Source organism: Triturus cristatus, chromosome 12 (genome assembly GCF_964204655.1).
Source record: "Triturus cristatus chromosome 12, aTriCri1.1, whole genome shotgun sequence".
Taxonomy (NCBI): Eukaryota; Metazoa; Chordata; class Amphibia; order Caudata; family Salamandridae; genus Triturus; species Triturus cristatus.
Window position 1 is genome coordinate 254140801 of NC_140595.1, and position 288358 is coordinate 254429158.

Here is a 288358-nt window from a genome sequence, read left to right on the forward strand (position 1 = left end):
GAGCCTGGAAACGTGCTCACTGACTGCTGGCAGACCGAAAAACCGCATGAGACTCCCAAGCTCTCCTTAACGTCTAAAAAGGTTCCCAGGCTCAAAAGTAAAATCAAGCTTGTTGAGGGTTGGTTTTTGCACCCGAGGTCTGCAAACAGCATTGAAGCCTCAAAAACCACATGAGACTCCCAAGCTCACTGTTCTGTATTGGCAGCTCTAGGGCCTGGAAACGTGCTTACTGACTGTTGGGAGCCTGAAAAACCACATGAGACTCCTAAGCTCACTGTGATATCTACAAGGCTCCCAAAAAGTCGAACAAAACAAACAAAAAAAAAACAAGCTTATGAGAGGTCATGGTCTATTTTTGCCCATTAGGCCTGCAAACTGCTGGGAGCAAAAAAAGCCACGTGAGAGTCCTAATCTCACAGTTAAGACCCCTGGACGTCGAAAAGGTGAAATAAAGCTTATTAACGTAGGCCAGAGTAACAGTTCGTGGCAGGATTTCAAATACACTGGCAAAAACTGTATTGGCAGCCCTAGAGCCTGGAAACTTGCTCACTGACTGCTGGCAGACTGAAGAACCGCATGAGACTCCCAAGCTCACGTTACCGTCTAAAAAGGTTCCCAGGCTCAAAAGTAAAATCAAGCTTGTTGAGGGTTGGTTTTTGCACCCGAGGTCTGCAAACAGCATGGAGCCTCGAAAACCACATGAGACTCAAAGCTCACTGTGGTGTCTACAAGGCTCCCAGGCTCAAAAGTCGAACAAAACAAAAAAAAAAAAAAAAAAAAAAAAAGCTTGTGAGAGGTCATGGTCTATTTTTGCCCATGAGGCCTGCAAACTGCTGGGAGCAAAAAAAGCCACGTGAGAGTCCTAATCTCACAGTTAAGACTCCTGGACGTCGAAAAGGTGAAATGAAGCTTATTAACGTAGGCCAGAGTAACAGTTCGTGGCAGGATTTCAAAAACACTGGCAAAAACTGTATTGGCAGCCCTAGAGCCTGGAAACTTGCTCACTGACTGCTGGCAGACTGAAGAACCGCATGAGACTCCCAAGCTCACGTTACCGTCTAAAAAGGTTCCCAGGGTCAAAAGTAAAATCAAGCTTGTTGAGGGTTGGTTTTTGCACCCGAGGTCTGCAAACAGCATGGAGCCTCGAAAACCACATGAGACTCAAAGCTCACTGTGGTGTCTACAAGGCTCCCAGGCTCAAAAGTCGAACAAAACAAAAAAAAAAAAAAAAAAAAAAAGCTTGTGAGAGGTCATGGTCTATTTTTGCCCATGAGGCCTGCAAACTGCTGGGAGCAAAAAAAGCCACGTGAGAGTCCTAATCTCACAGTTAAGACTCCTGGACGTCGAAAAGGTGAAATGAAGCTTATTAACGTAGGCCAGAGTCACAGTTCGTGGCAGGATTTCAAAAACACTGGCAAAAGCTGTATTGGCAGCCCTAGAGCCTGGAAACGTGCTCACTGACTGCTGGGAGACCGAAAAACCGCATGACACTCCCAAGCTCACCTTAACGTCTAAAAAGGTTCCCAGGCTCAAAAGTAAAATCAAGCTTGTTGAGGGTTGGTTTTTGCACCCGAGGTCTGCAAACAGCATGGAGCCTCAAAACCACATGAGACTCCCACGCTCACTGTTCTTTATTGGCAGCTCTAGGGCCTGGAAACGTGCTTACTGACTGTTGGGAGCCTGAACAACCACATGAGACTCCTAAGCTCACTGTGATGTCTACAAGGCTCCCAGGCTCAAAAGTCGAACAAAACAAACAACAAAAAAAAAAAGCTTGCGAGAGGTCATGGTCTATTTTTGCCCATGAGGCCTGCAAACTGCTGGGAGCAAAAAAAGCCACGTGAGAGTCCTAATCTCACAGTTAAGACTCCTGGACGTCGAAAAGGTGAAATGAAGCTTATTAACGTAGGCCAGAGTCACAGTTCGTGGCAGGATTTCAAAAACACTGGCAAAAGCTGTATTGGCAGCCAGAGCCTGGAAACGTGCTCACTGACTGCTGGGAGACCGAAAAACCGCATGAGACTCCCAAGCTCACCTTAACGTCTAAAAAGGTTCCCAGGCTCAAAAGTAAAATCAAGCTTGTTGAGGGTTGGTTTTTGCACCCGTGGTCTGCAAACAGCATGGAGCCTCGAAAACCACATGAGACTCAAAGCTCACCGTTCTGTATTGGCAGCTCTAGGGCCTGGAAACGTGCTTACTGACTGTTGGGAGCCTGAACAACCACATGAGACTCCTAAGCTCACTGTGATATCTACAAGGCTCCCAAAAAGTCGAACAAAACAAACAAAAAAAAAAAACAAGCTTATGAGAAGTCATGGTCTATTTTTGCCCATTAGGCCTGCAAACACGTGAGAGTCCTAATCTCACAGTTAAGACTCCTGGACGAGGAAAGGTGAAATGAAGCTTATTAACGTAGGCCAGAGTAAGAGTTCGTGGCAGGATTTCAAAAACACTGGCAAAAGCTGTATTGGCAGCCCTAGAGCCTGGAAACGTGCTCACTGACTGCTGGCAGACCGAAAAACCGCATGAGACTCCCAAGTTCTCCTTAACGTCTAAAAAGGTTCCCAGGCTCAAAAGTAAAATCAAGCTTGTTGAGGGTTGGTTTTTGCACCCGAGGTCTGCAAACAGCATGAAGCCTCAAAAACCACATGAGACTCCCAAGCTCACTGTTCTGTATTGGCAGCTCTAGGGCCTGGAAACGTGCTTACTGACTGTTGGGAGCCTGAAAAACCACATGAGACTCCTAAGCTCACTGTGATATCTACAAGGCTCCCAAAAGTCGAACAAAACAAACAAAAAAAAAAAACAAGCTTATGAGAGGTCATGGTCTATTTTTGCCCATTAGGCCTGCAAACTGCTGGGAGCAAAAAAAGCCACGTGAGAGTCCTAATCTCACAGTTAAGACTCCTGGACGTCGAAAAGGTGAAATGAAGCTTATTAACGTAGGCCAGAGTAACAGTTCGTGGCAGGATTTCAAAAACACTGGCAAAAACTGTATTGGCAGCCCTAGAGCTTGGAAACTTGCTCACTGACTGCTGGCAGACTGAAGAACCGCATGAGACTCCCAAGCTCACGTTACCGTCTAAAAAGGTTCCCAGGCTCAAAAGTAAAATCAAGCTTGTTGAGGGTTGGTTTTTGCACCCGAGGTCTGCAAACAGCATGGAGCCTCGAAAACCACATGAGACTCAAAGCTCACTGTGGTGTCTACAAGGCTCCCAGTCTCAAAAGTCGAACAAAACAAAAAAAAAAAAAAAAAAAAAGCTTGTGAGAGGTCATGGTCTATTTTTGCCCATGAGGCCTGCAAACTGCTGGGAGCAAAAAAAGCCACGTGAGAGTCCTAATCTCACAGTTAAGACTCCTGGACGTCGAAAAGGTGAAATGAAGCTTATTAACGTAGGCCAGAGTCACAGTTCGTGGCAGGATTTCAAAAACACTGGCAAAAGCTGTATTGGCAGCCAGAGCCTGGAAACGTGCTCACTGACTGCTGGGAGACCGAAAAACCGCATGACACTCCCAAGCTCACCTTAACGTCTAAAAAGGTTCCCAGGCTCAAAAGTAAAATCAAGCTTGTTGAGGGTTGGTTTTTGCACTGAAGTACTGGGTATTTTAGTCCCAGCGGTGCAGGGGCACACACCCTATGACTTCTGGGTTTCACCCTGTTCCGGACCTACAGAAACACAGAGTCTTCTGGGTGAAGTCAAAGAATCGTTTATTGGCTGCAGACCAATGACAGGTATCCTAGAAGTACAACAGCGTGTATGTTCTCAGGAGACTGCTGAAAATCATAGGAACGGACTTCTCCTTAAGTACAAAATATCATGCTCCAGGCACACATTCCTTGGTTTACGATATGGTCATATAAAGGCATACATTACAAACGAAAAAGCAGAGTCATGATGACCATCCCACATTCCAGTTCGGCCAGCCCATAATGATTTACACAGGAAGGTTCAGATCCCATGTTTGAAGTAAATAGACCCCCCAATAAACATGAGCATCTCCTGTTTTGGGAAACAAGTCATAAAGCAAGAACAAGCAGGTGTGGAAGAGATTAGCCGGGGGATTGTGTAGAATGAAAGGGTTTTATGACGGGTCAAGCCCTGATGCTAATCACAGGTGGACGAAGGAAGGGGAGCTCGTGAGACCGGTTTGACCCGGGGCAGCAGAGCCAGCTGCCCAGGTCACAGGGAAGTCAGAGGGAAAGCCCATGTACTGTGAGGCCCGTATTAACTCCATCATAGCCTATGTGAGGGCAATGACAAGATGGCCACTGCTTCCAAAATGGAACCCGCGTAGTTGAGCAGAATAACGTGTACACAGTGCATTCATAGCTAGAACGGCACATAAAACACTCGTACGTGCCGCATTTACCATTTGCGGTTCGCTAATACCAAGATAGACAGGGGTAGGGCCCCGTCCCCTACGCGGTCCCGAATATTAAAGTACGACAGACCCTCCTTTTGCCCTTACATAGGCAATTACTATACTCGTCTTAATCCGAGTCTAGGTCAATGTCCACGAAGTCATGGAGATGTTGCTGTAGCATCATCCTATTACTTAGCTCGTCCCTCGATACAGGTTTCCTTACACATAAGGTAGCACAGAGGCCACATATCGCAGGAGCACACTGTATGCACAGACAGAACAGGAAAAGAATGGCTAAGATCATTCCAATGACCATCAGAACTTTCCAACCCCAGGCAGATATCAATTCCCAGAACCATCCCATCAGTGACCAATCTCCCTTATCCATGTGTATGGCTTCAGATATTTTATGGAGTTTGGAGATGGCTTGATACACTGTTGGAGCATTATCTGGTATGAAAATGCAGCAACTGGATTGGATGACCTTGCATACCCCACCGCGGTCTGCAAGAATAACGTCTAGAACCATGCGGTTCTGCAAAGTCATAAGGCGATCCGCTTGGAGCTCAGCTGTCAAATTACTAAGGGCACCAGCCGTTACATTGACGGTGGATTCAACCACACGAGTCAGCTGTCTCAGGTTCCTACTATTGACCATAGGTCCCCAAAACGGCAGGAAACCCAAGAAGAAGTCTCCTGCTTCCTGACCGGCAGTGTCCTCCTTACTAATCACACCTCTCACAACTCTGGTCTTGTGATAGTCAGAGGCAGCAGTAAATGTCGGCGGTAGCAAGTTCGCAATATAACATGTGCCCGAGAAATCAGGGGGCAGCCATGTATATGCTCGGTCATGACAGATGAAATATGTGCCCTTAGCAGCCAAAAACGCAGGGGAGAACTGTGACGGGAAAGTGTACGTTTCAGTACAGTCACTTCTTCCCAGTTGAGCCCTAGGATTCTGACCATTACCCTGTAAGCAGAACCGACCCATGTGGGGTACGACCCAGATTGGAGATGAGATTTTTCGCTGTCTTTCACCCAGACTAATACTATACCCCGTCGCGTTCCATCCTACATAAGGTCTCAGCTCTTCTTTAGGAATGGATGAGTATGCATCAATATCTCTACTCATATCGGCAACTCCTTTCATCAAAGCCTTATTATTGGTGATGGGTCTGATAGAACGCGGTGGGCGAGGGGAGTATGTATCTAGAGCATAGAGAAACATGGTTTGGAATGCCCATGACGATCCATTGTAACTGTACGGTAGCACCAGGTAGGGAATACCCTTGTTAATGGTATGTGGCATTAACCCACAGACCCAGCAATTGGTCGTATTCATTACCAGTTGGTGCTGGTGCAAGAGTTGGATAAACGAGTTATTTACGAACTCTGATCGTCTGGTCTGTTCGTGCTCAGGCAAAGGGTGAAAAGAGTGAGAGGAGGCAGTAGAAAGAGATATAGGCTGTTGAGTGGGTGCAATGGGCTTTTGAGCGGAGAAGAACACAAATCCTACAATAAACATTATGATACTACACAGTGTAAAAAGGCACAAAAAGACAAAACATTTACTTTTCACAATTCTACACCTTCTTGCGTTAGAGTTCATTTCCTCAATCGGTCTCTCCATCTTACAAAACTCCATCCTCTACTCGGGCCGCTCGCGGCGGATGAGTTTCTTCTGCTAAGGAGTACGCCTGTCAGTCCAGGGAAACGCCCTAGACCAACCAGAACCGTTGTTCTAGCGTCTTCGGCCTGTACCCCAAAGTCTTGGCACCGCGACCCTGCGGCAGAACCCGGATGGTGGTTCGAAAAACAAAAATCAAGAAAGTCCTTCAGATGGGAGAGCAAAAAATGTCAAAAGGGAAATAGTGAGGAAAATCTTTATTTGTCCATGGGCCTAGGTCTCAAATTATAGCGAAGGCGGCCAGGTGCTGTTTGGTCTTGAAACAAAAGTTCAAGCTCAGTGGTGTCCAGTCGATTTGATGGCGGCACAGCTTCCTGCAGAATATTGTCACTCTCTTGGTCTGAAACTGTGTCTTTTAAGCGTGCGTCACTGAATGGTACAAAGCGAGGTACAATGTCTGTCTCTGAGTCGGCGATACCCTCCTTGACCCACTGGTCATATGGCAGAGGCAAGGGAACTACCTTGCAGTGAGTACCATGAATCCAGTGTTTCTTCCCTTTCACTCGCACTGCTGATCTTGTCGAAAGAAGAACAAGATGAGGGCCGATCCAGCGAGGTTCGTCGTTGCCTTTACGCTGGAAATTCCGGACCAGGACCCACGAGCCAGGGTTGATGGGGTGTCCAGGAGGTTCAGAGGCTTGGGGAAGAGTATCATGTACCTGTTGGTGCAAAACACGCAGTTTAACAGTCAAATCATACAGGTAATCGAGCAGTACTGGATGCTCTATTTCACTGAACTTCTTAGGCCTTGGTACACCCCATACGTTGGCCGGGCGGCCAAAGACTACTTCATAAGGACTAAGTCCCACTCGTGAGTGTATCGTCATTCTAGTGGACAAGAGTGCTAAAGGCAGAGCGTCAGGCCATTTAAGACCAGTGCTCACCTGAATTTTGGCCAGCTTGAGCTTTAAGGCTCCATTGTAGCGTTCAACTAGTCCAGCTGATTGGGGGTGATTTGCAGCGTGGAACTTCTGCTTTATGCCTAAACCTTCACATACATTCTTCATCACTTTACCCACGAACTCACTTCCATTATCACACCATACCATTCTCGGCATTCCAAACCTGGGGAAAAACTCCTTCACAAGGGCTTTGGCTGTGGATAGGGCAGTGTTATCTTTCAGAGGATAAGCCTCGATCCATTTTGAGAAAGCACAAACAACCACCAGTACATATTTCAGGTTGTTGCATCTTTCCATGTGAATAAAGTCCAGCTGCAAAACTTCAAATGGACATGATGGGGGTGCAAAGTGACCAGCCGGAGTTGGGGTTCCCCTACCAGGGTTGTACTTTAAGCATACTATGCAATTCTTGACCACATTCTCTGCACACTTGGGAATCCCAGCATTCTGCCATACTGGAGCCAACAACTTGCATATACCTTTTGTACTGATATGTGCCATTCCATGTGCCATAGTAACCACTGGAAGCACATATGCATCAGGCAACAACCATCGCCTATGTTCTGTCAGATCAGTCCAACAACCATTCTCATCCAACTTACCCATACTCTCTCTCCACTTGCTTAACTCTTCTTCTGTAGCTTCAGCCTGAAGCGACTTCACACTCTCTATTGTGTTCTCACACATTCCCACATCATTAACCCATCTTGCGGGGCCTGCAACATACATTCTAGTCTTCACATTCTGTGCTGTTTCTCTCGCGGTCTCATCAGCAAACGCATTCCCACGTCCAACATCATCTGTGACTTTCCTATGCGCACTACATTTCATGATCGCAACTTGCAAAGGTAGGGTCAGTGACTCAAGGAGATCATTCACCAACTTGCCATTCTGAATTTTAGCTCCATGCGACGTCAGGAACCCACGCTCTTTCCACAAACGCCCAAAATTATGAGCCACGCCAAAGGCGTACTGACTATCTGTGTATATATTCACTCTCATTCCTTCAGACAACACACATGCTCTCGTGAGGGCGATTAATTCTGCTGCTTGGGCCGAATTATGTGGCACTCGTGCAGTTTCCACAACCGTGTGTAGAGTCGTGATAGCATATGCAGCAGTCGTATCACCATTAGGGAGCTTGAAGCATGAACCATCTACCCATAAAGTGCCATCACACTCAGTCAGGGGAGTATCTTTGAGATCTACTCTCCCTTTCGTCTCTTCTTCTGTTCTGAACAGACAATCATGTTGCTCAATCTCATCTGAGTCTGCTGGAATTGGCAACAATGTAGCTGGATTCAGCGTATTGCATCTTTTTATGTGTATGTGATTCGCTAACAGTGTGAGTTCATACCCTGATAATCGCGCACTAGTCAAGTGTTGTGTCTTGGTTCTATTTAATAATGTGTCTACAGCGTGTGGAACCATGACAATCAATGTGTTGTCCATTACCAGACCAGCAGATTGTCGGATAGACATCGCTGCAGCAGCTGCCGCTCTCAGACAGCTTGGCAATGCCCTCGCTACAGGGTCCAAGGTTGATGAAAAATATGCGCATGGGCGCGGTCTGTCGCCAAAAGGCTGTGTTAACACTGACAACGCACATCCATCTTTCTCGTGAACATACAATGTAAAAGGCTTGCTATAGTCAGGAGTGCCCAACACAGGAGCTGAACACAACGCATTGCGTAATTCCACAAAACTTTTCTGGCACTCTTCAGACCATGGGATAGGATTCGGTGTGTCTTTGCATGTTAAGGCTACTAAAGGTTTTGCCAACAAAGAAAAACTAGGGATCCAATGCCTACAGTATGAAGTAATGCCCAAGAAAGCACGCACTTCTCTCTGTGTTCTTGGCACACTCAACTGTGCAATGGCTTGAATTCTTTCTGGGGTCAGTCTCCTTCCCTCCTTCGATAAGAGATGACCTAAGTAGGTCACTTCTTGTCGACAATATTGCAGCTTAGAGAGAGACACTTTGTGATGGTAAGCGGATAAATGGCGCAACAGTGACAATGTGGCTTCTTTACAGATCTTCTCAGTATCCGCGGCGATCAGTAAATCGTCCACGTACTGGATCAGGATAGCGCCACTAGGCAAAACAAGTGCATCAAGCTGCGCTTTCAAAGCTTGACTGTATATGGATGGACTCTCGCAGTAGCCCTGGGGAGCGCGTTTGAAGCGGAAGCTTCGGCCTCCCAGACTAAAACCAAAAATGTCTCTGCTCTCTTCTGCAATTGGGATACTAAAGAAAGCATTCTTTAAATCGATCACTGAAAACCATGCAGCAGAGGCTGGAATCATCGTTAACAAGGCAGTTATATCGGGGACAACCGGAAACTGTGGCACAACAATCTTATTAACCTCTCTAAGATCAATCACAAATCTGTAAACAGGTGGCTGTGAAGGGTCCGTTCGTTTTAAGACAGGTAAAATCGGACTATTGCAAACGTTGCCTCTTGTCTCCTCAATCACACCCTTATTAATCAAGTCGCTGACAATGTCTAACAATGCTTTCTGCCCTTCATTAGAGATCTTGTACTGGGGAATACGTGGCAGTCTGACATTAGCTTTTAGAGTCACCACATATGGTGGTATCTCCAAGAGGCCCACATCATTGGGACCAGTAGCCCAAAGGGCATCCGGAAGGGATGACAATTCAGGTGGCATCGTGTTTTTAGACAAATACATTGGAGAAACCACTTTCTTGCCTAATGTAAGTTGTACTCCTGAAGGAGAACAATACAGTGTAGCGTGCAATCTTTTCAACAAATCTAATCCCAGCAAATTCTCACCACAACCAGTTGTCAGGATCAGGGGCGCTTTCAGCTCGCAAGGTCCAACAGAAAGTGACATGGGACTGGAAATTGGGTTCCTAACTGGGGCGCCAGAAAAACCTACTGAAACATTTATATCGCCAGACAAAGGTGCGCCAGGGAGTTTTGAATGCATGATTGAACTCTTTGCAGCACCAGTGTCTAGCAGAAAAGGCTCCGTTACATTTGCTGTAGTCACCTCAACATACGGTCCACTCTGATCCACTGGCACTGAAACAACTCCCTCTCTCTGTCTATGGCTGTCCTAGTAACCATTATTTTCTGCATCACCGTCCTCCACATAATAATCATTATTGTAATACTGTGCCGTATTACCAGTCGCATTAGCTTGCTGATCAAAACTATTAATGGCGTTTTGGGGCGGAAGAGGACGCGCGTTTTGGGGAACACTTCCACGCCCTCTGCCTCTAGGAGCTTGCTGACCACCTCTACCTCTGGCGCCATACGTATTACCGTTCCGTTGCATTAATTTAGGGCAACTATATTTATAATGACCTTCCTCTTTGCAGTATGAACATTGGTTGGGACCTACAGGGACACGTGGTTGATAATACCCATTCATTTGCTGATTGTTCTGAAACTGTTGGGGTTGGTGATAGACACCTTGGGGTTGCCTATAATTATTACCACCTCCACGTGGCGGATAGGCCTGTTGTAAAAAGACCTTTGTCTTTAGTTCCTTCGTTTTCTTCTCCGTTCTATCTTTCTCGTCTTTATCTCTGTTTTCATAATACTGTGCAGTAGCCAGTATTTGCGCTGAGGAAGAAACGGCCCAAGAACTCTCTGAATCTTTCAACTTTTTACACAGGTCAGGGAGTAAATTCTGCACAAACTTATCCACAAACAACCGTTGGCCACCCTCAGTACTCATATCTTGCCCACTGTGGTCAATAAACGTTTCCTCAAACCTAGTAAAGAAGTCTGACACTGTCTCATCTTTCTTCTGCTTACATGCGGATAACTTGTCCCAATTTACACGCATCGCAGGCATTAGTGTCTTCATATACGTGATGATTCTACCAGGCAATTCAGCTACTAAAGGTTCTGGTTTCGCACCACCCGTTTGTCTAGCATCAGCAGCAACAATGTTAGCCCATGTATCCCCTAGTTCTGCATTGTGATCTACATTACGAATTGATCCCCATAGAGGCTGTGGAACAACATTACCAAACAACATGTCTATGTCGGCCAGATTCATAATGCATGACCCTGCCGTCTGTGACAACTCTTTATAATAACCTGCTGGGTTTTTACGGGGATCAGGCAATGTCTGCTTAAGTGCTAACACCTCAGAGCGCTTCCATGGAACATGCACCCAAACACGTTGGAAATGCGCTGGCACAGCGGGGTTATTGCCGACAGCTGCAACTGCTTCCTTCCATACCGGGGGAACTTCTCTCATAGGGTATTGTCGCGCTTTTGCCTTTTTCCCCACAAGGACCTCTTGTTCAAACAATGACTGTTGGCAATCGTCATTCCTAAAGGACAATACAACCGCAACTGCTTTATCTACTTCGCGGTCCACAATTATACCAGTTCCAAAATCGAACCTCACTCTACACAACTCCTGCGGGTTCGGATTTCTACCACTATCCTCCAATTCTTCACAGAGAATTTCGCACATTTTCTCGAACACATATCTCTTTTAGGGGCATCCCATTGATGGAAAGTGTTGACAACTGATTCCACATCGTACAGTGAAGGAAAAACGATCCATCTACGCGCCATGTGGTCTATTACCTTTTTCTCATCGGGGTTAGGCAATTGGCTGCGCAACTGCTTACGCTGTACACCAGGAGTGGCACCAGATGACCCAAAGAGAGGAGACATTAATGTAGTAACCACATTAGCTAAGCGCTGTGTCGTACTTTAATATTCGGGACCACGTAGGGAACAGGGCCCTACCCCTGTCTATCTTGGTATTAGCGAACCGCAAATGGTAAATGCGGCATGTACGAGTGCTTTACTTATCGTTCTAGCTATGAATGCACTGTGTACACGTTATTCTGCTGCACTACGCGGGTTCCATTTTGGAAGCAGTGGCCATCTTGTCATTGCCCTCACATAGGCTATAATGGAGCAAATACGGGCTTCACAGTACATGGGCTTCTTCTCTGACTTCTCTGTGACCTGGGCAGCTGGCTCTGCTGCCCCGGGTCAAACTGGTCTCACGAGCTCCCCTTCCTCTCTCCACCTGTGATTAGCATCAGGGCTTGACCCGTCATAAAACCCTTTCATTCTACACAAGCCCCTGGCTAATCTCTTTCGCACCTGGCTGTTCCTGCTTTATGACTTGGTTCCCAAAACAGGAGATGCTCATGTTTATTGGGGGGATCTGTTTACATGTAACGTGGGATCTGAACCTTGTTGTGTAAATCATTGTGGGCTGGCCGAACTGGAATGTGGGATGGTCATCATGACTCTGCCTTTTCTTTGTAATGTACACTTGCATATTGCCGTATCATAAAACCTAGGAATGTATGCTTGAGGCAGGAAAAAGGGTATTTAAGATGAAGTCCATTCCTATGATTTTCAGCAGTCTCCTGAGAACATACACGCTGTTGTACTTCTAGGATACCTGTCATTGGTCTGCAGCCAATAAACGATTCTTTGACTTCACCCAGAAGACTCTGTGTTTCTGTAGGTCCGGAACAGGGTGAACCCAGAAGTCATAGGGTGTGTGTCCCTGCACCGCTGGGTCTAAATTACCCAGTACTTCAGTTTGGCGCCCAACTCGGGATGATTTCAGCGGTACCAGTCCAAGCCAGAGGTTCGTGAGGAGCTTCGTGTGGAAATTCTGGAGGAAGGCCGCCACTTCATCGACCCCTGCATGTCGACGTGGTCCGAAAGTCTTTTCTGCGAGGTTCTCCGCGTCCCGACGGCTACGAAGGACTGCTGCCCTGATTAATCGACCTGTTTTGGACCCTTGACGAGTTTGAGAGAGCGAAACAATCGAGAGAGTCTTCTGGTGACGCCATCGATTAGCAATATTCAGTTAAGTATACGTGGAGCGTCTCCCATTTGTTTTGGTATCCTTCGGGATCGTTTGGTTTGATTTGGTAATAGGTGATTTGGTGTTTGCAAACCCCAAAGCCAGAGGACTCGTGTATTCACGAGAATATCGTAATCGATAATCCTTTGACGTTTGGATCTAGACTAGTGAGCGAAGATGCCTGGTTCTAGAATATTTGGTAGAATATTTTGTTTGGGTTGTGGAAGAGATTTCCAGCTGGAGGAATCATGCCCGGTTCCTCCGGTTGGAACTCCAACTTATGAGCTCTATGTAAAACATGGCGTAGGCCCCATTGCATATAACGAAGTATGGATCCACTACACCAGAAAAGACGGTGTTTTAAAATGGCCCCAAAATGGTAGTTTTGATACCGATATTTTAGATAATTTGGAAATTAAATTGTTTAAGAAGAAAGCCCGGCCGGCGATGTTTGACTCTTTCCGCTTATGGCGAAAGGAAGCCAAACAAAAGGAAATTAAGCTAGCGAAAAAGAATAAGAGAGAAAAAGGTATGACAGTAATGCAAGCAGCTGTACAATTTAAAGACAATGAGGAGGAGCAGATGAGCGAGCAATTACACAGGCAGCGCAAGTTAGGGATTGACAAATGTTACCCAGCTTTACCACATTCTAAGCAGAATGAGTTAGAAGAAAAGGAGAAAGATCCCTTGATGTCGCATTTGTTGAGTTCGCCACCCCCGTATGCGCAAAATACCACGGCGCCTCCCCAGCTTGTGAATATGCCTCCTCCAGTCAATATGCCGCAAGCTTTGCCGCAACCGCCAGCTGCTTTGCAGCCGGCTCTTATCCCTGTAGCGCAACCCTCTCAAGGGTTGCCAGTTGTGTTTCCAACTGCCCCCGCACTTCCTGCGACTTTGCCTAATTCAGCAGCTGCCTCCCCTAACACTCTTCCTTGCACCACTCCAGTACCCGTTTCTACATCCTCTTTTCTTCCCTCTGTTTTTCCCCCTGTTTCCGCTTCAACTTCTCCTTCAGCGCGACAGCGTTTAGCTAATGTGGTTACTACATTAATGTCGCCTCTCTTTGAGTCGTCTGGTGCGACTCCTGGTTTACGGCGTAAGCAATTGCGTAGTCAATTGCCTAACCCTGATGAGAAAAAGGTAATAGACAGCATGGCGCGTAGATGGATTGTTTTCCCTTCATTGTATGATGTGGAATCAGTTGTCAGCGTTTTCCATCAATGGGATGCCCCAAAACAGAGATATGTGTTTGAGAAAATGTGCGAATTTCTCTGTGAAGAATTGGAGGATAGTGGTAAAAATCCGAGCCCGCAGGAATTGTGTAGAGTGAGGTTTGATTTTGGAACTGGTATAATCGTGGACCGCGATATAGATAAAGCAGTTGCAGTTGTATTGTCCTTCAGGAATGATGATTGTCAACAGTCATTGTTTGAACAAGATGTCCTTGTGGGGAAAAAGGTAAAAGCGCGACAATACCCCATGAGAGAAGTTCCCCCGGTATGGAAGGAAGCAGTCGCAGCTGCCGGTGGTAACCCCGCTGTGCCAGCGCATTTCCAACGTGTTTGGGTGCATGTTCCATGGAAGCGCTCTGAGGTGTTAGCGCTTAAGCAGACATTACCCGATCCCCGTAAGAACCCAGCAGGTTATTATAAAGAGTTGTCACAAACAGCAGGATCATGCGTTATGAATTTGGCAGACATAGACATGTTGTTTGGTAATGTTGTTCCACAGCCTCTATGGGGGTCAATACGTAATGCAGATCACGATGCAGAACTAGGGGATACATGGGCTAACATTATTGCTGCTGATACTAGACAAACTGGTGGCGCGAAACCTGAGCCTTTAGTAGCTGAACTGCCTGGTAGAATCATCACATATATGAAGACATTAATGCCTGCAATGCGCGTAAATTGGGACAAGTTATCTGCGTGTAAACAGAAGAAGGATGAGACAGTGTCAGACTTCTTTACTAGGTTTGAAGAAACGTTTATTGACCACAGTGGGCAGGATATGAGTACTGAGGGTGGCCAACGGTTATTTGTGGATAAGTTTGTGCAGAATTTACTTCCTGACCTGTGTAAAAAGTTGAAAGATTCAGAGAGTTCTTGGGCTGTTTCTTCTTCAGCGCAAATACTGGCTACTGCACAGTATTATGAAAATAGAGATAAAGACGAGAAAGATAGGACAGAGAAGAAAACAAAGGAATTAAAGACAAAGGTCCTTTTACAGCAGGCCTATCCACCACGTGGAGGTCAGAATAATTATAGGCAACCCCAAGGTGTTTATCACCAACCCCAACAATTTCAGAACAATCAGCAAATGAATGGGTATTATCAACCGCGTGTCCCTGTGGGTCCCAACCAATGTTCATACTGCAAAGAGGAAGGTCATTATAAATATAGTTGCCCTAAATTAATGCAACGGAACGGTAATGTGTATGGCGCTAGAGGTAGGGGTGGTCAGCAAGCTCCTAGAGGCAGAGGGCGTGGAAGTGTTCCCCAGAACGCGCGTCCTCTTCCGCCCCAAAGCGCCATTAATAGCTTTGATCAGCAAGCTAACGCGACTAGTAATACGGCCCAGTATTACAATAATGATTATTATGTGGAGGACGGTGATGCAGAAAGTAGTGATTACTAGGACAGCCATAGACAGAGAGAGGGAGTTGTTTCAGTGCCAGTGGATCAGAGTGGACCGTATGTTGATGTGACTACAGCAAATGTAACGGAGCCTTTTCTGCTAGACACTGGTGCTGCAAAGAGTTCAATCATGCATTCAAAACTCCCTGGCGCACCTTTGTCTGGCGATATAAATGTTTCAGTAGGTTTTTCTGGCGCCCCGGTTAGGAACCCGATTTCTAGTCCCATGTCACTTTCTGTTGGGCCTTGCGAGCTGAAAGCACCCCTGATTCTGACAACAGGTTGTGGTGAGAATTTGCTGGGATTAGATTTGTTGAAAAGATTGCATGCTACACTGTACTGTTCTCCTTCAGGAGTACAACTTACATTAGGCAAGAAAGTGATTTCCCCAATGTACTTGTCTAAAAACACAATGCCACCTGAATTGTCATCCCTTCCGGATGCCCTTTGGGCTACTGGTCCCAATGACGTGGGCCTCTTGGAGATACCGCCATACGTGGTGACTTTAAAGACTAATGTCAGACTGCCACGTATTCCCCAGTACAAAATCTCTAATGAAGGCCAGAAAGCATTGTTAGACATTGTCGGCGACTTGATTAATAAGGGTGTGATTGAAGAGACAAGAGGCAACGTTTGCAATAGTCCGATTTTACCTGTCTTAAAACGAACGGACCCTTCACAGCCACCTGTTTACAGATTTGTGATTGATCTTAGAGAGGTTAATAAGATTGTTGTGCCACAGTTTCCGGTTGTCCCTGATATAACTGCCTTGTTAACGATGATTCCAGCCTCTGCGGCATGGTTTTCAGTGATTGATTTAAAAAATGCTTTCTTTAGTATCCCAATTGCAGAAGAGAGCAGAGACATTTTTGGTTTTAGTCTGGGAGGCCGAAGCTTCCGCTTCAAACGCGCTCCCCAGGGCTACTGCGAGAGTCCATCCATATACAGTCAAGCTTTGAAAGCGCAGCTTGATGCACTTGTCTTACCTAGTGGCGCTATCCTGATTCAGTACGTGGACGATCTACTAATCGCCGCGGATACTGAGAAGATCTGTAAAGAAGCCACATTGTCATTGTTGCGCCATTTATCCGCTTTTCATCACAAAGTGTCTCTCTCTAAGCTGCAATATTGTCGACAAGAAGTGACCTACTTAGGTCATCTCTTATCGAAGGAGGGAAGGAAACTGACCCCAGAAAGAATTCAAGCCATTGCACAGTTGAGTGTGCCAAAAACACAGAGAGAAGTGCGTGCTTTCTTGGGCATCACTTCATATTGTAGGCATTGGATTCCTAGTTTTTCTTTGTTGGCAAAACCTTTATTAGCATTAACATGCAAAGACACACCGAATCCTATCCCATGGTCTGAAGAGTGCCAGAAAAGTTTTGTGGAATTGCGCAATGCATTGTGTTCAGCACCTGTGTTGGGCACTCCTGACTATAGCAAGCCTTTTACATTGTATGTTCACGAGAAAGATGGATGTGCGTTGTCAGTGTTAACACAGCCTTTTGGCGACAGACCGCGCCCATGCGCGTATTTTTCATCCACCTTGGACCCTGTAGCGAGGGCATTGCCAAGCTGTCTGAGAGCGACAGCTGCTGCAGCAATGTCTATCCGACAATCTGCTGGTCTGGTAATGGACAACACATTGATCGTTATGGTCCCACACGCTGTAGACACATTATTAAATAGGACCAAGACACAACACTTGACTAGTGCGCGATTATCAGGGTATGAACTCACACTGTTAGCGAATCATATACACATAAAAAGATGTAATACGCTGAATCCAGCTACGTTATTGCCAATTCCAGCAGATTCAGATGAGATTGAGCAACATGATTGTCTGTTCAGAACAGAAGAAGAGACGAAAGGGAGAGTAGATTTAAAAGATACTCCCCTGACTGAGTGTGATGGTACTTTATGGGTGGACGGTTCATGCTTCAAACTCCCTAATGGTGACACGACTGCTGCATATGCTATCACGACTTTACACACGGTCGTGGAAACTGCACGAGTGCCACATAATTCGGCCCAAGCAGCAGAATTAATTGCCCTCACGAGAGCATGCGTGTTGTCTGAAGGAATGAGAGTTAATATATACACAGATAGCCAGTACGCCTTTGGCGTGGCTCATAATTTTGGACGACTGTGGAAAGAGCGTGGGTTCCTGACGTCACATGGAGCTAAAATTCAGAATGGCAAGTTGGTGAATGATCTCCTTGAGTCACTGACCCTACCGTTGCAAGTTGCAATCATGAAATGCAGTGCGCACAGGAAAGTTACAGATGATGTTGGACGTGGGAATGCGTTTGCTGATGAGACCGCGAAAGAAACAGCACAGAATGTGAAGACTAGAATGTATGTTGCAGGCCCCGCAAGATGGGTTAATGATGTTGGAATGTGTGAGAACACAATAGAGAGTGTGAAGTCGCTTCAGGCTGAAGCCACAGAGGAAGAGTTAAGCAAGTGGAGAGAGAGTATGGGTAAGTTGGATGAGAATGGTTGTTGGATTGATCTGACAGAACATAAGCGATGGTTGTTGCCTGATGCATATGTGCTTCCAGTGGTTACTATGGCACATGGAATGGCACATATCAGTACGAAAGGTATCTGTAAGTTGTTGGCTCCAGTATGGCAGAATGCTGGGATTCCCAAGTGTGCAGAGAATGTGGTCAAGAATTGCATGGTATGCTTGAAATACAACCCTGGTAGGGGAACCCCAACTCCAGCCGGTCACTTTGCACCCCCATCATGTCCATTCGAAGTTTTGCAGCTGGACTTTATTCACATGGAAAGATGCAACAACCTGAAATATGTACTGGTGGTTGTTTGTGCTTTCTCAAAATGGATAGAGGCTTATCCTCTGAAAGATAACACTGCCCTATCCACAGCCAAAGCCCTTGTGAAAGAGTTTTTCCCTAGGTTTGGAATGCCAAGAATGGTGTGGTGTGATAATGGAAGTGAGTTTGTGGGTAAAGTGATGAAGAACGTATGTGAAGGTTTAGGCATAAGGCAGAAATTCCACGCTGCAAATCACCCCCAATCAGCTGGACTAGTAGAGCGCTACAATGGAGCCTTAAAGCTCAAGCTGGCCAAAATCCAGGCGAGCACCGGTCTTAAATGGCCTGACGCCCTGCCTTTAGCACTCCTGTCCACCAGAATGACCATACACTCACGAGTGGGACTTAGTCCCTATGAAGTAGTCTTTGGCCGCCCGGCCAACGTATGGGGTGTGCCAAGGCCTACGAAGTTCAGTGAGATTGAGCATCCAGTACTGCTCGATTACCTGTATGATTTGACTGTTAAACTGCGTGTTTTGCACCAACAGGTACATGATACTCTTCCCCAAGCTTCTGAACCTCCTGGACACCCTATCAACCCTGGTTCGTGGGTCCTTTTCCGGAATTTCCAGCGTAAGGGCAACGACGAGCTTCGCTGGATCGGCCCTCATCTTGTGCTTCTGTCGACGAGATCAGCGGTGCGAGTAAAAGGAAGGAAGCATTGGATACATGGTACCCACTGCAAAATAGTCCCCTTGCCTCTGCCATATGACCAGTGGGTCAAGGAGGGTATTGCCGACACTGAGACAGACACTGTACCTCGTTTTGTACCATTCAGTGACGCACGCCTAAAAGACACAGCTTCAGTCCAAGAGAGTGACAATATTCTGCAGGAAGCTGTGCCACCATCAAATCGACTGGACACCACTGAGCCTGAACTTTTGTTCCAAGACCAAACGGCACCTGGCCATCTCCGCTATAATTTGAGACCCAGGCCCATGGACAAATAAAGATTTCCTTACCATTTCCTTTTTGGACACTTTTTGCTCTCCCATCTGAAGGACTTTCTTGATTTTTGTTTTTCGAACCACCATCCGGGTTCTGCCGCAGGGTCGCGGTGCCAAGACTTTGGGGTACAGGCCGAAGACACTAGGTCGACGGTTCTGGTTGGTCTAGGGCGTTTCCCTGGACTGACAGGCGTACTCCTTAGCAGAAGAAACTCATCCGCCGCGAGCGGCCCGAGTAGAGGATGGAGTTTTTTAAGATGGAGAGACCGATTGAGGAAATGAACTTTAAAACCAGAATGTGTAGAATTGTAAAAAGTAAATGTTTTGTCTTTTTGTGCCTTTTTACACTGTGTAGTATTATGATGTTTATTGTAGGATTTGTGTTTTTCTCCACTCAAAAGCCCATTGCACCCACTGAACAGCCTATACCTCTTTCTACTGCCTCCTCTCACTCTTTTCACCCTTTGCCTGAACACGAACAGACCAGACGATCGGAGTTTGTAAATAACTCGTTTATCCAGCTCTTGCACCAGCACCAACTAGTAGTGAATACGACCAATTGCTGGGTGTGTGGGTTAATGCCACATACCATTAACAAGGGTATTCCTTATTTGGTGCTGCCATATAGTTATAATGGATCGTCATGGGCATTCCAGACCATGTTTCTCTACGCCCTAGAGACATACTCCCCTCGCCAACCGCGTTCCATCAGACCTGGTACAAATAATAAAGCCTTAGTGAAAGGAATTGCCGATATGAGTAGGGATATTGATGCATACTCATCCATTCCCAAAGAAGAGTTGAGACCTTATGTAGGATGGAACGCGACGGGGTATAGTATTAGTCTGGGTGAAAGACAGCGAAAAATCTCATCTCCAATCTGGGTCGTACCCCACATGGGTCGGTTCTGCTTACAGGGTAATGGTCAGAACCCTAGAGCTCAACTGGGAAGAAGTGACTGCACTGAAACGTACACGTTCCCGTCACAGTTTTCCCCTGCGTTTTTAACTGCCAAGGGTACATATTTCATCTGTAATGACCGAGCATATACATGGTTGCCCCCTGATTTCTCGGGCACATGTTATATTGCGAACTTGCTACCGCCGACATTTACTGCCGCCTCCGACTATCACAAGACCAGAGTTGTGAGAGGTGTGATTAGTAAGGAGGACACTGCCGGTCAGGAAGCGGGAGACTTCTTCTTGGGTTTCCTGCCGTTTTGGGGACCTATGGTCAATAGTAGGAACCTGAGACAGCTGACTCGTGTGGTTGAATCCACCGTTAATGTAACGGCTGGTGCCCTTGGTAATTTGACAGCTGAGCTCCAAGCGGATCGCCTTATGACTTTGCAGAACCGCATGGTTCTAGACGTTATTCTTGCAGACCGCGGTGGGGTATGCAGGGTTATCCAATCCAGTTGCTGCATTTTCATACCAGATAATGCTCCAACAGTGTATCAAGCCATCTCCAAACTCCATAAAATATCTGAATCCATACACGTGGATAAGGGAGATTGGTCACTGGTGGGGTGGTTCTGGGGACTGATATCTGCCTGGGGTTGGAAAGTTCTGATGGTCATTGGAATGATCTTAGCCATTCTTTTCCTGTTCTGTCTGTGTATACAGTGTGCTCCTGCGATATGTGGCCTCTGTGCTACCTTATGTGTAAGGAAACCTGTATCGAGGGACAAGCTAAGTAATAGGATGATGCTACAGCAACATCTCCATGACTTCGTGAACATTGACCTAGACTCGGATTAAGATGAGTATAATGATTGCCTATGTAAGGGCAAAAGGAGGGTCTGTCGTACTTTAATATTCGGGACCACGTAGGGAACAGGGCCCTACCCCTGTCTATCTTGGTATTAGCGAACCGCAAATGGTAAATGCGGCATGTACGAGTGCTTTACTTATCGTTCTAGCTATGAATGAATTCTGCTGCACTACGCGGGTTCCATTTTGGAAGCAGTGGCCATCTTGTCATTGCCCTCACATAGGCTATAATGGAGCAAATACGGGCTTCACAGTACATGGGCTTCTTCTCTGACTTCTCTGTGACCTGGGCAGCTGGCTCTGCTGCCCCGGGTCAAACTGGTCTCACGAGCTCCCCTTCCTCTCTCCACCTGTGATTAGCATCAGGGCTTGACCCGTCATAAAACCCTTTCATTCTACACAAGCCCCTGGCTAATCTCTTTCGCACCTGGCTGTTCCTGCTTTATGACTTGGTTCCCAAAACAGGAGATGCTCATGTTTATTGGGGGGATCTGTTTACATGTAACGTGGGATCTGAACCTTGTTGTGTAAATCATTGTGGGCTGGCCGAACTGGAATGTGGGATGGTCATCATGACTCTGCCTTTTCTTTGTAATGTACACTTGCATATTGCCGTATCATAAAACCTAGGAATGGATGCTTGAGGCAGGAAAAAGGGTATTTAAGATGAAGTCCATTCCTATGATTTTCAGCAGTCTCCTGAGAACATACACGCTGTTGTACTTCTAGGATACCTGTCATTGGTCTGCAGCCAATAAACGATTCTTTGACTTCACCCAGAAGACTCTGTGTTTCTGTAGGTCCGGAACAGGGTGAACCCAGAAGTCATAGGGTGAGTGTCCCTGCACCGCTGGGTCTAAATTACCCAGTACTTCAGCTGTCGCGCTGAAGGAGAAGCTGAGGCGAGAACAGGGGGAAAAACAGAGGGAAGAAAAGAGGATGTAGAGACAGGTACTGGAGTGGTGGAAGGAAGAGTGTTAGGGGAGGCAGTTACTGGATTAGGCAAAGTCGCAGGAAGTGCAGGGGCAGTTGGAAGCACAACTGGCGGCGCTTGAGAGGGCTGCGCTACAGGAATAGGAACTGGCTGCAAAGCAGCTGGCGGTTGCGGCAAGGCTTGCAGTATATGCACTGGAGGCGGCATATTTACAAGCTGGGGAGGCGCTGTGGCAGTTTGAGCATACGGGGGTGGCGAACTCAACAAATGTGACATCAAGGGATCTTTCTCCTTTTCTTCTGACTCATCCTGCTTAGAATGTGGCAAAGCTGGGTAACATTTGTCAATCCCTAACTTACGCTGCCTGTGCAATTGCTCATTCATTTGCTCCTCTTCATTGTCTTTAAATTGTACAGCTGCTTGCATTACTGACATACCTCTCTCTCTTTTATTCTTTTTCGCTAACTTAATTTCCTTCTGTTTGGCTTCCTTTCGCCATAAGCGGAAAGAGTCAAACATCGCCGGCCGGGCTTTCTTCTTAAACAATTTAATTTCCAGATTATCTAAAATATCGGTATCAAAACTACCATTTTGGGGCCATTTTAAAACACCGTCTTTCCTGGTGTAGTGGATCCACACTTCGTTATATGCAATGGGGCCTACGCCATGTTTCACATAGAGCTCATAAGTTGGAGTTCCAACCGGAGGAACCGGACATGATTCCTCTAGCTGGAAATCTTTTCCACAACCCAAACAGAATAATCTACCAAATAGTCCAGAACCAGGCATCTTCGCTCACTAGTCTACATCCAAACGTCAGAGGATTATCGATTACGATATTCTCGTGAATACACGAGTCCTCTGGCTTTGGGGTTTGCAAACACCAAATCACCAATTACCAAATCAAATCAAACGATCCCGAGGGATACCAAAACAAATGGGAGACGCTCCACTTATACTTAACTGAATATTGCTGATCGATGACGTCACCAGAAGACTCTCTCGATTGTTTCGCTCTCTCAAACTCGTCAAGGGTCCAAAACAGGTCGATTAATCAGGGCAGCAGTCCTTCGTAGCCGTCGGGACGCGGAGAACCTCGCAGAAAAGACTTTCGGACCACGTCGACATGCAGGGGTCGATGAAGTGGCGGCCTTCCTCCGGAATTTCCACACGAAGCTCCCCACGAACCTCTGGCTTGGACTGGTACCGCTGAAATCGGCCCCACGTTGGGCGCCAAACTGAAGTACTGGGTATTTTAGTCCCAGCGGTGCAGGGGCACACACCCTATGACTTCTGGGTTTCACCCTGTTCCGGACCTACAGAAACACAGAGTCTTCTGGGTGAAGTCAAAGAATCGTTTATTGGCTGCAGACCAATGACAGGTATCCTAGAAGTACAACAGCGTGTATGTTCTCAGGAGACTGCTGAAAATCATAGGAACGGACTTCTCCTTAAGTACAAAATATCATGCTCCAGGCACACATTCCTTGGTTTACGATATGGTCATATAAAGGCATACATTACAAACGAAAAAGCAGAGTCATGATGACCATCCCACATTCCAGTTCGGCCAGCCCATAATGATTTACACAGGAAGGTTCAGATCCCATGTTTGAAGTAAATAGACCCCCCAATAAACATGAGCATCTCCTGTTTTGGGAAACAAGTCATAAAGCAAGAACAAGCAGGTGTGGAAGAGATTAGCCGGGGGATTGTGTAGAATGAAAGGGTTTTATGACGGGTCAAGCCCTGATGCTAATCACAGGTGGACGAAGGAAGGGGAGCTCGTGAGACCGGTTTGACCCGGGGCAGCAGAGCCAGCTGCCCAGGTCACAGGGAAGTCAGAGGGAAAGCCCATGTACTGTGAGGCCCGTATTAACTCCATCATAGCCTATGTGAGGGCAATGACAAGATGGCCACTGCTTCCAAAATGGAACCCGCGTAGTTGAGCAGAATAACGTGTACACAGTGCATTCATAGCTAGAACGGCACATAAAACACTCGTACGTGCCGCATTTACCATTTGCGGTTCGCTAATACCAAGATAGACAGGGGTAGGGCCCCGTCCCCTACGCGGTCCCGAATATTAAAGTACGACAGCACCCGAGGTCTGCAAACAGCATGGAGCCTCAAAAACCACATGTGACTCCCAAGCTCACTGTTCTGTATTGGCAGCTAGAGCCTGGAAACGTGCTTACTGACTGTTGGGAGCCTGAACAACCACATGAGACTCCTAAGCTCACTGTGATGTCTACAAGGCTCCCAGGCTCAAAAGTCGAACAAAACAAAAAAAAAAAAGAAAAAAAAGATTGCGAGAGGTCATGGTCTATTTTTGCCCATGAGGCCTGCAAACTGCTGGGAGCAAAAAAAGCCACGTGAGAGTCCTAATCTCACAGTTAAGACTCCTGGACGTCGAAAAGGTGAAATGAAGCTTATTAACGTAGGCCAGAGTCACAGTTCGTGGCAGTATTTCAAAAAACACTGGCAAAAGCTGTATTGGCAGCCCTAGAGTCTGGAAACGTGCTCACTGACTGCTGGCAGACCGAAAAACCGCATGAGACTCCCAAGCTCTCCTTAACGTCTAAAAAGGTTCCCAGGCTCAAAAGTAAAATCAAGCTTGTTGAGGGTTGGTTTTTGCACCCGAGGTCTGCAAACAGCATGGAGCCTCAAAACCACATGAGACTCCCAAGCTCACTGTTCTTTATTGGCAGCTCTAGGGCCTGGAAACGTGCTTACTGACTGTTGGGAGCCTGAACAACCACATGAGACTCCTAAGCTCACTGTGATGTCTACAAGGCTCCCAGGCTCAAAAGTCGAACAAAACAAACAACAAAAAAAAAAAGCTTGCGAGAGGTCATGGTCTATTTTTGCCCATGAGGCCTGCAAACTGCTGGGAGCAAAAAAAGCCACTTGAGAGTCCTATTCTCACAGTTAAGACTCCTGGACGTCGAAAAGGTGAAATGAAGCTTATTAACGTAGGCCAGAGTCACAGTTCGTGGCAGGATTTCAAAAACACTGGCAAAGGCTGTATTGGCAGCCTTAGAGCCTGGACACGTGCTCACTGACTGCTGGCAGACCGAAAAAACCGCATGAGACTCCCAAGCTCACCTTAACGTCTAAAAAGGTTCCCAGGCTCAAAAGTAAAATCAAGCTTGTTGAGGGTTGGTTTTTGCACCCGTGGTCTGAAAACAGCATGGAGCCTCGAAAACCACATGAGACTCAAAGCTCACCGTTCTGTATTGGCAGCTCTAGGGCCTGGAAACGAGCTTACTGACTGTTGGGAGCCTGAACAACCACATGAGACTCCTAAGCTCACTGTGATATCTACAAGGCTCCCAAAAAGTCGAACAAAACAAACAAAAAAAAAAAACAAGCTTATGAGAGGTCATGGTCTATTTTTGCCCATTAGGCCTGCAAACTGCTGGTAGCAAAAAAAGCCACGTGAGAGTCCTAATCTCACAAATAGGACTCCTGGACGTCGAAAAGGTGAAATGAAGCTTATTATCGTAGGCCAGAGTCACAGTTCGTGGCAGGATTTCAAAAAAACTGGCAAAAGCTGTATTGGCAGCCCTAGAGCCTGGAAACGTGCTCACTGACTGCTAGGAGACCGAAAAACCGCCTGAGACTCCCTAGCTCACCTTAATGTCTAAAAATGTTCCCAGGCTCAAAAGGTAAATCAAGCTTGTTGAGGGTTGGTTTTTGCACCCGAGGTCTGCAAACAGCATGGAGCCTCAAAACCACATGAGACTCCCAAGCTCACTGTTCTGTATTGGCAGCTCTAGGGCCTGGAAACGTGCTCACTGACTGCTAGGAGACCGAAAAACCGCATGAGACTCCCAAGCTCACCTTAACGTCTAAAAAGGTTCCCAGGCTCAAAAGTAAAATCAAGCTTGTTGAGGGTTGGTTTTTGCACCCGAGGTCTGCAAACAGCATGGAGCCTCAAAACCACATGAGACTCCCAAGCTCACTGTTCTGTATTGGCAGCTCTAGGGCCTGGAAACGTGCTTACTGACTGTTGGGAGCCTGAACAACCACATGAGACTCCTAAGCTCACTGTGATGTCTACAAGGCTCCCAGGCTCAAAAGTCGAACAAAACAAAAAAAAAAAAGAAAAAAAAGATTGCGAGAGGTCATGGTCTATTTTTGCCCATGAGGCCTGCAAACTGCTGGGAGCAAAAAAAGCCACGTGAGAGTCCTAATCTCACAGTTAAGACTCCTGGACGTCGAAAAGGTGAAATGAAGCTTATTAACGTAGGCCAGAGTCACAGTTCGTGGCAGGATTTCAAAAACACTGGCAAAAGCTGTATTGGCAGCCCTAGAGCCTGGAAACGTGCTCACTGACTGCTGGCAGACCGAAAAACCGCATGAGACTCCCAAGCTCACTGTTCTGTATTGGCAGCCCTAGAGCCTGGAAACGTGCTTACTGACTGTTGGCTGCCTGAACAACCACATGAGACTCCTAAGCTCCCTGTGATGTCTAACAAGGCTCCCAGGCTCCAAAGTCGAACAAAACAAATAAAAAAAAAAGCTTGTGAGAGGTCATGGTGTATTTTTGCACATGAGGCCTGCAAACTGCTGGGAGCAAAAAAAGCCACGTGAGAGTCCTAATCTCACAGTTAAGACTCCTGGACGTCGAAAAGGTTAAATGAAGCTTATTAACGTAGGCCAGAGTCACAGTTCGTGGCAGGATTTCAAAAACACTGGCAAAGGCTGTATTGGCAGCCCTAGAGCCTGGACACGTGCTCACTGACTGCTGGCAGACCGAAAAACCGTATGAGACTCCCAAGCTCACCTTAACGTCTAAAAAGGTTCCCAGGCTCAAAAGTAAAATCAAGCTTGTTGAGGGTTGGTTTTTGCACCCGAGGTCTGCAAACAGCATGGAGCCTCAAAACCACATGAGACTCCCAAGCTCACTGTTCTGTATTGGCAGCTCTCGGGCCTGGAAACGTGCTTACTGACTGTTGGGAGCCTGAAAAACCACATGAGACTCCTAAGCTCACTGTGATATCTACAAGGCTCCCAAAAAGTCGAACAAAACAAACAAAAAAAAAAAACAAGCTTATGAGAGGTCATGGTCTATTTTTGCCCATTAGGCCTGCAAACTGCTGGGAGCAAAAAAAAGCCACGTGAGAGTCCTAATCTCACAGTTAAGACTCCTGGACGTCGAAAAGGTGAAATGAAGCTTATTAACGTAGGCCAGAGTAAGAGTTCGTGGCAGGATTTCAAAAACACTGGCACAAGCTGTATTGGCAGCCCTAGAGCCTGGAAACGTGCTCACTGACTGCTGGCAGACCGAAAAACCGCATGAGACTCCCAAGCTCTCCTTAATGTCTAAAAAGGTTCCCAGGCTCAAAAGTAAAATCAAGCTTGTTGAGGGTTGGTTTTTGCACCCGAGGTCTGCAAACAGCATGAAGCCTCAAAAACCACATGAGACTCCCAAGCTCACTGTTCTGTATTGGCAGCTCTAGGGCCTGGAAACGTGCTTACTGACTGTTGGGAGCCTGAAAAACCACATGAGACTCCTAAGCTCACTGTGATATCTACGATTGTATGACATAATTTCGAAAGACAAAAATTCGACCTACAAAAATATCGCAACAAAAATATCGTGGGCAAGAATATCGACATCCTATCTACAACATGGTAAGTACAAAAATATCGATAATTTAATATCGATGTCAAAAATATCGTAATTCAAAAATATCGGTTTTTTTTTAGTTTAAAAATATATGTAAAATAAACCAAATAATACTTATAAATCAAAGAAACATAATTAAATATATTGTATAATATGTAAAATTTATAATAAATATATATAATTAAATGAAACTTTAATTAAACATATATATAATATATAATATATACACTTACTTAATAATTACTTTTAATAATAATTTCTATAACATATAAATTATTAAATATTTATTTAAATTACCAATACATCTATACACATAAAACAATAACATTAATAAATATTAAATAATTACATATAGCAAATAATAATCAATAATTTTAATTTGAATAATTTTTATTATTAATTATATATTACAATAGCTAAAATATTACAAAACATATTTAATATCAGACACAATAAAACTACTAGTCCAACTTCAACAAAAACAACAGTAAGGAAAATGTTGGATAGCGTAGGGGTAAAAATATCTATTCCAACTCCCGAGAGTGCAACAGTAGGGAAAACATTGGATAGCGTAGGAGTAAAAATTACTATTCCAACTCCAAAGAGTGCAACAGTAGGGAAAGTGTTGGATAGCGTAGGGGTAAAAATTACTATTCCAACTCCAGAGAGTGCAATAGTAGGGAAAATGTTGGATAGCGTAATGGTAAAAATTACTATTCCCACTCCAGAGAGTGCAATAGTAGGGAAAGTGTTGGATAGCGTAAGGGTAAAAATTACTATTCCCACTCCAGACAGTGCAACAGTAGGGAAAACATTGGATAGCGTAGGGGTACAAATAACTATTCCAACTCCAAAGAGTGCAACAGTAGGGAAAACGTTGGATAGCATAGGGGTAAAAATTACTATTCCAACTCCAGAGAGTGCAATAGTAGGGAAAGTGTTGGATAGCGTAAGCGTAAAATTTACTATTCCCACTCCAGAGAGTGCAATAGTAGGGAAAGTGTTGGATAGCGTAAGGGTAACATTTACTATTCCCACTCCAGAGAGTGCAACAGTATAGAAAACGTTGGATAGCGTAGGGGTAAAAATAACTATTCCAACTCCAAAGAGTGCAACAGTAGGGAAAACATTGGATAGCGTAGGGGTAAAAATTACTATTCCAACTCCAGAGAGTGCAATAGTAGGGAAAGTGTTGGATAGCGTAAGGGTCAAATTTACTATTCCCACTCCAGAGAATGCAATAGTAGGGAAAGTGTTGGATAGCGTAAGGGTAAAAATTACTATTCCAACTCCAGAGAGTGCAACAGTAGGGAAAACGTTGGATAGCGTAGGGGTAAAAATTACTATTCCCACTCCAGAGAGTGCAATAGTAGGGAAAGTGTTGGATAGCGTAAGGGTAAAAATTACTATTCCCACTCCAGACAGTGCAACAGTAGAGAAAAGGTTGGATAGCGTAGGGGTAAGAATTACTATTCCAACTCCAAAGAGTGCAACAGTAGGGAAAGCGCTGGATAGCGTAGGGGTAAAAATTACTATTCCAACTCCAGAGAGTGCAACAGTAGGGAAAGCGCTGGATAGCGTAGGGGTAAAAATTACTATTCCCACTCCAGATAGTAAAACAGTTGGGAAAGCACTAGATAGCATAGTGATTCTATTAACATTATAACCAATTTAATAATTTCTTATAAAAAAATTGCATGTTAACAATGTTTTAAAAAAAAAAATATTATTAAATACCAATTATGTAAAATAAATATTTCAATAAATAAATTTTAATTACATCCCACACTATTCCCCCTTTAACACACAACACACTACACATAAAAATTCACATAATTAATTTAATTATGAATTAATCACTTAATAAAATTAAATCACCAATTAATTACTAATTAACAATTAATTAATTAACTATAACAATAAAGAAATATTATTAATAAACTAATTATAATTTATATAATTAACAAAATAATAAAGTAATTTTACAATTAATAATTAATTAAAAATTAATTAATCTATTAATCACATTAATTACCAATTATTAATTGATTACAAATTAATTAATCATAAATACCAATGAAACAATACATATTAATTCATTAATTATAATTACATTACTTCCCACCCTATTCCCCTATAAACCCACAACCCACTACACATTAAAATTCACATAATTAATTTAATTATCAATTAATCACTTAATAAAATTAAATCACCAATTAATTACTAATTAACAATTAATTAATTAACAATAAATAAATATTAATAATAAACTAATTATAATGTATATAATTAACCAATTAATAAAATAATTGTACAATTAATAATTAATTAACAATTAATTAATCAATTAATTACCAATTATTAATTAATTACCAATTAATTAATCATAAATACCAATTAAACAATACATATTAATTCATTAATTATAATTAAATTACTTCCCACCCTATTCCCCTATAAACCCACAACCCGCTCTGATACTAAAACGCTAAATTAAATGTAAAATAATTATAAATCTCTAAACATTTATTTTTAAATGTATTAAAATACATTACAATAATCTTTAACATACAAATAAAATACATATTAAATGACATTACACTAAATAAATATCGATATTATTGACATCGAAATTTTTACTTACGATATTACTTACATCGATATTAATTACTTCGATATTATTTACTTCGATATTACTTACCTTGGGATCGATATTCTGTCCATCGATATTCTTGACTTCGATATTCTGTACCTACGATATTAAAAACACGATATTATTGTAGGTCGAAATTTAAAACTCGATATTTTGGCTAACCACCGATATCTACAAGGCTCCCAAAAAGTCGAACAAAACAAACAAAAAAAAAAAACAAGCTTATGAGAGGTCATGGTCTATTTTTGCCCATTAGGCCTGCAAACTGCTGGGAGCAAAAAAAGCCACGTGAGAGTCCTAATCTCACAGTTAAGACTCCTGGACGTCGAAAAGGTGAAATGAAGCTTATTAACGTAGGCCAGAGTAACAGTTCGTGGCAGGATTTCAAAAACACTGGCAAAAACTGTATTGGCAGCCCTAGAGCCTGGAAACTTGCTCACTGACTGCTGGCAGACTGAAGAATCGCATGAGACTCCCAAGCTCACGTTACCGTCTAAAAAGGTTCCCAGGCTCAAAAGTAAAATCAAGCTTGTTGAGGGTTGGTTTTTGCACCCGAGGTCTGCAAACAGCATGGAGCCTCGAAAACCACATGAGACTCAAAGCTCACTGTGGTGTCTACAAGGCTCCCAGGCTCAAAAGTCGAACAAAACAAAAAAAAAACAAAAAAAAAAAGCTTGTGAGAGGTCATGGTCTATTTTTGCCCATAAGGCCTGCAAACTGCTGGGAGCAAAAAAAGCCACGTGAGAGTCCTAATCTCACAGTTAAGACTCCTGGACGTCGAAAAGGTGAAATGAAGTTTATTAACGTAGGCCAGAGTCACAGTTCGTGGCAGGATTTCAAAAACACTGGCAAAAGCTGTATTGGCAGCCCTAGAGCCTGGAAACGTGCTCACTGACTGCTGGGAGACCGAAAAACCGCATGACACTCCCAAGCTCACCTTAACGTCTAAAAAGGTTCCCAGGCTCAAAAGTAAAATCAAGCTTGTTGAGGGTTGGTTTTTGCACCCGAGGTCTGCAAACAGCATGGAGCCTCAAAAACCACATGAGACTCCCAAGCTCACTGTTCTGTATTGGCAGCTAGAGCCTGGAAACGTGCTTACTGACTGTTGGGAGCCTGAACAACCACATGAGACTCCTAAGCTCACTGTGATGTCTACAAGACTCCCAGGCTCAAAAGTCGAACAAAACAAAAAAAAAAAAGAAAAAAAAGATTGCGCGAGGTCATGGTCTATTTTTGCCCATGAGGCCTGCAAACTGCTGGGAGCAAAAAAAGCCACGTGAGAGTCCTAATCTCACAGTTAAGACTCCTGGACGTCGAAAAGGTGAAATGAAGCTTATTAACGTAGGCCAGAGTCACAGTTCGTGGCAGGATTTCAAAAACACTGGCAAAAGCTGTATTGGCAGCCCTAGAGCCTGGAAACGTGCTCACTGACTGCTGGGAGACCGAAAAACCGCATGACACTCCCAAGCTCACCTTAACGTCTAAAAAGGTTCCCAGGCTCAAAAGTAAAATCAAGCTTGTTGAGGGTTGGTTTTTGCACCCGAGGTCTGCAAACAGCATGGAGCCTCAAAAACCACATGAGACTCCCAAGCTCACTGTTCTGTATTGGCAGCTAGAGCCTGGAAACGTGCTTACTGACTGTTGGGAGCCTGAACAACCACATGAGACTCCTAAGCTCACTGTGATGTCTACAAGGCTCCCAGGCTCAAAAGTCGAACAAAACAAAAAAAAAAAAGAAAAAAAAGATTGCGAGAGGTCATGGTCTATTTTTGCCCATGAGGCCTGCAAACTGCTGGGAGCAAAAAAAGCCACGTGAGAGTCCTAATCTCACAGTTAAGACTCCTGGACGTCGAAAAGGTGAAATGAAGCTTATTAACGTAGGCCAGAGTAACAGTTCGTGGCAGGATTTCAAAAACACTGGCAAAAACTGTATTGGCAGCCCTAGAGCCTGGAAACTTGCTCACTGACTGCTGGCAGACTGAAGAATCGCATGAGACTCCCAAGCTCACGTTACCGTCTAAAAAGGTTCCCAGGCTCAAAAGTAAAATCAAGCTTGTTGAGGGTTGGTTTTTGCACCCGAGGTCTGCAAACAGCATGGAGCCTCGAAAACCACATGAGACTCAAAGCTCACTGTGGTGTCTACAAGGCTCCCAGGCTCAAAAGTCGAACAAAACAAAAAAAAAACAAAAAAAAAAAGCTTGTGAGAGGTCATGGTCTATTTTTGCCCATGAGGCCTGCAAACTGCTGGGAGCAAAAAAAGCCACGTGAGAGTCCTAATCTCACAGTTAAGACTCCTGGACGTCGAAAAGGTGAAATGAAGCTTATTAACGTAGGCCAGAGTCACAGTTCGTGGCAGGATTTCAAAAACACTGGCAAAAGCTGTATTGGCAGCCCTAGAGCCTGGAAACGTGCTCACTGACTGCTGGGAGACCGAAAAACCGCATGACACTCCCAAGCTCACCTTAACGTCTAAAAAGGTTCCCAGGCTCAAAAGTAAAATCAAGCTTGTTGAGGGTTGGTTTTTGCACCCGAGGTCTGCAAACAGCATGGAGCCTCAAAAACCACATGAGACTCCCAAGCTCACTGTTCTGTATTGGCAGCTAGAGCCTGGAAACGTGCTTACTGACTGTTGGGAGCCTGAACAACCACATGAGACTCCTAAGCTCACTGTGATGTCTACAAGGCTCCCAGGCTCAAAAGTCGAACAAAACAAAAAAAAAAAAGAAAAAAAAGATTGCGAGAGGTCATGGTCTATTTTTGCCCATGAGGCCTGCAAACTGCTGGGAGCAAAAAAAGCCACGTGAGAGTCCTAATCTCACAGTTAAGACTCCTGGACGTCGAAAAGGTGAAATGAAGCTTATTAACGTAGGCCAGAGTCACAGTTCGTGGCAGTATTTCAAAAAACACTGGCAAAAGCTGTATTGGCAGCCCTAGAGCCTGGAAACGTGCTCACTAACTGCTGGCAGACCGAAAAACCGCATGAGACTCCCAAGCTCACCTTAACGTCTAAAAAGGTTCCCAGGCTCAAAAGTAAAATCAAGCTTGTTGAGGGTTGGTTTTTGCACCCGTGGTCTGCAAACAGCATGGAGCCTCGAAAACCACATGAGACTCAAAGCTCACCGTTCTGTATTGGCAGCTCTAGGGCCTGGAAACGTGCTTACTGACTGTTGGGAGCCTGAACAACCACATGAGACTCCTAAGCTCACTGTGATATCTACAAGGCTCCCAAAAAGTCGAACAAAACAAACAAAAAAAAAAAACAAGCTTATGAGAGGTCATGGTCTATTTTTGCCCATTAGGCCTGCAAACTGCTGGGAGCAAAAAAAAAGCCACGTGAGAGTCCTAATCTCACAGTTAAGACTCCTGGACGTCGAAAAGGTGAAATGAAGCTTATTAACGTAGGCCAGAGTAAGAGTTTGTGGCAGGATTTCAAAAACACTGGCAAAAGCTGTATTGGCAGCCCTAGAGCCTGGAAACGTGCTCACTGACTGCTGGCAGACCGAAAAACCGCATGAGACTCCCAAGCTCTCCTTAACGTCTAAAAAGGTTCCCAGGCTCAAAAGTAAAATCAAGCTTGTTGAGGGTTGGTTTTTGCACCCGAGGTCTGCAAACAGCATGAAGCCTCAAAAACCACATGAGACTCCCAAGCTCACTGTTCTGTATTGGCAGCTCTAGGGCCTGGAAACGTGCTTACTGACTGTTGGGAGCCTGAAAAACCACATGAGACTCCTAAGCTCACTGTGATATCTACAAGGCTCCCAAAAAGTCGAACAAAACAAACAAAAAAAAAAAACAAGCTTATGAGAGGTCATGGTCTATTTTTGCCCATTAGGCCTGCAAACTGCTGGGAGCAAAAAAAGCCACGTGAGAGTCCTAATCTCACAGTTAAGACTCCTGGACGTCGAAAAGGTGAAATGAAGCTTATTAACGTAGGCCAGAGTAACAGTTCGTGGCAGGATTTCAAAAACACTGGCAAAAACTGTATTGGCAGCCCTAGAGCCTGGAAACTTGCTCACTGACTGCTGGCAGACTGAAGAACCGCATGAGACTCCCAAGCTCACGTTACCGTCTAAAAAGGTTCCCAGGCTCAAAAGTAAAATCAAGCTTGTTGAGGGTTGGTTTTTGCACCCGAGGTCTGCAAACAGCATGGAGCCTCGAAAACCACATGAGACTCAAAGCTCACTGTGGTGTCTACAAGGCTCCCAGGCTCAAAAGTCGAACAAAACAAAAAAAAAAAAAAAAAAGCTTGTGAGAGGTCATGGTCTATTTTTGCCCATGAGGCCTGCAAACTGCTGGGAGCAAAAAAAGCCACGTGAGAGTCCTAATCTCACAGTTAAGACTCCTGGACGTCGAAAAGGTGAAATGAAGCTTATTAACGTAGGCCAGAGTCACAGTTCGTGGCAGGATTTCAAAAACACTGGCAAAAGCTGTATTGGCAGCCAGAGCCTGGAAACGTGCTCACTGACTGCTGGGAGACCGAAAAACCGCATGACACTCCCAAGCTCACCTTAACGTCTAAAAAGGTTCCCAGGCTCAAAAGTAAAATCAAGCTTGTTGAGGGTTGGTTTTTGCACCCGAGGTCTGCAAACAGCATGGAGCCTCAAAAACCACATGAGACTCCCAAGCTCACTGTTCTGTATTGGCAGCTAGAGCCTGGAAACGTGCTTACTGACTGTTGGGAGCGTGAACAACCACATGAGACTCCTAAGCTCACTGTGATGTCTACAAGGCTCCCAGGCTCAAGTCGAACAAAACAAAAAAAAAAAGAAAAAAAAGATTGCGAGAGGTCATGGTCTATTTTTGCCCATGAGGCCTGCAAACTGCTGGGAGCAAAAAAAGCCACGTGAGAGTCCTAATCTCACAGTTAAGACTCCTGGACGTCGAAAAGGTGAAATGAAGCTTATTAACGTAGGCCAGAGTCACAGTTCGTGGCAGTATTTCAAAAAACACTGGCAAAAGCTGTATTGGCAGCCCTAGAGTCTGGAAACGTGCTCACTGACTGCTGGCAGACCGAAAAACCGCATGAGACTCCCAAGCTCACCTTAACGTCTAAAAAGGTTCCCAGGCTCAAAAGTAAAATCAAGCTTGTTGAGGGTTGGTTTTTGCACCCGAGGTCTGCAAACAGCATGGAGCCTCAAAACCACATGAGACTCCCAAGCTCACTGTTCTGTATTGGCAGCTCTAGGGCCTGGAAACGTGCTTACTGACTGTTGGGAGCCTAAAAAACCACATGAGACTCCTAAGCTCACTGTGATATCTACAAGGCTCCCAAAAAGTCGAACAAAACAAACAAAAAAAAAAAACAAGCTTATGAGAGGTCATGGTCTATTTTTGCCCATTAGGCCTGCAAACTGCTGGGAGCAAAAAAAAAGCCACGTGAGAGTCCTAATCTCACAGTTAAGACTCCTGGACGTCGAAAAGGTGAAATGAAGCTTATTAACGTAGGCCAGAGTAAGAGTTCGTGGCAGGATTTCAAAAACACTGGCAAAAGCTGTATTGGCAGCCCTAGAGCCTGGAAACGTGCTCACTGACTGCTGGCAGATCGAAAAACCGCATGAGACTCCCAAGCTCTCCTTAACGTCTAAAAAGGTTCCCAGGCTCAAAAGTAAAATCAAGCTTGTTGAGGGTTGGTTTTTGCACCCGAGGTCTGCAAACAGCATGAAGCCTCAAAAACCACATGAGACTCCCAAGCTCACTGTTCTGTATTGGCAGCTCTAGGGCCTGGAAACGTGCTTACTGACTGTTGGGAGCCTGAAAAACCACATGAGACTCCTAAGCTCACTGTGATATCTACAAGGCTCCCAAAAAGTCGAACAAAACAAACAAAAAAAAAAAACAAGCTTATGAGAGGTCATGGTCTATTTTTGCCCATTAGGCCTGCAAACTGCTGGGAGCAAAAAAAGCCACGTGAGAGTCCTAATCTCACAGTTAAGACTCCTGGACGTCGAAAAGGTGAAATAAAGCTTATTAACGTAGGCCAGAGTAACAGTTCGTGGCAGGATTTCAAAAACACTGGCAAAAACTGTATTGGCAGCCCTAGAGCCTGGAAACTTGCTCACTGACTGCTGGCAGACTGAAGAACCGCATGAGACTCCCAAGCTCACGTTACCGTCTAAAAAGGTTCCCAGGCTCAAAAGTAAAATCAAGCTTGTTGAGGGTTGGTTTTTGCACCCGAGGTCTGCAAACAGCATGGAGCCTCGAAAACCACATGAGACTCAAAGCTCACTGTGGTGTCTACAAGGCTCCCAGGCTCAAAAGTCGAACAAAACAAAAAAAAAAAAAAAAAGCTTGTGAGAGGTCATGGTCTATTTTTGCCCATGAGGCCTGCAAACTGCTGGGAGCAAAAAAAGCCACGTGAGGGTCCTAATCTCACAGTTAAGACTCCTGGACGTCGAAAAGGTGAAATGAAGCTTATTAACGTAGGCCAGAGTAACAGTTCGTGGCAGGATTTCAAAAACACTGGCAAAAACTGTATTGGCAGCCCTAGAGCCTGGAAACTTGCTCACTGACTGCTGGCAGACTGAAGAACCGCATGAGACTCCCAAGCTCACGTTACCGTCTAAAAAGGTTCCCAGGCTCAAAAGTAAAATCAAGCTTGTTGAGGGTTGGTTTTTGCACCCGAGGTCTGCAAACAGCATGGAGCCTCGAAAACCACATGAGACTCAAAGCTCACTGTGGTGTCTACAAGGCTCCCAGGCTCAAAAGTCGAACAAAACAAAAAAAAAAAAAAAAAAAAAGCTTGTGAGAGGTCATGGTCTATTTTTGCCCATGAGGCCTGCAAACTGCTGGGAGCAAAAAAAGCCACGTGAGAGTCCTAATCTCACAGTTAAGACTCCTGGACGTCGAAAAGGTGAAATGAAGCTTATTAACGTAGGCCAGAGTCACAGTTCGTGGCAGGATTTCAAAAACACTGGCAAAAGCTGTATTGGCAGCCCTAGAGCCTGGAAACGTGCTCACTGACTGCTGGGAGACCGAAAAACCGCATGACACTCCCAAGCTCACCTTAACGTCTAAAAAGGTTCCCAGGCTCAAAAGTAAAATCAAGCTTGTTGAGGGTTGGTTTTTGCACTGAAGTACTGGGTATTTTAGTCCCAGCGGTGCAGGGGCACACACCCTATGACTTCTGGGTTTCACCCTGTTCCGGACCTACAGAAACACAGAGTCTTCTGGGTGAAGTCAAAGAATCGTTTATTGGCTGCAGACCAATGAGGTATCCTAGAAGTACGTTCTCAGGAGACTGCTGAAAATAATATTAACGGACTTCTCCTTAAGTACAAAATATCATGCTCCAGGCACACATTCCTTGGTTTACGATATGGTCATATAAAGGCATACATTACAAACGAAAAAGCAGAGTCATGATGACCATCCCACATTCCAGTTCGGCCAGCCCATAATGATTTACACAGGAAGGTTCAGATCCCATGTTTGAAGTAAATAGACCCCCCAATAAACATGAGCATCTCCTGTTTTGGGAAACAAGTCATAAAGCAAGAACAAGCAGGTGTGGAAGAGATTAGCCGGGGGATTGTGTAGAATGAAAGGGTTTTATGACGGGTCAAGCCCTGATGCTAATCACAGGTGGACGAAGGAAGGGGAGCTCGTGAGACCGGTTTGACCCGGGGCAGCAGAGCCAGCTGCCCAGGTCACAGGGAAGTCAGAGGGAAAGCCCATGTACTGTGAGGCCCGTATTAACTCCATCATAGCCTATGTGAGGGCAATGACAAGATGGCCACTGCTTCCAAAATGGAACCCGCGTAGTTGAGCAGAATAACGTGTACACAGTGCATTCATAGCTAGAACGGCACATAAAACACTCGTACGTGCCGCATTTACCATTTGCGGTTCGCTAATACCAAGATAGACAGGGGTAGGGCCCCGTCCCCTACGCGGTCCCGAATATTAAAGTACGACAGACCCTCCTTTTGCCCTTACATAGGCAATTACTATACTCGTCTTAATCCGAGTCTAGGTCAATGTCCACGAAGTCATGGAGATGTTGCTGTAGCATCATCCTATTACTTAGCTCGTCCCTCGATACAGGTTTCCTTACACATAAGGTAGCACAGAGGCCACATATCGCAGGAGCACACTGTATGCACAGACAGAACAGGAAAAGAATGGCTAAGATCATTCCAATGACCATCAGAACTTTCCAACCCCAGGCAGATATCAATTCCCAGAACCATCCCATCAGTGACCAATCTCCCTTATCCATGTGTATGGCTTCAGATATTTTATGGAGTTTGGAGATGGCTTGATACACTGTTGGAGCATTATCTGGTATGAAAATGCAGCAACTGGATTGGATGACCTTGCATACCCCACCGCGGTCTGCAAGAATAACGTCTAGAACCATGCGGTTCTGCAAAGTCATAAGGCGATCCGCTTGGAGCTCAGCTGTCAAATTACTACGGGCACCAGCCGTTACATTGACGGTGGATTCAACCACACGAGTCAGCTGTCTCAGGTTCCTACTTTTGACCATAGGTCCCCAAAACGGCAGGAAACCCAAGAAGAAGTCTCCTGCTTCCTGACCGGCAGTGTCCTCCTTACTAATCACACCTCTCACAACTCTGGTCTTGTGATAGTCAGAGGCAGCAGTAAATGTCGGCGGTAGCAAGTTCGCAATATAACATGTGCCCGAGAAATCAGGGGGCAGCCATGTATATGCTCGGTCATGACAGATGAAATATGTGCCCTTAGCAGCCAAAAACGCAGGGGAGAACTGTGACGGGAAAGTGTACGTTTCAGTACAGTCACTTCTTCCCAGTTGAGCCCTAGGATTCTGACCATTACCCTGTAAGCAGAACCGACCCATGTGGGGTACGACCCAGATTGGAGATGAGATTTTTCGCTGTCTTTCACCCAGACTAATACTATACCCCGTCGCGTTCCATCCTACATAAGGTCTCAGCTCTTCTTTAGGAATGGATGAGTATGCATCAATATCTCTACTCATATCGGCAACTCCTTTCATCAAAGCCTTATTATTGGTGATGGGTCTGATAGAACGCGGTGGGCGAGGGGAGTATGTATCTAGAGCATAGAGAAACATGGTTTGGAATGCCCATGACGATCCATTGTAACTGTACGGTAGCACCAGGTAGGGAATACCCTTGTTAATGGTATGTGGCATTAACCCACAGACCCAGCAATTGGTCGTATTCATTACCAGTTGGTGCTGGTGCAAGAGTTGGATAAACGAGTTATTTACGAACTCTGATCGTCTGGTCTGTTCGTGCTCAGGCAAAGGGTGAAAAGAGTGAGAGGAGGCAGTAGAAAGAGATATAGGCTGTTGAGTGGGTGCAATGGGCTTTTGAGCGGAGAAGAACACAAATCCTACAATAAACATTATGATACTACACAGTGTAAAAAGGCACAAAAAGACAAAACATTTACTTTTCACAATTCTACACATTCTTGCGTTAGAGTTCATTTCCTCAATCGGTCTCTCCATCTTACAAAACTCCATCCTCTACTCGGGCCGCTCGCGGCGGATGAGTTTCTTCTGCTAAGGAGTACGCCTGTCAGTCCAGGGAAACGCCCTAGACCAACCAGAACCGTTGACCTAGCGTCTTCGGCCTGTACCCCAAAGTCTTGGCACCGCGACCCTGCGGCAGAACCCGGATGGTGGTTCGAAAAACAAAAATCAAGAAAGTCCTTCAGATGGGAGAGCAAAAAATGTCAAAAGGGAAATAGTGAGGAAAATCTTTATTTGTCCATGGGCCTAGGTCTCAAATTATAGCGAAGGCGGCCAGGTGCTGTTTGGTCTTGAAACAAAAGTTCAAGCTCAGTGGTGTCCAGTCGATTTGATGGCGGCACAGCTTCCTGCAGAATATTGTCACTCTCTTGGTCTGAAACTGTGTCTTTTAAGCGTGCGTCACTGAATGGTACAAAGCGAGGTACAATGTCTGTCTCTGAGTCGGCGATACCCTCCTTGACCCACTGGTCATATGGCAGAGGCAAGGGAACTACCTTGCAGTGAGTACCATGAATCCAGTGTTTCTTCCCTTTCACTCGCACTGCTGATCTTGTCGAAAGAAGAACAAGATGAGGGCCGATCCAGCGAGGTTCGTCGTTGCCTTTACGCTGGAAATTCCGGACCAGGACCCACGAGCCAGGGTTGATGGGGTGTCCAGGAGGTTCAGAGGCTTGGGGAAGAGTATCATGTACCTGTTGGTGCAAAACACGCAGTTTAACAGTCAAATCATACAGGTAATCGAGCAGTACTGGATGCTCTATTTCACTGAACTTCTTAGGCCTTGGTACACCCCATACGTTGGCCGGGCGGCCAAAGACTACTTCATAAGGACTAAGTCCCACTCGTGAGTGTATCGTCATTCTAGTGGACAAGAGTGCTAAAGGCAGAGCGTCAGGCCATTTAAGACCAGTGCTCGCCTGAATTTTGGCCAGCTTGAGCTTTAAGGCTCCATTGTAGCGTTCAACTAGTCCAGCTGATTGGGGGTGATTTGCAGCGTGGAACTTCTGCTTTATGCCTAAACCTTCACATACATTCTTCATCACTTTACCCACGAACTCACTTCCATTATCACACCATACCATTCTCGGCATTCCAAACCTGGGGAAAAACTCCTTCACAAGGGCTTTGGCTGTGGATAGGGCAGTGTTATCTTTCAGAGGATAAGCCTCGATCCATTTTGAGAAAGCACAAACAACCACCAGTACATATTTCAGGTTGTTGCATCTTTCCATGTGAATAAAGTCCAGCTGCAAAACTTCAAATGGACATGATGGGGGTGCAAAGTGACCAGCCGGAGTTGGGGTTCCCCTACCAGGGTTGTACTTTAAGCATACTATGCAATTCTTGACCACATTCTCTGCACACTTGGGAATCCCAGCATTCTGCCATACTGGAGCCAACAACTTGCATATACCTTTTGTACTGATATGTGCCATTCCATGTGCCATAGTAACCACTGGAAGCACATATGCATCAGGCAACAACCATCGCCTATGTTCTGTCAGATCAGTCCAACAACCATTCTCATCCAACTTACCCATACTCTCTCTCCACTTGCTTAACTCTTCTTCTGTAGCTTCAGCCTGAAGCGACTTCACACTCTCTATTGTGTTCTCACACATTCCCACATCATTAACCCATCTTGCGGGGCCTGCAACATACATTCTAGTCTTCACATTCTGTGCTGTTTCTCTCGCGGTCTCATCAGCAAACGCATTCCCACGTCCAACATCATCTGTGACTTTCCTATGCGCACTACATTTCATGATCGCAACTTGCAAAGGTAGGGTCAGTGACTCAAGGAGATCATTCACCAACTTGCCATTCTGAATTTTAGCTCCATGCGACGTCAGGAACCCACGCTCTTTCCACAAACGCCCAAAATTATGAGCCACGCCAAAGGCGTACTGACTATCTGTGTATATATTCACTCTCATTCCTTCAGACAACACACATGCTCTCGTGAGGGCGATTAATTCTGCTGCTTGGGCCGAATTATGTGGCACTCGTGCAGTTTCCACAACCGTGTGTAGAGTCGTGATAGCATATGCAGCAGTCGTATCACCATTAGGGAGCTTGAAGCATGAACCATCTACCCATAAAGTGCCATCACACTCAGTCAGGGGAGTATCTTTGAGATCTACTCTCCCTTTCGTCTCTTCTTCTGTTCTGAACAGACAATCATGTTGCTCAATCTCATCTGAGTCTGCTGGAATTGGCAACAATGTAGCTGGATTCAGCGTATTGCATCTTTTTATGTGTATGTGATTCGCTAACAGTGTGAGTTCATACCCTGATAATCGCGCACTAGTCAAGTGTTGTGTCTTGGTTCTATTTAATAATGTGTCTACAGCGTGTGGAACCATGACAATCAATGTGTTGTCCATTACCAGACCAGCAGATTGTCGGATAGACATCGCTGCAGCAGCTGCCGCTCTCAGACAGCTTGGCAATGCCCTCGCTACAGGGTCCAAGGTTGATGAAAAATATGCGCATGGGCGCGGTCTGTCGCCAAAAGGCTGTGTTAACACTGACAACGCACATCCATCTTTCTCGTGAACATACAATGTAAAGGCTTGCTATAGTCAGGAGTGCCCAACACAGGAGCTGAACACAACGCATTGCGTAATTCCACAAAACTTTTCTGGCACTCTTCAGACCATGGGATAGGATTCGGTGTGTCTTTGCATGTTAAGGCTACTAAAGGTTTTGCCAACAAAGAAAAACTAGGGATCCAATGCCTACAGTATGAAGTAATGCCCAAGAAAGCACGCACTTCTCTCTGTGTTCTTGGCACACTCAACTGTGCAATGGCTTGAATTCTTTCTGGGGTCAGTCTCCTTCCCTCCTTCGATAAGAGATGACCTAAGTAGGTCACTTCTTGTCGACAATATTGCAGCTTAGAGAGAGACACTTTGTGATGGTAAGCGGATAAATGGCGCAACAGTGACAATGTGGCTTCTTTACAGATCTTCTCAGTATCCGCGGCGATCAGTAAATCGTCCACGTACTGGATCAGGATAGCGCCACTAGGCAAAACAAGTGCATCAAGCTGCGCTTTCAAAGCTTGACTGTATATGGATGGACTCTCGCAGTAGCCCTGGGGAGCGCGTTTGAAGCGGAAGCTTCGGCCTCCCAGACTAAAACCAAAAATGTCTCTGCTCTCTTCTGCAATTGGGATACTAAAGAAAGCATTCTTTAAATCGATCACTGAAAACCATGCAGCAGAGGCTGGAATCATCGTTAACAAGGCAGTTATATCGGGGACAACCGGAAACTGTGGCACAACAATCTTATTAACCTCTCTAAGATCAATCACAAATCTGTAAACAGGTGGCTGTGAAGGGTCCGTTCGTTTTAAGACAGGTAAAATCGGACTATTGCAAACGTTGCCTCTTGTCTCCTCAATCACACCCTTATTAATCAAGTCGCTGACAATGTCTAACAATGCTTTCTGCCCTTCATTAGAGATCTTGTACTGGGGAATACGTGGCAGTCTGACATTAGCTTTTAGAGTCACCACATATGGTGGTATCTCCAAGAGGCCCACATCATTGGGACCAGTAGCCCAAAGGGCATCCGGAAGGGATGACAATTCAGGTGGCATCGTGTTTTTAGACAAATACATTGGAGAAACCACTTTCTTGCCTAATGTAAGTTGTACTCCTGAAGGAGAACAATACAGTGTAGCGTGCAATCTTTTCAACAAATCTAATCCCAGCAAATTCTCACCACAACCAGTTGTCAGGATCAGGGGCGCTTTCAGCTCGCAAGGTCCAACAGAAAGTGACATGGGACTGGAAATTGGGTTCCTAACTGGGGCGCCAGAAAAACCTACTGAAACATTTATATCGCCAGACAAAGGTGCGCCAGGGAGTTTTGAATGCATGATTGAACTCTTTGCAGCACCAGTGTCTAGCAGAAAAGGCTCCGTTACATTTGCTGTAGTCACCTCAACATACGGTCCACTCTGATCCACTGGCACTGAAACAACTCCCTCTCTCTGTCTATGGCTGTCCTAGTAACCATTATTTTCTGCATCACCGTCCTCCACATAATAATCATTATTGTAATACTGTGCCGTATTACCAGTCGCATTAGCTTGCTGATCAAAACTATTAATGGCGTTTTGGGGCGGAAGAGGACGCGCGTTTTGGGGAACACTTCCACGCCCTCTGCCTCTAGGAGCTTGCTGACCACCTCTACCTCTGGCGCCATACGTATTACCGTTCCGTTGCATTAATTTAGGGCAACTATATTTATAATGACCTTCCTCTTTGCAGTATGAACATTGGTTGGGACCTACAGGGACACGTGGTTGATAATACCCATTCATTTGCTGATTGTTCTGAAACTGTTGGGGTTGGTGATAGACACCTTGGGGTTGCCTATAATTATTACCACCTCCACGTGGCGGATAGGCCTGTTGTAAAAGGACCTTTGTCTTTAGTTCCTTCGTTTTCTTCTCCGTTCTATCTTTCTCGTCTTTATCTCTGTTTTCATAATACTGTGCAGTAGCCAGTATTTGCGCTGAGGAAGAAACGGCCCAAGAACTCTCTGAATCTTTCAACTTTTTACACAGGTCAGGGAGTAAATTCTGCACAAACTTATCCACAAACAACCGTTGGCCACCCTCAGTACTCATATCTTGCCCACTGTGGTCAATAAACGTTTCCTCAAACCTAGTAAAGAAGTCTGACACTGTCTCATCTTTCTTCTGCTTACATGCGGATAACTTGTCCCAATTTACACGCATCGCAGGCATTAGTGTCTTCATATACGTGATGATTCTACCAGGCAATTCAGCTACTAAAGGTTCTGGTTTCGCACCACCCGTTTTTCTAGCATCAGCAGCAACAATGTTAGCCCATGTATCCCCTAGTTCTGCATTGTGATCTACATTACGAATTGATCCCCATAGAGGCTGTGGAATCGGCCAGATTCATAATGCATGACCCTGCCGTCTGTGACAACTCTTTATAATAACCTGCTGGGTTTTTACGGGGATCAGGCAATGTCTGCTTAAGTGCTAACACCTCAGAGCGCTTCCATGGAACATGCACCCAAACACGTTGGAAATGCGCTGGCACAGCGGGGTTATTGCCGACAGCTGCAACTGCTTCCTTCCATACCGGGGGAACTTCTCTCATAGGGTATTGTCGCGCTTTTACCTTTTTCCCCACAAGGACCTCTTGTTCAAACAATGACTGTTGGCAATCGTCATTCCTAAAGGACAATACAACCGCAACTGCTTTATCTACTTCGCGGTCCACAATTATACCAGTTCCAAAATCGAACCTCACTCTACACAACTCCTGCGGGTTCGGATTTCTACCACTATCCTCCAATTCTTCACAGAGAATTTCGCACATTTTCTCGAACACATATCTCTGTTTAGGGGCATCCCATTGATGGAAAGTGTTGACAACTGATTCCACATCGTACAGTGAAGGAAAAACGATCCATCTACGCGCCATGTGGTCTATTACCTTTTTCTCATCGGGGTTAGGCAATTGGCTGCGCAACTGCTTACGCTGTACACCAGGAGTGGCACCAGATGACCCAAAGAGAGGAGACATTAATGTAGTAACCACATTAGCTAAGCGCTGTCGCGCTGAAGGAGAAGCTGAGGCGAGAACAGGGGGAAAAACAGAGGGAAGAAAAGAGGATGTAGAGACAGGTACTGGAGTGGTGGAAGGAAGAGTGTTAGGGGAGGCAGTTACTGGATTAGGCAAAGTCGCAGGAAGTGCGGGGGCAGTTGGAAGCACAACTGGCGGCGCTTGAGAGGGCTGCGCTACAGGAATAGGAACTGGCTGCAAAGCAGCTGGCGGTTGCGGCAAGGCTTGCAGTATATGCACTGGAGGCGGCATATTTACAAGCTGGGGAGGCGCTGTGGCAGTTTGAGCATACGGGGGTGGCGAACTCAACAAATGTGACATCAAGGGATCTTTCTCCTTTTCTTCTGACTCATCCTGCTTAGAATGTGGCAAAGCTGGGTAACATTTGTCAATCCCTAACTTACGCTGCCTGTGCAATTGCTCATTCATTTGCTCCTCTTCATTGTCTTTAAATTGTACAGCTGCTTGCATTACTGACATACCTCTCTCTCTTTTATTCTTTTTCGCTAACTTAATTTCCTTCTGTTTGGCTTCCTTTCGCCATAAGCGGAAAGAGTCAAACATCGCCGGCCGGGCTTTCTTCTTAAACAATTTAATTTCCAGATTATCTAAAATATCGGTATCAAAACTACCATTTTGGGGCCATTTTAAAACACCGTCTTTCCTGGTGTAGTGGATCCACACTTCGTTATATGCAATGGGGCCTACGCCATGTTTCACATAGAGCTCATAAGTTGGAGTTCCAACCGGAGGAACCGGACATGATTCCTCTAGCTGGAAATCTTTTCCACAACCCAAACAGAATAATCTACCAAATAGTCCAGAACCAGGCATCTTCGCTCACTAGTCTAGATCCAAACGTCAGAGGATTATCGATTACGATATTCTCGTGAATACACGAGTCCTCTGGCTTTGGGGTTTGCAAACACCAAATCACCAATTACCAAATCAAATCAAACGATCCCGAGGGATACCAAAACAAATGGGAGACGCTCCACTTATACTTAACTGAATATTGCTGATCGATGACGTCACCAGAAGACTCTCTCGATTGTTTCGCTCTCTCAAACTCGTCAAGGGTCCAAAACAGGTCGATTAATCAGGGCAGCAGTCCTTCGTAGCCGTCGGGACGCGGAGAACCTCGCAGAAAAGACTTTCGGACCACGTCGACATGCAGGGGTCGATGAAGTGGCGGCCTTCCTCCGGAATTTCCACACGAAGCTCCCCACGAACCTCTGGCTTGGACTGGTACCGCTGAAATCGGCCCCACGTTGGGCGCCAAACTGAAGTACTGGGTATTTTAGTCCCAGCGGTGCAGGGGCACACACCCTATGACTTCTGGGTTTCACCCTGTTCCGGACCTACAGAAACACAGAGTCTTCTGGGTGAAGTCAAAGAATCGTTTATTGGCTGCAGACCAATGACAGGTATCCTAGAAGTACAACAGCGTGTATGTTCTCAGGAGACTGCTGAAAATCATAGGAACGGACTTCTCCTTAAGTACAAAATATCATGCTCCAGGCACACATTCCTTGGTTTACGATATGGTCATATAAAGGCATACATTACAAACGAAAAAGCAGAGTCATGATGACCATCCCACATTCCAGTTCGGCCAGCCCATAATGATTTACACAGGAAGGTTCAGATCCCATGTTTGAAGTAAATAGACCCCCCAATAAACATGAGCATCTCCTGTTTTGGGAAACAAGTCATAAAGCAAGAACAAGCAGGTGTGGAAGAGATTAGCCGGGGGATTGTGTAGAATGAAAGGGTTTTATGACGGGTCAAGCCCTGATGCTAATCACAGGTGGACGAAGGAAGGGGAGCTCGTGAGACCGGTTTGACCCGGGGCAGCAGAGCCAGCTGCCCAGGTCACAGGGAAGTCAGAGGGAAAGCCCATGTACTGTGAGGCCCGTATTAACTCCATCATAGCCTATGTGAGGGCAATGACAAGATGGCCACTGCTTCCAAAATGGAACCCGCGTAGTTGAGCAGAATAACGTGTACACAGTGCATTCATAGCTAGAACGGCACATAAAACACTCGTACGTGCCGCATTTACCATTTGCGGTTCGCTAATACCAAGATAGACAGGGGTAGGGCCCCGTCCCCTACGCGGTCCCGAATATTAAAGTACGACAGCACCCGAGGTCTGCAAACAGCATGGAGCCTCAAAAACCACATGAGACTCCCAAGCTCACTGTTCTGTATTGGCAGCTAGAGCCTGGAAACGTGCTTACTGACTGTTGGGAGCCTGAACAACCACATGAGACTCCTAAGCTCACTGTGATGTCTACAAGGCTCCCAGGCTCAAAAGTCGAACAAAACAAAAAAAAAAAAGAAAAAAAAGATTGCGAGAGGTCATGGTCTATTTTTGCCCATTAGGCCTGCAAACTGCTGGTAGCAAAAAAAGCCACGTGAGAGTCCTAATCTCACAAATAGGACTCCTGGACGTCGAAAAGGTGAAATGAAGCTTATTATCGTAGGCCAGAGTCACAGTTCGTGGCAGGATTTCAAAAAAACTGGCAAAAGCTGTATTGGCAGCCCTAGAGCCTGGAAACGTGCTCACTGACTGCTAGGAGACCGAAAAACCGCCTGAGACTCCCTAGCTCACCTTAATGTCTAAAAATGTTCCCAGGCTCAAAAGGTAAATCAAGCTTGTTGAGGGTTGGTTTTTGCACCCGAGGTCTGCAAACAGCATGGAGCCTCAAAACCACATGAGACTCCCAAGCTCACTGTTCTGTATTGGCAGCTCTAGGGCCTGGAAACGTGCTTACTGACTGTTGGGAGCCTGAAAAACCACATGAGACTCCTAAGCTCACTGTGATATCTACAAGGCTCCCAAAAAGTCGAACAAAACAAACACAAAAAAAAAAAAAGCTTATGAGAGGTCATGGTCTATTTTTGCCCATTAGGCCTGCAAACTGCTGGGAGCAAAAAAAAAGCCACGTGAGAGTCCTAATCTCACAGTTAAGACTCCTGGACGTCGAAAAGGTGAAATGAAGCTTATTAACGTAGGCCAGAGTAAGAGTTCGTGGCAGGATTTCAAAAACACTGGCAAAAGCTGTATTGGCAGCCCTAGAGCCTGGAAACGTGCTCACTGACTGCTGGCAGACCGAAAAACCGCATGAGACTCCCAAGCTCTCCTTAACGTCTAAAAAGGTTCCCAGGCTCAAAAGTAAAATCAAGCTTGTTGAGGGTTGGTTTTTGCACCCGAGGTCTGCAAACAGCATGAAGCCTCAAAAACCACATGAGACTCCCAAGCTCACTGTTCTGTATTGGCAGCTCTAGGGCCTGGAAACGTGCTTACTGACTGTTGGGAGCCTGAAAAACCACATGAGACTCCTAAGCTCACTGTGATATCTACAAGGCTCCCAAAAAGTCGAACAAAACAAAAAAAAAAAAAAACAAGCTCATGAGAGGTCATGGTCTATTTTTGCCCATTAGGCCTGCAAACTGCTGGGAGCAAAAAAAGCCACGTGAGAGTCCTAATCTCACAGTTAAGACTCCTGGACGTCGAAAAGGTGAAATGAAGCTTATTAACGTAGGCCAGAGTCACAGTTCGTGGCAGGATTTCAAAAACACTGGCAAAAGCTGTATTGGCAGCCAGAGCCTGGAAACGTGCTCACTGACTGCTGGGAGACCGAAAAACCGCATGACACTCCCAAGCTCACCTTAACGTCTAAAAAGGTTCCCAGGCTCAAAAGTAAAATCAAGCTTGTTGAGGGTTGGTTTTTGCACCCGAGGTCTGCAAACAGCATGGAGCCTCAAAAACCACATGAGACTCCCAAGCTCACTGTTCTGTATTGGCAGCTAGAGCCTGGAAACGTGCTTACTGACTGTTGGGAGCGTGAACAACCACATGAGACTCCTAAGCTCACTGTGATGTCTACAAGGCTCCCAGGCTCAAGTCGAACAAAACAAAAAAAAAAAGAAAAAAAAGATTGCGAGAGGTTATGGTCTATTTTTGCCCATGAGGCCTGCAAACTGCTGGGAGCAAAAAAAGCCACGTGAGAGTCCTAATCTCACAGTTAAGGCTCCTGGACGTCGAAAAGGTGAAATGAAGCTTATTAACGTAGGCCAGAGTCACAGTTCGTGGCAGGATTTCAAAAACACTGGCAAAAGCTGTATTGGCAGCCAGAGCCTGGAAACGTGCTCACTGACTGCTGGGAGACCGAAAAACCGCATGACACTCCCAAGCTCACCTTAACGTCTAAAAAGGTTCCCAGGCTCAAAAGTAAAATCAAGCTTGTTGAGGGTTGGTTTTTGCACCCGAGGTCTGCAAACAGCATGGAGCCTCAAAAACCACATGAGACTCCCAAGCTCACTGTTCTGTATTGGCAGCTAGAGCCTGGAAACGTGCTTACTGACTGTTGGGAGCGTGAACAACCACATGAGACTCCTAAGCTCACTGTGATGTCTACAAGGCTCCCAGGCTCAAGTCGAACAAAACAAAAAAAAAAAGAAAAAAAAGATTGCGAGAGGTCATGGTCTATTTTTGCCCATGAGGCCTGCAAACTGCTGGGAGCAAAAAAAGCCACGTGAGAGTCCTAATCTCACAGTTAAGACTCCTGGACGTCGAAAAGGTGAAATGAAGCTTATTAACGTAGGCCAGAGTCACAGTTCGTGGCAGTATTTCAAAAAACACTGGCAAAAGCTGTATTGGCAGCCCTAGAGCCTGGAAACGTGCTCACTGACTGCTAGGAGACCGAAAAACCGCCTGAGACTCCCTAGCTCACCTTAATGTCTAAAAATGTTCCCAGGCTCAAAAGGTAAATCAAGCTTGTTGAGGGATGGTTTTTGCACCCGAGGTCTGCCAAACAGCATGGAGCCTCAAAAACCACACGAGACTCCCAAGCTCACTGTTCTGTATTGGCAGCTAGAGCCTGGAAACGTGCTTACTGACTGTTGAGAGCCTGAACAACCACATGAGACTCCTAAGCTCACTGTGATGTCTACAAGGCTCCCAGGCTCAAAAGTCGAACAAAACAAAAAAACAAAAAAAAAAAGCTTGTGAGAGGTCATGGTCTATTTTTGCCCATGAGGCCTGCAAACTGCTGGGAGCCAAAAAAGCCACGTGAGAGTCCTAATCTCACAGTTAAGACTCCTGGACGTCGAAAAGGTGAAATGAAGCTTATTAACGTAGACCAGAGTCACAGTTCGTGGCAGGATTTCAAAAACCCTGGCAAAAACTGTATTGGCAGCCCTAGAGCCTGGAAACGTGCTCACTGACTGCTGGCAGACCGAAAAACCGCATGAGACTCCCAAGCTCACCTTAACGTCTAAAAAGGTTCCCAGGCTCAAAAGTAAAATCAAGCTTGTTGAGGGTTGGTTTTTGCACCCGAGGTCTGCAAACAGCATGGAGCCTCAAAACCACATGAGACTCCCAAGCTCACTGTTCTGTATTGGCAGCTCTAGGGCCTGGAAACGTGCTTACTGACTGTTGGGAGCCTGAACAACCACATGAGACTCCTAAGCTCACTGTGATGTCTACAAGGCTCCCAGGCTCAAAAGTCGAACAAAACAAAAAAAAAAAAGAAAAAAAAGATTGCGAGAGGTCATGGTCTATTTTTGCCCATGAGGCCTGCAAACTGCTGGGAGCAAAAAAAGCCACGTGAGAGTCCTAATCTCACAGTTAAGACTCCTGGACGTCGAAAAGGTGAAATGAAGCTTATTAACGTAGGCCAGAGTCACAGTTCGTGGCAGGATTTCAAAAACACTGGCAAAAGCTGTATTGGCAGCCCTAGAGCCTGGAAACATGCTCACTGACTGCTGGCAGACCGAAAAACCGCATGAGACTCCCAAGCTCACCTTACGTCTAAAAAGGTTCCCAGGCTCAAAACTAAAATCAAGCTTGTTGAGGGTTGGTTTTTGCACCCGAGGTCTGCAAACAGCATGGAGCCTCGAAAACCACATGAGACTCAAAGCTCACCGTTCTGTATTTGGCAGCCCTAGAGCCTGGAAACGTGCTTACTGACTGTTGGGAGCCTGAACAACCACATGAGACTCCCAAGCTCACTGTTCTGTATTGGCAGCTAGAGCCTGGAAAAGTGCTTACTGACTGTTGGCAGCCTGAACAACCACATGAGACTCCTAAGCTCCCTGTGATGTCTAACAAGGCTCCCAGGCTCAAAAGTTGAACAAAACAAACAAAAAAAAAAGCTTGTGAGAGGTCATGGTCTATTTTTGCCCATGAGGCCTGCAAACTGCTGGGAGCAAAAAAAGCCACGTGAGATTCCTAATCTCACAGTTAAGACTCCTGGACGTCGAAAAGGTGAAATGAAGCTTATTAACGTAGGCCAGAGTCACAGTTCGTGGCAGGATTTCAAAAACACTGGCAAAGGCTGTATTGGCAGCCCTAGAGCCTGGACACGTGCTCACTGACTGCTGGCAGACCGAAAAACCGCATGAGACTCCCAAGCTCACCTTAACGTCTAAAAAGGTTCCCAGGCTCAAAAGTAAAATCAAGCTTGTTGAGGGTTGGTTTTTGCACCCGAGGTCTGCAAACAGCATGGAGCCTCAAAACCACATGAGACTCCCAAGCTCACTGTTCTGTATTGGCAGCTCTAGGGCCTGGAAACGTGCTTACTGACTGTTGGGAGCCTGAAAAACCACATGAGACTCCTAAGCTCACTGTGATATCTACAAGGCTCTCAAAAAGTCGAACAAAACAAACAAACAAAAAAAAACAAGCTTATGAGAGGTCATGGTCTATTTTTGCCCATTAGGCCTGCAAACTGCTGGGAGCAAAAAAAAGCCACGTGAGAGTCCTAATCTCACAGTTAAGACTCCTGGACGTTGAAAAGGTGAAATGAAGCTTATTAACGTAGGCCAGAGTAAGAGTTCGTGGCAGGATTTCAAAAACACTGGCAAAAGCTGTATTGGCAGCCCTAGAGCCTGGAAACGTGCTCACTGACTGCTGGCAGACCGAAAAACCGCATGAGACTCCCAAGCTCTCCTTAACGTCTAAAAAGGTTCCCAGGCTCAAAAGTAAAATCAAGCTTGTTGAGGGTTGGTTTTTGCACCCGAGGTCTGCAAACAGCATGAAGCCTCAAAAACCACATGAGACTCAAAGCTCACTGTTCTGTATTGGCAGCTCTAGGGCCTGGAAACGTGCTTACTGACTGTTGGGAGCCTGAAAAACCACATGAGACTCCTAAGCTCACTGTGATATCTACAAGGCTCCCAAAAAGTCGAACAAAACAAACAAAAAAAAAAAAACAAGCTTATGAGAGGTCATGGTCTATTTTTGCCCATTAGGCCTGCAAACTGCTGGGAGCAAAAAAAGCCACGTGAGAGTCCTAATCTCACAGTTAAGACTCCTGGACGTCGAAAAGGTGAAATGAAGCTTATTAACGTAGGCCAGAGTAACAGTTCGTGGCAGGATTTCAAAAACACTGGCAAAAACTGTATTGGCAGCCCTAGAGCCTGGAAACTTGCTCACTGACTGCTGGCAGACTGAAGAACCGCATGAGACTCCCAAGCTCACGTTACCGTCTAAAAAGGTTCCCAGGCTCAAAAGTAAAATCAAGCTTGTTGAGGGTTGGTTTTTGCACCCGAGGTCTGCAAACAGCATGGAGCCTCGAAAACCACATGAGACTCAAAGCTCACTGTGGTGTCTACAAGGCTCCCAGGCTCAAAAGTCGAACAAAACAAAAAAAAAAAAAAAAAAAAAAAGCTTGTGAGAGGTCATGGTCTATTTTTGCCCATAAGGCCTGCAAACTGCTGGGAGCAAAAAAAGCCACGTGAGAGTCCTAATCTCACAGTTAAGACTCCTGGACGTCGAAAAGGTGAAATGAAGCTTATTAACGTAGACCAGAGTCACAGTTCGTGGCAGGATTTCAAAAACCCTGGCAAAAACTGTATTGGCAGCCCTAGAGCCTGGAAACGTGCTCACTGACTGCTGGCAGACCGAAAAACCGCATGAGACTCCCAAGCTCACCTTAACGTCTAAAAAGGTTCCCAGGCTCAAAAGTAAAATCAAGCTTGTTGAGGGTTGGTTTTTGCACCCGAGGTCTGCAAACAGCATGGAGCCTCAAAACCACATGAGACTCCCAAGCTCACTGTTCTGTATTGGCAGCTCTAGGGCCTGGAAACGTGCTTACTGACTGTTGGGAGCCTGAACAACCACATGAGACTCCTAAGCTCACTGTGATGTCTACAAGGCTCCCAGGCTCAAAAGTCGAACAAAACAAAAAAAAAAAAGAAAAAAAAGATTGCGAGAGGTCATGGTCTATTTTTGCCCATGAGGCCTGCAAACTGCTGGGAGCAAAAAAAGCCACGTGAGAGTCCTAATCTCACAGTTAAGACTCCTGGACGTCGAAAAGGTGAAATGAAGCTTATTAACGTAGGCCAGAGTCACAGTTCGTGGCAGGATTTCAAAAACACTGGCAAAAGCTGTATTGGCAGCCCTAGAGCCTGGAAACATGCTCACTGACTGCTGGCAGACCGAAAAACCGCATGAGACTCCCAAGCTCACCTTACGTCTAAAAAGGTTCCCAGGCTCAAAACTAAAATCAAGCTTGTTGAGGGTTGGTTTTTGCACCCGAGGTCTGCAAACAGCATGGAGCCTCGAAAACCACATGAGACTCAAAGCTCACCGTTCTGTATTTGGCAGCCCTAGAGCCTGGAAACGTGCTTACTGACTGTTGGGAGCCTGAACAACCACATGAGACTCCCAAGCTCACTGTTCTGTATTGGCAGCTAGAGCCTGGAAACCTGCTTACTGACTGTTGGCAGCCTGAACAACCACATGAGACTCCTAAGCTCCCTGTGATGTCTAACAAGGCTCCCAGGCTCAAAAGTTGAACAAAACAAACAAAAAAAAAAGCTTGTGAGAGGTCATGGTCTATTTTTGCCCATGAGGCCTGCAAACTGCTGGGAGCAAAAAAAGCCACGTGAGATTCCTAATCTCACAGTTAAGACTCCTGGACGTCGAAAAGGTGAAATGAAGCTTATTAACGTAGGCCAGAGTCACAGTTCGTGGCAGGATTTCAAAAACACTGGCAAAGGCTGTATTGGCAGCCCTAGAGCCTGGACACGTGCTCACTGACTGCTGGCAGACCGAAAAACCGCATGAGACTCCCAAGCTCACCTTAACGTCTAAAAAGGTTCCCAGGCTCAAAAGTAAAATCAAGCTTGTTGAGGGTTGGTTTTTGCACCCGAGGTCTGCAAACAGCATGGAGCCTCAAAACCACATGAGACTCCCAAGCTCACTGTTCTGTATTGGCAGCTCTAGGGCCTGGAAACTTGCTTACTGACTTTGGGAGCCTGAAAAACCACATGAGACTCCTAAGCTCACTGTGATATCTACAAGGCTCTCAAAAAGTCGAACAAAACAAACAAAAAAAAAAAACAAGCTTATGAGAGGTCATGGTCTATTTTTGCCCATTAGGCCTGCAAACTGCTGGGAGCAAAAAAAAGCCACGTGAGAGTCCTAATCTCACAGTTAAGACTCCTGGACGTCGAAAAGGTGAAATGAAGCTTATTAACGTAGGCCAGAGTAAGAGTTCGTGGCAGGATTTCAAAAACACTGGCAAAAGCTGTATTGGCAGCCCTAGAGCCTGGAAACGTGCTCACTGACTGCTGGCAGACCGAAAAACCGCATGAGACTCCCAAGCTCTCCTTAACATCTAAAAAGGTTCCCAGGCTCAAACGTAAAATCAAGCTTGTTGAGGGTTGGTTTTTGCACCCGAGGTCTGCAAACAGCATGAAGCCTCAAAAACCACATGAGACTCCCAAGCTCACTGTTCTGTATTGGCAGCTCTAGGGCCTGGAAACGTGCTTACTGACTGTTGGGAGCCTGAAAAACCACATGAGACTCCTAAGCTCACTGTGATATCTACAAGGCTCCCAAAAAGTCGAACAAAACAAACAAAAAAAAAAAACAAGCTTATGAGAGGTCATGGTCTATTTTTGCCCATTAGGCCTGCAAACTGCTGGGAGCAAAAAAAGCCACGTGAGAGTCCTAATCTCACAGTTAAGACTCCTGGACGTCGAAAAGGTGAAATGAAGCTTATTAACGTAGGCCAGAGTAACAGTTCGTGGCAGGATTTCAAAAACACTGGCAAAAACTGTATTGGCAGCCCTAGAGCCTGGAAACTTGCTCACTGACTGCTGGCAGACTGAAGAACCGCATGAGACTCCCAAGCTCACGTTACCGTCTAAAAAGGTTCCCAGGCTCAAAAGTAAAATCAAGCTTGTTGAGGGTTGGTTTTTGCACCCGAGGTCTGCAAACAGCATGGAGCCTCGAAAACCACATGAGACTCAAAGCTCACTGTGGTGTCTACAAGGCTCCCAGGCTCAAAAGTCGAACAAAAAAAAAAAAAAAAAAAAAAAAAAATGCTTGTGAGAGGTCATGGTCTATTTTTGCCCATGAGGCCTGCAAACTGCTGGGAGCAAAAAAAGCCACGTGAGAGTCCTAACCTCACAGTTAAGACTCCTGGACGTCGAAAAGGTGAAATGAAGCTTATTAACGTAGGCCAGAGTCACAGTTCGTGGCAGGATTTCAAAAACACTGGCAAAAGCTGTATTGGCAGCCCTAGAGCCTGGAAACGTGCTCACTGACTGCTGGGAGACCGAAAAACCGCATGACACTCCCAAGCTCACCTTAATGTCTAAAAATGTTCCCAGGCTCAAAAGGTAAATCAAGCTTGTTGAGGGATGGTTTTTGCCCGAGGTCTGCAAACAGCATGGAGCCTCAAAAACCACATGATACTCCCAAGCTCACTGTTCTGTATTGGCAGCTCTAGAGCCTGGAAACGTGCTTACTGACTGTTGGGAACCTGAACAACCACATGAGACTCCTAAGCTCACTGTGATGTCTACAAGGCTCCCAGGCTCAAAAGTCGAACAAAACAAAAAAAAAAGAAAAAAAAGCTTGCGAGAGGTCATGGTCTATTTTTGCCCATGAGGCCTGCAAACTGCTGGGAGCCAAAAAAGCCACGTGAGAGTCCTAATCTCACAGTTAAGACTCCTGGACGTCGAAAAGGTGAAATGAAGCTTATTAACGTAGGCCAGAGTCACAGTTCGTGGCAGGATTTCAAAAACACTGGCAAAGGCTGTATTGGCAGGCCTAGAGCCTGGACACGTGCTCACTGACTGCTGGCAGACCGAAAAATCGCATGAGACTCCCAAGCTCACCTTAACGTCTAAAAAGGTTCCCAGGCTCAAAAGTAAAATCAAGCTTGTTGAGGGTTGGTTTTTGCACCCGAGGTCTGCAAACAGCATGGAGCCTCAAAAACCACATGAGACTCCCAAGCTCACTGTTCTGTATTGGCAGCTCTAGGGCCTGGAAACGTGCTTACTGACTGTTGGGAGCCTGAAAAACCACATGAGACTCCTAAGCTCACTGTGATATCTACAAGGCTCCCAGGCTCAAAAGTCGAACAAAACAAAAAAAAAAAAAAAAAAAAAAGCTTGTGAGAGGTCATGGTCTATTTTTGCCCATGAGGCCTGCAAACTGCTGGGAGCAAAAAAAGCCACGTGCGAGTCCTAATCTCACAGTTAAGACTCCTGGACGTCGAAAAGGTGAAATGAAGCTTATTAACGTAGGCCAGAGTCACAGTTCGTGGCAGGATTTCAAAAACACTGGCAAAAGCTGTATTGGCAGCCAGAGCCTGGAAACGTGCTCACTGACTGCTGGGAGACCGAAAAACCGCATGACACTCCCAAGCTCTCCTTAACGTCTAAAAAGGTTCCCAGGCTCAAAAGTAAAATCAAGCTTGTTGAGGGTTGGTTTTTGCACCCGAGGTCTGCACACAGCATGGAGCCTCAAAAACCACATGAGACTCCCAAGCTCACTGTTCTGTATTGGCAGCTAAGCCTGGAAACGTGCTTACTGACTGTTGGGAGCGTGAACAACCACATGAGACTCCTAAGCTCACTGTGATGTCTACAAGGCTCCCAGGCTCAAGTCGAACAAAACAAAAAAAAAAAGAAAAAAAAGATTGCGAGAGGTCATGGTCTATTTTTGCCCATGAGGCCTGCAAACTGCTGGGAGCAAAAAAAGCCACTTGAGAGTCCTATTCTCACAGTTAAGACTCCTGGACGTCGAAAACGTAAAATGAAGCTTATTATCGTAGGCCAGAGTCACAGTTCGTGGCAGTTTTTCAAAAAACACTGGCAAAAGCTGTATTGGCAGCCCTAGAGCCTGGAAACGTGCTCACTAACTGCTGGCAGACCGAAAAACCGCATGAGACTCCCAAGCTCACCTTAACGTCTAAAAAGGTTCCCAGGCTCAAAAGTAAAATCAAGCTTGTTGAGGGTTGGTTTTTGCACCCGTGGTCTGCAAACAGCATGGAGCCTCGAAAACCACATGAGACTCAAAGCTCACCGTTCTGTATTGGCAGCTCTAGGGCCTGGAAACGTGCTTACTGACTGTTGGGAGCCTGAACAACCACATGAGACTCCTAAGCTCACTGTGATATCTACAAGGCTCCCAAAAAGTCGAACAAAACAAACAAAAAAAAAAACAAGCTTATGAGAGGTCATGGTCTATTTTTGCCCATTAGGCCTGCAAACTGCTGGTAGCAAAAAAAGCCACGTGAGAGTCCTAATCTCACAAATAGGACTCCTGGACGTCGAAAAGGTGAAATGAAGCTTATTATCGTAGGCCAGAGTCACAGTTCGTGGCAGGATTTCAAAAAAACTGGCAAAAGCTGTATTGGCAGCCCTAGAGCCTGGAAACGTGCTCACTGACTGCTAGGAGACCGAAAAACCGCCTGAGACTCCCTAGCTCACCTTAATGTCTAAAAATGTTCCCAGGCTCAAAAGGTAAATCAAGCTTGTTGAGGGATGGTTTTTGCACCCGAGGTCTGCCAAACAGCATGGAGCCTCAAAAACCACACGAGACTCCCAAGCTCACTGTTCTGTATTGGCAGCTCTAGAGCCTGGAAACGTGCTTACTGACTGTTGAGAGCCTGAACAACCACATGAGACTCCTAAGCTCACTGTGATGTCTACAAGGCTCCCAGGCTCAAAAGTCGAACAAAACAAAAAAACAAAAAAAAAAAGCTTGTGAGAGGTCATGGTCTATTTTTGCCCATGAGGCCTGCAAACTGCTGGGAGCCAAAAAAGCCACGTGAGAGTCCTAATCTCACAGTTAAGACTCCTGGACGTCGAAAAGGTGAAATGAAGCTTATTAACGTAGACCAGAGTCACAGTTCGTGGCAGGATTTCAAAAACCCTGGCAAAAACTGTATTGGCAGCCCTAGAGCCTGGAAACGTGCTCACTGACTGCTGGCAGACCGAAAAACCGCATGAGACTCCCAAGCTCACCTTAATGTCTAAAAATGTTCCCAGGCTCAAAAGGTAAATCAAGCTTGTTGAGGGATGGTTTTTGCCCGAGGTCTGCAAACAGCATGGAGCCTCAAAAACCACACGATACTCCCAAGCTCACTGTTCTGTATTGGCAGCTCTAGAGCCTGGAAACGTGCTTACTGACTGTTGAGAGCCTGAACAACCACATGAGACTCCTAAGCTCACTGTGATGTCTACAAGGCTCCCAGGCTCAAAAGTCGAACAAAACAAAAAAACAAAAAAAAAAAGCTTGTGAGAGGTCATGGTCTATTTTTGCCCATGAGGCCTGCAAACTGCTGGGAGCCAAAAAAGCCACGTGAGAGTCCTAATCTCACAGTTAAGACTCCTGGACGTCGAAAAGGTGAAATGAAGCTTATTAACGTAGGCCAGAGTAAGAGTTCGTGGCAGGATTTCAAAAACACTGGCAAAAGCTGTATTGGCAGCCCTAGAGCCTGGAAACGTGCTCACAGACTGCTGGCAGACCGAAAAACCGCATGAGACTCCCAAGCTCTCCTTAACGTCTAAAAAGGTTCCCAGGCTCAAAAGTAAAATCAAGCTTGTTGAGGGTTGGTTTTTGCACCCGAGGTCTGCAAACAGCATGAAGCCTCAAAAACCACATGAGACTCCCAAGCTCACTGTTCTGTATTGGCAGCTCTAGGGCCTGGAAACGTGCTTACTGACTGTTGGGAGCCTGAAAAACCACATGAGACTCCTAAGCTCACTGTGATATCTACAAGGCTCCCAAAAAGTCGAACAAAACAAACAAAAAAAAAAAACAAGCTTATGAGAGGTCATGGTCTATTTTTGCCCATTAGGCCTGCAAACTGCTGGGAGCAAAAAAAGCCACGTGAGAGTCCTAATCTCACAGTTAAGACTCCTGGACGTCAAAAAGGTGAAATGAAGCTTATTAACGTAGGCCAGAGTACTAGTTCGTGGCAGGATTTCAAAAACACTGGCAAAAACTGTATTGGCAGCCCTAGAGCCTGGAAACTTGCTCACTGACTGCTGGCAGACTGAAGAACCGCATGAGACTCCCAAGCTCACGTTACCGTCTAAAAAGGTTCCCAGGCTCAAAAGTAAAATCAAGCTTGTTGAGGGTTGGTTTTTGCACCCGAGGTCTGCAAACAGCATGGAGCCTCGAAAACCACATAAGACTCAAAGCTCACTGTGGTGTCTACAAGGCTCCCAGGCTCAAAAGTCGAACAAAACAAAAAAAAAAAAAAAAAAAAAAAGCTTGTGAGAGGTCATGGTCTATTTTTGCCCATGAGGCCTGCAAACTGCTGGGAGCAAAAAAAGCCACGTGAGAGTCCTAATCTCACAGTTAAGACTCCTGGACGTCGAAAAGGTGAAATGAAGCTTATTAACGTAGGCCAGAGTCACAGTTCGTGGCAGGATTTCAAAAACACTGGCAAAAGCTGTATTGGCAGCCCTAGAGCCTGGAAACGTGCTCACTGACTGCTGGGAGACCGAAAAACCGCATGACACTCCCAAGCTCACCTTAATGTCTAAAAATGTTCCCAGGCTCAAAAGGTAAATCAAGCTTGTTGAGGGATGGTTTTTGCCCGAGGTCTGCAAACAGCATGGAGCCTCAAAAACCACATGATACTCCCAAGCTCACTGTTTTGTATTGGCCACTCTAGAGCCTGGAAACGTGCTTACTGACTGTTGGGAACCTGAACAACCACATGAGACTCCTAAGCTCACTGTGATGTCTACAAGGCTCCCAGGCTCAAAAGTCGAACAAAACAAAAAAAAAAGAAAAAAAAGCTTGCGAGAGGTCATGGTCTATTTTTGCCCATGAGGCCTGCAAACTGCTGGGAGCCAAAAAAGCCACGTGAGAGTCCTAATCTCACAGTTAAGACTCCTGGACGTCGAAAAGGTGAAATGAAGCTTATTAACGTAGGCCAGAGTCACAGTTCGTGGCAGGATTTCAAAAACACTGGCAAAGGCTGTATTGGCAGGCCTAGAGCCTGGACACGTGCTCACTGACTGCTGGCAGACCGAAAAATCGCATGAGACTCCCAAGCTCACCTTAACGTCTAAAAAGGTTCCCAGGCTCAAAAGTAAAATCAAGCTTGCTGAGGGTTGGTTTTTGCACCCGAGGTCTGCAAACAGCATGGAGCCTCAAAAACCACATGAGACTCCCAAGCTCACTGTTCTTTATTGGCAGCTCTAGGGCCTGGAAACGTGCTTACTGACTGTTGGGAGCCTGAACAACCACATGAGACTCCTAAGCTCACTGTGATATCTACAAGGCTCCCAAAAAGTCGAACAAAACAAACAAAAAAAAAAAACAAGCTCATGAGAGGTCATGGTCTATTTTTGCCCATTAGGCCTGCAAACTGCTGGGAGCAAAAAAAGCCACGTGAGAGTCCTAATCTCACAGTTAAGACTCCTGGACGTCGAAAAGGTGAAATGAAGCTTATTAACGTAGGCCAGAGTAACAGTTCGTGGCAGGATTTCAAAAACACTGGCAAAAACTGTATTGGCAGCCCTAGAGCCTGGAAACTTGCTCACTGACTGCTGGCAGACTGAAGAACCGCATGAGACTCCCAAGCTCACGTTACCGTCTAAAAAGGTTCCCAGGCTCAAAAGTAAAATCAAGCTTGTTGAGGGTTGGTTTTTGCACCCGAGGTCTGCAAACAGCATGGAGCCTCGAAAACCACATGAGACTCAAAGCTCACTGTGGTGTCTACAAGGCTCCCAGGCTCAAAAGTCGAACAAAACAAAAAAAAAAAAAAAAAAAAAAGCTTGTGAGAGGTCATGGTCTATTTTTGCCCATGAGGCCTGCAAACTGCTGGGAGCAAAAAAAGCCACGTGAGAGTCCTAATCTCACAGTTAAGACTCCTGGACGTCGAAAAGGTGAAATGAAGCTTATTAACGTAGGCCAGAGTCACAGTTCGTGGCAGGATTTCAAAAACACTGGCAAAAGCTGTATTGGCAGCCAGAGCCTGGAAACGTGCTCACTGACTGCTGGGAGACCGAAAAACCGCATGACACTCCCAAGCTCACCTTAACGTCTAAAAAGGTTCCCAGGCTCAAAAGTAAAATCAAGCTTGTTGAGGGTTGGTTTTTGCACCCGAGGTCTGCAAACAGCATGGAGCCTCAAAACCACATGAGACTCCCAAGCTCACTGTTCTGTATTGGCAGCTCTAGGGCCTGGAAACTTGCTTACTGACTGTTGGGAGCCTGAAAAACCACATGAGACTCCTAAGCTCACTGTGATATCTACAAGGCTCTCAAAAAGTCGAACAAAACAAACAAAAAAAAAAAACAAGCTTATGAGAGGTCATGGTCTATTTTTGCCCATTAGGCCTGCAAACTGCTGGGAGCAAAAAAAAGCCACGTGAGAGTCCTAATCTCACAGTTAAGACTCCTGGACGTCGAAAAGGTGAAATGAAGCTTATTAACGTAGGCCAGAGTAAGAGTTCGTGGCAGGATTTCAAAAACACTGGCAAAAGCTGTATTGGCAGCCCTAGAGCCTGGAAACGTGCTCACTGACTGCTGGCAGACCGAAAAACCGCATGAGACTCCCAAGCTCTCCTTAACGTCTAAAAAGGTTCCCAGGCTCAAACGTAAAATCAAGCTTGTTGAGGGTTGGTTTTTGCACCCGAGGTCTGCAAACAGCATGAAGCCTCAAAAACCACATGAGACTCCCAAGCTCACTGTTCTGTATTGGCAGCTCTAGGGCCTGGAAACGTGCTTACTGACTGTTGGGAGCCTGAAAAACCACATGAGACTCCTAAGCTCACTGTGATATCTACAAGGCTCCCAAAAAGTCGAACAAAACAAACAAACAAAAAAAACAAGCTTATGAGAGGTCATGGTCTATTTTTGCCCATTAGGCCTGCAAACTGCTGGGAGCAAAAAAAGCCACGTGAGAGTCCTAATCTCACAGTTAAGACTCCTGGACGTCGAAAAGGTGAAATGAAGCTTATTAACGTAGGCCAGAGTAACAGTTCGTGGCAGGATTTCAAAAACACTGGCAAAAACTGTATTGGCAGCCCTAGAGCCTGGAAACTTGCTCACTGACTGCTGGCAGACTGAAGAACCGCATGAGACTCCCAAGCTCACGTTACCGTCTAAAAAGGTTCCCAGGCTCAAAAGTAAAATCAAGCTTGTTGAGGGTTGGTTTTTGCACCCGAGGTCTGCAAACAGCATGGAGCCTCGAAAACCACATGAGACTCAAAGCTCACTGTGGTGTCTACAAGGCTCCCAGGCTCAAAAGTCGAACAAAAAAAAAAAAAAAAAAAAAAAAAATGCTTGTGAGAGGTCATGGTCTATTTTTGCCCATGAGGCCTGCAAACTGCTGGGAGCAAAAAAAGCCACGTGAGAGTCCTAATCTCACAGTTAAGACTCCTGGACGTCGAAAAGGTGAAATGAAGCTTATTAACGTAGGCCAGAGTCACAGTTCGTGGCAGGATTTCAAAAACACTGGCAAAAGCTGTATTGGCAGCCCTAGAGCCTGGAAACGTGCTCACTGACTGCTGGGAGACCGAAAAACCGCATGACACTCCCAAGCTCACCTTAATGTCTAAAAAGGTTCCCAGGCTCAAAAGTAAAATCAAGCTTGTTGAGGGTTGGTTTTTGCACCCGAGGTCTGCAAACAGCATGGAGCCTCAAAAACCACATGAGACTCCCAAGCTCACTGTTCTGTATTGGCAGCTAGAGCCTGGAAACGTGCTTACTGACTGTTGGGAGCCTGAACAACCACATGAGACTCCTAAGCTCACTGTGATGTCTACAAGGCTCCCAGGCTCAAAAGTCGAACAAAACAAAAAAAAAAAAGAAAAAAAAGATTGCGAGAGGTCATGGTCTATTTTTGCCCATGAGGCCTGCAAACTGCTGGGAGCCAAAAAAGCCACGTGAGAGTCCTAATCTCACAGTTAAGACTCCTGGACGTCGAAAAGGTGAAATGAAGCTTATTAACGTAGGCCAGAGTCACAGTTCGTGGCAGGATTTCAAAAACACTGGCAAAAGCTGTATTGGCAGCCATAGAGCCTGGAAACGTGCTCACTGACTGCTGGCAGACCGAAAAACCGCATGAGACTCCCAAGCTCACTGTTCTGTATTGGCAGCCCTAGAGCCTGGAAACGTGCTTACTGACTGTTGGCTGCCTGAACAACCACATGAGACTCCTAAGCTCCCTGTGATGTCTAACAAGGCTCCCAGGCTCCAAAGTCGAACAAAACAAATAAAAAAAAAAGCTTGTGAGAGGTCATGGTGTATTTTTGCACATGAGGCCTGCAAACTGCTGGGAGCAAAAAAAGCCACGTGAGAGTCCTAATCTCACAGTTAAGACTCCTGGACGTCGAAAAGGTGAAATTAAGCTTATTAACGTAGGCCAGAGTAACAGTTCGTGGCAGGATTTCAAAAACACTGGCAAAAACTGTATTGGCAGCCCTAGAGCCTGGAAACTTGCTCACTGACTGCTGGCAGACTGAAGAACCGCATGAGACTCCCAAGCTCACGTTACCGTCTAAAAAGGTTCCCAGGCTCAAAAGTAAAATCAAGCTTGTTGAGGGTTGGTTTTTGCACCCGAGGTCTGCAAACAGCATGGAGCCTCGAAAACCACATGAGACTCAAAGCTCACTGTGGTGTCTACAAGGCTCCCAGGCTCAAAAGTCGAACAAAACAAAAAAAAAAAAAAAAAAAAAAAGCTTGTGAGAGGTCATGGTCTGTTTTTACCCATGAGGCCTGCAAACTGCTGGGAGCAAAAAAAGCCACGTGAGAGTCCTAATCTCACAGTTAAGACTCCTGGACGTCGAAAAGGTGAAATGAAGCTTATTAACGTAGGCCAGAGTCACAGTTCGTGGCAGGATTTCAAAAACACTGGCAAAGGCTGTATTGGCAGGCCTAGAGCCTGGACACGTGCTCACTGACTGCTGGCAGACCGAAAAACCGCATGAGACTCCCAAGCTCACCTTACGTCTAAAAAGGTTCCCAGGCTCAAAACTAAAATCAAGCTTGTTGAGGGTTGGTTTTTGCACCCGAGGTCTGCAAACAGCATGGAGCCTCGAAAACCACATGAGACTCAAAGCTCACCGTTCTGTATTGGCAGCCCTAGAGCCTGGAAACGTGCTTACTGACTGTTGGGAGCCTGAACAACCACATGAGACTCCCAAGCTCACTGTTCTGTATTGGCAGCTAGAGCCTGGAAACGTGCTTACTGACTGTTGGCAGCCTGAACAACCACATGAGACTCCTAAGCTCCCTGTGATGTCTAACAAGGCTCCCAGGCTCAAAAGTTGAACAAAACAAACAAAAAAAATAGCCTGTGAGAGGTCATGGTCTATTTTTGCCCATGAGGCCTGCAAACTGCTGGGAGCAAAAAAAGCCACGTGAGATTCCTAATCTCACAGTTAAGACTCCTGGACGTCGAAAAGGTGAAATGAAGCTTATTAACGTAGGCCAGAGTCACAGTTCGTGGCAGGATTTCAAAAACACTGGCAAAGGCTGTATTGGCAGCCCTAGAGCCTGGACACGTGCTCACTGACTGCTGGCAGACCGAAAAACCGCATGAGACTCCCAAGCTCACTTAACGTCTAAAAAGGTTCCCAGGCTCAAAAGTAAAATCAAGCTTGTTGAGGGTTGGTTTTTGCACCCGAGGTCTGCAAACAGCATGGAGCCTCAAAACCACATGAGACTCCCAAGCTCACTGTTCTGTATTGGCAGCTCTAGGGCCTGGAAACGTGCTTACTGACTGTTGGGAGCCTGACAAACCACATGAGACTCCTAAGCTCACTGTGATATCTACAAGGCTCTCAAAAAGTCGAACAAAACAAACAAAAAAAAAAAACAAGCTTATGAGAGGTCATGGTCTATTTTTGCCCATTAGGCCTGCAAACTGCTGGGAGCAAAAAAAAGCCACGTGAGAGTCCTAATCTCACAGTTAAGACTCCTGGACGTCGAAAAGGTGAAATGAAGCTTATTAACGTAGGCCAGAGTAACAGTTCGTGGCAGGATTTCAAAAACACTGGCAAAAGCTGTATTGGCAGCCCTAGAGCCTGGAAACGTGCTCACTGACTGCTGGCAGACCGAAAAACCGCATGAGACTCCCAAGCTCTCCTTAACGTCTAAAAAGGTTCCCAGGCTCAAAAGTAAAATCAAGCTTGTTGAAGGTTGGTTTTTGCACCCGAGGTCTGCAAACAGCATGAAGCCTCAAAAACCACATGAGACTCAAAGCTCACTGTTCTGTATTGGCAGCTCTAGGGCCTGGAAACGTGCTTACTGACTGTTGGGAGCCTGAAAAACCACATGAGACTCCTAAGCTCACTGTGATATCTACAAGGCTCCCAAAAAGTCGAACAAAACAAACAAAAAAAAAAAACAAGCTTATGAGAGGTCATGGTCTATTTTTGCCCATTAGGCCTGCAAACTGCTGGGAGCAAAAAAAGCCACGTGAGAGTCCTAATCTCACAGTTAAGACTCCTGGACGTCGAAAAGGTGAAATGAAGCTTATTAACGTAGGCCAGAGTAACAGTTCGTGGCAGGATTTCAAAAACACTGGCAAAAACTGTATTGGCAGCCCTAGAGCCTGGAAACTTGCTCACTGACTGCTGGCAGACTGAAGAACCGCATGAGACTCCCAAGCTCACGTTACCGTCTAAAAAGGTTCCCAGGCTCAAAAGTAAAATCAAGCTTGTTGAGGGTTGGTTTTTGCACCCGAGGTCTGCAAACAGCATGGAGCCTCGAAAACCACATGAGACTCAAAGCTCACTGTGGTGTCTACAAGGCTCCCAGGCTCAAAAGTCGAACAAAACAAAAAAAAAAAAAAAAAAAAAAAAGCTTGTGAGAGGTCATGGTCTATTTTTGCCCATGAGGCCTGCAAACTGCTGGGAGCAAAAAACGCCACGTGAGAGTCCTTATCTCACAGTTAAGACTCCTGGACGTCGAAAAGGTGAAATGAAGCTTATTAACGTAGGCCAGAGTCACAGTTCGTGGCAGGATTTCAAAAACACTGGCAAAAGCTGTATTGGCAGCCCTAGAGCCTGGAAACGTGGGAGACCGAAAAACCGCATGACACTCCCAAGCTCACCTTAATGTCTAAAAATGTTCCCAGGCTCAAAAGGTAAATCAAGCTTGTTGAGGGATGGTTTTTGCCCGAGGTCTGCAAACAGCATGGAGCCTCAAAAACCACATGATACTCCCAAGCTCACTGTTCTGTATTGGCAGCTCTAGAGCCTGGAAACGTGCTTACTGACTGTTGGGAACCTGAACAACCACATGAGACTCCTAAGCTCACTGTGATGTCTACAAGGCTCCCAGGCTCAAAAGTCGAACAAAACAAAAAAAAAAGAAAAAAAAGCTTGCGAGAGGTCATGGTCTATTTTTGCCCATGAGGCCTGCAAACTGCTGGGAGCCAAAAAAGCCACGTGAGAGTCCTAATCTCACAGTTAAGACTCCTGGACGTCGAAAAGGTGAAATGAAGCTTATTAACGTAGGCCAGAGTCACAGTTCGTGGCAGGATTTCAAAAACACTGGCAAAGGCTGTATTGGCAGGCCTAGAGCCTGGACACGTGCTCACTGACTGCTGGCAGACCGAAAAATCGCATGAGACTCCCAAGCTCACCTTAACGTCTAAAAAGGTTCCCAGGCTCAAAAGTAAAATCAAGCTTGTTGAGGGTTGGTTTTTGCACCCGAGGTCTGCAAACAGCATGGAGCCTCAAAAACCACATGAGACTCCCAAGCTCACTGTTCTGTATTGGCAGCTCTAGGGCCTGGAAACGTGCTTACTGACTGTTGGGAGCCTGAAAAACCACATGAGACTCCTAAGCTCACTGTGATATCTACAAGGCTCCCAGGCTCAAAAGTCGAACAAAACAAAAAAAAAAAAAAAAAAAAAAGCTTGTGAGAGGTCATGGTCTATTTTTGCCCATGAGGCCTGCAAACTGCTGGGAGCAAAAAAAGCCACGTGAGAGTCCTAATCTCACAGTTAAGACTCCTGGACGTCGAAAAGGTGAAATGAAGCTTATTAACGTAGGCCAGAGTCACAGTTCGTGGCAGGATTTCAAAAACACTGGCAAAAGCTGTATTGGCAGCCAGAGCCTGGAAACGTGCTCACTGACTGCTGGGAGACCGAAAAACCGCATGACACTCCCAAGCTCTCCTTAACGTCTAAAAAGGTTCCCAGGCTCAAAAGTAAAATCAAGCTTGTTGAGGGTTGGTTTTTGCACCCGAGGTCTGCAAACAGCATGGAGCCTCAAAAACCACATGAGACTCCCAAGCTCACTGTTCTGTATTGGCAGCTAGAGCCTGGAAACGTGCTTACTGACTGTTGGGAGCGTGAACAACCACATGAGACTCCTAAGCTCACTGTGATGTCTACAAGGCTCCCAGGCTCAAGTCGAACAAAACAAAAAAAAAAAGAAAAAAAAGATTGCGAGAGGTCATGGTCTATTTTTGCCCATGAGGCCTGCAAACTGCTGGGAGCAAAAAAAGCCACTTGAGAGTCCTATTCTCACAGTTAAGACTCCTGGACGTCGAAAAGGTAAAATGAAGCTTATTATCGTAGGCCAGAGTCACAGTTCGTGGCAGTTTTTCAAAAAACACTGGCAAAAGCTGTATTGGCAGCCCTAGAGCCTGGAAACGTGCTCACTAACTGCTGGCAGACCGAAAAACCGCATGAGACTCCCAAGCTCACCTTAACGTCTAAAAAGGTTCCCAGGCTCAAAAGTAAAATCAAGCTTGTTGAGGGTTGGTTTTTGCACCCGTGGTCTGCAAACAGCATGGAGCCTCGAAAACCACATGAGACTCAAAGCTCACCGTTCTGTATTGGCAGCTCTAGGGCCTGGAAACGTGCTTACTGACTGTTGGGAGCCTGAACAACCACATGAGACTCCTAAGCTCACTGTGATATCTACAAGGCTCCCAAAAAGTCGAACAAAACAAACAAAAAAAAAAACAAGCTTATGAGAGGTCATGGTCTATTTTTGCCCATTAGGCCTGCAAACTGCTGGTAGCAAAAAAAGCCACGTGAGAGTCCTAATCTCACAAATAGGACTCCTGGACGTCGAAAAGGTGAAATGAAGCTTATTATCGTAGGCCAGAGTCACAGTTCGTGGCAGGATTTCAAAAAAACTGGCAAAAGCTGTATTGGCAGCCCTAGAGCCTGGAAACGTGCTCACTGACTGCTAGGAGACTGAAAAACCGCCTGAGACTCCCTAGCTCACCTTAATGTCTAAAAATGTTCCCAGGCTCAAAAGGTAAATCAAGCTTGTTGAGGGATGGTTTTTGCACCCGAGGTCTGCCAAACAGCATGGAGCCTCAAAAACCACACGAGACTCCCAAGCTCACTGTTCTGTATTGGCAGCTCTAGAGCCTGGAAACGTGCTTACTGACTGTTGAGAGCCTGAACAACCACATGAGACTCCTAAGCTCACTGTGATGTCTACAAGGCTCCCAGGCTCAAAAGTCGAACAAAACAAAAAAACAAAAAAAAAAAGCTTGTGAGAGGTCATGGTCTATTTTTGCCCATGAGGCCTGCAAACTGCTGGGAGCCAAAAAAGCCACGTGAGAGTCCTAATCTCACAGTTAAGACTCCTGGACGTCGAAAAGGTGAAATGAAGCTTATTAACGTAGACCAGAGTCACAGTTCGTGGCAGGATTTCAAAAACCCTGGCAAAAACTGTATTGGCAGCCCTAGAGCCTGGAAACGTGCTCACTGACTGCTGGCAGACCGAAAAACCGCATGAGACTCCCAAGCTCACCTTAATGTCTAAAAATGTTCAGGCTCAAAAGGTAAATCAAGCTTGTTGAGGGATGGTTTTTGCCCGAGGTCTGCAAACAGCATGGAGCCTCAAAAACCACACGATACTCCCAAGCTCACTGTTCTGTATTGGCAGCTCTAGAGCCTGGAAACGTGCTTACTGACTGTTGAGAGCCTGAACAACCACATGAGACTCCTAAGCTCACTGTGATGTCTACAAGGCTCCCAGGCTCAAAAGTCGAACAAAACAAAAAAACAAAAAAAAAAAGCTTGTGAGAGGTCATGGTCTATTTTTGCCCATGAGGCCTGCAAACTGCTGGGAGCCAAAAAAGCCACGTGAGAGTCCTAATCTCACACTTAAGACTCCTGGACGTCGAAAAGGTGAAATGAAGCTTATTAACGTAGGCCAGAGTAAGAGTTCGTGGCAGGATTTCAAAAACACTGGCAAAAGCTGTATTGGCAGCCCTAGAGCCTGGAAACGTGCTCACTGACTGCTGGCAGACCGAAAAACCGCATGAGACTCCCAAGCTCTCCTTAACGTCTAAAAAGGTTCCCAGGCTCAAAAGTAAAATCAAGCTTGTTGAGGGTTGGTTTTTGCACCCGAGGTCTGCAAACAGCATGAAGCCTCAAAAACCACATGAGACTCCCAAGCTCACTGTTCTGTATTGGCAGCTCTAGGGCCTGGAAACGTGCTTACTGACTGTTGGGAGCCTGAAAAACCACATGAGACTCCTAAGCTCACTGTGATATCTACAAGGCTCCCAAAAAGTCGAACAAAACAAACAAAAAAAAAAAACATGCTTATGAGAGGTCATGGTCTATTTTTGCCCATTAGGCCTGCAAACTGCTGGGAGCAAAAAAAGCCACGTGAGAGTCCTAATCTCACAGTTAAGACTCCTGGACGTCAAAAAGGTGAAATGAAGCTTATTAACGTAGGCCAGAGTACTAGTTCGTGGCAGGATTTCAAAAACACTGGCAAAAACTGTATTGGCAGCCCTAGAGCCTGGAAACTTGCTCACTGACTGCTGGCAGACTGAAGAACCGCATGAGACTCCCAAGCTCACGTTACCGTCTAAAAAGGTTCCCAGGCTCAAAAGTAAAATCAAGCTTGTTGAGGGTTGGTTTTTGCACCCGAGGTCTGCAAACAGCATGGAGCCTCGAAAACCACATAAGACTCAAAGCTCACTGTGGTGTCTACAAGGCTCCCAGGCTCAAAAGTCGAACAAAACAAAAAAAAAAAAAAAAAAAAAAGCTTGTGAGAGGTCATGGTCTATTTTTGCCCATGAGGCCTGCAAACTGCTGGGAGCAAAAAAAGCCACGTGAGAGTCCTAATCTCACAGTTAAGACTCCTGGACGTCGAAAAGGTGAAATGAAGCTTATTAACGTAGGCCAGAGTCACAGTTCGTGGCAGGATTTCAAAAACACTGGCAAAAGCTGTATTGGCAGCCCTAGAGCCTGGAAACGTGCTCACTGACTGCTGGGAGACCGAAAAACCGCATGACACTCCCAAGCTCACCTTAATGTCTAAAAATGTTCCCAGGCTCAAAAGGTAAATCAAGCTTGTTGAGGGATGGTTTTTGCCCGAGGTCTGCAAACAGCATGGAGCCTCAAAAACCACATGATACTCCCAAGCTCACTGTTTTGTATTGGCCACTCTAGAGCCTGGAAACGTGCTTACTGACTGTTGGGAGCCTGAACAACCACATGAGACTCCTAAGCTCACTGTGATGTCTACAAGGCTCCCAGGCTCAAAAGTCGAACAAAACAAAAAAAAAAAGAAAAAAAAGCTTGCGAGAGGTCATGGTCTATTTTTGCCCATGAGGCCTGCAAACTGCTGGGAGCAAAAAAAGCCACGTGAGAGTCCTAATCTCACAGTTAAGACTCCTGGACGTCGAAAAGGTGAAATGAAGCTTATTAACGTAGGCCAGAGTCACAGTTCGTGGCAGGTTTCAAAAAACACTGGCAAAAGCTGTATTGGCAGCCCTAGAGTCTGGAAACGTGCTCACTGACTGCTGGCAGACCGAAAAATCGCATGAGACTCCCAAGCTCTCCTTAACGTCTAAAAAGGTTCCCAGGCTCAAAAGTAAAATCAAGCTTGTTGAGGGTTGGTTTTTGCACCCGAGGTCTGCAAACAGCGTGGAGCCTCAAAAACCACATGAGACTCCCAAGCTCACTGTTCTGTATTGGCAGCTAGAGCCTGGAAACGTGCTTACTGACTGTTGGCTGCCTGAACAACCACATGAGACTCCTAAGCTCCCTGTGATGTCTAACAAGGCTCCCAGGCTCCAAAGTCGAACAAAACAAATAAAAAAAAAGCTTGTGAGAGGTCATGGTGTATTTTTGCACATGAGGCCTGCAAACTGCTGGGAGCAAAAAAAGCCACGTGAGAGTCCTAATCTCACAGTTAAGACTCCTGGACGTCGAAAAGGTGAAATGCAGCCTATTAACGTAGGCCAGAGTCACAGTTCGTGGCAGGATTTCAAAAACACTGGCAAAAGCTGTATTGGCAGCCCTAGAGCCTGGAAACGTGCTCACTGACTGCTAGGAGACCGAAAAACCGCATGAGACTCCCAAGCTCACCTTAACGTCTAAAAAGGTTCCCAGGCTCAAAAGTAAAATCAAGCTTGTTGAGGGTTGGTTTTTGCACCCGAGGTCTGCAAACAGCGTGGAGCCTCAAAAACCACATGAGACTCCCAAGCTCACTGTTCTGTATTGGCAGCTAGAGCCTGGAAACGTGCTTACTGACTGTTGGCTGCCTGAACAACCACATGAGACTCCTAAGCTCCCTGTGATGTCTAACAAGGCTCCCAGGCTCCAAAGTCGAACAAAACAAATAAAAAAAAAAAGCTTGTGAGAGGTCATGGTGTATTTTTGCACATGAGGCCTGCAAACTGCTGGGAGCAAAAAAAGCCACGTGAGAGTCCTAATCTCACAGTTAAGACTCCTGGACGTCGAAAAGGTGAAATGAAGCTTATTAACGTAGGCCAGAGTCACAGTTCGTGGCAGGTTTCAAAAAACACTGGCAAAAGCTGTATTGGCAGCCCTAGAGTCTGGAAAGGTGCTCACTGACTGCTGGCAGACCGAAAAATCGCATGAGACTCCCAAGCTCTCCTTAACGTCTAAAAAGGTTCCCAGGCTCAAAAGTAAAATCAAGCTTGTCGAGGGTTGGTTTTTGCACCCGAGGTCTGCAAACAGCATGGAGCCTCAAAACCACATGAGACTCCCAAGCTCACTGTTCTTTATTGGCAGCTCTAGGGCCTGGAAACGTGCTTACTGACTGTTGGGAGCGTGAACAACCACATGAGACTCCTAAGCTCACTGTGATGTCTACAAGGCTCCCAGGCTCAAGTCGAACAAAACAAAAAAAAAAAGAAAAAAAAGATTGCGAGAGGTCATGGTCTATTTTTGCCCATGAGGCCTGCAAACTGCTGGGAGCAAAAAAAGCCACTTGAGAGTCCTATTCTCACAGTTAAGACTCCTGGACGTCGAAAAGGTAAAATGAAGCTTATTATCGTAGGCCAGAGTCACAGTTCGTGGCAGTTTTTCAAAAAACACTGGCAAAAGCTGTATTGGCAGCCCTAGAGCCTGGAAACGTGCTCACTAACTGCTGGCAGACCGAAAAACCGCATGAGACTCCCAAGCTCACCTTAACGTCTAAAAAGGTTCCCAGGCTCAAAAGTAAAATCAAGCTTGTTGAGGGTTGGTTTTTGCACCCGTGGTCTGCAAACAGCATGGAGCCTCGAAAACCACATGAGACTCAAAGCTCACCGTTCTGTATTGGCAGCTCTAGGGCCTGGAAACGTGCTTACTGACTGTTGGGAGCCTGAACAACCACATGAGACTCCTAAGCTCACTGTGATATCTACAAGGCTCCCAAAAAGTCGAACAAAACAAACAAAAAAAAAAACAAGCTTATGAGAGGTCATGGTCTATTTTTGCCCATTAGGCCTGCAAACTGCTGGTAGCAAAAAAAGCCACGTGAGAGTCCTAATCTCACAAATAGGACTCCTGGACGTCGAAAAGGTGAAATGAAGCTTATTATCGTAGGCCAGAGTCACAGTTCGTGGCAGGATTTCAAAAAAACTGGCAAAAGCTGTATTGGCAGCCCTAGAGCCTGGAAACGTGCTCACTGACTGCTAGGAGACCGAAAAACCGCCTGAGACTCCCTAGCTCACCTTAATGTCTAAAAATGTTCCCAGGCTCAAAAGGTAAATCAAGCTTGTTGAGGGATGGTTTTTGCACCCGAGGTCTGCCAAACAGCATGGAGCCTCAAAAACCACACGAGACTCCCAAGCTCACTGTTCTGTATTGGCAGCTCTAGAGCCTGGAAACGTGCTTACTGACTGTTGAGAGCCTGAACAACCACATGAGACTCCTAAGCTCACTGTGATGTCTACAAGGCTCCCAGGCTCAAAAGTCGAACAAAACAAAAAAACAAAAAAAAAAAGCTTGTGAGAGGTCATGGTCTATTTTTGCCCATGAGGCCTGCAAACTGCTGGGAGCCAAAAAAGCCACGTGAGAGTCCTAATCTCACAGTTAAGACTCCTGGACGTCGAAAAGGTGAAATGAAGCTTATTAACGTAGACCAGAGTCACAGTTCGTGGCAGGATTTCAAAAACCCTGGCAAAAACTGTATTGGCAGCCCTAGAGCCTGGAAACGTGCTCACTGACTGCTGGCAGACCGAAAAACCGCATGAGACTCCCAAGCTCACCTTAATGTCTAAAAATGTTCAGGCTCAAAAGGTAAATCAAGCTTGTTGAGGGATGGTTTTTGCCCGAGGTCTGCAAACAGCATGGAGCCTCAAAAACCACACGATACTCCCAAGCTCACTGTTCTGTATTGGCAGCTCTAGAGCCTGGAAACGTGCTTACTGACTGTTGAGAGCCTGAACAACCACATGAGACTCCTAAGCTCACTGTGATGTCTACAAGGCTCCCAGGCTCAAAAGTCGAACAAAACAAAAAAACAAAAAAAAAAAGCTTGTGAGAGGTCATGGTCTATTTTTGCCCATGAGGCCTGCAAACTGCTGGGAGCCAAAAAAGCCACGTGAGAGTCCTAATCTCACACTTAAGACTCCTGGACGTCGAAAAGGTGAAATGAAGCTTATTAACGTAGGCCAGAGTAAGAGTTCGTGGCAGGATTTCAAAAACACTGGCAAAAGCTGTATTGGCAGCCCTAGAGCCTGGAAACGTGCTCACTGACTGCTGGCAGACCGAAAAACCGCATGAGACTCCCAAGCTCTCCTTAACGTCTAAAAAGGTTCCCAGGCTCAAAAGTAAAATCAAGCTTGTTGAGGGTTGGTTTTTGCACCCGAGGTCTGCAAACAGCATGAAGCCTCAAAAACCACATGAGACTCCCAAGCTCACTGTTCTGTATTGGCAGCTCTAGGGCCTGGAAACGTGCTTACTGACTGTTGGGAGCCTGAAAAACCACATGAGACTCCTAAGCTCACTGTGATATCTACAAGGCTCCCAAAAAGTCGAACAAAACAAACAAAAAAAAAAAACAAGCTTATGAGAGGTCATGGTCTATTTTTGCCCATTAGGCCTGCAAACTGCTGGGAGCAAAAAAAGCCACGTGAGAGTCCTAATCTCACAGTTAAGACTCCTGGACGTCAAAAAGGTGAAATGAAGCTTATTAACGTAGGCCAGAGTACTAGTTCGTGGCAGGATTTCAAAAACACTGGCAAAAACTGTATTGGCAGCCCTAGAGCCTGGAAACTTGCTCACTGACTGCTGGCAGACTGAAGAACCGCATGAGACTCCCAAGCTCACGTTACCGTCTAAAAAGGTTCCCAGGCTCAAAAGTAAAATCAAGCTTGTTGAGGGTTGGTTTTTGCACCCGAGGTCTGCAAACAGCATGGAGCCTCGAAAACCACATAAGACTCAAAGCTCACTGTGGTGTCTACAAGGCTCCCAGGCTCAAAAGTCGAACAAAACAAAAAAAAAAAAAAAAAAAAAAAGCTTGTGAGAGGTCATGGTCTATTTTTGCCCATGAGGCCTGCAAACTGCTGGGAGCAAAAAAAGCCACGTGAGAGTCCTAATCTCACAGTTAAGACTCCTGGACGTCGAAAAGGTGAAATGAAGCTTATTAACGTAGGCCAGAGTCACAGTTCGTGGCAGGATTTCAAAAACACTGGCAAAAGCTGTATTGGCAGCCCTAGAGCCTGGAAACGTGCTCACTGACTGCTGGGAGACCGAAAAACCACATGACACTCCCAAGCTCACCTTAATGTCTAAAAATGTTCCCAGGCTCAAAAGGTAAATCAAGCTTGTTGAGGGATGGTTTTTGCCCGAGGTCTGCAAACAGCATGGAGCCTCAAAAACCACATGATACTCCCAAGCTCACTGTTTTGTATTGGCCACTCTAGAGCCTGGAAACGTGCTTACTGACTGTTGGGAGCCTGAACAACCACATGAGACTCCTAAGCTCACTGTGATGTCTACAAGGCTCCCAGGCTCAAAAGTCGAACAAAACAAAAAAAAAAAGAAAAAAAAGCTTGCGAGAGGTCATGGTCTATTTTTGCCCATGAGGCCTGCAAACTGCTGGGAGCAAAAAAAGCCACGTGAGAGTCCTAATCTCACAGTTAAGACTCCTGGACGTCGAAAAGGTGAAATGAAGCTTATTAACGTAGGCCAGAGTCACAGTTCGTGGCAGGTTTCAAAAAACACTGGCAAAAGCTGTATTGGCAGCCCTAGAGTCTGGAAACGTGCTCACTGACTGCTGGCAGACCGAAAAATCGCATGAGACTCCCAAGCTCTCCTTAACGTCTAAAAAGGTTCCCAGGCTCAAAAGTAAAATCAAGCTTGTTGAGGGTTGGTTTTTGCACCCGAGGTCTGCAAACAGCGTGGAGCCTCAAAAACCACATGAGACTCCCAAGCTCACTGTTCTGTATTGGCAGCTAGAGCCTGGAAACGTGCTTACTGACTGTTGGCTGCCTGAACAACCACATGAGACTCCTAAGCTCCCTGTGATGTCTAACAAGGCTCCCAGGCTCCAAAGTCGAACAAAACAAATAAAAAAAAAAGCTTGTGAGAGGTCATGGTGTATTTTTGCACATGAGGCCTGCAAACTGCTGGGAGCAAAAAAAGCCACGTGAGAGTCCTAATCTCACAGTTAAGACTCCTGGACGTCGAAAAGGTGAAATGCAGCCTATTAACGTAGGCCAGAGTCACAGTTCGTGGCAGGATTTCAAAAACACTGGCAAAAGCTGTATTGGCAGCCCTAGAGTCTGGAAACGTGCTCACTGACTGCTGGCAGACCGAAAAATCGCATGAGACTCCCAAGCTCTCCTTAACGTCTAAAAAGGTTCCCAGGCTCAAAAGTAAAATCAAGCTTGTCGAGGGTTGGTTTTTGCACCCGAGGTCTGCAAACAGCATGGAGCCTCAAAACCACATGAGACTCCCAAGCTCACTGTTCTTTATTGGCAGCTCTAGGGCCTGGAAACGTGCTTACTGACTGTTGGGAGCCTGAACAACCACATGAGACTCCTAAGCTCACTGTGATGTCTACAAGGCTCCCAGGCTCAAAAGTCGAACAAAACAAACAACAAAAAAAAAAAGCTTGCGAGAGGTCATGGTCTATTTTTGCCCATGAGGCCTGCAAACTGCTGGGAGCAAAAAAAGCCACTTGAGAGTCCTATTCTCACAGTTAAGACTCCTGGACGTCGAAAAGGTAAAATGAAGCTTATTATCGTAGGCCAGAGTCACAGTTCGTGGCAGTTTTTCAAAAAACACTGGCAAAAGCTGTATGGCAGCCCTAGAGCCTGGAAACGTGCTCACTAACTGCTGGCAGACCGAAAAACCGCATGAGACTCCCAAGCTCACCTTAACGTCTAAAAAGGTTCCCAGGCTCAAAAGTAAAATTAAGCTTGTTGAGGGTTGGTTTTTGCACCCGTGGTCTGCAAACAGCATGGAGCCTCGAAAACCACATGAGACTCAAAGCTCACCGTTCTGTATTGGCAGCTCTAGGGCCTGGAAACGTGCTTACTGACTGTTGGGAGCCTGAACAACCACATGAGACTCCTAAGCTCACTGTGATATCTACAAGGCTCCCAAAAAGTCGAACAAAACAAACAAAAAAAAAAACAAGCTTATGAGAGGTCATGGTCTATTTTTGCCCATTAGGCCTGCAAACTGCTGGTAGCAAAAAAAGCCACGTGAGAGTCCTAATCTCACAAATAGGACTCCTGGACGTCGAAAAGGTGAAATGAAGCTTATTATCGTAGGCCAGAGTCACAGTTCGTGGCAGGATTTCAAAAAAACTGGCAAAAGCTGTATTGGCAGCCCTAGAGCCTGGAAACGTGCTCACTGACTGCTAGGAGACCGAAAAACCGCCTGAGACTCCCTAGCTCACCTTAATGTCTAAAAATGTTCCCAGGCTCAAAAGGTAAATCAAGCTTGTTGAGGGATGGTTTTTGCACTCGAGGTCTGCCAAACAGCATGGAGCCTCAAAAACCACACGAGACTCCCAAGCTCACTGTTCTGTATTGGCAGCTCTAGAGCCTGGAAACGTGCTTACTGACTGTTGAGAGCCTGAACAACCACATGAGACTCCTAAGCTCACTGTGATGTCTACAAGGCTCCCAGGCTCAAAAGTCGAACAAAACAAAAAAACAAAAAAAAAAAGCTTGTGAGAGGTCATGGTCTATTTTTGCCCATGAGGCCTGCAAACTGCTGGGAGCAAAAAAAGCCACGTGAGATTCCTAATCTCACAGTTAAGACTCCTGGACGTCGAAAAGGTGAAATGAAGCTTATTAACGTAGGCCAGAGTCACAGTTCGTGGCAGGATTTCAAAAACACTGGCAAAGGCTGTATTGGCAGCCCTAGAGCCTGGACACGTGCTCACTGACTGCTGGCAGACCGAAAAACCGCATGAGACTCCCAAGCTCACCTTAACGTCTAAAAAGGTTCCCAGGCTCAAAAGTAAAATCAAGCTTGTTGAGGGTTGGTTTTTGCACCCGAGGTCTGCAAACAGCATGGAGCCTCAAAACCACATGAGACTCCCAAGCTCACTGTTCTGTATTGGCAGCTCTAGGGCCTGGAAACTTGCTTACTGACTTTGGGAGCCTGAAAAACCACATGAGACTCCTAAGCTCACCGTGATATCTACAAGGCTCTCAAAAAGTCGAACAAAACAAACAAAAAAAAAAAACAAGCTTATGAGAGGTCATGGTCTATTTTTGCCCATTAGGCCTGCAAACTGCTGGGAGCAAAAAAAGCCACGTGAGAGTCCTAATCTCACAGTTAAGACTCCTGGACGTCGAAAAGGTGAAATGAAGCTTATTAACGTAGGCCAGAGTAAGAGTTCGTGGCAGGATTTCAAAAACACTGGCAAAAGCTGTATTGGCAGCCCTAGAGCCTGGAAACGTGCTCACTGACTGCTGGCAGACCGAAAAACCGCATGAGACTCCCAAGCTCTCCTTAACGTCTAAAAAGGTTCCCAGGCTCAAACGTAAAATCAAGCTTGTTGAGGGTTGGTTTTTGCACCCGAGGTCTGCAAACAGCATGAAGCCTCAAAAACCACATGAGACTCCCAAGCTCACTGTTCTGTATTGGCAGCTCTAGGGCCTGGAAACGTGCTTACTGACTGTTGGGAGCCTGAAAAACCACATGAGACTCCTAAGCTCACTGTGATATCTACAAGGCTCCCAAAAAGTCGAACAAAACAAACAAAAAAAAAAACAAGCTTATGAGAGGTCATGGTCTATTTTTGCCCATTAGGCCTGCAAACTGCTGGGAGCAAAAAAAGCCACGTGAGAGTCCTAATCTCACAGTTAAGACTCCTGGACGTCGAAAAGGTGAAATGAAGCTTATTAACGTAGGCCAGAGTAACAGTTCGTGGCAGGATTTCAAAAACACTGGCAAAAACTGTATTGGCAGCCCTAGAGCCTGGAAACTTGCTCACTGACTGCTGGCAGACTGAAGAACCGCATGAGACTCCCAAGCTCACGTTACCGTCTAAAAAGGTTCCCAGGCTCAAAAGTAAAATCAAGCTTGTTGAGGGTTGGTTTTTGCACCCGAGGTCTGCAAACAGCATGGAGCCTCGAAAACCACATGAGACTCAAAGCTCACTGTGGTGTCTACAAGGCTCCCAGGCTCAAAAGTCGAACAAAAAAAAAAAAAAAAAAAAAAAATGCTTGTGAGAGGTCATGGTCTATTTTTGCCCATGAGGCCTGCAAACTGCTGGGAGCAAAAAAAGCCACGTGAGAGTCCTAATCTCACAGTTAAGACTCCTGGACGTCGAAAAGGTGAAATGAAGCTTATTAACGTAGGCCAGAGTCACAGTTCGTGGCAGGATTTCAAAAACACTGGCAAAAGCTGTATTGGCAGCCCTAGAGCCTGGAAACGTGCTCACTGACTGCTGGGAGACCGAAAAACCGCATGACACTCCCAAGCTCACCTTAATGTCTAAAAATGTTCCCAGGCTCAAAAGGTAAATCAAGCTTGTTGAGGGATGGTTTTTGCCCGAGGTCTGCAAACAGCATGGAGCCTCAAAAACCACATGATACTCCCAAGCTCACTGTTCTGTATTGGCAGCTCTAGAGCCTGGAAACGTGCTTACTGACTGTTGGGAACCTGAACAACCACATGAGACTCCTAAGCTCACTGTGATGTCTACAAGGCTCCCAGGCTCAAAAGTCGAACAAAACAAAAAAAAAAGAAAAAAAAGCTTGCGAGAGGTCATGGTCTATTTTTGCCCATGAGGCCTGCAAACTGCTGGGAGCCAAAAAAGCCACGTGAGAGTCCTAATCTCACAGTTAAGACTCCTGGACGTCGAAAAGGTGAAATGAAGCTTATTAACGTAGGCCAGAGTCACAGTTCGTGGCAGGATTTCAAAAACACTGGCAAAGGCTGTATTGGCAGGCCTAGAGCCTGGACACGTGCTCACTGACTGCTGGCAGACCGAAAAATCGCATGAGACTCCCAAGCTCACCTTAACGTCTAAAAAGGTTCCCAGGCTCAAAAGTAAAATCAAGCTTGTTGAGGGTTGGTTTTTGCACCCGAGGTCTGCAAACAGCATGGAGCCTCAAAAACCACATGAGACTCCCAAGCTCACTGTTCTGTATTGGCAGCTAGAGCCTGGAAACGTGCTTACTGACTGTTGGGAGCCTGAACAACCACATGAGACTCCTAAGCTCACTGTGATGTCTACAAGGCTCCCAGGCTCAAAAGTCGAACAAAACAAAAAAAAAAAAGAAAAAAAAGATTGCGAGAGGTCATGGTCTATTTTTGCCCATGAGGCCTGCAAACTGCTGGGAGCCAAAAAAGCCACGTGAGAGTCCTAATCTCACAGTTAAGACTCCTGGACGTCGAAAAGGTGAACTGAAGCTTATTAACGTAGGCCAGAGTCACAGTTCGTGGCAGGATTTCAAAAACACTGGCAAAGGCTGTATTGGCAGGCCTAGAGCCTGGACACGTGCTCACTGACTGCTGGCAGACCGAAAAACCGCATGAGACTCCCAAGCTCTCCTTAACGTCTAAAAAGGTTCCCAGGCTCAAAAGTAAAATCAAGCTTGTTGAGGGTTGGTTTTTGCACCCGAGGTCTACAAACAGCATGGAGCCTCAAAACCACATGAGACTCCCAAGCTCACTGTTCTTTATTGGCAGCTCTAGGGCCTGGAAACGTGCTTACTGACTGTTGGGAGCCTGAACAACCACATGAGACTCCTAAGCTCACTGTGATGTCTACAAGGCTCCCAGGCTCAAAAGTCGAACAAAACAAACAACAAAAAAAAAAAGCTTGCGAGAGGTCATGGTCTATTTTTGCCCATGAGGCCTGCAAACTGCTGGGAGCAAAAAAAGCCACGTGAGAGTCCTAATCTCACAGTTAAGACTCCTGGACGTCGAAAAGGTGAAATGAAGCTTATTAACGTAGGCCAGAGTCACAGTTCGTGGCAGGATTTCAAAAACACTGGCAAAAGCTGTATTGGCAGCCATAGAGCCTGGAAACGTGCTCACTGACTGCTGGCAGACCGAAAAACCGCATGAGACTCCCAAGCTCACTGTTCTGTATTGGCAGCCCTAGAGCCTGGAAACGTGCTTACTGACTGTTGGCTGCCTGAACAACCACATGAGACTCCTAAGCTCCCTGTGATGTCTAACAAGGCTCCCAGGCTCCAAAGTCGAACAAAACAAATAAAAAAAAAAGCTTGTGAGAGGTCATGGTGTATTTTTGCACATGAGGCCTGCAAACTGCTGGGAGCAAAAAAAGCCACGTGAGAGTCCTAATCTCACAGTTAAGACTCCTGGACGTCGAAAAGGTGAAATTAAGCTTATTAACGTAGGCCAGAGTAACAGTTCGTGGCAGGATTTCAAAAACACTGGCAAAAACTGTATTGGCAGCCCTAGAGCCTGGAAACTTGCTCACTGACTGCTGGCAGACTGAAGAACCGCATGAGACTCCCAAGCTCACGTTACCGTCTAAAAAGGTTCCCAGGCTCAAAAGTAAAATCAAGCTTGTTGAGGGTTGGTTTTTGCACCCGAGGTCTGCAAACAGCATGGAGCCTCGAAAACCACATGAGACTCAAAGCTCACTGTGGTGTCTACAAGGCTCCCAGGCTCAAAAGTCGAACAAAACAAAAAAAAAAAAAGCTTGTGAGAGGTCATGGTCTGTTTTTACCCATGAGGCCTGCAAACTGCTGGGAGCAAAAAAAGCCACGTGAGAGTCCTAATCTCACAGTTAAGAATCCTGGACGTCGAAAAGGTGAAATGAAGCTTATTAACGTAGGCCAGAGTCACAGTTCGTGGCAGGATTTCAAAAACACTGGCAAAAGCTGTATTGGCAGCCCTAGAGCCTGGAAACATGCTCACTGACTGCTGGCAGACCGAAAAACCGCATGAGACTCCCAAGCTCACCTTACGTCTAAAAAGGTTCCCAGGCTCAAAACTAAAATCAAGCTTGTTGAGGGTTGGTTTTTGCACCCGAGGTCTGCAAACAGCATGGAGCCTCGAAAACCACATGAGACTCAAAGCTCACCGTTCTGTATTGGCAGCCCTAGAGCCTGGAAACGTGCTTACTGACTGTTGGGAGCCTGAACAACCACATGAGACTCCCAAGCTCACTGTTCTGTATTGGCAGCTAGAGCCTGGAAACGTGCTTACTGACTGTTGGCAGCCTGAACAACCACATGAGACTCCTAAGCTCCCTGTGATGTCTAACAAGGCTCGCAGGCTCAAAAGTTGAACAAAACAAACAAAAAAAATAGCTTGTGAGAGGTCATGGTCTATTTTTGCCCATGAGGCCTGCAAACTGCTGGGAGCAAAAAAAGCCACGTGAGATTCCTAATCTCACAGTTAAGACTCCTGGACGTCGAAAAGGTGAAATGAAGCTTATTAACGTAGGCCAGAGTCACAGTTCGTGGCAGGATTTCAAAAACACTGGCAAAGGCTGTATTGGCAGCCCTAGAGCCTGGACACGTGCTCACTGACTGCTGGCAGACCGAAAAACCGCATGAGACTCCCAAGCTCACTTAACGTCTAAAAAGGTTCCCAGGCTCAAAAGTAAAATCAAGCTTGTTGAGGGTTGGTTTTTGCACCCGAGGTCTGCAAACAGCATGGAGCCTCAAAACCACATGAGACTCCCAAGCTCACTGTTCTGTATTGGCAGCTCTAGGGCCTGGAAACGTGCTTACTGACTGTTGGGAGCCTGACAAACCACATGAGACTCCTAAGCTCACTGTGATATCTACAAGGCTCCCAAAAAGTAGAACAAAACAAACAAAAAAAAAAAACAAGCTTATGAGAGGTCATGGTCTATTTTTGCCCATTAGGCCTGCAAACTGCTGGGAGCAAAAAAAGCCACGTGAGAGTCCTAATCTCACAGTTAAGACTCCTGGACGTCGAAAAGGTGAAATGAAGCTTATTAACGTAGGCCAGAGTAACAGTTCGTGGCAGGATTTCAAAAACACTGGCAAAAACTGTATTGGCAGCCCTAGAGCCTGGAAACTTGCTCACTGACTGCTGGCAGACTGAAGAACCGCATGAGACTCCCAAGCTCACGTTACCGTCTAAAAAGGTTCCCAGGCTCAAAAGTAAAATCAAGCTTGTTGAGGGTTGGTTTTTGCACCCGAGGTCTGCAAACAGCATGGAGCCTCGAAAACCACATGAGACTCAAAGCTCACTGTGGTGTCTACAAGGCTCCCAGGCTCAAAAGTCGAACAAAACAAAAAAAAAAAAAAAAAAAAAAGCTTGTGAGAGGTCATGGTCTATTTTTGCCCATGAGGCCTGCAAACTGCTGGGAGCAAAAAAAGCCACGTGAGAGTCCTAATCTCACAGTTAAGACTCCTGGACGTCGAAAAGGTGAAATGAAGCTTATTAACGTAGGCCAGAGTCACAGTTCGTGGCAGGATTTCAAAAACACTGGCAAAAGCTGTATTGGCAGCCCTAGAGCCTGGAAACGTGCTCACTGACTGCTGGGAGACCGAAAAACCGCATGACACTCCCAAGCTCACCTTAATGTCTAAAAATGTTCCCAGGCTCAAAAGGTAAATCAAGCTTGTTGAGGGATGGTTTTTGCCCGAGGTCTGCAAACAGCATGGAGCCTCAAAAACCACATGAGACTCCCAAGCTCACTGTTCTGTATTGGCAGCTCTAGAGCCTGGAAACGTGCTTACTGACTGTTGGGAACCTGAACAACCACATGAGACTCCTAAGCTCACTGTGATGTCTACAAGGCTCCCAGGCTCAAAAGTCGAACAAAACAAAAAAAAAAGAAAAAAAAGCTTGCGAGAGGTCATGGTCTATTTTTGCCCATGAGGCCTGCAAACTGCTGGGAGCCAAAAAAGCCACGTGAGAGTCCTAATCTCACAGTTAAGACTCCTGGACGTCGAAAAGGTGAAATGAAGCTTATTAACGTAGGCCAGAGTCACAGTTCGTGGCAGGATTTCAAAAACACTGGCAAAGGCTGTATTGGCAGGCCTAGAGCCTGGACACGTGCTCACTGACTGCTGGCAGACCGAAAAATCGCATGAGACTCCCAAGCTCACCTTAACGTCTAAAAAGGTTCCCAGGCTCAAAAGTAAAATCAAGCTTGTTGAGGGTTGGTTTTTGCACCCGAGGTCTGCAAACAGCATGGAGCCTCAAAAACCACATGAGACTCCCAAGCTCACTGTTCTGTATTGGCAGCTAGAGCCTGGAAACGTGCTTACTGACTGTTGGGAGCCTGAACAACCACATGAGACTCCTAAGCTCACTGTGATGTCTACAAGGCTCCCAGGCTCAAAAGTCGAACAAAACAAAAAAAAAAAAGAAAAAAAAGATTGCGAGAGGTCATGGTCTATTTTTGCCCATGAGGCCTGCAAACTGCTGGGAGCAAAAAAAGCCACGTGAGAGTCCTATCTCACAGTTAAGACTCCTGGACGTCGAAAAGGTGAAATGAAGCTTATTAACGTAGGCCAGAGTCACAGTTCGTGGCAGTATTTCAAAAAACACTGGCAAAAGCTGTATTGGCAGCCCTAGAGTCTGGAAACGTGCTCACTGACTGCTGGCAGACCGAAAAACCGCATGAGACTCCCAAGCTCTCCTTAACGTCTAAAAAGGTTCCCAGGCTCAAAAGTAAAATCAAGCTTGTTGAGGGTTGGTTTTTGCACCCGAGGTCTGCAAACAGCATGGAGCCTCAAAACCACATGAGACTCCCAAGCTCACTGTTCTTTATTGGCAGCTCTAGGGCCTGGAAACGTGCTTACTGACTGTTGGGAGCCTGAACAACCACATGAGACTCCTAAGCTCACTGTGATGTCTACAAGGCTCCCAGGCTCAAAAGTCGAACAAAACAAACAACAAAAAAAAAAAGCTTGCGAGAGGTCATGGTCTATTTTTGCCCATGAGGCCTGCAAACTGCTGGGAGCAAAAAAAGCCACTTGAGAGTCCTATTCTCACAAATAGGACTCCTGGACGTCGAAAAGGTGAAATGAAGCTTATTATCGTAGGCCAGAGTCACAGTTCGTGGCAGGATTTCAAAAAAACTGGCAAAAGCTGTATTGGCAGCCCTAGAGCCTGGAAACGTGCTCACTGACTGTGTCGTACTTTGGTATTCGGAACCGCGTAGGGGACAGGGCCCTACCCCTGTCTATTTTGGTATTAGCGAACCGCAAATGGTAAATGCGGCACGTACGAGTGCTTTATGTGCCGTTCTAGCTACGAATGCACTGTGTACACGTATTCTGCTCAACTACGCGGGTTCCATTTTGGAAGCAGTGGCCATCTTGTCATTGCCCTCACATAGGCTATGATGGAGTTAATACGGGCCTCACAGTACACGGGCTTTCCCTCTGACTTCTCTGTGACCTGGGCAGCTGGCTCTGCTGCCCCGGGTCAAACCGGTCTCACGAGCTCCCCTTCCTCCTTTCACCTGTGATTCGTATCAGGGCTTGACCCGTCATAAAACCCTTTCATTCTACACAATCCCCCGGCTAATCTCTTTCACACCTGCTTGTTCTTGCTTTATGACTTGTTTCCCAAAACAGGAGATGCTCATATTTATTGGGGGGTCTATTTACTTCAAACATGGGATCTGAACCTTCCTGTGTAAATCATTGTGGGCTGGCCGAACTGGAATGTGGGATGGTCATCATGACTCTGCCTTTTCTTTGTAATGTACACTTATATATTGCCGTATCATAAAACCTAGGAATGTATGCTTGAGGCCAGAAAAAGGGTATTTAAGATGAAGTCCGTTTCTATGATTTTCAGCAGTCTCCTGAGAACATACACGCTGGTGTACTTCTAGGATACCTGTAATTGGTCTGCAGCCAATAAACGATTCTTTGACTTCACCCAGAAGACTCTGTGTTTCTGTAGGTCCGGAACAGGGTGAAACCCCGAAGTCATAGGGTGTGTGCCCCTGCACCGCTGGGACTAAAATACCCAGTACTTCAGTTTGGCGCCCAACTCGGGCCGATTTCAGCGGTACCAGTCCAAGCCAGAGGTTCGTGAGGAGCTTCGTGTGGAAATTCCGGAGGAAGGCCGCCACTTCATCGACCCCTGCATGTCGACGTGGTCCGAAAGTCTTTTCTGCGAGGTTCTCCGCGTCCCGACGGCTACGAAGGACTGCTGCCCTGATTAATCGACCTGTTTTGGACCCTTGACGAGTTTGAGAGAGCGAAACAATCGAGAGAGTCTTCTGGTGACGTCATCGATCGGCAATATTCAGTTAAGTATAAGTGGAGCGTCTCCCATTTGTTTTGGTATCCCTCGGGATCGTTTGATTTGATTTGGTAATTGGTGATTTGGTGTTTGCAAACCCCAAAGCCAGAGGACTCGTGTATTCACGAGAATATCGTAATCGATAATCCTTTGACGTTTGGATCTAGACTAGTGAGTGAAGATGCCTGGTTCTGGACTATTTGGTAGATTATTCTGTTTGGGTTGTGGAAAAGATTTCCAGCTGGAAGAATCATGTCCGGTTCCTCCGGTTGGAACTCCAACTTATGAGCTCTATGTGAAACATGGCGTAGGCCCCATTGCATATAACGAAGTGTGGATCCACTACACCAGGAAAGACGGTGTTTTCAAATGGCCCCAAAATGGTAGTTTTGATACCGATATTTTAGATAACCTGGAAATTAAATTGTTTAAGAAGAAAGCCCGGCCGGCGATGTTTGACTCTTTCCGCTTATGGCGAAAGGAAGCCAAACAGAAGGAAATTAAGCTAGCGAAAAAGAATAAGAGAGAGAGAGGTATGTCAGTAATGCAAGCAGCTGTACAATTTAAAGATAATGAAGAGGAGCAAATGAATGAGCAATTGCACAGGCAGCGTAAGTTAGGGATTGACAAATGTTACCCAGCTTTGCCACATTCTAAGCAGGATGAGTCGGAAGAAAAGGAGAAAGATCCCTTAATGTCGCATTTGTTGAGTTCGCCACCCCCGTATGCTCAAACTGCCACGGCGCCTCCCCAGCTTGTAAATATGCCACCTCCAGTGCATATACTGCAAGTCTTGCCGCAACCGCCAGTTGCTTTGCAACCAGTTCCTATTCCTGTAGCGCAGTCTTCTCAAGCGCCTCCGGTAGTGCTTCCAACTACCCCCGCACTTCCTGCGACTTTGCCTAATCCAGTAACTGCCTCCCCTAACGCTCTTCCTTCTACCACTCCAGTACCTGTCTCTACATCCTCTTTTCTTCCCTCTGTTTTTCCCCCTGTTCTCGCCTCAGCTTCTCCTTCAGCGCGACAGCGTTTAGCCAATGTGGTTACTACATTAATGTCGCCTCTCTTTGGGTCATCTGGTGCAACTCCTGGTGTACAGCGTAAGCAGTTGCGCAGCCAATTGCCTAACCCCGATGAGAAAAAGGTAATAGATCACATGGCGCGTAGATGGATCGTTTTTCCTTCACTGTATGATGTGGAATCGGTTGTTAACACTTTCCATCAATGGGATGCCCCGAAACAGAGATATGTATTCGAGAAAATGTGCGAAATTCTCTGTGAAGAATTGGAGGATAGTGGTAGAAATCCGAACCCGCAGGAATTGTGTAGAGTGAGGTTCGATTTTGGAACTGGTATAATTGTGGACCGCGAAGTAGATAAAGCAGTTGCGGTTGTATTGTCCTTAAGGAATGACGATTGCCAACAGTCATTGTTTGAACAAGAAGTCCTTGTGGGGAAAAAGGCAAAAGCGCGACAGTACCCTATGAGAGAAGTTCCCCCAGTATGGAAAGAAGCAGTTGCAGCTGTCGGCAATAACCCCGCTGTGCCAGCGCATTTCCAACGTGTTTGGGTGCATGTTCCATGGAAGCGCTCTGAGGTGTTAGCACTTAAGCAGTCCTTGCCTGATCCCCGTAAAAACCCAGCGGGTTATTATAAAGAGTTGTCACAGACGGCAGGGTCATGCATTATGAATCTGGCCGACATAGACATGTTGTTTGGTAATGTTGTTCCACAGCCTCTATGGGGATCAATTCGTGATGTAGATCACAATGCAGAACTAGGGGATACCTGGGCTAACATTGTTGCTGCTGATGCTAGACAGACGGGTGGTGCGAAACCAGAACCTTTAGTAGCTGAATTGCCTGGTAGAATCATCACGTATATGAAGACAATAATGCCTGCGATGCGCGTAAATTGGGACAAGTTATCTGCATGTAAGCAAAAGAAAGATGAGACAGTGTCAGACTTCTTTACTAGGTTTGAGGAAACGTTTATTGACCACAGTGGGCAAGATATGAGTACTGAGGGTGGCCAACGGTTGTTTGTGGATAAGTTTGTGCAGAATTTACTTCCTGACCTGTGTAAAAAGTTGAAAGATTCAGAGAGTTCTTGGGCTGTTTCTTCTTCAGCGCAAATACTGGCTACTGCACAGTATTATGAGAACAGAGATAAAGACGAGAAAGATAGAACGGAGAAGAAAACGAAGGAACTAAAGACAAAGGTCCTTTTACAGCAGGCCTATTCACCACGTGGCGGCGGTAATAATTATAGACAACCCCAAGGTGTCTATCACCAACCCCAACAATTTCAGACTAATCAGCAAATGAATGGGTATTATCAACCACGTGTCCCTGTAGGTCCCAATCAATGTTCATACTGCAAAGAGGAAGGTCATTTTAAATATAGTTGTCCTAAATTAATGCAACGGACCGGTAATGCGTATGGCGCAAGAGGTAGAGGTGGTCAGCAAGCTCCTAGAGGCAGAGGGCGTGGGAGTGTTCCCCAAAACGCGCGTCCTCTTCCGCCCCAAAGCGCCATTAATAGTTTTGATCAGCAAGCTAATGCGACTAGTAATACGGCTCAGTATTACAATAATGATTATTATGCAGAAGATGGTGATGCAGAGAATAATGATTACTAGGATAGCCATAGACAGAGAGAGGGAGTTGTTTCAGTGCCAGTGGATCAGAGTGGACCGTATGTTGAGGTGACTACAGCAAATGTAACGGAGCCTTTCCTGCTAGACACTGGTGCTGCAAAGAGTTCAATCATGCATTCCAAACTCCTTGGCGCACCTTTGTCTGGCGATATAAATGTTTCAGTAGGTTTTTCTGGCGCCCCGGTTAGGAACCCGATTTCCAGTCCCATGTCACTTTCCGTTGGACCTTGCGAGCTGAAAGCGCCCCTGATCCTGACAACAGGTTGTGGTGAGAATTTGCTGGGATTAGATTTGTTGAAAAGATTACACGCTACACTGTATTGTTCTCCTTCAGGAGTACAACTTACATTAGGCAAGAAAGTGATTTCCCCAATGTATTTGTCTAAAAACACGATGCCACCTGAATTGTCATCCCTTCCGGATGCCCTTTGGGCTACTGGTCCCAATGATGTGGGCCTCTTGGAAATACCACCATATGTGGTGACTCTGAAGGCTAATGTCAGACTGCCACGTATTCCCCAGTACAAGATCTCTAATGAAGGCCAGAAAGCATTGTTAGACATTGTCAGCGACTTGATTAATAAGGGTGTGATTGAAGAGACAAGAGGCAACGTTTGCAATAGTCCGATTTTACCTGTCTTGAAACGAACGGACCCTTCACAGCCGCCTGTTTATAGATTTGTGATTGACCTAAGAGAGGTTAATAAGATTGTTGTGCCTCAGTTTCCGGTTGTCCCTGATATAACTGCCTTGTTAACGATGATTCCAGCCTCTGCTGCATGGTTTTCAGTGATCGATTTAAAGAATGCTTTCTTTAGTATCCCAATTGCAGAAGAGAGCAGAGACATTTTTGGTTTTAGTCTGGGAGGCCGAAGCTTCCGCTTCAAACGCGCTCCCCAAGGCTACTGCGAGAGTCCATCCATATACAGTCAAGCTTTGAAAGCGCAGCTTGATGCACTTGTTTTACCTAGTGGCGCTATCCTGATCCAGTACGTGGACGATTTACTTATCGCTGCGGATACTGAAAAGATCTGTAAAGGAGCCACATTGTCACTGTTGCGCCATTTATCCGCTTACCATCACAAAGTGTCTCTCTCTAAGCTGCAATATTGTCGACAAGAAGTGACCTACTTAGGTCATCTCTTATCGAAGGAGGGAAGGAGACTGACCCCAGAAAGAATTCAAGCCATTGCACAGTTGAGTGTGCCAAAAACACAGAGAGAAGTGCGTGCTTTCTTGGGCATCACCTCATACTGTAGGCATTGGATCCCTAGTTTTTCTTTGTTGGCAAAACCTTTGTTAGCCTTAACATGTAAAGACACACCGAATCCTATCCCATGGTCTGAAGAGTGTCAGAAAAGTTTTGTGGAATTACGCAATGCATTATGTTCAGCTCCTGTGTTGGGCACTCCTGACTATAGCAAGCCTTTTACATTGTATGTTTACGAGAAAGATGGATGTGCGTTGTCAGTGTTAACACAGCCTTTTGGCGACAGACCGCGCCCATGCGCGTATTTTTCATCCACCTTGGACCCTGTAGCGAGGGCATTGCCAAGCTGTCTGAGAGCGACAGCTGCTGCAGCGATGTCTATCCGACAATCTGCTGGTCTGGTAATGGACAACACATTGATTGTCATGGTTCCACACGCTGTAGACACATTATTAAATAGAACCAAGACACAACACTTGACTAGTGCGCGATTATCAGGGTATGAACTTACACTGTTAGCTAATCACATACACATAAAAAGATGCAATACGCTGAATCCAGCTACATTGTTGCCAATTCCAGCAGACTCAGATGAGATTGAGCAACATGACTGTCTGTTCAGGACAGAAGAAGAGACGAAAGGGAGAGTAGATCTCAAAGATACTCCCCCTGACTGAATGTGATGGCACTTTATGGGTAGATGGGTCATGTTTCAAGCTCCCTAATGGTGACACGACTGCTGCATATGCTATCACGACTTTACATACGGTCGTGGAAACTGCACGAGTGCCACATAATTCGGCCCAAGCAGCAGAATTGATCGCCCTCACGAGAGCATGTGTGTTGTCTGAAGGAATGAGAGTGAACATATACACAGATAGCCAATACGCCTTTGGCGTGGCTCATAATTTTGGGCGTTTGTGGAAAGAGCGTGGGTTCCTGACGTCGCATGGAGCTAAAATTCAGAATGGCAAGTTGGTGAATGATCTCCTTGAGTCACTGACCCTACCTTTGAAAGTTGCGATCATGAAATGCAGTGCGCATAGGAAAGTCACAGATAACATTGGACGTGGGAATGCGTTTGCTGATGAGACCGCGAGAGAGACAGCACAGAATGTGAAGACTAGAATGTATGTTGCAGGCCCCGCAAGATGGGTCAATGATGTGGGAATGTGTGAGAACACAATAGAGAGTGTGAAGTCGCTTCAGGCTGAAGCTACAGAAGAAGAATTAAACAAGTGGAGAGAGAGTATGGGTAAGTTGGATGAGAATGGTTGTTGGATTGATCTGACAGAACATAGGCGATGGTTGTTGCCTGATGCATATGTGCTTCCAGTGGTTACTATGGCACATGGAATGGCACATATCAGTACGAAAGGTATCTGTAAGTTGTTGGCTCCAGTATGGCAGAATGTTGGGATTCCCAAGTGTGCAGAGAATGTGGTCAAGAATTGCATAGTATGCTTGAAGTACAACCCTGGTAGGGGAACCCCAACTCCGGCCGGTCATTTTGCACCCCCATCATGTCCATTCGAAGTTTTGCAGCTGGACTTTATTCACATGGAAAGATGCAACAACCTGAAATATGTATTGGTGGTTGTTTGTGCTTTTTCCAAATGGGTAGAGGCTTATCCTCTGAAAGATAACACTGCCCTATCCACAGCCAAAGCCCTTGTGAAGGAGTTTTTCCCCAGGTTTGGAATGCCGAGAATGGTATGGTGTGATAATGGTAGTGAGTTTGTGGGTAAAGTGATGAAGAATGTATGTGAAGGTTTAGGCATAAGGCAGAAATTCCACGCTGCAAATCACCCCCAATCAGCTGGACTAGTTGAACGCTACAATGGAGCCTTAAAGCTCAAGTTAGCCAAAATCCAGGCGAGCACTGGTCTTAAATGGCCTGACGCTCTGCCTCTAGCACTCTTGTCCATCAGAATGACGATACACTCACGAGTGGGACTTAGTCCCTATGAAGTAGTCTTTGGCCGCCCGGCCAACGTATGGGGTGTGCCAAGGCCTACGAAGTTTAGTGAGATTGAGCATCCAGTACTGCTCGATTACCTGTATGATTTGACTGTTAAACTGCGTGTTTTGCACCAACAGGTACATGATACTCTTCCCCAAGCCTCTGAACCTCCTGGACACCCTATCAACCCTGGTTCGTGGGTCCTGGTCCGGAATTTCCAGCGTAAGGGCAACGACGAACCTCGCTGGATCGGCCCCCATCTTGTTCTTCTTTCGACAAGATCAGCAGTGCGAGTGAAAGGAAAGAAGCACTGGATTCATGGTACTCACTGCAAGGTAGTTCCCTTGCCTCTGCCATATGACCAGTGGGTCAACGAGGGTATCGCCGACTCAGAGACAGACATTGTACCTCGCTTTGTACCATTCAGTGACGCACGCCTAAAAGACACAGCTTCAGTCCAAGAGAGTGACAATATTCTGCAGGAAGCTGTGCCGCCATCAAATCGACTGGACACCACTGAGCCTGAACTTTTGTTTCAAGACCAAACAGCACCTGGCCGTCTCCGCTATAACTTAAGACCTAGGCCCATGAACAAATAAAGATTTCCTCATTATTTCCCTTTTGACATTTTTTGCTCTCCCATCTGAAGGACTTTCTTGATTTTTGTTTTTCGAACCACCATCCGGGTTCTGCCGCAGGGTCGCGGTGCCAAGACTTTGGGGTACAGGCCGAAGACGCTAGGTCAACGGTTCTGGTTGGTCTAGGGCGTTTCCCTGGACTGACAGGCGTACTCCTTAGCAGAAGAAACTCATCCACCGCGAGCGGCCCGAGTAGAGGATGGAGTTTTGTAGGATGGAGAGACCGATTGAGGAAATGAACTTTCAAACAAGGATGTGTAGAATTGTAAAAAGTAAATGTTTTGTCTTTTTGTGCTTTGTTACACTGTGTAGTATCATGATGTTTATCGTAGGATGTGTGTTTTTCTCTGCTCCAAAACCCATTACACCCACTCAACAGCCTATATCTCTTTCTACTACCTCCTTTCACTCTTTTCACCCTTTGCCTGAGCACGAACAAACCCGACGATCAGAGTTCGTAAATAACTCGTTTATCCAACTCTTGCACCAGCACCAACTGGTAATGAATACGACCAATTGCTGGGTCTGTGGGTTAATGCCCCATACCACTAACAAGGGTATTCCCTACCTGGTGCTACCGTACAGTTATAGTGGATCGTCATGGGCATTCCAAACCATGTTTCTCTACGCCCTAGATACATACTCCCCTCGCCAACCGCGTTCCATCAGACCTATAACCAATAATAAGGCTTTGATGAAAGGAGTTGCCGATATGAGTAGGGATATTAATGCATACTCGTCCATTCCCAAAGAAGAGCTGAGACCTTATGTAGGATGGAACGCGACGGGGTATAGTATCAGTCTGGGTGAAAGACAGCGAAAAACCTCATCTCCAATCTGGGTCGTACCCCACATGGGTCGGTTCTGCTTACAGGGTAATGGTCAGAACCCTAGGGCTCAACTGGGAAGTGACTGTACTGAAACGTACACTTTCCCGTCACAGTTTTCCCCTGCGTTTTTGGCTGCTAAGGGCACATATTTCATCTGTCATGACCGAGCATATACATGGTTGCCCCCTGATTTCTCGGGTACATGTTATATTGCGAACTTGCTACCGCCGACATTTACTGCTGCCTCCGACTATCACAAGACCAGAGTTGTGAGAGGTGTGATTAGTAAGGAGGACACTGCCGGTCAGGAAGCAGGAGACTTTTTCCTGGGTTTCCTGCCGTTTTGGGGACCTATGGTCAATAGTAGGAACCTGAGACAGCTGACTCGTGTGGTTGAATCCACCGTCAATGTAACGGCTGGTGCCCTTAGTAATTTGACAGCTGAGCTCCAAGCGGATCGCCTTATGACTTTGCAGAACCGCATGGTCCTAGACGTTATTCTTGCAGACCGCGGTGGGGTATGCAAGGTCATCCAATCCAGTTGCTGCATTTTCATACCAGATAATGCTCCAACAGTGTATCAAGCCATCTCCAAACTCCATAAAATATCTGAAGCCATACACGTGGATAAGGGAGATTGGTCACTGATGGGATGGTTCTGGGAATTGATATCTGCCTGGGGTTGGAAAGTTCTGATGGTCATTGGAATAATCTTAGCCATTCTTTTCCTGTTCTGTCTATGCATACAGTGTGCTCCTGCAATATGTGGCCTCTGTGCTACCTTATGTGTAAGGAAACCTGTATCGAGGGACGAGCTAAGTAATAGGATGATGCTACAGCAACATCTCCATGACTTCGTGAACATTGACCTAGACTCGGATTAAGATGAGTATAGTGATTGCCTATGTAAGGGCAAAAGGAGGGTCTGTCGTACTTTGGTATTCGGAACCGCGTAGGGGACAGGGCCCTACCCCTGTCTATTTTGGTATTAGCGAACCGCAAATGGTAAATGCGGCACGTACGAGTGCTTTATGTGCCGTTCTAGCTACGAATGCACTGTGTACACGTATTCTGCTCAACTACGCGGGTTCCATTTTGGAAGCAGTGGCCATCTTGTCATTGCCCTCACATAGGCTATGATGGAGTTAATACGGGCCTCACAGTACACGGGCTTTCCCTCTGACTTCTCTGTGACCTGGGCAGCTGGCTCTGCTGCCCCGGGTCAAACCGGTCTCACGAGCTCCCCTTCCTCCTTTCACCTGTGATTCGTATCAGGGCTTGACCCGTCATAAAACCCTTTCATTCTACACAATCCCCCGGCTAATCTCTTTCACACCTGCTTGTTCTTGCTTTATGACTTGTTTCCCAAAACAGGAGATGCTCATATTTATTGGGGGGTCTATTTACTTCAAACATGGGATCTGAACCTTCCTGTGTAAATCATTGTGGGCTGGCCGAACTGGAATGTGGGATGGTCATCATGACTCTGCCTTTTCTTTGTAATGTACACTTATATATTGCCGTATCATAAAACCTAGGAATGTATGCTTGAGGCCAGAAAAAGGGTATTTAAGATGAAGTCCGTTTCTATGATTTTCAGCAGTCTCCTGAGAACATACACGCTGGTGTACTTCTAGGATACCTGTAATTGGTCTGCAGCCAATAAACGATTCTTTGACTTCACCCAGAAGACTCTGTGTTTCTGTAGGTCCGGAACAGGGTGAAACCCCGAAATCATAGGGTGTGTGCCCCTGCACCGCTGGGACTAAAATACCCAGTACTTCAACTGCTAGGAGACCGAAAAACCACCTGAGACTCCCTAGCTCACCTTAATGTCTAAAAATGTTCCCAGGCTCAAAAGGTAAATCAAGCTTGTTGAGGGATGGTTTTTGCACCCGAGGTCTGCCAAACAGCATGGAGCCTCAAAAACCACACGAGACTCCCAAGCTCACTGTTCTGTATTGGCAGCTCTAGAGCCTGGAAACGTGCTTACTGACTGTTGGGAGCCTGAACAACCACATGAGACTGCTAAGCTCACTGTGATGTCTACAAGGCTCCCAGGCTCAAAAGTCGAACAAAACAAAAAAACAAAAAAAAAAGCTTGTGAGAGGTCATGGTCTATTTTTGCCCATGAGGCCTGCAAACTGCTGGGAGCCAAAAAAGCCACGTGAGAGTCCTAATCTCACAGTTAAGACTCCTGGACGTCGAAAAGGTGAAATGAAGCTTATTAACGTAGACCAGAGTCACAGTTCGTGGCAGGATTTCAAAAACACTGGCAAAAACTGTATTGGCAGCCCTAGAGCCTGGAAACGTGCTCACTGACTGCTGGCACACCGAAAAACCGCATGAGACTCCCAAGCTCACCTTAACGTCTAAAAAGGTTCCCAGGCTCAAAAGTAAAATCAAGCTTGTTGAGGGTTGGTTTTTGCACCCGAGGTCTGCAAACAGCATGGAGCCTCAAAACCACATGAGACTCCCAAGCTCACTGTTCTGTATTGGCAGCTCTAGGGCCTGGAAACGTGCTTACTGACTGTTGGGAGCCTGAACAACCACATGAGACTCCTAAGCTCACTGTGATGTCTAACAAGGCTCCCAGGCTCAAAAGTCGAACAAAACAAAAAAAAAAAAAGAAAAAAAAGATTGCGAGAGGTCATGGTCTATTTTTGCCCATGAGGCCTGCAAACTGCTGGGAGCCAAAAAAGCCACGTGAGAGTCCTAATCTCACAGTTAAGACTCCTGGACGTCGAAAAGGTGAAATGAAGCTTATTAACGTAGGCCAGAGTCACAGTTCGTGGCAGGATTTCAAAAACACTGGCAAAGGCTGTATTGGCAGGCCTAGAGCCTGGACACGTGCTCACTGACTGCTGGCAGACCGAAAAATCGCATGAGACTCCCAAGCTCACCTTAACGTCTAAAAAGGTTCCCAGGCTCAAAAGTAAAATCAAGCTTGTTGAGGGTTGGTTTTTGCACCCGAGGTCTGCAAACAGCATGGAGCCTCAAAAACCACATGAGACTCCCAAGCTCACTGTTCTGTATTGGCAGCTAGAGCCTGGAAACGTGCTTACTGACTGTTAGGAGCCTGAACAACCACATGAGACTCCTAAGCTCACTGTGATGTCTACAAGGCTCCCAGGCTCAAAAGTCGAACAAAACAAAAAAAAAAAAGAAAAAAAAGATTGCGAGAGGTCATGGTCTATTTTTGCCCATGAGGCCTGCAAACTGCTGGGAGCAAAAAAAGCCACGTGAGAGTCCTAATCTCACAGTTAAGACTCCTGGACGTCGAAAAGGTGAAATGAAGCTTATTAACGTAGGCCAGAGTCACAGTTCGTGGCAGTATTTCAAAAAACACTGGCAAAAGCTGTATTGGCAGCCCTAGAGCCTGGAAACGTGCTCACTGACTGCTGGGAGACCGAAAAACCGCATGACACTCCCAAGCTCACCTAATGTCTAAAAATGTTCCCAGGCTCAAAAGGTAAATCAAGCTTGTTGAGGGATGGTTTTTGCCCGAGGTCTGCAAACAGCATGGAGCCTCAAAAACCACATGATACTCCCAAGCTCACTGTTCTGTATTGGCAGCTCTAGAGCCTGGAAACGTGCTTACTGACTGTTGGGAACCTGAACAACCACATGAGACTCCTAAGCTCACTGTGATGTCTACAAGGCTCCCAGGCTCAAAAGTCGAACAAAACAAAAAAACAAAAAAAAAAGCTTGTGAGAGGTCATGGTCTATTTTTGCCCATGAGGCCTGCAAACTGCTGGGAGCAAAAAAAGCCACGTGAGAGTCCTAATCTCACAGTTAAGACTCCTGGACGTCGAAAAGGTGAAATGAAGCTTATTAACGTAGGCCAGAGTCACAGTTCGTGGCAGGATTTCAAAAACACTGGCAAAGGCTGTATTGGCAGCCCTAGAGCCTGGACACGTGCTCACTGACTGCTGGCAGACCGAAAAACCGCATGAGACTCCCAAGCTCACTGTTCTGTATTGGCAGCTCTAGAGCCTGGAAACGTGCTTACTGACTGTTGGGAACCTGAACAACCACATGAGACTCCTAAGCTCACTGTGATGTCTACAAGGCCTCCAGGCTCAAAAGTCGAACAAAACAAGAAAAAAAAGCTTGCGAGAGGTCATGGTCTATTTTTGCCCATGAGGCCTGCAAACTGCTGGGAGCAAAAAAAGCCACGTGAGAGTCCTAATCTCACAGTTAAGACTCCTGGACGTCGAAAAGGTGAAATGAAGCTTATTAACGTAGGCCAGAGTCACAGTTCGTGGCAGGATTTCAAAAACACTGGCAAAGGCTGTATTGGCAGGCCTAGAGCCTGGACACGTGCTCACTGACTGCTGGCAGACCGAAAAATCGCATGAGACTCCCAAGCTCACCTTAACGTCTAAAAAGGTTCCCAGGCTCAAAAGTAAAATCAAGCTTGTTGAGGGTTGGTTTTTGCACCCGAGGTCTGCAAACAGCATGGAGCCTCAAAAACCACATGAGACTCCCAAGCTCACTGTTCTGTATTGGCAGCTAGAGCCTGGAAACGTGCTTACTGACTGTTAGGAGCCTGAACAACCACATGAGACTCCTAAGCTCATTGTGATGTCTACAAGGCTCCCAGGCTCAAAAGTCGAACAAAACAAAAAAAAAAAAGAAAAAAAAGATTGCGAGAGGTCATGGTCTATTTTTGCCCATGAGGCCTGCAAACTGCTGGGAGCAAAAAAAGCTACGTGAGAGTCCTAATCTCACAGTTAAGACTCCTGGACGTCGAAAAGGTGAAATGAAGCTTATTAACGTAGGCCAGAGTCACAGTTCGTGGCAGTATTTCAAAAAACACTGGCAAAAGCTGTATTGGCAGCCCTAGAGTCTGGAAACGTGCTCACTGACTGCTAGGAGACCGAAAAACCGCATGAGACTCCCAAGCTCACCTTAACGTCTAAAAAGGTTCCCAGGCTCAAAAGTAAAATCAAGCTTGTTGAGGGTTGGTTTTTGCACCCGAGGTCTGCAAACAGCATGGAGCCTCAAAACCACATGAGACTCCCAAGCTCACTGTTCTGTATTGGCAGCTCTAGGGCCTGGAAACGTGCTTACTGACTGTTGGGAGCCTGAAAAACCACATGAGACTCCTAAGCTCACTGTGATATCTACAAGGCTCCCAAAAAGTCGAACAAAACAAACAAAAAAAAAAACAAGCTTATGAGAGGTCATGGTCTATTTTTGCCCATTAGGCCTGCAAACTGCTGGGAGCAAAAAAAGCCACGTGAGAGTCCTAATCTCACAGTTAAGACTCCTGGACGTCGAAAAGGTGAAATTAAGCTTATTAACGTAGGCCAGAGTAACAGTTCGTGGCAGGATTTCAAAAACACTGGCAAAAACTGTATTGGCAGCCCTAGAGCCTGGAAACTTGCTCACTGACTGCTGGCAGACTGAAGAACCGCATGAGACTCCCAAGCTCACGTTACCGTCTAAAAAGGTTCCCAGGCTCAAAAGTAAAATCAAGCTTGTTGAGGGTTGGTTTTTGCACCCGAGGTCTGCAAACAGCATGGAGCCTCGAAAACCACATGAGACTCAAAGCTCACTGTGGTGTCTACAAGGCTCCCAGGCTCAAAAGTCGAACAAAACAAAAAAAAAAAAAAAAAAAAAAAGCTTGTGAGAGGTCATGGTCTGTTTTTGCCCATGAGGCCTGCAAACTGCTGGGAGCAAAAAAAGCCACGTGAGAGTCCTAATCTCACAGTTAAGACTCCTGGACGTCGAAAAGGTGAAATGAAGCTTATTAACGTAGGCCAGAGTCACAGTTCGTGGCAGGATTTCAAAAACACTGGCAAAAGCTGTATTGGCAGCCCTAGAGCCTGGAAACATGCTCACTGACTGCTGGCAGACCGAAAAACCGCATGAGACTCCCAAGTTCACCTTACGTCTAAAAAGGTTCCCAGGCTCAAAACTAAAATCAAGCTTGTTGAGGGTTGGTTTTTGCACCCGAGGTCTGCAAACAGCATGGAGCCTCGAAAACCACATGAGACTCAAAGCTCACCGTTCTGTATTGGCAGCCCTAGAGCCTGGAAACGTGCTTACTGACTGTTGGCAGCCTGAACAACCACATGAGACTCCTAAGCTCCCTGTGATGTCTAACAAGGCTCCCAGGCTCAAAAGTTGAACAAAACAAAAAAAAAAAAAGCTTGTGAGAGGTCATGGTCTATTTTTGCCCATGAGGCCTGCAAACTGCTGGGAGCAAAAAAAGCCACGTGAGATTCCTAATCTCACTGTTAAGACCCCTGGTCGTCGAAAAGGTGAAATGAAGCTTATTAACGTAGACCAGAGTCGTGGCAGGATTTCAAAATCACTAGCAAAAACTGTATTGCCATCCCAGAGCTTGTAAACGTGCTTACTGACTTGCAGGGAGCAGGAAAAACGATATGAGACTCCAATGCTCAGCTTACGTCTAACAAGGCTCCCCGGCTCAAAAGTTAAATCAAGCTTGTTGAGGGTTGGTTTTTGCACCCGAGGTCTGCAAACAGCATGGAGCCTCGAAAACCACATGAGACTCAAAGCTCACCGTTCTGTATTGGCAGCTCTAGAGCCTGGAAACGTGCTCACTGACTGCTGGGAGACCGAAAAACCGCATGACACTCCCAAGCTCACCTTAATGTCTAAAAATGTTCCCAGGCTCAAAAGGTAAATCAAGCTTGTTGAGGGATGGTTTTTGCCCGAGGTCTGCAAACAGCATGGAGCCTCAAAAACCACATGATACTCCCAAGCTCACTGTTCTGTATTGGCAGCTCTAGAGCCTGGAAACGTGCTTACTGACTGTTGGGAACCTGAACAACCACATGAGACTCCTAAGCTCACTGTGATGTCTACAAGGCTCCCAGGCTCAAAAGTCGAACAAAACAAAAAAAAAAGAAAAAAAAGCTTGCGAGAGGTCATGGTTCTATTTTTGCCCATGAGGCCTGCAAACTGCTGGGCCAAAAAAGCCACGTGAGAGTGCTAATCTCACAGTTAAGACTCCTGGACGTCGAAAAGGTGAAATGAAGCTTATTAACGTAGGCCAGAGTCACAGTTCGTGGCAGGATTTCAAAAACACTGGCAAAGGCTGTATTGGCAGGCCTAGAGCCTGGACACGTGCTCACTCACTGCTGGCAGACCGAAAAATCGCATGAGACTCCCAAGCTCACCTTAACGTCTAAAAAGGTTCCCAGGCTCAAAAGTAAAATCAAGCTTGTTGAGGGTTGGTTTTTGCACCCGAGGTCTGCAAACAGCATGGAGCCTCAAAACCACATGAGACTCCCAAGCTCACTGTTCTGTATTGGCAGCTCTAGGGCCTGGAAACGTGCTTACTGACTGTTGGGAGCCTGAACAACCACATGAGACTCCTAAGCTCACTGTGATGTCTACAAGGCTCCCAGGCTCAAAAGTCGAACAAAACAAAAAAAAAAAAAAAGAAAAAAAAGATTGCGAGAGGTCATGGTCTATTTTTGCCCATGAGGCCTGCAAACTGCTGGGAGCAAAAAAAGCCACGTGAGAGTCCTAATCTCACAGTTAAGACTCCTGGACGTCGAAAAGGTGAAATGAAGCTAATTAACGTAGGCCAGAGTCACAGTTCGTGGCAGGATTTCAAAAACACTGGCAAAAGCTGTATTGGCAGCCCTAGAGCCTGGAAACGTGCTCACTGACTGCTGGCAGACCGAAAAACCGCATGAGACTCCCAAGCTCACTGTTCTGTATTGGCAGCCCTAGAGCCTGGAAACGTGCTTACTGACTGTTGGGAACCTGAACAACCACATGAGACTCCTAAGCTCACTGTGATGTCTACAAGGCTCCCAGGCTCAAAAGTCGAACAAAACAAAAAAAAAAAAGAAAAAAAAGATTGCGAGAGGTCATGGTCTATTTTTGCCCATGAGGCCTGCAAACTGCTGGGAGCAAAAAAAGCCACGTGAGAGTCCTAATCTCACAGTTAAGACTCCTGGACGTCGAAAAGGTGAAACGAAGCTTATTAACGTAGGCCAGAGTCACAGTTCGTGGCAGGATTTCAAAAACACTGGCAAAAGCTGTATTGGCAGCCCTAGAGCCTGGAAACGTGCTCACTGACTGCTAGGAGACCGAAAAACCGCATGAGACTCCCAAGCTCACCTTAACGTCTAAAAAGGTTCCCAGGCTCAAAAGTAAAATCAAGCTTGTTGAGGGTTGGTTTTTGCACCCGAGGTCTGCAAACAGCATGGAGCCTCAAAACCACATGAGACTCCCAAGCTCACTGTTCTGTATTGGCAGCTCTAGGCCTGGAAACGTGCTTACTGACTGTTGGGAGCCTGAAAAACCACATGAGACTCCTAAGCTCACTGTGATATCTACAAGGCTCCCAAAAAGTCGAACAAAACAAACAAAAAAAAAACAAGCTTATGAGAGGTCATGGTCTATTTTTGCCCATTAGGCCTGCAAAATGCTGGGAGCAAAAAAAGCCACGTGAGAGTCCTAATCTCACAGTTAAGACTCCTGGACGTCGAAAAGGTGAAATTAAGCTTATTAACGTAGGCCAGAGTAACAGTTCGTGGCAGGATTTCAAAAACACTGGCAAAAACTGTATTGGCAGCCCTAGAGCCTGGAAACTTGCTCACTGACTGCTGGCTGACTGAAGAACCGCATGAGACTCCCAAGCTCACGTTACCGTCTAAAAAGGTTCCCAGGCTCAAAAGTAAAATCAAGCTTGTTGAGGGTTGGTTTTTGCACCCGAGGTCTGCAAACAGCATGGAGCCTCGAAAACCACATGAGACTCAAAGCTCACTGTGGTGTCTACAAGGCTCCCAGGCTCAAAAGTCGAACAAAACAAAAAAAAAAAAAAAAAAAAAAACCTTGTGAGAGGTCATGGTCTGTTTTTGCCCATGAGGCCTGCAAACTGCTGGGAGCAAAAAAAGCCACGTGAGATTCCTAATCTCACTGTTAAGACCCCTGGTCGTCGAAAAGGTGAAATGAAGCAGAGTCGTGGCAGGATTTCAAAATCACTAGCAAAAACTGTATTGCCATCCCAGAGCTTGTAAACGTGCTTACTGACTTGCAGGGAGCAGGAAAAACGATATGAGACTCCAATGCTCAGCTTACGTCTAACAAGGCTCCCCGGCTCAAAAGTTAAATCAAGCTTTTTGAGGGTTGATTTTTGCACACGAGGTCTGCAAACTGCACGGAGCCTCAAAAACCACGTGAGACTCCTAACCTAACCGTGCTGTATTGGCAGCCCTAGAGCCTGGAAACATGCTCACTGACTGCTGGCAGACCGAAAAACCGCATGAGACTCCCAACCTCACCTTAACGTCTAAAAAGGTTCCCAGGCTCAAAAGTAAAATCAAGCTTGTTGAGGGTTGGTTTTTGCACCCGAGGTCTGCAAACAGCATGGAGCCTCGAAAACCACATGAGACTCAAAGCTCACCGTTCTGTATTGGCAGCTCTAGAGCCTGGAAACGTGCTCACTCACTGCTGGCAGACCGAAAAATCGCATGAGACTCCCAAGCTCACCTTAACGTCTAAAAAGGTTCCCAGGCTCAAAAGTAAAATCAAGCTTGTGGAGGGTTGGTTTTTGCACCCGAGGTCTGCAAACAGCATGGAGCCTCAAAAACCACATGAGACTCCCAAGCTCACTGTTCTGTATTGGCAGCTAGAGCCTGGAAACGTGCTTACTGACTGTTGGGAGCCTCAAAAACCACATGAGACTCCCAAGTTCACTGTTCTGTATTGGCAGCTCTAGAGCCTGGAAACGTGCTTACTGACTGTTGGGAGCCTGAACAACCACATGAGACTCCTAAGCTCACTGTGATGTCTACAAGGCTCCCAGGATCAAAAGTCGAACAAAACAAACAAAAAAAAAAACAAGCTTATGAGAGGTCATGGTCTATTTTTGCCCATGAGGCCTGCAAACTGCTGGGAGCCAAAAAAGCCACGTGAGAGTCCTAATCTCACAGTTAAGACTCCTGGACGTCGAAAAAGTGAAATGAAGCTTATTAACGTAGGCCAGAGTCACAGTTCGTGGCAGGATTTCAAAAACACTGGCAAAGGCTGTATTGGCAGGCCTAGAGCCTGGACACGTGCTCACTGACTGCTGGCAGACCGAAAAATCGCATGAGACTCCCAAGCTCACCTTAACGTCTAAAAAGGTTCCCAGGCTCAAAAGTAAAATCAAGCTTGTTGAGGGTTGGTTTTTGCACCCGAGGTCTGCAAACAGCGTGGAGCCTCAAAAACCACATGAGACTCCCAAGCTCACTGTTCTGTATTGGCAGCTAGAGCCTGGAAACGTGCTTACTGACTGTTGGGAGCCTGAACAACCACATGAGACTCCTAAGCTCACTGTGATGTCTACAAGGCTCCCAGGCTCAAAAGTCGAACAAAACAAAAAAAAAAAGAAAAAAAAGATTGCGAGAGGTCATGGTCTATTTTTGCCCATGAGGCCTGCAAACTGCTGGGAGCAAAAAAAGCCACGTGAGAGTCCTAATCTCACAGTTAAGACTCCTGGACGTCGAAAAGGTGAAATGAAGCTTATTAACGTAGGCCAGAGTCACAGTTCGTGGCAGGTTTCAAAAAACACTGGCAAAAGCTGTATTGGCAGCCCTAGAGTCTGGAAACGTGCTCACTGACTGCTGGCAGACCGAAAAACCGCATGAGACTCCCAAGCTCTCCTTAACGTCTAAAAAGGTTCCCAGGCTCAAAAGTAAAATCAAGCTTGTTGAGGGTTGGTTTTTGCACCCGAGGTCTGCAAACAGCATGGAGCCTCAAAAACCACATGAGACTCCCAAGCTCACTGTTCTGTATTGGCAGCTAGAGCCTGGAAACGTGCTTACTGACTGTTGGGAACCTGAACAACCACATGAGACTCCTAAGCTCACTGTGATGTCTACAGGCTCCCAGGCTCAAAAGTCGAACAAAACAAAAAAAAAAAAGAAAAAAAAGATTGCGAGAGGTCATGGTCTATTTTTGCCCATGAGGCCTGCAAACTGCTGGGAGCAAAAAAAGCCACGTGAGAGTCCTAATCTCACAGTTAAGACTCCTGGACGTCGAAAAGGTGAAATGAAGCTTATTAACGTAGGCCAGAGTCACAGTTCGTGGCAGGATTTCAAAAACACTGGCAAAGGCTGTATTGGCAGGCCTAGAGCCTGGAAACGTGCTCACTGACTGCTGGCAGACCGAAAAACCGCATGAGACTCCCAAGCTCACTGTTCTGTATTGGCAGCCCTAGAGCCTGGAAACGTGCTTACTGACTGTTGGCTGCCTGAACAACCACATGAGACTCCTAAGCTCCCTGTGATGTCTAACAAGGCTCCCAGGCTCCAAAGTCGAACAAAACAAATAAATAAAAAAGCTTCTGAGAGGTCATGGTGTATTTTTGCACATAAGGCCTGCAAACTGCTGGGAGCAAAAAAAGCCACGTGAGAGTCGAATCTCACAGTTAAGACTCCTGGACGTCGAAAAGGTGAAATGCAGCCTATTAACGTAGGCCAGAGTCACAGTTCGTGGCAGGATTTCAAAAACACTGGCAAAAGCTGTATTGGCAGCCCTAGAGCCTGAAAACGTGCTCACTGACTGCTAGGAGACCGAAAAACCGCATGAGACTCCCAAGCTCACCTTAACGTCTAAAAAGGTTCCCAGGCTCAAAAGTAAAATCAAGCTTGTTGAGGGTTGGTTTTTGCACCCGAGGTCTGCAAACAGCATGGAGCCTCAAAACCACATGAGACTCCCAAGCTCACTGTTCTGTATTGGCAGCTCTAGGGCCTGGAAACGTGCTTACTGACTGTTGGGAGCCTGAAAAACCACATGAGACTCCTAAGCTCACTGTGATATCTACAAGGCTCCCAAAAAGTCGAACAAAACAAACAAAAAAAAAAAAACAAGCTTATGAGAGGTCATGGTCTATTTTTGCCCATTAGGCCTGCAAACTGCTGGGAGCAAAAAAAGCCACGTGAGAGTCCTAATCTCACAGTTAAGACTCCTGGACGTCGAAAAGGTGAAATGAAGCTTATTAACGTAGGCCAGAGTAACAGTTCGTGGCAGGATTTCAAAAACACTGGCAAAAACTGTATTGGCAGCCCTAGAGCCTGGAAACTTGCTCACTGACTGCTGGCAGACTGAAGAACCGCATGAGACTCCCAAGCTCACGTTACCGTCTAAAAAGTTTCCCAGGCTCAAAACTAAAATCAAGCTTGTTGAGGGTTGGTTTTTGCACCCGAGGTCTGCAAACACATGGAGCCTCAAAAACCACATGAGACTCCCAAGTTCACTGTTCTGTATTGGCAGCTCTAGAGCCTGGAAACGTGCTTACTGACTGTTGGGAGCCTGAACAACCACATGAGACTCCTAAGCTCACTGTGATGTCTACAAGGCTCCCAGGCTCAAAAGTCGAACAAAACAAAAAAACAAAAAAAAAAAGCTTGTGAGAGGTCATGGTCTATTTTTGCCCATGAGGCCTGCAAACTGCTGGGAGCAAAAAAAGCCAAGTGAGAGTCCTAATCTCACAGTTAAGACTCCTGGACGTCGAAAAGGTGAAATGAAGCTTATTAACGTAGGCCAGAGTAAGAGTTCGTGGCAGGATTTCAAAAACACTGGCAAAAGCTGTATTGGCAGCCCTAGAGCATGGAATCGTGCTCACTGACTGCTGGCAGACCGAAAAACCGCATGAGACTCCCAAGCTCTCCTTAACGTCTAAAAAGGTTCCCAGGCTCAAAAGTAAAATCAAGCTTGTTGAGGGTTGGTTTTTGCACCCGAGGTCTGCAAACAGCATGAAGCCTCAAAAACCACATGAGACTCCCAAGCTCACTGTTCTGTATTGGCAGCTCTAGGGCCTGGAAACGTGCGTACTGACTGGAGCCTGAACAACCACATGAGACTCCTAAGCTCACTGTGATGTCTACAAGGCTCCCAGGCTCAAAAGTCGAACAAAACAAAACAAAAACAAAAAAAAAGCTTGTGAGAGGTCATGGTCTATTTTTGCCCATGAGGCCTGCAAACTGCTGGGAGCAAAAAAAGCCACGTGAGAGTCCTAATCTCACAGTTAAGACTCCTGGACGTCGAAAAGGTGAAATGAAGCTTATTAACGTAGGCCAGAGTCACAGTTCGTGGCAGGATTTCAAAAACACTGGCAAAAGCTGTATTGGCAGCCCAAGAGCCTGGAAACATGCTCACTGACTGCTGGCAGACCGAAAAACCGCATGAGACTCCCAAGCTCACCTTACGTCTAAAAAGCTTCCCAGGCTCAAAACTAAAATCAAGCTTGTTGAGGGTTGGTTTTTGCACCCGAGGTCTGCAAACAGCATGGAGCCTCGAAAACCACATGAGACTCAAAGCTCACCGTTCTGTATTGGCAGCCCTAGAGCCTGGAAACGTGCTTACTGACTGTTGGCAGCCTGAACAACCACATGAGACTCCTAAGCTCCCTGTGATGTCTAACAAGGCTCCCAGGCTCAAAAGTTGAACAAAACAAAAAAAAAAAAAAAGCTTGTGAGAGGTCATGGTCTATTTTTGCCCATGAGGCCTGCAAACTGCTGGGAGCAAAAAAAGCCACGTGAGATTCCTAATCTCACTGTTAAGACTCCTGGTCGTCGAAAAGGTGAAATGAAGCTTATTAACGTAGACCAGAGTCGTGGCAGGATTTCAAAATCACTAGCAAAAACTGTATTGCCATCCCAGAGCTTGTAAACGTGCTTACTGACTTGCAGGGAGCAGGAAAAACGATATGAGACTCCAATGCTCAGCTTACGTCTAACAAGGCTCCCCAGCTCAAAAGTTAAATCAAGCTTTTTGAGGGTTGATTTTTGCACACGAGGTCTGCAAACTGCACGGAGCCTCAAAAACCACGTGAGACTCCTAACCTAACCGTGCTGTATTGGCAGCCCTAGAGCCTGGAAACATGCTCACTGACTGCTGGCAGACCGAAAAACCGCATGAGACTCCCCCTCACCATAACGTCTAAAAAGGTTCCCAGGCTCAAAAGTAAAATCAAGCTTGTTGAGGGATGGTTTTTGCACCCGTGGTCTGCAAACAGCATGGAGCCTCGAAAACCACATGAGACTCAAAGCTCACCGTTCTGTATTGGCAGCCCTAGAGCCTGGAAACGTGCTTACTGACTGCTGGCAGCCTGAACAACCACATGAGACTCCTAAGCTTCCTGTGATGTCTAACAAGGCTCAAAAGTTGAACAAAACAAAAAAAAAAAAAAAACTTGTGAGAGGTCATGGTCTATTTTTGCCCATGAGGCCTGCAAACTGCTGGGAGCAAAAAAAGCCACGTGAGATTCCTAATCTCACTGTTAAGACTCCTGGTCGTCGAAAAGGTGAAATGAAGCTTATTAACGTAGACCAGAGTCGTGGCAGGATTTCAAAATCACTAGCAAAAACTGTATTGCCATCCCAGAGCTTGTAAACGTGCTTACTGACTTGCAGGGAGCAGGAAAAACGATATGAGACTCCAATGCTCAGCTTACGTCTAACAAGGCTCCCCAGCTCAAAAGTTAAATCAAGCTTTTTGAGGGTTGATTTTTGCACACGAGGTCTGCAAACTGCACGGAGCCTCAAAAACCACGTGAGACTCCTAACCTAACCGTGCTGTATTGGCAGCCCTAGAGCCTGGAAACATGCTCACTGACTGCTGGCAGACCGAAAAACCGCATGAGACTCCCCCTCACCTTAACGTCTAAAAAGGTTCCCAGGCTCAAAAGTAAAATCAAGCTTGTTGAGGGATGGTTTTTGCACCCGAGGTCTGCAAACAGCATGGAGCCTCGAAAACCACATGAGACTCAAAGCTCACCGTTCTGTATTGGCAGCTCTAGAGCCTGGAAACGTGCTCACTGACTGCTGGGAGACCGAAAAACCGCATGACACTCCCAAGCTCACCTTAATGTCTAAAAATGTTCCCAGGCTCAAAAGTAAAATCAAGCTTGTTGAGGGTTGGTTTTTGCACCCGAGGTCTGCAAACAGCATGGAGCCTCAAAAACCACATGAGACTCCCAAGCTCACTGTTCTGTATTGGCAGCTAGAGCCTGGAAACGTGCTTACTGACTGTTGGGAGCCTGAACAACCACATGAGACTCCTCAGCTCACTGTGATGTCTACAAGGCTCCCAGGCTCAAAAGTCGAACAAAACAAAAAAAAAAAAGATTGCGAGAGGTCATGGTCTATTTTTGCCCATGAGGCCTGCAAACTGCTGGGAGCAAAAAAAGCCACGTGAGAGTCCTAATCTCACAGTTAAGACTCCTGGACGTCGAAAAGGTGAAATGAAGCTTATTAACGTAGGCCAGAGTCACAGTTCGTGGCAGGATTTCAAAAACACTGGCAAAAGCTGTATTGGCAGCCCTAGAGCCTGGAAACGTGCTCACTGACTGCTGGCAGACCGAAAAACCGCATGAGACTCCCAAGCTCACTGTTCTGTATTGGCAGCCCTAGAGCCTGGAAACGTGCTTACTGACGGTTGGCTGCCTGAACAACCACATGAGACTCCTAAGCTCCCTGTGATGTCTAACAAGGCTCCCAGGCTCAAAAGTTGAACAAAACAAATAAAAAAAAAAGCTTGTGAGAGGTCATGGTGTATTTTTGCACATGAGGCCTGCAAACTGCTGGGAGCAAAAAAAGCCACGTGAGAGTCTAATCTCACAGTTAAGACTCCTGGACGTCGAAAAGGTGAAATGCAGCCTATTAACGTAGGCCAGAGTCACAGTTCGTGGCAGGATTTCAAAAACACTGGCAAAAGCTGTATTGGCAGCCCTAGAGCCTGGAAACGTGCTCACTGACTGCTAGGAGACCGAAAAACCGCATGAGACTCCCAAGCTCACCTTAACGTCTAAAAAGGTTCCCAGGCTCAAAAGTAAAATCAAGCTTGTTGAGGGATGGTTTTTGCACCCGAGGTCTGCAAACAGCATGGAGCCTCAAAAACCACATGAGACTCCCAAGCTCACTGTTCTGTATTGGCAGCTAGAGCCTGGAAACGTGCTTACTGACTGTTGGCTGCCTGAACAACCACATGAGACTCCTAAGCTCCCTGTGATGTCTAACAAGGCTCCCTGGCTCCAAAGTCGAACAAAACAAATAAAAAAAAAAGCTTATGAGAGGTCATGGTGTATTTTTGCACATGAGGCCTGCAAACTGCTGGGAGCAAAAAAAGCCACGTGAGAGTCTAATCTCACAGTTAAGACTCCTGGACGTCGAAAAGGTGAAATGAAGCTTATTAACGTAGGCCAGAGTCACAGTTCGTGGCAGGATTTCAAAAACACTGGCAAAAGCTGTATTGGCAGCCCTAGAGCCTGGAAACGTGCTCACTGACTGCTAGGAGACCGAAAAACCGCATGAGACTCCCAAGCTCACCTTAACGTCTAAAAAGGTTCCCAGGCTCAAAAGTAAAATCAAGCACCCGAGGTCTGCAAACAGCATGGAGCCTCAAAACCACATGAGACTCCCAAGCTCACTGTTCTGTATTGGCAGCTCTAGGGCCTGGAAACGTGCTTACTGACTGTTGGGAGCCTGAAAAACCACATGAGACTCCTAAGCTCACTGTGATATCTACAAGGCTCCCAAAAAGTCGAACAAAACAAACAAAAAAAAAAAAAACAAGCTTATGAGAGGTCATGGTCTATTTTTGCCCATTAGGCCTGCAAACTGCTGGGAGCAAAAAAAGCCACGTGAGAGTCCTAATCTCACAGTTAAGACTCCTGGACGTCGAAAAGGTGAAATGAAGCTTATTAACGTAGGCCAGAGTCACAGTTCGTGGCAGGATTTCAAAAACACTGGCAAAAGCTGTATTGGCAGCCCTAGAGCCTGGAAACGTGCTCACTGACTGCTGGGAGACCGAAAAACCGCATGAGACTCCCAAGCTCACCTTAACGTCTAAAAAGGTTCCCAGGCTCAAAAGTAAAATCAAGCCTGTTGAGGGTTGGTTTTTGCACCCGAGGTCTGCAAGCATGGAGCCTCGAAAACCACATGAGACTCAAAGCTCACCGTTCTGTATGGGCAGCTCTAGAGCCTGGAAACGTGCTCATGACTGCTGGGAGACCGAAAAACCGCATGAGACTCCCAAGCTCACCTTAACGTCTCAAAAGTAAAATCAAGCTTGTTGAGGGTTGGTTTTTGCACCCGAGGTCTGCAAACAGCATGGAGCCTCAAAACCACATGAGACTCCCAAGCTCACTGTTCTGTATCGGCAGCTCTAGGGCCTGGAAACGTGCTTACTGACTGTTGGGAGCCTGAAAAACCACATGAGACTCCTAAGCTCACTGTGATATCTACAAGGCTCCCAAAAAGTCGAACAAAACAAACAAAAAAAAAAAACAAGCTTATGAGAGGTCATGGTCTATTTTTGCCCATTAGGCCTGCAAACTGCTGGGAGCAAAAAAAGCCACGTGAGAGTCCTAATCTCACAGTTAAGACTCCTGGACGTCGAAAAGGTGAAATGAAGCTTATTAACGTAGGCCAGAGTAACAGTTCGTGGCAGGATTTCAAAAACACTGGCAAAAACTGTATTGGCAGCCCTAGAGCCTGGAAACTTGCTCACTGACTGCTGGCAGACTGAAGAACCGCATGAGACTTCCAAGCTCACGTTACCATCTAAAAAGGTTCCCAGGCTCAAAAGTAAAATCAAGCTTGTTGAGGGTTGGTTTTTGCACCCGAGGTCTGCAAACAGCATGGAGCCTCGAAAACCACATGAGACTCAAAGCTCACTGTGGTGTCTACAAGGCTCCCAGGCTCAAAAGTCGAGCAAAACAAAAAAAAAAAAAAAAAAAAAAAGCTTGTGAGAGGTCATGGTCTGTTTTTGCCCATGAGGCCTGCAAACTGCTGGGAGCAAAAAAAGCCACGTGAGAGTCCTAATCTCACAGTTAAGACTCCTGGACGTCGAAAAGGTGAAATGAAGCTTATTAACGTAGGCCAGAGTCACAGTTCGTGGCAGGATTTCAAAAACACTGGCAAAAGCTGTATTGGCAGCCCTAGAGCCTGGAAACATGCTCACTGACTGCTGGCAGACCGAAAAACCGCATGAGACTCCCAAGCTCACCTTACGTCTAAAAAGCTTCCCAGGCTCAAAACTAAAATCAAGCTTGTTGAGGGTTGGTTTTTGCACCCGAGGTCTGCAAACAGCATGGAGCCTCGAAAACCACATGAGACTCAAAGCTCACCGTTCTGTATTGGCAGCCCTAGAGCCTGGAAACGTGCTTACTGACTGTTGGCAGCCTGAACAACCACATGAGACTCCTAAGCTCCCTGTGATGTCTAACAAGGCTCCCAGGCTCAAAAGTTGAACAAAACAAACAAAAAAAAAAAGCTTGTGAGAGGTCATGGTCTATTTTTGCCCATGAGGCCTGCAAACTGCTGGGAGCAAAAAAAGCCACGTGAGATTCCTAATCTCACTGTTAAGACTCCTGGTCGTCGAAAAGGTGAAATGAAGCTTATTAACGTAGACCAGAGTCGTGGCAGGATTTCAAAATCACTAGCAAAAACTGTATTGCCATCCCAGAGCTTGTAAACGTGCTTACTGACTTGCAGGGAGCAGGAAAAACGATATGAGACTCCAATGCTCAGCTTACGTCTAACAAGGCTCCCCAGCTCAAAAGTTAAATCAAGCTTTTTGAGGGTTGATTTTTGCACACGAGGTCTGCAAACTGCACGGAGCCTCAAAAACCACGTGAGACTCCTAACCTAACCGTGCTGTATTGGCAGCCCTAGAGCCTGGAAACATGCTCACTGACTGCTGGCAGACCGAAAAACCGCATGAGACTCCCCCTCACCATAACGTCTAAAAAGGTTCCCAGGCTCAAAAGTAAAATCAAGCTTGTTGAGGGATGGTTTTTGCACCCGAGGTCTGCAAACAGCATGGAGCCTCGAAAACCACATGAGACTCAAAGCTCACCGTTCTGTATTGGCAGCTCTAGAGCCTGGAAACGTGCTCACTGACTGCTGGGAGACCGAAAAACCGCATGACACTCCCAAGCTCACCTTAATGTCTAAAAATGTTCCCAGGCTCAAAAGTAAAATCAAGCTTGTTGAGGGTTGGTTTTTGCACCCGAGGTCTGCAAACAGCATGGAGCCTCGAAAACCACATGAGACTCAAAGCTCACCGTTCTGTATTGGCAGCTCTAGAGCCTGGAAACGTGCTCACTGACTGCTGGGAGACCGAAAAACCGCATGACACTCCCAAGCTCACCTTAATGTCTAAAAATGTTCCCAGGCTCAAAAGTAAAATCAAGCTTGTTGAGGGTTGGTTTTTGCACCCGAGGTCTGCAAACAGCATGGAGCCTCGAAAACCACATGAGACTCAAAGCTCACCGTTCTGTATTGGCAGCTCTAGAGCCTGGAAACGTGCTCACTGACTGCTGGGAGACCGAAAAACCGCATGACACTCCCAAGCTCACCTTAATGTCTAAAAATGTTCCCAGGCTCAAAAGTAAAATCAAGCTTGTTGAGGGTTGGTTTTTGCACCCGAGGTCTGCAAACAGCATGGAGCCTCAAAAACCACATGAGACTCCCAAGCTCACTGTTCTGTATTGGCAGCTAGAGCCTGGAAACGTGCTTACTGACTGTTGGGAGCCTGAACAACCACATGAGACTCCTAAGCTCACTGTGATGTCTACAAGGCTCCCAGGCTCAAAAGTCGAACAAAACAAAAAAAAAAAAGATTGCGAGAGGTCATGGTCTATTTTTGCCCATGAGGCCTGCAAACTGCTGGGAGCAAAAAAAGCCACGTGAGAGTCCTAATCTCACAGTTAAGACTCCTGGACGTCGAAAAGGTGAAATGAAGCTTATTAACGTAGGCCAGAGTCACAGTTCGTGGCAGGATTTCAAAAACACTGGCAAAAGCTGTATTGGCAGCCCTAGAGCCTGGAAACGTGCTCACTGACTGCTGGCAGACCGAAAAACCGCATGAGACTCCCAAGCTCACTGTTCTGTATTGGCAGCCCTAGAGCCTGGAAACGTGCTTACTGACTGTTGGCTGCCTGAACAACCACATGAGACTCCTAAGCTCCCTGTGATGTCTAACAAGGCTCCCTGGCTCCAAAGTCGAACAAAACAAATAAAAAAAAAAGCTTGTGAGAGGTCATGGTGTATTTTTGCACATGAGGCCTGCAAACTGCTGGGAGCAAAAAAAGCCACGTGAGAGTCTAATCTCACAGTTAAGACTCCTGGACGTCGAAAAGGTGAAATGCAGCCTATTAACGTAGGCCAGAGTCACAGTTCGTGGCAGGATTTCAAAAACACTGGCAAAAGCTGTATTGGCAGCCCTAGAGCCTGGAAACGTGCTCACTGACTGCTAGGAGACCGAAAAACCGCATGAGACTCCCAAGCTCACCTTAACGTCTAAAAAGGTTCCCAGGCTCAAAAGTAAAATCAAGCTTGTTGAGGGATGGTTTTTGCACCCGAGGTCTGCAAACAGCATGGAGCCTCAAAAACCACATGAGACTCCCAAGCTCACTGTTCTGTATTGGCAGCTAGAGCCTGGAAACGTGCTTACTGACTGTTGGCTGCCTGAACAACCACATGAGACTCCTAAGCTCCCTGTGATGTCTAACAAGGCTCCCTGGCTCCAAAGTCGAACAAAACAAATAAAAAAAAAAGCTTGTGAGAGGTCATGGTGTATTTTTGCACATGAGGCCTGCAAACGCTGGGAGCAAAAAAAGCCACGTGAGAGTCTAATCTCACAGTTAAGACTCCTGGACGTCGAAAAGGTGAAATGCAGCCTATTAACGTAGGCCAGAGTCACAGTTCGTGGCAGGATTTCAAAAACACTGGCAAAAGCTGTATTGGCAGCCCTAGAGCCTGGAAACGTGCTCACTGACTGCTAGGAGACCGAAAAACCGCATGAGACTCCCAAGCTCACCTTAACGTCTAAAAAGGTTCCCAGGCTCAAAAGTAAAATCAAGCACCCGAGGTCTGCAAACAGCATGGAGCCTCAAAACCACATGAGACTCCCAAGCTCACTGTTCTGTATTGGCAGCTCTAGGGCCTGGAAACGTGCTTACTGACTGTTGGGAGCCTGAAAAACCACATGAGACTCCTAAGCTCACTGTGATATCTACAAGGCTCCCAAAAAGTCGAACAAAACAAACAAAAAAAAAAAACAAGCTTATGAGAGGTCATGGTCTATTTTTGCCCATTAGGCCTGCAAACTGCTGGGAGCAAAAAAAGCCACGTGAGAGTCCTAATCTCACAGTTAAGACTCCTGGACGTCGAAAAGGTGAAATGAAGCTTATTAACGTAGGCCAGAGTAACAGTTCGTGGCAGGATTTCAAAAACACTGGCAAAAACTGTATTGGCAGCCCTAGAGCCTGGAAACTTGCTCACTGACTGCTGGCAGACTGAAGAACCGCATGAGACTTCCAAGCTCACGTTACCATCTAAAAAGGTTCCCAGGCTCAAAAGTAAAATCAAGCTTGTTGAGGGTTGGTTTTTGCACCCGAGGTCTGCAAACAGCATGGAGCCTCGAAAACCACATGAGACTCAAAGCTCACTGTGGTGTCTACAAGGCTCCCAGGCTCAAAAGTCGAGCAAAACAAAAAAAAAAAAAAAAAAAAAAAGCTTGTGAGAGGTCATGGTCTGTTTTTGCCCATGAGGCCTGCAAACTGCTGGGAGCAAAAAAAGCCACGTGAGAGTCCTAATCTCACAGTTAAGACTCCTGGACGTCGAAAAGGTGAAATGAAGCTTATTAACGTAGGCCAGAGTCACAGTTCGTGGCAGGATTTCAAAAACACTGGCAAAAGCTGTATTGGCAGCCCTAGAGCCTGGAAACATGCTCACTGACTGCTGGCAGACCGAAAAACCGCATGAGACTCCCAAGCTCACCTTACGTCTAAAAAGCTTCCCAGGCTCAAAACTAAAATCAAGCTTGTTGAGGGTTGGTTTTTGCACCCGAGGTCTGCAAACAGCATGGAGCCTCGAAAACCACATGAGACTCAAAGCTCACCGTTCTGTATTGGCAGCCCTAGAGCCTGGAAACGTGCTTACTGACTGTTGGCAGCCTGAACAACCACATGAGACTCCTAAGCTCCCTGTGATGTCTAACAAGGCTCCCAGGCTCAAAAGTTGAACAAAACAAACAAAAAAAAAAAGCTTGTGAGAGGTCATGGTCTATTTTTGCCCATGAGGCCTGCAAACTGCTGGGAGCAAAAAAAGCCACGTGAGATTCCTAATCTCACTGTTAAGACTCCTGGTCGTCGAAAAGGTGAAATGAAGCTTATTAACGTAGACCAGAGTCGTGGCAGGATTTCAAAATCACTAGCAAAAACTGTATTGCCATCCCAGAGCTTGTAAACGTGCTTACTGACTTGCAGGGAGCAGGAAAAACGATATGAGACTCCAATGCTCAGCTTACGTCTAACAAGGCTCCCCAGCTCAAAAGTTAAATCAAGCTTTTTGAGGGTTGATTTTTGCACACGAGGTCTGCAAACTGCACGGAGCCTCAAAAACCACGTGAGACTCCTAACCTAACCGTGCTGTATTGGCAGCCCTAGAGCCTGGAAACATGCTCACTGACTGCTGGCAGACCGAAAAACCGCATGAGACTCCCCCTCACCATAACGTCTAAAAAGGTTCCCAGGCTCAAAAGTAAAATCAAGCTTGTTGAGGGATGGTTTTTGCACCCGAGGTCTGCAAACAGCATGGAGCCTCGAAAACCACATGAGACTCAAAGCTCACCGTTCTGTATTGGCAGCTCTAGAGCCTGGAAACGTGCTCACTGACTGCTGGGAGACCGAAAAACCGCATGACACTCCCAAGCTCACCTTAATGTCTAAAAATGTTCCCAGGCTCAAAAGTAAAATCAAGCTTGTTGAGGGTTGGTTTTTGCACCCGAGGTCTGCAAACAGCATGGAGCCTCGAAAACCACATGAGACTCAAAGCTCACCGTTCTGTATTGGCAGCTCTAGAGCCTGGAAACGTGCTCACTGACTGCTGGGAGACCGAAAAACCGCATGACACTCCCAAGCTCACCTTAATGTCTAAAAATGTTCCCAGGCTCAAAAGTAAAATCAAGCTTGTTGAGGGTTGGTTTTTGCACCCGAGGTCTGCAAACAGCATGGAGCCTCGAAAACCACATGAGACTCAAAGCTCACCGTTCTGTATTGGCAGCTCTAGAGCCTGGAAACGTGCTCACTGACTGCTGGGAGACCGAAAAACCGCATGACACTCCCAAGCTCACCTTAATGTCTAAAAATGTTCCCAGGCTCAAAAGTAAAATCAAGCTTGTTGAGGGTTGGTTTTTGCACCCGAGGTCTGCAAACAGCATGGAGCCTCAAAAACCACATGAGACTCCCAAGCTCACTGTTCTGTATTGGCAGCTAGAGCCTGGAAACGTGCTTACTGACTGTTGGGAGCCTGAACAACCACATGAGACTCCTAAGCTCACTGTGATGTCTACAAGGCTCCCAGGCTCAAAAGTCGAACAAAACAAAAAAAAAAAGATTGCGAGAGGTCATGGTCTATTTTTGCCCATGAGGCCTGCAAACTGCTGGGAGCAAAAAAAGCCACGTGAGAGTCCTAATCTCACAGTTAAGACTCCTGGACGTCGAAAAGGTGAAATGAAGCTTATTAACGTAGGCCAGAGTCACAGTTCGTGGCAGGATTTCAAAAACACTGGCAAAAGCTGTATTGGCAGCCCTAGAGCCTGGAAACGTGCTCACTGACTGCTGGCAGACCGAAAAACCGCATGAGACTCCCAAGCTCACTGTTCTGTATTGGCAGCCCTAGAGCCTGGAAACGTGCTTACTGACTGTTGGCTGCCTGAACAACCACATGAGACTCCTAAGCTCCCTGTGATGTCTAACAAGGCTCCCTGGCTCCAAAGTCGAACAAAACAAATAAAAAAAAAAGCTTGTGAGAGGTCATGGTGTATTTTTGCACATGAGGCCTGCAAACTGCTGGGAGCAAAAAAAGCCACGTCAGAGTCTAATCTCACAGTTAAGACTCCTGGACGTCGAAAAGGTGAAATGCAGCCTATTAACGTAGGCCAGAGTCACAGTTCGTGGCAGGATTTCAAAAACACTGGCAAAAGCTGTATTGGCAGCCCTAGAGCCTGGAAACGTGCTCACTGACTGCTAGGAGACCGAAAAACCGCATGAGACTCCCAAGCTCACCTTAACGTCTAAAAAGGTTCCCAGGCTCAAAAGTAAAATCAAGCTTGTTGAGGGATGGTTTTTGCACCCGAGGTCTGCAAACAGCATGGAGCCTCAAAAACCACATGAGACTCCCAAGCTCACTGTTCTGTATTGGCAGCTAGAGCCTGGAAACGTGCTTACTGACTGTTGGCTGCCTGAACAACCACATGAGACTCCTAAGCTCCCTGTGATGTCTAACAAGGCTCCCTGGCTCCAAAGTCGAACAAAACAAATAAAAAAAAAAGCTTGTGAGAGGTCATGGTGTATTTTTGCACATGAGGCCTGCAAACGCTGGGAGCAAAAAAAGCCACGTGAGAGTCTAATCTCACAGTTAAGACTCCTGGACGTCGAAAAGGTGAAATGCAGCCTATTAACGTAGGCCAGAGTCACAGTTCGTGGCAGGATTTCAAAAACACTGGCAAAAGCTGTATTGGCAGCCCTAGAGCCTGGAAACGTGCTCACTGACTGCTAGGAGACCGAAAAACCGCATGAGACTCCCAAGCTCACCTTAACGTCTAAAAAGGTTCCCAGGCTCAAAAGTAAAATCAAGCACCCGAGGTCTGCAAACAGCATGGAGCCTCAAAACCACATGAGACTCCCAAGCTCACTGTTCTGTATTGGCAGCTCTAGGGCCTGGAAACGTGCTTACTGACTGTTGGGAGCCTGAAAAACCACATGAGACTCCTAAGCTCACTGTGATATCTACAAGGCTCCCAAAAAGTCGAACAAAACAAACAAAAAAAAAAAAACAAGCTTATGAGAGGTCATGGTCTATTTTTGCCCATTAGGCCTGCAAACTGCTGGGAGTAAAAAAAGCCACGTGAGAGTCCTAATCTCACAGTTAAGACTCCTGGACGTCGAAAAGGTGAAATGAAGCTTATTAACGTAGGCCAGAGTCACAGTTCGTGGCAGGATTTCAAAAACACTGGCAAAAGCTGTATTGGCAGCCCTAGAGCCTGGAAACGTGCTCACTGACTGCTGGCAGACTGAAAAACCGCATGAGACTCCCAAGCTCACCTTAACGTCTCAAAAGGTTCCCAGGCTCAAAAGTAAAATCAAGCTTGTTGAGGGTTGGTTTTTGCACCCGAGGTCTGCAAACAGCATGGAGCCTCGAAAACCACATGAGACTCCAAAGCTCGCCGTTCTGTATGGGCAGCTCTAGAGCCTGGAAACGTGCTCACTGACTGCTGGGAGACCGATAAACCGCATGAGACTCCCAAGCTCACCTTAATGTCTAAAAATGTTCCCAGGCTCAAAAGGTAAATCAAGCTTGTTGAGGGATGGTTTTTGCCCGAGGTCTGCAAACAGCATGGAGCCTCAAAAACCACATGAGACTCCCAAGCTCACTGTTCTGTATTGGCAGCTCTAGAGCCTGGAAACGTGCTTACTGACTGTTGGGAACCTGAACAACCACATGAGACTCCTAAGCTCACTGTGATGTCTACAAGGCTCCCAGGCTCAAAAGTCGAACACAACAAAAAAAAAAAGAAAAAAAAGATTGCGAGAGGTCATGGTCTATTTTTGCCCATGAGGCCTGCAAACTGCTGGGAGCAAAAAAAGCCACGTGAGAGTCCTAATCTCACAGTTAAGACTCCTGGACGTCGAAAAGGTGAAATGAAGCTTATTAACGTAGGCCAGAGTCACAGTTCGTGGCAGGATTTCAAAAACAAAACACTGGCAAAGGCTGTATTGGCAGCCCTAGAGCCTGGACACGTGCTCACTGACTGCTGGCAGACCGAAAAATCGCATGAGACTCCCAAGCTCACCTTAACGTCTAAAAAGGTTCCCAGGCTCAAAAGTAAAATCAAGCTTGTTGAGGGTTGGTTTTTGCACCCGAGGTCTGCAAACAGCATGGAGCCTCAAAAACCACATGAGACTCCCAAGCTCACTGTTCTGTATTGGCAGCTAGCGCCTGGAAACGTGCTTACTGACTGTTGGGAGCCTGAACAACCACATGAGACTCCTAAGCTCACTGTGATGTCTGCAAGGCTCCCAGGCTCAAAAGTCGAACAAAACAAAAAAAAAAAAGAAAAAAAAGATTGCGAGAGGTCATGGTCTATTTTTGCCCATTAGGCCTGCAAACTGCTGGGAGCAAAAAAAGCCACGTGAGAGTCCTAATCTCACAGTTAAGACTCCTGGACGTCGAAAAGGTGAAATGAAGCTTATTAACGTAGGCCAGAGTAACAGTTCGTGGCAGGATTTCAAAAACACTGGCAAAAGCTGTATTGGCAGCCCTAGAGCCTGGAAACGTGCTCACTGACTGCTGGCAGACCGAAAAACCGCATGAGACTCCCAAGCTCACCTTCACGTCTAAAAAGGTTCCCAGGCTCAAAAGTAAAATTGTTGAGGGTTTGTTTTTGCACCCGAGGTCTGCAAACAGCATGGAGCCTCAAAAACCACATGAGACTCCCAAGCTCACTGTTCTGTATTGGCAGCTCTAGAGCCTGGAAACGTGCTTACTGACTGTTGGGAGCCTGAACAACCACATGAGACTCCTAAGCTCACTGTGATGTCTACAAGGCTCCCAGGCTCGAAAGTCGAACAAAACAAAAAAAAAAAAAAAAGCTTGGTCACTGTGATGTCTACAAGGCTCCCAGGCTCAAAAGTCGAACAAAACAAAAAAAAAAAAAAAAAGCTTGCTCATGGTCTATTTTTGCCCATGAGGCCTGCAAACTGCTGGGAGCAAAAAAAGCCACGTGAGAGTCCTAATCTCACAGTTAAGACTCCTGGACGTCGAAAAGGTGAAATGAAGCTTATTATCGTAGGCCAGAGTCACAGTTCGTGGCAGGATTTCAAAAACACTGGCAAAAGCTGTATTGGCAGCCCTAGAGCCTGGAAACGTGCTCACTGACTGCTGGCAGACCGAAAAACCGCGTGAGACTCCCAAGCTCACCTTAACGTCTAAAATGGGTCCCAGGCTCAAAAGTAAAATCAAGCTTGTTGAGGGTTGGTTTTTGCACCCGAGGTCTGCAAACAGCATGGAGCCTGGAAAACCACATGAGACTCTCAAGCTCACTGTTCTGTATTGGCAGCTCTAGAGCCTGGAAACGTGCTTACTGACTGTTGGCAGCCTGAACAACCTAAGCTCCCTGTGATGTCTAACAAGGCTCCCGGGCTCAAAAGTCGAACAAAACAAACAAAAAAAAAAGGTTGCGAGAGGTCATGGTCTATTTTTGCCATGAAGGCCTGCAACTGCTGGGAGCAAAAAAAGCCACGTGAGATTCCTAATCTCACAGTTAAGACTCCTGGTCGTCGAAAAGGTGAAATGAAGCTTATTAACGTAGACCAGAGTCGTGGCAGGATTTCAAAATCACTACAAAAACTGTATTGCCATCCCGGAGCTTGTAAACGTGCTTACTGACTTGCAGGGAGCAGGAAAAACGATATGAGACTCCAATGCTCAGCTTACGTCTAACAAGGCTCCCAGGCTCAAAAGTTAAATCAAGCTTTTTGAGGGTTGATTTTTGCACACGAGGTCTGCAAACTGCACGGAGCCTCAAAAACCACATGTGACTCCTAACCTAACCGTGCTGTATTGGCAGCCCTAGAGCCTGGAAACGTGCTCACTGACTGCTGGGAGACCAAAAAACCGCATGAGACTCCCAAGCTCACCTTAATGTCTAAAAATGTTCCCGGGCTCAAAAGGTAAATCAAGCTTGTTGAGGGTTGGTTTTTGCACCCGAGGTCTGCAAACAGCATGGAGCCTCAAAAACCACATGAGACTCTCAAGCTCACTGTTCTGTATTGGCAGCTCTAGAGCCTGGAAACGTGCTTTGGGAGCCTGAACAACCACATGAGACTCCTAAACTCACTGTGATGTCTACAAGGCTCCCAGGCTCAAAAGTCGAACAAAACAAACAAACAAAAAAAAAAGCTTGCGAGAGGTCATGGTCTATTTTTGCCCATGAGGCCTGCAAACTGCTGGGAGCAAAAAAAGCCACGTGAGATTCCTAATCTCACAGTTAAGACTCCTGGACGTCGAAAAGGTGAATGAAGCTTATTAACGTAGGCCAGAGTCACAGTTCGTGGCAGGATTTCAAAAACACTGGCAAAAGCTGTATTGGCAGCCCTAGAGCCTGAAAACGACTGACTGCTGGCAGACCGAAAAACCCCATGAGACTCCCAAGCTCACCTTAATGTCTAAAAAGGTTCCCAGGCTCAAAAGTAAAATCAAGCTTGTTGAGGGTTGGTTTTTGCACCCGAGGTCTGCAAACAGCATGGAGCCTCAAAAACCACATGAGACTCCCAAGCTCACTGTTCTGTATTGGCAGCTCTAGGGCCTGGAAACGTGCTTACTGACTGTTGGGAGCCTGAACAACCACATGAGACTCCTAAGCTCACTGTGATATCTACAAGGCTCCCAAAAAGTCGAACAAAACAAACAAAATAAAAAAACAAGCTTGTGAGAGGTCATGGTCTATTTTTGCCCATGAGGCCTGCAAACTGCTGGGAGCAAAAAAAGCCACGTGAGAGTCCTAATCTCACAGTTAAGACTCCTGGACGTCGAAAAGGTGAAATGAACTTATTAACGTAGGCCAGAGTCACAGTCGTGGCAGGATTTCAAAAACACTGGCAAAAGCTGTATTGGCAGCCCTAGAGCCTGGAAACGTGCTCACTGACTGCTGGCAGACCGAAAAACCGCATGAGACTCCCAAGCTCACCTTAACGTCTAAAAAGGTTCCCAGGCTCAAAAGTAAAATCAAGCTTGTTGAGGGATGGTTTTTGCACCCGAGGTCTGCAAACAGCATGGAGCCTCAAAAACCACATGAGACTCCCAAGCTCACTGTTCTGTATTGGCAGCTCTAGAGCCTGGAAACGTGCTTACTGACTGTTGGGAGCCTGAACAACCACATGAGACTCCTAAGCTCACTGTGATGCCTACAAGGCTCCCAGGCTCAAAAGTCGAACAAAACAAACAAACAAAAAAAAAAAGCTTGCGAGAGGTCATGGTCTATTTTTGCCCATGAGGCCTGCAAACTGCTGGGAGCAAAAAAAGCCACGTGAGATTCCTAATCTCACAGTTAAGACTCCTGGTCGTCGAAAAGGTGAAATGAAGCTTATTAACGTAGACCAGAGTCGTGGCAGGATTTCAAAATCACTAGCAAAAACTGTATTGCCATCCCAGAGCTTGTAAACGTGCTTACTGACTTGCAGGGAGCAGGAAAAACGATATGAGACTCCAATGCTCAGCTTACGGTCAACAAGGCTCCCAGGCTCAAAAGTTAAATCAAGCTTTTTGAGGGTTGATTTTTGCACACGAGGTCTGCAAACTGCACGGAGCCTCAAAAACTACATGTGACTCCTAACCTAACCGTGCTGTATTGGCAGCCCTAGAGCCTGGAAACGTGCTCACTGACTGCTGGGAGACCGAAAAACCGCATGAGACTCCCAACCTCACCTTAATGTCTAAAAATGTTCCCAGGCTCAAAAGGTAAATCAAGCTTGTTGAGGGATGGTTTTTGCACCCGAGGTCTGCAAACAGCATGGAGCCTCAAAAACCACATGAGACTCCCAAGCTCACTGTTCTGTATTGGCAGCTCTAGAGCCTGGAAACGTGCTTACTGACTGTTGGGAGCCGAACAACCACATGAGACTCCTAAGCTCACTGTGATGTCTACAAGGCTCCCAGGCTCAAAAGTCGAACAAAACAAAAAAAAAAAAAAAAAAAGCTTGTGAGAGGTCATGGTCTATTTTTGCCCATGAGGCCTGCAAACTGCTGGGAGCAAAATAGGCCACGTGAGAGTCCTAATCTCACAGTTAAGACTCCTGGACGTCGAAAAGGTGAAATGAAGCTTATTAACGTAGGCCAGAGTCACAGTTCGTGGCAGGATTTCAAAAACACTGGCAAAAGCTGTATTGGCAGCCCTAGAGCCTGGAAACGTACTCACTGACTGCTGGCAGACCGAAAAACCTCATGAGACTCCCAAGCTCACTGTTCTGTATTGGCAGCCCTAGAGCCTGGAAACGTGCTTACTGACTGTTGGCTGCCTGAACAACCACATGAGACTCCTAAGCTCCCTGTGATGTCTAACAAGGCTCCCAGGCTCAAAAGTCGAACAAAACAACAACAAAAAAAAAAGCTTGTGAGAGGTCATGGTCTATTTTTGCACATGAGGCCTGCAAACTGCTGGGAGCAAAAAAAGCCACGTGAGAGTCCTAATCTCACAGTTAAGACTCCTGGTCGTGGAAAAGGTGAAATGAAGCTTATTAACGTAGACCAGAGTCGTGGCAGGATTTCAAAATCACTAGCAAAAACTGTATTGCCATCCCAGAGCTTGTAAACGTGCTTACTGACTTGCAGGGAGCAGGAAAAACGATATGAGACTCCAATGCTCAGCTTACGTCTAACAAGGCTCCCAGGCTCAAAAGTTAAATCAAGCTTTTTGAGGGTTGATTTTTGCACACGAGGTCTGCAAACTGCACGGAGCCTCAAAAACCACATGTGACTCCTAACCTAACCGTGCTGTATTGGCAGCCCTAGAGCCTGGAAACGTGCTCACTGACTGCTGGGAGACCGAAAAACCGCATGAGACTCCCAAGCTCACCTTAATGTCTAAAAATGTTCCAAAGCTCAAAAGGTAAATCAAGCTTGTTGAGGGATGGTTTTTGCACCCGCGGTCTGCAAACAGCATGGAGCCTCAAAAACCACATGAGACTCCCAAGCTCACTGTTCTGTAGTGGCAGCTCTAGAGCCTGGAAACGTGCTTACTGACTGTTGGGAGCCTGAACAACCACATGAGACTCCTAAGCTCACTGTGATGTCTACAAGGCTCCAAGGCTCAAAAGTCGAACAAAACAAACAAACAAAAAAAAAAAGCTTGCGAGAGGTCATGGTCTATTTTTGCCCATGAGGCCTGCAAACTGCTGGGAGCAAAAAAAGCCACGTGAGAGTCCTAATCTCACAGTTAAGACTCCTGGACATCGAAAAGGTGAAATGAAGCTTATTAACGTAGGCCAGAGTCACAGTTCGTGGCAGGATTTCAAAAACACTGGCAAAAGCTGTATTGGCAGCCCTAGAGCCTGGAAACGTGCGACTGCTGGCAGACCGAAAACCGCATGAGACTCCCTAGCTCACCTTAACCTTTAAAAAGGTTCCCAGGCTCAAAAGTAAAATCAAGCTTGTTGAGGGTTGGTTTTTGCACCCGAGGTCTGCAAACAGCATGGAGCCTCGAAAACCACATGAGACTCAAAGCTCACCGTTCTGTATTGGCAGCCCTAGAGCCTGGGAACGTGCTTACTGACTGTTGGCAGCCTGAACAACCTAAGCTCCCTGTGATGTCTAACAAGGCTCCCAGGCTCAAAAGTCGAACAAAACAAACAAAAAAAAAAAGCTTGCGAGAGGTCATGGTCTATTTTTGCCCTTGAGGCCTGCAAACTGCTGGGAGCAAAAAAAGCCACGTGAGATTCCTAATCTCACAGTTAAGACTCCTGGTCGTCGAAAAGGTGAAATGAAGCTCATTAACGTAGACCAGAGTCGTGGCAGGATTTCAAAATCACTAGCAAAAACTGTATTGCCATCCCAGAGCTTGTAAACGTGCTTACTGACTTGCAGGGAGCAGGAATAACGATATGAGACTCCAATGCTCAGCTTACGTCTAACAAGGCTCCCAGGCTCAAAAGTTAAATCAAGCTTTTTGAGGGTTGATTTTTGCACACGAGGTCTGCAAACTGCACGGAGCCTCAAAAACCACATGTGACTCCTAACCTAACCGTGCTGTATTGGCAGCCCTAGAGCCTGGAAACGTGCTCACTGACTGCTGGGAGACCGAAAAATCCGCATGAGACTCCCAAGCTCACCTTAATGTCTAAAAATGTTCCCAGGCTCAAAAGGTAAATCAAGCTTGTTGAGGGATGGTTTTTGCACCCGAGGTCCGCCAAACAGCATGGAGCCTCAAAAACCACATGAGACTCCCAAGCTCACTGTTCTGTATTGGCAGCTCTAGAGCCTGGAAACGTGCTTACTGACTGTTGGGAGCCTGAACAACCACATGAGACTCCTAAGCTCACTGTGATGTCTAACAAGGCTCCCAGGCTCAAAAGTCGAACAAAACAAACAAAAAAAAAAAGCTTGCGAGAGGTCATGGTCTATTTTTGCCCATGAGGCCTGCAAACTGCTGGGAGCAAAAAAAGCCACGTGAGATTCCTAATCTCACAGTTAAGACTCCTGGTCGTCGAAAAGGTGAAATGAAGCTTATTAACGTAGACCAGAGTTGTGGCAGGATTTCAAAATCACTAGCAAAAACTGTATTGCCATCCCAGAGCTTGTAAACGTGCTTACTAACTTGCAGGGAGCAGGAAAAACGATATGAGACTCCAATGCTCAGCTTACGTCTAACAAGGCTCCCAGGCTCAAAAGTTAAATCAAGCTTTTTGAGGGTTGATTTTTGCACACGAGGTCTGCAAACTGCACGGAGCCTCAAAAACCACATGTGACTCCTAACCTAACCGTGCTGTATTGGCAGCCCTAGAGCCTGGAAACGTGCTCACTGACTGCTGGGAGACCGAAAAATCCGCATGAGACTCCCAAGCTCACCTTAATGTCTAAAAATGTTCCCAGGCTCAAAAGGTAAATCAAGCTTGTTGAGGGATGGTTTTTGCACCCGAGGTCTGCCAAACAGCATAGAGCCTCAAAAACCACATGAGACTCCCAAGCTCACTGTTCTGTATTGGCAGCTCTAGAGCCTGGAAACGTGCTTACTGACTGTTGGGAGCCTGAACAACCACATGAGACTCCTAAGCTCACTGTGATATCTACAAGGCTCCCAAAAAGTCGAACAAAACAAACAAAAAAAAAAACAAGCTTATGAGAGGTCATGGTCTATTTTTGCCCATTAGGCCTGCAAACTGCTGGGAGCAAAAAAAGCCACGTGAGAGTCCTAATCTCACAGTTAAGACTCCTGGACGTCGAAAAGGTGAAATGAAGCTTATTAACGTAGGCCAGAGTAACAGTTCGTGGCAGGATTTCAAAAACACTGGCAAAAGCTGTATTGGCAGCCATAGAGCCTGGAAACGTGTTCACTGACTGCTGGCAGACCGAAAAACCGCATGAGACTCCCAAGCTCACCTTAACGTCTAAAAGGTTCCCAGGCTCAAAAGTAAAATCAAGCTTGTTGAGGGATGGTTTTTGCACCCGAGGTCCGCCAAACAGCATGGAGCCTCAAAAACCACATGAGACTCCCAAGCTCACTGTTCTGTATTGGCAGCTCTAGAGCCTGGAAACGTGCTTACTGACTGTTGGGAGCCTGAACAACCACATGAGACTCCTAAGCTCACTGTGATGTCTAACAAGGCTCCCAGGCTCAAAAGTCGAACAAAACAAAAAAAAAAAAAAAGCTTGCGAGAGGTCATGGTCTATTTTTGCCCATGAGGCCTGCAAACTGCTGGGAGCAAAAAAAGCCACGTGAGATTCCTAATCTCACAGTTAAGACTCCTGGTCGTCGAAAAGGTGAAATGAAGCTTATTAACGTAGACCAGAGTCGTGGCAGGATTTCAAAATCACTAGCAAAAACTGTATTGCCATCCCAGAGCTTGTAAACGTGCTTACTGACTTGCAGGGAGCAGGAAAAACGATATGAGACTCCAATGCTCAGCTTACGTCTAACAAGGCTCCCAGGCTCAAAAGTTAAATCAAGCTTTTTGAGGGTTGATTTTTGCACACGAGGTCTGCAAACTGCACGGAGCCTCAAAAACCACATGTGACTCCTAACCTAACCGTGCTGTATTGGCAGCCCTAGAGCCTGGAAACGTGCTCACTGACTGCTGGGAGACCAAAAAACCGCATGAGACTCCCACTCACCTTAATGTCTAAAAATGTTCCCAGGCTCAAAAGGTAAATCAAGCTTGTTGAGGGATGGTTTTTGCACCCGAGGTCTGCCAAACAGCATGGAGCCTCAAAAACCACATGAGACTCCCAAGCTCACTGTTCTGTATTGGCAGCTCTAGAGCCTGGAAACGTGCTTACTGACTGTTGGGAGCCTGAACAACCACATGAGACTCCTAAGCTCACTGTGATGTCTAACAAGGCTCCCAGGCTCAAAAGTCGAACAAAACAAAAAAAAAAAAAAGCTTGCGAGAGGTCATGGTCTATTTTTGCCCATGAGGCCTGCAAACTGCTGGGAGCAAAAAAAGCCACGTGAGATTCCTAATCTCACAGTTAAGACTCCTGGTCGTCGAAAAGGTGAAATGAAGCTTATTAACGTAGACCAGAGTCGTGGCAGGATTTCAAAATCACTAGCAAAAACTGTATTGCCATCCCAGAGCTTGTAAACGTGCTTACTGACTTGCAGGGAGCAGGAAAAACGATATGAGACTCCAATGCTCAGCTTACGTCTAACAAGGCTCCCAGGCTCAAAAGTTAAATCAAGCTTTTTGAGGGTTGATTTTTGCACACGAGGTCTGCAAACTGCACGGAGCCTCAAAAACCACATGTGACTCCTAACCTAACCGTGCTGTATTGGCAGCCCTAGAGCCTGGAAACGTGCTCACTGACTGCTGGGAGACCAAAAAACCGCATGAGACTCCCACTCACCTTAATGTCTAAAAATGTTCCCAGGCTCAAAAGGTAAATCAAGCTTGTTGAGGGATGGTTTTTGCACCCGAGGTCTGCCAAACAGCATGGAGCCTCAAAAACCACATGAGACTCCCAAGCTCACTGTTCTGTATTGGCAGCTCTAGAGCCTGGAAACGTGCTTACTGACTGTTGGGAGCCTGAACAACCACATGAGACTCCTAAGCTCACTGTGATGTCTAACAAGGCTCCCAGGCTCAAAAGTCGAACAAAACAAAAAAAAAAAAAAAAAGCTTGTGAGAGGTCATGGTCTATTTTTGCCCATGAGGCCTGCAAACTGCTGGGAGCAAAAAAAGCCACGTGAGATTCCTAATCTCACAGTTAAGACTCCTGGTCGTCGATAAGGTGAAATGAAGCTCATTAACGTAGACCAGAGTCGTGGCAGGATTTCAAAATCACTAGCAAAAAGTGTATTGCCATCCCAGAGCTTGTAAACGTGCTTACTGACTTGCAGGGAGCAGGAATAACGATATGAGACCCCAATGCTCAGCTTACGTCTAACAAGGCTCCCAGGCTCAAAAGTTAAATCAAGCTTTTTGAGGGTTGATTTTTGCACACGAGGTCTGCAAACTGCACGGCGCCTCAAAAACCACATGTGACTCCTAACCTAACCGTGCTGTATTGGCAGCCCTAGAGCCTGGAAACGTGCTCACTGACTGCTGGGAGACCGAAAAATCCGCATGAGACTTCCAAGCTCACCTTAATGTCTAAAAATGTTCCCAGGCTCAAAAGGTAAATCAAGCTTGTTGAGGGATGGTTTTTGCACCCGAGGTCTGCCAAACAGCATGGAGCCTCAAAAACCACATGAGACTCCCAAGCTCACTGTTCTGTATTGGCAGCTCTAGAGCCTGGAAACGTGCTTACTGACTGTTGGGAGCCTGAACAACCACATGAGACTCCTAAGCTCACTGTGATGTCTAACAAGGCTCCCAGGCTCAAAAGTCGAACAAAACAAAACAAAAAAAAAAAAGCTTGTGAGAGGTCATGGTCTATTTTTGCCCATGAGGCCTGCAAACTGCTGGGAGCAAAAAAAGCCACGTGAGATTCCTAATCTCGCAGTTAAGACTCCTGGTCGTCGAAAAGGTGAAATGAAGCTCATTAACGTAGACCAGAGTCGTGGCAGGATTTTAAAATCACTAGCAAAAACTGTTATTGCCATCCCAGAGCTTGTAAACGTGCTTACTGACTTGCAGGGAGCAGGAATAACGATATGAGACTCCAATGCTCAGCTTACGTCTAACAAGGCTCCCAGGCTCAAAAGTCGAACAAAACAAACAAACAAAAAAAAAAAGCTTGCGAGAGGTCATGGCCTATTTTTGCCCATGAGGCCTGCAAACTGCTGGGAGCAAAAAAAGCCACGTGAGAGTCCTAATCTCACAGTTAAGACTCCTGGACGTCGAAAAGGTGAAATGAAGCTTATTAACGTAGGCCAGAGTCACAGTTCGTGGCAGGATTTCAAAAACACTGGCAAAAGCTGTATTGGCAGCCCTAGAGCCTGGAAACATGCTCACTGACTGCTGGCTGACCGAAAAACCGCATGAGACTCCCAAGCTCACCTTAACGTCTGAAAAGGTTCCCAGGCTCAAAAGTAAAATCAAGCTTGTTGAGGGTTGGTTTTTGCACCCGAGGTCTGCAAACAGCATGGAGCCTCGAAAACCACATGAGACTCAAAGCTCACCGTTCTGTATTGGCAGCCCTAGAGCCTGGAAACGTGCTTACTGACTGTTGGCAGCCTGAACAACCTAAGCTCCCTGTGATGTCTAACAAGGCTCCCAGGCTCAAAAGTCGAACAAAACAAACAAAAAAAAAAGCTTGCGAGAGGTCATGGTCTATTTTTGCCCATGAGGCCTGCAAACTGCTGGGAGCAAAAAAAGCCACGTGAGATTCCTAATCTCACAGTTAAGACTCCTGGTCGTCGAAAAGGTGAAATGAAGCTTATTAACGTAGACCAGAGTCGTGGCAGGATTTCAAAATCACTAGCAAAAACTGTATTGCCATCCCAGAACTTGTACGTGCTTACTGACTTGCAGGGAGCAGGAAAAACGATATGAGACTCCAATGCTCAGCTTACGGTCAACAAGGCTCCCAGGCTCAAAAGTTAAATCAAGCTTTTTGAGGGTTGATTTTTGCACACGAGGTCTGCAAACTGCACGGAGCCTCAAAAACCACATGTGACTCCTAACCGTGCTGTATTGGCAGCCCTAGAGCCTGGAAACGTGCTCACTGACTGCTGGGAGACCAAAAAACCGCATGAGACTCCTAAGCTCACCTTAATGTCTAAAAATGTTCCCGGGCTCAAAAGGTAAATCAAGCTTGTTGAGGGATGGTTTTTGCACCCGAGGTCTGCCAAACAGCATGGAGCCTCAAAAACCACATGAGACTCCCAAGCTCACTGTTCTGTATTGGCAGCTCTAGAGCCTGGAAACGTGCTTACTGACTGTTGGGAGCCTGAACAACCACATGAGACTCCTAAGCTCACTGTGATGTCTAACAAGGCTCCCAGGCTCAAAAGTCGAACAAAACAAAAAAAAAAAAAAAAAGCTTGTGAGAGGTCATGGTCTATTTTTGCCCATGAGGCCTGCAAACTGCTGGGAGCAAAAAAAGCCACGTGAGATTCCTAATCTCACAGTTAAGACTCCTGGTCGTCGAAAAGGTGAAATGAAGCTCATTAACGTAGACCAGAGTCGTGGCAGGATTTCAAAATCACTAGCAAAAAGTGTATTGCCATCCCAGAGCTTGTAAACGTGCTTACTGACTTGCAGGGAGCAGGAATAACGATATGAGACTCCAATGCTCAGCTTACGTCTAACAAGGCTCCCAGGCTCAAAAGTTAAATCAAGCTTTTGAGGGTTGATTTTTGCACACGAGGTCTGCAAACTGCACGGAGCCTCAAAAACCACATGTGACTCCTAACCTAACCGTGCTGTATTGGCAGCCCTAGAGCCTGGAAACGTGCTCACTGACTGCTGGGAGACCGAAAAATCCGCATGAGACTCCCAAGCTCACCTTAATGTCTAAAAATGTTCCCAGGCTCAAAAGGTAAATCAAGCTTGTTGAGGGATGGTTTTTGCACCCGAGGTCTGCCAAACAGCATGGAGCCTCAAAAACCACATGAGACTCCCAAGCTCACTGTTCTGTATTGGCAGCTCTAGAGCCTGGAAACGTGCTAACTGACTGTTGGGAGCCTGAACAACCACATGAGACTCCTAAGCTCACTGTGATGTCTAACAAGGCTCCCAGGCTCAAAAGTCGAACAAAACAAAAAAAAAAAAAAAAAGCTTGTGAGAGGTCATGGTCTATTTTTGCCCATGAGGCCTGCAAACTGCTGGGAGCAAAAAAAGCCACGTGAGATTCCTAATCTCGCAGTTAAGACTCCTGGTCGTCGAAAAGGTGAAATGAAGCTCATTAACGTAGACCAGAGTCGTGGCAGGATTTTAAAATCACTAGCAAAAACTGTATTGCCATCCCAGAGCTTGTAAACGTGCTTACTGACTTGCAGGGAGCAGGAATAACGATATGAGACTCCAATGCTCAGCTTACGTCTAACAAGGCTCCCAGGCTCAAAAGTCGAACAAAACAAACAAACAAAAAAAAAAAGCTTGCGAGAGGTCATGGCCTATTTTTGCCCATGAGGCCTGCAAACTGCTGGGAGCAAAAAAAGCCACGTGAGAGTCCTAATCTCACAGTTAAGACTCCTGGACGTCGAAAAGGTGAAATGAAGCTTATTAACGTAGGCCAGAGTCACAGTTTGTGGCAGGATTTCAAAAACACTGGCAAAAGCTGTATTGGCAGCCCTAGAGCCTGGAAACGTGCTCACTGACTGCTGGCAGACCGAAAAACCGCATGAGACTCCCAAGCTCACCTTAACGTCTAAAAAGGTTCCCAGGCTCAAAAGTAAAATCAAGCTTGTTGAGGGTTGGTTTTTGCACCCGAGGTCTGCAAACAGCATGGAGCCTCGAAAACCACATGAGACTCAAAGCTCACCGTTCTGTATTGGCAGCCCTAGAGCCTGGAAACGTGCTTACTGACTGTTGGCAGCCTGAACAACTTAAGCTCCCTGTGATGTCTAACAAGGCTCCCAGGCTCAAAAGTCGAACAAAACAAACAAAAAAAAAAAGCTTGCGAGAGGTCATGGTCTATTTTTGCCCATGAGGCCTGCAAACTGCTGGGAGCAAAAAAAGCCACGTGAGATTCCTAATCTCACAGTTAAGACTCCTGGTCGTCGAAAAGGTGAAATGAAGCTTATTAACGTAGACCAGAGTCGTGGCAGGATTTCAAAATCACTAGCAAAAACTGTATTGCCATCCCAGAGCTTGTAAACGTGCTTACTGACTTGCAGGGAGCAGGAAAAACGATATGAGACTCCAATGCTCAGCTTACGTCTAACAAGGCTCCCAGGCTCAAAAGTTAAGTCAAGCTTTTTGAGGGTTGATTTTTGCGCACGAGGTCTGCAAACTGCACGGAGCCTCAAAAACCACATGTGACTCCTAACCTAACCGTGCTGTATTGGCAGCCCTAGAGCCTGGAAACGTGCTCACTGACTGCTGGGAGACCAAAAAGCCGCATGAGACTCCCAAGCTCACCTTAATGTCTAAAAATGTTCCCGGGCTCAAAAGGTAAATCAAGCTTGTTGAGGGATGGTTTTTGCACCCGAGGTCTGCCAAACAGCATGGAGCCTCAAAAACCACATGAGACTCCCAAGCTCACTGTTCTGTATTGGCAGCTCTAGAGCCTGGAAACGTGCTTACTGACTGTTGGGAGCCTGAACAACCACATGAGACTCCTAAGCTCACTGTGATGTCTAACAAGGCTCCCAGGCTCAAAAGTCGAACAAAAGAAAAAAAAAAAAAAAAAAGCTTGTGAGAGGTCATGGTCTATTTTTGCCCATGAGGCCTGCAAACTGCTGGGAGCAAAAAAAGCCACGTGAGATTCCTAATCTCACAGTTAAGACTCCTGGTCGTCGAAAAGGTGAAATGAAGCTCATTAACGTAGACCAGAGTCGTGGCAGGATTTCAAAATCACTAGCAAAAACTGTATTGCCATCCCAGAGCTTGTAAGCACGTTGCTTACTGACTTGCAGGGAGCAGGAAAAACGATATGAGACTCCAATGCTCAGCTTACGTCTAACAAGGCTCCCAGGCTCAAAAGTTAAATCAAGCTTTTTGAGGGTTGATTTTTGCACACGAGGTCTGCAAACTGCACGGAGCCTCAAAAACCACATGTGACTCCTAACCTAACCGTGCTGTATTGGCAGCCCTAGAGCCTGGAAACGTGCTCACTGACTGCTGGGAGACCAAAAAACCGCATGAGACTCCCACTCACCTTAATGTCTAAAAATGTTCCCAGGCTCAAAAGGTAAATCAAGCTTGTTGAGGGATGGTTTTTGCACCCGAGGTCTGCCAAACAGCATGGAGCCTCAAAAACCACATGAGACTCCCAAGCTCACTGTTCTGTATTGGCAGCTCTAGAGCCTGGAAACGTGCTTACTGACTGTTGGGAGCCTGAACAACCACATGAGACTCCTAAGCTCACTGTGATGTCTAACAAGGCTCCCAGGCTCAAAAGTCGAACAAAACAAAACAAAAAAAAAAAAAGCTTGTGAGAGGTCATGGTCTATTTTTGCCCATGAGGCCTGCAAACTGCTGGGAGCAAAAAAAGCCACGTGAGATTCCTAATCTCACAGTTAAGACTCCTGGTCGTCGAAAAGGTGAAATGAAGCTCATTAACGTAGACCAGAGTCGTGGCAGGATTTCAAAATCACTAGCAAAAACTGTATTGCCATCCCAGAGCTTGTAAACGTGCTTACTGACTTGCAGGGAGCAGGAATAACGATATGAGACTCCAATGCTCAGCTTACGTCTAACAAGGCTCCCAGGCTCAAAAGTTAAATCAAGCTTTTTGAGGGTTGATTTTTGCACACGAGGTCTGCAAACTGCACGGCGCCTCAAAAACCACATGTGACTCCTAACCTAACCGTGCTGTATTGGCAGCCCTAGAGCCTGGAAACGTGCTCACTGACTGCTGGGAGACCGAAAAATCCGCATGAGACTCCCAAGCTCACCTTAATGTCTAAAAATGTTCCCAGGCTCAAAAGGTAAATCAAGCTTGTTGAGGGATGGTTTTTGCACCCGAGGTCTGCCAAACAGCATGGAGCCTCAAAAACCACATGAGACTCCCAAGCTCACTGTTCTGTATTGGCAGCTCTAGAGCCTGGAAACGTGCTTACTGACTGTTGGGAGCCTGAACAACCACATGAGACTCCTAAGCTCACTGTGATGTCTAACAAGGCTCCCAGGCTCAAAAGTCGAACAAAACAAAACAAAAAAAAAAAAGCTTGTGAGAGGTCATGGTCTATTTTTGCCCATGAGGCCTGCAAACTGCTGGGAGCAAAAAAAGCCACGTGAGATTCCTAATCTCGCAGTTAAGACTCCTGGTCGTCGAAAAGGTGAAATGAAGCTCATTAACGTAGACCAGAGTCGTGGCAGGATTTTAAAATCACTAGCAAAAACTGTTATTGCCATCCCAGAGCTTTTAAACGTGCTTACTGACTTGCAGGGAGCAGGAATAACGATATGAGACTCCAATGCTCAGCTTACGTCTAACAAGGCTCCCAGGCTCAAAAGTCGAACAAAACAAACAAACAAAAAAAAAAAGCTTGCGAGAGGTCATGGCCTATTTTTGCCCATGAGGCCTGCAAACTGCTGGGAGCAAAAAAAGCCACGTGAGAGTCCTAATCTCACAGTTAAGACTCCTGGACGTCGAAAAGGTGAAATGAAGCTTATTAACGTAGGCCAGAGTCACAGTTCGTGGCAGGATTTCAAAAACACTGGCAAAAGCTGTATTGGCAGCCCTAGAGCCTGGAAACGTGCTCACTGACTGCTGGCAGACCGAAAAACCGCATGAGACTCCCAAGCTCACCTTAACGTCTAAAAAGGTTCCCAGGCTCAAAAGTAAAATCAAGCTTGTTGAGGGTTGGTTTTTGCACCCGAGGTCTGCAAACAGCATGGAGCCTCGAAAACCACATGAGACTCAAAGCTCACCGTTCTGTATTGGCAGCCCTAGAGCCTGGAAACGTGCTTACTGACTGTTGGCAGCCTGAACAACCTAAGCTCCCTGTGATGTCTAACAAGGCTCCCAGGCTCAAAAGTCGAACAAAACAAACAAAAAAAAAAAGCTTGCGAGAGGTCATGGTCTATTTTTGCCCATGAGGCCTGCAAACTGCTGGGAGCAAAAAAAGCCACGTGAGATTCCTAATCTCACAGTTAAGACTCCTGGTCGTCGAAAAGGTGAAATGAAGCTTATTAACGTAGACCAGAGTCGTGGCAGGATTTCAAAATCACTAGCAAAAACTGTATTGCCATCCCAGAGCTTGTAAACGTGCTTACTGACTTGCAGGGAGCAGGAAAAACGATATGAGACTCCAATGCTCAGCTTACGGTCAACAAGGCTCCCAGGCTCAAAAGTTAAATCAAGCTTTTTGAGGGTTGATTTTTGCACACGAGGTCTGCAAACTGCACGGAGCCTCAAAAACCACATGTGACTCCTAACCGTGCTGTATTGGCAGCCCTAGAGCCTGGAAACGTGCTCACTGACTGCTGGGAGACCAAAAAACCGCATGAGACTCCCAAGCTCACCTTAATGTCTAAAAATGTTCCCGGGCTCAAAAGGTAAATCAAGCTTGTTGAGGGATGGTTTTTGCACCCGAGGTCTGCCAAACAGCATGGAGCCTCAAAAACCACATGAGACTCCCAAGCTCACTGTTCTGTATTGGCAGCTCTAGAGCCTGGAAACGTGCTTACTGACTGTTGGGAGCCTGAACAACCACATGAGACTCCTAAGCTCACTGTGATGTCTAACAAGGCTCCCAGGCTCAAAAGTCGAACAAAACAAAAAAAAAAAAAAAAAAGCTTGTGAGAGGTCATGGTCTATTTTTGCCCATGAGGCCTGCAAACTGCTGGGAGCAAAAAAAGCCACGTGAGATTCCTAATCTCACAGTTAAGACTCCTGGTCGTCGAAAAGGTGAAATGAAGCTCATTAACGTAGACCAGAGTCGTGGCAGGATTTCAAAATCACTAGCAAAAAGTGTATTGCCATCCCAGAGCTTGTAAACGTGCTTACTGACTTGCAGGGAGCAGGAATAACGATATGAGACTCCAATGCTCAGCTTACGTCTAACAAGGCTCCCAGGCTCAAAAGTCGAACAAAACAAAACAAAAAAAAAAAAGCTTGTGAGAGGTCATGGTCTATTTTTGCCCATGAGGCCTGCAAACTGCTGGGAGCAAAAAAAGCCACGTGAGATTCCTAATCTCGCAGTTAAGACTCCTGGTCGTCGAAAAGGTGAAATGAAGCTCATTAACGTAGACCAGAGTCGTGGCAGGATTTTAAAATCACTAGCAAAAACTGTTATTGCCATCCCAGAGCTTGTAAACGTGCTTACTGACTTGCAGGGAGCAGGAATAACGATATGAGACTCCAATGCTCAGCTTACGTCTAACAAGGCTCCCAGGCTCAAAAGTCGAACAAAACAAACAAACAAAAAAAAAAAGCTTGCGAGAGGTCATGGCCTATTTTTGCCCATGAGGCCTGCAAACTGCTGGGAGCAAAAAAAGCCACGTGAGAGTCCTAATCTCACAGTTAAGACTCCTGGACGTCGAAAAGGTGAAATGAAGCTTATTAACGTAGGCCAAAGTCACAGTTCGTGGCAGGATTTCAAAAACACTGGCAAAAGCTGTATTGGCAGCCCTAGAGCCTGGAAACGTGCTCACTGACTGCTGGCAGACCGAAAAACCGCATGAGACTCCCAAGCTCACCTTAACGTCTAAAAAGGTTCCCAGGCTCAAAAGTAAAATCAAGCTTGTTGAGGGTTGGTTTTTGCACCCGAGGTCTGCAAACAGCATGGAGCCTCGAAAACCACATGAGACTCAAAGCTCACCGTTCTGTATTGGCAGCCCTAGAGCCTGGAAACGTGCTTACTGACTGTTGGCAGCCTGAACAACCTAAGGTCCCTGTGATGTCTAACAAGGCTCCCAGGCTCAAAAGTCGAACAAAACAAACAAAAAAAAAAAGCTTGCGAGAGGTCATGGTCTATTTTTGCCCATGAGGCCTGCAAACTGCTGGGAGCAAAAAAAGCCACGTGAGATTCCTAATCTCACAGTTAAGACTCCTGGTCGTCGAAAAGGTGAAATGAAGCTTATTAACGTAGACCAGAGTCGTGGCAGGATTTCAAAATCACTAGCAAAAACTGTATTGCCATCCCAGAGCTTGTAAACGTGCTTACTGACTTGCAGGGAGCAGGAAAAACGATATGAGACTCCAATGCTCAGCTTACGGTCAACAAGGCTCCCAGGCTCAAAAGTTAAATCAAGCTTTTTGAGGGTTGATTTTTGCACACGAGGTCTGCAAACTGCACGGAGCCTCAAAAACCACATGTGACTCCTAACCGTGCTGTATTGGCAGCCCTAGAGCCTGGAAACGTGCTCACTGACTGCTGGGAGACCAAAAAACCGCATGAGACTCCCAAGCTCACCTTAATGTCTAAAAATGTTCCCGGGCTCAAAAGGTAAATCAAGCTTGTTGAGGGATGGTTTTTGCACCCGAGGTCTGCCAAACAGCATGGAGCCTCAAAAACCACATGAGACTCCCAAGCTCACTGTTCTGTATTGGCAGCTCTAGAGCCTGGAAACGTGCTTACTGACTGTTGGGAGCCTGAACAACCACATGAGACTCCTAAGCTCACTGTGATGTCTAACAAGGCTCCCAGGCTCAAAAGTCGAACAAAACAAAAAAAAAAAAAAAAAGCTTGTGAGAGGTCATGGTCTATTTTTGCCCATGAGGCCTGCAAACTGCTGGGAGCAAAAAAAGCCACGTGAGAGTCCTAATCTCACAGTTAAGACTCCTGGACGTCGAAAAGGTGAAATGAAGCTTATTAACGTAGACCAGAGTCGTGGCAGGATTTCAAAATCACTAGCAAAAACTGTATTGCCATCCCAGAGCTTGTAAACGTGCTTACTGACTTGCAGGGAGCAGGAAAAACGATATGAGACTCCAATGCTCAGCTTACGTCTAACAAGGCTCCCAGGCTCAAAAGTTAAATCAAGCTTTTTGAGGGTTGATTTTTGCACACGAGGTCTGCAAACTGCACGGAGCCTCAAAAACCACATGTGACTCCTAACCTAACCGTGCTGTATTGGCAGCCCTAGAGCCTGGAAACGTGCTCACTGACTGCTGGGAGACCAAAAAACCGCATGAGACTCCCACTCACCTTAATGTCTAAAAATGTTCCCAGGCTCAAAAGGTAAATCAAGCTTGTTGAGGGATGGTTTTTGCACCCGAGGTCTGCCAAACAGCATGGAGCCTCAAAAACCACATGAGACTCCCAAGCTCACTGTTCTGTATTGGCAGCTCTAGAGCCTGGAAACGTGCTTACTGACTGTTGGGAGCCTGAACAACCACATGAGACTCCTAAGCTCACTGTGATGTCTAACAAGGCTCCCAGGCTCAAAAGTCGAACAAAACAAAAAAAAAAAAAAAAAAACTTGTGAGAGGTCATGGTCTATTTTTGCCCATGAGGCCTGCAAACTGCTGGGAGCAAAAAATCCACGTCAGATTCCTATTCTCACAGTTAAGACTCCTGGTCTTCGAAAAGGTGAAATGAAGCTCATTAACGTAGACCAGAGTCGTGGCAGGATTTCAAAATCACTAGCAAAAACTGTATTGCCATCCCAGAGCTTGTAAACGTGCTTACTGACTTGCAGGGAGCAGGAATAACGATATGAGACTCCAATGCTCAGCTTACGTCTAACAACGCTCCCAGGCTCAAAAGTTAAATCAAGCTTTTTGAGGGTTTTGAGGTCTGCAAACTGCACGGAGCCTCAAAAACCACATGTGACTCCTAACCTAACCGTGCTGTATTGGCAGCCCTAGAGCCTGGAAACGTGCTCACTGACTGCTTGGAGACCGAAAAACCGCATGAGACTCCCAAGCTCACCTTAATGTCTAAAAATGTTCCCAGGCTCAAAAGGTAAATCAAGCTTGTTGAGGGATGGTTTTTGCACCCAAGGTCTGCAAACAGCATGGAGCCTCAAAAACCACATGAGACTCCCAAGCTCACTGTTCTGTATTGGCAGCTCTAGAGCCTGGAAACGTGCTTACTGACTGTTGGGAGCCTAAACAACCACATGAGACTCCTAAGCTCACTGTGATGTCTACAAGGCTCCCAGGCTCAAAAGTCGAACAAAACAAACAAACAAAAAAAAAAGCTTGCGAGAGGTCATGGCCTATTTTTGCCCATGAGGCCTGCAAACTGCTGGGAGCAAAAAAAGCCACGTGAGAGTCCTAATCTCACAGTTAAGACTCCTGGACGTCGAAAAGGTGAAATGAAGCTTATTAACGTAGGCCAGAGTCACAGTTCGTGGCAGGATTTCAAAAACACTGACAAAAGCTGTATTGGCAGCCCTAGAGCCTGGAAACGTGGTCACTGACTGCTGGCAGACCGAAAAACCGCGTGAGACTCCCAAGCTCACCTTAACGTCTAAAAAGGTTCCCAGGCTCAAAAGTAAAATCAAGCTTGTTGAGGGTTGGTTTTTGCACCCGAGGTCTGCAAACAGCATGGAGCCTCAAAAACCACATGAGACTCCCAAGCTCACTGTTCTGTATTGGCAGCTCTAGAGCCTGGAAACGTGCTTACTGACTGTTGGGAGCCTGAACAACCACATGAGACTCCTAAGCTCACTGTGATGTCTAACAAGGCTCCCAGGCTCAAAAGTCGAACAAAACAAACAAAAAAAAAAAGCTTGCGAGAGGTCATGGTCTATTTTTGCCCATGAGGCGTGCAAACTGCTGGGAGCAAAAAAAGCCACGTGAGATGCCTAATCTCACAGTTAAGACTCCTGGTCGTCGAAAAGGTGAAATGAAGCTTATTAACGTAGACCAGAGTCGTGGCAGGATTTCAAAATCACTAGCAAAAACTGTATTGCCATCCCAGAGCTTGTAAACGTGCTTACTGACTTGCAGGGAGCAGGAAAAACGATATGAGACTCCAATGCTCAGCTTACGTCTAACAAGGCTCCCAGGCTCAAAAGTTAAATCAAGCTTTTTGAGGGTTGATTTTTGCACACGAGGTCTGCAAACTGCACGGAGCCTCAAAAACCACATGTGACTCCTAACCTAACCGTGCTGTATTGGCAGCCCTAGAGCCTGGAAACGTGCTCACTGACTGCTGGGAGACCAAAAAACCGCATGAGACTCCCACTCACCTTAATGTCTAAAAATGTTCCCAGGCTCAAAAGGTAAATCAAGCTTGTTGAGGGATGGTTTTTGCACCCGAGGTCTGCCAAACAGCATGGAGCCTCAAAAACCACATGAGACTCCCAAGCTCACTGTTCTGTATTGGCAGCTCTAGAGCCTGGAAACGTGCTTACTGACTGTTGGGAGCCTGAACAACCACATGAGACTCCTAAGCTCACTGTGATGTCTAACAAGGCTCCCAGGCTCAAAAGTCGAACAAAACAAAAAAAAAAAAAAAAAAGCTTGTGAGAGGTCATGGTCTATTTTTGCCCATGAGGCCTGCAAACTGCTGGGAGCAAAAAAAGCCACGTGAGATTCCTAATCTCACAGTTAAGACTCCTGGTCGTCGAAAAGGTGAAATGAAGCTCATTAACCTAGACCAGAGTCGTGGCAGGATTTCAAAATCACTAGCAAAAACTGTATTGCCATCCCAGAGCTTGTAAACGTGCTTACTGACTTGCAGGGAGCAGGAAAAACGATATGAGACTCCAATGCTCAGCTTACGTCTAACAAGGCTCCCAGGCTCAAAAGTTAAATCAAGCTTTTTGAGGGTTGATTTTTGCACACGAGGTCTGCAAACTGCACGGAGCCTCAAAAACCACATGTGACTCCTAACCTAACCGTGCTGTATTGGCAGCCCTAGAGCCTGGAAACGTGCTCACTGACTGCTGGGAGACCAAAAAACCGCATGAGACTCCCACTCACCTTAATGTCTAAAAATGTTCCCAGGCTCAAAAGGTAAATCAAGCTTGTTGAGGGATGGTTTTTGCACCCGAGGTCTGCCAAACAGCATGGAGCCTCAAAAACCACATGAGACTCCCAAGCTCACTGTTCTGTATTGGCAGCTCTAGAGCCTGGAAACGTGCTTACTGACTGTTGGGAGCCTGAACAACCACATGAGACTCCTAAGCTCACTGTGATGTCTAACAAGGCTCCCAGGCTCAAAAGTCGAACAAAACAAAAAAAAAAAAAAAAAAACTTGTGAGAGGTCATGGTCTATTTTTGCCCATGAGGCCTGCAAACTGCTGGGAGCAAAAAATCCACGTCAGATTCCTATTCTCACAGTTAAGACTCCTGGTCTTCGAAAAGGTGAAATGAAGCTCATTAACGTAGACCAGAGTCGTGGCAGGATTTCAAAATCACTAGCAAAAACTGTATTGCCATCCCAGAGCTTGTAAACGTGCTTACTGACTTGCAGGGAGCAGGAATAACGATATGAGACTCCAATGCTCAGCTTACGTCTAACAACGCTCCCAGGCTCAAAAGTTAAATCAAGCTTTTTGAGGGTTTTGAGGTCTGCAAACTGCACGGAGCCTCAAAAACCACATGTGACTCCTAACCTAACCGTGCTGTATTGGCAGCCCTAGAGCCTGGAAACGTGCTCACTGACTGCTTGGAGACCGAAAAACCGCATGAGACTCCCAAGCTCACCTTAATGTCTAAAAATGTTCCCAGGCTCAAAAGGTAAATCAAGCTTGTTGAGGGATGGTTTTTGCACCCAAGGTCTGCAAACAGCATGGAGCCTCAAAAACCACATGAGACTCCCAAGCTCACTGTTCTGTATTGGCAGCTCTAGAGCCTGGAAACGTGCTTACTGACTGTTGGGAGCCTAAACAACCACATGAGACTCCTAAGCTCACTGTGATGTCTACAAGGCTCCCAGGCTCAAAAGTCGAACAAAACAAACAAACAAAAAAAAAAGCTTGCGAGAGGTCATGGCCTATTTTTGCCCATGAGGCCTGCAAACTGCTGGGAGCAAAAAAAGCCACGTGAGAGTCCTAATCTCACAGTTAAGACTCCTGGACGTCGAAAAGGTGAAATGAAGCTTATTAACGTAGGCCAGAGTCACAGTTCGTGGCAGGATTTCAAAAACACTGACAAAAGCTGTATTGGCAGCCCTAGAGCCTGGAAACGTGGTCACTGACTGCTGGCAGACCGAAAAACCGCGTGAGACTCCCAAGCTCACCTTAACGTCTAAAAAGGTTCCCAGGCTCAAAAGTAAAATCAAGCTTGTTGAGGGTTGGTTTTTGCACCCGAGGTCTGCAAACAGCATGGAGCCTCAAAAACCACATGAGACTCCCAAGCTCACTGTTCTGTATTGGCAGCTCTAGAGCCTGGAAACGTGCTTACTGACTGTTGGGAGCCTGAACAACCACATGAGACTCCTAAGCTCACTGTGATGTCTAACAAGGCTCCCAGGCTCAAAAGTCGAACAAAACAAACAAAAAAAAAAAGCTTGCGAGAGGTCATGGTCTATTTTTGCCCATGAGGCGTGCAAACTGCTGGGAGCAAAAAAAGCCACGTGAGATGCCTAATCTCACAGTTAAGACTCCTGGTCGTCGAAAAGGTGAAATGAAGCTTATTAACGTAGACCAGAGTCGTGGCAGGATTTCAAAATCACTAGCAAAAACTGTATTGCCATCCCAGAGCTTGTAAACGTGCTTACTGACTTGCAGGGAGCAGGAAAAACGATATGAGACTCCAATGCTCAGCTTACGTCTAACAAGGCTCCCAGGCTCAAAAGTTAAATCAAGCTTTTTGAGGGTTGATTTTTGCACACGAGGTCTGCAAACTGCACGGAGCCTCAAAAACCACATGTGACTCCTAACCTAACCGTGCTGTATTGGCAGCCCTAGAGCCTGGAAACGTGCTCACTGACTGCTGGGAGACCAAAAAACCGCATGAGACTCCCACTCACCTTAATGTCTAAAAATGTTCCCAGGCTCAAAAGGTAAATCAAGCTTGTTGAGGGATGGTTTTTGCACCCGAGGTCTGCCAAACAGCATGGAGCCTCAAAAACCACATGAGACTCCCAAGCTCACTGTTCTGTATTGGCAGCTCTAGAGCCTGGAAACGTGCTTACTGACTGTTGGGAGCCTGAACAACCACATGAGACTCCTAAGCTCACTGTGATGTCTAACAAGGCTCCCAGGCTCAAAAGTCGAACAAAACAAAAAAAAAAAAAAAAAAGCTTGTGAGAGGTCATGGTCTATTTTTGCCCATGAGGCCTGCAAACTGCTGGGAGCAAAAAAAGCCACGTGAGATTCCTAATCTCACAGTTAAGACTCCTGGTCGTCGAAAAGGTGAAATGAAGCTCATTAACCTAGACCAGAGTCGTGGCAGGATTTCAAAATCACTAGCAAAAACTGTATTGCCATCCCAGAGCTTGTAAACGTGCTTACTGACTTGCAGGGAGCAGGAAAAACGATATGAGACTCCAATGCTCAGCTTACGTCTAACAAGGCTCCCAGGCTCAAAAGTTAAATCAAGCTTTTTGAGGGTTGATTTTTGCACACGAGGTCTGCAAACTGCACGGAGCCTCAAAAACCACATGTGACTCCTAACCTAACCGTGCTGTATTGGCAGCCCTAGAGCCTGGAAACGTGCTCACTGACTGCTGGGAGACCGAAAAATCCGCATGAGACTCCCAAGCTCACCTTAATGTCTAAAAATGTTCCCAGGCTCAAAAGGTAAATCAAGCTTGTTGAGGGATGGTTTTTGCACCCGAGGTCTGCCAAACAGCATGGAGCCTCAAAAACCACATGAGACTCCCAAGCTCACTGTTCTGTATTGGCAGCTCTAGAGCCTGGAAACGTGCTTACTGACTGTTGGGAGCCTGAACAACCACATGAGACTCCTAAGCTCACTGTGATGTTAACAAGGCTCCCAGGCTCAAAAGTCGAACAAAACAAAAAAAAAAAAAAAAAGCTTGTGAGAGGTCATGGTCTATTTTTGCCCATGAGGCCTGCAAACTGCTGGGAGCAAAAAAAGCCACGTGAGATTCCTAATCTCACAGTTAAGACTCCTGGTCGTCGAAAAGGTGAAATGAAGCTCATTAACGTAGACCAGAGTCGTGGCAGGATTTTAAAATCACTAGCAAAAACTGTATTGCCATCCCAGAGCTTGTAAACGTGCTTACTGACTTGCAGGGAGCAGGAATAACGATATGAGACTCCAATGCTCAGCTTACGTCTAACAAGGCTCCCAGGCTCAAAAGTCGAACAAAACAAACAAACAAAAAAAAAAAGTTTGCGAGAGGTCATGGTCTATTTTTGCCCATGAGGCCTGCAAACTGCTGGGAGCAAAAAAAGCCACGTGAGAGTCCTAATCTCACAGTTAAGACTCCTGGACGTCGAAAAGGTGAAATGAAGCTTATTAACGTAGGCCAGAGTCACAGTTCGTGGCAGGATTTCAAAAACACTGGCAAAAGCTGTATTGGCAGCCCTAGAGCCTGGAAACGTGCTCACTGACTGCTGGCAGACCGAAAAACCGCATGAGACTCCCAAGCTCACCTTAACGTCTAAAAAGGTTCCCAGGCTCAAAAGTAAAATCAAGCTTGTTGAGGGTTGGTTTTTGCACCCGAGGACTGCAAACAGCATGGAGCCTCGAAAACCACATGAGACTCAAAGCTCACCGTTCTGTATTGGCAGCCCTAGAGCCTGGAAACGTGCTTACTGACTGTTGGCAGCCTGAACAACCTAAGCTCCCTGTGATGTCTAACAAGGCTCCCAGGCTCAAAAGTCGAACAAAACAAACAAAAAAAAAAAGCTTGCGAGAGGTCATGGTCTATTTTTGCCCATGTGGCCTGCAAACTGCTGGGAGCAAAAAAAGCCACGTGAGATTCCTAATCTCACAGTTAAGACTCCTGGTCGTCGAAAAGGTGAAATGAAGCTTATTAACGTAGACCAGAGTCGTGGCAGGATTTCAAAATCACTAGCAAAAACTGTATTGCCATCCCAGAGCTTGTAAACGTGCTTACTGACTTGCAGGGAGCAGGAAAAACGATATGAGACTCCAATGCTCAGCTTACGTCTAACAAGGCTCCCAGGCTCAAAAGTTAAATCAAGCTTTTTGAGGGTTGATTTTTGCACACGAGGTCTGCAAACTGCACGGAGCCTCAAAAACCACATGTGACTCCTAACCTAATCGTGCTGTATTGGCAGCCCTAGAGCCTGGAAACGTGCTCACTGACTGCTAGGAGACCGAAAAACCGCATGAGACTCCCAAGCTCACCTTAATGTCTAAAAATGTTCCCAGGCTCAAAAGGTAAATCAAGCTTGTTGAGGGATGGTTTTTGCACCCGAGGTCTGCCAAACAGCATGGAGCCTCAAAAACCACACGAGACTCCCAAGCTCACTGTTCTGTATTGGCAGCTCTAGAGCCTGGAAACGTGCTTACTGACTGTTGGGAGCCTGAACAACCACATGAGACTCCTAAGCTCACTGTGATGTCTAACAAGACTCCCAGGCTCAAAAGTCGAACAAAACAAAAAAAAAAAAAAAAAGCTTGTGAGAGGTCATGGTCTATTTTTGCCCATGAGGCCTGCAAACTGCTGGGAGCAAAAAAAGCCACGTGAGATTCCTAATCTCACAGTTAAGACTCCTGGTCGTCGAAAAGGTGAAATAAAGCTCATTAACGTAGACCAGAGTCGTGGCAGGATTTCAAAATCACTAGCAAAAACTGTATTGCCATCCCAGAGCTTGTAAACGTGCTTACTGACTTGCAGGGAGCAGGAAAAACGATATGAGACTCCAATGCTCAGCTTACGTCTAACAAGGCTCCCAGGCTCAAAAGTTAAATCAAGCTTTTTGAGGGTTGATTTTTGCACACGAGGTCTGCAAACTGCACGGAGCCTCAAAAACCACATGTGACTCCTAACCTAACCGTGCTGTATTGGCAGCCCTAGAGCCTGGAAACGTGCTCACTGACTGCTGGGAGACCGAAAAATCCGCATGAGACTCCCAAGCTCACCTTAATGTCTAAAAATGTTCCCAGGCTCAAAAGGTAAATCAAGCTTGTTGAGGGATGGTTTTTGCACCCGAGGTCTGCCAAACAGCATGGAGCCTCAAAAACCACATGAGACTTCCATGCTCACTGTTCTGTATTGGCAGCTCTAGAGCCTGGAAACGTGCTTTATGACTGTTGGGAGCCTGAACAACCACATGAGACTCCTAAGCTCACTGTGATGTCTAACAAGACTCCCAGGCTCAAAAGTCGAACAAAACAAAAAAAAAAAAAAAAGCTTGTGAGAGGTCATGGTCTATTTTTGTCCATGAGGCCTGCAAACTGCTGGGAGCAAAAAAAGCCACGTGAGATTCCTAATCTCACAGTTAAGACTCCTGGTCGTCGAAAAGGTGAAATGAAGCTCATTAACGTAGACCAGAGTCGTGGCAGGATTTCAAAATCACTAGCAAAAACTGTATTGCCATCCCAGAGCTTGTAAACGTGCTTACTGACTTGCAGGGAGTAGGAATAACGATATGAGACTCCAATGCTCAGCTTACGTCTAACAAGGCTCCCAGGCTCAAAAGTTAAATCAAGCTTTTTGAGGGTTTTGAGGTCTGCAAACTGCACGGAGCCTCAAAAACCACATGTGACTCCTAAGCTAACCGTGCTGTATTGGCAGCCCTAGAGCCTGGAAACGACTGACTGCTGGCAGACCGAAAAACCGCATGAGACTCCCAAGCTCACCTTAATGTCTAAAAAGGTTCCCAGGCTCAAAAGTAAAATCAAGCTTGTTGAGGGTTGGTTTGCACCCGAGGTCTGCAAACAGCATGGAGCCTCAAAAACCACATGAGACTCCCAAGCTCACTGTTCTGTATTGGCAGCTCTAGAGCCTGGAAACGTGCTCACTGACTGTTGGCAGCCTGAACAACCTAAGCTCCCTGTGATGTCTAACAAGGCTCCCAGGCTCAAAAGTCGAACAAAACAAACAAAAAAAAAAAGCTTGCGAGAGGTCATGGTCTATTTTTGCCCATGAGGCCTGCAAACTGCTGGGAGCAAAAAAAGCCACGTGAGATTCCTAATCTCACAGTTAAGACTCCTGGTCGTCGAAAAGGTGAAATGAAGCTTATTAACGTAGACCAGAGTCGTGGCAGGATTTCAAAATCACTAGCAAAAACTGTATTGCCATCCCAGAGCTTGTAAACGTGCTTACTGACTTGCAGGGAGCAGGAAAAACGATATGAGACTCCAATGCTCAGCTTACGTCTAACAAGGCTCCCAGGCTCAAAAGTTAAATCAAGCTTTTTGAGGGTTGATTTTTGCACACGAGGTCTGCAAACTGCACGGAGCCTCAAAAACCATATGTGACTCCTAACCGTGCTGTATTGGCAGCCCTAGAGCCTGGAAACGTGCTCACTGACTGCTGGGAGACCAAAAAACCGCATGAGACTCCCAAGCTCACCTTAATGTCTAAAAATGTTCCCGGGCTCAAAAGGTAAATCAAGCTTGTTGAGGGATGGTTTTTGCACCCGAGGTCTGCCAAACAGCATGGAGCCTCAAAAACCACATGAGACTCCCAAGCTCACTGTTCTGTATTGGCAGCTCTAGAGCCTGGAAACGTGCTTACTGACTGTTGGGAGCATGAGACTCCAAAGCTCACTGTGATGTCTAACAAGGCTCCCAGGCTCAAAAGTCGAACAAAACAAAAAAAAAAAAAAAAAACTTGTGAGAGGTCATGGTCTATTTTTGCCCATGAGGCCTGCAAACTGCTGGGAGCAAAAAAAGCCACGTGAGATTCCTAATCTCACAAATAAGACTCCTGGTCGTCGAAAAGGTGAAATGAAGCTCATTAACGTAGACCAGAGTCGTGGCAGGATTTCAAAATCACTAGCAAAAACTGTATTGCCATCCCGGAGCTTGTAAACGTGCTTACTGACTTGCAGGGAGCAGGAATAACGCCAATGCTCAGCTTACGTTTAACAAGGCTCCCAGGCTCAAAAGTTAAATCAAGCTTTTTGAGGGTTTTGAGGTCTGCAAACTGCATGGAGCCTCAAAAACCACATGTGACTCCTAACCTAAACGTGCTGTTGGCAGCCCTAGAGCCTGGAAACGTGCTCACTGACTGCTTGGAGACCGAAAAACCGCATGAGACTCCCAAGCTCACCTTAATGTCTAAAAATGTTCCCAGGCTCAAAAGGTAAATCAACTTGTTGAGGGATAGTTTTTGCACCCAAGGTCTGCAAACAGCATGGAGCCTCAAAAACCACATGAGACTCCCAAGCTCACTGTTCTGTATTGGCAGCTCTAGAGCCTGGAAACGTGCTTACTGACTTGTTGCCTGAACAACCACATGAGACTCCTAAGCTCACTGTGATGTCTAACAAGGCTCCCAGGCTCAAAAGTCGAACAAAACAAAAAAAAAAAAAAAAAAAGCTTGCGAGAGGTCATGGCCTATTTTTGCCCATGAGGCCTGCAAACTGCTGGGAGCAAAAAAAGCCACGTGAGAGTCCTAATCTCACAGTTAAGACTCCTGGACGTCGAAAAGGTGAAATGAAGCTTATTAACGTAGGCCAGAGTCACAGTTCGTGGCAGGATTTCAAAAACACTGGCAAAAGCTGTATTGGCAGCCCTAGAGCCTGGAAACGTGCTCACTGACTGCTGGCAGACCGAAAAACCGCATGAGACTCCCAAGCTCACCTTAACGTCTAAAAAGGTTCCCAGGCTCAAAAGTAAAATCAAGCTTGTTGAGGGTTGGTTTTTGCACCCGAGGTCTGCAAACAGCATGGAGCCTCGAAAACCACATGAGACTCAAAGCTCACCGTTCTGTATTGGCAGCCCTAGAGCCTGGAAACGTGCTTACTGACTGTTGGCAGCCTGAACAACCTAAGCTCCCTGTGATGTCTAACAAGGCTCCCAGGCTCAAAAGTCGAACAAAACAAACAAAAAAAAAAAGCTTGCGAGAGGTCATGGTCTATTTTTGCCCATGAGGCCTGCAAACTGCTGGGAGCAAAAAAAGCCACGTGAGATTCCTAATCTCACAGTTAAGACTCCTGGTCGTCGAAAAGGTGAAATGAAGCTTATTAACGTAGACCAGAGTCGTGGCAGGATTTCAAAATCACTAGCAAAAACTGTATTGCCATCCCAGAGCTTGTAAACGTGCTTACTGACTTGCAGGGAGCAGGAAAAACGATATGAGACTCCAATGCTCAGCTTACGTCTACAAGGCTCCCAGGCTCAAAAGTTAAATCAAGCTTTTTGAGGGTTGATTTTTGCACACGAGGTCTGCAAACTGCACGGAGCCTCAAAAACCACATGTGACTCCTAACCTAACCGTGCTGTATTGGCAGCCCTAGAGCCTGGAAACGTGCTCACTGACTGCTGGGAGACCAAAAAACCGCATGAGACTCCCAAGCTCACCTTAATGTCTAAAAATGTTCCCAGGCTCAAAAGGTAAATCAAGCTTGTTGAGGGATGGTTTTTGCACCCGAGGTCTGCCAAACAGCATGGAGCCTCAAAAACCACATGAGACTCCCAAGCTCACTGTTCTGTATTGGCAGCTCTAGAGCCTGGAAACGTGCTTACTGACTGTTGGGAGCCTGAACAACCACATGAGACTCCTAAGCTCACTGTGATGTCTAACAAGGCTCCCAGGCTCAAAAGTCGAACAAAACAAAAAAAAAAAAAAAAAAGCTTGTGAGAGGTCATGGTCTATTTTTGCCCATGAGGCCTGCAAACTGCTGGGAGCAAAAAAAGCCACGTGAGATTCCTAATCTCACAGTTAAGACTCCTGGTCGTCGAAAAGGTGAAATGAAGCTCATTAACGTAGACCCGAGTCGTGGCAGGATTTCAAAATCACTAGCAAAAACTGTATTGCCATCCCAGAGCTTGTAAACGTGCTTACTGACTTGCAGGGAGCAGGAAAAACGATATTAGACTCCAATGCTCAGCTTACGTCTAACAAGGCTCCCAGGCTCAAAAGTTAAATCAAGCTTTTTGAGGGTTGATTTTTGCACACGAGGTCTGCAAACTGCACGAAGCCTCAAAAACCACATGTGACTCCTAACCTAACCGTGCTGTATTGGCAGCCCTAGAGCCTGGAAACGACTGACTGCTGGGAGACCGAAAAATCCGCATGAGACTCCCAAGCTCACCTTAATGTTCCCAGGCTCAAAAGTAAAATCAAGCTTGTTGAGGGTTGGTTTTTGCACCCGAGGTCTGCAAACAGCATGGAGCCTCAAAAACCACATGAGACTCCCAAGCTCACTGTTCTGTATTGGCAGCTCTAGAGCCTGGAAACGTGCTCACTGACTGTTGGGAGCCTGAACAACCACATGAGACTCCTAAGCTCACTGTGATGTCTACCAGGCTCCCAGGCTCAAAAGTCGAACAAAACAAACAAACAAAAAAAAAAAGTTTGCGAGAGGTCATGGTCTATTTTTGCCCATGAGGCCTGCAAACTGCTGGGAGCAAAAAAAGCCACGTGAGAGTCCTAATCTCACAGTTAAGACTCCTGGACGTCGAAAAGGTGAAATGAAGCTTATTAACGTAGGCCAGAGTCACAGTTCGTGGCAGGATTTCAAAAACACTGGCAAAAGCTGTATTGGCAGGCCTAGAGCCTGGACACGTGCTCACTGACTGCTGGCAGACCGAAAAACCGCATGAGACTCCCAAGCTCACCTTAACGTCTAAAAAGGTTCCCAGGCTCAAAAGTAAAATCAAGCTCGTTGAGGGTTGGTTTTTGCACCCGAGGTCTGCAAACAGCATGGAGCCTCGAAAACCACATGAGACTCAAAGCTCACCGTTCTGTATTGGCAGCCCTAGAGCCTGGAAACGTGCTTACTGACTGTTGGCAGCCTGAACAACCTAAGCTCCCTGTGATGTCTAACAAGGCTCCCAGGCTCAAAAGTCGAACAAAACAAACAAAAAAAAAAAGCTTGCGAGAGGTCATGGTCTATTTTTGCCCATGAGGCCTGCAAACTGCTGGGAGCAAAAAAAGCCACGTGAGATTCCTAATCTCACAGTTAAGACTCCTGGTCGTCGAAAAGGTGAAATGAAGCTTATTAACGTAGACCAGAGTCGTGGCAGGATTTCAAAATCACTAGCAAAAACTGTATTGCCATCCCAGAGCTTGTAAACGTGCTTACTGACTTGCAGGGAGCAGGAAAAACGATATGAGACTCCAATGCTCAGCTTACGGTCAACAAGGCTCCCAGGCTCAAAAGTTAAATCAAGCTTTTTGAGGGTTGATTTTTGCACACGAGGTCTGCAAACTGCACGGAGCCTCAAAAACCACATGTGACTCCTAACCGTGCTGTATTGGCAGCCCTAGAGCCTGGAAACGTGCTCACTGACTGCTGGGAGACCAAAAAACCGCATGAGACTCCCAAGCTCACCTTAATGTCTAAAAATGTTCCCGGGCTCAAAAGGTAAATCAAGCTTATTGAGGGATGGTTTTTGCACCCGAGGTCTGCCAAACAGCATGGAGCCTCAAAAACCACATGAGACTTCCAAGCTCACTGTTCTGTATTGGCAGCTCTAGAGCCTGGAAACGTGCTTACTGACTGTTGGGAGCCTGAACAACCACATGAGACTCCTAAGCTCACTGTGATGTCTAACAAGGCTCCCAGGCTCAAAAGTCGAACAAAACAAAAAAAAAAAAAAAAAAGCTTGTGAGAGGTCATGGTCTATTTTTGCCCATGAGGCCTGCAAACTGCTGGGAGCAAAAAAAGCCACGTGAGATTCCTAATCTCACAGTTAAGACTCCTGGTCGTCGAAAAGGTGAAATGAAGCTCATTAACCTAGACCAGAGTCGTGGCAGGATTTCAAAATCACTAGCAAAAACTGTATTGCCATCCCAGAGCTTGTAAACGTGCTTACTGACTTGCAGGGAGCAGGAAAAACGATATGAGACTCCAATGCTCAGCTTACGTCTAACAAGGCTCCCAGGCTCAAAAGTTAAATCAAGCTTTTTGAGGGTTGATTTTTGCACACGAGGTCTGCAAACTGCACGGAGCCTCAAAAACCACATGTGACTCCTAACCTAACCGTGCTGTATTGGCAGCCCTAGAGCCTGGAAACGTGCTCACTGACTGCTGGGAGACCGAAAAATCCGCATGAGACTCCCAAGCTCACCTTAATGTCTAAAAATGTTCCCAGGCTCAAAAGGTAAATCAAGCTTGTTGAGGGATGGTTTTTGCACCCGAGGTCTGCCAAACAGCATGGAGCCTCAAAAACCACATGAGACTCCCAAGCTCACTGTTCTGTATTGGCAGCTCTAGAGCCTGGAAACGTGCTTACTGACTGTTGGGAGCCTGAAAAACCACATGAGACTCCTAAGCTCACTGTGATGTTAACAAGGCTCCCAGGCTCAAAAGTCGAACAAAACAAAAAAAAAAAAAAAAAGCTTGTGAGAGGTCATGGTCTATTTTTGCCCATGAGGCCTGCAAACTGCTGGGAGCAAAAAAAGCCACGTGAGATTCCTAATCTCACAGTTAAGACTCCTGGTCGTCGAAAAGGTGAAATGAAGCTCATTAACGTAGACCAGAGTCGTGGCAGGATTTTAAAATCACTAGCAAAAACTGTATTGCCATCCCAGAGCTTGTAAACGTGCTTACTGACTTGCAGGGAGCAGGAATAACGATATGAGACTCCAATGCTCAGCTTACGTCTAACAAGGCTCCCAGGCTCAAAAGTCGAACAAAACAAACAAACAAAAAAAAAAAGTTTGCGAGAGGTCATGGTCTATTTTTGCCCATGAGGCCTGCAAACTGCTGGGAGCAAAAAAAGCCACGTGAGAGTCCTAATCTCACAGTTAAGACTCCTGGACGTCGAAAAGGTGAAATGAAGCTTATTAACGTAGGCCAGAGTCACAGTTCGTGGCAGGATTTCAAAAACACTGGCAAAAGCTGTATTGGCAGCCCTAGAGCCTGGAAACGTGCTCACTGACTGCTGGCAGACCGAAAAACCGCATGAGACTCCCAAGCTCACCTTAACGTCTAAAAAGGTTCCCAGGCTCAAAAGTAAAATCAAGCTTGTTAGGGTTGGTTTTTGCACCCGAGGACTGCAAACAGCATGGAGCCTCGAAAACCACATGAGACTCAAAGCTCACCGTTCTGTATTGGCAGCCCTAGAGCCTGGAAACGTGCTTACTGACTGTTGGCAGCCTGAACAACCTAAGCTCCCTGTGATGTCTAACAAGGCTCCCAGGCTCAAAAGTCGAACAAAACAAACAAAAAAAAAAAGCTTGCGAGAGGTCATGGTCTATTTTTGCCCATGAGGCCTGCAAACTGCTGGGAGCAAAAAAAGCCACGTGAGATTCCTAATCTCACAGTTAAGACTCCTGGTCGTCGAAAAGGTGAAATAAAGCTCATTAACGTAGACCAGAGTCGTGGCAGGATTTCAAAATCACTAGCAAAAACTGTATTGCCATCCCAGAGCTTGTAAACGTGCTTACTGACTTGCAGGGAGCAGGAAAAACGATATGAGACTCCAATGCTCAGCTTACGTCTAACAAGGCTCCCAGGCTCAAAAGTTAAATCAAGCTTTTTGAGGGTTGATTTTTGCACACGAGGTCTGCAAACTGCACGGAGCCTCAAAAACCACATGTGACTCCTAACCTAACCGTGCTGTATTGGCAGCCCTAGAGCCTGGAAACGTGCTCACTGACTGCTGGGAGACCGAAAAATCCGCATGAGACTCCCAAGCTCACCTTAATGTCTAAAAATGTTCCCAGGCTCAAAAGGTAAATCAAGCTTGTTGAGGGATGGTTTTTGCACCCGAGGTCTGCCAAACAGCATGGAGCCTCAAAAACCACATGAGACTTCCATGCTCACTGTTCTGTATTGGCAGCTCTAGAGCCTGGAAACGTGCTTTATGACTGTTGGGAGCCTGAACAACCACATGAGACTCCTAAGCTCACTGTGATGTCTAACAAGACTCCCAGGCTCAAAAGTCGAACAAAACAAAAAAAAAGAAAAAAAAGCTTGTGAGAGGTCATGGTCTATTTTTGCCCATGAGGCCTGCAAACTGCTGGGAGCAAAAAAAGCCACGTGAGATTCCTAATCTCACAGTTAAGACTCCTGGTCGTCGAAAAGGTGAAATGAAGCTCATTAACGTAGACCAGAGTCGTGGCAGGATTTCAAAATCACTAGCAAAAACTGTTTTGCCATCCCAGAGCTTGTAAACGTGCTTACTGACTTGCAGGGAGCAGGAATAACGATATGAGACTCCAATGCTCAGCTTACGTCTAACAAGGCTCCCAGGCTCAAAAGTTAAATCAAGCTTTTTGAGGGTTTTGAGGTCTGCAAACTGCACGGAGCCTCAAAAACCACATGTGACTCCTAAGCTAACCGTGCTGTATTGGCAGCCCTAGAGCCTGGAAACGACTGACTGCTGGCAGACCGAAAAACCGCATGAGACTCCCAAGCTCACCTTAATGTCTAAAAAGGTTCCCAGGCTCAAAAGTAAAATCAAGCTTGTTGAGGGTTGGTTTGCACCCGAGGTCTGCAAACAGCATGGAGCCTCAAAAACCACATGAGACTCCCAAGCTCACTGTTCTGTATTGGCAGCTCTAGAGCCTGGAAACGTGCTCACTGACTGTTGGGAGCCTGAACAACCACATGAGACTCCTAAGCTCACTGTGATGTCTACAAGGCTCCCAGGCTCAAAAGTCGAACAAAACAAACAAACAAAAAAAAAAAGTTTGCGAGAGGTCATGGTCTATTTTTGCCCATGAGGCCTGCAAACTGCTGGGAGCAAAAAAAGCCACGTGAGAGTCCTAATCTCACAGTTAAGACTCCTGGACGTCGAAAAGGTGAAATGAAGCTTATTAACGTAGGCCAGAGTCACAGTTCGTGGCAGGATTTCAAAAACACTGGCAAAAGCTGTATTGGCAGCCCTAGAGCCTGGAAACGTGCTCACTGACTGCTGGCAGACCGAAAAACCGCATGAGACTCCCAAGCTCACCTTAACGTCTAAAAAGGTTCCCAGGCTCAAAAGTAAAATCAAGCTTGTTGAGGGTTGGTTTTTTCACCCGAGGTCTGCAAACAGCATGGAGCCTCGAAAACCACATGAGACTCAAAGCTCACCGTTCTGTATTGGCAGCCCTAGAGCCTGGAAACGTGCTTACTGACTGTTGGCAGCCTGAACAACCTAAGCTCCCTGTGATGTCTAACAAGGCTCCCAGGCTCAAAAGTCGAACAAAACAAACAAAAAAAAAAAGCTTGCGAGAGGTCATGGTCTATTTTTGCCCATGAGGCCTGCAAACTGCTGGGAGCAAAAAAAGCCACGTGAGATTCCTAATCTCACAGTTAAGACTCCTGGTCGTCGAAAAGGTGAAATGAAGCTTATTAACGTAGACCAGAGTCGTGGCAGGATTTCAAAATCACTAGCAAAAACTGTATTGCCATCCCAGAGCTTGTAAACGTGCTTACTGACTTGCAGGGAGCAGGAAAAACGATATGAGACTCCAATGCTCAGCTTACGTCTAACAAGGCTCCCAGGCTCAAAAGTTAAATCAAGCTTTTTGAGGGTTGATTTTTGCACACGAGGTCTGCAAACTGCACGGAGCCTCAAAAACCACATGTGACTCCTAACCGTGCTGTATTGGCAGCCCTAGAGCCTGGAAACGTGCTCACTGACTGCTGGGAGACCAAAAAACCGCATGAGACTCCCAAGCTCACCTTAATGTCTAAAAATGTTCCCGGGCTCAAAAGGTAAATCAAGCTTGTTGAGGGATGGTTTTTGCACCCGAGGTCTGCCAAACAGCATGAGACTCTAAAACCACATGAGACTCCCAAGCTCACTGTTCTGTATTGGCAGCTCTAGAGCCTGGAAACGTGCTTACTGACTGTTGGGAGCATGAGACTCCAAAGCTCACTGTGATGTCTAACAAGGCTCCCAGGCTCAAAAGTCGAACAAAACAAAAAAAAAAAAAAAAAAAAATTGTGAGAGGTCATGGTCTATTTTTGCCCATGAGGCCTGCAAACTGCTGGGAGCAAAAAAAGCCACGTGAGATTCCTAATCTCACAGTTAAGACTCCTGGTCGTCGAAAAGGTGAAATGAAGCTCATTAACGTAGACCAGAGTCGTGGCAGGATTTCAAAATCACTAGCAAAAACTGTATTGCCATCCCAGAGCTTGTAAACGTGCTTACTGACTTGCAGGGAGCAGGAAAAACGATATGAGACTCCAATGCTCAGCTTACGGTCAACAAGGCTCCCAGGCTCAAAAGTTAAATCAAGCTTTTTGAGGGTTGATTTTTGCACACGAGGTCTGCAAACTGCACGGAGCCTCAAAAACCACATGTGACTCCTAACCGTGCTGTATTGGCAGCCCTAGAGCCTGGAAACGTGCTCACTGACTGCTGGGAGACCAAAAAACCGCATGAGACTCCCAAGCTCACCTTAATGTCTAAAAATGTTCCCGGGCTCAAAAGGTAAATCAAGCTTGTTGAGGGATGGTTTTTGCACCCGAGGTCTGCCAAACAGCATGGAGCCTCAAAAACCACATGAGACTTCCATGCTCACTGTTCTGTATTGGCAGCTCTAGAGCCTGGAAACGTGCTTTATGACTGTTGGGAGCCTGAACAACCACATGAGACTCCTAAGCTCACTGTGATGTCTAACAAGACTCCCAGGCTCAAAAGTCGAACAAAACAAAAAAAAAAAAAAAAGCTTGTGAGAGGTCATGGTCTATTTTTGCCCATGAGGCCTGCAAACTGCTGGGAGCAAAAAAAGCCACGTGAGATTCCTAATCTCACAGTTAAGACTCCTGGTCGTCGAAAAGGTGAAATGAAGCTCATTAACGTAGACCAGAGTCGTGGCAGGATTTCAAAATCACTAGCAAAAACTGTATTGCCATCCCAGAGCTTGTAAACGTGCTTACTGACTTGCAGGGAGTAGGAATAACGATATGAGACTCCAATGCTCAGCTTACGTCTAACAAGGCTCCCAGGCTCAAAAGTTAAATCAAGCTTTTTGAGGGTTTTGAGGTCTGCAAACTGCACGGAGCCTCAAAAACCACATGTGACTCCTAAGCTAACCGTGCTGTATTGGCAGCCCTAGAGCCTGGAAACGACTGACTGCTGGCAGACCGAAAAACCGCATGAGACTCCCAAGCTCACCTTAATGTCTAAAAAGGTTCCCAGGCTCAAAAGTAAAATCAAGCTTGTTGAGGGTTGGTTTGCACCCGAGGTCTGCAAACAGCATGAAGCCTCAAAAACCACATGAGACTCCCAAGCTCACTGTTCTGTATTGGCAGCTCTAGAGCCTGGAAACGTGCTCACTGACTGTTGGCAGCCTGAACAACCTAAGCTCCCTGTGATGTCTAACAAGGCTCCCAGGCTCAAAAGTCGAACAAAACAAACAAAAAAAAAAAGCTTGCGAGAGGTCATGGTCTATTTTTGCCCATGAGGCCTGCAAACTGCTGGGAGCAAAAAAAGCCACGTGAGATTCCTAATCTCACAGTTAAGACTCCTGGTCGTCGAAAAGGTGAAATGAAGCTTATTAACGTAGACCAGAGTCGTGGCAGGATTTCAAAATCACTAGCAAAAACTGTATTGCCATCCCAGAGCTTGTAAACGTGCTTACTGACTTGCAGGGAGCAGGAAAAACGATATGAGACTCCAATGCTCAGCTTACGTCTAACAAGGCTCCCAGGCTCAAAAGTTAAATCAAGCTTTTTGAGGGTTGATTTTTGCACACGAGGTCTGCAAACTGCACGGAGCCTCAAAAACCACATGTGACTCCTAACCGTGCTGTATTGGCAGCCCTAGAGCCTGGAAACGTGCTCACTGACTGCTGGGAGACCAAAAAACCGCATGAGACTCCCAAGCTCACCTTAATGTCTAAAAATGTTCCCGGGCTCAAAAGGTAAATCAAGCTTGTTGAGGGATGGTTTTTGCACCCGAGGTCTGCCAAACAGCATGGAGCCTCAAAAACCACATGAGACTCCCAAGCTCACTGTTCTGTATTGGCAGCTCTAGAGCCTGGAAACGTGCTTACTGACTGTTGGGAGCATGAGACTCCAAAGCTCACTGTGATGTCTAACAAGGCTCCCAGGCTCAAAAGTCGAACAAAACAAAAAAAAAAAAAAAAAAACTTGTGAGAGGTCATGGTCTATTTTTGCCCATGAGGCCTGCAAACTGCTGGGAGCAAAAAAAGCCACGTGAGATTCCTAATCTCACAGTTAAGACTCCTGGTCGTCGAAAAGGTGAAATGAAGCTCATTAACGTAGACCAGAGTCGTGGCAGGATTTCAAAATCACTAGCAAAAACTGTATTGCCATCCCGGAGCTTGTAAACGTGCTTACTGACTTGCAGGGAGCAGGAATAACGCCAATGCTCAGCTTACGTTTAACAAGGCTCCCAGGCTCAAAAGTTAAATCAAGCTTTTTGAGGGTTTTGAGGTCTGCAAACTGCATGGAGCCTCAAAAACCACATGTGACTCCTAACCTAAACGTGCTGTTGGCAGCCCTAGAGCCTGGAAACGTGCTCACTGACTGCTTGGAGACCGAAAAACCGCATGAGACTCCCAAGCTCACCTTAATGTCTAAAAATGTTCCCAGGCTCAAAAGGTAAATCAACTTGTTGAGGGATAGTTTTTGCACCCAAGGTCTGCAAACAGCATGGAGCCTCAAAAACCACATGAGACTCCCAAGCTCACTGTTCTGTATTGGCAGCTCTAGAGCCTGGAAACGTGCTTACTGACTTGTTGCCTGAACAACCACATGAGACTCCTAAGCTCACTGTGATGTCTAACAAGGCTCCCAGGCTCAAAAGTCGAACAAAACAAAAAAAAAGCTTGCGAGAGGTCATGGCCTATTTTTGCCCATGAGGCCTGCAAACTGCTGGGAGCAAAAAAAGCCACGTGAGAGTCCTAATCTCACAGTTAAGACTCCTGGACGTCGAAAAGGTGAAATGAAGCTTATTAACGTAGGCCAGAGTCACAGTTCGTGGCAGGATTTCAAAAACACTGGCAAAAGCTGTATTGGCAGCCCTAGAGCCTGGAAACGTGCTCACTGACTGCTGGCAGACCGAAAAACCGCATGAGACTCCCAAGCTCACCTTAACGTCTAAAAAGGTTCCCAGGCTCAAAAGTAAAATCAAGCTTGTTGAGGGTTGGTTTTTGCACCCGAGGTCTGCAAACAGCATGGAGCCTCGAAAACCACATGAGACTCAAAGCTCACCGTTCTGTATTGGCAGCCCTAGAGCCTGGAAACGTGCTTACTGACTGTTGGCAGCCTGAACAACCTAAGCTCCCTGTGATGTCTAACAAGGCTCCCAGGCTCAAAAGTCGAACAAAACAAACAAAAAAAAAAAGCTTGCGAGAGGTCATGGTCTATTTTTGCCCATGAGGCCTGCAAACTGCTGGGAGCAAAAAAAGCCACGTGAGATTCCTAATCTCACAGTTAAGACTCCTGGTCGTCGAAAAGGTGAAATGAAGCTTATTAACGTAGACCAGAGTCGTGGCAGGATTTCAAAATCACTAGCAAAAACTGTATTGCCATCCCAGAGCTTGTAAACGTGCTTACTGACTTGCAGGGAGCAGGAAAAACGATATGAGACTCCAATGCTCAGCTTACGTCTACAAGGCTCCCAGGCTCAAAAGTTAAATCAAGCTTTTTGAGGGTTGATTTTTGCACACGAGGTCTGCAAACTGCACGGAGCCTCAAAAACCACATGTGACTCCTAACCTAACCGTGCTGTATTGGCAGCCCTAGAGCCTGGAAACGTGCTCACTGACTGCTGGGAGACCAAAAAACCGCATGAGACTCCCAAGCTCACCTTAATGTCTAAAAATGTTCCCAGGCTCAAAAGGTAAATCAAGCTTGTTGAGGGATGGTTTTTGCACCCGAGGTCTGCCAAACAGCATGGAGCCTCAAAAACCACATGAGACTCCCAAGCTCACTGTTCTGTATTGGCAGCTCTAGAGCCTGGAAACGTGCTTACTGACTGTTGGGAGCCTGAACAACCACATGAGACTCCTAAGCTCACTGTGATGTCTAACAAGGCTCCCAGGCTCAAAAGTCGAACAAAACAAAAAAAAAAAAAAAAAAGCTTGTGAGAGGTCATGGTCTATTTTTGCCCATGAGGCCTGCAAACTGCTGGGAGCAAAAAAAGCCACGTGAGATTCCTAATCTCACAGTTAAGACTCCTGGTCGTCGAAAAGGTGAAATGAAGCTCATTAACGTAGACCCGAGTCGTGGCAGGATTTCAAAATCACTAGCAAAAACTGTATTGCCATCCCAGAGCTTGTAAACGTGCTTACTGACTTGCAGGGAGCAGGAAAAACGATATTAGACTCCAATGCTCAGCTTACGTCTAACAAGGCTCCCAGGCTCAAAAGTTAAATCAAGCTTTTTGAGGGTTGATTTTTGCACACGAGGTCTGCAAACTGCACGAAGCCTCAAAAACCACATGTGACTCCTAACCTAACCGTGCTGTATTGGCAGCCCTAGAGCCTGGAAACGACTGACTGCTGGGAGACCGAAAAATCCGCATGAGACTCCCAAGCTCACCTTAATGTTCCCAGGCTCAAAAGTAAAATCAAGCTTGTTGAGGGTTGGTTTTTGCACCCGAGGTCTGCAAACAGCATGGAGCCTCAAAAACCACATGAGACTCCCAAGCTCACTGTTCTGTATTGGCAGCTCTAGAGCCTGGAAACGTGCTCACTGACTGTTGGGAGCCTGAACAACCACATGAGACTCCTAAGCTCACTGTGATGTCTACCAGGCTCCCAGGCTCAAAAGTCGAACAAAACAAACAAACAAAAAAAAAAAGTTTGCGAGAGGTCATGGTCTATTTTTGCCCATGAGGCCTGCAAACTGCTGGGAGCAAAAAAAGCCACGTGAGAGTCCTAATCTCACAGTTAAGACTCCTGGACGTCGAAAAGGTGAAATGAAGCTTATTAACGTAGGCCAGAGTCACAGTTCGTGGCAGGATTTCAAAAACACTGGCAAAAGCTGTATTGGCAGCCCTAGAGCCTGGAAACGTGCTCACTGACTGCTGGCAGACCGAAAAACCGCATGAGACTCCCAAGCTCACCTTAACGTCTAAAAAGGTTCCCAGGCTCAAAAGTAAAATCAAGCTCGTTGAGGGTTGGTTTTTGCACCCGAGGTCTGCAAACAGCATGGAGCCTCGAAAACCACATGAGACTCAAAGCTCACCGTTCTGTATTGGCAGCCCTAGAGCCTGGAAACGTGCTTACTGACTGTTGGCAGCCTGAACAACCTAAGCTCCCTGTGATGTCTAACAAGGCTCCCAGGCTCAAAAGTCGAACAAAACAAACAAAAAAAAAAAGCTTGCGAGAGGTCATGGTCTATTTTTGCCCATGAGGCCTGCAAACTGCTGGGAGCAAAAAAAGCCACGTGAGATTCCTAATCTCACAGTTAAGACTCCTGGTCGTCGAAAAGGTGAAATGAAGCTTATTAACGTAGACCAGAGTCGTGGCAGGATTTCAAAATCACTAGCAAAAACTGTATTGCCATCCCAGAGCTTGTAAACGTGCTTACTGACTTGCAGGGAGCAGGAAAAACGATATGAGACTCCAATGCTCAGCTTACGGTCAACAAGGCTCCCAGGCTCAAAAGTTAAATCAAGCTTTTTGAGGGTTGATTTTTGCACACGAGGTCTGCAAACTGCACGGAGCCTCAAAAACCACATGTGACTCCTAACCGTGCTGTATTGGCAGCCCTAGAGCCTGGAAACGTGCTCACTGACTGCTGGGAGACCAAAAAACCGCATGAGACTCCCAAGCTCACCTTAATGTCTAAAAATGTTCCCGGGCTCAAAAGGTAAATCAAGCTTGTTGAGGGATGGTTTTTGCACCCGAGGTCTGCCAAACAGCATGGAGCCTCAAAAACCACATGAGACTTCCAAGCTCACTGTTCTGTATTGGCAGCTCTAGAGCCTGGAAACGTGCTTACTGACTGTTGGGAGCCTGAACAACCACATGAGACTCCTAAGCTCACTGTGATGTCTAACAAGGCTCCCAGGCTCAAAAGTCGAACAAAACAAAAAAAAAAAAAAAAAAGCTTGTGAGAGGTCATGGTCTATTTTTGCCCATGAGGCCTGCAAACTGCTGGGAGCAAAAAAAGCCACGTGAGATTCCTAATCTCACAGTTAAGACTCCTGGTCGTCGAAAAGGTGAAATGAAGCTCATTAACCTAGACCAGAGTCGTGGCAGGATTTCAAAATCACTAGCAAAAACTGTATTGCCATCCCAGAGCTTGTAAACGTGCTTACTGACTTGCAGGGAGCAGGAAAAACGATATGAGACTCCAATGCTCAGCTTACGTCTAACAAGGCTCCCAGGCTCAAAAGTTAAATCAAGCTTTTTGAGGGTTGATTTTTGCACACGAGGTCTGCAAACTGCACGGAGCCTCAAAAACCACATGTGACTCCTAACCTAACCGTGCTGTATTGGCAGCCCTAGAGCCTGGAAACGTGCTCACTGACTGCTGGGAGACCGAAAAATCCGCATGAGACTCCCAAGCTCACCTTAATGTCTAAAAATGTTCCCAGGCTCAAAAGGTAAATCAAGCTTGTTGAGGGATGGTTTTTGCACCCGAGGTCTGCCAAACAGCATGGAGCCTCAAAAACCACATGAGACTCCCAAGCTCACTGTTCTGTATTGGCAGCTCTAGAGCCTGGAAACGTGCTTACTGACTGTTGGGAGCCTGAACAACCACATGAGACTCCTAAGCTCACTGTGATGTTAACAAGGCTCCCAGGCTCAAAAGTCGAACAAAACAAAAAAAAAAAAAAAAAGCTTGTGAGAGGTCATGGTCTATTTTTGCCCATGAGGCCTGCAAACTGCTGGGAGCAAAAAAAGCCACGTGAGATTCCTAATCTCACAGTTAAGACTCCTGGTCGTCGAAAAGGTGAAATGAAGCTCATTAACGTAGACCAGAGTTGTGGCAGGATTTTAAAATCACTAGCAAAAACTGTATTGCCATCCCAGAGCTTGTAAACGTGCTTACTGACTTGCAGGGAGCAGGAATAACCATATGAGACTCCAATGCTCAGCTTACGTCTAACAAGGCTCCCAGGCTCAAAAGTCGAACAAAACAAACAAACAAAAAAAAAAAGTTTGCGAGAGGTCATGGTCTATTTTTGCCCATGAGGCCTGCAAACTGCTGGGAGCAAAAAAAGCCACGTGAGAGTCCTAATCTCACAGTTAAGACTCCTGGACGTCGAAAAGGTGAAATGAAGCTTATTAACGTAGGCCAGAGTCACAGTTCGTGGCAGGATTTCAAAAACACTGGCAAAAGCTGTATTGGCAGCCCTAGAGCCTGGAAACGTGCTCACTGACTGCTGGCAGACCGAAAAACAGCATGAGACTCCCAAGCTCACCTTAACGTCTAAAAAGGTTCCCAGGCTCAAAAGTAAAATCAAGCTTGTTAGGGTTGGTTTTTGCACCCGAGGACTGCAAACAGCATGGAGCCTCGAAAACCACATGAGACTCAAAGCTCACCGTTCTGTATTGGCAGCCCTAGAGCCTGGAAACGTGCTTACTGACTGTTGGCAGCCTGAACAACCTAAGCTCCCTGTGATGTCTAACAAGGCTCCCAGGCTCAAAAGTCGAACAAAACAAACAAAAAAAAAAAGCTTGCGAGAGGTCATGGTCTATTTTTGCCCATGAGGCCTGCAAACTGCTGGGAGCAAAAAAAGCCACGTGAGATTCCTAATCTCACAGTTAAGACTCCTGGTCGTCGAAAAGGTGAAATAAAGCTCATTAACGTAGACCAGAGTCGTGGCAGGATTTCAAAATCACTAGCAAAAACTGTATTGCCATCCCAGAGCTTGTAAACGTGCTTACTGACTTGCAGGGAGCAGGAAAAACGATATGAGACTCCAATGCTCAGCTTACGTCTAACAAGGCTCCCAGGCTCAAAAGTTAAATCAAGCTTTTTGAGGGTTGATTTTTGCACACGAGGTCTGCAAACTGCACGGAGCCTCAAAAACCACATGTGACTCCTAACCTAACCGTGCTGTATTGGCAGCCCTAGAGCCTGGAAACGTGCTCACTGACTGCTGGGAGACCGAAAAATCCGCATGAGACTCCCAAGCTCACCTTAATGTCTAAAAATGTTCCCAGGCTCAAAAGGTAAATCAAGCTTGTTGAGGGATGGTTTTTGCACCCGAGGTCTGCCAAACAGCATGGAGCCTCAAAAACCACATGAGACTTCCATGCTCACTGTTCTGTATTGGCAGCTCTAGAGCCTGGAAACGTGCTTTATGACTGTTGGGAGCCTGAACAACCACATGAGACTCCTAAGCTCACTGTGATGTCTAACAAGACTCCCAGGCTCAAAAGTCGAACAAAACAAAAAAAAAGAAAAAAAAGCTTGTGAGAGGTCATGGTCTATTTTTGCCCATGAGGCCTGCAAACTGCTGGGAGCAAAAAAAGCCACGTGAGATTCCTAATCTCACAGTTAAGACTCCTGGTCGTCGAAAAGGTGAAATGAAGCTCATTAACGTAGACCAGAGTCGTGGCAGGATTTCAAAATCACTAGCAAAAACTGTATTGCCATCCCAGAGCTTGTAAACGTGCTTACTGACTTGCAGGGAGCAGGAATAACGATATGAGACTCCAATGCTCAGCTTACGTCTAACAAGGCTCCCAGGCTCAAAAGTTAAATCAAGCTTTTTGAGGGTTTTGAGGTCTGCAAACTGCACGGAGCCTCAAAAACCACATGTGACTCCTAAGCTAACCGTGCTGTATTGGCAGCCCTAGAGCCTGGAAACGACTGACTGCTGGCAGACCGAAAAACCGCATGAGACTCCCAAGCTCACCTTAATGTCTAAAAAGGTTCCCAGGCTCAAAAGTAAAATCAAGCTTGTTGAGGGTTGGTTTGCACCCGAGGTCTGCAAACAGCATGGAGCCTCAAAAACCACATGAGACTCCCAAGCTCACTGTTCTGTATTGGCAGCTCTAGAGCCTGGAAACGTGCTCACTGACTGTTGGGAGCCTGAACAACCACATGAGACTTCTAAGCTCACTGTGATGTCTACAAGGCTCCCAGGCTCAAAAGTCGAACAAAACAAACAAACAAAAAAAAAAAGTTTGCGAGAGGTCATGGTCTATTTTTGCCCATGAGGCCTGCAAACTGCTGGGAGCAAAAAAAGCCACGTGAGAGTCCTAATCTCACAGTTAAGACTCCTGGACGTCGAAAAGGTGAAATGAAGCTTATTAACGTAGGCCAGAGTCACAGTTCGTGGCAGGATTTCAAAAACACTGGCAAAAGCTGTATTGGCAGCCCTAGAGCCTGGAAACGTGCTCACTGACTGCTGGCAGACCGAAAAACCGCATGAGACTCCCAAGCTCACCTTAACGTCTAAAAAGGTTCCCAGGCTCAAAAGTAAAATCAAGCTTGTTGAGGGTTGGTTTTTGCACCCGAGGTCTGCAAACAGCATGGAGCCTCGAAAACCACATGAGACTCAAAGCTCACCGTTCTGTATTGGCAGCCCTAGAGCCTGGAAACGTGCTTACTGACTGTTGGCAGCCTGAACAACCTAAGCTCCCTGTGATGTCTAACAAGGCTCCCAGGCTCAAAAGTCGAACAAAACAAACAAAAAAAAAAAGCTTGCGAGAGGTCATGGTCTATTTTTGCCCATGAGGCCTGCAAACTGCTGGGAGCAAAAAAAGCCACGTGAGATTCCTAATCTCACAGTTAAGACTCCTGGTCGTCGAAAAGGTGAAATGAAGCTTATTAACGTAGACCAGAGTCGTGGCAGGATTTCAAAATCACTAGCAAAAACTGTATTGCCATCCCAGAGCTTGTAAACGTGCTTACTGACTTGCAGGGAGCAGGAAAAACGATATGAGACTCCAATGCTCAGCTTACGTCTAACAAGGCTCCCAGGCTCAAAAGTTAAATCAAGCTTTTTGAGGGTTGATTTTTGCACACGAGGTCTGCAAACTGCACGGAGCCTCAAAAACCACATGTGACTCCTAACCGTGCTGTATTGGCAGCCCTAGAGCCTGGAAACGTGCTCACTGACTGCTGGGAGACCAAAAAACCGCATGAGACTCCCAAGCTCACCTTAATGTCTAAAAATGTTCCCGGGCTCAAAAGGTAAATCAAGCTTGTTGAGGGATGGTTTTTGCACCCGAGGTCTGCCAAACAGCATGGAGCCTCAAAAACCACATGAGACTCCCAAGCTCACTGTTCTGTATTGGCAGCTCTAGAGCCTGGAAACGTGCTTACTGACTGTTGGGAGCATGAGACTCCAAAGCTCACTGTGATGTCTAACAAGGCTCCCAGGCTCAAAAGTCGAACAAAACAAAAAAAAAAAAAAAAAAACTTGTGAGAGGTCATGGTCTATTTTTGCCCATGAGGCCTGCAAACTGCTGGGAGCAAAAAAAGCCACGTGAGATTCCTAATCTCACAGTTAAGACTCCTGGTCGTCGAAAAGGTGAAATGAAGCTTATTAACGTAGACCAGAGTCGTGGCAGGATTTCAAAATCACTAGCAAAAACTGTATTGCCATCCCAGAGCTTGTAAACGTGCTTACTGACTTGCAGGGAGCAGGAAAAACGATATGAGACTCCAATGCTCAGCTTACGGTCAACAAGGCTCCCAGGCTCAAAAGTTAAATCAAGCTTTTTGAGGGTTGATTTTTGCACACGAGGTCTGCAAACTGCACGGAGCCTCAAAAACCACATGTGACTCCTAACCGTGCTGTATTGGCAGCCCTAGAGCCTGGAAACGTGCTCACTGACTGCTGGGAGACCAAAAAACCGCATGAGACTCCCAAGCTCACCTTAATGTCTAAAAATGTTCCCGGGCTCAAAAGGTAAATCAAGCTTGTTGAGGGATGGTTTTTGCACCCGAGGTCTGCCAAACAGCATGGAGCCTCAAAAACCACATGAGACTTCCAAGCTCACTGTTCTGTATTGGCAGCTCTAGAGCCTGGAAACGTGCTTACTGACTGTTGGGAGCCTGAACAACCACATGAGACTCCTAAGCTCACTGTGATGTCTAACAAGGCTCCCAGGCTCAAAAGTCGAACAAAACAAAAAAAAAAAAAAAAAAGCTTGTGAGAGGTCATGGTCTATTTTTGCCCATGAGGCCTGCAAACTGCTGGGAGCAAAAAAAGCCACGTGAGATTCCTAATCTCACAGTTAAGACTCCTGGTCGTCGAAAAGGTGAAATGAAGCTCATTAACCTAGACCAGAGTCGTGGCAGGATTTCAAAATCACTAGCAAAAACTGTATTGCCATCCCAGAGCTTGTAAACGTGCTTACTGACTTGCAGGGAGCAGGAAAAACGATATGAGACTCCAATGCTCAGCTTACGTCTAACAAGGCTCCCAGGCTCAAAAGTTAAATCAAGCTTTTTGAGGGTTGATTTTTGCACACGAGGTCTGCAAACTGCACGGAGCCTCAAAAACCACATGTGACTCCTAACCTAACCGTGCTGTATTGGCAGCCCTAGAGCCTGGAAACGTGCTCAATGACTGCTGGGAGACCGAAAAATCCGCATGAGACTCCCAAGCTCACCTTAATGTCTAAAAATGTTCCCAGGCTCAAAAGGTAAATCAAGCTTGTTGAGGGATGGTTTTTGCACCCGAGGTCTGCCAAACAGCATGGAGCCTCAAAAACCACATGAGACTCCCAAGCTCACTGTTCTGTATTGGCAGCTCTAGAGCCTGGAAACGTGCTTACTGACTGTTGGGAGCCTGAACAACCACATGAGACTCCTAAGCTCACTGTGATGTTAACAAGGCTCCCAGGCTCAAAAGTCGAACAAAACAAAAAAAAAAAAAAAAGCTTGTGAGAGGTCATGGTCTATTTTTGCCCATGAGGCCTGCAAACTGCTGGGAGCAAAAAAAGCCACGTGAGATTCCTAATCTCACAGTTAAGACTCCTGGTCGTCGAAAAGGTGAAATGAAGCTCATTAACGTAGACCAGAGTCGTGGCAGGATTTTAAAATCACTAGCAAAAACTGTATTGCCATCCCAGAGCTTGTAAACGTGCTTACTGACTTGCAGGGAGCAGGAATAACCATATGAGACTCCAATGCTCAGCTTACGTCTAACAAGGCTCCCAGGCTCAAAAGTCGAACAAAACAAACAAACAAAAAAAAAAAGTTTGCGAGAGGTCATGGTCTATTTTTGCCCATGAGGCCTGCAAACTGCTGGGAGCAAAAAAAGCCACGTGAGAGTCCTAATCTCACAGTTAAGACTCCTGGACGTCGAAAAGGTGAAATGAAGCTTATTAACGTAGGCCAGAGTCACAGTTCGTGGCAGGATTTCAAAAACACTGGCAAAAGCTGTATTGGCAGCCCTAGAGCCTGGAAACGTGCTCACTGACTTCTGGCAGACCGAAAAACCGCATGAGACTCCCAAGCTCACCTTAACGTCTAAAAAGGTTCCCAGGCTCAAAAGTAAAATCAAGCTTGTTAGGGTTGGTTTTTGCACCCGAGGACTGCAAACAGCATGGAGCCTCGAAAACCACATGAGACTCAAAGCTCACCGTTCTGTATTGGCAGCCCTAGAGCCTGGAAACGTGCTTACTGACTGTTGGCAGCCTGAACAACCTAAGCTCCCTGTGATGTCTAACAAGGCTCCCAGGCTCAAAAGTCGAACAAAACAAACAAAAAAAAAAAGCTTGCGAGAGGTCATGGTCTATTTTTGCCCATGAGGCCTGCAAACTGCTGGGAGCAAAAAAAGCCACGTGAGATTCCTAATCTCACAGTTAAGACTCCTGGTCGTCGAAAAGGTGAAATAAAGCTCATTAACGTAGACCAGAGTCGTGGCAGGATTTCAAAATCACTAGCAAAAACTGTATTGCCATCCCAGAGCTTGTAAACGTGCTTACTGACTTGCAGGGAGCAGGAAAAACGATATGAGACTCCAATGCTCAGCTTACGTCTAACAAGGCTCCCAGGCTCAAAAGTTAAATCAAGCTTTTTGAGGGTTGATTTTTGCACACGAGGTCTGCAAACTGCACGGAGCCTCAAAAACCACATGTGACTCCTAACCTAACCGTGCTGTATTGGCAGCCCTAGAGCCTGGAAACGTGCTCACTGACTGCTGGGAGACCGAAAAATCCGCATGAGACTCCCAAGCTCACCTTAATGTCTAAAAATGTTCCCAGGCTCAAAAGGTAAATCAAGCTTGTTGAGGGATGGTTTTTGCACCCGAGGTCTGCCAAACAGCATGGAGCCTCAAAAACCACATGAGACTTCCATGCTCACTGTTCTGTATTGGCAGCTCTAGAGCCTGGAAACGTGCTTTATGACTGTTGGGAGCCTGAACAACCACATGAGACTCCTAAGCTCACTGTGATGTCTAACAAGACTCCCAGGCTCAAAAGTCGAACAAAACAAAAAAAAAAAAAAAAAGCTTGTGAGAGGTCATGGTCTATTTTTGCCCATGAGGCCTGCAAACTGCTGGGAGCAAAAAAAGCCACGTGAGATTCCTAATCTCACAGTTAAGACTCCTGGTCGTCGAAAAGGTGAAATGAAGCTCATTAACGTAGACCAGAGTCGTGGCAGGATTTCAAAATCACTAGCAAAAACTGTTTTGCCATCCCAGAGCTTGTAAACGTGCTTACTGACTTGCAGGGAGCAGGAATAACGATATGAGACTCCAATGCTCAGCTTACGTCTAACAAGGCTCCCAGGCTCAAAAGTTAAATCAAGCTTTTTGAGGGTTTTGAGGTCTGCAAACTGCACGGAGCCTCAAAAACCACATGTGACTCATTAAGCTAACCGTGCTGTATTGGCAGCCCTAGAGCCTGGAAACGACTGACTGCTGGCAGACCGAAAAACCGCATGAGACTCCCAAGCTCACCTTAATGTCTAAAAAGGTTCCCAGGCTCAAAAGTAAAATCAAGCTTGTTGAGGGTTGGTTTGCACCCGAGGTCTGCAAACAGCATGGAGCCTCAAAAACCACATGAGACTCCCAAGCTCACTGTTCTGTATTGGCAGCTCTAGAGCCTGGAAACGTGCTCACTGACTGTTGGGAGCCTGAACAACCACATGAGACTCCTAAGCTCACTGTGATGTCTACAAGGCTCCCAGGCTCAAAAGTCGAACAAAACAAACAAACAAAAAAAAAAAGTTTGCGAGAGGTCATGGTCTATTTTTGCCCATGAGGCCTGCAAACTGCTGGGAGCAAAAAAAGCCACGTGAGAGTCCTAATCTCACAGTTAAGACTCCTGGACGTCGAAAAGGTGAAATGAAGCTTATTAACGTAGGCCAGAGTCACAGTTCGTGGCAGGATTTCAAAAACACTGGCAAAAGCTGTATTGGCAGCCCTAGAGCCTGGAAACGTGCTCACTGACTGCTGGCAGACCGAAAAACCGCATGAGACTCCCAAGCTCACCTTAACGTCTAAAAAGGTTCCCAGGCTCAAAAGTAAAATCAAGCTTGTTGAGGGTTGGTTTTTGCACCCGAGGTCTGCAAACAGCATGGAGCCTCGAAAACCACATGAGACTCAAAGCTCACCGTTCTGTATTGGCAGCCCTAGAGCCTGGAAACGTGCTTACTGACTGTTGGCAGCCTGAACAACCTAAGCTCCCTGTGATGTCTAACAAGGCTCCCAGGCTCAAAAGTCGAACAAAACAAACAAAAAAAAAAAGCTTGCGAGAGGTCATGGTCTATTTTTGCCCATGAGGCCTGCAAACTGCTGGGAGCAAAAAAAGCCACGTGAGATTCCTAATCTCACAGTTAAGACTCCTGGTCGTCGAAAAGGTGAAATGAAGCTTATTAACGTAGACCAGAGTCGTGGCAGGATTTCAAAATCACTAGCAAAAACTGTATTGCCATCCCAGAGCTTGTAAACGTGCTTACTGACTTGCAGGGAGCAGGAAAAACGATATGAGACTCCAATGCTCAGCTTACGTCTAACAAGGCTCCCAGGCTCAAAAGTTAAATCAAGCTTTTTGAGGGTTGATTTTTGCACACGAGGTCTGCAAACTGCACGGAGCCTCAAAAACCACATGTGACTCCTAACCGTGCTGTATTGGCAGCCCTAGAGCCTGGAAACGTGCTCACTGACTGCTGGGAGACCAAAAAACCGCATGAGACTCCCAAGCTCACCTTAATGTCTAAAAATGTTCCCGGGCTCAAAAGGTAAATCAAGCTTGTTGAGGGATGGTTTTTGCACCCGAGGTCTGCCAAACAGCATGGAGCCTCAAAAACCACATGAGACTCCCAAGCTCACTGTTCTGTATTGGCAGCTCTAGAGCCTGGAAACGTGCTTACTGACTGTTGGGAGCATGAGACTCCAAAGCTCACTGTGATGTCTAACAAGGCTCCCAGGCTCAAAAGTCGAACAAAACAAAAAAAAAACAAAAAAAAACTTGTGAGAGGTCATGGTCTATTTTTGCCCATGAGGCCTGCAAACTGCTGGGAGCAAAAAAAGCCACGTGAGATTCCTAATCTCACAGTTAAGACTCCTGGTCGTCGAAAAGGTGAAATGAAGCTCATTAACGTAGACCAGAGTCGTGGCAGGATTTCAAAATCACTAGCAAAAACTGTATTGCCATCCCGGAGCTTGTAAACGTGCTTACTGACTTGCAGGGAGCAGGAATAACGCCAATGCTCAGCTTACGTCTAACAAGGCTCCCAGGCTCAAAAGTTAAATCAAGCTTTTTGAGGGTTTTGAGGTCTGCAAACTGCATGGAGCCTCAAAAACCACATGTGACTCCTAACCTAAACGTGCTGTTGGCAGCCCTAGAGCCTGGAAACGTGCTCACTGACTGCTTGGAGACCGAAAAACCGCATGAGACTCCCAAGCTCACCTTAATGTCTAAAAATGTTCCCAGGCTCAAAAGGTAAATCAAGCTTGTTGAGGGATAGTTTTTGCACCCAAGGTCTGCAAACAGCATGGAGCCTCAAAAACCACATGAGACTCCCAAGCTCACTGTTCTGTATTGGCAGCTCTAGAGCCTGGAAACGTGCTTACTGACTTGTTGCCTGAACAACCACATGAGACTCCTAAGCTCACTGTGATGTCTAACAAGGCTCCCAGGCTCAAAAGTCGAACAAAACAAAAAAAAAAAAAAAAAAAGCTTGCGAGAGGTCATGGCCTATTTTTGCCCATGAGGCCTGCAAACTGCTGGGAGCAAAAAAAGCCACGTGAGAGTCCTAATCTCACAGTTAAGACTCCTGGACGTCGAAAAGGTGAAATGAAGCTTATTAACGTAGGCCAGAGTCACAGTTCGTGGCAGGATTTCAAAAACACTGGCAAAAGCTGTATTGGCAGCCCTAGAGCCTGGAAACGTGCTCACTGACTGCTGGCAGACCGAAAAACCGCATGAGACTCCCAAGCTCACCTTAACGTCTAAAAAGGTTCCCAGGCTCAAAAGTAAAATCAAGCTTGTTGAGGGTTGGTTTTTGCACCCGAGGTCTGCAAACAGCATGGAGCCTCGAAAACCACATGAGACTCAAAGCTCACCGTTCTGTATTGGCAGCCCTAGAGCCTGGAAACGTGCTTACTGACTGTTGGCAGCCTGAACAACCTAAGCTCCCTGTGATGTCTAACAAGGCTCCCAGGCTCAAAAGTCGAACAAAACAAACAAAAAAAAAAAGCTTGCGAGAGGTCATGGTCTATTTTTGCCCATGAGGCCTGCAAACTGCTGGGAGCAAAAAAAGCCACGTGAGATTCCTAATCTCACAGTTAAGACTCCTGGTCGTCGAAAAGGTGAAATGAAGCTTATTAACGTAGACCAGAGTCGTGGCAGGATTTCAAAATCACTAGCAAAAACTGTATTGCCATCCCAGAGCTTGTAAACGTGCTTACTGACTTGCAGGGAGCAGGAAAAACGATATGAGACTCCAATGCTCAGCTTACATCTACAAGGCTCCCAGGCTCAAAAGTTAAATCAAGCTTTTTGAGGGTTGATTTTTGCACACGAGGTCTGCAAACTGCACGGAGCCTCAAAAACCACATGTGACTCCTAACCTAACCGTGCTGTATTGGCAGCCCTAGAGCCTGGAAACGTGCTCACTGACTGCTGGGAGACCAAAAAACCGCATGAGACTCCCAAGCTCACCTTAATGTCTAAAAATGTTCCCAGGCTCAAAAGGTAAATCAAGCTTGTTGAGGGATGGTTTTTGCACCCGAGGTCTGCCAAACAGCATGGAGCCTCAAAAACCACATGAGACTCCCAAGCTCACTGTTCTGTATTGGCAGCTCTAGAGCCTGGAAACGTGCTTACTGACTGTTGGGAGCCTGAACAACCACATGAGACTCCTAAGCTCACTGTGATGTCTAACAAGGCTCCCAGGCTCAAAAGTCGAACAAAACAAAAAAAAAAAAAAAAAAGCTTGTGAGAGGTCATGGTCTATTTTTGCCCATGAGGCCTGCAAACTGCTGGGAGCAAAAAAAGCCACGTGAGATTCCTAATCTCACAGTTAAGACTCCTGGTCGTCGAAAAGGTGAAATGAAGCTCATTAACGTAGACCCGAGTCGTGGCAGGATTTCAAAATCACTAGCAAAAACTGTATTGCCATCCCAGAGCTTGTAAACGTGCTTACTGACTTGCAGGGAGCAGGAAAAACGATATTAGACTCCAATGCTCAGCTTACGTCTAACAAGGCTCCCAGGCTCAAAAGTTAAATCAAGCTTTTTGAGGGTTGATTTTTGCACACGAGGTCTGCAAACTGCACGAAGCCTCAAAAACCACATGTGACTCCTAACCTAACCGTGCTGTATTGGCAGCCCTAGAGCCTGGAAACGACTGACTGCTGGGAGACCGAAAAATCCGCATGAGACTCCCAAGCTCACCTTAATGTTCCCAGGCTCAAAAGTAAAATCAAGCTTGTTGAGGGTTGGTTTTTGCACCCGAGGTCTGCAAACAGCATGGAGCCTCAAAAACCACATGAGACTCCCAAGCTCACTGTTCTGTATTGGCAGCTCTAGAGCCTGGAAACGTGCTCACTGACTGTTGGGAGCCTGAACAACCACATGAGACTCCTAAGCTCACTGTGATGTATACCAGGCTCCCAGGCTCAAAAGTCGAACAAAACAAACAAACAAAAAAAAAAAGTTTGCGAGAGGTCATGGTCTATTTTTGCCCATGAGGCCTGCAAACTGCTGGGAGCAAAAAAAGCCACGTGAGAGTCCTAATCTCACAGTTAAGACTCCTGGACGTCGAAAAGGTGAAATGAAGCTTATTAACGTAGGCCAGAGTCACAGTTCGTGGCAGGATTTCAAAAACACTGGCAAAAGCTGTATTGGCAGCCCTAGAGCCTGGAAACGTGCTCACTGACTGCTGGCAGACCGAAAAACCGCATGAGACTCCCAAGCTCACCTTAACGTCTAAAAAGGTTCCCAGGCTCAAAAGTAAAATCAAGCTTGTTGAGGGTTGGTTTTTGCACCTGAGGTCTGCAAACAGCATGGAGCCTCGAAAACCACATGAGACTCAAAGCTCACCGTTCTGTATTGGCAGCCCTAGAGCCTGGAAACGTGCTTACTGACTGTTGGCAGCCTGAACAACCTAAGCTCCCTGTGATGTCTAACAAGGCTCCCAGGCTCAAAAGTCGAACAAAACAAACAAAAAAAAAAAGCTTGCGAGAGGTCATGGTCTATTTTTGCCCATGAGGCCTGCAAACTGCTGGGAGCAAAAAAAGCCACGTGAGATTCCTAATCTCACAGTTAAGACTCCTGGTCGTCGAAAAGGTGAAATGAAGCTTATTAACGTAGACCAGAGTCGTGGCAGGATTTCAAAATCACTAGCAAAAACTGTATTGCCATCCCAGAGCTTGTAAACGTGCTTACTGACTTGCAGGGAGCAGGAAAAACGATATGAGACTCCAATGCTCAGCTTACGGTCAACAAGGCTCCCAGGCTCAAAAGTTAAATCAAGCTTTTTGAGGGTTGATTTTTGCACACGAGGTCTGCAAACTGCACGGAGCCTCAAAAACCACATGTGACTCCTAACCGTGCTGTATTGGCAGCCCTAGAGCCTGGAAACGTGCTCACTGACTGCTGGGAGACCAAAAAACCGCATGAGACTCCCAAGCTCACCTTAATGTCTAAAAATGTTCCCGGGCTCAAAAGGTAAATCAAGCTTGTTGAGGGATGGTTTTTGCACCCGAGGTCTGCCAAACAGCATGGAGCCTCAAAAACCACATGAGACTTCCAAGCTCACTGTTCTGTATTGGCAGCTCTAGAGCCTGGAAACGTGCTTACTGACTGTTGGGAGCCTGAACAACCACATGAGACTCCTAAGCTCACTGTGATGTCTAACAAGGCTCCCAGGCTCAAAAGTCGAACAAAACAAAAAAAAAAAAAAAAAAACTTGTGAGAGGTCATGGTCTATTTTTGCCCATGAGGCCTGCAAACTGCTGGGAGCAAAAAAAGCCACGTGAGATTCCTAATCTCACAGTTAAGACTCCTGGTCGTCGAAAAGGTGAAATGAAGCTCATTAACGTAGACCAGAGTCGTGGCAGGATTTCAAAATCACTAGCAAAAACTGTATTGCCATCCCAGAGCTTGTAAACGTGCTTACTGACTTGCAGGGAGCAGGAATAACGATATGAGACTCCAATGCTCAGCTTACGTCTAAAAAGGTTCCCAGGCTCAAAAGTAAAATCAAGCTTGTTGAGGGTTGGTTTTTGCACCCGAGGTCTGCAAACAGCATGGAGCCTCGAAAACCACATGAGACTCAAAGCTCACCGTTCTGTATTGGCAGCCCTAGAGCCTGGAAACGTGCTTACTGACTGTTGGCAGCCTGAACAACCTAAGCTCCCTGTGATGTCTAACAAGGCTCCCAGGCTCAAAAGTCGAACAAAACAAACAAAAAAAAAAAGCTTGCGAAAGGTCATGGTCTATTTTTGCCCATGAGGCCTGCAAACTGCTGGGAGCAAAAAAAGCCACGTGAGATTCCTAATCTCACAGTTAAGACTCCTGGTCGTCGAAAAGGTGAAATGAAGCTTATTAACGTAGACCAGAGTCGTGGCAGGATTTCAAAATCACTAGCAAAAACTGTATTGCCATCCCAGAGCTTGTAAACGTGCTTACTGACTTGCAGGGAGCAGGAAAAACGATATGAGACTCCAATGCTCAGCTTACGTCTACAAGGCTCCCAGGCTCAAAAGTTAAATCAAGCTTTTTGAGGGTTGATTTTTGCACACGAGGTCTGCAAACTGCACGGAGCCTCAAAAACCACATGTGACTCCTAACCTAACCGTGCTGTATTGGCAGCCCTAGAGCCTGGAAACGTGCTCACTGACTGCTGGGAGACCAAAAAACCGCATGAGACTCCCAAGCTCACCTTAATGTCTAAAAATGTTCCCAGGCTCAAAAGGTAAATCAAGCTTGTTGAGGGATGGTTTTTGCACCCGAGGTCTGCCAAACAGCATGGAGCCTCAAAAACCACATGAGACTCCCAAGCTCACTGTTCTGTATTGGCAGCTCTAGAGCCTGGAAACGTGCTTACTGACTGTTGGGAGCCTGAACAACCACATGAGACTCCTAAGCTCACTGTGATGTCTAACAAGGCTCCCAGGCTCAAAAGTCGAACAAAACAAAAAAAAAAAAAAAAAAAGCTTGTGAGAGGTCATGGTCTATTTTTGCCCATGAGGCCTGCAAACTGCTGGGAGCAAAAAAAGCCACGTGAGATTCCTAATCTCACAGTTAAGACTCCTGGTCGTCGAAAAGGTGAAATGAAGCTCATTAACGTAGACCCGAGTCGTGGCAGGATTTCAAAATCACTAGCAAAAACTGTATTGCCATCCCAGAGCTTGTAAACGTGCTTACTGACTTGCAGGGAGCAGGAAAAACGATATTAGACTCCAATGCTCAGCTTACGTCTAACAAGGCTCCCAGGCTCAAAAGTTAAATCAAGCTTTTTGAGGGTTGATTTTTGCACACGAGGTCTGCAAACTGCACGAAGCCTCAAAAACCACATGTGACTCCTAACCTAACCGTGCTGTATTGGCAGCCCTAGAGCCTGGAAACGACTGACTGCTGGGAGACCGAAAAATCCGCATGAGACTCCCAAGCTCACCTTAATGTTCCCAGGCTCAAAAGTAAAATCAAGCTTGTTGAGGGTTGGTTTTTGCACCCGAGGTCTGCAAACAGCATGGAGCCTCAAAAACCACATGAGACTCCCAAGCTCACTGTTCTGTATTGGCAGCTCTAGAGCCTGGAAACGTGCTCACTGACTGTTGGGAGCCTGAACAACCACATGAGACTCCTAAGCTCACTGTGATGTCTACCAGGCTCCCAGGCTCAAAAGTCGAACAAAACAAACAAACAAAAAAAAAAAGTTTGCGATAGGTCATGGTCTATTTTTGCCCATGAGGCCTGCAAACTGCTGGGAGCAAAAAAAGCCACGTGAGAGTCCTAATCTCACAGTTAAGACTCCTGGACGTCGAAAAGGTGAAATGAAGCTTATTAACGTAGGCCAGAGTCACAGTTCGTGGCAGGATTTCAAAAACACTGGCAAAAGCTGTATTGGCAGCCCTAGAGCCTGGAAACGTGCTCACTGACTGCTGGCAGACCGAAAAACCGCATGAGACTCCCAAGCTCACCTTAACGTCTAAAAAGGTTCCCAGGCTCAAAAGTAAAATCAAGCTTGTTGAGGGTTGGTTTTTGCACCCGAGGTCTGCAAACAGCATGGAGCCTCGAAAACCACATGAGACTCAAAGCTCACCGTTCTGTATTGGCAGCCCTAGAGCCTGGAAACGTGCTTACTGACTGTTGGCAGCCTGAACAACCTAAGCTCCCTGTGATGTCTAACAAGGCTCCCAGGCTCAAAAGTCGAACAAAACAAACAAAAAAAAAAAGCTTGCGAGAGGTCATGGTCTATTTTTGCCCATGAGGCCTGCAAACTGCTGGGAGCAAAAAAAGCCACGTGAGATTCCTAATCTCACAGTTAAGACTCCTGGTCGTCGAAAAGGTGAAATGAAGCTTATTAACGTAGACCAGAGTCGTGGCAGGATTTCAAAATCACTAGCAAAAACTGTATTGCCATCCCAGAGCTTGTAAACGTGCTTACTGACTTGCAGGGAGCAGGAAAAACGATATGAGACTCCAATGCTCAGCTTACGTCTAACAAGGCTCCCAGGCTCAAAAGTTAAATCAAGCTTTTTGAGGGTTGATTTTTGCACACGAGGTCTGCAAACTGCACGGAGCCTCAAAAACCACATGTGACTCCTAACCGTGCCGAATTGGCAGCCTTAGAGCCTGGAAACGTGCTCACTGACTGCTGGGAGACCAAAAAACCGCATGAGACTCCCAAGCTCACCTTAATGTCTGAAAATGTTCCCGGGCTCAAAAGGTAAATCAAGCTTGGTTTTTGCACCCGAGGTCTGCCAAACAGCATGGAGCCTCAAAAACCACATGAGACTCCCAAGCTCACTGTTCTGTATTGGCAGCTCTAGAGCCTGGAAACGTGCTTACTGACTGTTGGGAGCCTGAACAACCACATGAGACTCCTAAGCTCACTGTGATGTCTAACAAGGCTCCCAGGCTCAAAAGTCGAACAAAACAAAAAAAAAAAAAAAAAAACTTGTGAGAGGTCATGGTCTATTTTTGCCCATGAGGCCTGCAAACTGCTGGAAGCAAAAAAAGCCATGTGAGATTCCTAATCTCACAGTTAAGACTCCTGGTCGTCGAAAAGGTGAAATGAAGCTCATTAACGTAGACCAGAGTCGTGGCAGGATTTCAAAATCACTAGCAAAAACTGTATTGCCATCCCAGAGCGTAAACGTGCTTACTGACTTGCAGGGAGCAGGAATAACGATATGAGACTCCAATGCTCAGCTTACGTCTAACAAGGCTCCCAGGCTCAAAAGTTAAATCAAGCTTTTTGAGGGTTTTGAGGTCTGCAAACTGCACGGAGCCTCAAAAACCACATGTGACTCCTAACCTAACCGTGCTGTATTGGCAGCCCTAGAGCCTGGAAACGTGCTTACTGACTGTTGGGAGCCTGAACAACCACATGAGACTCCTAAGCTCACTGTGATGTCTACAAGGCTCCCAGGCTCAAAAGTCGAACAAAACAAACAAACAAAAAAAAAAAAGCTTGCGAGAGGTCATGGTCTATTTTTGCCCATGAGGCCTGCAAACTGCTGGAGCAAAAAAAGCCACGTGAGATTCCTAATCTCACAGTTAAGACTCCTGGACGTCGAAAAGGTGAAATGAAGCTTATTAACGTAGGCCAGAGTAGCAGTTCGTGGCAGGATTTCAAAAACACTGGCAAAAGCTGTATTGGCAGCCCTAGAGCCTGGAAACGTGCTCACTGACTGCTTGGAGACCGAAAAACCGCATGAGACTCCCAAGCTCACCTTAATGTCTAAAAATGTTCCCAGGCTCAAAAGGTAAATCAAGCTTGTTGAGGGATGGTTTTTGCACCCAAGGTCTGCAAACAGCATGGAGCCTCAAAAACCACATGATACTCCCAAGCTCACTGTTCTGTATTGGCAGCTCTAGGGCCTGGAAACGTGCTTACTGACTGTTGGGAGCCTGAACAACCACATGAGACTCCTAAGCTCACTGTGATATCTACAAGGCTCCCAAAAAGTCGAACAAAACAAACAAACAAAAAAAAAAAACTTGCGAGAGGTCATGGTCTATTTTTGCCCATGAGGCCTGCAAACTGCTGGGAGCCAAAAAAGCCACGTGAGAGTCCTAATCTCACAGTTAAGACTCCTGGACGTCGAAAAGGTGAAACGAAGCTTATTAACGTAGGCCAGAGTCACAGTTCGTGGCAGGATTTCAAAAACACTGGCAAAAGCTGTATTAGCAGCCCTAGAGCCTGGAAACGTGCTCACTGACTGCTGGCAGACCGAAAAACCGCCTGAGACTCCCAAGCTCACCTTAACGTCTAAAAAGGTTCCCAGACCCAAAAGTAAAATCAAGCTTGTTGAGGGTTGGTTTTTGCACCCGAGGTCTGCAAACAGCATGGAGCCTCAAAAACCACATGAGACTCCCAAGCTCACTGTTCTGTATTGGCAGCTCTAGAGCCTGGAAACGTGCTTACTGACTGTTGGGAGCCTGAACAACCACATGAGACTCCTAAGCTCACTGTGATGTCTCCCAGGCTCAAAAGTCGAACAAAACAAACAAACAAAAAAAAAAAGCTTGCGAGAGGTCTTGGTCTATTTTTGCTCATGAGGCCTGCAAACTGCTGGGAGCAAAAAAAGCCACGTGAGAGTCCTAATCTCACAGTTAAGACTCCTGGTCGTCGAAAAGGTGAAATGAAGCTTATTACCGTAGACCAGAGTCGTGGCAGGATTTCAAAATCACTAGCAAAAACTGTATTGCCATCCCAGAGCTTGTAAACGTGCTTACTGACTTGCAGGGAGCAGGAAAAACGATATGAGACTCCAATGCTCAGCTTACGTCTAACAAGGCTCCCAGGCTCAAAAGTTAAATCAAGCTTTTTGAGGGTTGATTTTTGCACACGAGGTCTGCAAACTGCACGGAGCCTCAAAAACCACATGTGACTCCTAACCTAACCGTGCTGTATTGGCAGCCCTAGAGCCTGGAAACGTGCTCACTGACTGCTGGGAGACCGAAAAACCGCATGAGACTCCCAAGCTCACCTTAATGTCTAAAAATGTTCCCAGGCTCAAAAGGTAAATCAAGCTTGTTGAGGGTTGATTTTTGCACACGAGGTCTGCAAACTGCACGGAGCCTCAAAAGCCACATGAGACTCCCAAGCTCACTGTTCTGTATTGGCAGCCCTAGAGCCTGGAAACGTGCTCACTGACTGCTGGCAGACCGAAAAACCGCATGAGACTCCTAAGCTCACTGTGATGTCTACAAGGCTCCCAGGCTCAAAAGTCGAACAAAACAAACAAACAAAAAAAAAAAACTTGCGAGAGGTCATGGTCTATTTTTGCCCATGAGGCCTGCAAACTGCTGGGAGCCAAAAAAGCCACGTGAGAGTCCTAATCTCACAGTTAAGACTCCTGGACGTCGAAAAGGTGAAATGAAGCTTATTAACGTAGGCCAGAGTCACAGTTCGTGGCAGGATTTCAAAAACACTGGCAAAAGCTGTATTGGCAGCCCTAGAGCCTGGAAACGTGCTCACTGACTGCTGGCAGACCGAAAAACCGCATGAGACTACCTAGCTCACCTTAACGTCTAAAAAGGTTCCCAGGCTCAAAAGTAAAATCAAGCTTGTTGAGGGTTGGTTTTTGCACCCGAGGTCTGCAAACAGCATGGAGCCTCGAAAACCACATGAGACTCAAAGCTCACCGTTCTGTATGGGCAGCTCTAGAGCCTGGAAACGTGCTCACTGACTGCTGGGAGACCGAAAAACCGCATGAGACTCCCTAGCTCACCTTAACGTCTAAAAAGGTTCCCAGGCTCAAAAGTAAAATCAAGCTTGTTGAGGGTTGGTTTTTGCACCCGAGGTCTGCAAACAGCATGGAGCCTCGACAACCACATGAGACTCAAAGCTCACCGTTCTGTATGGGCATCTCTAGAGCCTGGAAACGTGCTCACTGACTGCTGGGAGACCGAAAAACCGCATGAGACTCCCAAGCTCACCTTAATGTCTAAAAATGTTCCCAGGCTCAAAAGGTAAATCAAGCTTGTTGAGGGATGGTTTTTGCACCCGAGGTCTGCAAACAGCATGGAGCCTCAAAAACCACATGAGACTCCCAAGCTCACTGTTCTGTATTGGCAGCTCTAGAGCCTGGAAACGTGCTTACTGACTGTTGGGAGCCTGAACAACCACATGAGACTCCTAAGCTCACTGTGATATCTACAAGGCTCCCAAAAAGTCGAACAAAACAAACAAACAAAAAAAAACAAGCTTATGAGAGGTCATGGTCTATTTTTGCCCATGAGGCCTGCAAACTGCTGGGAGCCAAAAAAGCCACGTGAGATTCCTAATCTCACAGTTAAGACTCCTGGTCGTCGAAAAGGTGAAATGAAGCTCATTAACGTAGACCCGAGTCGTGGCAGGATTTCAAAATCACTAGCAAAAACTGTATTGCCATCCCAGAGCTTGTAAACGTGCTTACTGACTTGCAGGGAGCAGGAAAAACGATATTAGACTCCAATGCTCAGCTTACGTCTAACAAGGCTCCCAGGCTCAAAAGTTAAATCAAGCTTTTTGAGGGTTGATTTTTGCACACGAGGTCTGCAAACTGCACGAAGCCTCAAAAACCACATGTGACTCCTAACCTAACCGTGCTGTATTGGCAGCCCTAGAGCCTGGAAACGACTGACTGCTGGGAGACCGAAAAATCCGCATGAGACTCCCAAGCTCACCTTAATGTTCCCAGGCTCAAAAGTAAAATCAAGCTTGTTGAGGGTTGGTTTTTGCACCCGAGGTCTGCAAACAGCATGGAGCCTCAAAAACCACATGAGACTCCCAAGCTCACTGTTCTGTATTGGCAGCTCTAGAGCCTGGAAACGTGCTCACTGACTGTTGGGAGCCTGAACAACCACATGAGACTCCTAAGCTCACTGTGATGTCTACCAGGCTCCCAGGCTCAAAAGTCGAACAAAACAAACAAACAAAAAAAAAAAGTTTGCGAGAGGTCATGGTCTATTTTTGCCCATGAGGCCTGCAAACTGCTGGGAGCAAAAAAAGCCACGTGAGAGTCCTAATCTCACAGTTAAGACTCCTGGACGTCGAAAAGGTGAAATGAAGCTTATTAACGTAGGCCAGAGTCACAGTTCGTGGCAGGATTTCAAAAACACTGGCAAAAGCTGTATTGGCAGCCCTAGAGCCTGGAAACGTGCTCACTGACTGCTGGCAGACCGAAAAACCGCATGAGACTCCCAAGCTCACCTTAACGTCTAAAAAGGTTCCCAGGCTCAAAAGTAAAATCAAGCTTGTTGAGGGTTGGTTTTTGCACCCGAGGTCTGCAAACAGCATGGAGCCTCGAAAACCACATGAGACTCAAAGCTCACCGTTCTGTATTGGCAGCCCTAGAGCCTGGAAACGTGCTTACTGACTGTTGGCAGCCTGAACAACCTAAGCTCCCTGTGATGTCTAACAAGGCTCCCAGGCTCAAAAGTCGAACAAAACAAACAAAAAAAAAAAGCTTGCGAGAGGTCATGGTCTATTTTTGCCCATGGGGCCTGCAAACTGCTGGGAGCAAAAAAAGCCACGTGAGATTCCTAATCTCACAGTTAAGACTCCTGGTCGTCGAAAAGGTGAAATGAAGCTTATTAACGTAGACCAGAGTCGTGGCAGGATTTCAAAATCACTAGCAAAAACTGTATTGCCATCCCAGAGCTTGTAAACGTGCTTACTGACTTGCAGGGAGCAGGAAAAACGATATGAGACTCCAATGCTCAGCTTACGGTCAACAAGGCTCCCAGGCTCAAAAGTTAAATCAAGCTTTTTGAGGGTTGATTTTTGCACACGAGGTCTGCAAACTGCACGGAGCCTCAAAAACCACATGTGACTCCTAACCGTGCTGTATTGGCAGCCCTAGAGCCTGGAAACGTGCTCACTGACTGCTGGGAGACCAAAAAACCGCATGAGACTCCCAAGCTCACCTTAATGTCTAAAAATCTTCCCGGGCTCAAAAGGTAAATCAAGCTTGTTGAGGGATGGTTTTTGCACCCGAGGTCTGCCAAACAGCATGGAGCCTCAAAAACCACATGAGACTTCCAAGCTCACTGTTCTGTATTGGCAGCTCTAGAGCCTGGAAACGTGCTTACTGACTGTTGGGAGCCTGAACAACCACATGAGACTCCTAAGCTCACTGTGATGTCTAACAAGGCTCCCAGGCTCAAAAGTCGAACAAAACAAAAAAAAAAAAAAAAAAACTTGTGAGAGGTCATGGTCTATTTTTGCCCATGAGGCCTGCAAACTGCTGGGAGCAAAAAAAGCCACGTGAGATTCCTAATCTCACAGTTAAGACTCCTGGTCGTCGAAAAGGTGAAATGAAGCTCATTAACGTAGACCAGAGTCGTGGCAGGATTTCAAAATCACTAGCAAAAACTGTATTGCCATCCCAGAGCTTGTAAACGTGCTTACTGACTTGCAGGGAGCAGGAATAACGATATGAGACTCCAATGCTCAGCTTACGTCTAAAAAGGTTCCCAGGCTCAAAAGTAAAATCAAGCTTGTTGAGGGTTGGTTTTTGCACCCGAGGTCTGCAAACAGCATGGAGCCTCGAAAACCACATGAGACTCAAAGCTCACCGTTCTGTATTGGCAGCCCTAGAGCCTGGAAACGTGCTTACTGACTGTTGGCAGCCTGAACAACCTAAGCTCCCTGTGATGTCTAACAAGGCTCCCAGGCTCAAAAGTCGAACAAAACAAACAAAAAAAAAAAGCTTGCGAGAGGTCATGGTCTATTTTTGCCCATGAGGCCTGCAAACTGCTGGGAGCAAAAAAAGCCACGTGAGATTCCTAATCTCACAGTTAAGACTCCTGGTCGTCGAAAAGGTGAAATGAAGCTTATTAACGTAGACCAGAGTCGTGGCAGGATTTCAAAATCACTAGCAAAAACTGTATTGCCATCCCAGAGCTTGTAAACGTGCTTACTGACTTGCAGGGAGCAGGAAAAACGATATGAGACTCCAATGCTCAGCTTACGTCTACAAGGCTCCCAGGCTCAAAAGTTAAATCAAGCTTTTTGAGGGTTGATTTTTGCACACGAGGTCTGCAAACTGCACGGAGCCTCAAAAACCACATGTGACTCCTAACCTAACCGTGCTGTATTGGCAGCCCTAGAGCCTGGAAACGTGCTCACTGACTGCTGGGAGACCAAAAAACCGCATGAGACTCCCAAGCTCACCTTAATGTCTAAAAATGTTCCCAGGCTCAAAAGGTAAATCAAGCTTGTTGAGGGATGGTTTTTGCACCCGAGGTCTGCCAAACAGCATGGAGCCTCAAAAACCACATGAGACTCCCAAGCTCACTGTTCTGTATTGGCAGCTCTAGAGCCTGGAAACGTGCTTACTGACTGTTGGGAGCCTGAACAACCACATGAGACTCCTAAGCTCACTGTGATGTCTAACAAGGCTCCCAGGCTCAAAAGTCGAACAAAACAAAAAAAAAAAAAAAAAGCTTGTGAGAGGTCATGGTCTATTTTTGCCCATGAGGCCTGCAAACTGCTGGGAGCAAAAAAAGCCACGTGAGATTCCTAATCTCACAGTTAAGACTCCTGGTCGTCGAAAAGGTGAAATGAAGCTCATTAACGTAGACCCGAGTCGTGGCAGGATTTCAAAATCACTAGCAAAAACTGTATTGCCATCCCAGAGCTTGTAAACGTGCTTACTGACTTGCAGGGAGCAGGAAAAACGATATTAGACTCCAATGCTCAGCTTACGTCTAACAAGGCTCCCAGGCTCAAAAGTTAAATCAAGCTTTTTGAGGGTTGATTTGCACACGAGGTCTGCAAACTGCACGGAGCCTCAAAAACCACATGTGACTCCTAACCGTGCTGAATTGGCAGCCTTAGAGCCTGGAAACGTGCTCACTGACTGCTGGGAGACCAAAAAACCGCATGAGACTCCCAAGCTCACCTTAATGTCTGAAAATGTTCCCGGGCTCAAAAGGTAAATCAAGCTTGGTTTTTGCACCCGAGGTCTGCCAAACAGCATGGAGCCTCAAAAACCACATGAGACTCCCAAGCTCACTGTTCTGTATTGGCAGCTCTAGAGCCTGGAAACGTGCTTACTGACTGTTGGGAGCCTGAACAACCACATGAGACTCCTAAGCTCACTGTGATGTCTAACAAGGCTCCCAGGCTCAAAAGTCGAACAAAACAAAAAAAAAAAAAAAAAAACTTGTGAGAGGTCATGGTCTATTTTTGCCCATGAGGCCTGCAAACTGCTGGGAGCAAAAAAAGCCACGTGAGATTCCTAATCTCACAGTTAAGACTCCTGGTCGTCGAAAAGGTGAAATGAAGCTCATTAACGTAGACCAGAGTCGTGGCAGGATTTCAAAATCACTAGCAAAAACTGTATTGCCATCCCAGAGCGTAAACGTGCTTACTGACTTGCAGGGAGCAGGAATAACGATATGAGACTCCAATGCTCAGCTTACGTCTAACAAGGCTCCCAGGCTCAAAAGTTAAATCAAGCTTTTTGAGGGTTTTGAGGTCTGCAAACTGCACGGAGCCTCAAAAACCACATGTGACTCCTAACCTAACCGTGCTGTATTGGCAGCCCTAGAGCCTGGAAACGTGCTTACTGACTGTTGGGAGCCTGAACAACCACATGAGACTCCTAAGCTCACTGTGATGTCTACAAGGCTCCCAGGCTCAAAAGTCGAACAAAACAAACAAACAAAAAAAAAAAAGCTTGCGAGAGGTCATGGTCTATTTTTGCCCATGAGGCCTGCAAACTGCTGGAGCAAAAAAAGCCACGTGAGATTCCTAATCTCACAGTTAAGACTCCTGGACGTCGAAAAGGTGAAATGAAGCTTATTAACGTAGGCCAGAGTAGCAGTTCGTGGCAGGATTTCAAAAACACTGGCAAAAGCTATATTGGCAGCCCTAGAGCCTGGAAACGTGCTCACTGACTGCTTGGAGACCGAAAAACCGCATGAGACTCCCAAGCTCACCTTAATGTCTAAAAATGTTCCCAGGCTCAAAAGGTAAATCAAGCTTGTTGAGGGATGGTTTTTGCACCCAAGGTCTGCAAACAGCATGGAGCCTCAAAAACCACATGATACTCCCAAGCTCACTGTTCTGTATTGGCAGCTCTAGGGCCTGGAAACGTGCTTACTGACTGTTGGGAGCCTGAACAACCACATGAGACTCCTAAGCTCACTGTGATATCTACAAGGCTCCCAAAAAGTCGAACAAAACAAACAAACAAAAAAAAAAAACTTGCGAGAGGTCATGGTCTATTTTTGCCCATGAGGCCTGCAAACTGCTGGGAGCCAAAAAAGCCACGTGAGAGTCCTAATCTCACAGTTAAGACTCCTGGACGTCGAAAAGGTGAAACGAAGCTTATTAACGTAGGCCAGAGTCACAGTTCGTGGCAGGATTTCAAAAACACTGGCAAAAGCTGTATTGGCAGCCCTAGAGCCTGGAAACGTGCTCACTGACTGCTGGCAGACCGAAAAACCGCCTGAGACTCCCAAGCTCACCTTAACGTCTAAAAAGGTTCCCAGACCCAAAAGTAAAATCAAGCTTGTTGAGGGTTGGTTTTTGCACCCGAGGTCTGCAAACAGCATGGAGCCTCAAAAACCACATGAGACTCCCAAGCTCACTGTTCTGTATTGGCAGCTCTAGAGCCTGGAAACGTGCTTACTGACTGTTGGGAGCCTGAACAACCACATGAGACTCCTAAGCTCACTGTGATGTCTCCCAGGCTCAAAAGTCGAACAAAACAAACAAACAAAAAAAAAAAGCTTGCGAGAGGTCATGGTCTATTTTTGCTCATGAGGCCTGCAAACTGCTGGGAGCAAAAAAAGCCACGTGAGAGTCCTAATCTCACAGTTAAGACTCCTGGTCGTCGAAAAGGTGAAATGAAGCTTATTACCGTAGACCAGAGTCGTGGCAGGATTTCAAAATCACTAGCAAAAACTGTATTGCCATCCCAGAGCTTGTAAACGTGCTTACTGACTTGCAGGGAGCAGGAAAAACGATATGAGACTCCAATGCTCAGCTTACGTCTAACAAGGCTCCCAGGCTCAAAAGTTAAATCAAGCTTTTTGAGGGTTGATTTTTGCACACGAGGTCTGCAAACTGCACGGAGCCTCAAAAACCACATGTGACTCCTAACCTAACCGTGCTGTATTGGCAGCCCTAGAGCCTGGAAACGTGCTCACTGACTGCTGGGAGACCGAAAAACCGCATGAGACTCCCAAGCTCACCTTAATGTCTAAAAATGTTCCCAGGCTCAAAAGGTAAATCAAGCTTGTTGAGGGTTGATTTTTGCACACGAGGTCTGCAAACTGCACGGAGCCTCAAAAGCCACATGAGACTCCCAAGCTCACTGTTCTGTATTGGCAGCCCTAGAGCCTGGAAACGTGCTCACTGACTGCTGGCAGACCGAAAAACCGCATGAGACTCCTAAGCTCACTGTGATGTCTACAAGGCTCCCAGGCTCAAAAGTCGAACAAAACAAACAAACAAAAAAAAAAACTTGCGAGAGGTCATGGTCTATTTTTGCCCATGAGGCCTGCAAACTGCTGGGAGCCAAAAAAGCCACGTGAGAGTCCTAATCTCACAGTTAAGACTCCTGGACGTCGAAAAGGTGAAATGAAGCTTATTAACGTAGGCCAGAGTCACAGTTCGTGGCAGGATTTCAAAAACACTGGCAAAAGCTGTATTGGCAGCCCTAGAGCCTGGAAACGTGCTCACTGACTGCTGGCAGACCGAAAAACCGCATGAGACTACCTAGCTCACCTTAACGTCTAAAAAGGTTCCCAGGCTCAAAAGTAAAATCAAGCTTGTTGAGGGTTGGTTTTTGCACCCGAGGTCTGCAAACAGCATGGAGCCTCGAAAACCACATGAGACTCAAAGCTCACCGTTCTGTATGGGCAGCTCTAGAGCCTGGAAACGTGCTCACTGACTGCTGGGAGACCGAAAAACCGCATGAGACTCCCTAGCTCACCTTAACGTCTAAAAAGGTTCCCAGGCTCAAAAGTAAAATCAAGCTTGTTGAGGGTTGGTTTTTGCACCCGAGGTCTGCAAACAGCATGGAGCCTCGACAACCACATGAGACTCAAAGCTCACCGTTCTGTATGGGCATCTCTAGAGCCTGGAAACGTGCTCACTGACTGCTGGGAGACCGAAAAACCGCATGAGACTCCCAAGCTCACCTTAATGTCTAAAAATGTTCCCAGGCTCAAAAGGTAAATCAAGCTTGTTGAGGGATGGTTTTTGCACCCGAGGTCTGCAAACAGCATGGAGCCTCAAAAACCACATGAGACTCCCAAGCTCACTGTTCTGTATTGGCAGCTCTAGAGCCTGGAAACGTGCTTACTGACTGTTGGGAGCCTGAACAACCACATGAGACTCCTAAGCTCCCTGTGATGTCTAACAAGGCTCCCAAAAAGTCGAACAAAACAAACAAAAAAAAAAAAACAAGCTTATGAGAGGTCATGGTCTATTTTTGCCCATTAGGCCTGCAAACTGCTGGGAGCAAAAAAGCCACGTGAGAGTCCTAATCTCACAGTTAAGACTCCTGGACGTCGAAAAGGTGAAATGAAGCTTATTAACGTAGGCCAGAGTAACAGTTCGTGGCAGGATTTCAAAAACACTGGCAAAAGCTGTATTGGCAGCCCTAGAGCCTGGAAACCTGCTCACTGACTGCTGGCAGACCGAAAAACCGCATGAGACTCCCAAGCTCACCTTAACGTCCAAAAAGGTTCCCAGGCTCAAAAGTAAAATCAAGCTTGTTGAGGGTTGGTTTTTGCACCCGAGGTCTGCAAACAGCATGGAGCCTCGAAAACCACATGAGACTCAAAGCTCACCGTTCTGTATGGGCAGCTCTAGAGCCTGGAAACGTGCTCACTGACTGCTGGGAGACCGAAAAACCGCATGAGACTCCCAAGCTCACCTTAATGTCAAAAAATGTTCCCAGGCTCAAACGGTAAATCAAGCTTGTTAAGGGATGGTTTTTGCACCCGAGGTCTGCAAACAGCATGGAGCCTCAAAAACCACATGAGACTCCCAAGCTCACTGTTCTGTATTGGCAGCTTAGAGCCTGGAAACGTGCTTACTGACTGTTGGGAGCCTGAACAACCACATGAGACTCCTAAGCTCACTGTGATATCTACAAGGCTCCCAAAAAGTCGAACAAAACAAACAAAAAAAAAAAACAAGCTTATGAGAGGTCATGGTCTATTTTTGCCCATTAGGCCTGCAAACTGCTGGGAGCAAAAAAAGCCATGTGAGAGTCCTAATCTCACAGTTAAGACTCCTGGACGTCGAAAAGGTGAAATGAAGCTTATTAACGTAGGCCAGAGTAACAGTTCGTGGCAGGATTTCAAAAACACTGGCAAAAGCTGTATTGGCAGCCCTAGAGCCTGGAAACGTGCTCACTGACTGCTGGCAGACCGAAAAACCGCATGAGACTCCCAAGCTCACCTTAACGTCTAAAAAGGTTCCCAGGCTCAAAAGTAAAATCAAGCTTGTTGAGGGATGGTTTTTGCACCCGAGGTCTGCAAACAGCATGGAGCCTCAAAAACCACATGAGACTCCCAAGCTCACCGTTCTGTATGGGCAGCTCTAGAGCCTGGAAACGTGCTCACTGACTGCTGAGAGACCGAAAAACCGCATGAGACTCCCAAGCTCACCTTAATGTCTAAAAATGTTCCCAGGCTCAAAAGGTAAATCAAGCTTGTTGAGGGATGGTTTTTGCACCCGAGGTCTGCAAACAGCATGGAGCCTCAAAAACCAAATGAGACTCTCAAGGTCACTGTTCTGTATTGGCAGCTCTAGAGCCTGGAAACGTTCTTACTGACTGTTGGGAGCCTGAACAACCACATGAGACTCCTAAGCTCACTGTGATATCTACAAGGCTCCCAAAAAGTCGAACAAAACAAACAAAAAAAAAAACCAAGCTTATGAGAGGTCATGGTCTATTTTTGCCCATTAGGCCTGCAAACTGCTGGGAGCAAAAAAAGCCACGTGAGAGTCCTAATCTCACAGTTAAGACTCCTGGACGTCGAAAAGGTGAAATGAAGCTTATTAACGTAGGCCAGAGTAACAGTTCGTGGCAGGATTTCAAAAACACTGGCAAAAGCTGTATTGGCAGCCCTAGAGCCTGGAAACCTGCTCACTGACTGCTGGCAGACCGAAAAACCGCATGAGACTCCCAAGCTCACCTTAACGTCCAAAAAGGTTCCCAGGCTCAAAAGTAAAATCAAGCTTGTTGAGGGTTGGTTTTTGCACCCGAGGTCTGCAAACAGCATGGAGCCTCGAAAACCACATGAGACTCAAAGCTCACCGTTCTGTATGGGCAGCTCTAGAGCCTGGAAACGTGCTCACTGACTGCTGGGAGACCGAAAAACCGCATGAGACTCCCAAGCTCACCTTAATGTCTAAAAATGTTCCCAGGCTCAAACGGTAAATCAAGCTTGTTAAGGGATGGTTTTTGCACCCGAGGTCTGCAAACAGCATGGAGCCTCAAAAACCACATGAGACTCCCAAGCTCACTGTTCTGTATTGGCAGCTTAGAGCCTGGAAACGTGCTTACTGACTGTTGGGAGCCTGAACAACCACATGAGACTCCTAAGCTCACTGTGATATCTACAAGGCTCCCAAAAAGTCGAACAAAACAAACAAAAAAAAAAAACAAGCTTATGAGAGGTCATGGTCTATTTTTGCCCATTAGGCCTGCAAACTGCTGGGAGCAAAAAAAGCCATGTGAGAGTCCTAATCTCACAGTTAAGACTCCTGGACGTCGAAAAGGTGAAATGAAGCTTATTAACGTAGGCCAGAGTAACAGTTCGTGGCAGGATTTCAAAAACACTGGCAAAAGCTGTATTGGCAGCCCTAGAGCCTGGAAACGTGCTCACTGACTGCTGGCAGACCGAAAAACCGCATGAGACTCCCAAGCTCACCTTAACGTCTAAAAAGGTTCCCAGGCTCAAAAGTAAAATCAAGCTTGTTGAGGGATGGTTTTTGCACCCGAGGTCTGCAAACAGCATGGAGCCTCAAAAACCACATGAGACTCCCAAGCTCACTGTTCTGTATTGGCAGCCCTAGAGCCTGGAAACGTGCTTACTGACTGTTGGCAGCCTGGACAACCACATGAGACTCCTAAGCTCCCTGTGATGTCTAACAAGGCTGCCAGGCTCAAAAGTCGAACAAAACAAACAAAAAAAAAAGCTTGTGAGAGGTCATGGTCTATTTTTGCCCATGAGGCCTGCAAACTGCTGGGAGCAAAAAAAGCCACGTGAGAGTCCTAATCTCACAGTTAAGACTCCTGGTCGTCGAAAAGGTGAAATGAAGCTTATTAACGTAGACCAGAGTCGTGGCAGGATTTCAAAATCACTAGCAAAAACTGTATTGCCATCCCAGAGCTTGTAAACGTGCTCACTGACTTGCAGGGAGCAGGAAAAACGATATGAGACTCCAATGCTCAGCTTACGTCTAACAAGGCTCCCAGGCTCAAAAGTTAAATCAAGCTTTTTGAGGGTTGATTTTTGCACACGAGGTCTGCAAACTGCACGGAGCCTCAAAAACCACATGTGACTCCTAACCTAACCGTGCTGTATTGGCAGCCCTACAGCCTGGAAACGTGCTTACTGACTGTTGGGAGCCTGAACAACCACATGAGGCTCCTAAGCTCACTGTGATGTCTACAAGGCTCCCAGGCTCAAAAGTCGAACAAAACAAACAAACAAAAAAAAAAAAGCTTGCGAGAGGTCATGGTCTATTTTTGCCCATGAGGCCTGCAAACTGCTGGGAGCAAAAAAAGCCACGTGAGATTCCTAATCTCACAGTTAAGACTCCTGGACGTCGAAAAGGTGAAATGAAGCTTATTAACGTAGGCCAGAGTAACAGTTCGTGGCAGGATTTCAAAAACACTGGCAAAAGCTGTATTGGCAGCCCTAGAGCCTGGAAACCTGCTCACTGACTGCTGGCAGACCGAAAAACCGCATGAGACTCCCAAGCTCACCTTAACGTCCAAAAAGGTTCCCAGGCTCAAAAGTAAAATCAAGCTTGTTGAGGGTTGGTTTTTGCACCCGAGGTCTGCAAACAGCATGGAGCCTCGAAAACCACATGAGACTCAAAGCTCACCGTTCTGTATGGGCAGCTCTAGAGCCTGGAAACGTGCTCACTGACTGCTGGGAGACCGAAAAACCGCATGAGACTCCCAAGCTCACCTTAATGTCTAAAAATGTTCCCAGGCTCAAACGGTAAATCAAGCTTGTTAAGGGATGGTTTTTGCACCCGAGGTCTGCAAACAGCATGGAGCCTCAAAAACCACATGAGACTCCCAAGCTCACTGTTCTGTATTGGCAGCTTAGAGCCTGGAAACGTGCTTACTGACTGTTGGGAGCCTGAACAACCACATGAGACTCCTAAGCTCACTGTGATATCTACAAGGCTCCCAAAAAGTCGAACAAAACAAACAAAAAAAAAAAACAAGCTTATGAGAGGTCATGGTCTATTTTTGCCCATTAGGCCTGCAAACTGCTGGGAGCAAAAAAAGCCATGTGAGAGTCCTAATCTCACAGTTAAGACTCCTGGACGTCGAAAAGGTGAAATGAAGCTTATTAACGTAGGCCAGAGTAACAGTTCGTGGCAGGATTTCAAAAACACTGGCAAAAGCTGTATTGGCAGCCCTAGAGCCTGGAAACGTGCTCACTGACTGCTGGCAGACCGAAAAACCGCATGAGACTCCCAAGCTCACCTTAACGTCTAAAAAGGTTCCCAGGCTCAAAAGTAAAATCAAGCTTGTTGAGGGATGGTTTTTGCACCCGAGGTCTGCAAACAGCATGGAGCCTCAAAAACCACATGAGACTCCCAAGCTCACTGTTCTGTATTGGCAGCCCTAGAGCCTGGAAACGTGCTTACTGACTGTTGGCAGCCTGGACAACCACATGAGACTCCTAAGCTCCCTGTGATGTCTAACAAGGCTGCCAGGCTCAAAAGTCGAACAAAACAAACAAAAAAAAAAGCTTGTGAGAGGTCATGGTCTATTTTTGCCCATGAGGCCTGCAAACTGCTGGGAGCAAAAAAAGCCACGTGAGAGTCCTAATCTCACAGTTAAGACTCCTGGTCGTCGAAAAGGTGAAATGAAGCTTATTAACGTAGACCAGAGTCGTGGCAGGATTTCAAAATCACTAGCAAAAACTGTATTGCCATCCCAGAGCTTGTAAACGTGCTCACTGACTTGCAGGGAGCAGGAAAAACGATATGAGACTCCAATGCTCAGCTTACGTCTAACAAGGCTCCCAGGCTCAAAAGTTAAATCAAGCTTTTTGAGGGTTGATTTTTGCACACGAGGTCTGCAAACTGCACGGAGCCTCAAAAACCACATGTGACTCCTAACCTAACCGTGCTGTATTGGCAGCCCTAGAGCCTGGAAACGTGCTTACTGACTGTTGGGAGCCTGAACAACCACATGAGACTCCTAAGCTCACTGTGATGTCTACAAGGCTCCCAGGCTCAAAAGTCGAACAAAACAAACAAACAAAAAAAAAAAGCTTGCGAGAGGTCATGGTCTATTTTTGCCCATGAGGCCTGCAAACTGCTGGGAGCAAAAAAAGCCACGTGAGATTCCTAATCTCACAGTTAAGACTCCTGGACGTCGAAAAGGTGAAATGAAGCTTATTAACGTAGGCCAGAGTAACAGTTTGTGGCAGGATTTCAAAAACACTGGCAAAAGCTGTATTGGCAGCCCTAGAGTCTGGAAACGTGCTCACTGACTGCTGGCTGACCGAAAAACCGCATGAGACTCCCAAGCTCACCTTAACGTCTAAAAAGGTTCCCAGGCTCAAAAGTAAAATCAAGCTTGTTGAGGGTTGGTTTTTGCACCCGAGGTCTGCAAACAGCATGGAGCCTCGAAAACCACATGAGACTCTAAGCTCACCGTTCTGTATGGGCAGCTCTAGAGCCTGGAAACGTGCTCACTGACTGCTGGGAGACCGAAAAACCGCATGAGACTCCCAAGCTCACCTTAATGTCTAAAAATGTTCCCAGGCTCAAAAGGTAAATCAAGCTTGTTGAGGGATGGTTTTTGCACCCGAGGTCTGCAAACAGCATGGAGCCTCAAATACCACATGAGACTCTCAAGCTCACTGTTCTGTATTGGCAGCCCTAGAGCCTGGAAACGTGCTTACTGACTGTTGGCAGCCTGAACAACCACATGAGACTCCTAAGCTCCCTGTGATGTCTAACAAGGCTGCCAGGCTCAAAAGTCGAACAAAACAAACAAAAAAAAAAGCTTGTGAGAGGTCATGGTCTATTTTTGCCCATGAGGCCTGCAAACTGCTGGGAGCAAAAAAAGCCACGTGAGAGTCCTAATCTCACAGTTAAGACTCCTGGACGTCGAAAAGGTGAAATGAAGCTTATTAACGTAGGCCAGAGTAACAGTTCGTGGCAGGATTTCAAAAACACTGGCACAGCTGTATTGGCAGCCCTAGAGCCTGGAAACGTGCTCACTGACTGCTGGCAGACCGAAAAACCGCATGAGACTCCCAAGCTCACCTTAACGTCTAAAAAGGTTCCCAGGCTCAAAAGTAAAATCAAGCTTGTTGAGGGATGGTTTTTGCACCCGAGGTCTGCAAACAGCATGGAGCCTCAAAAACCACATGAGACTCCCAAGCTCACTGTTCTGTATCGGCAGCCCTAGAGCCTGGAAACGTGCTTACTGACTGTTGGCAGCCTGAACAACCACATGAGACTCCTAAGCTCCCTGTGATGTCTAACAAGGCTGCCAGGCTCAAAAGTCGAACAAAACAAAAAAAAAAAAAAGCTTGTGAGAGGTCATGGTCTATTTTTGCCCATGAGGCCTGCAAACTGCTGGGAGCAAAAAAAGCCACGTGAGAGTCCTAATCTCACAGTTAAGACTCCTGGTCGTCGAAAAGGTGAAATGAAGCTTATTAACGTAGACCAGAGTCGTGGCAGGATTTCAAAATCACTAGCAAAAACTGTATTGCCATCCCAGAGCTTGTAAACGTGCTCACTGACTTGCAGGGAGCAGGAAAAACGATATGAGACTCCAATGCTCAGCTTACGTCTAACAAGGCTCCCAGGCTCAAAAGTTAAATCAAGCTTTTTGAGGGTTGATTTTTGCACACGAGGTCTGCAAACTGCACGGAGCCTCAAAAACCACATGTGACTCCTAACCTAACCGTGCTGCATTGGCAGCCCTAGAGCCTGGAAACGTGCTTACTGACTGTTGGGAGCCTGAACAACCACATGAGACTCCTAAGCTCACTGTGATGTCTACAAGGCTCCCAGGCTCAAAAGTCGAACAAAACAAACAAACAAAAAAAAAAAGCTTGCGAGAGGTCATGGCCTTTTTTTGCCCATGAGGCCTGCAAACTGCTGGGAGCAAAAAAAGCCACGTGAGAGTCCTAATCTCACAGTTAAGACTCCTGGATGTCGAAAAGGTGAAATGAAGCTTATTAACGTAGGCCAGAGTAACAGTTCGTGGCAGGATTTCAAAAACACTGGCAAAAGCTGTATTGGCAGCCCTAGAGCCTGGAAACGTGCTCACTGACTGCTGGCAGACCGAAAAACCGCATGAGACTCCCAAGCTCACCTTAACGTCTAAAAAGGTTCCCAGGCTCAAAAGTAAAATCAAGCTTGTTGAGGGATGGTTTTTGCACCCGAGGTCTGCAAACAGCATGGAGCCTCAAAAACCACATGAGACTCCCAAGCTCACTGTTCTGTATTGGCAGCCCTAGAGCCTGGAAACGTGCTTACTGACTGTTGGCAGCCTGAACAACCACATGAGACTCCTAAGCTCCCTGTGATGTCTAACAAGGCTGCCAGGCTCAAAAGTCGAACAAAACAAAAAAAGAAAAAAGTTTGTGAGAGGTCATGGTCTATTTTTGCCCATGAGGCCTGCAAACTGCTGGGAGCAAAAAAAGCCACGTGAGATTCCTAATCTCACTGTTAAGACTCCTGGACGTCGAAAAGGTGAAATGAAGCTTATTAACGTAGACCAGAGTCACAGTTCGTGGCAGGATTTCAAAATCACTGGCAAAAACTGTATTGCCATCCCAGAGCTTGTAAACGTGCTCACTGACTTGCAGGGAGCAGGAAAACGATATGAGACTCCAATGCTCAGCTTACGTCTAACAAGGCTCCCAGGCTCAAAAGTTAAATCAAGCTTTTTGAGGGTTGATTTTTGCACACGAGGTCTGCAAACTGCACGGAGCCTCAAAAACCACATGTGACTCCTAACCTAACCGTGCTGTATTGGCAGCCCTAGAGCCTGGAAACGTGCTTACTGACTGTTGGGAGCCTGAACAACCACATGAGACTCCTAAGCTCACTGTGATGTCTACAAGGCTCCCAGGCTCAAAAGTCGAACAAAACAAACAAACAAACAAAAAAAGCTTGCGAGAGGTCATGGCCTTTTTTTGCCCATGAGGCCTGCAAACTGCTGGGAGCAAAAAAAGCCACGTGAGAGTCCTAATCTCACAGTTAAGACTCCTGGACGTCGAAAAGGTGAAATGAAGCTTATTAACGTAGGCCAGAGTAACAGTTCGTGGCAGGATTTCAAAAACACTGGCAAAAGCTGTATTGGCAGCCCTAGAGCCTGGAAACGTGCTCACTGACTGCTGGCTGACCGAAAAACCGCATGAGACTCCCAAGCTCACCTTAACGTCTAAAAAGGTTCCCAGGCTCAAAAGTAAAATCAAGCTTGTTGAGGGTTGGTTTTTGCACCCGAGGTCTGCAAACAGCATGGAGCCTCGAAAACCACATGAGACTCTAAGCTCACCATTCTGTATGGGCAGCTCTAGAGCCTGGAAACGTGCTCACTGACTGCTGGGAGACCGAAAAACCGCATGAGACTCCCAAGCTCACCTTAATGTCTAAAAATGTTCCCAGGCTCAAAAGGTAAATCAAGCTTGTTGTGGGATGGTTTTTGCACCCGAGGTCTGCACACAGCATGGAGCCTCAAAAACCACATGAGACTCTCAAGGTCACTGTTCTGTATTGGCAGCTCTAGAGCCTGGAAACGTGCTTACTGACTGTTGGGAGCCTGCACAACCACATGAGACTCCTAACCTCACTGTGATATCTACAAGGCTCCCAAAAAGTCGAACAAAACAAACAAAAAAAAAAAACAAGCTTATGAGAGGTCATGGTCTATTTTTGCCCATTAGGCTTGCAAACTGCTGGGAGCAAAAAAAGCCACGTGAGAGTCCTAATCTCACAGTTAAGACTCCTGGACGTCGAAAAGGTGAAATGAAGCTTATTAACGTAGGCCAGAGTAGCAGTTCGTGGCAGGATTTCAAAAACACTGGCAAAAGCTATATTGGCAGCCCTAGAGCCTGGAAACGTGCTCACTGACTGCTTGGAGACCGAAAAACCGCATGAGACTCCCAAGCTCACCTTAATGTCTAAAAATGTTCCCAGGCTCAAAAGGTAAATCAAGCTTGTTGAGGGATGGTTTTTGCACCCAAGGTCTGCAAACAGCATGGAGCCTCAAAAACCACATGATACTCCCAAGCTCACTGTTCTGTATTGGCAGCTCTAGGGCCTGGAAACGTGCTTACTGACTGTTGGGAGCCTGAACAACCACATGAGACTCCTAAGCTCACTGTGATATCTACAAGGCTCCCAAAAAGTCGAACAAAACAAACAAACAAAAAAAAAAAACTTGCGAGAGGTCATGGTCTATTTTTGCCCATGAGGCCTGCAAACTGCTGGGAGCCAAAAAAGCCACGTGAGAGTCCTAATCTCACAGTTAAGACTCCTGGACGTCGAAAAGGTGAAACGAAGCTTATTAACGTAGGCCAGAGTCACAGTTCGTGGCAGGATTTCAAAAACACTGGCAAAAGCTGTATTGGCAGCCCTAGAGCCTGGAAACGTGCTCACTGACTGCTGGCAGACCGAAAAACCGCCTGAGACTCCCAAGCTCACCTTAACGTCTAAAAAGGTTCCCAGACCCAAAAGTAAAATCAAGCTTGTTGAGGGTTGGTTTTTGCACCCGAGGTCTGCAAACAGCATGGAGCCTCAAAAACCACATGAGACTCCCAAGCTCACTGTTCTGTATTGGCAGCTCTAGAGCCTGGAAACGTGCTTACTGACTGTTGGGAGCCTGAACAACCACATGAGACTCCTAAGCTCACTGTGATGTCTCCCAGGCTCAAAAGTCGAACAAAACAAACAAACAAAAAAAAAAAGCTTGCGAGAGGTCATGGTCTATTTTTGCTCATGAGGCCTGCAAACTGCTGGGAGCAAAAAAAGCCACGTGAGAGTCCTAATCTCACAGTTAAGACTCCTGGTCGTCGAAAAGGTGAAATGAAGCTTATTACCGTAGACCAGAGTCGTGGCAGGATTTCAAAATCACTAGCAAAAACTGTATTGCCATCCCAGAGCTTGTAAACGTGCTTACTGACTTGCAGGGAGCAGGAAAAACGATATGAGACTCCAATGCTCAGCTTACGTCTAACAAGGCTCCCAGGCTCAAAAGTTAAATCAAGCTTTTTGAGGGTTGATTTTTGCACACGAGGTCTGCAAACTGCACGGAGCCTCAAAAACCACATGTGACTCCTAACCTAACCGTGCTGTATTGGCAGCCCTAGAGCCTGGAAACGTGCTCACTGACTGCTGGGAGACCGAAAAACCGCATGAGACTCCCAAGCTCACCTTAATGTCTAAAAATGTTCCCAGGCTCAAAAGGTAAATCAAGCTTGTTGAGGGTTGATTTTTGCACACGAGGTCTGCAAACTGCACGGAGCCTCAAAAGCCACATGAGACTCCCAAGCTCACTGTTCTGTATTGGCAGCCCTAGAGCCTGGAAACGTGCTCACTGACTGCTGGCAGACCGAAAAACCGCATGAGACTCCTAAGCTCACTGTGATGTCTACAAGGCTCCCAGGCTCAAAAGTCGAACAAAACAAACAAACAAAAAAAAAAACTTGCGAGAGGTCATGGTCTATTTTTGCCCATGAGGCCTGCAAACTGCTGGGAGCCAAAAAAGCCACGTGAGAGTCCTAATCTCACAGTTAAGACTCCTGGACGTCGAAAAGGTGAAATGAAGCTTATTAACGTAGGCCAGAGTCACAGTTCGTGGCAGGATTTCAAAAACACTGGCAAAAGCTGTATTGGCAGCCCTAGAGCCTGGAAACGTGCTCACTGACTGCTGGCAGACCGAAAAACCGCATGAGACTACCTAGCTCACCTTAACGTCTAAAAAGGTTCCCAGGCTCAAAAGTAAAATCAAGCTTGTTGAGGGTTGGTTTTTGCACCCGAGGTCTGCAAACAGCATGGAGCCTCGAAAACCACATGAGACTCAAAGCTCACCGTTCTGTATGGGCAGCTCTAGAGCCTGGAAACGTGCTCACTGACTGCTGGGAGACCGAAAAACCGCATGAGACTCCCTAGCTCACCTTAACGTCTAAAAAGGTTCCCAGGCTCAAAAGTAAAATCAAGCTTGTTGAGGGTTGGTTTTTGCACCCGAGGTCTGCAAACAGCATGGAGCCTCGACAACCACATGAGACTCAAAGCTCACCGTTCTGTATGGGCATCTCTAGAGCCTGGAAACGTGCTCACTGACTGCTGGGAGACCGAAAAACCGCATGAGACTCCCAAGCTCACCTTAATGTCTAAAAATGTTCCCAGGCTCAAAAGGTAAATCAAGCTTGTTGAGGGATGGTTTTTGCACCCGAGGTCTGCAAACAGCATGGAGCCTCAAAAACCACATGAGACTCCCAAGCTCACTGTTCTGTATTGGCAGCTCTAGAGCCTGGAAACGTGCTTACTGACTGTTGGGAGCCTGAACAACCACATGAGACTCCTAAGCTCCCTGTGATGTCTAACAAGGCTCCCAAAAAGTCGAACAAAACAAACAAAAAAAAAAAAACAAGCTTATGAGAGGTCATGGTCTATTTTTGCCCATTAGGCCTGCAAACTGCTGGGAGCAAAAAAGCCACGTGAGAGTCCTAATCTCACAGTTAAGACTCCTGGACGTCGAAAAGGTGAAATGAAGCTTATTAACGTAGGCCAGAGTAACAGTTCGTGGCAGGATTTCAAAAACACTGGCAAAAGCTGTATTGGCAGCCCTAGAGCCTGGAAACCTGCTCACTGACTGCTGGCAGACCGAAAAACCGCATGAGACTCCCAAGCTCACCTTAACGTCCAAAAAGGTTCCCAGGCTCAAAAGTAAAATCAAGCTTGTTGAGGGTTGGTTTTTGCACCCGAGGTCTGCAAACAGCATGGAGCCTCGAAAACCACATGAGACTCAAAGCTCACCGTTCTGTATGGGCAGCTCTAGAGCCTGGAAACGTGCTCACTGACTGCTGGGAGACCGAAAAACCGCATGAGACTCCCAAGCTCACCTTAATGTCAAAAAATGTTCCCAGGCTCAAACGGTAAATCAAGCTTGTTAAGGGATGGTTTTTGCACCCGAGGTCTGCAAACAGCATGGAGCCTCAAAAACCACATGAGACTCCCAAGCTCACTGTTCTGTATTGGCAGCTTAGAGCCTGGAAACGTGCTTACTGACTGTTGGGAGCCTGAACAACCACATGAGACTCCTAAGCTCACTGTGATATCTACAAGGCTCCCAAAAAGTCGAACAAAACAAACAAAAAAAAAAAACAAGCTTATGAGAGGTCATGGTCTATTTTTGCCCATTAGGCCTGCAAACTGCTGGGAGCAAAAAAAGCCATGTGAGAGTCCTAATCTCACAGTTAAGACTCCTGGACGTCGAAAAGGTGAAATGAAGCTTATTAACGTAGGCCAGAGTAACAGTTCGTGGCAGGATTTCAAAAACACTGGCAAAAGCTGTATTGGCAGCCCTAGAGCCTGGAAACGTGCTCACTGACTGCTGGCAGACCGAAAAACCGCATGAGACTCCCAAGCTCACCTTAACGTCTAAAAAGGTTCCCAGGCTCAAAAGTAAAATCAAGCTTGTTGAGGGATGGTTTTTGCACCCGAGGTCTGCAAACAGCATGGAGCCTCAAAAACCACATGAGACTCCCAAGCTCACCGTTCTGTATGGGCAGCTCTAGAGCCTGGAAACGTGCTCACTGACTGCTGAGAGACCGAAAAACCGCATGAGACTCCCAAGCTCACCTTAATGTCTAAAAATGTTCCCAGGCTCAAAAGGTAAATCAAGCTTGTTGAGGGATGGTTTTTGCACCCGAGGTCTGCAAACAGCATGGAGCCTCAAAAACCAAATGAGACTCTCAAGGTCACTGTTCTGTATTGGCAGCTCTAGAGCCTGGAAACGTTCTTACTGACTGTTGGGAGCCTGAACAACCACATGAGACTCCTAAGCTCACTGTGATATCTACAAGGCTCCCAAAAAGTCGAACAAAACAAACAAAAAAAAAAACCAAGCTTATGAGAGGTCATGGTCTATTTTTGCCCATTAGGCCTGCAAACTGCTGGGAGCAAAAAAAGCCACGTGAGAGTCCTAATCTCACAGTTAAGACTCCTGGACGTCGAAAAGGTGAAATGAAGCTTATTAACGTAGGCCAGAGTAACAGTTCGTGGCAGGATTTCAAAAACACTGGCAAAAGCTGTATTGGCAGCCCTAGAGCCTGGAAACCTGCTCACTGACTGCTGGCAGACCGAAAAACCGCATGAGACTCCCAAGCTCACCTTAACGTCCAAAAAGGTTCCCAGGCTCAAAAGTAAAATCAAGCTTGTTGAGGGTTGGTTTTTGCACCCGAGGTCTGCAAACAGCATGGAGCCTCGAAAACCACATGAGACTCAAAGCTCACCGTTCTGTATGGGCAGCTCTAGAGCCTGGAAACGTGCTCACTGACTGCTGGGAGACCGAAAAACCGCATGAGACTCCCAAGCTCACCTTAATGTCTAAAAATGTTCCCAGGCTCAAACGGTAAATCAAGCTTGTTAAGGGATGGTTTTTGCACCCGAGGTCTGCAAACAGCATGGAGCCTCAAAAACCACATGAGACTCCCAAGCTCACTGTTCTGTATTGGCAGCTTAGAGCCTGGAAACGTGCTTACTGACTGTTGGGAGCCTGAACAACCACATGAGACTCCTAAGCTCACTGTGATATCTACAAGGCTCCCAAAAAGTCGAACAAAACAAACAAAAAAAAAAAACAAGCTTATGAGAGGTCATGGTCTATTTTTGCCCATTAGGCCTGCAAACTGCTGGGAGCAAAAAAAGCCATGTGAGAGTCCTAATCTCACAGTTAAGACTCCTGGACGTCGAAAAGGTGAAATGAAGCTTATTAACGTAGGCCAGAGTAACAGTTCGTGGCAGGATTTCAAAAACACTGGCAAAAGCTGTATTGGCAGCCCTAGAGCCTGGAAACGTGCTCACTGACTGCTGGCAGACCGAAAAACCGCATGAGACTCCCAAGCTCACCTTAACGTCTAAAAAGGTTCCCAGGCTCAAAAGTAAAATCAAGCTTGTTGAGGGATGGTTTTTGCACCCGAGGTCTGCAAACAGCATGGAGCCTCAAAAACCACATGAGACTCCCAAGCTCACTGTTCTGTATTGGCAGCCCTAGAGCCTGGAAACGTGCTTACTGACTGTTGGCAGCCTGGACAACCACATGAGACTCCTAAGCTCCCTGTGATGTCTAACAAGGCTGCCAGGCTCAAAAGTCGAACAAAACAAACAAAAAAAAAAGCTTGTGAGAGGTCATGGTCTATTTTTGCCCATGAGGCCTGCAAACTGCTGGGAGCAAAAAAAGCCACGTGAGAGTCCTAATCTCACAGTTAAGACTCCTGGTCGTCGAAAAGGTGAAATGAAGCTTATTAACGTAGACCAGAGTCGTGGCAGGATTTCAAAATCACTAGCAAAAACTGTATTGCCATCCCAGAGCTTGTAAACGTGCTCACTGACTTGCAGGGAGCAGGAAAAACGATATGAGACTCCAATGCTCAGCTTACGTCTAACAAGGCTCCCAGGCTCAAAAGTTAAATCAAGCTTTTTGAGGGTTGATTTTTGCACACGAGGTCTGCAAACTGCACGGAGCCTCAAAAACCACATGTGACTCCTAACCTAACCGTGCTGTATTGGCAGCCCTACAGCCTGGAAACGTGCTTACTGACTGTTGGGAGCCTGAACAACCACATGAGGCTCCTAAGCTCACTGTGATGTCTACAAGGCTCCCAGGCTCAAAAGTCGAACAAAACAAACAAACAAAAAAAAAAAAGCTTGCGAGAGGTCATGGTCTATTTTTGCCCATGAGGCCTGCAAACTGCTGGGAGCAAAAAAAGCCACGTGAGATTCCTAATCTCACAGTTAAGACTCCTGGACGTCGAAAAGGTGAAATGAAGCTTATTAACGTAGGCCAGAGTAACAGTTCGTGGCAGGATTTCAAAAACACTGGCAAAAGCTGTATTGGCAGCCCTAGAGCCTGGAAACCTGCTCACTGACTGCTGGCAGACCGAAAAACCGCATGAGACTCCCAAGCTCACCTTAACGTCCAAAAAGGTTCCCAGGCTCAAAAGTAAAATCAAGCTTGTTGAGGGTTGGTTTTTGCACCCGAGGTCTGCAAACAGCATGGAGCCTCGAAAACCACATGAGACTCAAAGCTCACCGTTCTGTATGGGCAGCTCTAGAGCCTGGAAACGTGCTCACTGACTGCTGGGAGACCGAAAAACCGCATGAGACTCCCAAGCTCACCTTAATGTCTAAAAATGTTCCCAGGCTCAAACGGTAAATCAAGCTTGTTAAGGGATGGTTTTTGCACCCGAGGTCTGCAAACAGCATGGAGCCTCAAAAACCACATGAGACTCCCAAGCTCACTGTTCTGTATTGGCAGCTTAGAGCCTGGAAACGTGCTTACTGACTGTTGGGAGCCTGAACAACCACATGAGACTCCTAAGCTCACTGTGATATCTACAAGGCTCCCAAAAAGTCGAACAAAACAAACAAAAAAAAAAAACAAGCTTATGAGAGGTCATGGTCTATTTTTGCCCATTAGGCCTGCAAACTGCTGGGAGCAAAAAAAGCCATGTGAGAGTCCTAATCTCACAGTTAAGACTCCTGGACGTCGAAAAGGTGAAATGAAGCTTATTAACGTAGGCCAGAGTAACAGTTCGTGGCAGGATTTCAAAAACACTGGCAAAAGCTGTATTGGCAGCCCTAGAGCCTGGAAACGTGCTCACTGACTGCTGGCAGACCGAAAAACCGCATGAGACTCCCAAGCTCACCTTAACGTCTAAAAAGGTTCCCAGGCTCAAAAGTAAAATCAAGCTTGTTGAGGGATGGTTTTTGCACCCGAGGTCTGCAAACAGCATGGAGCCTCAAAAACCACATGAGACTCCCAAGCTCACTGTTCTGTATTGGCAGCCCTAGAGCCTGGAAACGTGCTTACTGACTGTTGGCAGCCTGGACAACCACATGAGACTCCTAAGCTCCCTGTGATGTCTAACAAGGCTGCCAGGCTCAAAAGTCGAACAAAACAAACAAAAAAAAAAGCTTGTGAGAGGTCATGGTCTATTTTTGCCCATGAGGCCTGCAAACTGCTGGGAGCAAAAAAAGCCACGTGAGAGTCCTAATCTCACAGTTAAGACTCCTGGTCGTCGAAAAGGTGAAATGAAGCTTATTAACGTAGACCAGAGTCGTGGCAGGATTTCAAAATCACTAGCAAAAACTGTATTGCCATCCCAGAGCTTGTAAACGTGCTCACTGACTTGCAGGGAGCAGGAAAAACGATATGAGACTCCAATGCTCAGCTTACGTCTAACAAGGCTCCCAGGCTCAAAAGTTAAATCAAGCTTTTTGAGGGTTGATTTTTGCACACGAGGTCTGCAAACTGCACGGAGCCTCAAAAACCACATGTGACTCCTAACCTAACCGTGCTGTATTGGCAGCCCTAGAGCCTGGAAACGTGCTTACTGACTGTTGGGAGCCTGAACAACCACATGAGACTCCTAAGCTCACTGTGATGTCTACAAGGCTCCCAGGCTCAAAAGTCGAACAAAACAAACAAACAAAAAAAAAAAGCTTGCGAGAGGTCATGGTCTATTTTTGCCCATGAGGCCTGCAAACTGCTGGGAGCAAAAAAAGCCACGTGAGATTCCTAATCTCACAGTTAAGACTCCTGGACGTCGAAAAGGTGAAATGAAGCTTATTAACGTAGGCCAGAGTAACAGTTTGTGGCAGGATTTCAAAAACACTGGCAAAAGCTGTATTGGCAGCCCTAGAGTCTGGAAACGTGCTCACTGACTGCTGGCTGACCGAAAAACCGCATGAGACTCCCAAGCTCACCTTAACGTCTAAAAAGGTTCCCAGGCTCAAAAGTAAAATCAAGCTTGTTGAGGGTTGGTTTTTGCACCCGAGGTCTGCAAACAGCATGGAGCCTCGAAAACCACATGAGACTCTAAGCTCACCGTTCTGTATGGGCAGCTCTAGAGCCTGGAAACGTGCTCACTGACTGCTGGGAGACCGAAAAACCGCATGAGACTCCCAAGCTCACCTTAATGTCTAAAAATGTTCCCAGGCTCAAAAGGTAAATCAAGCTTGTTGAGGGATGGTTTTTGCACCCGAGGTCTGCAAACAGCATGGAGCCTCAAATACCACATGAGACTCTCAAGCTCACTGTTCTGTATTGGCAGCCCTAGAGCCTGGAAACGTGCTTACTGACTGTTGGCAGCCTGAACAACCACATGAGACTCCTAAGCTCCCTGTGATGTCTAACAAGGCTGCCAGGCTCAAAAGTCGAACAAAACAAACAAAAAAAAAAGCTTGTGAGAGGTCATGGTCTATTTTTGCCCATGAGGCCTGCAAACTGCTGGGAGCAAAAAAAGCCACGTGAGAGTCCTAATCTCACAGTTAAGACTCCTGGACGTCGAAAAGGTGAAATGAAGCTTATTAACGTAGGCCAGAGTAACAGTTCGTGGCAGGATTTCAAAAACACTGGCACAGCTGTATTGGCAGCCCTAGAGCCTGGAAACGTGCTCACTGACTGCTGGCAGACCGAAAAACCGCATGAGACTCCCAAGCTCACCTTAACGTCTAAAAAGGTTCCCAGGCTCAAAAGTAAAATCAAGCTTGTTGAGGGATGGTTTTTGCACCCGAGGTCTGCAAACAGCATGGAGCCTCAAAAACCACATGAGACTCCCAAGCTCACTGTTCTGTATCGGCAGCCCTAGAGCCTGGAAACGTGCTTACTGACTGTTGGCAGCCTGAACAACCACATGAGACTCCTAAGCTCCCTGTGATGTCTAACAAGGCTGCCAGGCTCAAAAGTCGAACAAAACAAAAAAAAAAAAAAGCTTGTGAGAGGTCATGGTCTATTTTTGCCCATGAGGCCTGCAAACTGCTGGGAGCAAAAAAAGCCACGTGAGAGTCCTAATCTCACAGTTAAGACTCCTGGTCGTCGAAAAGGTGAAATGAAGCTTATTAACGTAGACCAGAGTCGTGGCAGGATTTCAAAATCACTAGCAAAAACTGTATTGCCATCCCAGAGCTTGTAAACGTGCTCACTGACTTGCAGGGAGCAGGAAAAACGATATGAGACTCCAATGCTCAGCTTACGTCTAACAAGGCTCCCAGGCTCAAAAGTTAAATCAAGCTTTTTGAGGGTTGATTTTTGCACACGAGGTCTGCAAACTGCACGGAGCCTCAAAAACCACATGTGACTCCTAACCTAACCGTGCTGCATTGGCAGCCCTAGAGCCTGGAAACGTGCTTACTGACTGTTGGGAGCCTGAACAACCACATGAGACTCCTAAGCTCACTGTGATGTCTACAAGGCTCCCAGGCTCAAAAGTCGAACAAAACAAACAAACAAAAAAAAAAAGCTTGCGAGAGGTCATGGCCTTTTTTTGCCCATGAGGCCTGCAAACTGCTGGGAGCAAAAAAAGCCACGTGAGAGTCCTAATCTCACAGTTAAGACTCCTGGATGTCGAAAAGGTGAAATGAAGCTTATTAACGTAGGCCAGAGTAACAGTTCGTGGCAGGATTTCAAAAACACTGGCAAAAGCTGTATTGGCAGCCCTAGAGCCTGGAAACGTGCTCACTGACTGCTGGCAGACCGAAAAACCGCATGAGACTCCCAAGCTCACCTTAACGTCTAAAAAGGTTCCCAGGCTCAAAAGTAAAATCAAGCTTGTTGAGGGATGGTTTTTGCACCCGAGGTCTGCAAACAGCATGGAGCCTCAAAAACCACATGAGACTCCCAAGCTCACTGTTCTGTATTGGCAGCCCTAGAGCCTGGAAACGTGCTTACTGACTGTTGGCAGCCTGAACAACCACATGAGACTCCTAAGCTCCCTGTGATGTCTAACAAGGCTGCCAGGCTCAAAAGTCGAACAAAACAAAAAAAAAAAAAAGTTTGTGAGAGGTCATGGTCTATTTTTGCCCATGAGGCCTGCAAACTGCTGGGAGCAAAAAAAGCCACGTGAGATTCCTAATCTCACTGTTAAGACTCCTGGACGTCGAAAAGGTGAAATGAAGCTTATTAACGTAGACCAGAGTCACAGTTCGTGGCAGGATTTCAAAATCACTGGCAAAAACTGTATTGCCATCCCAGAGCTTGTAAACGTGCTCACTGACTTGCAGGGAGCAGGAAAACGATATGAGACTCCAATGCTCAGCTTACGTCTAACAAGGCTCCCAGGCTCAAAAGTTAAATCAAGCTTTTTGAGGGTTGATTTTTGCACACGAGGTCTGCAAACTGCACGGAGCCTCAAAAACCACATGTGACTCCTAACCTAACCGTGCTGTATTGGCAGCCCTAGAGCCTGGAAACGTGCTTACTGACTGTTGGGAGCCTGAACAACCACATGAGACTCCTAAGCTCACTGTGATGTCTACAAGGCTCCCAGGCTCAAAAGTCGAACAAAACAAACAAACAAACAAAAAAAGCTTGCGAGAGGTCATGGCCTTTTTTTGCCCATGAGGCCTGCAAACTGCTGGGAGCAAAAAAAGCCACGTGAGAGTCCTAATCTCACAGTTAAGACTCCTGGACGTCGAAAAGGTGAAATGAAGCTTATTAACGTAGGCCAGAGTAACAGTTCGTGGCAGGATTTCAAAAACACTGGCAAAAGCTGTATTGGCAGCCCTAGAGCCTGGAAACGTGCTCACTGACTGCTGGCTGACCGAAAAACCGCATGAGACTCCCAAGCTCACCTTAACGTCTAAAAAGGTTCCCAGGCTCAAAAGTAAAATCAAGCTTGTTGAGGGTTGGTTTTTGCACCCGAGGTCTGCAAACAGCATGGAGCCTCGAAAACCACATGAGACTCTAAGCTCACCATTCTGTATGGGCAGCTCTAGAGCCTGGAAACGTGCTCACTGACTGCTGGGAGACCGAAAAACCGCATGAGACTCCCAAGCTCACCTTAATGTCTAAAAATGTTCCCAGGCTCAAAAGGTAAATCAAGCTTGTTGTGGGATGGTTTTTGCACCCGAGGTCTGCACACAGCATGGAGCCTCAAAAACCACATGAGACTCTCAAGGTCACTGTTCTGTATTGGCAGCTCTAGAGCCTGGAAACGTGCTTACTGACTGTTGGGAGCCTGCACAACCACATGAGACTCCTAACCTCACTGTGATATCTACAAGGCTCCCAAAAAGTCGAACAAAACAAACAAAAAAAAAAAACAAGCTTATGAGAGGTCATGGTCTATTTTTGCCCATTAGGCTTGCAAACTGCTGGGAGCAAAAAAAGCCACGTGAGAGTCCTAATCTCACAGTTAAGACTCCTGGACGTCGAAAAGGTGAAATGAAGCTTATTAACGTAGGCCAGAGTAACAGTTCGTGGCAGGATTTCAAAAACACTGGCAAAAGCTGTATTGGCAGCCCTAGAGCCTGGAAACGTGCTCACTGACTGCTGGCTGACCGAAAAACCGCATGAGACTCCCAAGCTCACCTTAACGTCTAAAAAGGTTCCCAGGCTCAAAAGTAAAATCAAGCTTGTTGAGGGTTGGTTTTTGCACCCGAGGTCTGCAAACAGCATGGAGCCTCGAAAACCACATGAGACTCCCAAGCTCACTGTTCTGTATTGGCAGCCCTAGAGCCTGGAAACGTGCTTACTGACTGTTAGCAGCCTGGACAACCACATGAGACTCCTAAGCTCCCTGTGATGTCTAACAAGGCTGCCAGGCTCAAAAGTCGAACAAAACAAACAAAAAAAAAAGCTTGTGAGAGGTCATGGTCTATTTTTGCCCATGAGGCCTGCAAACTGCTGGGAGAAAAAAAAGCCACGTGAGAGTCCTAATCTCACAGTTAAGACTCCTGGTCGTCGAAAAGGTGAAATGAAGCTTATTAACGTAGACCAGAGTCGTGGCAGGATTTCAAAATCACTAGCAAAAACTGTATTGCCATCCCAGAGCTTGTAAACGTGCTCACTGACTTGCAGGGAGCAGGAAAAACGATATGAGACTCCAATGCTCAGCTTACGTCTAACAAGGCTCCCAGGCTCAAAAGTTAAATCAAGCTTTTTGAGGGTTGATTTTTGCACACGAGGTCTGCAAACTGCACGGAGCCTCAAAAACCACTTGTGACTCCTAACCTAACCGTGCTGTATTGGCAGCCCTAGAGCCTGGAAACGTGCTTACTGACTGTTGGGAGCCTGAACAACCACATGAGACTCCTAAGCTCACTGTGATGTCTACAAGGCTCCCAGGCTCAAAAGTCGAACAAAACAAACAAACAAAAAAAAAAAGCTTGCGAGAGGTCATGGCCTTTTTTTGCCCATGAGGCCTGCAAACTGCTGGGAGCAAAAAAAGCCACGTGAGAGTCCTAATCTCACAGTTAAGACTCCTGGACGTCGAAAAGGTGAAATGAAGCTTATTAACGTAGGCCAGAGTAACAGTTCGTGGCAGGATTTCAAAAACACTGGCAAAAGCTGTATTGGCAGCCCTAGAGCCTGGAAACGTGCTCACTGACTGCTGGCTGACCGAAAAACCGCATGAGACTCCCAAGCTCACCTTAACGTCTAAAAAGGTTCCCAGGCTCAAAAGTAAAATCAAGCTTGTTGAGGGTTGGTTTTTGCACCCGAGGTCTGCAAACAGCATGGAGCCTTGAAAACCACATGAGACTCTAAGCTCACCGTTCTGTATGGGCAGCTCTAGAGCCTGGAAACGTGCTCACTGACTGCTGGGAGACCGAAAAACCGCATGAGACTCCCAAGCTCACCTTAATGTCTAAAAATGTTCCCAGGCTCAAAAGGTAAATCAAGCTTGTTGAGGGATGGTTTTTGCACCCGAGGTCTGCAAACAGCATGGAGCCTCAAAAACCACATGAGACTCTCAAGGTCACTGTTCTGTATTGGCAGCTTAGAGCCTGGAAACGTGCTTACTGACTGTTGGGAGCCTGCACAACCACATGAGACTCCTAACCTCACTGTGATATCTACAAGGCTCCCAAAAAGTCGAACAAAACAAACAAAAAAAAAAAACAAGCTTATGAGAGGTCATGGTCTATTTTTGCCCATTAGGCTTGCAAACTGCTGGGAGCAAAAAAAGCCACGTGAGAGTCCTAATCTCACAGTTAAGACTCCTGGACGTCGAAAAGGTGAAATGAAGCTTATTAACGTAGGCCAGAGTCACAGTTCGTGGCAGGATTTCAAAAACACTGGCAAAAGCTGTATTGGCAGCCCTAGAGCCTGGAAACCTGCTCACTGACTGCTGGCAGACCGAAAAACCGCATGAGACTCCCAAGCTCACCTTAACGTCCAAAAAGGTTCCCAGGCTCAAAAGTAAAATCAAGCTTGTTGAAGGTTGGTTTTTGCACCCGAGGTCTGCAAACAGCATGGAGCCTCGAAAACCACATGAGACTCAAAGCTCACCGTTCTGTATGGGCAGCTCTAGAGCCTGGAAACGTGCTCACTGACTGCTGGGAGACCGAAAAACCGCATGAGACTCCCAAGCTCACCTTAATGTCTAAAAATGTTCCCAGGCTCAAAAGGTAAATCAAGCTTGTTAAGGGATGGTTTTTGCACCCGAGGTCTGCAAACAGCATGGAGCCTCAAAAACCACATGAGACTCCCAAGCTCACTGTTCTGTATTGGCAGCTCTAGGGCCTGGAAACGTGCTTACTGACTGTTGGGAGCCTGAACAACCACATGAGACTCCTAAGCTCACTGTGATATCTACAAGGCTCCCAAAAATTCGAACAAAACAAACAAAAAAAAAAAACAAGCTTGTGAGAGGTCATGGTCTATTTTTGCCCATGAGGCCTGCAAACTGCTGGGAGCAAAAAAAGCCACGTGAGAGTCCTAATCTCACAGTTAAGACTCCTGGACGTCGAAAAGGTGAATGAAGCTTATTAACGTAGGCCAGAGTCACAGTTCGTGGCAGGATTTCAAAAACACTGGCAAAAGCTGTATTGGCAGCCCTAGAGCCTGGAAACGTGCTCACTGACTGCTGGCAGACCGAAAAACCGCATGAGACTCCCAAGCTCACCTTAACGTCCAAAAAGGTTCCCAGGCTCAAAAGTAAAATCAAGCTTGTTGAGGGTTGGTTTTTGCACCCGAGGTCTGCAAACAGCATGGAGCCTCGAAAACCACATGAGACTCAAAGCTCACTGTTCTGTATGGGCAGCTCTAGAGCCTGGAAACGTGCTCACTGACTGCTGGGAGACCGAAAAACCTTAACGTCTAAAAAGGTTCCCAGGCTCAAAAGTAAAATCAAGCTTGTTGAGGGATGGTTTTTGCACCCGAGGTCTGCAAACAGCATGGAGCCTCAAAAACCACATGAGACTCCCAAGCTCACTGTTCTGTATTGGCAGCCCTAGAGCCTGGAAACGTGCTTACTGACTGTTGGCAGCCTGAACAACCACATGAGACTCCTAAGCTCCCTGTGATGTCTAACAAGGCTCCCAGGCTCAAAAGTCGAACAAAAAAAAAAAAACAAAAAAAAGCTTGTGAGAGGTCATGGTCTATTTTTGCCCATGAGGCCTGCAAACTGCTGGGAGCAAAAAAAGCCACGTGAGAGTCCTAATCTCACAGTTAAGACTCCTGGTCGTCGAAAAGGTGAAATGAAGCTTATTAACGTAGACCAGAGTCGTGGCAGGATTTCAAAATCACTAGCAAAAACTGTATTGCCATCCCAGAGCTTGTAAACGTGCTCACTGTCTTGCAGGGAGCAGGAAAAACGATATGAGACTCCAATGCTCAGCTTACGTCTAACAAGGCTCCCAGGCTCAAAAGTTAAATCAAGCTTTTTGAGGGTTGATTTTTGCACACGAGGTCTGCAAACTGCACGGAGCCTCAAAAACCACATGTGACTCCTAACCTAACCGTGCTGCATTGGCAGCCCTAGAGCCTGGAAACGTGCTTACTGACTGTTGGGAGCCTGAACAACCACATGAGACTCCTAAGCTCACTGTGATGTCTACAAGGCTCCCAGGCTCAAAAGTCGAACAAAACAAACAAACAAAAAAAAAAAGCTTGCGAGAGGTCATGGCCTTTTTTTGCCCATGAGGCCTGCAAACTGCTGGGAGCAAAAAAAGCCACGTGAGAGTCCTAATCTCACAGTTAAGACTCCTGGATGTCGAAAAGGTGAAATGAAGCTTATTAACGTAGGCCAGAGTAACAGTTCGTGGCAGGATTTCAAAAACACTGGCAAAAGCTGTATTGGCAGCCCTAGAGCCTGGAAACGTGCTCACTGACTGCTGGCAGACCGAAAAACCGCATGAGACTCCCAAGCTCACCTTAACATCTAAAAAGGTTCCCAGGCTCAAAAGTAAAATCAAGCTTGTTGAGGGATGGTTTTTGCACCCGAGGTCTGCAAACAGCATGGAGCCTCAAAAACCACATGAGACTCCCAAGCTCACTGTTCTGTATTGGCAGCCCTAGAGCCTGGAAACGTGCTTACTGACTGTTGTGGCAGCCTGAACAACCACATGAGACTCCTAAGCTCCCTGTGATGTCTAACAAGGCTGCCAGGCTCAAAAGTCGAACAAAACAAAAAAAAAAAAAAGTTTGTGAGAGGTCATGGTCTATTTTTGCCCATGAGGCCTGCAAACTGCTGGGAGCAAAAAAAGCCACGTGAGATTCCTAATCTCACTGTTAAGACTCCTGGACGTCGAAAAGGTGAAATGAAGCTTATTAACGTAGACCAGAGTCACAGTTCGTGGCAGGATTTCAAAATCACTGGCAAAAACTGTATTGCCATCCCAGAGCTTGTAAACGTGCTCACTGACTTGCAGGGAGCAGGAAAACGATATGAGACTCCAATGCTCAGCTTACGTCTAACAAGGCTCCCAGGCTCAAAAGTTAAATCAAGCTTTTTGAGGGTTGATTTTTGCACACGAGGTCTGCAAACTGCACGGAGCCTCAAAAACCACATGTGACTCCTAACCTAACCGTGCTGTATTGGCAGCCCTAGAGCCTGGAAACGTGCTTACTGACTGTTGGGAGCCTGAACAACCACATGAGACTCCTAAGCTCACTGTGATGTCTACAAGGCTCCCAGGCTCAAAAGTCGAACAAAACAAACAAACAAACAAAAAAAGCTTGCGAGAGGTCATGGCCTTTTTTTGCCCATGAGGCCTGCAAACTGCTGGGAGCAAAAAAAGCCACGTGAGAGTCCTAATCTCACAGTTAAGACTCCTGGACGTCGAAAAGGTGAAATGAAGCTTATTAACGTAGGCCAGAGTAACAGTTCGTGGCAGGATTTCAAAAACACTGGCAAAAGCTGTATTGGCAGCCCTAGAGCCTGGAAACGTGCTCACTGACTGCTGGCTGACCGAAAAACCGCATGAGACTCCCAAGCTCACCTTAACGTCTAAAAAGGTTCCCAGGCTCAAAAGTAAAATCAAGCTTGTTGAGGGTTGGTTTTTGCACCCGAGGTCTGCAAACAGCATGGAGCCTCGAAAACCACATGAGACTCTAAGCTCACCATTCTGTATGGGCAGCTCTAGAGCCTGGAAACGTGCTCACTGACTGCTGGGAGACCGAAAAACCGCATGAGACTCCCAAGCTCACCTTAATGTCTAAAAATGTTCCCAGGCTCAAAAGGTAAATCAAGCTTGTTGTGGGATGGTTTTTGCACCCGAGGTCTGCACACAGCATGGAGCCTCAAAAACCACATGAGACTCTCAAGGTCACTGTTCTGTATTGGCAGCTCTAGAGCCTGGAAACGTGCTTACTGACTGTTGGGAGCCTGCACAACCACATGAGACTCCTAACCTCACTGTGATATCTACAAGGCTCCCAAAAAGTCGAACAAAACAAACAAAAAAAAAAAACAAGCTTATGAGAGGTCATGGTCTATTTTTGCCCATTAGGCTTGCAAACTGCTGGGAGCAAAAAAAGCCACGTGAGAGTCCTAATCTCACAGTTAAGACTCCTGGACGTCGAAAAGGTGAAATGAAGCTTATTAACGTAGGCCAGAGTAACAGTTCGTGGCAGGATTTCAAAAACACTGGCAAAAGCTGTATTGGCAGCCCTAGAGCCTGGAAACGTGCTCACTGACTGCTGGCTGACCGAAAAACCGCATGAGACTCCCAAGCTCACCTTAACGTCTAAAAAGGTTCCCAGGCTCAAAAGTAAAATCAAGCTTGTTGAGGGTTGGTTTTTGCACCCGAGGTCTGCAAACAGCATGGAGCCTCGAAAACCACATGAGACTCCCAAGCTCACTGTTCTGTATTGGCAGCCCTAGAGCCTGGAAACGTGCTTACTGACTGTTAGCAGCCTGGACAACCACATGAGACTCCTAAGCTCCCTGTGATGTCTAACAAGGCTGCCAGGCTCAAAAGTCGAACAAAACAAACAAAAAAAAAAGCTTGTGAGAGGTCATGGTCTATTTTTGCCCATGAGGCCTGCAAACTGCTGGGAGAAAAAAAAGCCACGTGAGAGTCCTAATCTCACAGTTAAGACTCCTGGTCGTCGAAAAGGTGAAATGAAGCTTATTAACGTAGACCAGAGTCGTGGCAGGATTTCAAAATCACTAGCAAAAACTGTATTGCCATCCCAGAGCTTGTAAACGTGCTCACTGACTTGCAGGGAGCAGGAAAAACGATATGAGACTCCAATGCTCAGCTTACGTCTAACAAGGCTCCCAGGCTCAAAAGTTAAATCAAGCTTTTTGAGGGTTGATTTTTGCACACGAGGTCTGCAAACTGCACGGAGCCTCAAAAACCACATGTGACTCCTAACCTAACCGTGCTGTATTGGCAGCCCTAGAGCCTGGAAACGTGCTTACTGACTGTTGGGAGCCTGAACAACCACATGAGACTCCTAAGCTCACTGTGATGTCTACAAGGCTCCCAGGCTCAAAAGTCGAACAAAACAAACAAACAAAAAAAAAAAGCTTGCGAGAGGTCATGGTCTATTTTTGCCCATGAGGCCTGCAAACTGCTGGAGCAAAAAAAGCCACGTGAGATTCCTAATCTCACAGTTAAGACTCCTGGACGTCGAAAAGGTGAAATGAAGCTTATTAACGTAGGCCAGAGTAACAGTTCGTGGCAGGATTTCAAAAACACTGGCAAAAGCTGTATTGGCAGCCCTAGAGCCTGGAAACGTGCTCACTGACTGCTGGCTGACCGAAAAACCGCATGAGACTCCCAAGCTCACCTTAACGTCTAAAAAGTTTCCCAGGCTCAAAAGTAAAATCAAGCTTGTTGAGGGTTGGTTTTTGCACCCGAGGTCTGCAAACAGCATGGAGCCTCGAAAACCACATGAGACTCTAAGCTCACCGTTCTGTATGGGCAGCTCTAGAGCCTGGAAACGTGCTCACTGACTGCTGGGAGACCGAAAAACCGCATTAGACTCCCAAGCTCACCTTAATGTCTAAAAATGTTCCCAGGCTCAAAAGGTAAATCAAGCTTGTTGAGGGATGGTTTTTGCACCCGAGGTCTGCAAACAGCATGGAGCCTCAAAAACCACATGAGACTCTCAAGCTCACTGTTCTGTATTGGCAGCCCTAGAGCCTGGAAACGTGCTTACTGACTGTTGGCAGCCTGAACAACCACATGAGACTCCTAAGCTCCCTGTGATGTCTAACAAGGCTGCCAGGCTCAAAAGTCGAACAAAACAAAAAAAAAAAAAAGCTTGTGAGAGGTCATGGTCTATTTTTGCCCATGAGGCCTGCAAACTGCTGGGAGCAAAAAAAGCCACGTGAGAGTCCTAATCTCACAGTTAAGACTCCTGGACGTCGAAAAGGTGAAATGAAGCTTATTAACGTAGGCCAGAGTAACAGTTCGTGGCAGGATTTCAAAAACACTGGCACAGCTGTATTGGCAGCCCTAGAGCCTGGAAACGTGCTCACTGACTGCTGGCAGACCGAAAAACCGCATGAGACTCCCAAGCTCACCTTAACGTCTAAAAAGGTTCCCAGGCTCAAAAGTAAAATCAAGCTTGTTGAGGGATGGTTTTTGCACCCGAGGTCTGCAAACAGCATGGAGCCTCAAAAACCACATGAGACTCCCAAGCTCACTGTTCTGTATTGGCAGCCCTAGAGCCTGGAAACGTGCTTACTGACTGTTGGCAGCCTGAACAACCACATGAGACTCCTAACCTCACTGTGATATCTACAAGGCTCCCAAAAAGTCGAACAAAACAAACAAAAAAAAAAAACAAGCTTATGAGAGGTCATGGTCTATTTTTGCCCATTAGGCTTGCAAACTGCTGGGAGCAAAAAAAGCCACGCGAGAGTCCCAATCTCACAGTTAAGACTCCTGGACGTCGAAAAGGTGAAATGAAGCTTATTAACGTAGGCCAGAGTAACAGTTCGTGGCAGGATTTCAAAAACACTGGCAAAAGCTTTATTGGCAGCCCTAGAGCCTGGAAACGTGCTCACTGACTGCTGGCAGACCGAAAAACCGCATGAGACTCCCAAGCTCACCTTAACGTCCAAAAAGGTTCCCAGGCTCAAAAGTAAAATCAAGCTTGTTGAGGGTTGGTTTTTGCACCCGAGGTCTGCAAACAGCATGGAGCCTCGAAAACCACATGAGACTCAAAGCTCACCGTTCTGTATGGGCAGCTCTAGAGCCTGGAAACGTGCTCACTGACTGCTGGGAGACCGAAAAACCGCATGAGACTCCCAAGCTCACCTTAATGTCTAAAAATGTTCCCAGGCTCAAAAGGTAAATCAAGCTTGTTAAGGGATGGTTTTTGCACCCGAGGTCTGCAAACAGCATGGAGCCTCAAAAACCACATGAGACTCCGAAGCTCACTGTGATGTCTACAAGGCTCCCAGGCTCAAAAGTCGAACAAAACAAACAAACAAAAAAAAAAAGCTTGCGAGAGGTCATGGTCTATTTTTGCCCATGAGGCCTGCAAACTGCTGGGAGCAAAAAAAGCCACGTGAGAGTCCTAATCTCACAGTTAAGACTCCTGGTCGTCGAAAAGGTGAAATGAAGCTTATTAACGTAGACCAGAGTCACAGTTCGTGGCAGGATTTCAAAATCACTGGCAAAAACTGTATTGCCATCCCAGAGCTTGTAAACGTGCTTACTGACTTGCAGGGAGCAGGAAAAACGATATGAGACTCCAATGCTCAGCTTACGTCTAACAAGGCTCCCAGGCTCAAAAGTTAAATCAAGCTTTTTGAGGGTTGATTTTTGCACACGAGGTCTGCAAACTGCACGGAGCCTCAAAAACCACATGAGACTCCTAACCTAACCGTGCCCTAGAGCCTGGAAACGTGCTCACTGACTGCTGGGAGGCCGAAAAACCGCATGAGACTCCCAAGCTCACCTTAATGTCTAAAAATGTTCCCAGGCTCAAAAGGTAAATCAAGCTTGTTGAGGGATGGTTTTTGCACCCGAGGTCTGCAAACAGCATGGAGCCTCAAAAACCACATGAGACTCTCAAGCTCACTGTTCTGTATTGGCAGCCCTAGAGCCTGGAAACGTGCTTACTGACTGTTGGCAGCCTGAACAACCACATGAGACTCCTAAGCTCCCTGTGATGTCTAACAAGGCTGCCAGGCTCAAAAGTCGAACAAAACAAAAAAAAAAAAAAGCTTGTGAGAGGTCATGGTCTATTTTTGCCCATGAGGCCTGCAAACTGCTGGGAGCAAAAAAAGCCACGTGAGAGTCCTAATCTCACAGTTAAGACTCCTGGACGTCGAAAAGGTGAAATGAAGCTTATTAACGTAGGCCAGAGTAACAGTTCGTGGCAGGATTTCAAAAACACTGGCACAGCTGTATTGGCAGCCCTAGAGCCTGGAAACGTGCTCACTGACTGCTGGCAGACCGAAAAACCGCATGAGACTCCCAAGCTCACCTTAACGTCTAAAAAGGTTCCCAGGCTCAAAAGTAAAATCAAGCTTGTTGAGGGATGGTTTTTGCACCCGAGGTCTGCAAACAGCATGGAGCCTCAAAAACCACATGAGACTCCCAAGCTCACTGTTCTGTATTGGCAGCCCTAGAGCCTGGAAACGTGCTTACTGACTGTTGGCAGCCTGAACAACCACATGAGACTCCTAACCTCACTGTGATATCTACAAGGCTCCCAAAAAGTCGAACAAAACAAACAAAAAAAAAAAACAAGGTTATGAGAGGTCATGGTCTATTTTTGCCCATTAGGCTTGCAAACTGCTGGGAGCAAAAAAAGCCACGTGAGAGTCCTAATCTCACAGTTAAGACTCCTGGACGTCGAAAAGGTGAAATGAAGCTTATTAACGTAGGCCAGAGTAACAGTTCGTGGCAGGATTTCAAAAACACTGGCAAAAGCTGTATTGGCAGCCCTAGAGCCTGGAAACATGCTCACTGACTGCTGGCAGACCGAAAAACCGCATGAGACTCCCAAGCTCACCTTAACGTCCAAAAAGGTTCCCAGGCTCAAAAGTAAAATCAAGCTTGTTGAGGGTTGGTTTTTGCACCCGAGGTCTGCAAACAGCATGGAGCCTCGAAAACCACATGAGACTCAAAGCTCACCGTTCTGTATGGGCAGCTCTAGAGCCTGGAAACGTGCTCACTGACTGCTGGGAGACCGAAAAACCGCATGAGACTCCCAAGCTCACCTTAATGTCTAAAAATGTTCCCAGGCTCAAAAGGTAAATCAAGCTTGTTAAGGGATGGTTTTTGCACCCGAGGTCTGCAAACAGCATGGAGCCTCAAAAACCACATGAGACTCCTAAGCTCACTGTGATGTCTACAAGGCTCCCAGGCTCAAAAGTCGAACAAAACAAACAAACAAAAAAAAAAAGCTTGCGAGAGGTCATGGTCTATTTTTGCCCATGAGGCCTGCAAACTGCTGGGAGCAAAAAAAGCCACGTGAGAGTCCTAATCTCACAGTTAAGACTCCTGGTCGTCGAAAAGGTGAAATGAAGCTTATTAACGTAGACCAGAGTCACAGTTCGTGGCAGGATTTCAAAATCACTGGCAAAAACTGTATTGCCATCCCAGAGCTTGTAAACGTGCTTACTGACTTGCAGGGAGCAGGAAAAACGATATGAGACTCCAATGCTCAGCTTACGTCTAACAAGGCTCCCAGGCTCAAAAGTTAAATCAAGCTTTTTGAGGGTTGATTTTTGCACACGAGGTCTGCAAACTGCACGGAGCCTCAAAAACCACATGAGACTCCTAACCTAACCGTGCCCTAGAGCCTGGAAACGTGCTCACTGACTGCTGGGAGGCCGAAAAACCGCATGAGACTCCCAAGCTCACCTTAATGTCTAAAAATGTTCCCAGGCTCAAAAGGTAAATCAAGCTTGTTGAGGGATGGTTTTTGCACCCGAGGTCTGCAAACAGCATGGAGCCTCAAAAACCACATGAGACTCCCAGCTCACTGTTCTGTATTGGCAGCTCTAGGGCCTGGAAGCGTGCTTACTGACTGTTGGGAGCCTGAACAACCAGAGCCTGAAAATGTGCTTTAATGACTTGCAGGGAGCCGGAAAAACCATATGAGACTCCCAAGCTCAGTTACGTCTAACAAGGCTCCCAGGCTCAAAAGTCAAATCAAGCTATTAGGGTTGATTTTTGCACCCGAGGCCTGCAAACTGCACGTAGCCATAAACATCACATAAGTGTCCAAATCTCACAGTGAAGACTCCTGGGCGTCGAAAAGGTGAAATGAAGCTGAAGTACCGGGGATTTCAGGACCCCAGCGGTGCCGGGGTAGCACCCTATGACTTCGTTTTTCCATGTTGGCGTAGTATTATAAAATTCCACTCTCATGGTAATATAACAAAGAACTTGGCAAAGAAGCTGAAATATGACATCTTTATTAAACTCACATGAGTGAGACTACGTCGCACAGAAGCCTTAGCAACTGAATGAGGCAGTCTCTAGAACAAACACGAGTCTTCTCTTTTATGCAGAATATTACGCTTTGGGCAACACCGCCCTTCTCTTGCAGTTGGTCTTTCACATATTTTACTTCAAAGAACAAGCAGAGTCATGATTACAATCCCACATTTCAGTTCAGCCAGCCCGCAATTATTTACCCAGCGAGGCTCAGATCCCTCATCAGATATCAGCAGACCCCAATAAACACGAGCAGCTCCTGTTTGCAAAACAGGCCATAAAGCAGGAACAGTCAGGTGGGAAAGAGATTAGCCGGAGGCTTGTGTGGGATGAAAAGGCTTTATGGTGTGTCAAACCCTGATGCTAATCACAGGTGGCCGCAGTAAAAGGAACCGGCCGGACAGGGCTGACCTCGGGCAGTGGAGTCAGTTTGCACAGGTCACAGAGAAGTCAAAGGAAGGCGCATGTGTTCTAAGGCCTGTATTTGTTCTTAAAGTGTAGCCTATGTGAGGGCAACTATAAGATGGCCACCGCTCCAAGATGGAACCCACGGAGTCAATGTATAATAATGTATACATAGTGCATTCATAGCTAAAACGTTACCCTAGAAGTACAACAGCGTGTATGTTCTCAGGAGACTGCTGAAAATCACAGAAACGGGCTTCTCCTTAACCCCTTCGGTGCTCATGACGGAACGGTTCCGTCATGAGCCACGGTTGAGCTGTGCTCATGACGGAACCGTTCCGTCATGACCACGCCCGCGCAAGATTCCGTCAGCACAGCGGCGGAATTTGCGCAGCATCGAAGGGGTTAAATACAGAATTTCCTGCTTCAGGCATACATTCCTAGGTTTATGGTATGGTGATTTAAAGTATACATTACAAAACGAAAAAGGCAGAGTCATGATGACCATCCCACATTCCAGTTAAGCCAGCCCGCAATTATTTACACAGCAAGGCTCAGATCCCACATCAGATATCGATAGGCCCCAATAAACATGAGCATCTCCTGTTTTGGGAAACAAGCCATAAAGCAGGAACAGTCAGGTGAGAAAGAGATTAGCTGGAGGCTCGTGTAGGATGAAAAGACTTTATGGCGTGTCAAGCCCTGATGCTAATCACAGGTGGCCAGAGGACGGGGAACTCGTGAGACCAGTTTGACCTGGGGCGGCGGAGCCAAGCTGCCCAGGTCACAGAAAAGTCAAAGAAAGGCACATGTGCTCTAAAAGGCCCGTTTTCGCTTTATGCTATGTAGCCTATCTGAGGGCAACCATAAGATGGCCACCGATACAAAATGGAACCCACGTAGTGATGTGAAATAGCGTATACACAGTGCATTCATAGCTAAAATGTTACACAAAGCACTTGTACATACCGCAATAACCATTCGCGGTTCACTATTACCGAGATAGACAGGGGTAGGGCCCTGCCTCCTACGCGGTCCCAAATTCTAAAGTACGACATCTGCCTGGGGTTGGAAAGTTCTGATGGTCATTGGAATGATCTTAGCCATCCTTTTCCTGTTCTGTCTGTGCGTACAGTGTGTAAGGAAACCTGTATCGAGGGACGAGCTAAGTAATAGGATGATGCTACAGCAACATCTCCATGACTTCGTGAATATTGACTTAGACTCGGATTGAAATGAGTATAGTTATTGCCTATGTAAGGGCAAAAGGAGGTTCCCAGAACCACCCCACCAATGACCAATCTCCTTTATCCACGTGTATGGACTCAGATATTTTATGCAGTTTGGAGATGGCCTGATAAACTGTTGGAGCGTTGTCTGGTATGAAAATGCAACAACTGGATTGGATAACCTTACATACCCCACCGCGGTCTGCAAGTATGACGTCTAGAACCATGCGGTTCTGCAAAGTCATGAGGCGATCCGCTTGGAGCTCAGCTGTCAAATTACCAAGGGCACCAGCCGTTACATTAACAGTGGATTCAACCACACGAGTCAGCTGTCTCAGGTTCCTACTGTTAAACATAGGTCCCCAAAACGGCAGGAAACCCAAAAAGAAATCTCCCGCTTCCTGACCGGCAGTATCCTCCTTACTAATCACGCCTCTCACAACTCTGGTCTTGTGATAGTCGGAGGCGGCAGTAAATGTTGGCGGTAGCAGATTTGCAATATAACATGTGCCCGAGAAGTCAGGGGGCAACTATGTATATGCTCGGTCATTGCAGATAAAATATGTACCCTTGTGTGAGAAGTTGGCCTGGCATATGCTGTTCCTAGTTATAGGGACACCTTGCACCAGTCCAATTCGACTCCTATTGATGATAGGTTTAAGACAACCTTTAAGAAAGCTATCCTAGTGGTAGCTGTGGAGAGCAGCCTTCAGGCTAAGTCTTGAAGGAGTGTTAAGCTTATTGTTTTACCATAATAACCTCTTGAATAACCAAATGAAAGAGTAGCCCACACAGGTATATATATAAAATATATGTATTTATTCTAGACAGAATCCCACAGACACTTTATGTGGCTAGTGGCAAAGTTACAATTCAAACAAGCATTTCTAAACACAATAAATAGCACAGAAATCAATGGGCCCCAGGGGGGGACCAAACCATATACTAAAATAGTGGTATAAGAACCACGACAATTCTACAGGCAATGCCTAGGGCATTCAGGATCGCTGGCCCCTTAAGAATCCACCCACAGTTAAGAGGAAGGGGACCCACGGGAGGCGTGTGCAGTGCGAGAAGCTGCTGTCGGGATCGCAATGTTAGCCTATGGAGAATGTCGCGGTTGAATAATTAAGGTTTAAGGACACTTCTAACAACAGTACAAAGTTAAGGCTTGGGACTTAAGGCTTTGGAGAGCCCACCACCACGGAAGTACCGAAGTACCACTGTTACCTGCCCCAGGGAAGCCGGGTGCATAGGTCGATTCTGGTGTCGGGTCGCGGGCTGATTTTCTATGGAAAAGGAGTCCAAACTGCTGCTAGCTGGAAGTGTCGCTGAAGTCGTGAAGATTAAAGTTGAAGAAAAGACAAAGATGAACCTGAAAGCAGAGGGGACAGAGTCTGGGTCACAGCACAGTGACCAGGGAGCTCACAGGAAGGAGCTCGTGGATGTCGGGTGCTTCAGGTGTGGAAGGTACAGCTGGGCTCTGCAGTCACGGGCTCCGGGAGGCTTCAAGGAAGGCCAGCTTCTGGAGGGCGACTGTCCCACGTCGGCTGAGGGTCGCTGCGGTGTTAGTGTCCCGATTGGATCCACTAAGCATTGGCAACCGCAACCCACGCAAGATGAACAAAGCAGCTGCTGGTGCAGACCCACGTGGTCTGAGGGTGCTCTCCTTTGCAGGGAGCGTAGAGCAGGCCTGGAGCAACCAGGGGAACTCTTAGAAAGGAAGATTGTCCTCCGTCAGGGCCCACAAGTCGAGAGACAAGGGACTGCGGAAGGCAGCAAAATGGAGTGCGTAAAAGGGCTCCCACGGGCCACCGGAGCGGGCCAGGGAGCTGAGGGTCGGCACAAATGCTGCGTGAAGGTTGGCTCAAAAATGGGCCAAAGCACGACTTCCCCACTGGTCGGGGTCGTGTGCTGGACAAGAGGTGGCCGGTGTCTCGGGGTATGCGGGGATCTCGGCACCCACGTGGTCCAGGGTGCTCAGACTTGCTGGGCACGCTCACAGGACGCTGGGATGCACTGGAGACCCACCTCGAGGTTGCTGGAAGGCGTCGAAGGTCGTGAGAGCAACGAAGTTCCAACCGGGTATCCTGTAGTCTTTTAGGTGCCTGCCAAGCAGGGGGATAACTCCTTTATCCCAAGGGAGATTTCTTCAGTCAGCTGGGCAGCAGCTCGTCGAAGGTCAGTTCTGTGAAGTCCTGTACGAATCTAAGGCTCTAGGGCAAAGTTATTCCCATATATCCCCAAGATTAGGGGATGGTCCCAAAGCGAGCCTACCAATCAGAGTAGAGGCGGGAAAGGGTGGCTACACCCACTCCCCTTTGTGTGTTTCCCGCCTGGGCGAGGGGCAGGATGCCCCTGAACCGGTTCCAGGCGGTGTATGCAGAGTTGGGGCTCTGCAGCTGCCTACGTGCAACTCTGAATGGACATTTGGTGCACCCACCCTGTTCCAATCCACATATCCTGTCTGGGGAGGTGCTGGCACCTCCCTGCCACAGGAGCCCTATTGTCCAGATGGCGAGGCTGGGGTTTTCCCCAGCAACAGCCAGCCAGAGTCGTGTAGGTGGCGAACAGTAGCCATTTTGTGGTACATGTGCACTTTTAAATTGGTTTCCAAATTCTACCGCTTTTCCCATATCACCCTCCTAGCAAGGGGGAATCGTGCCCCCATGCCCATGGCTGGACTGGGGGTATGATTCCTTCATGTTTGACACCAAACACGATATGGTTTGGTGTAGCCATTCCAAAGTTACAGCGATGACGCAATAACTTATAATGCGGTAAAGAGTATATGGTATGGCTACACTACAAACAACCCAGTAACGATTTTACGAAGGTGGCAGAGAGGTCCTACTCATGTAGGGGTCCCCCCTCACACATACCTCAGCACCCAGCCCTGTAGGATTACCAGGGCCTGCCATAGGGGTGACCTATGAGAGTATATGTGTTGTAATGGTATGGGACATAGGGTACCTACATCCCTGTAAGGGGTGCTAGCACCACCTTACCCAGGCTACAGTAGTGGCCTGGTGGTGTCAGTTTGGGTGGCTGTCCCAGGGTGGCACAATAAGTGCTGCAGCCCTGGTAGGCCTACTGGGGGCCCCATGCCCTGGGTACCTAGGGTACCATCTACAAGGGACTGGTAGGGCATGCCCAGCATCCAATTATGTTTGTACCTAGAGTACTCACAACAGTTTTAGGGAGAAAGCAGATAGGCTGGGGTCCTGGATAGCAGGATCCCAGCCAGACTAGTCAAAAACCACTTAAATACCAGGCAAAAAGTTGGGGGCAACCATTAGTCAGATTCCACTCTCCTACATAACCCCCCCCCCAAACGAAAGGAGATAAGGCTAACCTTGTCCAGATAAGCCTTTATTTCCTGAGTGGCCATATAAGGAAGAACCTGTACTAACATGGTTGCTCCCTGTGTCATGGTCCACTTGGGAAATCCTACCCCAAGGGGTTCTAGAGTTTCTCCAAAGTCTAGGGAAATTACCTGTATTGGTTTTTGGGTCAGAGGTGGGCTGGTGGGGTGTCTGAGTCTGGAAGTGAGACCCTACTTGGGTTGGTCTCAACCTCCTCAGATCACTGGCCACTATGGAAGCCTTTCTGCCCAGGACGGTGTCATATCTGGCCCTAAGGGTCAACCTCTGGCTGCCTACAGCTGGGGGTTGGATCCCTTTGGCTGGAATAGTGGAGGGCACTGGAAGGTTTGGGGCAGCTAGGCCCCAGGTTTCCCTGTGCTCAACAACATCCATTTGAGGGGTGCCTATACCTAGGGGTAAGGGGGATCCCTCAGTTTGTAGAGGAATATTCACCTGGCTGAAACTACTCTGCTGGGTGTCCCTAATCTGTTGATGAGGGGGTTCCTCTGGGCAGGGGCCCAATAAGGGTCCACTGACCTCCCTGACCTCTGCAGCCCTGGGCTGACTGAGGCAGGGTAGAGAGGGGCAGGATACCTGCTCCAGACTGGGTACCACCTTGGAAGGATCCCCTGCCATCAGAGAGGTGGGCAGGCCAAGCCTGTCCACTTCTGGGGCAGTGACTTCACAAGGGGCAGGGTCAGTTCCCTGAGAAACTGGACCTTTACCTGTAGTCTGGTGGGGGGAAGACTGCTCTTCCTCCCCTATGCTCTCTGTTTGTGTAGAGTGATCCATAGTTTCAGGCTTCACTTTTTCTATTTCCTCCTGGGGTGGAGGTGAGGCCCTCAGGGTCTCATCCACTCTCTCAGGAATTCCTACCATTTTCAAATGGGCCTTGTGGTCAACCTCAGCCCAGGCTGAGATTTCTAGATCATTCCCCAGTAAACAATCTACAGGCAAGTTTGGGGACACTGCCACCCTCTTGGGGCCAGTGACTCCTCCCCAGCTGAGATTTATCACTGCCATGGGATGATCTTTCCTGACTCCATCAATATTGGTCACCTGATAGCTAAACCCAGGTAAAAGCTGATCTAGGGGCACTAGCCTCTTGGTCACCATGGTGACACTGGCCCCTGTGTCCTTATAGGCCACAGCCTTCTGACCATTGATTATTGGTTCTTGTCTGTACCTGCCCAGAATACTGGGGCTCATGGTAAAGTTGGCAAACCCCATGCCACCATCACAGACCATAGTTGCTAATGCAGGGGACCTGGCTAGGCCAGAGTCCACTGGTGTCCCCAAAGAGAACCCAACTAAGTTTTTGGGTGCACTCCCACCACCTGGGGGATTACTACTAGTAGTAACAGGAGGTGTTGGAGCTGGTTTTGGAGGAACACTTTCTTTATTGCCATTCTTAGGACAGCTGGAGTCAGTTTTCCAGTGTCCAGGTTTCTTACACACATGGCAATATGGTTTCTTGGTATTAGAGGAAGTATTTTGGGACCCACCCCCAGCACTGGTTTGTTGGGGCCCTTCAGAGGACTTTTCTTGTTTATCATCCCCACCTTTCTCTTTGGGCTTAGTGGAATCCTTCTTCTGGTCACCAACTTGGTTCTTAGGCCTAATCCTGGTTCTGACCCATTTGTCTGCCTTCTTTCCCAATTCTTGGGGAGAGGTCAGATCAGAGTCCACCAGGTGCTGGTGTAAAAGTTGGTTCTGACAATTATTAAGAATCTGCTCCCTCATAATGAGATTATACAATCCTTGATAATCATTAACTTTACTGCCATTTAACCAACCTTCCAGTGCCTTGGTTGCACAATCCACAAAGTCTACCCAATCTTGATTCTGTGCTTTCTGGGTGTCTCTGAACTTAAGTCTGTATTGATCAGTGGTTAAGCCAAACCCATCTATTAAAGCATCTTTCAAGATATAATAATCATCAGCATCCTCTTCTCTTACAGAGAGGAGCTTGTCTCTCCCTTTATCTGAAAAGGAGAGCCACAGGATTGCTGCCCACTGCTCTACAGGGACCCTCTGTACTCTACAGGCCCTTTCAAGAGCAGATATCCATTTGTGTATATCATCCCCATTCTGATAGGGGGGCACAATCTTGTGGAGGTTCCTATTGTCAGGGACTCTCTCTCTAACTCTAGGGGTTTCATCACTGCCACCAGGGATCTCTAGACCCCACTTTCTTGAAGCTTTCTGAAGCTCCAGGGTTTCCCTGTCTAATGCTAACTGTTCTCTTTTAAGCTCAAGCTTAGCCTGCTCAAATTTGATCAGTCTGCATTTCCTCTCATGAGAGGTTTCTCTTCTCTGAGAAGAGGCAGAGGACCCTTTGGATCCCTTAGAATGGTTGGATCCCACTGAGGGGGATCTGTTCCTTCTTGGACCCACCACTCCCCTTTTAAGGGTGGAGGGAGTGCCTCTTGGGCCATCACCTCCATGCTGTGAGTGGTTTGTTTCTTCCAGGTCAGGATTTTCATCCTCTTCCTGTTCCTCTTCAGATTCCACTCTAGGAGTGTCCTCTTCTGAGGGGTGCCCACCCACTCTGTCCGTCCCTCTGGATCCTATGGACTCCATAAAGTCTGCTATGAGCAGGATCTCCTTGAGACGTTTTGTGTTGGCACCTCTTTCTGTCTTCAGTCCCCTAAGGGTGCACATTTCCCTGAGCTCTGCAAAGGTGAAATTATCATACTTATCTACTGGGACCCTCTGGGGTCCTTCCATAGCCTTGGTGCCACTTGAAGACATGTTTAGTGTAGTGATGTATCTACCTACACTAAGTGTGGCCTACTGAACCCTCTCTTGAGTTGTAGTCAAGGTGTGCTAAACCCTCTACACACAACTCTAAGTTCAGTAGAACTTATTGTATTCTAGCTTGAATTTATATGTACCTTTGGTACCTAGTGGCTTTCACTTTAGAAATTCACTTTGTTATCTGGTAAAAAAATGGCAAGCTTGAATCCAACCGCTGCACACCAATGTGAGAAGTTGGCCTGGCATATGCTGTTCCTAGTTATAGGGACACCTTGCACCAGTCCAATTCGACTCCTATTGATGATAGGTTTAAGACAACCTTTAAGAAAGCTATCCTAGTGGTAGCTGTGGAGAGCAGCCTTCAGGCTAAGTCTTGAAGGAGTGTTAAGCTTATTGTTTTACCATAATAACCTCTTGAATAACCAAATGAAAGAGTAGCCCACACAGGTATATATATAAAATATATGTATTTATTCTAGACAGAATCCCACAGACACTTTATGTGGCTAGTGGCAAAGTTACAATTCAAACAAGCATTTCTAAACACAATAAATAGCACAGAAATCAATGGGCCCCAGGGGGGGACCAAACCATATACTAAAATAGTGGTATAAGAACCACGACAATTCTACAGGCAATGCCTAGGGCATTCAGGATCGCTGGCCCCTTAAGAATCCACCCACAGTTAAGAGGAAGGGGACCCACGGGAGGCGTGTGCAGTGCGAGAAGCTGCTGTCGGGATCGCAATGTTAGCCTATGGAGAATGTCGCGGTTGAATAATTAAGGTTTAAGGACACTTCTAACAACAGTACAAAGTTAAGGCTTGGGACTTAAGGCTTTGGAGAGCCCACCACCACGGAAGTACCGAAGTACCACTGTTACCTGCCCCAGGGAAGCCGGGTGCATAGGTCGATTCTGGTGTCGGGTCGCGGGCTGATTTTCTATGGAAAAGGAGTCCAAACTGCTGCTAGCTGGAAGTGTCGCTGAAGTCGTGAAGATTAAAGTTGAAGAAAAGACAAAGATGAACCTGAAAGCAGAGGGGACAGAGTCTGGGTCACAGCACAGTGACCAGGGAGCTCACAGGAAGGAGCTCGTGGATGTCGGGTGCTTCAGGTGTGGAAGGTACAGCTGGGCTCTGCAGTCACGGGCTCCGGGAGGCTTCAAGGAAGGCCAGCTTCTGGAGGGCGACTGTCCCACGTCGGCTGAGGGTCGCTGCGGTGTTAGTGTCCCGATTGGATCCACTAAGCATTGGCAACCGCAACCCACGCAAGATGAACAAAGCAGCTGCTGGTGCAGACCCACGTGGTCTGAGGGTGCTCTCCTTTGCAGGGAGCGTAGAGCAGGCCTGGAGCAACCAGGGGAACTCTTAGAAAGGAAGATTGTCCTCCGTCAGGGCCCACAAGTCGAGAGACAAGGGACCGCGGAAGGCAGCAAAATGGAGTGCGTAAAAGGGCTCCCACGGGCCACCGGAGCGGGCCAGGGAGCTGAGGGTCGGCACAAATGCTGCGTGAAGGTTGGCTCAAAAATGGGCCAAAGCACGACTTCCCCACTGGTCGGGGTCGTGTGCTGGACAAGAGGTGGCCGGTGTCTCGGGGTATGCGGGGATCTCGGCACCCACGTGGTCCAGGGTGCTCAGACTTGCTGGGCACGCTCACAGGACGCTGGGATGCACTGGAGACCCACCTCGAGGTTGCTGGAAGGCGTCGAAGGTCGTGAGAGCAACGAAGTTCCAACCGGGTATCCTGTAGTCTTTTAGGTGCCTGCCAAGCAGGGGGATAACTCCTTTATCCCAAGGGAGATTTCTTCAGTCAGCTGGGCAGCAGCTCGTCGAAGGTCAGTTCTGTGAAGTCCTGTACGAATCTAAGGCTCTAGGGCAAAGTTATTCCCATATATCCCCAAGATTAGGGGATGGTCCCAAAGCGAGCCTACCAATCAGAGTAGAGGCGGGAAAGGGTGGCTACACCCACTCCCCTTTGTGTGTTTCCCGCCTGGGCGAGGGGCAGGATGCCCCTGAACCGGTTCCAGGCGGTGTATGCAGAGTTGGGGCTCTGCAGCTGCCTACGTGCAACTCTGAATGGACATTTGGTGCACCCACCCTGTTCCAATCCACATATCCTGTCTGGGGAGGTGCTGGCACCTCCCTGCCACAGGAGCCCTATTGTCCAGATGGCGAGGCTGGGGTTTTCCCCAGCAACAGCCAGCCAGAGTCGTGTAGGTGGCGAACAGTAGCCATTTTGTGGTACATGTGCACTTTTAAATTGGTTTCCAAATTCTACCGCTTTTCCCATATCACCCTCCTAGCAAGGGGGAATCGTGCCCCCATGCCCATGGCTGGACTGGGGGTATGATTCCTTCATGTTTGACACCAAACACGATATGGTTTGGTGTAGCCATTCCAAAGTTACAGCGATGACGCAATAACTTATAATGCGGTAAAGAGTATATGGTATGGCTACACTACAAACAACCCAGTAACGATTTTACGAAGGTGGCAGAGAGGTCCTACTCACGTAGGGGTCCCCCCTCACACATACCTCAGCACCCAGCCCTGTAGGATTACCAGGGCCTGCCATAGGGGTGACCTATGAGAGTATATGTGTTGTAATGGTATGGGACATAGGGTACCTACATCCCTGTAAGGGGTGCTAGCACCACCTTACCCAGGCTACAGTAGTGGCCTGGTGGTGTCAGTTTGGGTGGCTGTCCCAGGGTGGCACAATAAGTGCTGCAGCCCTGGTAGGCCTACTGGGGGCCCCATGCCCTGGGTACCTAGGGTACCATCTACAAGGGACTGGTAGGGCATGCCCAGCATCCAATTATGTTTGTACCTAGAGTACTCACAACAGGTTTAGGGAGAAAGCAGATAGGCTGGGGTCCTGGATAGCAGGATCCCAGCCAGACTAGTCAAAAACCACTTAAATACCAGGCAAAAAGTTGGGGGCAACCATTAGTCAGATTCCACTCTCCTACACCTTGGCAGCCAGAAACGCAGGGGAAAACTGTGACGGAAAAGTGTACGTTTCAGTACAGTCACTTCTCCCCAGTTGAGCTCTAGGATTCTGACCATTACCTTGCAAACAGAACCGACCTATGTGGGGTACGACCCAGATTGGGGATGAAATTTTTCGCTGTCTTTCACCTAGACTAATACTATACCCCGTCGCGTTCCACCCTACATAAGCTCTCAATTCTTCTTTGGGAATGGATGAGTATGCATCAATATCTCTACTCACGCATCTAGTGCATAGAGAAACATGGTCTGGAATGCCCATGACGATCCATTGTAACTATACGGCAGCACCAGATAGGGAATACCCTTATTAATGGTATGTGGCATTAACCCCTTCGGTGCTCATGACGGAACGGTTCCGTCATGAGCCACGGTTGAGCTGTGCTCATGACGGAACCGTTCCGTCATGACCACGCCCGCGCAAGAAACCGTCAGCACAGCGGCGGAATTTGCGCAGCATGGAAGGGGTTAAACCGCACACCCAACAATTTGTTGTATTCATGACTAGTTGGTGCTGGTGCAGGAGCTGAATAAACGAGTTATTCACAAACTCTGATCGTCTAGCTTGTTCCTGTTCAGGCAGAGGGTGAAAAGAGTGTGAGGAGATAGTAGGAGGAGGTATAGGCTGTACAGTGGGTGCAATGGGCTCTTGAGAGGAGAAGAATACAAATCCTACAGTAAACACTACCATACTACATAATACAAACAGACATAAAAATACAAAACGTTTGCTCCTTATTGTTTTACATATTCTTGCTTTAAAGTTCATTTCCTCAGTGAGTCTCTCCATCTTACAAAACTCCATCCTCTAATCGTGCCGCTCGCGGCGGGTGAGTATCTTCTGCTAAGGAGTACGCCTGTCAGGCCAGGGAACGCCCTAGACCAACCAGAACCATCGACCTAACGTCTTCGGCCTGTACCCCAAAGTCTTGGCACCGCGACCCTGCGGCTGAACCCGGATGGTGGTTCGAAAAACAAAAATCAAGAAAGTCCTTCAGATGGGAGAGCTCTGGTTATCAAAAAATAAAAAGGTAAAAGGAAAAGAATATTTATTTGTCCATAGGCCTTGGTCTTAGATTGTAATGGAGACGGCCAGGTACTATTTGATCTTGAAACAAAAGTTCAGGCTCTGTAGTGTCAATCAAATTGACGTTGGCACAGCTTCTTGCAAAATATCGTCACTTTCCTGCGCTGAAGTTGTGCCTTTTATGCGTGGATCACTGAACGGCACACAACAAGGTACAGTGTCTGTTTCAGAGTCTGCGATACCCTCCTGGACCCACTGGTCATACGGCAGAGGCAAAGGGATCCTCTTCATGTGGGTGCCGTGGATCCAGTTCTTCTTCCCCTTCACTCGAACAGCTGATCTTGTAGACAGTAGCACGAGATGAGGACCAATCCAGCGGGGCTCATCGTTGTTTTTCCGCTGAAAGTTTTTGATGAGCACCCACGCGCCAGGGTCAATGGGGTGTCCTGGAGCCTCAGAGGCCGGGGGAGAGTATCGTGCACCTGTTGGTGTAAAACACGCAGTTTAACCGTCAAATCATACAAGTAATCAAGCAGTACTGGGTGTTCGATTTCACTGAATTTCGTCGGTCTTGGCACACCCCATACATTGGCCGGGCGGCCAAAAACAACCTCATAAGAACTAAGTCCCACTCGTGAGTGCACGGTCATTCTTGTGGATAGGAGTGCTAGAGGCAGAGCGTCAGGCCATTTAAGACCTGAGCTCGCTTGGATTTTGGCCAGTTTGAGTTTTAGAGCTCCATTGTAGCGCTCCACTAATCCAGCTGATTGGGGGTGATTTGCAGCGTGAAATTTCTGCCTTATACCTAGTCCCTCACACACATTCTTCATCACTTGGCCCACAAACTCACTCCCATTATCACTCCACACCATTCTTGGCATTCCAAACCTAGGGAAAAATTCCTTCACAAGGGCTTTGGCTGTGGACAGAGCAGTGTTATCTTTTAGAGGATAGGCCTCTATCCATTTTGAGAAAGCGCAAACAACCACCAATACATATTTCAGGTTGTTGCACCTTTCCATGTGGATAAAATCTAGCTGCAAAACTTCAAATGGATATGATGGAGGCGCAAAATGACCAGCTGGAGTTGGGGTTCCCCTACCAGGGTTGTACTTCAAGCATACCATACAATTCTTGACCACATTCTCTGCACACTTAGGAATTCCAGCATTCTGCCATACTGGAGCCAACAACTTACAGATTCCTTTCGTACTGATGTGTGCCATTCCATGTGCCATAGTAACCACTGGAAGCACATATGCATCAGGTAACAACCATCGCCTATGTTCTGACAAATCAATCCAACAACCATTCTCATCCAACTTACCCATACTTTCTCTCCACTTGCTCAATTCTTTCTCTGTGGCTTCAGCTTGAAGGGACTTTACTCTCTCTATTGTGTTTTCACACATTCCAACATCACCAACCCATCTGGCAGGGCCTGCAACATACATTCGAGTCTTCACATCTTTGGCTGTTTCTTTCGCGACTTCATCAGCAAACGCATTACCACGACCAACATCATCAGTGATTTTCTTGTGCGCACTGCATTTCATAATCGCAACTTGCAACGGTAGGGTCAGCGACTCAAGGAGATCATTCACCAACTTGCCATTCTGAATCTTAGCTCCATGCGAAGTCAGGAACCCACGTTCCTTCCACAATCGCCCAAAATTATGAGCCACGCCAAAGGCGTACTGGCTGTCTGTATATATGTTCACTTTCATTCCTTCAGACAACACGCATGCTCTCGTAAGGGCAATCAATTCTGCTGCTTGAGCCGAATTCTGTGGCACACGCGCAGTTTCAACAATCGTATGCAAAGTCGTAATAGCATATGCAGCAGTTGTATCACCATTTGGAAGCTTGAAACACGAACCATCCACCCATAAAGTACCATCACACTCAGTTAGGGGAGTATCTTTAAGATCTACTCTCCCTTTCGTTTCTTCTTCTGTTCTGAACAGACAATCATGTTGCTCAATCTCATCTAGATCTGCTGGAATTGGTAATAGTGTAGCTGGATTCAACGTGTTGCATCTCTTTATGTGTATATGATTTGCTAACAGTGTCAGCTCATAACCAGATAATCGCGCACTAGGTAAGTGCTGCGTCTTGGTCCTGTTTAACAATGTGTCCACAGCATGTGGAACCATAACAATCAATGTATTATCCATTACTAGTCCAGCAGACTGTCGAATAGACATAGCTGCGGCGGCTGTGGCTCTCAGACAACTTGGCAATGCCCTCGCTACAGGGTCCAAGGTTGACGAAAAATACGCGCATGGACGCGGTTTGTCGTCAAAAGGCTGTGTTAACACTGATAATGCGCAACCATCTTTCTCATGAACATACAATGTAAAAGGCTTGCTGTAGTCAGGGGTCCCCAACACAGGAGCTGAACACAATGCATTACGCAATTCTAAAAAACTCTTCTGACACTCTTCAGACCATGGGATAGGATTCGGTGTATCTTTCCATGTTAATGCTAACAAAGGTTTTGCCAACAAGGAAAAATTGGGAATCCAATGCCTACAGTATGAAGTAATGCCCAAGAAAGCACGCACTTCTCTCTGTGTTCTTGGCACACTCAACTGTGCAATGGCTTGAATTCTTTCTGGGGTCAGTTTCCTTCCCTCCTTCGACAAGAGATGACCTAAGTAGGTCACTTCTTGTCGACAATATTGCAATTTTGAGAGAGACACTTTATGATGGAAGGCAGACAAATGACGCAACAATGACAAGGTAGCTTCTTTGCAAATCCTTTCAGTATCCGCGGCGATTAGTAAATCGGTGACGTACTGAATGAGGATAGCGCCACTGGGTAAAACCAGTGCATCAAGCTGCGCTTTTAAAGCTTGTCTGTATATTGATGGACTTTCACAGTAGCCCTGAGGAGCGCGTTTAAAGCGGAAGCTGCGACCTCCTAAACTAAAGCCAAAAATGTCTCTGCTCTCCTCTGCAATTGGGATGCTAAAGAAAGCATTCTTTAGATCGATTACTGAGAACCATGCAGCGGAGGCTAGAATCATGGTTAACAAGGCAGTTATATCAGGGACAACTAGAAACTGTGGCACAACAATCTTATTAACCTCTCTAAGATCAATCACAAATCTGTAAACAGGTGGCTGTGAAGGGTCCGTTCGTTTTAAGACAGGTAAAATAGGACTATTGCAAACGTTGCCTCTTGTCTCTTCAATCACACCCTTCTTGATCAAATCGCTGACAATTTCTAACAACGCTTTCTGACCTTCATTGGAGATCTTATACTGGGGAATGCGTGGCAATCTGACATTGGCTTTTAAAGTGACCACATATGGCGGTATTTCCAAAAGACCCACATCATTGGGACCAGTGGCCCAAAGGGCATCAGGAAGGGATGACAATTCAGGTGGCATTGCATTTTTAGACAAATACATCGGGGAAATCACTTTCTTGCCTAATGTAAGTTGTACTCGGGAGAACAATATAGCGTTGCATGCAATCTTTTTAGCAAATCTAAGCCTAGTAAATTTTCACCACAACCTGTTGTTAGAATGAGGGGTGCTTTTAGCTCACAAGGTCCAACAGAAAGTGACATAGGACTAGAAATCGGGTTCCTAACTGGGGCGCCAGAAAAACCTACTGAGACATTTATCTCGCCAGACAAAGGCGCGCCAGGGAGTTTTGAATGCATGATTGAACTCTTTGCAGCACCAGTATCCAGCAGAAAGGGCTCCGTTACATTTGCTGTAGTTAGTTTAACATAAGGTCCGCTCTGATCCACTGGCACTGAAACAACTCCCTCTCTCTGTCTACGGCTGTCCTAGTAATCATCATCTTCTACATTGTCGTCTTCTGCATAATAATCATTATTGTAGTACTAAGCTGTATTACCAGTCGCGTTGGCTTGCTGATCAAAGCTATTTATGGTATTTTGAGGCGGAAAAGGACGCTCGTTCTGGGGAGCATTTCCACGCCCTCTACCCCTAGGAGCTTGCTGACCACCTCTACCTCTTGCGCCATACGCATTACTGTTACGCTGCATTAATTTAGGGCAACTATATTTAAAATGACCTTCCTCTTTGCAATATGAACATTGGTTGGGACCTACAGGGATTCGTGGTTGATAATACCCGTTCATTTGCTGACTATCAGCAACCCCAACAATTTCAGAATAGATACCTTGTGTTTGCCTATAATTATTCTGTCCTCCATGTGGCGGAATGGCCTGCTGCAAAAGGCCATTTGTCTTTAGTTCTTTCGTTTTCTTATCTGTTCTATCCTTCTCATCTTTGTCTCTATTCTCATAATACTGTGCAGTAGCCAGTATTTGCGCTGAAGAGGAAACAGCCCAAGAACTTACTGAGTCTTTTAATTTTTTACACAACTCGGGAAGTAGATTCTGCACAAATTTATCAACGAATAACCGTTGGCCACCTTCAGTGCTCATGTCTTGACCACTGTGGTCGATAAACGTTTCTTCAAACCTGGTGAAGAAATCAGACACTGTCTCATCTTTCTTCTGCTTGCATGCGGATAGTTTATCCCAATTTACGCGCATCGCAGGCATTATAGTTTTCATGTAGGTAATAATTCTACCAGGGAGCTCTGCTACCAAAGGCTCAGGTTTTGCACCACCAACTTGTCTAGCGTCTGCAGCAACGATATTAGCCCATGTGTCACCCAAATCTACAGCGTGATCTACATTACGAATGGATCCCCATAAAGGCTGTGGAACCACATTCCCAAACAGCATATCTACGTCGGCCAAATTCATGACACACGACTCTGCAGTTTGGGATAACTCCTTATAATAACCGGTAGGGTTTTTACGGGGGTCAGGCAATGTCTGTTTAAGCGCTAACACCTCAGATCGCTTCCATGGGACATGTACCCAAACACGCTGAAAATGTGCTGGGACAGTTGGATTAGCATTCGGATCAGCAGGTCTCCAAACTGGGGGAACCTCACGCATCGGATATTGGCGCGCTTTTACCTCCTTCCCCACAGGGAATCCTGGTCAAACAATGATTGCTGACAATCGCCATTTCTGAGGGACAGTAAAGTCGCAACTGCTTTATCTACCTTGGGGCCCACAATTACACCTGTTTCGAAATCAAATCGCACTCGACACAATTCCTGTGGGTTTGGGTTTGCACCCTTATCCTCCAATTCCTCACAGAGGAATTCACACATTTTATCAAAGACATATCTCTGTTTTCGGGCATCCCATTGGTGAAAAACGTTAACAACCGATTCCACATCATAGAGTGAAGGGAAACCAATCCACCTACACGCCAAATGATCTAACACCTCTTTCTCTTCGGGACCAGGTAGCTGACTGCGCAATTGCTTACGCTGTAAACCAGGAGTCGCACTAGATGACCCAAAGAGAGGCGACATTAAACTAGTAACTACATTAGCTAGTCGTTGTCGTGCTGAAGGAGAAGTTGAGGCGAAAACAGGGGGATAGACGGAGGGAAGAAAAACAGATTCAGATACAGGTACCTGGGTAGTGTAAGGAGCGCCAGGGGAAACCGCTGGCGTGCTAGGCAAAGTCGCAGAAAGCGCGGGGATAACAGGTAGCAAAACTGGCAGCCCTTGAGAGGGCTGCACTGCAGGGATAGGAGCCAGCTGAAGAGGAGCTGGCAGCTGCGGGAAGGCTTGCGGCATATTTACTAGAGGCTGCGCATTTACAAGCTGTGGAGGTGCGGTGGCATTTTGCGCATATGGGGGTGGCGAACTTAACAAATGGGACATTAGGGAATCTTTTTCTTTCTCTTTTGTCTCATCTTGCACAAGGGGTGACAAAACAGGGTAACATTTATCAATCCCTAGTTTGCGCTGTCTGTGCAATTGCTCATTCATTTGTTCCTCCTCATTATCTTTAAATTGTACAGCTGCTTGCATCACTGACATACCTCTCTCTCTCTTATTCCTTTTCGCTAGCTTTATTTCCTTCTGTTTGGCTTCCTTTCGCCATAGGCGGAAAGAATCAAACATCGCCGGCCGGGCTTTCTTTTTAAACAATTTCACTTCCAAATTATCTAAGATATCTGTATCGAAACTACCATTTTGGGGCCATTTTAAAACACCGTCCTTTCTAGTATATCGGATCCATATTTCATTATATGCAATGGGGCCCACGCCATGTTTTACATAAAGCTCATAAGTTGGAGTTCCAATTGGAGGAACCGGACATGAATCCTCTAACTGGAAATCCCTTCCACAACCCAAACAAAACAATCTACAAAATACACTAGAACCAGGCATCTTCGCTCACTAGTCTAGTTTCAAACGTCAAAGGATTATCGAATACGATAGTCTCGTGAATACACGAGTCCTCTGGCTTTGGGACTTGCAAGCACCAAATGAAAATGATCCCGAAGGATACCAAATTCAAACTAGGAGACGCTCCACTTATACTTAACTGAATATTGATGATCGATGGCGTCACCAGTAGACTCTCTCGATTGTTTCGCTCTACCAAAAATCGTCAAGGGTCCAAAACAGGGCGATTAATCAGGGCAGCAGTCCTTCGTAGCCGTCGGGACGCGGAGAACCTCGTAGAAAAGACTTTCGGACCACGTCGACATGCAGGGGTCGATGAAGTGGCGGCCTTCCTCCAGAATTTCCACACAAAGCACCTCACGAACCTCTGGCTTGGATCGTTACCACTGAAATCGCGCCGAGTTGGGTGCCAACTGAAGTACTGGGTATTTTAAGCCCAGCGGTGCCGGGGAACACACCCTATGACTTCTGGGTTCTTCCTGTTTCAGACCTACAGAAACACAGAGTCTTCTGGGTGAAGTCAAAGATCAGTTTATTGGCTGCAGACCAATTACAGGTATCCTAGAAGTACAACAGCGTGTATGTTCTCAGGAGACTGCTGAAAATCACAGAAACGGGCTTCTCCTTAAATACAGAATTTCCTGCTTCAGGCATACATTCCTAGGTTTATGGTATAGTCATTTAAAGAATACATTACAAAACGAAAAAGGCAGTCATGATGACCATCCCACATTCCAGTTAAGCCAGCCCGCAATTATTTACACAGCAAGGCTCAGATCCCACATCAGATATCGATAGGTGAAGTACTGGGTATTTTAAGCCCAGCGGTGCAGGGGAACACACCCTATGACTTTGGGGTTCTTCCTGTTTCAGACCTACAGAAACACAGAGTCTTCTGGGTGAAGTCAAAGATCAGTTTATTGGCTGCAGACCAATTAAAGGTATCCTAGAAGTACAACAGCGTGTATGTTCTCAGGAGACTGCTGAAAATCACAGAAACCGGCTTCTCCTTAAATACAGAATTTCCTGCTTCAGGCATACATTCCTAGGTTTATGGCATGGTCATTTAAAGTATACATTACAAAACGAAAAGGCAGAGTCATGATGACCATCCCACATTCCAGTTAAGCCAGCCCGCAATTATTTACACAGCAAGGCTCAGATCCCACATCAGATATCGATAGGCCCCAATAAACATGAGCATCTCCTGTTTTGGGAAACAAGCCATAAAGCAGGAACAGTCAGGTGAGAAAGAGATTAGCTGGAGGCTCGTGTAGGATGAAAAAGACTTTATGGTGTGTCAAGCCCTAATGCTAATCACAGGTGGCCAGAGGACGGGGAACTCGTGGGACCAGTTTGACCTGGGGCAGCGGAGCCAAGCTGCCCAGGTCACAGAAAAGTCAAAAGGCCCGTTTTCGCTTCATGCTATATAGCCTATGTGAGGGCAACCATAAGATGGCCACCGATACAAAATGGAACCCACGTAGTGATGTGAAATAGCGTATACACAGTGCATTCATAGCTAAAACGTTACACAAAGCACTTGTACATACCGCATTAACCATTCGCGGTTCACTATTACCGGGATAGACAGGGGTAGGGCCCTGCCTCCTACGCGGTCCCAAATTCTAAAGTACGACAGACCCTCCTTTTGCCCTTACATAGGCAATAACTATACTCATTTCAATCCGAATCTAGGTCGATATTCACGAAGTCATGGAGATGTTGCTGTAGCATCATCCTATTACTTAGCTCGTCCCTCGATACAGGTTTCCTTATACATAATGTAGCACAGAGGCCACATATCGCAGGAGCACACTGTATGCACAGACAGAACAGGAAAAGGATGGCTAAGATAATTCCAATGACCATCAGAACTTTCCAACCAAAGGCAGATATCAGTTCCCAGAACAACCCCACCAGTGACCAATCTCCTTTGTCCACGTGTATGGACTCAGATATTTTATGTAGTTTGGAGATGGCTTGATAAACTGTTGGAGCATTGTCTGGTATGAAAATGCAACAACTGGATTGGATAACCTTACATACCCCACCGCAGTCTGCAAGTATGACGTCTAGAACCATGCGGTTCTGCAAAGTCATGAGGCGATCCGCTTGGAGCTCAGCTGTCAAATTACCAAGGGCACCTGCCGTAACATTAACAGTGGATTCAACCACACGAGTCAGCTGTCTCAGGTTCCTACTATTGACCATAGGTCCCCAAAACGGCAGGAAACCCAAAAAGAAATCTCCCACTTCCTGACCGGCAGTATCTTCCTTACTAATCACGCCTCTCACGACTCTGGTCAGAGGCGGCAGTAAATGTTGGCGGTAGCAGATTTGCAATATAACATGTGCCCGAGAAATCAGGGGGCAACCATGTATATGCTCGGTCATTGCAGATAAAATATGTACCCTTGGCAGCCAAAAACGCAGGGGAAAACTGTGACGGAAAAGTGTACGTTTCAGTACAGTCACTTCTTCCCAGTTGAGCTCTAGGATTCTGACCATTACCTTGCAAACAGAACCGACCTATGTGGGGTACGACCCAGATTGGGGATGGAATTTTTCGCTGTCTTTCACCTAGACTAATACTATACCCCGTCGCGTTCCACCCTACATAAGCTCTCAATTCTTCTTTGGGAATGGATGAGTATGCATCGATATCTCTACTCATATCGGCAACTCCTTTCATTAAAGCTTTATTATTGGTGCTAGGTCTGATGGAACGCGGTTGTCGCGGGGAGTACGCATCTAGTGCATAGAGAAACATGGTCTGGTATGCCCTTGACGATCCATTGTAACTATACGGCAGCACCAGATAGGGAATACCCTTATTATTGGTATGTGGCATTAAACCGCACACCCAACAATTTGTTGTATTCATGACTAGTTGGTGCTGGTCCAGGAGCTGAATAAACGAGTTATTCACAAACTCTGATCGTCTAACTTGTTCATGTTCAGGCAGACGGTGAAAAGAGTGTGAGGAGATAGTAGGAGGAGGTATAGGCTGTACAGTGGGGGCAATGGGCTCTTGAGAGGAGAAGAATACAAATCCTACAGTAAACACTACCATACTACATAATACGAATAGGCATAAAAATACAAAATGTTTGCTCCTCATTATTTTACATATTCTTGCTTTAAAGTTCATTTCCTCAGTGAGTCTCTCCATCTTACAAAACTCCATCCTCTAATCGTGCCGATCACGGCGGGTGAGTATCTTCTGCTAAGGAGTACGCCTGTCAGGCCAGGGAACGCCCTAGACCAACCAGAACCGTCGACCTAACGTCTTCGGCCTGTACCCCAAAGTCTTGGCACCGCGACCCTGCGGCTGAACCCGGATGGTGGTTCGAAAAACAAAAATCAAGAAAGTCCTTCAGATGGGAGAGCTCTGGTTATCAAAAAATAAAAAGGTAAAAAGAAAAAGAATATTTATTTGTCCATAGGCCTTGGTCTTAGATTGTAATGGAGACGGCCAGGTACTATTTGATCTTGAAACAAAAGTTCAGGCTCTGTAGTGTCCAATCAAATTGACGGTGGCACAGCTTCTTGCAAAATATCGTCACTTTCCTGCGCTGAAGTTGTGCCTTTTATGCGTGCATCACTGAACGGCACAAAACGAGGTACAGTGTCTGTTTCAGAGTCTGCGATACCCTCCTGGACCCACTGGTCATACGGCAGAGGCAAAGGGATCCTCTTCACGTGGGTGCCGTGGATCCAGTTCTTCTTCCCCTTCACTCGAACAGCTGATCTTGTAGACAGTAGCACGAGATGAGGGCCAATCCAGCGGGGCTCATCGTTGGTTTTCCGCTGGAAGTTTTTGATGAGCACCCACGTGCCAGGGTCAATGGGGTGTCCTGGAGCCTCAGAGGCCGGGGGGAGAGTATCGTGCACCTGTTGGTGTAAAACACGCAGTTTAACCGTCAAATCATACAAGTAATCAAGCAGTACTGGATGTTCGATTTCACTGAGTTTCGTCGGTCTTGGCACACCCCATACATTGGCCGGGCGGCCAAAAACGACCTCGTAGGTCCCACCCGTAGGTCCCACCCTCGTAGGTCCCACCCGTGAATGCACTGTCATTCTGGTGGACAGGAGTGCTAGAGGCAGAGCGTCAGGCCATTTAAGACCTGAGCTCGCTTGGATTTTGGCCAGTTTGAGTTTTAGAGCGCCATTGTAGCGTTCTACTAATCCAGCTGATTGGGGGAGATTTGCAGCGTGAAATTTCTGCCTTATACCTAGTCCCTCACACACATTCTTCATCACTTGGCCCACAAACTCACTCCCATTATCACTCCATACCATTCTTGGCATTCCAAACCTAGGGAAAAATTCCTTCACAAGGGCTTTGGCTGTGGACAGAGCAGTGTTATCTTTTAGAGGATAGGCCTCTATCCATTTTGAGAAAGCGCAAACAACCACTAATACGTATTTCAGGTTGTTGCACCTTTCCATGTGGATAAAATCTAGCTGCAAAACTTCAAATGGATATGATGGAGGCGCAAAATGACCAGCTGGAGTTGGGGTTCCCCTACCAGGGTTGTACTTCAAGCATACCATACAATTCTTGACCACATTCTCTGCACACTTAGGAATTCCAGCATTCTGCCACACTGGAGCCAACAACTTACAAATTCCTTTCGTACTGATATGTGCCATTCCATGTGCCATAGTAACCACTGGAAGCACATATGCAACCATCGCCTATGTTCTGACAAATCAATCCAACAACCATTCTCATCCAACTTACCCATACTTTCTCTCCACTTGCTCAACTCTTTCTCTGTGGCTTCAGCTTGAACGGACTTTACACTCTCTATTGTGTTTTCACACATTCCAACATCACCAACCCATCTGGCAGGGCCTGCAACATACATTCGAGTCTTTACATCTTTTGCTGTTTCTTTCGCGGTTTCATCAGCAAACGCGTTACCACGACCAACATCATCAGTGATTTTCTTGTGCGCACTGCATTTCATAATCGCAACTTGTGACGGTAGGGTCAGCGACTCAAGGAGATCATTCACCAACTTGCCATTCTGAATCTTAGCTCCATGCGAAGTCAGGAACCCACGTTCCTTCCACAATCGCCCAAAACTATGAGCCACGCCAAAGGCGTACTGGCTATCCGTATATATGTTCACTTTCATTCCTTCAGACAACACGCATGCTCTCGTAAGGGCAATCAATTCTGCTTGAGCCGAATTTTGTGGCACACGCGCAGTTTCCACAATCGTGTGCAAAGTCGTGATAGCATATGCAGCAGTCGTATCACCATTTGGAAGCTTGAAACACGAACCATCCACCCATAAAGTACCATCACACTCAGTCAGGGGAGTATCTTTAAGATCTACTCTCCCTTTCGTCTCTTCTTCTGTTCTGAACAGACAATCATGTTGCTCAATCTCATCTAGGTCTGCTGGGATTGGTAATAGTGTAGCTGGATTCAATGTGTTGCATCTCTTTATGTGTATATGATTTGCTAACAGTGTCAGCTCATAACCAGATAATCGCGCACTAGTTAAGTGTTGTGTCTTGGTCCTGTTTAACAATGTGTCCACAGCATGTGGAACCATAACAATCAATGTATGATCCATTACTAGTCCAGCAGACTGTCGAATAGACATAGCTGTGGCGGCTGTGGCTCTCAGACAACTTGTCAATGCCCTCGCTACCGGATCCAAGGTTGACAAAAAATATGCGCATGGTCTGTCGCCAAAAGGCTGTGTTAACACTGATAATGCGCAACCATATTTCTCATGAACATACAATGTAAAAGGCTTGCTGTAGTCAGGGGTACCCAATACAGGAGCTGAACACAATGCATTACGCAATTCCCAAAAACTTTTCTGACACTCTTCAGACCATGGGATAGGATTCGGTGTGTCTTTGCATGTAATGCTAACAACGGTTTTGCCAACAAGGAAAAATTAGGAATCCAATGCCTACAGTATGAAGCAATGCCCAAGAAAGCACGCACTTCTCTCTGTGTTCTTGGCACACTCAACTGTGCAATGGCTTGAATTCTTTCTGGGGTCAGTTTCCTTCCTTCCTTCGATAAGAGATGACCTAAGTAGGTCATTTCTTGTCGACAATATTGCAGCTTTGAGAGAGACACTTTGTGATGGAAGGCAGACAAATGACGCAACAATGACAAGGTAGCGTTTTTGCAAATCTTTTCAGTATCCGCGGCGATTAGTAAATCATCGACGTACTGAATGAGGATAGCGCCACTAGGTAAAACCAGTGCATCAAGCTGTGCTTTTAAAGCCTGACTGTATATTGATGGACTCTCACAGTAGCCCTGGGGAGCGCGTTTAAAGCGGAAGCTTCGGCCTCCTAAACTGAAACCAAAAATGTCTCTGCTCTCCTCTGCAATTGGGATGCTAAAGAAAGCATTCTTTAGATCGATTACTGAGAACCATGCAGCGGAGGCTGGAATCATGGTTAACAAGGCAGTTATATCAGGGACAACTGGAAACTGTGGTACAACAATCTTATTAACCTCTCTAAGATCAATCACAAATCTGTAAACAGGTGGCTGTGAAGGGTCCATTCGTTTTAAGACAGGTAAAACAGGACTATTGCAAACGTTGCCTCTTGTCTCTTCAATTACACCCTTTTTAATTAAATCACTGACAATTGCTAACAATGCTTTCTGACCTTCATTGGAGATCTTGTACTGGGGAATACGTGGCAATCTGACATTGGCCTTTAAAGTTACCACATATGGCGGTATTTCCAAGAGACCCACATCATTGGGCCCAGTAGCCCAAAGGACATCCGGAAGGGATGACAATTCAGGTGGCATTGCATTTTTAGACCAATACATTGGGGAAATCACTTTCTTGCCTAATGTAAGTTGTACTCCTGAGGGAGAACAATATAGCGTCGCATGCAATCTTTTTAGCAAATCTAAGCCTAACAAATTTTCACCACAACCTGTTGTTAGGATGAGGTGTGCTTTTAGCTCACAAGGACCAACAGAAAGTGACATAGGACTAGAAATCGGGTTCCTAACTGGGGCGCCAGAAAAACCTACTGAGACATTTATTTCGCCAGACAAAGGCGCGCCAGGGAGTTTTGAATGCATGATTGAACTCTTTGCAGCACCAGTATCCAGCAGAAAGGGCTCTGTTACATTTGCTGTAGTTACTTTAACATAAGGTCCGCTCTGATCCACTGGCACTGAAACAACTCCCTCTCTCTGTCTACGGCTGTCCTAGTAATCATCATCTTCTACATTGTCGTCTTCTGCATAATAATCATTATTGTAGTACTGAGCTGTATTACCAGTCGCGTTGGCTTGCTGATCAAAGCTATTTATGGTATTTTGAGGCGGAAGAGGATGCGCGTTCTGGAGAACATTTCCACGCCCTGTCGTACTTTGATATTTGGGACCGCGTAGGAGACAGGGCCCTGCCCCTGTTTATTCATGTATTAGTAAACCGCGATTGGTCAATGCGGTATTTACAAGCGCTTTGCATAACGTCCCATTGCCAAATGCACTATGTATACGTTATTATACATTGACTCCGTGGGTTCCATCTTGGAGCGGTGGCCATCTTATAGTTGCCCTCACATAGACTACACTCTAGAACAAATACAGGCCTCCAGAACACATGTACTTTCCTTTGACTTCTCTGTGACCTGGGCAGCTTGGCTCCACTGCACCAGGTCAGTCCGGTCTCACGAGCTCCCCGTCCCCTGGCCACCTGTGATTAGCATCAGGGCTTGACACGCCATAAAGCCTTTTCATCCTACACAAGCCTCCAGCTAATCTCTTTCACACCTGACTGTTCCTGTTTTATGGCTTGCTTTCCCAAACAGGTTAAGGTCTTAACTCTTACTCTGGCCTACTGGTTAAGGTCTTAGACTCATACTCTGGCCTACTGGTTAAGGTCTTAACTCTTACTCTGGCCTACTGGTTAAGGTCTTAACTCTTACTCTGGCCTAATAGCTAAGGTCTTAACTCTTATTCTGGCCTAATAGCTAAGGTCTTAGACTCGTACTATGGTCTAATGCTAAGGTCTTAGACTCGTGCTCTGGCCTAATGGTTAAGGTCTTAACTCTTTCTCTGGCCTAATAGCTAAGGTTTTAACTCTTACTCTGGCCTAATAGCTAAGGTCTTAGACTTGTACTCCGGCCTACAGGTTAAGGTCTTAAGTCTTACTCAGGCCTACTGGTTAAGGTCTTAAATCTTACTCTGGCCTAATAGCTAAGGTCTTAACTCTTACACGGGCCTAATAGCTAAGATCTTAGACTCGTACTCTGGCCTAATGGTTAAGGTCTTAACATTTACTCTGGCCTAATAGCTAAGGTCTTAACTCGTACTCTTACCTAATAGCTAAGGTCTTAGACTCGTACTCTGGCCTAATGGTTACGTTCTTAACTCTTACTCTGGCCTACTGGTTAAGGTCTTAACTCTTACTCTAGCCTAATAGCTAAGGTCTTAGACCGTACTCTGGCCTACTGGTTAAGGTCTTAACTCTTACTCTGGCCTACTGGTTAAGGTCTTAACTTTTACTCTGGCCTACTAGTTAAGGTCTTAACTCTTACTCTGGCCTAATAGCTAACGTCTTAACTCTTAAACTGGCCTAATAGCTTAGGTCTTAGACTCGTACTCTGGCCTAATGGTTAAGGTCTTAACTCTTACTCTGGCCTACTGGTTAAGGTCTTAACTCTTACTCTGGCCTAATAGCTAAGGTCTTAACTCTTACTCTGGCCTAATAGCTAAGGTCTTAACTCTTACTCTGGCCTACAGGTTAAGGTCTTAGACTCGTACTATGTCCTACAGGTTAAGGTCTTAACTCTTACTCTGGCATAATAGCTAAGGTCTTAGACTCGTACTCTGGCCTACTGGTTAAGGTCTTAACTCTTACTCTGGCCTACTGGTTAAGGTCTTAACTCTTACTCTGGCCTAATAGCTAAGGTCTTAGACTCGTACTCTGGCCTACAGGTTAAGGTCTTAACTCTTACTCTGGCCTAATAGCTGAGGTCTTAACTCTTACTCTGGCCTAATAGCTAAGGTCTTAACTCTTACTCTGGCCTAATAGCTAACGTCTTAACTCTTAAACTGGCCTAATAGCTTAGGTCTTAGACTCGTACTCTGGCCTAATGGTTAAGGTCTTAACTCTTACTCTGGCCTACTGGTTAAGGTCTTAACTCTTACTCTGGCCTAATAGCTAAGGTCTTAACTCTTACTCTGGCCTAATAGCTAAGGTCTTAACTCTTACTCTGGCCTACAGGTTAAGGTCTTAGACTCGTACTATGTCCTACAGGTTAAGGTCTTAACTCTTACTCTGGCATAATAGCTAAGGTCTTAGACTCGTACTCTGGCCTACTGGTTAAGGTCTTAACTCTTACTCTGGCCTACTGGTTAAGGTCTTAACTCTTACTCTGGCCTAATAGCTAAGGTCTTAGACTCGTACTCTGGCCTACAGGTTAAGGTCTTAACTCTTACTCTGGCCTAATAGCTGAGGTCTTAACTCTTACTCTGGCCTAATAGCTAAGGTCTTAACTCTTACTCTGGCCTACAGGTTAAGGTCTTAGACTCGTACTATGTCCTACAGGTTAAGGTCTTGACTCTTACTCTGGCATAATAGCTAAGGTTCTAACTCTTACTCTGGCCTAATAGCTAAGGTCTTAACTCTTACTCTGGCCTAACAGCTAAGGTCTTAGACTCGTACTCTGGCCTACAGGTTAAGGCCTTAACTCTTACTCTGGCCTAATAGCTAAGGTCTTAACTCTTACTCTGGCCTAATAGCTAAGATCTTAGACTCATACTCTGGCCTACAGGTTAAGGTCTTAACTCTTACTCTGGCCTACTGGTTAAGGTCTTAGACTCGTACTCTGGCCTACTGGTTAAGGTCTTAACTCTTACTCTGGCCTAATAGCTACGGTCTTAACTCTTATTCTGGCCTAATAGCTAAGGTCTTAGACTCGTACTATGGCCTAATAGCTAAGGTCTTAGACTCGTGCTCTGGCCTAATGGTTAAGGTCTTAACTCTTTCTCTGGCCTAATGGTTAAGGTCTTAACTCTTTCTCTGGCCTAATAGCTAAGGTCTTAACTCTTACACGGGCCTAATAGCTAAGATCTTAGACTCGTACTCTGGCCTAATGGTTAAGGTCTTAACTCTTACTCTGGCCTAATAGCTAAGGTCTTAACTCTTACTCAGGCCTAATAGCTAAGGTTTTTGACTCGTACTCTGGCCTAATGGTTAAGGTCTTAACTTTTACTCTGGCCTAATAGCTAAGGTCTTAACTCTTACTCTGGCATAATGGTTAAGGTCTTAACTCTTACTCTGGTCTAATAGCTAAAGTCTTAACTCTTACTCTTACCTAATAGCTAAGCTCTTAGACTCGTACTCTGGCCTAATGGTTAAGTTGTTAACTCTTACTCTGGCCTACTGGTTAAGGTCTTAACTCTTACTCTAGCCTAATAGCTAAGGTCTTAGACTCGTACTCTGGCCTACTGGTTAAGGTCTTAACTCTTACTCTGGACTAATAGCTAAGGTCTTAGACTCATACTCTGGCCTACAGGTTAAGGTCTTAACTCTTACTCTGGCCTAATAGCGGAGGTCTTAACTCTTACTCTGGCCTAATAGTTAAGGTCTTAACTCTTACTCTGGCCTACAGTTTAAGGTCTTAACTAGTACTATGGCCTAATAGCTAAGGTCATAGACTCATACTCTGGCCTAATGGTTAAGGTCTTAACTCTTACTCTGGCCTAATAGCTAAGGTCTTAACTCTTACTCTGGCCTACAGGTTAAGGTCTTAACTCTTACTCTGGCCTAATAGCTAAGGTCTTAGTCTCGTACTATGGCCTACAGGTTAAGGTCTTAACTCTTACTCTGGCCTACAGGTTAAGGTCTTAACTCGTACTCTGGATTAATAGCTAAGGTCTTAGACTCGTAGTCTGGCCTAATGGTTAAGGTCTTAACTCTTACTCTGGCCTACTGGTTAAGGTCTTAACTCTTACTCTGGCCTAATAGCTAAGGTCTTAGACTCGTACTATGGCCTAATAGCTAAGGTCTTAGATTCGTACTCTGGCCTAATGGTTAAGGTCTTAACTCTTACTCTTGCCTAATAGCTAAGGTCTTAGACTCTTACTCTGGCCTACTGGTTAAGGTCTTAACTCTTACTCTGGCCTACTAGTTAAGGTCTTAACTCTTACTCTGGCCTAATAGCTAACGTCTTAACTCTTAAACTGGCCTAATAGCTTAGGTCTTAGACTCGTACTCTGGCCTAATGGTTAAGGTCTTAACTCTTACTCTGGCCTACTGGTTAAGGTCTTAACTCTTACTCTGGCCTAATAGCTAAGGTCTTAACTCTTACTCTTACCTAATAGCTAAGGTCTTAGACTCGTACTCTGGCCTAATGGTTAAGTTCTTAACTCTTACTCTGGCCTACTGGTTAAGGTCTTAACTCTTACTCTAGCCTAATAGCTAAGGTCTTAGACTCGTACTCTGGCCTACTGGTTAAGGTCTTAACTCTTACTCTGGCCTACTGGTTAAGGTCTTAACTCTTACTCTGGCCTAATAGCTAAGGTCTTAGACTCGTACTCTGGCCTAATGGTTAAGGTCTTAACTCTTACTCTGGCCTACTGGTTAAGGTCTTAACTCTTACTCTGGCCTAATAGCTAAGGTCTTAACTCTTACTCTGGCCTACAGGTTAAGGTCTTAGACTCGTACTATGTCCTACAGGTTAAGGTCTTAACTCTTACTCTGGCCTAATAGCTAAGGTTCTAACTCTTACTCTGGCCTAACAGCTAAGGTCTTAGACTCGTACTCTGGCCTACAGGTTAAGGTCTTAACTCTTACTCTGGCCTAATAGCTAAGGTCTTAACTCTTACTCTGGCCTAATAGCTAAGATCTTAGACTCATACTCTGGCCTACAGGTTAAGGTCTTAACTCTTACTCTGGCCTACTGGTTAAGGTCTTAGACTCGTACTCTGGCCTACTGGTTAAGGTCTTAACTCTTACTCTGGCCTACTGGTTAAGGTCTTAACTCTTACTCTGGCCTAATAGCTAAGGTCTTAACTCTTATTCTGGCCTATTAGCTAAGGTCTTAGGCTCGTACTATGGCCTAATAGCTAAGGTCTTAGACTCGTGCTCTGGCCTAATGGTTAAGGTCTTAACTCTTTCTCTGGCCTAATGGTTAAGGTCTTAACTCTTTCTCTGGCCTAATAGCTAAGGTCTTAACTCTTACACGGGCCTAATAGCTAAGATCTTAGACTCGTACTCTGGCCTAATGGTTAAGGTCTTAACTCTTACTCTGGCCTAATAGCTAAGGTCTTAACTCTTACTCGGGCCTAATAGCTAAGATCTTAGACTCGTACTCTGGCCTAATGGTTAAGGTCTTAACTCTTACTCTGGCCTAATAGCTAAGGTCTTAACTCGTACTCTTACCTAATAGCTAAGGTCTTAGACTCGTACTCTGGCCTAATGGTTAAGTTCTTAACTCTTACTCTGGCCTACTGGTTAAGGTCTTAACTCTTACTCTAGCCTAATAGCTAAGGTCTTAGACTCGTACTCTGGCCTACTGGTTAAGGTCTTAACTCTTACTCTGGCCTACTGGTTAAGGTCTTAACTCTTACTCTGGCCTACTAGTTAAGGTCTTAACTCTTACTCGGGACTAATAGCTAAGGTTTTTGACTCGTACTCTGGCCTAATGGTTAAGGTCTTAACATTTACTCTGGCCTAATAGCTAAGGTCTTAACTCGTACTCTTACCTAATAGCTAAGGTCTTAGACTCATACTCTGGCCTAATGGTTAAGTTCTTAACTCTTACTCTGGCCTACTGGTTAAGGTCTTAACTCTTACTCTAGCCTAATAGCTAAGGTCTTAGACTCGTACTCTGGCCTACTGGTTAAGGTCTTAACTCTTACTCTGGCCTACTGGTTAAGGTCTTAACTCTTACTCTGGCCTACTAGTTAAGGTCTTAACTCTTACTCTGGCCTAATAGCTAAGGTCTTAACTCTTAAACTGGCCTAATAGCTTAGGTCTTAGACTCGTACTCTGGCCTAATGGTTAAGGTCTTAACTCTTACTCTGGCCTACTGGTTAAGGTCTTAACTCTTACTCTGGCCTAATCGCTAAGGTCTTAACTCTTACTCTGGCCTAACAGCTAAGGTCTTAACTCTTACTCTTACCTAATAGCTAAGGTCTTAGACTCGTACTCTGGCCTAATGGTTAAGTTCTTAACTCTTACTCTGGCCTACTGGTTAAGGTCTTAACTCTTACTCTAGCCTAATAGCTAAGGTCTTAGACTCGTACTCTGGCATACTGGTTAAGGTCTTAACTCTTACTCTGGCCTACTGGTTAAGGTCTTAACTCTTACTCTGGCCTAATAGCTAAGGTCTTAGACTCGTACTCTGGCCTACAGGTTAAGGTCTTAACTCTTACTCTGGCCTAATAGCTGAGGTCTTAACTCTTACTCTGGCCTAATAGCTAAGGTCTTAACTCTTACTCTGGCCTACAGGTTAAGGTCTTAGACTCGTACTATGTCCTACAGGTTAAGGTCTTAACTCTTACTCTGGCCTAATAGCTAAGGTCTTAACTCTTACTCTGGCCTAACAGCTAAGGTCTTAGACTCGTACTCTGGCCTACAGGTTAAGGTCTTAACTCTTACGCTGGCCTAATAGCTAAGGTCTTAACTCTTACTCTGCCCTAATAACTAAGATCTTAGACTCATACTCTGGCCTACAGGTTAAGGTCTTAACTTTTACTCTGGCCTACTGATTAAGGTCTTAGACTCGTACTCTGGCCTACTGGTTAAGGTCTTAACTCTTACTCTGGCCTACTGGTTAAGGTCTTAACTCTTACTCTGGCCTAATAGCTAAGGTCTTAACTCTTATTCTGGCCTAATAGCTAAGGTCTTAGACTCGTACTATGGCCTAATAGCTAAGGTCTTAGACTCGTGCTCTGGCCTAATGGTTAAGGTCTTAACTCTTACTCTGGCCTACAGTTTAAGGTCTTAACTTGTACTATGGCCTAATAGCTAAGGTCATAGACTCGTACTCTGGCCTAATGGTTAAGGTCTTAACTCTTACTCTGGCCTACAGGTTAAGGTCTTAACTCTTACTCTGGCCTGATAGCTAAGGTCTTAGTCTCGTACTATGGCCTACAGGTTAAGGTCTTAACTCTTACTCTGGCCTACAGGTTAAGGTCTTAACTCGTACTCTGGATTAATAGCTAAGGTCTTAGACTCGTAGTCTGGCCTAATAGCTAAGGTCTTATCTTTTACTCTGGCCTAATAGCTAAGGTCTTAGACTCGTACTCTGGCCTAATGGTTAAGGTCTTAACTCTTACTCTGGCCTAATAGCTAAGGTCTTAGACTCGTACTCTGGCCTAATAGCTAAGGTCTTAACTCTTACTCTGGCCTAATAGCTAAGGTCTTAGACTCGTACTCTGGCCTAATGGTTAAGGTCTTAACTCTTACTCTGGCCTAATAGCTAAGGTCTTAGACTCGTACTCTGGCCTAATAGCTAAGGTCTTAACTCTTACTCTGGCCTAATAGCTAAGGTCTTAGACTTGTACTCTGGCCTAATGGTTAAGGTCTTAACTCTTAATCTGGCCTAATAGCTAAGGTCTTAGACTCATACTCTGGCCTAATGGTTAAGGTCTTAACTCTTACTCTGGCGTAATAGCTAAGGTCTTAACTCTTACTCTGGCCTACTGGTTAAGGTCTTAACTCTTACTCTGGCCTAATAACTAAGATCTTAGACTGGTACTCTGGCCTAATGGTTAAGGTCTTAACTCTTACTCTGGCCTAATAGCTAAGGTCTTAGACTCATACTCTGGCCTAATGGTTAAGGTCTTAACTCTTACTCTGGCGTAATAGCTAATGTCTTAACTCTTACTCTGGCCTAATGGTTAAGGTCTTAGACTCGTACTCTGGCCTAATAGCTAAGGTCTTAACTCTTACTCTTGCCTAATAGCTAAGGTCTTAACTCTTACTCTGGCCTAATAGCTAAGGTCTTAGACTCGTACCCTGGCCTAATGGTTAAGGTCTTAACTCTTACTCTGGCCTACAGGTTAAGGTCTTAACTCTTACTCTGGCCTACTGGTTAAAGTCTTAACTCTTACTCTGGCCTAATAGCTAAGGTCTTAACTCTTACTCTGGCCTAATAGCTAAGGTCTTAGACTCGTACTATGGCCTAATGGTTGAGGTCTTAACTCTTACTCTGGCCTAATAGCTAAGGTCTTAACTCTTACTCTGGGCTAATAGCTAAGGTCTTAGACTCGTACTCTGGCCTAATGGTTAAGGTCTTAACTCTTACTCTGGCCTAATAGCTAAGGTCTTAGACTCGTACTCTGGTCTAATGGTTAAGGTCTTAACTCTTACTCTGGCCTACTGGTTAAGGTCTTAACTCTTACTCTGGCCTAATAGCTAAGGTCTTAGACTCATACTCTGGCCTAATGGTTAAGGTCTTAACTCTTACTGTGGCCTAATAGCTAAGATCTTAACTCTTACTCTGGCCTAATAGCTAAGGTCTTAAACTCGTACTCTGGCCTAATGGTTAAGGTCTTAACTTTTACTCTGGCCTAATAGCTAAGGTCTTAACTCTTACTCTGGCCTAATAGCTAAGGTCTTAGACTCGTACTCTGGCCTAATGGTTAAGGTCTTAGACTCGTACTCTGGCCTAATAGCTAAGGTCTTAACTCTTACTCTTGCCTAATAGCTAAGGTCTTAACTCTTACTCTGGCCTAATAGCTAAGGTCTTAGACTCGTACCCTGGCCTAATGGTTAAGGTCTTAACTCTTACTCTGGCCTACTGGTTAAGGTCTTAACTCTTACTCTGGCCTAATAGCTAAGGTCTTAACTCTTACTCTGGCCTAATAGCTAAGGTTTTAGACTCGTACTCTGGCCTACTGGTTAAGGTCTTAACTTAACATTGGCCTAATAGCTGAGGTCTTAGACTCGTCATCTGACCTAATAGCTAAGGTCTTAGACTCGTACTCTGGCCTAATGGTTAAGGTCTTAACTCTTACTCTGGCCTAATGGTTAAGGTCTTAACTCTTACTCTGGCCTACTGGTTAAGGTCTTAACTCTTACTCTGGACTAATAGCTAAGGTCTTAGACTCGTACCCTGGCCTAATGGTTAAGGTTTTAACTCTTACTCTGGCCTAATAGCTAAGGTCTTAGACTCGTAATCTGGCCTACTGATTAAAGTCTTAACTCTTACTCTGGCCAAATAGCTAAGGTCTTAACTCTTACTCTGGCCTAATAGCTAAGGTCTTAGACTCGTACCTTGGCCTAATGGTTAAGGTCTTAACTCTTACTCTGGCCTACTGGTTAAGGTCTTAACTCTTACTCTGGCCTAATAGCTAAGGTCTTAACTCTTACTCTGGCCTAATAGCTAAGGTTTTAGACTCGTACTCTGGCCTACTGGTTAAGGTCTTAACTCTAACTCTGGCCTAATAGCTGAGGTCTTAGAGTCGTCATCTGACCTAATAGCTAAGGTCTTAGACTCGTACTCTGGCCTAATGGTTAAGGTCTTAACTCTTACTCTGGCCTAATAGCTAAGGTCTTAGACTCGTACTCTGGCCTACTGGTTAAAGTCTTAACTCTTACTCTGGCCAAATAGCTAAGGTCTTAACTCTTACTCTGGCCTAATAGCTAAGGCCTTAGAGTCATACTATGGCCTAATGGTTAAGGTCTTAACTCTTACTCTGGCCTAATAGCTAAGGTCTTAACTTTTACTCTGGCCTAATAGCTAAGATCTTAGACTCGTACCCTGGCCTAATGTTTAAGGTCTTAACTCTTACTCTGGCCTACAGGTTAAGGTCTTAACTCTTACTCTGGCCTAATAGCTAAGGTCTTAGACTCGTACTCTGGCCTAATAGCTAAGGTCTTAGACTCGTACTCTGGCCTAATAGCTAAAGTCTTAGACTCGTACTCTGGCCTAATAGCTAAGGTCTTAGACTCGTAATCTGGCCTTCTGGTTAAGGTCTTAACTCTTAGTTTTGCCTAATGGTTAAGGTCTTAACTCTTACTCTGGCCTAATAGCCAAGGTATTAGACTCGTACTCTGGCCTAATGGTTAAGGTCTTAACTCTTACTCTGGCCTAATAGCTAAGGTCTTATCTTTTACTCTGGCCTAATAGCTAAGGTCTTAGACTCGTACTCTGGCCTAATGGTTAAGGTCTTAACTCTTACTCTGGCCTAATAGCTAAGGTCTTAGACTCATACTCTGGCCTAATGGTTAAGGTCTTAACTCTTACTCTGGCGTAATAGCTAAGGTCTTAACTCTTACTCTGGCCTAATGGTTTAGGTCTTAGACTCGTACTCTGGCCTAATAGCTAAGGTCTTAACTCTTACTCTTGCCTAATAGCTAAGGTCTTAACTCTTACTCTGGCCTAATAGCTAAGGTCTTAGACTCGTACCCTGGCCTAATGGTTAAGGTCTTAACTCTTACTCTGGCCTACAGGTTAAGGTCTTAACTCTTACTCTGGCCTACTGGTTAAAGTCTTAACTCTTACTCTGGCCTAATAGCTAAGGTCTTAACTCTTACTCTGGCCTAATAGCTAAGGTCTTAGACTCGTACTATGGCCTAATGGTTGAGGTCTTAACTCTTACTCTGGCCTAATAGCTAAGGTCTTAACTCTTACTCTGGGCTAATAGCTAAGGTCTTAGACTCGTACTCTGGCCTAATGGTTAAGGTCTTAACTCTTACTCTGGCCTAATAGCTAAGGTCTTAGACTCGTACTCTGGTCTAATGGTTAAGGTCTTAACTCTTACTCTGGCCTACTGGTTAAGGTCTTAACTCTTACTCTGGCCTAATAGCTAAGGTCTTAGACTCATACTCTGGCCTAATGGTTAAGGTCTTAACTCTTACTGTGGCCTAATAGCTAAGATCTTAACTCTTACTCTGGCCTAATAGCTAAGGTCTTAAACTCGTACTCTGGCCTAATGGTTAAGGTCTTAACTTGTACTCTGGCCTAATAGCTAAGGTCTTAACTCTTACTCTGGCCTAATAGCTAAGGTCTTAGACTCGTACTCTGGCCTAATGGTTAAGGTCTTAGACTCGTACTCTGGCCTAATAGCTAAGGTCTTAACTCTTACTCTTGCCTAATAGCTAAGGTCTTAACTCTTACTCTGGCCTAATAGCTAAGGTCTTAGACTCGTACCCTGGCCTAATGGTTAAGGTCTTAACTCTTACTCTGGCCTACTGGTTAAGGTCTTAACTCTTACTCTGGCCTAATAGCTAAGGTCTTAACTCTTACTCTGGCCTAATAGCTAAGGTTTTAGACTCGTACTCTGGCCTACTGGTTAAGGTCTTAACTTAACATTGGCCTAATAGCTGAGGTCTTAGACTCGTCATCTGACCTAATAGCTAAGGTCTTAGACTCGTACTCTGGCCTAATGGTTAAGGTCTTAACTCTTACTCTGGCCTAATGGTTAAGGTCTTAACTCTTACTCTGGCCTACTGGTTAAGGTCTTAACTCTTACTCTGGACTAATAGCTAAGGTCTTAGACTCGTACCCTGGCCTAATGGTTAAGGTTTTAACTCTTACTCTGGCCTAATAGCTAAGGTCTTAGACTCGTAATCTGGCCTACTGATTAAAGTCTTAACTCTTACTCTGGCCAAATAGCTAAGGTCTTAACTCTTACTCTGGCCTAATAGCTAAGGTCTTAGACTCGTACCTTGGCCTAATGGTTAAGGTCTTAACTCTTACTCTGGCCTACTGGTTAAGGTCTTAACTCTTACTCTGGCCTAATAGCTAAGGTCTTAACTCTTACTCTGGCCTAATAGCTAAGGTTTTAGACTCGTACTCTGGCCTACTGGTTAAGGTCTTAACTCTAACTCTGGCCTAATAGCTGAGGTCTTAGAGTCGTCATCTGACCTAATAGCTAAGGTCTTAGACTCGTACTCTGGCCTAATGGTTAAGGTCTTAACTCTTACTCTGGCCTAATAGCTAAGGTCTTAGACTCGTACTCTGGCCTACTGGTTAAAGTCTTAACTCTTACTCTGGCCAAATAGCTAAGGTCTTAACTCTTACTCTGGCCTAATAGCTAAGGCCTTAGAGTCATACTATGGCCTAATGGTTAAGGTCTTAACTCTTACTCTGGCCTAATAGCTAAGGTCTTAACTTTTACTCTGGCCTAATAGCTAAGATCTTAGACTCGTACCCTGGCCTAATGTTTAAGGTCTTAACTCTTACTCTGGCCTACAGGTTAAGGTCTTAACTCTTACTCTGGCCTAATAGCTAAGGTCTTAGACTCGTACTCTGGCCTAATAGCTAAGGTCTTAGACTCGTACTCTGGCCTAATAGCTAAAGTCTTAGACTCGTACTCTGGCCTAATAGCTAAGGTCTTAGACTCGTAATCTGGCCTTCTGGTTAAGGTCTTAACTCTTAGTTTTGCCTAATGGTTAAGGTCTTAACTCTTACTCTGGCCTAATAGCTAAGGTATTAGACTCGTACTCTGGCCTAATGGTTAAGGTCTTAACTCTTACTCTGGCCTAATAGCTAAGGTCTTATCTTTTACTCTGGCCTAATAGCTAAGGTCTTAGACTCGTACTCTGGCCTAATGGTTAAGGTCTTAACTCTTACTCTGGCCTAATAGCTAAGGTCTTAGACTCGTACTCTGGCCTAATAGCTAAGGTCTTAACTCTTACTCTGGCTTAATAGCTAAGGTCTTAGACTCGTACTATGGCCTAATGGTTAAGGTCTTAACTCTTTCTCTGGCCTAATAGCGAAGGTCTTAACTCTTACTCTGGCCTAACAGCTAAGGTCTTAGACTCGTACTCTGGCCTAATGGTTAAGGTCTTAACTCTTACTCTGGCCTAATAGCTAAGGTCTTAGACTCGTACTATCGCCTACAGGTTAAGCTCTTAACTCTTACTCTGGTCTAATAGCTAAGGTTTTAACTCTTACTCTGGCCTAATAGCTAAGGTCTTAGACTCGTACTCTGGCCTAATGGTTAAGGTCTTAACTCTTACTCTGGCCTAATAGCTAAGGTCTTAACTCTTACTCTGGCCTAATAGCTACGGCATTAGACTCGTACTGTGGCCTACAGGTTAAGTTCTTAACTCTTACTCTGGCCTAATAGCTAAGGTCTTAGACTCGTACTCAGGCCTACTGGTTAAGGTCTTAATTCTTACTCTGGCCTAATAGCTAAGGTCTCGACTCTTACTCTGGCCTAATAGCTAAGGTCTTAACTCTTACTCTGGCCTAATAGCTAAGGTCTTAACTGTTACTCTGGCCTAATAGCTAAGGTCTTAACTCTTACTCTGGCCTAATAGCTAAGGTCTTAGACTCGTACTCTGGCCTAATGGTTAAGGTCTTAGACTCGTACTCTGGCCTAATGGTTAAGGTCTTAACTTTTACTCTGGCCTAATAGCTAAGGTCTTAACTCTTACTCTGGCCTAATAGCTAAGGTGTTAGACTCGTACTCTGGCCTAATGGTTAAGGTCTTAGACTCGTACTCTGGCCTAATAGCTAAGGTCTTAACTCTTACTCTTGCCTAATAGCTAAGGTCTTAACTCTTACTCTGGCCTAATAGCTAAGGTCTTAGACTCGTACTCTGGCCTAATGGTTAAGGTCTTAACTCTTACTCTGGCCTACAGGTTAAGGTCTTAACTCTTACTCTGGCCTACTGGTTAAAGTCTTAACTCTTACTCTGGCCTAATAGCTAAGGTCTTAACTCTTACTCTGGCCTAATAGCTAAGGTCTTAGACTCGTACTATGGCCTAATGGTTGAGGTCTTAACTCTTACTCTGGCCTAATAGCTAAGGTCTTAACTTTTACTCTGGCCTAATAGCTAAGGTCTTAGACTCATACTCTGGCCTAATGGTTAAGGTCTTAACTCTTACTCTGGCCTAATAGCTAAGGTCTTAGACTCGTACTCTGGCCGAATGGTTAAGGTCTTAACTCTTACTCTGGCCTACTGGTTAAGGTCTTAACTCTTACTCTGGCCTAATAGCTAAGGTCTTAGACTCATACTCTGGCCTAATGGTTAAGGTGTTAACTCTTACTGTGGCCTAATAGCTAAGGTCTTAACTCTTACTCTGGCCTAATAGCTAAGGTCTTAGACTCATACTATGGCCTAATGGTTGAGGTCTTAACTCTTACTCTGGCCTAATAGCTAAGGTCTTATCTTTTACTCTGGCCTAATAGCTAAGGTCTTAGACTCATACTCTGGCCTAATGGTTAAGGTCTTAACTCTTACTCTGGCCTAATAGCTAAGGTCTTAACTCTTACTCTTGCCTAATAGCTAAGGTCTTAACTTTTTCTCTGGCCTAATAGCTAAGGTCTTAACTCTTACTCTGGGCTAATAGCTAAGGTCTTAGACTCGTACCCTAGCCTACTGGTTAAGGTCTTAACTCTTACTCTGGCCTAATAGCTAAGGTCTTAGACTCGTACTCTGGCCTAATGGTTAAGGTCTTAGACTCGTACTCTGGCCTAATGGTTAAGGTCTTAACTTTTACTCTGGCCTAATAGCTAAGGTCTTAACTCTTACTCTGGCCTAATAGCTAAGGTCTTAGACTCGTACTCTGGCCTAATGGTTAAGGTCTTAGACTCGTACTCTGGCCTAATAGCTAAGGTCTTAACTCTTACTCTTGCCTAATAGCTAAGGTCTTAACTCTTACTCTGGCCTAATAGCTAAGGTCTTAGACTCGTACCCTGGCCTAATGGTTAAGGTCTTAACTCTTACTCTGGCCTACTGGTTAAGGTCTTAACTCTTACTCTGGCCTAATAGCTAAGGTCTTAACTCTTACTCTGGCCTAATAGCTAAGGTTTTAGACTCATACTCTGGCCTACTGGTTAAGGTCTTAACTCTAACTCTGGCCTAATAGCTGAGGTCTTAGACTCGTAATCTGACCGAATAGCTAAGGTCTTAGACTCGTACTCTGGCCTAATGGTTAAGGTCTTAACTCTTACTCTGGCCTACTGGTTAAGGTCTTAACTCTTACTCTGGACTAATTGATAAGGTCTTAGACTCGTACTCTGGCCTAATGGTTAAGGTCTTAACTCTTACTCTGGCCTAATAGCTAAGGTCTTAGACTCGTTCTGTGGCCTACTGGTTTAAGTCTTAACTCTTACTCTGGCCAAATAGCTAAGGTCTTAACTCTTACTCTGGCCTAATAGCTAAGGTCTTAGACTCGTACCTTGGCCTAATGGTTAAGGTCTTAACTCTTACTCTGGCCTACTGGTTAAGGTCTTAACTCTTACTCTGGCCTAATAGCTAAGGTCTTAACTCTTACTCTGGGCTAATAGCTAAGGTCTTAGACTCGTACCCTGGCCTACTGGTTAAGGTCTTAACTCTTACTCTGGCCTAATAGCTAAGGTCTTAGACTCATACTCTGGCCTAATGGTTAAGGTCTTAGACTCGTACTCTGGCCTAATGGTTAAGGTCTTAACTTTTACTCTGGCCTAATAGCTAAGGTCTTAACTCTTACTCTGGCCTAATAGCTAAGGTCTTAGACTCGTACTCTGGCCTAATGGTTAAGGTCTTAGACTCGTACTCTGGCCTAATAGCTAAGGTCTTAACTCTTACTCTTGCCTAATAGCTAGGTCTTAACTCTTTCTCTGGCCTAATAGCTAAGGTCTAAACTCTTACTCTGGGCTAATAGCTAAAGTCTTAGACTTGTACCCTGGCCTACTGGTTATGGTCTTAACTCTTACTCTGGCCTAATAGCTAAGGTCTTAGACTCGTACTCTGGCCTAATGGTTAAGGTCTTAACTCTTACTCTGGCCTAATAGCTAAGGTCTTAGACTCGTACTCTGGCCTAATAGCTAAGGTCTTAGACTCGTACTCTGGCCTAATGGTTAAGTTCTTAGACTCGTACTCTGGCCTAATGGTTAAGGTCTTAACTTTTACTCTGGCCTAATAGCTAAGGTCTTAACTCTTACTCTGGCCTAATAGCTAAGGTCTTAGACTCGTACTCTGGCCTAATAGCTAAGGTCTTAACTCTTACTCTGGCCTAATAGCTAAGGTCTTAGACTCGTACTCTGGCCTAATGGTTAAGGTCTTAACTCTTACTCTGGCCTAATAGCTAAGGTCTTAGACTCATACTCTGGCCTAATGGTTAAGGTCTTAACTCTTACTCTGGCCTAATAGCTAAGGTCTTAACTCTTACTCTGGCCTAATAACTAAGGTCTTTGACTCGTACTCTGGCCTAATGGTTAAGGTCTTAACTCTTACTCTGGCCTAATAGCTAAGGTCTTAGACTCGTACTCTGGCCTAATAGCTAAGATCTTAGACTCGTACTCTGGCCTAATGGTTAAGGTCTTAACTCTTACTCTGGCCTACAGGTTAAGGTCTTAACTCTTACTCTGGCCTACTGGTTAAGGTCTTAGACTCGTACACTGGCCTAATGGTTAAGGTCTTAACTCTTACTCTGGTCTAATAGCTAAGGTCTTAGACTCGTACTATCGCCTACAGGTTAAGCTCTTAACTCTTACTCTGGCCTAATAGCTAAGGTCTTAACTATTACTCTGGCCTAATAGCTAAGGTCTTAGACTCATACTCTGGCCTAATGGTTAAGGTCTTAACTCTTACTCTGGCCTAATAGCTAAGGTCTTGGACTCTTACTCTGGCCTAATAGCTAAGGTCTTATCTTTTACTCTGGCCTAATAGCTAAGGTCTTAGACTCGTACTCTGGCCTAATAGCTAAGGTCTTAACTCTTACTCTGGCTTAATAGCTAAGATCTTAGACTCGTACTATGGCCTAATGGTTAATGTCTTAACTCTTTCTCTGGCCTAATAGCGAAGGTCTTAACTCTTACTCTGGCCTAATAGCTAAGGTCTTAGACTCGTACTCTGGCCTAATGGTTAAGGTCTTAACTCTTACTCTGGCCTAATAGCTAAGGTCTTAGACTCGTACTATCGCCTACAGGTTAAGCTCTTAACTCTTACTCTGGTCTAATATCTAAGGTCTTAACTATTACTCTGGCCTAATAGCTAAGGTCTTAGACTTGTACTCTGGCCTAATGGTTAAGGTCTTAACTCTTACTCTGGCCTAATAGCTAAGGTCTTAGACTCGTACCCTGGCCTAATGGTTAAGGTCTTAACTCTTACTCTGGCCTACAGGTTAAGGTCTTAACTCTTACTCTGGCCTACTGGTTAAAGTCTTAACTCTTACTCTGGCCTAATAGCTAAGGTCTTAACTCTTACTCTGGCCTAATAGCTAAGGTCTTAGACTCGTACTATGGCCTAATGGTTGAGGTCTTAACTCTTACTCTGGCCTAATAGCTAAGGTCTTAACTTTTACTCTGGCCTAATAGCTAAGGTCCTAGACTCGTACTCTGGCCTAATGGTTAAGGTCTTAACTCTTACTCTGGCCTAATAGCTAAGGTCTTAGACTCGTACTCTGGCCTAATGGTTAAGGTCTTAACTCGTACTCTGGCCTACTAAGGTCTTAACTCTTACTCTGGCCTAATAGCTAAGGTCTTAGACTCATACTCTGGCCTAATGGTTAAGGTCTTAACTCTTACTGTGGCCTAATAGCTAAGATCTTAACTCTTACTCTGGCCTAATAGCTAAGGTCTTAGACTCGTACTCTGGCCTAATGGTTAAGGTCTTAGACTCGTAATCTGGCCTAATAGCTAAGGTCTTAACTCTTACTCTGGCCTAATAGCTAAGGTCTTAGACTCGTACTATGGCCTAATGGTTGAGGTCTTAACTCTTACTCTGGCCTAATAGCTAAGGTCTTATCTTTTACTCTGGCCTAATAGCTAAGGTCTTAGACTCGTACTCTGGCCTAATGGTTAAGGTCTTAACTCTTACTCTGGCCTAATAGCTAAGGTCTTAACTCTTACTCTTGCCTAATAGCTAAGGTCTTAACTCTTTCTCTGGCCTAATAGCTAAGGTCTTAACTCTTACTCTGGGCTAATAGCTAAGGTCTTAGACTCGTACCCTGGCCTACTGGTTAAGGTCTTAACTCTTACTCTGGCCTAATAGCTAAGGTCTTAGACTCGTACTCTGGCCTAATGGTTAAGGTCTTAACTTTTACTCTGGCCTAATAGCTAAGGTCTTAACTCTTACTCTGGCCTAATAGCTAAGGTCTTAGACTCGTACTCTGGCCTAATGGTTAAGGTCTTAGACTCGTACTCTGGCCTACTGGTTAAGGTCTTAACTCTTACTCTGGCCTAATAGCTAAGGTCTTAACTCTTACTCTGGCCTAATAGCTAAGGTTTTAGACTCGTACTCTGGCCTACTGGTTAAGGTCTTAACTCTAACATTGGCCTAATAGCTGAGGTCTTAGACTCGTCATCTGACCTAATAGCTAAGGTCTTAGACTCGTACTCTGGCCTAATGGTTAAGGTCTTAACTCTTACTCTGGCCTAATGGTTAAGGTCTTAACTCTTACTCTGGCCTACTGGTTAAGGTCTTAACTCTTACTCTGGACTAATAGCTAAGGTCTTAGACTCGTACTCTGGCCTAATGGTTAAGGTCTTAACTCTTACTCTGGCCTAATAGCTAAGGTCTTAGACTCGTACTCTGGCCTACTGGTTAAAGTCTTAACTCTTACTCTGGCCAAATAGCTAAGGTCTTAACTCTTACTCTGGCCTAATAGCTAAGGTCTTAGACTCGTACCTTGGCCTAATGGTTAAGGTCTTAACTCTTACTCTGGCCTACTGGTTAAGGTCTTAACTCTTACTCTGGCCTAATAGCTAAGGTCTTAACTCTTACTCTGGCCTAATAGCTAAGGTTTTAGACTCGTACTCTGGCCTACTGGTTAAGGTCTTAACTCTAACTCTGGCCTAATAGCTGAGGTCTTAGACTCGTCATCTGACCTAATAGCTAAGGTCTTAGACTCGTACTCTGGCCTAATGGTTAAGGTCTTAACTCTTATTCTGGCCTAATGGTTAAGGTCTTAACTCTTACTCTGGCCTACTGGTTAAGGTCCTAACTCTTACTCTGGACTAATAGCTAAGGTCTTAGACTCGTACTCTGGCCTAATGGTTAAGGTCTTAACTCTTACTCTGGCCTAATAGCTAAGGTCTTAGACTCGTACTCTGGCCTACTGGTTAAAGTCTTAACTCTTACTCTGGCCAAATAGCTAAGGTCTTAACTCTTACTCTGGCCTAATAGCTAAGGCCTTAGAGTCATACTATGGCCTAATGGTTAAGGTCTTAACTCTTACTCTGGCCTAATAGCTAAGGTCTTAACTTTTACTCTGGCCTAATAGCTAAGATCTTAGACTCGTACCCTGGCCTAATGTTTAAGGTCTTAACTCTTACTCTGGCCTACAGGTTAAGGTCTTAACTCTTACTCTGGCCTAATAGCTAAGGTCTTAGACTCGTACTCTGGCCTAATAGCTAAGGTCTTAGACTCGTACTCTGGCCTAATAGCTAAAGTCTTAGACTCGTACTCTGGCCTAATAGCTAAGGTCTTAGACTCGTAATCTGGCCTTCTGGTTAAGGTCTTAACTCTTACTTTTGCCTAATGGTTAAGGTCTTAACTCTTACTCTGGCCTAATAGCTAAGGTATTAGACTCGTACTCTGGCCTAATGGTTAAGGTCTTAACTCTTACTCTGGCCTAATAGCTAAGGTCTTATCTTTTACTCTGGCCTAATAGCTAAGGTCTTAGACTCGTACTCTGGCCTAATGGTTAAGGTCTTAACTCTTACTCTGGCCTAATAGCTAAGGTCTTAGACTCGTACTCTGGCCTAATAGCTAAGGTCTTAACTCTTACTCTGGCTTAATAGCTAAGGTCTTAGACTCGTACTATGGCCTAATGGTTAAGGTCTTAACTCTTTCTCTGGCCTAATAGCGAAGGTCTTAACTCTTACTCTGGCCTAACAGCTAAGGTCTTAGACTCGTACTCTGGCCTAATGGTTAAGGTCTTAACTCTTACTCTGGCCTAATAGCTAAGGTCTTAGACTTGTACTATCGCCTACAGGTTAAGCTCTTAACTCTTACTCTGGTCTAATAGCTAAGGTTTTAACTATTACTCTGGCCTAATAGCTAAGGTCTTAGACTCGTACTCTGGCCTAATGGTTAAGGTCTTAACTCTTACTCTGGCCTAATAGCTAAGGTCTTAACTCTTACTCTGGCCTAATAGCTAAGGTCTTAGACTCGTACTGTGGCCTACAGGTTAAGTTCTTAACTCTTACTCTGGCCTAATAGCTAAGGTCTTAGACTCGTACTCTGGCCTACTGGTTAAGGTCTTAATTCTTACTCTGGCCTAATAGCTAAGGTCTCAACTCTTACTCTGGCCTAATAGCTAAGGTCTTAACTCTTACTCTGGCCTAATAGCTAAGGTCTTAGACTCGTACCTTGGCCTAATGGTTAAGGTCTTAACTCTTACTCTGGCCTACTGGTTAAGGTCTTAACTCTTACTCTGGCCTAATAGCTAAGGTCTTAACTCTTACTCTGGCCTAATAGCTAAGGTTTTAGACTCGTACTCTGGCCTACTGGTTAAGGTCTTAACTCTAACTCTGGCCTAATAGCTGAGGTCTTAGACTCGTCATCTGACCTAATAGCTAAGGTCTTAGACTCGTACTCTGGCCTAATGGTTAAGGTCTTAACTCTTATTCTGGCCTAATGGTTAAGGTCTTAACTCTTACTCTGGCCTACTGGTTAAGGTCCTAACTCTTACTCTGGACTAATAGCTAAGGTCTTAGACTCGTACTCTGGCCTAATGGTTAAGGTCTTAACTCTTACTCTGGCCTAATAGCTAAGGTCTTAGACTCGTACTCTGGCCTACTGGTTAAAGTCTTAACTCTTACTCTGGCCAAATAGCTAAGGTCTTAACTCTTACTCTGGCCTAATAGCTAAGGCCTTAGAGTCATACTATGGCCTAATGGTTAAGGTCTTAACTCTTACTCTGGCCTAATAGCTAAGGTCTTAACTTTTACTCTGGCCTAATAGCTAAGATCTTAGACTCGTACCCTGGCCTAATGTTTAAGGTCTTAACTCTTACTCTGGCCTACAGGTTAAGGTCTTAACTCTTACTCTGGCCTAATAGCTAAGGTCTTAGACTCGTACTCTGGCCTAATAGCTAAGGTCTTAGACTCGTACTCTGGCCTAATAGCTAAAGTCTTAGACTCGTACTCTGGCCTAATAGCTAAGGTCTTAGACTCGTAATCTGGCCTTCTGGTTAAGGTCTTAACTCTTACTTTTGCCTAATGGTTAAGGTCTTAACTCTTACTCTGGCCTAATAGCTAAGGTATTAGACTCGTACTCTGGCCTAATGGTTAAGGTCTTAACTCTTACTCTGGCCTAATAGCTAAGGTCTTATCTTTTACTCTGGCCTAATAGCTAAGGTCTTAGACTCGTACTCTGGCCTAATGGTTAAGGTCTTAACTCTTACTCTGGCCTAATAGCTAAGGTCTTAGACTCGTACTCTGGCCTAATAGCTAAGGTCTTAACTCTTACTCTGGCTTAATAGCTAAGGTCTTAGACTCGTACTATGGCCTAATGGTTAAGGTCTTAACTCTTTCTCTGGCCTAATAGCGAAGGTCTTAACTCTTACTCTGGCCTAACAGCTAAGGTCTTAGACTCGTACTCTGGCCTAATGGTTAAGGTCTTAACTCTTACTCTGGCCTAATAGCTAAGGTCTTAGACTTGTACTATCGCCTACAGGTTAAGCTCTTAACTCTTACTCTGGTCTAATAGCTAAGGTTTTAACTATTACTCTGGCCTAATAGCTAAGGTCTTAGACTCGTACTCTGGCCTAATGGTTAAGGTCTTAACTCTTACTCTGGCCTAATAGCTAAGGTCTTAACTCTTACTCTGGCCTAATAGCTAAGGTCTTAGACTCGTACTGTGGCCTACAGGTTAAGTTCTTAACTCTTACTCTGGCCTAATAGCTAAGGTCTTAGACTCGTACTCTGGCCTACTGGTTAAGGTCTTAATTCTTACTCTGGCCTAATAGCTAAGGTCTCAACTCTTACTCTGGCCTAATAGCTAAGGTCTTAACTCTTACTCTGGCCTAATAGCTAAGGTCTTAACTGTTACTCTGGCCTAATAGCTAAGGTCTTAACTCTTACTCTGGCCTAATAGCTAAGGTCTTAGACTCGTACTCTGGCCTAATGGTTAAGGTCTTAACTTTTACTCTGGCCTAATAGCTAAGGTCTTAACTCTTACTCTGGCCTAATAGCTAAGGTGTTAGACTCGTACTCTGGCCTAATGGTTAAGGTCTTAGACTCGTACTCTGGCCTAATAGCTAAGGTCTTAACTCTTACTCTTGCCTAATAGCTAAGGTCTTAACTCTTACTCTGGCCTAATAGCTAAGGTCTTAGACTCGTACCCTGGCCTAATGGTTAAGGTCTTAACTCTTACTCTGGCCTACAGGTTAAGGTCTTAACTCTTACTCTGGCCTACTGGTTAAAGTCTTAACTCTTACTCTGGCCTAATAGCTAAGGTCTTAACTCTTACTCTGGCCTAATAGCTAAGGTCTTAGACTAGTACTATGGCCTAATGGTTGAGGTCTTAACTCTTACTCTGGCCTAATAGCTAAGGTCTTAACTTTTACTCTGGCCTAATAGCTAAGGTCTTAGACTCGTACTCTGGCCTAATGGTTAAGGTCTTAACTCTTACTCTGGCCTAATAGCGAAGGTCTTAACTCTTACTCTGGCCTAACAGCTAAGGTCTTAGACTCATACTCTGGCCTAATGGTTAAGGTCTTAACTCTTACTCTGGCCTAATAGCTAAGGTCTTAGACTCGTACTATCGCCTACAGGTTAAGCTCTTAACTCTTACTCTGGTCTAATAGCTAAGGTTTTAACTATTACTCTGGCCTAATAGCTAAGGTCTTAGACTCGTACTCTGGCCTAATGGTTAAGGTCTTAACTCTTACTCTGGCCTAATAGCTAAGGCCTTAAAGTCATACTATGGCCTAATGGTTAAGGTCTTAACTCTTACTCTGGCCTAATAGCTAAGGTCTTAACTTTTACTCTGGCCTAATAGCTAAGATCTTAGACTCGTACCCTGGCCTAATGTTTAAGGTCTTAACTCTTACTCTGGCCTACAGGTTAAGGTCTTAACTCTTACTCTGGCCTAATAGCTAAGGTCTTAGACTCGTACTCTGGCCTAATAGCTAAGGTCTTAGACTCGTACTCTGGCCTAATAGCTAAAGTCTTAGACTCGTACTCTGGCCTAATAGCTAAGGTCTTAGACTCGTAATCTGGCCTTCTGGTTAAGGTCTTAACTCTTACTTTTGCCTAATGGTTAAGGTCTTAACTCTTACTCTGGCCTAATAGCTAAGGTATTAGACTCGTACTCTGGCCTAATGGTTAAGGTCTTAACTCTTACTCTGGCCTAATAGCTAAGGTCTTATCTTTTACTCTGGCCTAATAGCTAAGGTCTTAGACTCGTACTCTGGCCTAATGGTTAAGGTCTTAACTCTTACTCTGGCCTAATAGCTAAGGTCTTAGACTCGTACTCTGGCCTAATAGCTAAGGTCTTAACTCTTACTCTGGCTTAATAGCTAAGGTCTTAGACTCGTACTATGGCCTAATGGTTAAGGTCTTAACTCTTTCTCTGGCCTAATAGCGAAGGTCTTAACTCTTACTCTGGCCTAACAGCTAAGGTCTTAGACTCGTACTCTGGCCTAATGGTTAAGGTCTTAACTCTTACTCTGGCCTACTGGTTAAGGTCTTAACTCTTACTCTGGCCTAATAGCTAAGGTCTTAACTCTTACTCTGGCCTAATAGCTAAGGTCTTAGACTCGTACTATGGCGTAATGGTTAAGTTCTTAACTCTTACTCTGGCCTACTGGTTAAGGTCTTAACTCTTACTCTAGCCTAATAGCTAAGGTCTTAGACTCGTACTCTGGCCTACTGGTTAAGGTCTTAACTCTTACTCTGGCCTACTGGTTAAGGTCTTAACTCTTACTCTGGCCTAATAGCTAAGGTCTTAGACTCGTACTCTGGCCTACAGGTTAAGGTCTTAACTCTTACTCTGGCCTAATAGCTGAGGTCTTAACTCTTACTCTGGCCTAATAGCTAAGGTCTTAACTCTTACTCTGGCCTACAGGTTAAGGTCTTAGACTCGTACTATGTCCTACAGGTTAAGGTCTTAACTCTTACTCTGGCATAATAGCTAAGGTTCTAACTCTTACTCTGGCCTAATAGCTAAGGTCTTAACTCTTACTCTGGCCTAACAGCTAAGGTCTTAGACTCGTACTCTGGCCTACAGGTTAAGGTCTTAACTCTTACTCTGGCCTAATAGCTAAGGTCTTAACTCTTACTCTGGCCTAATAGCTAAGATCTTAGACTCATACTCTGGCCTACAGGTTAAGGTCTTAACTCTTACTCTGGCCTACTGGTTAAGGTCTTAGACTCGTACTCTGGCCTACTGGTTAAGGTCTTAACTCTTACTCTGGCCTACTGGTTAAGGTCTTAACTCTTACTCTGGCCTAATAGCTACGGTCTTAACTCTTATTCTGGCCTAATAGCTAAGGTCTTAGACTCGTACTATGGCCTAATAGCTAAGGTCTTAGACTCGTGCTCTGGCCTAATGGTTAAGGTCTTAACTCTTTCTCTGGCCTAATGGTTAAGGTCTTAACTCTTTCTCTGGCCTAATAGCTAAGGTCTTAACTCTTACACGGGCCTAATAGCTAAGATCTTAGACTCGTACTCTGGCCTAATGGTTAAGGTCTTAACTCTTACTCTGGCCTAATAGCTAAGGTCTTAACTCTTACTCGGGCCTAATAGCTAAGGTTTTTGACTCGTACTCTGGCCTAATGGTTAAGGTCTTAACTTTTACTCTGGCCTAATAGCTAAGGTCTTAACTCTTACTCTGGCATAATGGTTAAGGTCTTAACTCTTACTCTGGTCTAATAGCTAAGGTCTTAACTCTTACTCTTACCTAATAGCTAAGGTCTTAGACTCGTACTCTGGCCTAATGGTTAAGTTGTTAACTCTTACTCTGGCCTACTGGTTAAGGTCTTAACTCTTACTCTAGCCTAATAGCTAAGGTCTTAGACTCGTACTCTGGCCTACTCATTAAGGTCTTAACTCTTACTCTGGACTAATAGCTAAGGTCTTAGACTCATACTCTGGCCTACAGGTTAAGGTCTTAACTCTTACTCTGGCCTAATAGCGGAGGTCTTAACTCTTACTCTGGCCTAATAGTTAAGGTCTTAACTCTTACTCTGGCCTACAGTTTAAGGTCTTAACTAGTACTATGGCCTAATAGCTAAGGTCATAGACTCATACTCTGGCCTAATGGTTAAGGTCTTAACTCTTACTCTGGCCTAATAGCTAATGTCTTAACTCTTACTCTGGCCTACAGGTTAAGGTCTTAACTCTTACTCTGGCCTAATAGCTAAGGTCTTAGTCTCGTACTATGGCCTACAGGTTAAGGTCTTAACTCTTACTCTGGCCTACAGGTTAAGGTCTTAACTCGTACTCTGGATTAATAGCTAAGGTCTTAGACTCGTAGTCTGGCCTAATGGTTAAGGTCTTAACTCTTACTCTGGCCTACTGGTTAAGGTCTTAACTCTTACTCTGGCCTAATAGCTAAGGTCTTAGACTCGTACTATGGCCTAATAGCTAAGGTCTTAGATTCGTACTCTGGCCTAATGGTTAAGGTCTTAACTCTTACTCTTGCCTAATAGCTAAGGTCTTAGACTCTTACTCTGGCCTACTGGTTAAGGTCTTAACTCTTACTCTGGCCTACTAGTTAAGGTCTTAACTCTTACTCTGGCCTAATAGCTAACGTCTTAACTCTTAAACTGGCCTAATAGCTTAGGTCTTAGACTCGTACTCTGGCCTAATGGTTAAGGTCTTAACTCTTACTCTGGCCTACTGGTTAAGGTCTTAACTCTTACTCTGGCCTAATAGCTAAGGTCTTAACTCTTACTCTTACCTAATAGCTAAGGTCTTAGACTCGTACTCTGGCCTAATGGTTAAGTTCTTAACTCTTACTCTGGCCTACTGGTTAAGGTCTTAACTCTTACTCTAGCCTAATAGCTAAGGTCTTAGACTCGTACTCTGGCCTACTGGTTAAGGTCTTAACTCTTACTCTGGCCTACTGGTTAAGGTCTTAAATCTTACTCTGGCCTAATAGCTAAGGTCTTAGACTCGTACTCTGGCCTACAGGTTAAGGTCTTAACTCTTACTCTGGCCTAATAGCTGAGGTCTTAACTCTTACTCTGGCCTAATAGCTAAGGTCTTAACTCTTACTCTGGCCTACAGGTTAAGGTCTTAGACTCGTACTATGTCCTACAGGTTAAGGTCTTAACTCTTACTCTGGCCTAATAGCTAAGGTTCTAACTCTTACTCTGGACTAATAGCTAAGGTCTTAACTCTTACTCTGGCCTAACAGCTAAGGTCTTAGACTCGTACTCTGGCCTACAGGTTAAGGTCTTAACTCTTACTCTGGCCTAATAGCTAAGGTCTTAACTCTTACTCTGGCCTAATAGCTAAGATCTTAGACTCATACTCTGGCCTACAGGTTAAGGTCTTAACTCTTACTCTGGCCTACTGGTTAAGGTCTTAGACTCGTACTCTGGCCTACTGGTTAAGGTCTTAACTCTTACTCTGGCCTACTGGTTAAGGTCTTAACTCTTACTCTGGCCTAATAGCTAAGGTCTTAACTCTTATTCTGGCCTAATAGCTAAGGTCTTAGGCTCGTACTATGGCCTAATAGCTAAGGTCTTAGACTCGTGCTCTGGCCTAATGGTTAAGGTCTTAACTCTTTCTCTGGCCTAATGGTTAAGGTCTTAACTCTTTCTCTGGCCTAATAGCTAAGGTCTTAACTCTTACACGGGCCTAATAGCTAAGATCTTAGACTCGTACTCTGGCCTAATGGTTAAGGTTTAACTCTTACTCTGGCCTAATAGCTAAGGTCTTAACTCTTACTCGGGCCTAATAGCTAAGATCTTAGACTCGTACTCTGGCCTAATGGTTAAGGTCTTAACTCTTACTCTGGCCTAATAGCTAAGGTCTTAACTCGTACTCTTACCTAATAGCTAAGGTCTTAGACTCGTACTCTGGCCTAATGGTTAAGTTCTTAACTCTTACTCTGGCCTACTGGTTAAGGTCTTAACTCTTACTCTAGCCTAATAGCTAAGGTCTTAGACTCGTACTCTGGCCTACTGGTTAAGGTCTTAACTCTTACTCTGGCCTACTGGTTAAGGTCTTAACTCTTACTCTGGCCTACTAGTTAAGGTCTTAACTCTTACTCGGGACTAATAGCTAAGGTTTTTGACTCGTACTCTGGCCTAATGGTTAAGGTCTTAACATTTACTCTGGCCTAATAGCTAAGGTCTTAACTCGTACTCTTACCTAATAGCTAAGGTCTTAGACTCGTACTCTGGCCTAATGGTTAAGTTCTTAACTCTTACTCTGGCCTACTGGTTAAGGTCTTAACTCTTACTCTAGCCTAATAGCTAAGGTCTTAGACTCGTACTCTGGCCTACTGGTTAAGGTCTTAACTCTTACTCTGGCCTACTGGTTAAGGTCTTAACTCTTACTCTGGCCTACTAGTTAAGGTCTTAACTCTTACTCTGGCCTAATAGCTAAGGTCTTAACTCTTAAACTGGCCTAATAGCTTAGGTCTTAGACTCGTACTCTGGCCTAATGGTTAAGGTCTTAACTCTTACTCTGGCCTAATAGCTAAGGTCTTAACTCTTACTCTGGCCTAACAGCTAAGGTCTTAACTCTTACTCTGGCCTAACAGCTAAGGTCTTAACTCTTACTCTTACCTAATAGCTAAGGTCTTAGACTCGTACTCTGGCCTAATGGTTAAGTTCTTAACTCTTACTCTGGCCTACTGGTTAAGGTCTTAACTCTTACTCTAGCCTAATAGCTAAGGTCTTAGACTCGTACTCTGGCCTACTGGTTAAGGTCTTAACTCTTACTCTGGCCTACTGGTTAAGGTCTTAACTCTTACTCTGGCCTAATAGCTAAGGTCTTAGACTCGTACTCTGGCCTACAGGTTAAGGTCTTAACTCTTACTCTGGCCTAATAGCTGAGGTCTTAACTCTTACTCTGGCCTAATAGCTAAGGTCTTAACTCTTACTCTGGCCTACAGGTTAAGGTCTTAGACTCGTACTATGTCCTACAGGTTAAGGTCTTAACTCTTACTCTGGCCTAATAGCTAAGGTCTTAACTCTTACTCTGGCCTAATAGCTAAGGTCTTAACTCTTACTCTGGCCTAACAGCTAAGGTCTTAGACTCGTACTCTGGCCTACAGGTTAAGGTCTTAACTCTTACTCTGGCCTAATAGCTAAGGTCTTAACTCTTACTCTGCCCTAATAGCTCAGATCTTAGACTCATACTCTGGCCTACAGGTTAAGGTCTTAACTTTTACTCTGGCCTACTGATTAAGGTCTTAACTCTTACTCTGGCCTACTGGTTAAGGTCTTAACTCTTACTCTGGCCTAATAGCTAAGGTCTTAACTCTTATTCTGGCCTAATAGCTAAGGTCTTAGACTCGTACTATGGCCTAATAGCTAAGGTCTTAGACTCGTGCTCTGGCCTAATGGTTAAGGTCTTAACTCTTACTCTGGCCTACAGTTTAAGGTCTTAACTAGTACTATGGCCTAATAGCTAAGGTCATAGACTCGTACTCTGGCCTAATGGTTAAGGTCTTAACTCTTACTCTGGCCTAATAGCTAAGGTCCTAACTCTTACTCTGGCCTACAGGTTAAGGTCTTAACTCTTACTCTGGCCTAATAGCTAAGGTCTTAGTCTCGTACTATGGCCTACAGGTTAAGGTCTTAACTCTTACTCTGGCCTACAGGTTAAGGTCTTAACTCGTACTCTGGATTAATAGCTAAGGTCTTAGACTCGTAGTCTGGCCTAATAGCTAAGGTCTTATCTTTTACTCTGGCCTAATAGCTAAGGTCTTAGACTCGTACTCTGGCCTAATGGTTAAGGTCTTAACTCTTACTCTGGCCTAATAGCTAAGGTCTTAGACTCGTACTCTGGCCTAATAGCTAAGGTCTTAACTCTTACTCTGGCCTAATAGCTAAGGTCTTAGACTCGTACTCTGGCCTAATGGTTAAGGTCTTAACTCTTACTCTGGCCTAATAGCTAAGGTCTTAGACTCGTACTCTGGCCTAATAGCTAAGGTCTTAACTCTTACTCTGGCCTAATAGCTAAGGTCTTAGACTTGTACTCTGGCCTAATGGTTAAGGTCTTAACTCTTAATCTGGCCTAATAGCTAAGGTCTTAGACTCGTGCTCTGGCCTAATGGTTAAGGTCTTAACTCTTACTCTGGCCTACTGGTTAAGGTCTTAACTCTTACTCTGGCCTAATAACTAAGATCTTAGACTGGTACTCTGGCCTAATGGTTAAGGTCTTAACTCTTACTCTGGCCTAATAGCTAAGGTCTTAGACTCATACTCTGGCCTAATGGTTAAGGTCTTAACTCTTACTCTGGCGTAATAGCTAAGGTCTTAACTCTTACTCTGGCCTAATGGTTAAGGTCTTAGACTCGTACTCTGGCCTAATAGCTAAGGTCTTAACTCTTACTCTTGCCTAATAGCTAAGGTCTTAACTCTTACTCTGGCCTAATAGCTAAGGTCTTAGACTCGTACCCTGGCCTAATGGTTAAGGTCTTAACTCTTACACTGGCCTACAGGTTAAGGTCTTAACTCTTACTCTGGCCTACTGGTTAAAGTCTTAACTCTTACTCTGGCCTAATAGCTAAGGTCTTAACTCTTACTCTGGCCTAATAGCTAAGGTCTTAGACTCGTACTATGGCCTAATGGTTGAGGTCTTAACTCTTACTCTGGCCTAATAGCTAAGGTCTTAACTCTTACTCTGGGCTAATAGCTAAGGTCTTAGACTCGTACTCTGGCCTAATGGTTAAGGTCTTAACTCTTACTCTGGCCTAATAGCTAAGGTCTTAGACTCGTACTCTGGCCTAATGGTTAAGGTCTTAACTCTTACTCTGGCCTACTGGTTAAGGTCTTAACTCTTACTCTGGCCTAATAGCTAAGGTCTTAGACTCATACTCTGGCCTAATGGTTAAGGTCTTAACTCTTACTGTGGCCTAATAGCTAAGATCTTAACTCTTACTCTGGCCTAATAGCTAAGGTCTTAGACTCGTACTCTGGCCTAATGGTTAAGGTCTTAACTTTTACTCTGGCCTAATAGCTAAGGTCTTAACTCTTACTCTGGCCTAATAGCTAAGGTCTTAGACTCGTACTCTGGCCTAATGGTTAAGGTCTTAGACTCGTACTCTGGCCTAATAGCTAAGGTCTTAACTCTTACTCTTGCCTAATAGCTAAGGTCTTAACTCTTACTCTGGCCTAATAGCTAAGGTCTTAGACTCGTACCCTGGCCTAATGGTTAAGGTCTTAACTCTTACTCTGGCCTACTGGTTAAGGTCTTAACTCTTACTCTGGCCTAATAGCTAAGGTCTTAACTCTTACTCTGGCCTAATAGCTAAGGTTTTAGACTCGTACTCTGGCCTACTGGTTAAGGTCTTAACTCTAACATTGGCCTAATAGCTGAGGTCTTAGACTCGTCATCTGACCTAATAGCTAAGGTCTTAGACTCGTACTCTGGCCTAATGGTTAAGGTCTTAACTCTTACTCTGGCCTAATGGTTAAGGTCTTAACTCTTACTCTGGCCTACTGGTTAAGGTCTTAACTCTTACTCTGGACTAATAGCTAAGGTCTTAGACTCGTACTCTGGCCTAATGGTTAAGGTTTTAACTCTTACTCTGGCCTAATAGCTAAGGTCTTAGACTCGTACTCTGGCCTACTGATTAAAGTCTTAACTCTTACTCTGGCCAAATAGCTAAGGTCTTAACTCTTACTCTGGCCTAATAGCTAAGGTCTTAGACTCGTACCTTGGCCTAATGGTTAAGGTCTTAACTCTTACTCTGGCCTACTGGTTAAGGTCTTAACTCTTACTCTGGCCTAATAGCTAAGGTCTTAACTCTTACTCTGGCCTAATAGCTAAGGTTTTAGACTCGTACTCTGGCTTACTGGTTAAGGTCTTAACTCTAACTCTGGCCTAATAGCTGAGGTCTTAGAGTCGTCATCTGACCTAATAGCTAAGGTCTTAGACTCGTACTCTGGCCTAATGGTTAAGGTCTTAACTCTTACTCTGGCCTAATAGCTAAGGTCTTAGACTCGTACTCTGGCCTACTGGTTAAAGTCTTAACTCTTACTCTGGCCAAATAGCTAAGGTCTTAACTCTTACTCTGGCCTAATAGCTAAGGCCTTAGAGTCATACTATGGCCTAATGGTTAAGGTCTTAACTCTTACTCTGGCCTAATAGCTAAGGTCTTAACTTTTACTCTGGCCTAATAGCTAAGATCTTAGACTCGTACCCTGGCCTAATGTTTAAGGTCTTAACTCCTACTCTGGCCTACAGGTTAAGTTCTTAACTCTTACTCTGGCCTAATAGCTAAGGTCTTAGACTCGTACTCTGGCCTAATAGCTAAGGTCTTAGACTCGTACTCTGGCCTAATAGCTAAAGTCTAAGACTCGTACTCTGGCCTAATAGCTAAGGTCTTAGACTCATAATCTGGCCTTCTGGTTAAGGTCTTAACTCTTACTTTTGCCTAATGGTTAAGGTCTTAACTCTTACTCTGGCCTAATAGCTAAGGTATTAGACTCGTACTCTGGCCTAATGGTTAAGGTCTTAACTCTTACTCTGGCCTAATAGCTAAGGTCTTATCTTTTACTCTGGCCTAATAGCTAAGGTTTTAGACTCGTACTCTGGCCTAATGGTTCAGGTCTTAACTCTTACTCTGGCCTAATAGCTAAGGTCTTAGACTCGTACTCTGGCCTAATAGCTAAGGTCTTAACTCTTACTCTGGCTTAATAGCTAAGGTCTTAGACTCGTACTATGGCCTAATGGTTAAGGTCTTAACTCTTTCTCTGGCCTAATAGCGAAGGTCTTAACTCTTACTCTGGCCTAACAGCTAAGGTCTTAGACTCGTACTCTGGCCTAATGGTTAAGGTCTTAACTCTTACTCTGGCCTAATAGCTAAGGTCTTAGACTCGTACTATCGCCTACAGGTTAAGCTCTTAACTCTTACTCTGGTCTAATAGCTAAGGTTTTAACTATTACTCTGGCCTAATAGCTAAGGTCTTAGACTCGTACTCTGGCCTAATGGTTAAGGTCTTAACTCTTACTCTGGCCTAATAGCTAAGGTCTTAACTCTTACTCTGGCCTAATAGCTACGGTCTTAGACTCGTACTGTGGCCTACAGGTTAAGTTCTTAACTCTTACTCTGGCCTAATAGCTAAGGTCTTAGACTCGTACTCAGGCCTACTGGTTAAGGTCTTAATTCTTACTCTGGCCTAATAGCTAAGGTCTCGACTCTTACTCTGGCCTAATAGCTAAGGTCTTAACTCTTACTCTGGCCTAATAGCTAAGGTCTTAACTGTTACTCTGGCCTAATAGCTAAGGTCTTAACTCTTACTCTGGCCTAATAGCTAAGGTCTTAGACTCGTACTCTGGCCTAATGGTTAAGGTCTTAGACTCGTACTCTGGCCTAATGGTTAAGGTCTTAACTCTTACTCTTGCCTAATAGCTAAGGTCTTAACTCTTACTTTGGCCTAATAGCTAAGGTCTTAGACTCGTACTCTGGCCTAATGGTTAAGGTCTTAACTCTTACTCTGGCCTACAGGTTAAGGTCTTAACTCTTACTCTGGCCTACTGGTTAAAGTCTTAACTCTTACTCTGGCCTAATAGCTAAGGTCTTAACTCTTACTCTGGCCTAATAGCTAAGGTCTTAGACTCGTACTATGGCCTAATGGTTGAGGTCTTAACTCTTACTCTGGCCTAATAGCTAAGGTCTTAACTTTTACTCTGGCCTAATAGCTAAGGTCTTAGACTCGTACTCTGGCCTAATGGTTAAGGTCTTAACTCTTACTCTGGCCTAATAGCTAAGGTCTTAGACTCGTACTCTGGCCTAATGGTTAAGGTCTTAACTCTTACTCTGGCCTACTGGTTAAGGTCTTAACTCTTACTCTGGCCTAATAGCTAAGGTCTTAGACTCATACTCTGGCCTAATGGTTAAGGTCTTAACTCTTACTGTGGCCTAATAGCTAAGGTCTTAACTCTTACTCTGGCCTAATAGCTAAGGTCTTAACTCTTACTCTGGCCTTAACTCTTACTCTGGCCTAAAAGCTAAGGTCTTAGACTCATACTCTGGCCTAATAGCTAAGGTCTTAGATTCGTACTCTGGCCTAATGGTTAAGGTCTTAACACTTACTGTGGCCTAATAGCTAAGGTCTTAACTCTTACTCTGGCCTAATAGCTAAGGTCTTAGACTCGTACCCTGGCCTACTGGTTAAGGTCTTAACTCTTACTCTGGCCTAATAGCTAAGGTCTTAGACTCGTACTCTGGCCTAATGGTTAAGGTCTTAGACTCGTACTCTGGCCTAATGGTTAAGGTCTTAACTTTTACTCTGGCCTAATAGCTAAGGTCTTAACTCTTACTCTGGCCTAATAGCTAAGGTCTTAGACTCGTACTCTGGCCTAATGGTTAAGGTCTTAGACTCGTACTCTGGCCTAATAGCTAAGGTCTTAACTCTTACTCTTGCCTAATAGCTAAGGTCTTAACTCTTTCTCTGGCCTAATAGCTAAGGTCTTAACTCTTACTCTGGGCTAATAGCTAAGGTCTTAGACTCGTACTCTGGCCTAATGGTTAAGGTCTTAGACTCGTACTCTGGCCTAATGGTTAAGGTCTTAACTTTTACTCTGGCCTAATAGCTAAGGTCTTAACTCTTACTCTGGCCTAATAGCTAAGGTCTTAGACTCGTACCCTGGCCTAATGGTTAAGGTCTTAACTCTTACTCTGGCCTAATAGCTAAGGTCTTAACTCTTACTCTGGGCTAATAGCTAAGGTCTTAGACTCGTACCCTGGCCTACTGGTTAAGGTCTTAACTCTTACTCTGGCCTAATAGCTAAGGTCTTAGACTCATACTCTGGCCTAATGGTTAAGGTCTTAGACTCGTACTCTGGCCTAATGGTTAAGGTCTTAACTTTTACTCTGGCCTAATAGCTAAGGTCTTAACTCTTACTCTGGCCTAATAGCTAAGGTCTTAGACTCGTACTCTGGCCTAATGGTTAAGGTCTTAGACTCGTACTCTGGCCTAATAGCTAAGGTCTTAACTCTTACTCTTTCCTAATAGCTAGGTCTTAACTCTTTCTCTGGCCTAATAGCTAAGGTCTAAACTCTTACTCTGGGCTAATAGCTAAAGTCTTAGACTCGTACCCTGGCCTACTGGTTATGGTCTTAACTCTTACTCTGGCCTAATAGCTAAGGTCTTAGACTCGTACTCTGGCCTAATGGTTAAGGTCTTAACTCTTACTCTGGCCTAATAGCTAAGGTCTTAGACTCGTACTCTGGCCTAATAGCTAAGGTCTTAGACTCGTACTCTGGCCTAATGGTTAAGTTCTTAGACTCGTACTCTGGCCTAATGGTTAAGGTCTTAACTTTTACTCTGGCCTAATAGCTAAGGTCTTAACTCTTACTCTGGCCTAATAGCTAAGGTCTTAGACTCGTACTCTGGCCTAATAGCTAAGGTCTTAACTCTTACTCTGGCCTAATAGCTAAGGTCTTAGACTCGTACTCTGGCCTAATGGTTAAGGTCTTAACTCTTACTCTGGCCTAATAGCTAAGGTCTTAGACTCATACTCTGGCCTAATGGTTAAGGTCTTAACTCTTACTCTGGCCTAATAGCTAAGGTCTTAACTCTTACTCTGGCCTAATAACTAAGGTCTTTGACTCGTACTCTGGCCTAATGGTTAAGGTCTTAACTCTTACTCTGGCCTAATAGCTAAGGTCTTAGACTCGTACTCTGGCCTAATAGCTAAGATCTTAGACTCGTACTCTGGCCTAATGGTTAAGGTCTTAACTCTTACTCTGGCCTACAGGTTAAGGTCTTAACTCTTACTCTGGCCTACTGGTTAAGGTCTTAGACTCGTACACTGGCCTAATGGTTAAGGTCTTAACTCTTACTCTGGTCTAATAGCTAAGGTCTTAGACTCGTACTATCGCCTACAGGTTAAGCTCTTAACTCTTACTCTGGCCTAATAGCTAAGGTCTTAACTATTACTCTGGCCTAATAGCTAAGGTCTTAGACTCATACTCTGGCCTAATGGTTAAGGTCTTAACTCTTACTCTGGCCTAATAGCTAAGGTCTTGGACGCTTACTCTGGCCTAATAGCTAAGGTCTTATCTTTTACTCTGGCCTAATAGCTAAGGTCTTAGACTCGTACTCTGGCCTAATAGCTAAGGTCTTAACTCTTACTCTGGCTTAATAGCTAAGGTCTTAGACTCGTACTATGGCCTAATGGTTAAGGTCTTAACTCTTTCTCTGGCCTAATAGCGAAGGTCTTAACTCTTACTCTGGCCTAATAGCTAAGGTCTTAGACTCGTACTCTGGCCTAATGGTTAAGGTCTTAACTCTTACTCTGGCCTAATAGCTAAGGTCTTAGACTCGTACTATCGCCTACAGGTTAAGCTCTTAACTCTTACTCTGGTCTAATAGCTAAGGTCTTAACTATTACTCTGGCCTAATAGCTAAGGTCTTAGACTTGTACTCTGGCCTAATGGTTAAGGTCTTAACTCTTACTCTGGCCTAATAGCTAAGGTCTTAGACTCGTACCCTGGCCTAATGGTTAAGGTCTTAACTCTTACTCTGGCCTACAGGTTAAGGTCTTAACTCTTACTCTGGCCTACTGGTTAAAGTCTTAACTCTTACTCTGGCCTAATAGCTAAGGTCTTAACTCTTACTCTGGCCTAATAGCTAAGGTCTTAGACTCGTACTATGGCCTAATGGTTGAGGTCTTAACTCTTACTCTGGCCTAATAGCTAAGGTCTTAACTTTTACTCTGGCCTAATAGCTAAGGTCTTAGACTCGTACTCTGGCCTAATGATTAAGGTCTTAACTCTTACTCTGGCCTAATAGCTAAGGTCTTAGACTCGTACTCTGGCCTAATGGTTAAGGTCTTAACTCTTACTCTGGCCTACTAAGGTCTTAACTCTTACTCTGGCCTAATAGCTAAGGTCTTAGACTCATACTCTGGCCTAATGGTTAAGGTCTTAACTCTTACTGTGGCCTAATAGCTAAGATCTTAACTCTTACTCTGGCCTAATAGCTAAGGTCTTAGACTCGTACTCTGGCCTAATGGTTAAGGTCTTAGACTCGTACTCTGGCCTAATAGCTAAGGTCTTAACTCTTACTCTGGCCTAATAGCTAAGGTCTTAGACTCGTACTATGGCCTAATGGTTGAGGTCTTAACTCTTACTCTGGCCTAATAGCTAAGGTCTTATCTTTTACTCTGGCCTAATAGCTAAGGTCTTAGACTCGTACTCTGGCCTAATGGTTAAGGTCTTAACTCTTACTCTGGCCTAATAGCTAAGGTCTTAACTCTTACTCTTGCCTAATAGCTAAGGTCTTAACTCTTTCTCTGGCCTAATAGCTAAGGTCTTAACTCTTACTCTGGGCTAATAGCTAAGGTCTTAGACTCGTACCCTGGCCTACTGGTTAAGGTCTTAACTCTTACTCTGGCCTAATAGCTAAGGTCTTAGACTCGTACTCTGGCCTAATAGCTAAGGTCTTAGACTCGTACCCTGGCCTAATGGTTAAGGTCTTAGCTCTTACTCTGGCCTACAGGTTAAGGTCTTAACTCTTACTCTGGCCTACTGGTTAAAGTCTTAACTCTTACTCTGGCCTAATAGCTAAGGTCTTAACTCTTACTCTGGCCTAATAGCTAAGGTCTTAGACTCGTACTATGGCCTAATGATTGAGGTCTTAACTCTTACTCTGGCCTAATAGCTAAGGTCTTAGACTCGTACCCTGGCCTAATGGTTAAGGTCTTAACTCTTACTCTGGCCTACAGGTTAAGGTCTTAACTCTTACTCTGGCCTACTGGTTAAAGTCTTAACTCTTACTCTGGCCTAATAGCTAAGGTCTTAACTCTTACTCTGGCCTAATAGCTAAGGTCTTAGACTCGTACTATGGCCTAATGGTTGAGGTCTTAACTCCTACTCTGGCCTAATAGCTAAGGTCTTAACTTTTACTCTGGCCTAATAGCTAAGGTCTTAGACTCGTACTCTGGCCTAATGGTTAAGGTCTTAACTCTTACTCTGGCCTAATAGCTAAGGTCTTAGACTCGTACTCTGGCCTAATGGTTAAGGTCTTAACTCTTACTCTGGCCTACTGGTTAAGGTCTTAACTCTTACTCTGGCCTAATAACTAAGATCTTAGACTGGTACTCTGGCCTAATGGTTAAGGTCTTAACTCTTACTCTGGCCTAATAGCTAAGGTCTTAGACTCATACTCTGGCCTAATGGTTAAGGTCTTAACTCTTACTCTGGCGTAATAGCTAAGGTCTTAACTCTTACTCTGGCCTAATGGTTAAGGTCTTAGACTCGTACTCTGGCCTAATAGCTAAGGTCTTAACTCTTACTCTTGCCTAATAGCTAAGGTCTTAACTCTTACTCTGGCCTAATAGCTAAGGTCTTAGACTCGTACCCTGGCCTAATGGTTAAGGTCTTAACTCTTACTCTGGCCTACAGGTTAAGGTCTTAACTCTTACTCTGGCCTACTGGTTAAAGTCTTAACTCTTACTCTGGCCTAATAGCTAAGGTCTTAACTCTTACTCTGGCCTAATAGCTAAGGTCTTAGACTCGTACTATGGCCTAATGGTTGAGGTCTTAACTCTTACTCTGGCCTAATAGCTAAGGTCTTAACTCTTACTCTGGGCTAATAGCTAAGGTCTTAGACTCGTACTCTGGCCTAATGGTTAAGGTCTTAACTCTTACTCTGGCCTAATAGCTAAGGTCTTAGACTCGTACTCTGGCCTAATGGTTAAGGTCTTAACTCTTACTCTGGCCTACTGGTTAAGGTCTTAACTCTTACTCTGGCCTAATAGCTAAGGTCTTAGACTCATACTCTGGCCTAATGGTTAAGGTCTTAACTCTTACTGTGGCCTAATAGCTAAGATCTTAACTCTTACTCTGGCCTAATAGCTAAGGTCTTAGACTCGTACTCTGGCCTAATGGTTAAGGTCTTAACTTTTACTCTGGCCTAATAGCTAAGGTCTTAACTCTTACTCTGGCCTAATAGCTAAGGTCTTAGACTCGTACTCTGGCCTAATGGTTAAGGTCTTAGACTCGTACTCTGGCCTAATAGCTAAGGTCTTAACTCTTACTCTTGCCTAATAGCTAAGGTCTTAACTCTTACTCTGGCCTAATAGCTAAGGTCTTAGACTCGTACCCTGGCCTAATGGTTAAGGTCTTAACTCTTACTCTGGCCTACTGGTTAAGGTCTTAACTCTTACTCTGGCCTAATAGCTAAGGTCTTAACTCTTACTCTGGCCTAATAGCTAAGGTTTTAGACTCGTACTCTGGCCTACTGGTTAAGGTCTTAACTCTAACATTGGCCTAATAGCTGAGGTCTTAGACTCGTCATCTGACCTAATAGCTAAGGTCTTAGACTCGTACTCTGGCCTAATGGTTAAGGTCTTAACTCTTACTCTGGCCTAATGGTTAAGGTCTTAACTCTTACTCTGGCCTACTGGTTAAGGTCTTAACTCTTACTCTGGACTAATAGCTAAGGTCTTAGACTCGTACTCTGGCCTAATGGTTAAGGTTTTAACTCTTACTCTGGCCTAATAGCTAAGGTCTTAGACTCGTACTCTGGCCTACTGATTAAAGTCTTAACTCTTACTCTGGCCAAATAGCTAAGGTCTTAACTCTTACTCTGGCCTAATAGCTAAGGTCTTAGACTCGTACCTTGGCCTAATGGTTAAGGTCTTAACTCTTACTCTGGCCTACTGGTTAAGGTCTTAACTCTTACTCTGGCCTAATAGCTAAGGTCTTAACTCTTACTCTGGCCTAATAGCTAAGGTTTTAGACTCGTACTCTGGCTTACTGGTTAAGGTCTTAACTCTAACTCTGGCCTAATAGCTGAGGTCTTAGAGTCGTCATCTGACCTAATAGCTAAGGTCTTAGACTCGTACTCTGGCCTAATGGTTAAGGTCTTAACTCTTACTCTGGCCTAATAGCTAAGGTCTTAGACTCGTACTCTGGCCTACTGGTTAAAGTCTTAACTCTTACTCTGGCCAAATAGCTAAGGTCTTAACTCTTACTCTGGCCTAATAGCTAAGGCCTTAGAGTCATACTATGGCCTAATGGTTAAGGTCTTAACTCTTACTCTGGCCTAATAGCTAAGGTCTTAACTTTTACTCTGGCCTAATAGCTAAGATCTTAGACTCGTACCCTGGCCTAATGTTTAAGGTCTTAACTCCTACTCTGGCCTACAGGTTAAGTTCTTAACTCTTACTCTGGCCTAATAGCTAAGGTCTTAGACTCGTACTCTGGCCTAATAGCTAAGGTCTTAGACTCGTACTCTGGCCTAATAGCTAAAGTCTAAGACTCGTACTCTGGCCTAATAGCTAAGGTCTTAGACTCATAATCTGGCCTTCTGGTTAAGGTCTTAACTCTTACTTTTGCCTAATGGTTAAGGTCTTAACTCTTACTCTGGCCTAATAGCTAAGGTATTAGACTCGTACTCTGGCCTAATGGTTAAGGTCTTAACTCTTACTCTGGCCTAATAGCTAAGGTCTTATCTTTTACTCTGGCCTAATAGCTAAGGTTTTAGACTCGTACTCTGGCCTAATGGTTCAGGTCTTAACTCTTACTCTGGCCTAATAGCTAAGGTCTTAGACTCGTACTCTGGCCTAATAGCTAAGGTCTTAACTCTTACTCTGGCTTAATAGCTAAGGTCTTAGACTCGTACTATGGCCTAATGGTTAAGGTCTTAACTCTTTCTCTGGCCTAATAGCGAAGGTCTTAACTCTTACTCTGGCCTAACAGCTAAGGTCTTAGACTCGTACTCTGGCCTAATGGTTAAGGTCTTAACTCTTACTCTGGCCTAATAGCTAAGGTCTTAGACTCGTACTATCGCCTACAGGTTAAGCTCTTAACTCTTACTCTGGTCTAATAGCTAAGGTTTTAACTATTACTCTGGCCTAATAGCTAAGGTCTTAGACTCGTACTCTGGCCTAATGGTTAAGGTCTTAACTCTTACTCTGGCCTAATAGCTAAGGTCTTAACTCTTACTCTGGCCTAATAGCTACGGTCTTAGACTCGTACTGTGGCCTACAGGTTAAGTTCTTAACTCTTACTCTGGCCTAATAGCTAAGGTCTTAGACTCGTACTCAGGCCTACTGGTTAAGGTCTTAATTCTTACTCTGGCCTAATAGCTAAGGTCTCGACTCTTACTCTGGCCTAATAGCTAAGGTCTTAACTCTTACTCTGGCCTAATAGCTAAGGTCTTAACTGTTACTCTGGCCTAATAGCTAAGGTCTTAACTCTTACTCTGGCCTAATAGCTAAGGTCTTAGACTCGTACTCTGGCCTAATGGTTAAGGTCTTAGACTCGTACTCTGGCCTAATGGTTAAGGTCTTAACTCTTACTCTTGCCTAATAGCTAAGGTCTTAACTCTTACTCTGGCCTAATAGCTAAGGTCTTAGACTCGTTCTCTGGCCTAATGGTTAAGGTCTTAACTCTTACTCTGGCCTACAGGTTAAGGTCTTAACTCTTACTCTGGCCTACTGGTTAAAGTCTTAACTCTTACTCTGGCCTAATAGCTAAGGTCTTAACTCTTACTCTGGCCTAATAGCTAAGGTCTTAGACTCGTACTATGGCCTAATGGTTGAGGTCTTAACTCTTACTCTGGCCTAATAGCTAAGGTCTTAACTTTTACTCTGGCCTAATAGCTAAGGTCTTAGACTCGTACTCTGGCCTAATGGTTAAGGTCTTAACTCTTACTCTGGCCTAATAGCTAAGGTCTTAGACTCGTACTCTGGCCTAATGGTTAAGGTCTTAACTCTTACTCTGGCCTACTGGTTAAGGTCTTAACTCTTACTCTGGCCTAATAGCTAAGGTCTTAGACTCATACTCTGGCCTAATGGTTAAGGTCTTAACTCTTACTGTGGCCTAATAGCTAAGGTCTTAACTCTTACTCTGGCCTAATAGCTAAGGTCTTAACTCTTACTCTGGCCTTAACTCTTACTCTGGCCTAAAAGCTAAGGTCTTAGACTCATACTCTGGCCTAATAGCTAAGGTCTTAGATTCGTACTCTGGCCTAATGGTTAAGGTCTTAACACTTACTGTGGCCTAATAGCTAAGGTCTTAACTCTTACTCTGGCCTAATAGCTAAGGTCTTAGACTCGTACCCTGGCCTACTGGTTAAAGTCTTAACTCTTACTCTGGCCTAATAGCTAAGGTCTTAGACTCGTACTCTGGCCTAATGGTTAAGGTCTTAGACTCGTACTCTGGCCTAATGGTTAAGGTCTTAACTTTTACTCTGGCCTAATAGCTAAGGTCTTAACTCTTACTCTGGCCTAATAGCTAAGGTCTTAGACTCGTACTCTGGCCTAATGGTTAAGGTCTTAGACTCGTACTCTGGCCTAATAGCTAAGGTCTTAACTCTTACTCTTGCCTAATAGCTAAGGTCTTAACTCTTTCTCTGGCCTAATAGCTAAGGTCTTAACTCTTACTCTGGGCTAATAGCTAAGGTCTTAGACTCGTACTCTGGCCTAATGGTTAAGGTCTTAGACTCGTACTCTGGCCTAATGGTTAAGGTCTTAACTTTTACTCTGGCCTAATAGCTAAGGTCTTAACTCTTACTCTGGCCTAATAGCTAAGGTCTTAGACTCGTACCCTGGCCTAATGGTTAAGGTCTTAACTCTTACTCTGGCCTAATAGCTAAGGTCTTAACTCTTACTCTGGGCTAATAGCTAAGGTCTTAGACTCGTACCCTGGCCTACTGGTTAAGGTCTTAACTCTTACTCTGGCCTAATAGCTAAGGTCTTAGACTCATACTCTGGCCTAATGGTTAAGGTCTTAGACTCGTACTCTGGCCTAATGGTTAAGGTCTTAACTTTTACTCTGGCCTAATAGCTAAGGTCTTAACTCTTACTCTGGCCTAATAGCTAAGGTCTTAGACTCGTACTCTGGCCTAATGGTTAAGGTCTTAGACTCGTACTCTGGCCTAATAGCTAAGGTCTTAACTCTTACTCTTTCCTAATAGCTAGGTCTTAACTCTTTCTCTGGCCTAATAGCTAAGGTCTAAACTCTTACTCTGGGCTAATAGCTAAAGTCTTAGACTCGTACCCTGGCCTACTGGTTATGGTCTTAACTCTTACTCTGGCCTAATAGCTAAGGTCTTAGACTCGTACTCTGGCCTAATGGTTAAGGTCTTAACTCTTACTCTGGCCTAATAGCTAAGGTCTTAGACTCGTACTCTGGCCTAATAGCTAAGGTCTTAGACTCGTACTCTGGCCTAATGGTTAAGTTCTTAGACTCGTACTCTGGCCTAATGGTTAAGGTCTTAACTTTTACTCTGGCCTAATAGCTAAGGTCTTAACTCTTACTCTGGCCTAATAGCTAAGGT